Source organism: Loxodonta africana, chromosome X, assembly GCF_030014295.1.
Source record: "Loxodonta africana isolate mLoxAfr1 chromosome X, mLoxAfr1.hap2, whole genome shotgun sequence".
NCBI lineage: Eukaryota > Metazoa > Chordata > Mammalia > Proboscidea > Elephantidae > Loxodonta > Loxodonta africana.
The window spans coordinates 130930997-131219354 of record NC_087369.1 but is presented as its reverse complement, the minus strand read 5'-3'; the positions used below and the strand labels follow the sequence as shown (position 1 = coordinate 131219354).

Here is a 288358-nt window from a genome sequence, read left to right as displayed (position 1 = left end):
CCTTTGAGGTCTTCTGTTCCCTAGTACCATGCACACCTGATTTCTCATGTTAAAGTTAATCGGAAAAGTGCACCCTTGGCATTTGAATTTCTTAAATGCAACCACAGCTACTATTGTGGGCACAGCCCTGCTGGCTTCTCCATCTTTTATGCAGCAATTTGCTGGAAAATATTGTAAGCAGGAGGGTATTAATGAGAATCTAGAAACTCCTCCATGGCTTTTGTTGATTCGCAATGCAGTTAGAAACGCTGCTACAATAGGGAGGCTCCATGCTATGCGGTGAGCTGGCCCTTTTCAATGCCTCCCTCTTTTAATGGAAAGAGAGGCCAAAATAGATACAAGCTCCCCAGGAAAGGAACATTTCTGATGTTTTTACTGCCTTGCTGAAAGACTGGACATGGTCTCTGGTCAGCTTGTCAGTCCAACAGCTGCTCCGAAGGGGACATTCAGCCCTTCTTCTCTTCCTTCTCTTGGGGGCTGCTGAAGTTCCCTCAGAATAGCCCAAGATAACAGAGCCAAGCCCTGCTACCAAACCTCTTCCTCCAACATCAAGACCAATTCATTCTTAGGGTACAGAGTTTGTTTGGAGGCAAGGATGGGAATGTCTTTGATAGGAAGCTATTTGGAAAATCTGCCACAATCCATACTGAAGAAAAAAAAAAGGTATCCTTCTGCACTTTCCTAATGACTTTCTCAGCCATGATGAAGAACGGGACAAGGCAAGAATGTCTTGCCCTTGTATTTCTATGTAGTATCATGGAAGGATCATTGCCCTTAAGAAAGAAAAGGTATAAGATATTCCTTAGACCAAGGCTAGCTACCTTCAGTTTTTCTGATTGGAGAAATAAGTAGCTTCATATTTGTATTCTGCTAAGAGTACTGAGCCTGAGGAGGGTTCGAGAAGAACAGTGTTAATGTCAGTGCTGGAGAAATCAAGAAAGTAAAATCCACCTTGTGTCTGAGGAAGGCTGGATTAGTTCTCAGGCCATAGAAAGAAACTGGTCTTGGGAAGAATTTAGTTTTACCTTGACTATTGCTTGTTTGTATATCTTTGGTAACTCACGAAGTTTCTCGGCCCTTCTCCTTCTGAGAAGCTTTGAGAAAACGATGTTCGGGTCATAGATGTTAATTATCTGGAAGACTGTTTTATCAGAGCCTTGAGTGTTGGGGTTGGGGGTTGCCTTATGTTATGAATTCTGAGTATAACCAAAATAATCCAGGTTCTGGCTTGGCAGTAGCCTGAATTTTATGCCGGCCTTGTGGCATTCCAAGAGCATTAAGAAGGTTCCCTTGGCCTTCCAAATCTTTTCCTATCCACTCCCAAGGGCTTGAAAATTCTTAAGTACATAATTCCTTTGACTCAGGGCTTTGGCGTCAGTTAAAATGCCAATCTCTTGGGAGGGTCAACATATTAAGCCTCATCTGGACTTATCCCATCCTGACAGCAGATTCTGATAGCGGGGAGAACAGAAAGAAAGAACATGAGCTCATTGTAGGTGCAAAGATGAGCCTTGGAGCAGGAGTCTGGGAAGCAAGACCCAGTTCAAGGCCAAAAGTACCAAGAAACTTTGTTGGCAGAAGGTAAGTTTCCGTTCTTGCTAAAATGGACTAAGAGGCAACTTATTGAGGCCAAGATTCAGGATTTGGGGAATAAGAAAAAGACCCACTTAATGAGACTGAGGCACAGGGAGGAGGAAGAATCCCACCTACTAGAGTGGGACAAGAGATAAGAGAATTTTCTATTAAGGCTACCCTAGGGCTGAGTCACCTGAGCCAAAAATGTTAAGAGGCCTCAGTTAGGAAAAGAGGTAGACCACTGGGCCAAGGAATCAAAGAGATCTTCTACTCTGCCGCGCCTCAATCCTCACATTTCACCAGTTTAGGGAGTAGGTCAAAGAAAGGAGAATACAGAAGAACTTAAGACTTGAGACCCTCCTCCAACCCTTTCCTTCCTCTGAGGCCAGCACTGAACTCATACCCGATGAGGAGCACGATAGATACAGTGACTCACTTCGTTCACCAAGAGCTGTAAGATTTGAAGGGTGGTTGCCCATGCAGAGGCACCGGCCAAGGGTGAGGCACCCCCACGTCTCTATGTGGGCTCCTTCTTAGGGCCTAATGGGCAGGTTTTGGGAGTAAGGCCACCTGAGTTCAAATCCTGGCTCTGACACTTACTAGTTGTGTGGCTTTGGGCAAGTCATTTGATCTATATAGACATGTGTCTGAGTCTCATCTGTAAAATGGACACATGAATAGTAGGATCTATGTTGTTAAGATTAAATGAGATGATGTATGTAACAACCCGGCACAGTGCAATGACTAAGATACCCAGCTCTCTTCTGTATGCCTCATCATCTGAGAATGGGTTATAGCAGCAGATGGCCCTGCTCAGTACGGATCTAACAACCAGGGTTTGGGGACTCCCCATCTCGCTCATTAAAAGTGGCTCTCTTCACCTCCTCCTCCCAGTCTTACTAGATGAGAGTGTTCCCAAGCCTTTCTCTCACCAGTTTCGCATTGACTCCATTCCCCACACCACCCCCACCCCCAGCTAACTAAATAGATGGATTCACTGCTAAAGATTCATGAAATTCTTCGCTTGGCTTTCCCCAACCACAAAGTGAGCTTTGCTCCCCATTCCCTAGCAGTGAAATTCGATGGCAATGTTTTTTGTTTTTGTTTTTCTGGGAGGGTGGGGTTCAGAAGGGTGCAGCATCTAAAGCACAAACAAAAAGAAATTAATCCCACCTAAAACTTTGAGTCTCTGGTTCCTGGAAAGCTCCCTGCAGCTGTGGCAGCACTCTTCAGCCACAACCTCTCCCACTGTAGCTCTCTGACCCTGTGGCTGCTGGCCCACTGCTGCCTGCTGCTCTCTTCCAGCGCCCCCCTTTCACTCTCACCTTTCGGGGACTCCCTCTTCTGGGCCCCAGCATTCTGCAGCTTCCAGAGGCTTTCCCTTGCTTCCCCTACCTTCCTCCTCCCAGTCCTCTCTCAGGGATACAGAGTTCACTGTCTCTCTGGGGGTGTGGCTGCAGAAAGGTAGCTGAGCTTTCTGTGCAGGCATGCCCTCAGCACGTGCTCTCCTCATTCTAGCCCTCCCCGATTCTCTGCTGGGGGTGGAAGTGGAAGAAGCACCCCTAGGCATGTTCATGGTACCTCTAGAATCAGAAGACCTGCATGCATCCTCTCAATGACTAAATGAGAGTGGTTCTTGAACTAATTTAATCTGGGTTGGAATCACTCAGGGAGTTTGTTAAAATCCATTTTTCAGGGATGATCCCCATAGAGATAGAGAGTCTCTGGGTTTGGGGTTTAGCCCTGGAATCTGTATTCTTAAAAAGCTCTCAAGGTGACTGAAACAGAGGTCCTTGGACCACACCTTAAGAAAGAGTGCACCCCATCTTGCGGAATGAGGGCAAGGAGTAGGAAGGAAAATTTCACAGCTCTGATTCCTATAATGAGCCTCACTCTACATCCCAACTCATCAGGTGCACCTTCTAAATCCTGACCCTCTCTTGTCCAGGTAGGAGTTCCTAAACTGCTTCACAAAGACCCTAAGCAGATTTCAATATCTGGACTGCAGATCTAAATCAGGGAATCAGTGATACTACTAGTCTAAGGTGCAAAATGGACAGAGAGCATTCATCTAGAGCCATGATGATTCAACAATCATAAAGATGATGCAGGACTGGGCAACATTTCGTTCTGTTATAGGTAAGGTGGCCATGAGTCAGAGCCGATTCAACAGCAACTAACAATAACAGGATGAAGACCTTAGCAGTTACTAGCACGCTAGAGCCACACTAGGGGGCAGTGGTGGTTCAATGGTAGAATTCTCACCTTCCATCGAACCCCACCAGGGTCTGATTCCCAGCTAGTGCACCTCAAATGCAGCCACCACTGTCTGTCAGTGGAGGCTTGCATGTAGCTCTAATGCTGAACAGGTTTCAGTGAAACTTCCAGACTAAGACAGAGTAGGAACAAAGGCCTGGCCAATGAAAACCTTATGGATCACAATGGTCCACAACCACAGGACTGGCAGTGTTCAATTCCATTGTGTATGGGGTCACCATGAGTCAGGGGCCAATTAGAAGGGCCAACAAGAGCCACACTGCCTCTTACATGCTATGCGACTTTGAGCAACATACTCAATTTCTCAGTGATTTGTTTCCTCATCTGTAAAATGGGGATAGTAATAATACCTACCTCATAGTATTGTTCATGTGGAATTATGAGTTATTTTCTGTAAGGTGTTTAGATCCATCCCTGGCCCGCATTAAGCACTCAGCAAACATCATCTATTATTATTGTTACTATAAATACTATGCACAATTATGGTCTATAATATTTACAAGGAATAAATGAGTTAAGACATGTAAAGTGATCAGAACTATTACAAATGTGGTTCTAGGGATTAACAGAGAAATAGGTAGAAATCCCCAGGGTTTCAGGGGAGAACAAGGCCATCTTGGATAAATAGTTCTGGAGATGGGGTTGGTCAAGGGTTATTCAGTGACTCAGAAAGAAGACGAATAGATAAATGGTATTTTGGGGTGTCTTTATATTCTGAATGTGACTACAGCTCTCACACTTATGTTGTTGCTATAGATGTATGTGATTGTGGGATCTGGTTATGGGACCTGCTTGTTGTTTTGTGCCATCAAGGCGATTCTGACTCATAACGGCCCTATAGGACAGAGGAGAACTGCCCCTATGGTTCCTAGGCTGAAATCTTTACAGGAGCCACATCTTTCTCCCATGGAGCAGCTGGTGGGTTCGAATTGCTGATCTTTTGGGCAGCAGAAGAAAGATGCTTCCCTCCCCACCAGTGTCCCCCACTACCTGTCCGTTAAGTACTAGGGCTCGCTTGGCCCTGTCCCCAGCCGTTGCCCTGAAGGAGTATAATGGGAAAGAGAAACCCCACCCAGTTCCATGGGGACAACTAACACCACTTGGGCCCTCATGGCTTCCCAGACCCCATCTCTCATCTGGCCTCTAAGCCCAGATTTCCAGCTTCCTGCTGGACATGTCCACTTGGATGTCCCACTGGCACCCCAAACCCAACATGTCCTGGCTGAACTTGTCACCTGTCTGCACTCATTCCCCCTCCCTACTAATAGTCTTACGGCCCCCTCTCCTCAATGTCTTGGTTACCAGTATCATCACTTACCCAAGCCAAAGCCTCAGAGTCATCGTCACCTTTTCCTTCTCTTTGACCCCCCCCATGACACACAGCCCTATGGCTTCTACCTATTGACATGTACCTGGAGTCACCCCCCTCCCTGCACTTAGCACTACTTGCCTGGACACTTGAGATGGCCTTCTAACTCATCTCCCTGCTTTTAGCCTCTTTCCCCTCCAGCCCTTCCTTATCCTGGTGCTGTAGGAATTGTCTTCCTCAACCTAAACCTGGTCTGTCACTCCTCTGTTTTAATTTTAAAAACCTTGGGTGACTCCCTTTTGCTCACAGAACAAGTGTAAACTCTCAGCTTGGCCAGCAAAGCCCTGAATAAGCTGACCTGACCACCTTTTCCACTTCCCTTCTGGTGCCGCCAATCACACAGCCCACCAAAGATGCATCCTTCCCTGAAGAGCCAGCACCGTGCACTGTCACGCAATGCACTTCCGCCTGACTGGAATGCCCTACCCTGCCCCTCCTCCACTGCTCCTCCTTGCAAGCCCTGCACCCATTAGATTCAGCTCAAATATGTATGTCTTTCACCTGCAAAGCCTTCCCTACTTCCCCAGATACGTGGTCATCCAGTCCTCAGTTGCACTGGTACAGTCCTCTGTTACAGCACCCATTGGACCTGAGTATTTATGGGTGCCTTGGTCCCTCCCACTAGAAGAGGAGATCCCCAAAAGTGGCCTGGGACCATATTGGGTTCTCCTTTGTATTCTCAGTACCCTCAGGCTTAGATACAACAAGATATTGGTTTCCTCATTTATAAACTGGGGATGAAAATAATAAATGCCACCTTCTGGAGTTTTTTTTTTTTTCTGGAGTTACAAGGATTAATTGAGATAATGTATATAATATTCATGCAGATAATAATAATGATGACGATGATACGAAGAAAAAAAAGTTAACATTTATTAGATTCTAAGTGCCAGGCAGGGAATGCACGGGAGCCACAAACATTTAAGCACTTGTCTGCTAATGAAAAGTTTGGAGGTTTGAGTCCACCCGGAGGCATTTCAGAAGAAAGGCCTGGTGATCTACTTCCAAAAAACCAGCCACCAAAAATCCTATGGAGCACAGTTCTACTCTGACACACATGGGGTCATCATGATTCAGAATCGACTCAAAGGCAACTGGTTTTTGGTTTAAGTGCCAAGCACCATTCTAAGCTCTTTACATGGATGAGGTAGATGGGTTAATCCATGGAAAGTAATGAAGTACATACATACTCATAGTGACCCTATAGGACAGAGTAGAACTGCCCATAGGGTTTCCAGAGAGCGGGTGGTGGATTTGAACTGCCAGCCTTTTGGGTAGCAACTGAACACTTAACCACTGTATCACCAGGGCTCATATATATTAAAATATATATATATATAAAATATATATATGACATATACTCCACACTGTGCCTGGCATGTAGTAGGAACTCTAGTTCTTCCTTTCTTCCTTTCATCTTCCCTCTTCACTATTACTTCCCTTTACCTACCCCTGCCCACACAGGGCTGTGATAGGACAGAAATGAATGCAGAAGTGGTCTCTGAGTCATTGTCTCTGGAAGAAAGAGATGCTCTTGGAATTGCCTTTGGACTTGTTGTCTAGGGTTTGTCTTCCCACTCAAGTTATCATTTCTTTGAGGACAGGGGCTTATTCCACTCCTTTTTGTGTCCCCCATAAGCACTGGCTAAAGAAGCTCTTTTAGGCTGGGCTTGACTTCAGGGGTCCTAGTTATTAGCAGTATCAGCTTTCTCAGTGATTGCTGAGGCAAGTCTTGGAGTCAGGGCTCATAGGTATTCACAAGCACAGAGAGAGCGCTCATTGAGGCAGTGCTCTGCTAGGGACAGGGCACAACCTCAGGAGACCAAGGGCCTGCATCCTGGATGCCTGAGCAAATCTCTCTGCTTCTCTGACCCTCAGGGTCCTCACCTGTAGAATGCTGCCCCCCAGAGCTGTCTGAGGATGCCTGGCATGACATCTCTGAAAGCTCTTTGCCAAAAGTCTGTGCAGAGATATGAGGTGTTGCTAATTTCAAGGACTGGGGCTTCACTCACTAGGAAATATTCAGGAAGTGGGGGAGTGGAGGGGGGAACAGGGGCTTGGTATTCAAGGCGTATGGGGGCCGATATTTGTTGTCTTTCTGCTTAGCAGCATTAGTGATTCAAGCTGGTGCTGCTTGTGGAACACTCTGTCCTCTGGGATCCTCAGGGACAGGAGAGGTTGCACAGCAGCGAGGCATCAGCCAGCGCACAATACGGAGAAAAATAGAGTGATAGTGATGAGACGCCACGCACTCAGGTTCATATACATGCATTCACACTCCTGATGGCCCCCAACGCTGCTGGCAACAGCAGCTGAAGCTAATTACAGACAGACAGACAGCTCCTACTCCGGCTTTTCTCTCAGACCGTCAACCCCGCCCCCCTCATCACCCGCCCCTGGGGATTGCCTGAGCTCTCAGAAGGGGTGGTGCCGGCGCCACAGCTAAGTGCCTAGAAAGAACATTGGGGGGGGGGAACAGGGGAGTAGGAAGCCGCCATGTGGCTCCCTGTCTTGTGGGGGTGGGTAGAGAGGAGGGGATGAAGGGAAGGAGAGCTGGCTGGGATACAGATGCAGCTTTGTGCTAACAGATGTGTTCTCCTGGCAAGAGGGAGCCCAGGCACTCGGCCCCTCCCTTCTCCTTCATCTGGATCCACCCAGGGATCCCCTCTTAACCCTTCTCCTTCTTAAATCCTTAACTTCCTCTTCAACTCTGTATCTGGCCTAAAGCTCAATAAAGGATGAATGAATAGTTGGATGGATGAACAACGGACCCTCCACAAACCCTTACTACTCCCAAGCCCTGTTTCCACTTCTCAGACTACAATAACCCCATAAGCCCTTTCCTCTGCTTTTCTTTCTCTATACTTCCTTTAAGCAGTTTCAACTCTCCCCTATATGCTCCTGGCTCCCATGTCTCTCTTTCCACCCAGACCTCCCCAGCTGCCTAAGTGGTCCCCATGCTCCTCAAACCCAATGTGTCCCACATTAAAGTCTTCAACAATCTCTTCCCCCAGAGATTTCCTTAGAGTTAGTCCTGGTCTATGGACTCGGTGGGGAGCTCAATGAAGTAATAGCACAGTTATCAGGGCAAATTCTTGATCCAAGGGACATGCCAACATTGGTCTGAGAAATCAAACCCTTTCTTCATACCAGGATCCCAAAATCCTTCCCTTCACCCTCTTAATTAACCTCACCCCCACATATAAAGCAAGCAAATTATGAACCTTAGGGACTAACTGCCCAATCTGGGCTTCTAGGACTAGAACCAGGCAAGTTGTTTCAGCAAAGAGAAGCCCTTGAAAATGAACCAAATGAACCGGGAAGTTATTTCTTCATGGTACCCTCCCACTCCATCCCAATCCCACTCTCATTGCTTCATTATCTGGGCACCCACCCCCCACTCCTCACCCAGTACACATACACACACACATATAGACAACGGCCCTCCCCAATTCCATTCCTCCATTCCTCTTCCTTCTGGAGCCCTGCCCCCAAGCTAGTTGCTCACTGCGAACCCCCAAGTAAAGGTTGAACTTCAGGATCTAAAGGTAATTTCAGGGTATGTTTTTGGAGGTGTCTCAATGATATCCACAGATAGATAGAAACTAGGATTTCATTCCAACAGAGAGTCCACACTCAAATTCGATCCTAGTTTGGCAAGGATAAGAGCAAATGAAGTCCTCCTTTTCTCTAGGTCCTCCTAGATTTGGACATAAGGCCAAAGAATGGATTACAAACCTAGTGACCTTAGGTTCCTGACAGCCCCAGGGCCTATGAAGGCAGAATCTAACTTTCTTCTGTCCTATTCCCATACACTGGTACAAACGCAAGGTGTCATCATACCCAGACATGTTATGGCCATATCTAGGTGTCTTCAGGTTTTAAAACAAAGTGAAAAGCTTTGTCACCAATTTCAATTTGACACACAAGATGTGAAGTAACTTACTCAAAGTACTCATGTGTTTAATTTCAAAAGACTCATTTATTCACTCAGCAAATCTATATTGAGCGTTTCAAAGAGCTGTAATCTATGGTTCCTACTTTCAAACTGCTCCTATTCTATTTGGAGGAAAAAAAAACTACATACAAGGGTTAACTACCAATATAAGATCATGCCAAGTCCCTTCCCATGCCTGGTGTGGCCTGTGTGGCTCTCGCTGCCCCTTCGGTAATACTGAAATTGTCCACTCAATTGCTGCTGTCACTACTGTTGCTCTCTTCTTCAATACAGGATGGCAGTTAAATGTGGCTCCAGGTTGCCTAGGTTCATATCCAAGTTCTACCATTTATTAGCTGTGTGACCTTGGCCAAGTTACTTAGCCTGTCTGAGCCTGGTGCCACCTCTCTAAAATTGGGACAATAATGGTACCTACCTCATGAAGTATACTGAGAATTAAATGAATTAATACACACAAAGTACTTAGAATGGTACCTGGCACATAGTAAATGTTCAATAAATGTTAGTACAGTCACACAGTTATGCACTGCATAAACATCCGTGGTCCCATAAGGTTATAACAGAGTGCAGAAATCCCGATTGGAGAACAGGACATAGCAGATTTAGGCATGTCACACTCAACAATCACAACTAATCAAGACGATCCTCAAAAACAAAGAAAAAATTCTCCAAGCTGTTAAAGAATCGGCTCCACAGAGAGTTACAAGGCTAATGAAAGTGCAAGAGGGATCTGTATCAGATATGGGTAAATTTCTAATGACATGGATTGAGGACCAAACACAAAAGTGAAGCCCTCTCAGCATGTTGATGATCACTGCTAAAGCATGAAGATTGTTTGAGATGCTTAAAGAAAAAGCATGACCAGGCTATGATATAGAGTTGAGTGCTAGCTCTGGGTGGTTCAAGTGCTTCAAACAATGTTTTCTGCTGCATAATGTGGAAATGAGTGATAAGTCTGTGAGTGCTGATGTGAAGGCAGCTGAAGAATTTGTTAAAACCTTAGATAAACTAATTGTTAAAAAATTGTAGAGGGATGTTATTTGCCCCCAGTAAAATTTTAATATGGACGAAACCTTCTTATTCTGTAAGCAAATGCCCGAAAGGACCTTCATTCATAATATGGTACTAAAACAACATATCGTGGATGTTAAGCAGCATGCGACTGTAATTATTTTCCTTATTCATCTACTACCCTATGCTATCACCAGAGGTTACAATTCTTATTTGGCTTCCAAACGAAGCTGGTAGAATGCCTTATCCATTCAACCATTCAATCAGCAAATATTTGTTGCGGACCTGAAAGGGGCCAGTCCCTGAGCTAAGCGCTGGGGTCCTATAGACAAGTAAGCCATGACCCCTGCCTTTGGGGCTAAACAATTCACTCTAAGTAGTCCTTGGTTAATAGTGCCTGGAACACCTGGAAGAAGCAAACAAAAATTCTCTCTGGAGGAACACACTCTCAATCCAGTTCTCATACAATTGCCATGGATGAAGTCTGGCTGAACATGAACTCATAATCTAAAATTACAAAAATAATGAAGCCAGAAACAACAAAAAGCAGAATTAGATCCTCAAAGACTTCAGACATTACAATTATATAATATAAAATAAGTTCTACATGTATTAAAAAAATTTTTGAAAACATTAGCAAGGAACAACACACTAATAGAAAACATTATATTTTTACAGTTAAACTACGGTTCAAAGATGTAAAGCGATTCATCCAATATTACACAGCAATAATGAGTGACTTGGATCCATTTTCTCCATTCCTTCTTAAGTTCAGCCATCTCTTGCCTCTCACCTTAACACTTGTAAATGGCTTAACAGCACCAAAAAAGAAAAAAAACCCAAACCCATTACAACCATATAGGATAGAGTAGAGCTCACTAAACTCATTCACTAATGAGTTTTCAGAGATACTGGAGCTGCTGGTTCCAGGATCACAATTTGAAAGCTACTGAATCCACCAGCTGCTCTTTGGAAACCCTGTGGAACAGCTCTACTCTATCTATGGGATTTTTTTTTTTTTTTGGTGCTGTTATGCCATTTACAAGTGTTAAGGTGAGAGGCAAGAGATAGCTGAACTTAAGAAGGAATGGAAAAAATGGGTCAAATTTGAGTAATATTTAGGAAGGAGGCTTGGCAGGGCTTAGGGACTAGCGGGATGTAGAGGTGAGGTAAGGAATAGGGATGAGTGAAAGACAATCTTTGGGTTTTTACCTTGAGCCATTTGCGGGTTATTTGCTGACAGAGTGAACACAGAAGGAGGATTGGGTTTGTGGGCGAGGGATTCATTTGTATGCCGGTCTTTGGGACATCTAAGTGAAGATGTCTGGTAGCCAGATCTAGAGTTCAAGAGAGAGTTCTTGGCTAGAGATGAAGTTTTGGGGTCATCACTACATACACGGTGGCAAAAGCCTTGGGAAAACTGAGATCAACCAGGAGAGTGTGGGGAGGAAATATGACTCCCATTGGACTGGGTATGTTGGCAATACCATACACAAAAGTTAAGTGTGTTACCATGCCTGGGATGGGACATGGAGTGGGACATGGAGGGAGAGCATTTCTGTCCTCAAATCTCATAGCAATACTCCCAGGGAATTCAACAGGCATCTCTCACTCCCCACTCAACCACTACTTTCAGTACCCAGAGTCCTCACCTGGATCCTCATCAACTTGGGTTTCTCTTCAAAATACCTGGAAAGGAAAAGGAAGACTGGTGGTCACTCTGATGTGATGACCAGCCCCCTGAACCCTAATCTTGGGACCTGCTCCTCTTTTATTACCCCATGTGTTTATTTCGATCAGCCCGCATTTTAACAAATATTTATGAGGCTGCTGCCTAGAGGGTTTTTTTCCCTTTGAAATATTCACAGAGTCCACATTTCACATGCAGGTAAAAAATTCATAACCTGCTCTTATATAACCAGAAAAACAAATGCAGCTTAAAGGGCAGCCTGCGAAAGAATTCATTCGGCACAGATTTAAAATGTGTAAAAATCAGCAATTTTCCACTGCATCATCGGTCGTGACTATTGTAAGTCTCCTCTGCGGGCGAGTAGATTGCCAGCAATCAGCAGGGCCAGCACAAATGATGGATAGGATAATTGTCCATTAGAGTACAGATAACTACTGTGCCGTGGGAGGGTTAGAATACAGACATAATAGATGGAAGAAGAGTTAGCTAATGTTATAGGAGTTGCAGCCCTCTTTCTGGTAGTAACCATTTTCTGCCTGAATCAATGATTAATCAAAGACATGTTCTGTTTTGAAACTCTTTGCTCACCGGTGCACAACCCCCACTTTGAGTTAAATTTAATAGCATCATTAAGACTACTATTCAAGAAACGCAAATTACTTTTCCCCCAAAGAAATCATGCTACATTAGAGAGAATGTTTTTTTGTAAGCTTCTCAAAGACAGGGGCCATGTGGGGGGTGTGTGTGTGTGTGAGTGTGTGTGTGTTAAACACTTAAATCCTCAATGCCTAGCACAGAAGCTGACATATACAGAGCACTCAATAAATGTTTGCTGAAGTAAACTGTAATGAATTAATACATTTGTCCATTCATTCATCTGTTTATTACTCCAACAGACATTTATTAAATACAGGAATTAAGAACTCTGGCCCTGGAACCAGATGCTTCAAGCTTCAAATTCCAGCTCCAACCAGCTGTATGACCTTGAGCAAGTTACTTAGCCTCTCTGAGCCTGATGCCTCCTGTGTAAAACGGGAGAAATAATAATATGTGCCCTCAAAGGGCTGCAGGAGAATTAAATGAGTTAGTGTATGTCAAGTATTAGCCCATAGTAGGTGCTCACCAAAGATCAACTGCCATTATTATTATTATTGTTGTTGTATAGAGTAGGCTAGGCTTTCTCAAGTAATTAAGTCCATATTAGAAGGCAAAAAATTTCTTAAGAAATGACAAGGCTCTTAAGCAAAAGCTGGCTTTCATTAAGGCGGTTATTTATGGTTCCCAGCCCAGAGCCCCACTGCCTGAGCCCCTCTGTGGATCTCCGGCTGTCTCTTGGTGGGCCTTGTTCTTTAGAGCAGGCTTCGTAGCAGGAAGGTGAAGGAGGAAGGTACGGGCTGGCAGGGAACCAATTAACCTTCAACATGCAACCCCGCTGCACCCCCATCATTGTTAACTGACTTGGGTGTCTTTCCGCACTCTTGTATAGCTCCTCCTGGCAAAATTTCTACCTACTAATTACTATTTCTAATGTTTATCCTCTTGGCTCAGTTGAACAAGATTACCCTTGATTTTAATTTTAACTTTAAGGCAACATAGCAGAGAATACTGGACTTGGAGTTCAGTCAGGAGATAAGAGAGGCAATACAACTTAATGGTTATGAGAGGATTCTAGAGATAGAAACAATTGGCCGCTGATGAGCTGTGTGACCTAGAGCACTTTACCTATCCTCTCTGAGCCTGCGCTGTAGAAAAGGGAAAGCGACAAAGCGGTTGTCAGGACTGAACGGAAGCCAATTGTTTGGTGCCTAGTGCACAGTAAGTGCTCAATAAACAGTGGCTGTTACTATTCTTTTGAGGTTCCAGGTGTGGAAACAGGAGCCCAGAGAGTTTAAGGGACTTACCTATGCTTACGTAGCTATTTAACGGCAGGGCCTCTTTCTTCTTATTCTCACTACTAAAGTAGGCCTGCCTCTTTCAAGCCCTTTGTCTGTTTTCAGATTCTCTGATATACTGATTATAGGTCGTACCTAGTTTTTACATCAGGCAAATTAAAAAAAGTTTTTTTTAATTTATTCTTTCCATATCTGTCTCTTTTGAAGGTCTTATGAGCAGCTGGAAGGCAGGAGCTATAGCTTGTTCATCTAGTATATGCTCAGTAAACATTTGATGAATGTTGGTAGTTGAGCTAGCAGTCAACAATCTCCCCAAATTGTATATATCCCATGACTCCTGTGTTAACAATACAAGCGATATAGAAAAATGGCATGGGAGCACACTGGACTCATATAGGTCTTGGTTTCAGCATTATAATTAGCAGCTGAATATAAAGCACCTACCCAGTAATGGATAAATAATAATCATAACCAGGGACAGATTACCTAATAAGCAAGGTATGCACAAGCTTACTTGTGCTTACTTACTAATGCCTAGTGCACAATTTCACCTGTTTTTTCACATCATCTTTGATGTGGTGACATCCATGTAAAATTGTGCACTACAGATTAGTAAGTAAACAGAATTAAGCCCGTGCGTACTTTGCTTACTGTAAATCCAGATGTTTCTTGCTTACTGGTTAATTGGCCCCCGATCATAGCAGTAGTAGCAGTAACAATAGTAGTAGTAGTAGAGGCAGCGGTTGTTCGTACTATTAGCAAAATGTAGAGTAGGAAATTTCCCTAAGGAGAAATTTTGTTCTCAAGGCCTGTGAGGGGCCCAAAATACAGTACGTGGAGGAAGTATAATGCAGTTGCATCTAACAGCTGTTTGAATCCCAGTTCCCCACTTATTGACTGTGTGGTCTTGCGTTATAATCTCTGAGCTTCGATCTCCTCATTTGGAAAATGAAGCTAATGACAGTACCTACCTGACAGCTTGGTGGTGAAGATAAAATAAGATATGATATGTAAAGCATTAATCACAAAACGTAGCATATCATCATAATGACTCAAAGAGGCGATTTTATGAATTAGTGAATATGCATTTTCAATAAAATAGCATAAAAGAAATTCCAGACACTGTTGACCACTTGCATGAAATCTGAAAGAAGAAGAGGTAACTCCCAATAAGTACTGGTAAACACTTAACAACCTGTCTCTCACCATCTACTACTCAATGTTCAAAACACGGGAAAATTAGAGTCATCAGAACAAACCTTTCCCAGGGAATATATAGAAACCACAGTTTCACATTATAACCACACAGTTGCTGAAGGTCAAAAATCCTTCAGTATGCTTGAGTGTTGAAAAGTACAAGCACTGAGCCTGGCACATACGAAATAGTCAATCATGTTAGCTTCTTCCCTACCCTCTTCCCAAATGGGTTGAAACAAATACACCAAGAACCAAAGAATTCAAAACAGAAAAACCAAGTCAAAGCAGTTGAGAACTGATCATTATACTGGCCTCACTGGACTGCACCTTCGCTCTTGGCCTTGGTGTGGCCTGCCAAATTAGAGAACCTCTCAGCCTACGCACTTGACCCTGGCAAGGATGCTGTCACACTTTATCTCTCCTCTTTAGGAGTGTGCGTAGAATGGGACACGATGAGATGGGATGGGCTCACAGCCTGGGCTGCAAAAACCGCCTTTTCTCCTCTTTTTCTTGTCCCCCCCCCCCCCCCCGTTGTTCTTGTTTGGACATGCGATGAGAATAACATTCAGGATTCCTGCATTCTCTGTCTCTTTTTTAGTGTTTGGATTGGCTGCTAGCCAAGGCAACTGAATAGCACTTTCAAAGAGCAGGTGAGTTTGGGGAAGATCTCTTATCTTCTCCAACACTTTAACTCCCTACAAATTAAAGCATTCAGAGACCCCCTTGGAAAAAGCAGATAATTGTTCCCAGGGCTTCCAAATTAAAACCCCTTCAAGAGACCCAACAGAGTTGTCATCTCCAAAGGAAAAATATCCAGACATGGTAGCTACTTTTAAGAAATTTGAGAAGTGACCTACAAGTTACATTTCTGATGTGAAAACCATTCCATGTTCCTTGTAAGCAACTGTTTGATGTGTAGCATTGCAGTCATGGGTGTGAAACATCTGGTTTGAACCAGAAGGTGTGTGATTCGCTCACAATTGGGGAGGGCAGATAAATACGGCCTTGCCTCTTGGTCTTGTATCTGGCCCAGACATGCAAATTCCTGTCTGCAAAGTTGTTCTTCTCTGCTAGAATTCAACAGGTTAATGTTAGCAGCTGGCAGAGGTCTGCCTGTGGTTACTGTGAGTGCCACACGGTGACAGGTAAGGACAACAGAAGGCTGCCAGAAAGGGGAGCTCAGCTTGTTTGAGGGCCAAGTGACCTGGCTTCCCAGCCAGGGAAGGAACTGGCCCCAGTCCAGGGCCAATATTGGAGGTGCAGAGAACTGACCCAGAAGAAACCTGTACAGGGAAAAGAAGACAACAACTACCATTTGTGGAGCACTTACTCTGTGTCAGGCACTGTGCCGGGTCTTCTGGGTACGTTCTATTTGATTCCAGCAAAAGCCCCATTTTACAGAAAGGAAAACCACAGCCAGAAGGAAAAGACAGATCAAAACCAGGAACAGAGAGAATAAACAAATACCAAAGTTCCCCAAAAGACAAGACAGTTGGAATCAGTTGCCAAGAAAAATTTAGGAACCTAACTAACCCATTGCCATTGAGTCAATTCTGACTCATAGTGACCCTATAGGAGAGAGTAGAACTGTCCTATAAGGTTTCCAAAGAATGGCTGATAGATTTGAACTGCTGACTTTTGGTAGGCAGAAGAGCTCTTAACCACTACCAAGGCTCCGAGTTTGTTATAGCCAGGGCGATTGGGACTTGGAGGTTGGCATCTACCCCAGACCATCTCTTCAGCTGACTCCTTTATTGGGCCAACTCTCCCTGTCACACCTCAAGGTGGCTGGCAAGGGCACAGAGCTGGTTTGCCAGGGACTGGGACTAGAAAATGGATGGCCAGGTGCCTGCAATAGATTCCTTCGAAGAATAAATTAATGGTCACATGCCATAAAACTCCAGCTAACGTGCCTGCCGGTAGGAGAAGAGAAGAGTTGCAACAGAAAAATTAGCACATGACTTTGAGCTCCGTTTATATTCTATAGCCAACGCTAATCATTTCCTTGTTTGAAAATAAGCTTTTCTCCCAACATTAACACCTGTTGATAAATGCAAATATGCTTGAATTTCATTAGCAGAGACCCCTGCATAAGCACACTGACAACTGCAATCCAAGTGCAAGTCCTACTTAAACTAACACACAATAGAAGTCGCAACAGAATTCTGATTCATGAATTGTCTAAATAATCTTCCCCCACAGACAACATTAGCCCTCATTTGTTTTTGAGCCAAAACTGTCCTTGGCTCTGATTAGCACTTAGTGAACAAATGACACTGTATTGCAGCATCCTGCCACTAGGGTGTACAACTCCCACACGCATGAAAGCAAGCATCTCTCACCTTCAGACGGCTGTGCCTACAAGCAAAGTCCAAGTGCATGGAAAGAGGTAGATCCTGCTTGGTCTTTTGAAGGGGCTAAAAAACACTTTCAAAGGTTACATACATCAGAGCGATCCACTTACACTGGTTGGGCTGGGAAACGAAGTCAGAAGAGTTTGGATGAGAACCTTGAACAATGACAACACAGTTGCATTCCCAGCTGTGTTAAATGACCAGCATATCATGATTGCCTTTTCACGCAAATGTCAATGACATAATCGTAGCAGGCTTGCAGCTCTCTCGCTGGTGTAATAAAACAATGACCCAGTTTTTTTGAGGACTGAAGCAGCAGATGTGATGACTGGGTATGTTGTGCAGTGCACTGTGTGTGACGGATGGGGCACAGTAGGGCAGCAAACTGTGTGTCAAGGATTTGAAACCTGCCTCTCGAGCCAAAACTCCTGCCATTCATCTGGTCGGAAAAAAAAAAATAAAGCCATTCAGTATGAACGTTCCCACTTGTTCTCATGACAGAGGCCAGTTGGGAAGATGTAGCGCAGCGCTGATTGAGGTAAATTCTGTTTAAAAAACCAGGCGGTTTGTGGGTATTTGTTTATTTATAACTCCCTCCTCTTGCCTCTCCCCCCACAACCCGCCTCATTCTGAGAAGGATTTGAGATGGGATTTGAACATTGAAAGTTTGTTTAAGTCCTAAACAGGTCCAGCTACTTTCTAAACCGACGACAAAATGAAACCCTTTGAATCAAGCGCCTTGCTCTATAGAACATTGCTTTGGTTTTACCAGTCAGAGCTGGTCCTCTTTTTACCCCATGGTGCAAGGGATCTCTTGCACCAGCACACCCTTGTCCCCAGTGCTACACGTTAATATAAACCAGGGAAATGAACACGAGCCCATAAGCTTGAAGCCTAAAAGAAAAAAGGAACATGGATTCACTCATTCATTCATTCAGTCAACAAATATTGATCGGTCCGTACTCTGGAACAAGCTCTACTCTACGCAGGGGAAGCAAAAATGAAGATGGTCCCTACACTTTAGAGGCTCTCAGTCTAGTGGGAAGGACAGATGAGAGTAAACAAACCCCTGTACTACAATGTGATGAGTATTCTGGGCAAGGTGTGCCAGGGGCTGCAAGGAAGCATCCTGTCTGCAGAGAGGCATCCGTGATGTATTGCATGGACTAGGGACTCAGACTGCCTTGGGTTCAACTTTTGGTTCTGCCTCCCACAAGCTGGGTGATCTTGGGACCCTTGCTTCACATCTCAGAGCCTCAATTCCCTCATCTATAAAATGGAGCTAAAAATAGAATCTACATCATTGGGCCATTATGAAAATTAAATGAGATAATCAGTGTAGAACACTTAGAACAGTTCTTGGCACATAGTAAGCACTCAGTAAAAAGTTAACCTCTTAGGCGTTTTATTCTTTTTGTTTGATTTTGATACCGGGCTTTGAACCTGTTCATTTCACTTTGAACCCCTGCTGAGAATTTGCATTTCCACCCCCAGATATACTGAATCAGAATCTACATTTTAACAAGATCCTCCCAGTGATTCTTATGCATAATAAATTTTGAGAACCACTGTTCTACTAGTGGTTTTGAGAATTGGTCCCTAACCAGCAGCATTAACATTGTCTGAGAACTTTTTGGAAATCCACATCTCAGCAGGGGTTCGAATCACAACAACTGGGTTCTAAGCCCTGTTTCCTAAGAAGTTGTGTCTGGAGAGTAGACTCCAAAGGCTGGTTTCTACAACAGAACTGTTTTCAAGCAACTCCTCCCTTTTAGCCTGAATTTTTTTTTTTTTCAGTATGGAATGACACAGTTCTGCCATGATTTCTCCCTCAGCAAACAAATGTCTGGCAAAAACCTCAGGGAGGAAATACATCCCAGATGGTTTTGCTGTGTCAGCCTACTATGTGCCAAGCACCACTCCAGATGGTGCTGAGCAATACAGACAAGGTCCCTGTCCTCTTGGAGCTTATACTTCAAGAATATGTCTGTAAATATAAACAGATACAATTACCCAGGTGGTAATTGTGATGAAGGAAGCCTTTCCAATAAAAGGAGTATTAGGGAGGGGCAGGAGGGAATTAACTATAGGCGGTCAGAGAAGGCACTTCGCAGGAGGTAACGTTTAAGCTGAGACTGAAAGGGAGAGAAGAAACCTCCTCTGATGACAAAAGCAAGAACAGTCTAGGCAGAAGAACAGTATGTGCAAAGGACCCAAGGCAGGAAAAGACTTTTGGAATGTCCCAGAAATTGAAAGAATAGCATGGCAGAGACATACAGCCCTGGTAGGTGAGTAAAGCAGGCAGAATTAAGGCATGTATTTTGAAGATGAGGAAATGGAAAGTCACAGAGATTAAGAGACTTACCCAAAATGCCTTGCACATAGTAGGCGCTCCATATGTTGTAGAATGCTCAGTCAGTAGGGCGGGGCTGAGGCCCTCTGCCTTCCAAATTCGGACTGAGATTTCCCACCACAACTAGGAATCAGCTACCCAGAGAGACTGAAACATACAGTCTTTTTTGTTGGTGAGTCATAGGCAACACGCATTAGAGTGTGGGGTCGAGTGGCCCCAGCTGCCGCCTGAGCGTAAGGGGAGGGAGTGGGCTCAGGCTGTGGCTGAAGCTTTTTAGCATGTTTATGATGAGCTGAAAGCACTCACTGCTTAATTTAAAATACCGCTCACACATACACATACAATCCAGCAGCTGGGGGAGCTGCCAGGAATTGAGGCTAAGTGTAGAAAATTGGAGGATCAGAAATATCGGGTACCTTGCCTTGTTTCTCTGCTTCCACTGGCTGTCTCTGAATCTCATGCAGTCCTATCTTCCCTGACAAACCCCCAAAGGTTAAGATACGCATGGGGACAGCAGTGGTTTCAGGAGGGGCGGGCTCCTCAGAGCCCTTCGCTGCACCCACACTCGTAGCCCCAGCAGGTCTTAGGCTTGCTTGCCTCCCTTTCCATCCATACCTATTAAAATGCCCCTCAACACCCAAATCCACCCTCTTGCTGGAACCTCCCATTGCAGCCCCTCTCAACCTGCCCCCATTTTCGTGTTCCTTGAAATTTGACAATTGGAAAAATTCCTTTGGCCCTGATCACAAACTGCCCTGGCCGGCTGGTCCTTTTTCAGGTGTGTGTATATCTTGTCTCCCAAACCACATGGGGGCCCTCACTCAGCACACACTTGAGGAATGGAGTTCTTTGTTTTGTAGTCTCCGCAGCTCTCAGCACAGTATTGTGTACACAGTGAGAGCCCCGTGTACGCTTGCTGATGCCTCGCATGATAGTATCATTTGAAAAACCATTTGGGTAGAGAACTTGCTCTTAATTGAAAAACAAGAACTTTCAATTTAACAAAGAAAAAAATGTGAAAACCCTTAGAATATCCAGTTTCCTTCCCACTGCTCCCCTACCCTCAGGGTACCCTGCTGACAAGCTGAATGAACCAGCAGCCTCTCAACCAAAAAATACCCCATAATTCCTCTATTTGGGCCCTTTGCTTATAATTTCCTCTCTGACTGGGAGGTCCTCTTTCTCACTTCCACCTATCAAAACCCCAACTCACCCTTCAAAGGCCAAATCCCAATACCATCTCTGCCATGAAACTTTTCCAGGCACAATTCATTGCTCTTCTCCCTGATTCCTCATGGCACCTGTGTGTACCTTTTTAGGGTACAGGTTGGTGTGCTAGAATAACCTAGGTTCATATCCCAATCCCATCACTCCCCAAGGCAACCTCAGTTCTCTCTTCTGGAAAAGGGCATAGCAATACTTTCCCCACCGGGATGTTGGAAGTTACCCATGAAATAATGTCTGCAGCCCACTTAGCACAAAGCTTGGCGTATGGAGCTCACTGTTACTTGTCATAATCATTTTCATCAGTCATGGAAAGCAGGGTAATGTAATGGTTAAGAGTCTGGACTTTGGAGCCAGGCATATCTAGGTTCCAGGCTTGGCTTAGTCACTTCCTAACTGTGTGACCTTGGGCCAGTCACTTCCTCCCCAAGGTCCAGTTTCCACACGTGTAAAATGAAGTAATAATAGTTCCCCTGCCTCCATCACAGAACCTGCTGGAAAGGTTCAAAGAGGTAATGTATGCAAGGCAAACCACTAAGCACAAGGCTTGTTGTATAAAAATTGCTCATTCAGGTCTAAACACCCCTAATACCTATTAAACTCTTTAAAGGATACGGACAATATTTTACTTATCTTTGCATCTCTTACTGCCTAGCCTAGCCCAGAACCTCTGCAGCTGGCAGGCCCACAATAAATCATTGTTGAATTGAATTGAAAACCCAAACCAGATGTGCCTCCTCCCCTGTCAAATGAAGCTTTCAAGCTGGTGGGTTGGGCCTGCTGCTCCTTTGGCTTTCCCTCCCTCTGAGCTGAGCAGCAGCCGCCATTGTCTAGGCCTGGCTCTGGGGGTGAGGCAGGTTAGTGCAGAGAGATAGGCGGGGGCAAGGCCAGGTGTCTGCTCCTGGTGACTCCAAACAAATTGCCTTTGAAGGGGGCTATCTTGAAGTCTCCAGTGAATGAAAAGAGGTGGGCTTGATTCCTGAGGTGACACACCCAAAACCCTTCAACCATCCATTGCCTACCTACCAAGGAAACCTAAGACACCAAAAAATGAAAGTGTGAGGAGGATGCTCCCTCCTCCTTTAGGGACCATTACCCTCCCTCCCCCAAAGACCTCTGGGAGCAGAACACGGAGCTTTACTGGGAAAAATACCCCCGAAAGCACAAATCTGTTTTAAAACTACAACTAGGGGCCCATGTCGTCGGTGCTTCTGAGCCAGAGCTGTGTAGACAGGGCACAGGGACTAGTTTGCTATCCAGTACAGGGTTAAGGCTAAGAGCCAGACACCAGAACACAGCTGCCTAGCCTGCCTGATCCTGGGCAAATGACTTACACACCCTCCCTCACCCCATGCCACTGTTTCCTCATCTGTCACATGGTGTTGATAATAGTACCTCCTCACAGAATTGTTTATGCAGATTAAATGAGCTAATGTTTGTACCTGGCACATAATAAATGTTGTGAACTGCTGTCTAATCGGCCCCCGACTCGTGGCAACCCCATGCACAATGGAACAAAACACTGCCTGGTCCTGCGCCATCCCTATGATAGGTTATAGATTGGACTATTGTGATCCATCGGGTTTTCATTAGCTGGTTTTGGGAAGTAGATCGCCAGGCCTTTCTTCCTAATCTGTCTTAGTCTGGATGCTCTGCTCGACCTGTTCAGCATCAGAGCAACACACGAGCCTCCACCGACAGATGGGTGGTGGCTGCATTTGAGGTGCATTGGCTGGGATTGAACCTGGGTTTCCGGCAGGGAAGGTGAGAATTCTACCACTGAACCACAAATATTACACAAGTATTTGTTAAGTAAAATAAATACTTACCTCTGTAGCAATACTAGCCCAAAGGCAGGGTGTTGAGTATTTAGAAACTTACCTTTGGAGCCAGCTGAACTCTGTTTCAAACCCCAGTTTTATGGTTTAGGAGCTGAAGCTTGGTTCTACTATCTCTAACATGGGGATAATAACAGTCCCTACTCTAAAGGCTGTTGAGAGTTTTAAATGAGATATCTACAAAGTCCTGAACACGGTGACTGCCACAAAGTAAGTATTCAATAAAGGCATCATATTCATTCTCTGAATCTTGGAGAGTACAGCTTTCCAATTTTTGCCTCTTCTGAGTTAAGTTATATAACACAATATGTACTTTTGGAAATCCTGCCTCTGTAAAGGAACAAGTTCACCGTTTTGCCAGTGAAATTCCTAAACATTTCATTTGAGAGCCAGACAAAAAGAGAAGTTTTTTTGGTAATTTCGAAACCCACCAAGCACAGGCAATCAATTTTCCCACTCAGCAAACCTGACTCACAAAGCTGGGTCAGGTTCGAAGGACACTTTGAAGGGCAAAAATCGAAGGAGTGAGCATTTCACTGCAAACAAAAGCCATCTTTGTTTGCTGCCCAGCTTTGGGAGAAAAAATACCTCAATCCAGGAGCTTGGAAAATTCTTGAAAGTTCTCATTCTATTCCAGCAAATCCAACAGAACTGGCAAGATTCCTGGCCATGAGAACCTGAGTCAGAATAAGTCTCCTCTCCGCACCCTCTCCACAGGACCCAGAACCCAGCAGGGTACACGGGGCATCAATACATACTGGCTGTCTATTTCTCCATGGGAGCCCCAGATTCCATTTCTACAATGTGTGCTACATTCCCCAAACAATCGGAAAGCCCCATTAAAGAACATTTTGAAAACAGGGGGGTGGAGGGGGAAGCATCCATGAACTCACCACTCTAGCACAACTCTTAATTTTGTGTGGAAAGTTCTCTTCCAGTCTTTATCCACGTGCAGACATATTTTTACAGCACTGTAGTCATAGGGAAAAACTGCAGCAGCTTCATCCAAGAACCAGATACCATACAGCTCATGTCACTACACTTTCCAAGTGAGAACGTTTTCTTCCCTCATTCACTCCATTCATTCAGTCCATCAGTCAGTCGACAAACGTGGATTGAGCCAGGCCCTGGTGCTACTCCCTGGGGAGTACAGAGATGACTACAGAATAGTCTCTGCCCTCAAGCAACTCCCAGTTTAGCAGGGGACACAGATAAGTCAACAGGAAATTAGAGCACAGAGTGGAAGCACAGGAGAGAGGCATTTAGGGTGGGTGGGAAAGGAGTGCAGGGTGCCAGAGAGAGCAGTCAGCCCATAGACAAAGACCTGGAGTCAAGGAAAGCAAGGTGCCATCTGCTAGGCAAAGATCATTCAGTACCTTTGAATCTAGGCAGGTGGGAAGTGGATGTAGTTAGGAAGGCAGAAGGGGGCCGAGTGTTTAGGTTAAAGGTGTCAGTTTCATTCGGAAGACTGTGGGGTGCTTTGGAAGGGTTTTAAGCAGGGCAAAAGCACAGTCAGATCCACATTTTAGAAAGATTACCCCAGCACGAGAATGGAGGATAGGCTGGAGGGCATGAGATAGGTAACAGGGAGACTATTTAGCAGGCTGCCTGAGTAATTCATCAAGAGAAGGAAGGTACAAACTAATGAAATAGCTTCTCCACTTACAGGCTGTGTCACCCTGACCATAGACTAACTTAACCTCTCCCTTGCGGAGTTGCTGGGAGGATTACATGAGCTACTGCATGCAAAGCGCCTGGCACAGTGGCTGGTACACAGAAGGCACTCAGTACATGTTACTTCCCCTTCCCCTCATTCCCTTTTCTTCCACCTCACCCTTCCTTAAAGGCTTGCACGGTATGGAGCATGGAAGTGGCCGAGGCAGGATTCTAACCCAGACAGTCTGACTCCAGAGGGCAGTGGAGAAAGTTTGAAAGTGCTCTTGTAAGGACAGTTACTTAGAAGGTTTGTTTAGCCGAGTCAAGGGCCCAGCTGAGGTTGGAAACTATGACTTTCTAGTGGGACTAATCAACAAAGTTATGGAATTTTCTCCAGCAGTGTTCCTCCATCTGGGTGTAAGAGCAGAGGAGGAGGCTGTCAGTTAAATTTCTCCAGGCTTGGGATTTTTGCCTGGTGGATGTGGCAGAAAGATATAGGGCAAGGGAGTCGATTGAGGGTAAAGGCAAGATTCTGAAATCTACTTTTCAGGAGCTAGACAAACAGACTTGGTTTCAAATCTCTACCGTGCCCTGAACCCGCTGCGGGACTTTGGGTAAGTCACCCAACCTCTCTGAGCCTCAGTCCACTCATCTTAAAAAAAAAAAAAAGACAACAGTAACTGTCTCATAGAATTACTGTGAGGATGACATGAGATGAATGAAATGCTGTTGTAAGATCCCTAGCATGTGCCTGGCACATACATATTCATTGTTATCCTTATCATCCTCATTGTTTTCAAGGATGGAGAGGGAAGGAAGTAAGGTGGGAGGAGCTGCCAGGTGGGAGAATGGCGGGGGCGGGGGGGTAGCTCAAGAGCCTGGAGAGGAGCACTGGGATCAGCAGGAAGGATGTGGATGGTGCCGGGGTTCTGAGATGGAGCGGTTCTGAATGGTGATGAAGGCTAGGATGGGGGTGTGTCCTGCACGTGGATCATGGATGTTGAACTCACCCAGAATGATGTCAGGACTTGGGGTGGAGAAGAAGACAGTGAGCCAGATGTTCAACTCTTCGTTGAATCTGGGGGGTGACCACGAGGGGTGATTAAAAAGAAGAGTCCACGAAGATAGGAGAGAAGAGGGTGCTGTAGCCAGATGGCATGAGAAGGAGGAGTTGTTGGCTGACCGAGCTCTAACGGTCTGGAAGCAAACAGGGCACGATAGAGCACAGACCCCACCTCCAAGCCCTAGGGTGCTTGTGCTGTGGGAGGGTGAACGGTGTCCACTAGAGGGCGCTGCTGGCAAAGCCGTGAACTCATCTGTCGCGACTCGGGTTTCAGCACTCCTAAGCGTGGAGCTAGAGAACAGTGTTCTGTGAAGTTTTTTTTTTCAGTGTAGGGGGAATTTTTTACCGTGAGATGGGGTTTCTAGAGGATACTGAGAAGAGTGGGAGAGGGCAGTAATGGGGAGACGGATGAGTCAGGGGCGGTGGGGATGGAAGCACAGAACAGTATGGGGATAGTATGGGGAGAGGACAGATGACGGGGCAGGAAGGCTTAACGTGTATTTGGACTGTGGCCAAGGACTGGGGATGTGAGGCCTGGTGGGATTAACTGTCCTCAGAGTTCCAAATGAAGCTTTTTTTTTTCTTTACATCTTTTGTTTATGATAAAACTAACACATGTTTGTTTAAAACAGTTCTAATCATTACCGAAGTGAAAATCCACCTCTTCCATCCTGTTGCCCAGAGATAACCGCTGTTGACAGTCAGTCTATCCTTCCAGACTTTTCCCCTATATATAATCTATTACAGTATCATTCATAAAAAAATCACATCTTACTATATATACATTTATCACAATACTATACTGTAGCTATTGCATGTTAGTATATAAAGATCTAGCTTGCCCTTTTTTGTCACTGTCATCTTCATGGTAGTAGTAGAAATAGTAATAAAAAAATTTTTTTTTAATAGGTAGCAGTTATTGAACGCTTTGTGCCAGGTAGGTTCAATGTTCAAATATTCTAAGCATTTCATATGGATTATTTCATTTACTCTTCACAACTCTATGAAGGAGGTATTATTATTTTTTCCATTTTTCAGACCTGAAAATTGAGGCACAGAGAGGTTTAGAAACTTGATCAAGGTCACACAGTTCATAAGGCCTAGAAGAGGAAGTCAACCCTAGGAAGTCTGATCACAGAGCCCAAATTCTGCGTCATTAGCATAGTGTTGTTGTTGCTGTTAGGTGCCGTCAAGTCGGTTCCAACTCATAGCGACCCTACCACAACAGAACGATACACTGCCCAGTCCTGAGCCATCCTTACAATCGTTGTTATGCTTGAGCTCATTGTTGCAGCCACTGTGTCAATCCAACACTTTGAGGGTCTTCCTCTTTTTCGCTGACCCTGTACTTTGCCAGGCATGATGTCCTTCTCCAGTGACTGATCCCTCCTGACAACATGTCCAAAGTATGTAAGACACAGTCTCGCCGTCCTTCCTTCTAAGGAGCGTTCTCGTTGTACTTCTTCTAAGACAGATTTGTTCGTTCTTTTGGCAGTCCATGGTATATTCAATATTCTTCGCCAACACCACAATTCAAAGGCGTCAATTCTTCTTCGGTCTTCCTTATTCATTGTCCAGCTTTCACATGCATAGGATGTGACTGAAAATACCATGGCTTAGGTCAGGCGCACCTTCATCTTCAAGGTGACATCTTTGCTCTTCAACACTTTAAAGAAGTCCTTTGCAGCAGATTTACCCAATGCAATGCGTCTTTTGACTTCCTGACTGCTGCTTCCATGGCTGTTGATTGTGGATCCAAGTAAAATGAAATCCTTGACAACTTCAATCTTTTCTCCGTTTATTATGATGTTGCTCATTTTTCCAGTTGTGAGGATTTTTGTTTTCTTTATGTTGAGGTGCAATCCATACTGAAAACTGTGGTCTTTGATCTTCATTAGTAAGTGCTTCAAGTCCTCTTCACTTTCAGCAAGCAAGGTTGTGTCATCTGCATAACGCAGGTTGTTAATGAGTCTTCCTCCAGTCCTGATGCCCCGTTCTTCTTCATATAGTCCAGCTTCTCATATTATTTGCTCAGCATACAGATTGAACAGGTATGGTGAAAGAATACAACCCTGATGCACACCTTTCCTGACTTTAAACCAATCAGTATCCCCTTGTTCTGTCCAAACAACTGCCTCTTGATCTATGTAAAGGTTCCTCATGAGCACAATTAAGTGTTCTGGAATTCCCCTTCTTTGCAATGTTATCCATAATTTGTCATGATCCACACAGTTGAATGCCTTTGCGTAGTCAATAAAACACAGGTAAACATCCTTCTGGTACTCTCTGCTTTCAGCCAGGATCCATCTGACGTCAGCAATGATATCCATGGTTCCACATCCTCTTCTGAAACCGGCATGAATCTCTGGCAGTTGCCTGTAGATGTACTGCTGCAGCCGTTTTTGAATGATCTTCAGGAGAATTTTGCTTGCGTGTGATATTAATGATATTGTTCTATAATTTCCACATTCGGTTGGATCACCTTTCTTGGGAATAGGCATAAATATGGATCTCTTGGCCATATTCAGTTGGCCAGGAAGCTGTCTTCCATATTTCTTGGCATAGACGAGTGAGCACCTCCAGTGCTGCATCTGTTTGTTGAAACATCTCAATTGATATTCCATCAATTCCTGGAGCCTTGTTTTTCGCCAATGCCTTCAGAGCAGCTTGGACTTCTTCCTTCAGTACCATTGGTTCCTGATCATATGCCACCTCTTGAAATGGTTGAACATCGACTAATTCTTTTTGGTATAATGACTCTGTGTATTCCTTCCATCTTCTTTTGATGCTTCCTGCGTCATTTAATATTTTCCCCATGGACTCCTTCACTATTGCAACTCGAGGCTTAAATTTTTTCTTCAGTTCTTTCAGCTTGAGAAAGGCCGAGCGTGTTCTTCCCTTTTGGTTTTCCATCTCCAGCTCTTCGCACATGTCATTTTAACACTTTGTCCTCTTGAGCCACCCTTTGAAATCTTCTGTTCAGTTCTTTTACTTCATGAATTCTTCCTTTTGCTTTAGCTGCTTGACATTCGAGAGCAAGTTAAGAGTCTCCTCTGACATCCATCTTGGTCTTTTCTTTCTTTCCTGTCATTTCAATGACCTCTTGCTTTCCTCATGGATGATGTCCTTGATGTCATTCCACAACTCGTCTGGTCTTTGGTCACTAGTGTTCAATGCGTCAAATCTATTCTTGATATGGTCTCTAAATTCAGGTGGGATATACTCAAGGTCGTATTTTGGCTCTCGTGGACTTGCTCTGATTTTCTTCAGTTTCAGGTTGAACTTGCATATGAGCAATTGATGGTCTGTTCCACAGTCGGCCCCTGGCCTTGTTCTGACTGATGATATTGAGCTTTTCCATTGTCTCTTTCCACAGATGTAGTCAATTTGATTCCTGCGTATGCCATCCAGCAAGGCCCACATGTATAATAGTTGCTGTTTATGTTGGTGAAAGAAGGTATTTGCAATGAAGAAGTTGTTGGTCTTGCAAAATTCTATCATTCGATTTCCAGCATTGTTTTTATCACCAAGGCCATATTTTCCAACTACTGATCCTTCTTCTTTATTTCCAGCTTTTGCATTAAAGTCACCAGTAATTATCAGTGCATCTGGATTGCATGTTTGATCAATTTCAGACTGCAGGAGCTGATAAAAATCTTCTGTTTCTTCATATTTGGCCCTAGTGGTTGGTGCGTAAATTTGAATAATATTCGTATTAACTGGTCTTTCTTGTAGGTGTATGGATATTATCCTATCACTGACAGTGTTGTACTTCAGGATAGATCTTGAAACGTTCTTTTTGACGATGAATGCAACGCCATTCCTCTTCAAGTTGTCATTCCCAGCATAGTAGACTATATGATTGTCTGATTCAAAATGGCCAATACCAGTCCATTTCTTCTCACTAATGCCTAGGATATCAATCTTTATGCATTCCATTTCATTTTTGACGATTTCCAATTTTCCTAGATTCATACTTCGTACATTCCAGTTTCCGATTATTAATGGATGTTTGCAGCTCTTTCTTCTCATTTTGAGTCATGCCACATCAGCAAATGAACGTCCAGAAAGCTTGACTCTATCCACATCATTAAGGTCGACTCTACTTTGAGGAGGCAGCTCTTCCCCAGTCGTCTTTTGAGTGCCTTGCAACCTGGGGGGCTCATCTTCCAGCACTATGTCAGTCAATGTTCAGCTGCTATTCGTAAGGTTTTCGCTGGCTAATGCTTTTCAGAAGTAGACTGCCAGGTCCTTCTTCCTAGTCTGTCTTAGTCTGGAAGCTCAGCTGAAACCTGTCCTCCATGGGTGATGCTGCTGGTGTCTGAATACCAGTGGCATAGCTTCCAGCATCACAGCAACACACAAGCCCCCACACTACAAGAAACTGACAGACACATGGGCGTAGTATAGTGTAAAAAAAAAAATTTTTTTATAGTGTAGCTTCCAAAAAACAAACAAACCTAGCGCCCTTGAGTCAATTCTGACTCATAGCGACCCTATAGGACAGAGTAGAACTGTCCCATAGGGTTTCCAAGAAGCAGGCTCTGGGGCGTTTTTGCCTGGCCTTAAATTTTTAACTATAAAATGGGGATAATGATAGTACCTACATCATAAGATTGTTGTAAACATTGAATAAAATAAAATACATAAAGTGCTATATGTAAATTGCTCTAATATCTAATACATAGAGGGCGTTCAATACACAATAGCTATTATTTAGGTAAGAAAAACTCAGCTTCTTCATAAAAAAACAAACCCATTGCCGCTGGGTCGATTCCAACTCATAGCGACCCTATACGGTTTCCAAGGAGCAGCTATGCCATTATTTGAGTAATTTATTTAATCAGTCCTCCACTAAGGACATTTAGGTTATTTACAATTCTTTGCTATTTACGAATAATACTGACATGAACATCCTTATACATGTGAGGATTGCAAAAGGATGAACACTCCTAGAAGAAGAATTCCTGGGTCAAAGGATATTTCAAGTTGCCCTCCAGAAATTGTGCTGATTTAGACATGTACCAAGGATGAATGATGGTGCCTGTCTCACCTTACCCTCACAAACACTGGGATTATTTCAGCCTTTTAGATGTTTTCCAATCTGAGGTGAAAAATGGCATCTCAATCATCTCCATGCGGCTTTAATTTGCATTTCTTATAACTGAGATGCTGCATGTTTTTATGTAGCATGGACCCTTTGTGTTTCCTCTGTGAGTTACCTAGTCATTCTTCTTGGATCAGTTTTCTAATGGATTTTTTCATCCTGTTCTCACTGATCTATAGACGCTCACTCATTCATTCCTTCCGCAAGTATTTATTGAACTCCTACTGTGTGCCTGGCACTGTTCTACCACTAGGAATACGGTGGTGATTAAGCCAAAGCCTCTGCTCTCCAGGGGCTGCTGTGTAAGTAAAGGAAGCAGATAAAAAAACAAGTAAATAAACAACTAAAGACTGTGATTGCACATTATGGAAAATACAGTTGTTTTAAAGGAGCCCTTGAAATATGAATAACAAACCTTTCTCTGCCTTCTATGTTGTGACTTCTATCTTAGCTCATCCTTTGTCTTTCAACTCTGTGTGAGTTATCTTTTGCCATACCAAAGTTGGTAAATTTGTCAAACCTTCACTCTTTTTTTTTTAATAACCCCTAGGGATTTTTCCTTGTTTTGCAAAGATTCTCCTACTAAATATAAATTTCATTGTGGTAAATTATATATAACAAAAAATTTGCCATTTTCACTGAGTTTCTGTTAAGGGTGATGATCTAATTTTGAAATGGATAGTGGTGATGGTCACACAATATGATGAACGTAATTAATGTCACTGAATTCTACATGTAAAAATTGTTGAAACGGCAAATATTTTATATTTATATATATATATATTCATCATCACTCATACAGGGTCGCTATGAGTCGGAATCAACTCGACGGCACTGGGTTTGGTTTTTGTTTTATATGTATATATACTCACCACAATTTTTAAAATTTTCTGTTTTAACCACCTACCTCAATACCTTAATAATATTCTCGTATGCTCCATTCTAGTCCTTTTATGGTATCTTTTGTTTAACATTTAAATCTTCAACTTATCTGGAATATATCTTGGAATAAGGAGTGAGAGATTCAGCTTTATTTTTTTCTGATGACAAGCCAGTTGTCACAGGAAATGGCACCATATGCTAATTGGCGCATCATTTCCCCCCAGAAATGGTCAAGCTGAGGCCCAGAGAAGGGAAGCACCTTGCTCAGGGTCACGTAGCAAATTAGTGGTGGCAGAATGGGCCTAAATCCTGGGTTTCTTGACACCCATGACAGTGACACATGACTGAGTTCACTACAGTTCCATTCCCTGTTGCACTTGAACCTCCCTCTGTGACCTACACTAGGGTTGACTGTGGGCCCCAGTGGCCTGTATTTTCCCTTTCCAATAAAGTCCCTCGACCTCTCTTGCTCAGAGATAAGAATGCCATGATCCATGGCGGCCTACTAACTATAAATAGGCAGACACCTGCTGAACGCTGCTGAAATACCTCGGATTGAAGCAGCTTTGGCTGCATAGGGCCGGGGCAGAGGACAGACAGATTTGCCTTTGAGGAAACAAAATAGGAAGTGTCTATTCTAAATAAAGAAATTTGGCATTGTTTTCATTCAGTTGCTAACAGAACAGCTGCCATCCCGGAGTCTTCCAAGGGGGGCTGCCTTAAATTATGTCAAAGCAATAAGCTGACAGCTTGGAGGCTGCCAGGACTTGTCCCACGGCCCCAGCTAGTGCAGATCCAAGATCCAAAAGGTTGTCTTGAAAGGACAGGTGCTTGCACCACCTCCAATGCAGCTTGGCCTAATATTACATTTCATTTGTTGTTTCCTTGGCAGGGTTTTCCCTCTCTCTACACATCGCCTGGGGCTGTGGACATTTTCACACCCCCAGGAGACAGGCATCCAGGCGGGTGTCTCTAGGGAAAGAGAATAGTGAAGTGGGAACGGAAGTCATTCAGGCTACTTGAGACAACATTTTCTTAAGCTCATATTTTCCCTCAGTTGTGAGAGATTTTTGGTCATAGTGTTTGAACAAAGTAGGTGGATAATTGCCTCTATTATTTCACTTGGCTTTCCATGGACAGACATAGCCAAAGACATCAGCGAGTTCTTATTGTCCTACTACCTTGGTAGATACTTTGTTGCTTCTCTCCCAAAGCCTGCAGAAAATTTATTGCTCATAATAACACAAAGCCATCTTTTCACATCCTCTCTGTCCCCTATCTATAGGCAGCATGGGCAGCAGCCCCTGGGATGAAATTTAAGATCTTCTTTCCCACCCCTAATGATCTCTCCAACCAGCCACAATGATGTCAGATATTTCCACCATTGATACAGTGGGAAGAGACCTGGGTTCCAGTTCCAACTCTGCCATGACTTGTGAGCTGGGGCAAGTCACCACCCCTCTCTGGGGTCCAGCTGGCTACCAGTAAGATGAGGTGGTTGGTCTGAGTGAGGTTGTTGTTGTGTGCCGTCAAGAGGATTTTCGACTCATAGTGACCCTATGTGACAGAGTAGAACGGCTCCATATGGTTTTCTAGGTTGTAATCTTTCTGGAGGCAGATTGCCAGGTCTTTCTCCCATGGAGTTTCTCGGTGGCTTTTGGTTAGCAGCCAGGCATTTAACCATTGTGCCAACAGAGCTAGAGGGTCCTAACCAGGCTCCTCATCAAAATCAGCAATGGTGCACATTAATATCCAGATTCCAGGCCCTGATTCAGGCCTTCTGAATCAGACTCTCTGAGGGTTAGGACCTACTATATCTGTATTTCAACAAACCTCCCAGTGATTCTTTTGTGCAGCCTCCTTTGGCATCCAGTGAACCAGATGACTTTAGGATCCCTCCTGGCTCTGATACAAGGTGGTTGGATGTCTTCCCACCCTCTTCCCACCCCCTGCCAAACCCAAAATCCATTGCCATCAAGTGAATTCCCACTCATAGTGACCCCATAGGAGAGAGTAGAACTGCCCCATAGGGCTTCCAAGAAGCAGCTGGTGGAGAAGGGCAACAAATCCTTTGTGTTTATGTGTAAAATATTCAGGCAATTATACATGGGTTTTCACCTCCATGAATAGCCAGCGCGATGCTCAAAAGCCATACAAGATGCTGGACTGTTTTTCATTTTGCAAGACTGTCCTGTGTGGGCATCTCTGTTGCTGACCCACTAAATGCCCTCACAAATTTTCCAAAATCCTCTAGGGGGCAGTATCGCCTCAACTGAGGGCCACTGGTCTATCCAGTCTTTCAGATCCTGTAGGACTGGGGCGTTCCTGGTTCTCAGCAGGCTCCCACCCTCTTCACTTCTGCCCCCAAGGAATGGAGTCCCATCCTTGCTACCCGCGTGTGACTGGATTCCTAAGTCTTACTCCCTCTTGATCAGTTCAACGAGGCTGGGCAGGACCTATGCCTCCATCAAAGCCAAATGCTTGCTTAGATTGCAACCTATTATTCCCACCCTCTTTGGGTTTTTTTTTTTTTTTTGGGTGCCACATTGAACTCAGCCGTGCCCCATCCCAAGGGGCGCATCTACTTGCAGGTGCCAGCCCTTCCACTGTGCACTTCACGTCCAGGCCACTCTGGGCTGTTGATAATCCAGTAGGACAAGTCCAACTACAGCCAGATTTGAACTTGGGCCTCACCTTAGGATATTTAAACAGGAGAGAACTATCTTCTGCAAATAGGAAGACAGAGTTGGCTACTCTCAGGGCTTTCTTCTACCTGCCTTTAAACAGCGATCTTGTCAGCATCACTCCAGACAGCCTCAAACCTTTTGAGAAACTGGCCTGGCCCCCTACAGAGCATTGTAGTCAAGGGTGTGTACTCTGGAATCAGACAGACTTGGGTTCAAGTCCAAGGTCTACCTCATACTACTAGGAGACTTTAGAAGTTTCACTTAGACTCTCTGAGCTGCAGTTTCCTCATCTGGAGAATGGAGATAATAATACTACCTACCATCACAGTGCTCTTCTAAGAATGAAATGAAATGAGTGCTTAGGAAATGCTTAGCCCAGTACCTGATATATAGTTCTAAAAAAGGGCCATTGAGTTGATTCCAACTCATGGCTACCCCATGTGTGTCAGAGTAGAACTGTGCTCCACATGGTTTTCAATGGCTGATTTTTCAAAAGTACATCGCCGGGTCTTTTTCTTCTGAGGTGCCTCTGGGTGGACACAAAATGCCTATTTTTCAGTTAGCAGGCAAGCGTATTAGCCACTTACACTGCTCAGCCACTTAGCCCCCCCCCGTAAATGGTAGTTATGCTACTGTTCTGGGAATCACACGGTATGAGCTAAAACCTGGTTTTACTAACTTTACTCATTCCATCCTGCATATTTACACTTCATCTTTCTGAACAAAGCAGAGGTTTCTGTGAGGCTGACCAGGATGGGATCTGCCATGCTGGGTTCAAGTTCCATCCAAGGAGAAATATCAAGTTGGTAAAATCCTAAAGACTCTCTTCACCCAGGCATCAGGAATGTATCTTTATTTTTTTGACCCTGTCTCATTCCACAAAGGAAAGCTGATGTGTAGTTACTGAGCAGACCAGGACTGGGAAACAGAAGGAACTAAGAACTATACTTCAATAGGGCTCTCCCCCACTTTCCTAGAGAATTCAAGAGTTGTCTGAAAAGGTGGCTGGGCAAAGTTGGCTGCGTTGTTAATCATGTAACGCAGTGTCTGCACGATGCCAGTGCTTTTGGAGGAAAAGGGAAAAACACCATCAATCATCCAGGTGCCAAAGAAAGCATTCAGCTCCTGTGCAGGGACGATATTAAAAAGCCATCTTGGTACAAGCAGCCAGATTAAGGCAACGGACACCTTGAAGGGTCTAACCTGCTTGTTTAGCATTAAGAAAGCGTCTTGAACAACCCAGAAACCATTGAAAGGAATATCCGATCATTTATCAATCAGTCAATATTTATCAAGCACCTACTATGTGTCAGGAAACCCTGGTGGCATAGTGGTTAAGTGCAATGACTGCTAACCAAAAGGTCAGCAATTCAAATCCACCAGGGGCTCCTTGGAAACCCTATGGGGCAGTTCTACTCTGTCCTATAGGATCTCTATGAGTCGGAATCGACTTGACAGCAGTGGGTTTTTTTTTTTTTTTTTTTTGGTTACTATGTGTCAGATGCCATGAGGGTTTTATAAAGCAGAGGAGTATAAGACTTACTCCAGAACTTTCCTTTGAAGACCTTGCTACCAAATTGGGAGAAGGGGGTGTTAGGGGAAAGAACAAATCCCTTCACAAAGCAATAGAAGGTCCTTCAGCTAGGACTTTCAGAGTAGATTAACACTCTTTTAGTTGCTGTAATTGTGGTTTTGTAAAATCAAGCAGACGAGCTGTTCTGTTATTTGGTAAAAGAACAAAATATAGTCAGTCTCACTGAGGTGGCTGTTTGACTTTACAAGGACTTATGCAGGGAGGTTAAGAACCATGTCTTCAGTGTCAGACAGATCTGGCCTTAGGTTTCTGGTTCTGCCACTTACTAGCTGTGTGATCTTGCCTACATTGCCTAACCTCTCTGAGCCAGTTCCCCCCTGTGGAAGTTGAGGGCAATAACAGTACCTACTTTGAAGGATTGTTATGAGCAATACCTCATGTAAAGCACTTAGCATAGAGCCTACCACATAATGTTCCCTAAAAGATAGCTTACTATAATTATTAAAAGAGAGAAAATGATCCTCACTAAATCCCCCCAAAAAACTATTGGCAGAGTCAGTTCGGACTCACAGCAGCCCCACAGGACAAAGTAGAACTGCCCCATAGGGTTACCAAGTCTGTCATCTTTACAGAAACAGACTGCCAAATCTTTCTCCTGCAGAATGGCTGGTGGGTTCAATCCGCCAACCTCACTAATGTTGGCGAAACACATCTAGAAACTGTGTAAGAAAACCCCAACCTTTCTTGTTAGCGAACAAGGCAGGTTCTCCTCCCATCCTGGGAGCACTAGCATTCTTGTGTAAGAGTCCATCAGGCTTGGTAAGCTGGTGAGGGAAAGAAAGTATTCTTGTAACAGTTTCATGTCTTCCTCTCCCCAGGTTAATTTGGCTTTCATGCTGCTGCCTACTTACCCAGAAGGGGCCACATTTCAGCACTGATGCCCCTCTCTGGGAGCTCTTGGTCATGCAATTTCAATATTCCTCTCTTGACAAACTGCCTTTACAATTTGGCATCCAACATCTCCTTCCCTGAGGTACAACAACACGAGAAAGGATAGAAAAATTGTAATGTGGCCTTTTAAAAAAGAATGACCTCTATGTGAAAACCCAACAGGGCCTCTAGGAAAATACATGTATACAAAACCCCACAAAAGGTTCTGTCTCGTGGTTGGGAGAAGCCATAAGCACAACTGAATAGAGTGCTCAAATTTAACTGGCAAAAATGTATCTTTGAATCTCCATCACAGTGTGTCGAGTGTCCACCTCAAAAGGAAACACTCTGGACTATTATGAGAAATCATAATGGCAGTTCCAACAGAATGCGGATGACAGAAATTGCCTCTGAAAATGCTACCGTGTGTACTTTGTTGTTTCCTGGTTATTAATACATTTTTTACTCTGAGTCTAAAGTTTTTACTTATGCCAAGAAAAAGCGTGAGTTACAGGAAGTCTAACAGGCTTAATTAGTGAGGAGTTTAACTTAATCCAGTGGTTTTGCAACAACGCAGCCACAGTCGGTTTACTCCCTGCATGTAATGGGAAGTAAGTGGTCAGAAATGGCCTTTAGCAACCTTGTTAGAGAAAAGCCACATGATGCGCACAAACAAGGCTGGTTCTCCCGAGGCAATAACAGGCTGAGGTCACTGTAATTATCAACAGTGTTTTTTGCATGCAGGTCTCTATTACTTGCATTACCTGTTGCTTTCAACTTGCTGTAATTACAGTTTCCTCTGATCAGACAGCGCTCTTTTCCCTTCCTATTACCAACCAGCATGCTCAGGAGAAAGTCATTCATGGCCCCTCAGGTTTGCCCTGTAAGTGTCTTTTAAAAGGCAAAGCTTCTCAATCCAGCCAAATGGAACTGACTGGGAAAGTTCACCATAGAAACGAGAGACCTATTACTTGTAATAGCCGAGCTCTTTGCAGCCAGATCCTAAGCACTAGACCACAATTTCGGAAGCAAAGGACCTTTAACGGCTTTAGAAGACAGCAATGAAGGTGATTAAGGGATTGGAAAAGAGGATCTAGGGGGAAAGGTTAAAGGTATTAGGATTACAAGGACGATTTAGCCCCAGGAGGGGAAAAAAAAAAATGAAGGAGGATGACCAGCTGTTCTTCCTCACTGCTGATGGCACAGAATAAATGAATGTAAATGGCGGTATGAGACACTTTCATTGAGACGTTAGAAACAACTTCTTAACAAGTCTCCTTAAACACTAAAGGCCATTCATTCTTTATTCCTGAAACACTGGTTGAGCCTCAACCACATGTCAGGCTGCATGCTAAGCACTGGAGAAGAAGTTCACAGGCTAAGGAGGGAGATACGCCAAATAAGTCATTACAAGACAGTGGAAAGCTTTTGGAATGTTTCAGATTTTTAAAAGGCAATATGATGCATATACCAGGACACTAGCTGCCATCGAGTTAATTATGATTCATGGCGGCCCCACGTGTCATCGATTGAATTATGTCCCCCCCAAAATGTGTGTATCATTTGGGCTGGGCCATGATTCTGGGTATTGTGTGATTTTCCTATGTGTGGTAAATCCTGCCTCTGTGATGTTAATGAGGGAGGATGGGTGGCAGTTGCGTTACTGAGGCAGGACTCAACCTACAGGGTTGAATTGTGTCTTGAGGCAATCTCTTGAGATATAAAAGAGAGAAGCAAGCAGAGAGACAGGGACCTCATACCACCAAGAAAGCAGCTCCAGGAGCAGAGCGCATCCTTTGGACACAGAGTCCCTGTGCCTGAGAAGCTCCTCGACCAGGGGAAGATTGAGAACAAGAAACTTCATCCAGAGCCAACAGAGAGAGAAAGCCTTCTCCTGCAGCCGATGCCCTGAATTTGGACTTGTAACCTACTAGACTGTGAGAAAATTAATTTCTCCTTGTTAAAGCCGTCCACTTATGGTATTTCTATTACAGCAGCACTAGATGATTAACACACCATGTCTGTCAGAGTAGAACTGTGCTCCATAGAGTTTTCAGTGGCTGATTTTTTGGAGGTAGATAACCAGGTCTTTTTTCTGAGGTGCCTCTGGATAGACTCGAACCTTCAGCCTTTCGGTTAACAGCCAAGGGCGTTAACCATCTGTGTACCCAGGGACTCCCAGCACATAGTAGATGCTCAATAAATTATTGAATGGATAAATTTCAGGTGGTTCATAGACCATCAGAAGGCCACTCATGCATTTCATGTTAAGAAACCTGATTTTTAAATTCATCAGTATTGGGAGTCTACGTAAATGAAAAATAATATTTTTGCCCCTCCGCCCCTCAAGAGTGTGTTTGTGTGTGCACATGTGCACATATATGCGTGTGTGAGAGTATGTGTGTATTGGAGGGGAGTGGGTATTTACTTCAGCAACTATCTTTCAGAAGGAGTTGAGAAAACAAGACTGGTTTTCAAGACAGGTAAAAAATCAAATATCAGGAAAGTTGAGTCACTTTGAGGAAGGCCCAGAATGGACCAAGAGGAGAAAAAGACAACTGTGCAGACTGCCGTGATGGGCTGCATGTTCTCTACTTTCGGGAAGTCACCAGGGTTCCTGTGAGGAGAAGCTCCTCAACCAGGGAAAGGTTGAGGATAAGGACCTTCCTCCAGAGCCGATAGAGAGAGAAAGCCTTCCGCTGAAGCTGACGTCCTGAATTTGGACTTGTAGCCTACTAGACTGTGAGAGAATAAATCTCCCTTTGTTAAAGTCATCTACTTGTGGTATTTCTGTTATAGCAACACTACATGACTAAGACACTTTCCAATGGATGATTTTTTGGAAGTAGATTGCCAGGGCATTCTTTTGAGGCACCTCTGTGTGAACTCAAGCTGCCAACCTTTCAGTTAGCAGTCAGGCATGTTAACTGTTCGCATCACCCAGGGACTCCCATGATGCATATAATGTACAGTGTGGATCACCTCTAGAGGCATCTAAGTCAGCACCCAAAAATCAAGTACAATTATATTTCTGGAGCAAAAAATACATGCATATTCACACAGCTGTGGTAAATAAAGACTATAAATAGCTTCACATCAGTTCAAGTTTTGTTGTCAAATAAGTTTACCATAAGCTTACGAAAGGCTTTCAGTGTTTAGAGCCTTTTGCATTTCAGAACAGTAGATATGGGCCTGCGCTCCTGTGGAAGGGGAGTCTAGCCTGGCACTAGAACTTGGGAATGAGAGGGACTGGCTGCAAGCAGAGCACACTGTGCCCCAACTCCACTGTCCTGGTACCATGGGTATGTTCTGATGAGGATGGCTGTGTGAGTGTGTGTGTGTGTAACTGAAAGATTTTACATTGAGGGCTGTAATACTCCAAAATCCAGGCCTCTGCTATAGGACAGTCACTCTGATTGAGTGAAGCACTGAAGGAAGGGAATATTCTCCCTCTCACCTCTTGGGAGGAGCCCTGGTGGCACTGTGGTTAAAGTGCTTAGCTGCCAACCGAACCCACCAGTGGCTCTGCAGGAGAAAGATATGGCAGTCTGCTTCTGTAAAGATTTACGGCCTTGGAAACCCTATGGAAAAGCTCTACTCTCTCCTATAGGGTCACTGTGAGTCCGAATCCACTTGATGGCAGTGGGTTTGTTTTTTCATTTTTCTGTTTTTATGGTTTCACCTCTTGGGACCCTCGTTGTCTGAGATACACAACAGGAGTGGCTGGAGCAGTATCACCTTAGACCTATGGGGGATTGGGGCTGAGAAGGGTCTCCGTGACTATCAGCATGGAATAGTGGTGGTGCTTGAGGTAACCCAGACCAGTTGGCACTGAGAATCCAATGGAGAACTCCATAGAGTGGTTGAATTTGGCCTCAAGAGCCTTTCCTAAGTTCTCGCTCCCCAGGGAAATGGCAGGCATCAACCACAATTGATTGGTAGATACACTGGTAAGAACCCCAGGGATTCCTTTAGATATTTGGCCAGGGAAACTCTGGGAAACCTCATCTCCTCCCTAGCCAAGCAGGTGGATGCTTGGGACATGAAGATTTGGGCATTAATGTAAATGAGACCTGGGTACCCACAGTAAGTACACTGAAGCTTGGACCAGTGACATGTAAAATGGGGTTAATAATAATACCTGGAAAGATTGTTGGAGTGTGAAATGAGATGGCATACACAGGGCTACCATCACAGTGGATGACACATAGTGAGTGCTTAACAGTTTCCAAAGCTGTGTGGCCCTTTTTTGTGCCCTGCACTCACCCTAGCTGATGAAGCTTCCAGAATGTGGCTAAGGGCAATAGAAATGAGTCAAAGTTGCCTTCTGACTTGGGTTAAATGCCATGTTCATTTTATTCAAGCATTGCAGAGGCCAGTGCAATAAGAAAGTAACACAGTCCACCCTGACTATGTAGCTCTGGACCTCTGGTTCAGATAGCTGGGTTCTGTACCCTCCTTGAGCACCCTCCTATATGACCCAGTTCTTGCTTCATCCCTTCAAGCAGGAGCTGCTAGCCCAGTGCCCTTGTCTTTGTGAAATGCAAAGGGCTTCTACATCACTCACTTCAGGCTTCCCGTTCTGGGCCTGGTCTCTGCGAAGTGCAAACTTGGCTTTCCAGGATAGTGGGCCAAGCAGTATGGCAAGGACTTGAAAAACTATTACTCGGTCTCCCTAGGTCCCCATAGCACCATTAAACCCCTTCAAGCTCAATCCCTGTAGTTCAGCTCAGCTTGCTTAACCATGCTCGCTGGCAAAGGCATTCACAGAGAAGGGGAGCATTCTGTCAACGTTGTGGGTTTCCTGGACACGTCAAGAGGAATTTTCACGAAATATTTATTGAGCAGCCCCTTTGCCAGGTAGTGAGCTAGGTGCCGTTGGCAACACAAATGTTAACAAAACAGACATGGTCTGTGCCCTCATAGAGCTTGTGGTCTAGCACAAACCTGTTGCTGTCGAGTCGATTCCGATTCATAGAGCACAGCATTTCTCAAATTGCTCCCTGACCACATGTATTATAATGGACCTGGGTTGGTTAAAATACAGGTTTCCAAATCTTCTGTCAAACCTCCTGAATCAGACTCTCTGGGGTGGGGGCCTGGGAACCTCTGCTTTAACAAGCTCTCCCAGTTATTTTTATGCACACTAAAATTGGAGAAGTACTGGTGCTTCTTGGATTTCACAGTATATATAATTTTTTTTTTTTTTTTAGGGAGCACTGGTGGCGTAGTGGTTAAGTGCTACCACTGCTAACCAAGAGGTTGGCAGTTCAAATCCACCAAGCGCTCCTTGGAAAGTCTATGGGGCAATTCTACGCTGTCCTATAGGGTCGCTATGAGTCAGAATCGATTTGACGGCAGTGGGTTTGGTTTTTAGGGAGCACTAGCTTTGTGACCTTAGGCAAGTTGCTTACCCGTGTTGAGCCTCAGTTTCCATATATACACCTATAATGCTACCGTTCGTTGCATTCCTAGTCTGTATCAGGCATAGACCCAAGGCTTTTCCACCCAAAATCTCATTAAATACTCAAAACAGCCCTATGGAATAAGATACAATCATTATTCCCATTTTCCAGGCAGAGAAACTCAGGCTTACCTAACCAAGATCAAACAACTAGCAAAAGGTGGAGGTGGACTTCGAGCCCATGTAGCCTGACTCTAGCTACTATCATACACTCCACAATACCTGACTCATAATATGTGCTCAGCAAATTGTAGCTGTGTGTCTGTGTGTGTTTAAAGCAAAGGGAACTTCCTCACTGCCCCTTAGGTCAAGTTCACTTTCAAGATCTATACATAAAGTGGTCCCAGGCAACATACCTCAAAGGAATGGTTATTGTTGTTCTTGGCTGCCGTCAAGTTAGCCCCCAATTCATGGCAACCCCATGTGCAACAGAACAGAATGCTGCCCCGCCCTGTGCCAACCCCATGATCAGTTGCAGATCAGACCACTGTGACCCATAAAGTTTTCATTGGCCGATTTTCAGAAACAAATCGCGGGGCCTTGCTTCCTAGTCCGTCTTAGTCTAGAAGCTCTGCTGAAACCGGTTCAGCATCATAGCAACATTCAAGCCTCCACTGACAGATGGGTGATGGCTGTACATGAGGTACAGTGGCTGGGATTCGAACCTGGGTCTCCCACATGGAAGGCGAGTAAATGGTTTTGTTATTGTTGTAATGATCTCAAATATTTGGCCCCATAGTCCCTGTGACCTTGCCTACTGATTTTCAGAATAAGCATCCTCAGGCGGGGTTTGAAAGGTATGGTGGGATCCCTGTGGGGGTCCCATCTCTGGTCTTCCATTTTAAGCTATGTCCTGCAAAGAGCAGGGCTCAGGCTCAGAGGGGGCAGGGAGGGACTGGCCGCCTGCTTCCTCTCACACCTACTTCAGTGATGGCAGAGTTTGGCAAGTGATCAAGAAAGCTGAAAAGCCTATGGGGAGGGGCACCTGAGCTTCTAGTTATCTGAATTGGGGCACACCCAGTTACCTTTAGCAGCCAAGCAGCTTCAGTTAGGGGCTAACCTCCCTTGAGGGGGAACACCCAGTGAGCCCTGCCACACCCTCAGAAGTTGATTGCTTCCTGAAGAAAAAGGTGCAGTCCTTGAGCTCTTTTTCCTTCTGTTCCCAATCAGAAAAAGGAGGGGCCATTTTCTTTTACCACCTACCCCCAACCGTTTCCTAAACCAAAAACTCAAAGAAGCTAAGGCCATCTTTTCATCTTGACACCCCAAAAAGCATAGCCTCCTCTCTGTCCTCATTCTCCTCTCCCCTCCCCAGAAACCCAAGCTCACATCATTTCAGGATGAGCTCAGCCTACAGCCACTCCCTCTGAGGCCTGGCTTCCCAACCTTGGTGATTCCAAGCACACATCTGTTGCAACACACAGGGCCCACCCCAGACAAAATTGAGCTGGGGCCACAGACTTCAGTCCACTGATTTCCCACACCCCCCATGCCCCGCCCATGCTTACACAGCTTTCCCCTTTCCCCAAGGAGTTGTCTCCCTGTAACACGCTTCCCGCTTCCCTTGGAATTCCAGTACTGCAGTGGTTAAGCGCTCAGCTACTAACCAAAAGGTGAAAGGTCAGTGGTTCAAACCCACCAGCCACTCCGGAGGAGAAAGATGTGGCAGTCTTGGAAACGATTTACAGCCTTGGAAACCCTATGGTGCAGTTCTACCCTGTCCTACAGGGTTGCTACAGTCTGAATCCACTCCATGGCAATGGGTTTGGTTTGGGGTTTAACCCTTACTTCTCCTCTCAGTGACAGAAAAGGGTCTGATAAAGGAATTTGCATTCAGATGTAATTAATAACCCTGCCTTAACGAGGTACCCCTCCCAGCCTACCCCTGGCAATTTGACTCAAATGAATTGTGCACTGATGGTGAACATTCTGGCATCACTCAGGCAAAAAGGAGATATCTTGGGGCAGGGTGAACTTTCCCAGATTGTGATGTGGGGCCACCAAGTCAATTCTCACCTTCTTTATAGAAGTTGGACTGTGGCAACTTTCCTCAAAGGAATGGACTCTGTTTTCTGAATTCAAGTCAGGTCGTGCAGTCTGACATCAGGAGAGAATATCTGGAATTGGGATCAACCTGGAAATTCTGGGAGGCAGGGTTGCCAAAGGTTGAGTGTGCTGGAGGAAGGAGGGAGGTGGGAAAGGAAGGGGAGGCTTTGAAAAAAGACACGTGTTGGTGAGAAGAGGAAAAGAGAAGAGAGGGAAGAGAGTGGGAGGAGAGGAACTTGAATGGCAATTGGGGTGGGGGTGAGCTGAGGACTAGTAAAAATGGTTTTAAGGAAACAGCTAAAGTTTTTTATTTTTAATTGTGCTTTAAGTGAAAGTTTACAATTCAAGTTAGTTTCTCATACAAAAACTTACACACATTGTTATGTGACCCTAGTTGCTCTCCCTACAATGTGACAGCACACTTCTCCTCTCCACCCTGTATTTCCTGTGTCCATTCAACCAGCTCATGTCCACCCCTGCCTTTTCATCTTGCCTCCAGACAGGAGCTGCCCATTTAGTCTCATGTATCTACTTGACAGCTAAAGAATTCTGAGTGCTTATTTTGTGCTGGACGCCGTAGCTGTGTTGCCTCATTTCATCCTCACAACAACCCTAGGAGATGAGAACTGTCATTAAACCCATTTTACAAGACAGGAAAGTGAGGTTCACTGTTGGGTGCCATTGAGTCAATTCTGACCCATAGCAACCAGGTAGGGCAAAGTAGAACTGCCCCATAGAGTTTCCTGCGCTGTAATCTTTACAGACTAAGGTGTGCCTGACTCAAGTCATGGTATTTTCAATAGTGTCATATGGGTGCAAAAGCTGGACGATGAACAAGAAAGACTGAAGAAGAATTGATGCATTTGAATTACGTTGTTTGGTGAAGAATATTGAATATACTACGACTACCAGAAGAATGAACAGGTCTGTCTTGAAAGAAATACAGAGTGCTCCTTGGAAGAGAAAATGGAGAGACTTCGTCTCACATACCTTGGACATGTTATCAGGAGGGACCAGTCCCTGGAGAAGGACATCATGTTTAATAAAGTAGAGCGTCAGCTAAAAAGAAGAAGACCCTCAATGAGATGGACTGACACAGTGGCTGCAGCAATGGGCTCTAGTATAACGATTATGAGGATGGCACAGGACTAGGCACTGTTTTGTTCTGTTGTACATAGGGTCACTATGAATTGGAACCGACCTGAAGTCACCTAATAACAATAACAATCTTTACGGAAGGAGTCTTGGTGGTGCAGTGGTTAAGTGCTCAGCTGCTAACTGAAAGGTCGGTGGTTCAAACCTACCAGCCGCTCTCCAGGAGGAAGATGTGACAGTTGGCTTCCATAAAGATTGACATGCTAGGAAACCCTGTGAGGTAGCTCTACTCTGTCCTGTAGGGTTGTTATGAGTCAGAATTAACCAGATGGCAATGGGTATTTTTTGTTTTTGAAATCTTCATGGGAGCAGATCGCCAGGTCTTTTCTTCTGAGCACCAAGGAGCAGCTTGTGGTTTCGAACCCCCAAACATTCAGTTAGCAGCTGAGTACTTAACCACTGCACCACCAGGGCTCCTGAAGTTAAGCAATTCATCTCAAATCACACAATCAGTAAATGGTGGGGCTGGGATTCAAACACTTGTTTATCTGACTCCAGAGCCCTCAGCCATGTAAGGAAGGAGACAAGCACTCTTTGGTTGGAGGAGGAGCTTTCTTGGTGTATCTGGAGAAAGGCTCCACAGACAACCCCTTCTCCTCACCACAACACAAAAACACCCACACACCTCTTCCAGGGGCTACCTCATCCCGGATTAAAAAATTCGTTCTGGGAAAGCATCATTAAAATGTAAATATGTGTTCTGGAAAAGGTCAAGTTAAGGTGGTGTACCTTCAGAAAGCACAGCCCAGACGTAAGGGGAAAAGCTGAAACAGACCTTAGGCAGAATATTGAAAAACAAAGTTGCCCAGCAGGGTGGGCTGCCTGTAGGAGCCAAAGGAGGGGCTGCAGGAGGTGGGGGGTGGGGTTGCCAGGACACTGAGTCCCAGAGATACAGTGGGAGGCTGAAGACACCAAAGAAAAATTGACCTACTTCACCCTTTTGCCTAGAGCTGACCCTGCCTTCCACAGACAAGAAGAAGTGCCCAGTGTGTGGGGGGGTGAAGGGATGGGGGGGTACAGGCATTGGCGACAAAAAGCCTAGGTTCAAATCCTGCATCTGCAGCCTACTAGCTATGCGACTTTGGGAAGGTCGCTGCTCTGAATTTCTGCTTCCTCATCTGTAAAATATGGATAGAAATAGAAACACCTACTGAATACATGAGAGCATGCCAGGTAAGATGTTCTGCACAATGCCTGGTACTTAGTAAACAATCATTAAGTATCATGTCCATCTACCCTACCCTCAACACCTCTTGATGGAAAAGAGAGGCCAATTCCTGAAACTCTGAAAATAGCCTCTGAAGATGACTAAGGAGTAGCACATTCATTGATTTATTCAACACATAAGCCCTGAACCCCTCCTTTATGCCCTGGAGAGTCACAATAAATCAAACAGTCCCTGTTCTCAAGGAACGCACATTCTGGTGGGGCCAGATCAAACCACAACCATGCAACATACCATACCATACCATACCATGCCATGCCATGCCATGCCATACCGTATCATACTATAGCAGGGGGATTTCTAGAGAGGGTCATGGGGCACCTGAGGGCTTTGAGGAAGACTTTAAGGAGAAGTTATTTCAGATAGAACTTAAAGGACAAGTTTTTTTTTTTTTTTAACTTGTTAGGCAGACGAGAAAAGAAAGTGTATTCCAGGTAAAGGGAATAATATATGTCAAGGAACAAAAACATGACAGGTTTAGGTGGTGCTGGAAAATGTGTTCAGGATATGATGAGGATTTGTGAGAGATTACACAAGAGGAGGTATCAGAAGAGGGTAGGGTAGTCTCTAGTGGCATCTCTGAGCAGAGAGAGATGATATTTAAAATTTAAAATAACCAGTATAGTATGGGCATTGACCAATCAGAAAGGACCCAGCTGGCCAGAAACAAAAAATAAAGGCCATATTGGGGTTTCTAAGGAAGGGATTAGGTCCCTAGGAGGTACAAATGGTTTGCACTCAACTACGAACCTAAAGGATGGCAGTTCGAACCCACCCAGAAGTACCACAGAAGAAAGGCCTGGTGATCTGCTTCCATTAAGATTAAGCCAAGAAAACCCTCTGGAGCAGTTCTACTCTGTAACACATGAAGTTGCCATGAGTTGGAATCAACTCGACAGCACTGGGTTTGGTTTTTTGGTTTGGAAGCATGGAATGACATAATAATTTTGGCAATTCCAGTAAACCTAAGTAGATAATTAATGAATTTGCTATTACTGGTACTTCCATGCTGTTTGGACATTTAGCCTGACAGTAACAGTAGTATCTGACGCACAAGATACGTATACAGTGGCAGATAATACTATTTTGCAAAAGGAAATTTGGAATTTGCACACATATCTGTATATGAGAGATTCTTTACTACCCTGCCAAAACTTGGGTACTTGTCCAGTAGATTGACAGGAAGAGACAGTACCATACCTTTATAGCTCCCCTAAGCACACATAATATGTCCTTAATCAATGCACACAAAAGAGCATAATATGTCCCTAATCAATGTTGAATTGCTATAATGAACTCAGCTGAATTGAATGACTTCCCTTTGAAATTTGATCCCTGCCCATTTCTTTAAAATGTTCTCTGTAATAATTCTAATTAATTCGCCCCTTCCCCTTATTCTATTCATCGTCTTTGCTAATAACGTCAGATATTCTCAGGCTAGAGAAGGAATTTTTTTTTGAATTATCTTTGGACTCCATACAGCTCCAACTTAGTTAATTATCTTCTGATTCCCCATGACTTATCCATGGTCATCACACACTATGGTCTTATGCTAGCATGGATTTTGTTGTCTGACCTGTTGTTTTTCTAAGCCTCCCAAGTGAGAGAATCAGTAATGCAGACGGGCTGCACAATGAGGTTGTATTAATGATTTATTGTAAGTGAACCAGGTCACCTTTCACGTCAGCTCTCCTAACATGTCAATTTTTAACACATCTGACATGAAACGGCCCAAAGAAATCAGTTCCATCTAGGTAAGGGCCTGCAAGCAAATTTGTTTTAAAAAATTAGCAAGAACAAAAATGATTTTTCACCACAGTTTAGCTCTAACCAAATCCATGCGCCCAGGGTCATCTCTACCTGCTGTAGGCTAGCTATGAGGGCAAATTCAGCATTGTGTTTGTGGGAAAAGAGAGCCCAGGGTTTATTTAGTCTTTGGAACCAGACCAGCCTCAGTTTAAATTCCAGCTTTACCACCTGCACACTGTGGCCCTTAGGCAGGTTTGTTTGTTTGTTTTTTTAAACTTCATGAGCCTAGGTGGTTTCTGCATTTGTCAATTGAGAATAAAAACACCTACTGTGACTAAAAAAGAGACTTGTACACCAATGTTTATTGCAGCATTATTCACAATAGCGAAAAGATAGAAACAACCTAAATGCCCATCAACAGATGAATGGATAAACAAAATGTGGTACACACATGCAATGGAGCACTACTCAGCCAGTAGGGGAAATGAAGCCTTGATACATGCTACAGTATGGATGGAGCTGGAAGACATTATGCTGCGTGAAATAAATCAATCACAAAAGGATAAATATTATATGACTGTACTTACATAAAAAGACAAGAAAAAGCAAACGTATAGAGACCAAAGTTTATTAGTGGTTACCAGGGTAGGAGGGAGAGGGAAAACGGAGGTTAATGGTGATGGAAAAATTGTGTTGATTAAAGGGTGGAAAAAACACATTGATTAAGGGTAGAGTTGCACAGTTGATTATTGTAATTGCTGCCAATAAGTTGTACACCTGTAAAAAGTTGAATTGGCGAAAGTTGTGTGATATATTTACAACAATGACAAAAAGAGTAGCTGCTGAGGCTGCTTATGTACAACCAAACACCTCATGGGATTTGGTTCCTTGGTTTGGAGGTTTAGGGTCATGGTTTCACGGGACATCCCAGTCAATTGGCCTAATAACGTGTTTAGTGCTTCTGTTCTACTTCCTAGTTCATTGTGTAGTGCCTGGGATTTTAAAAGTTTGCAAGAGGTCATCCAAGGCACAATTGGTCTCTATTCACCTGGAGCAACAGAGGAAAAAAGAAAGTCAGGAATAGGAGGAGAATATGCAATGTGTGGCTAATTGCCTACATGAACAAGTGACCCCTTTTCCACGAGACCAGAAGAACTGGATGGTGCCTGGCTACCATTACTGAACATTTTGATCAAAGATTCCATAGAAAAATCCTGATCAAAAAAGGGAAGATGCAGAACAGAATTAGAAATTCTTATGGATTCTAGATTTTCAAGAGCCATGGAGGGTGGATTAACCCCTGAAACTATTGCCCTGAGATAATCTTTAAACCCTAAACCAAAAATAACCCCTGAAATCTTAAAACAGAACAAGAATTTAGCTTAGCTAGTAAAAAAAAAAAAGTCTGCCTTGAGCATTATGCTCTTTTAAGAACTATCTGCATGGGACCAAATTGACAACAACTCGAAGAATTAGATAGGAACCTTAGGGGACACTGAGTTTATGTTAATGGGGGGCGAACAACTCAGAAAAGGAGGGTGAGAATGGTTGCACAACTTGAAGAATGTAATCAATGTCACTGGATTGTGCATCTGGAAACTACTGAATTGATGTATGTTTTGCTGTGTATATTCTCAACAACAACAACAAAATAAATGAAATTTGAAAAAAAAAACACCTACCTTAAAGGGTTGTTGTAAGGATTAAAAGTAAGATGTAGAAAGTAGAAAGTTCTTAACACGGTGCCTGGCAGCAAGTAGGCACTCAATAAATGGTAGCTACTATTATTATTATTGCAAGTTCATTATACAGTATAAAGAACATGAGACCATGAGTGAGGTACCCCAGTTCTGTTCTTAGCTGTACCACTAATGAGGCAGAGAAATCACTTCCCCTCTCTGGACCTCAGATACCTTGTCTATAAAATGAGATTTGCTGAGGGGTGGCTAGTGTGTAACATGGGTTCTGCCACTCTCCTCTTCAACATTGATGGCAGGCATAATCATAATCAATCACAGTACTCTTTGCTGATAAGCAAAGAAATAGACCAAATATTCTCAACACTGGTTCACTGTGGCTCCAAGGTCCATCAAGTGACACAGCTCCTAGTAACCTCTAATGCTCAATTAAAGTTGGCAAATAAAATGAAGCCAATTATCCCCTGGATCGAATGGCCACAGATGTCCCTTTCAGTGCTAACATTCTATAGCTCTATGGAAGAGTGCTCTCTGATAAAGGTTGGAACTTAACTATGAGGTGAAATGAAGGGTTTCTGGTTCAGAGAGGGACTTCTCACCTAGTAAGATGGAAACAGATAATTCGGCATAGTGATATAATGCGATAAGGCCACCCTGGATCTATAGCTATTTCTTCAGCCATGTCCTAGCTCTGTAACCTTGGGCAAGTCACTTAACTTCTCTGAGCCCCAGTTTTCTCATTTGTAAAAACGGACATAAGATGGTTATGCAAGGTGGTAACATTAGGGAAACTGCGTGAAGGATATACAAGAACTCTCTGTACTATCTCTGCTTCTTTTCTGTAAATCTAAAATTATTTCAAAATAAAACAAAAATTTTTAAATGGTCATAAGGGCAACTGCCTTGAGGAGTTAAGTGAGATAAGATGTGGGAAAGCATGTAGTTTGGCTCTTTCCCTCATCTGTGTAACCAGTTCCCTACGTTGAATTCCTTCTCCCTTAAATGCTCAGTGGTTTCTGTTCTTCTGGCTGGATTCTGACTGATAAATCCTCCATTCACCAACAGCAAAGATTCCTTTTTTCCATTAGCCAGTTTTCACTTTGGAATGAAAACTGTCCTTCCCCTCCCTCCGCCCCCGCTCTACCCCCCATTCGAACATGTCAAACAGCTGAGGAATCAGTAGGTATGTTCTCTGGACTGTGATGTCAGCAGGTTCACCTGCCTGACAATGCTGCAGTTCAGAGCCTTGCTGCCAAGTTGAGGTCCTAAAGGCAAGAAGGCCGAGATTAGATAGTTCTGAGAGTCAATGAATGCATCACACGTTGCCAGAAAGCAAATTGGCCCGAGCATCACCGTTAGACTGTGCATGTGCTAAGGTGGGAGGCAGAGACAGATGAAATAGAAGACCTGGGGTAGAATCTAGATGACAACTTTCAGGTATATGCTCAAAGAGGCATGTTCATGCTCCATCCCCACCCTCATGCCTAAAAATCTTTTTTTTTTTTCTCCATCAGCTTTAGAATCATTCCTTTGGGTGAAAAAATTGTTTCCAGATACCAAAAAATTAAAAAGAAACCATTGCCATCGGGTTGATTCCAACTCATAGTGACCCTATAGGACAGGGTAGAACTGTCCCATAGGGTTTCCGAGGCTGTAATCTTCACGGAAGCAGACTGCCGCATCTTTCTCATGTTGGGCAGCTGGTGGGTTCAAACCCCAAACTTTTGGTTAGCAATCAAACACTTAACCACTGTGTCGTCAGGGCTCCTTGTTTCCAGAGCCAAACTAAGTCAATTGTCATTGAGTTGAACTGCGACTCATAGTGACACTATAGGGCAGAGGAGAACTGCCCCATAGGGTTTCCTAGGTTGTAATCTTTACGGAAGCAGACTGCCACATCTTTCTCCCTCAGAGCAGCTGGTGGGTTCCAACTGCCGATCTTTCAGTTAGCAGCCGAGGGCTTAATCACTGCACTACCAGGGCCTCTTCTTTCCAGAGAGACCCTGGTATAACCAAATAAGTTAGTTGGAGGACACAGGGAGAGGAGTATATGTTGAACCATTAGCTCTGTGCTGATCCTGGTCCTGTTTGCCCCCAAATCCACTCATTCTTTTTCCCTTCTCTGGTCTATATTGTACAGGGGGTTGACCCTTGCAGACTATGTTTTGCAGGCTCCCGTGGGCTTGGCCACTGGAAGGCACTGGCAGGACATTGAAAAGTGGGAGGAAGGGAGAAATTCAAGGTATTTCTTTCCCATCCCCTGTGCCGCTAGTGATGTCTCTAGTAGTAACTGTGTCGCTTCTATGGCTCCATCACTGCTGACCAGGTTCACCGTGGCTCCAGTTTCCATTAAGTGACTCAGTTCCTAAGTTCTAGCCCAGGAATGGTAGCAGTTCCTTGCTATGGCATCACAGCTCTTACATCATCTGTGTAACCAAGTCCCTGCATTGAATTCCTTCTTCCTTAAATACTCAGTGGTTCCTGTTTTTCTGGTTGGACTCTAACTGATAAACCCTCCATTAGCCAACATGGAAGTTCCTTCTTTCCATGAGCCAGTTTTTACTTTGCAAACTCTGAGACACTTATCTGGAAAATTTGGGTGGGAGATCAAGGGGTGGAAGAGGTCTGGGGAATTAGACATAGAGGTTAAATCTAGGACAGCCTTCACACCTAAGGAGAAGTCTTAGAAACGGAAGGGAACAAGGACAGAAAAGCAGCTGAGCTAGTTCTGCTTCTTCTTGTGTTTGCCCTGGATATGCCTGTGGGTGTGCTGGGAGTCTTCTGCTTTGACCAACAGCAAGTCCAACACTAGAAAGAGAGGAGAGATGAGGGCCCCATAGCCTGCTCCAAACCAAAACCAAACCCATTGCTGTCAAGTCGATTCCGACTCATAGAGACCCTATAGGACAGAGTAGAACTGCTCCATGCAGTCAGGATGCATTGATAATTACCGGTGATTGGAATGTGAAAGCTGGAAATAAAAAAGCAGGATCGGTAGTTGGAAAATATGGCCTCGGTGATAGAAACAATGCCGGAGATCAAATGACAGAATTTTGCAAGACCAACGACTTCTTCATTGCAAATACCTTCTTTCACCGACATAAACGGTGACTATACACATGGACCTCGCCAGACAGAGCACACAGGAATCAAATCAACTACATCTGTGGAAAGAGACAATGGAGAAGCTCAATATCATCAGTCAGGACAAGGACATCATACATGAAGAAATCAAGAGGTCATTGAAAAGACAGGAAAGAAAGAAAAGACCAAGATGGACGTTGGAGGAGACTCTGAAACTTGCCCTCAAATGTCAAACAGCTAAAGCAAAAGGAAGAAATGATGAAGTAAAAGAACTGAACAGAAGATTTCAAAGGGCAGCTCAAAAAGACAAAGGAAAGTATTATAATGACATGTGCAAAGAGCTGGAGATAGAAAACCAAAAAGGAAGAACACGCTCAGCGTTTCTCAAGCTGAAAGAACTGAAGAAAAAATTCAAGCCTCGAGTTGCATTAGTGAAGGATTTTTTAGGGAAAATATTAAATGACGCAAGAAGCATCAAAGATGGAAGGAATACACAGAGACATTATACCAAGAAAAATCAGTCAACATTCAACAATTTCAAGAGGTAGCATATGATCAGGAACCAATGTTACTGAAAGAAGAAGTCCAAGCTTCACTGAAGGCACTGGCAAAAAACAAGGCTCCAGAAATTGACAAATATCAATTGAGATGTTTCAACAAGTGGATGCAGTGCTGGAAGTGCTCACTTGTCTGTGCCAAGAAATACGGAAGACAGCTACCTGGCCAACTGACTGGAAGAGATCCATATTTACGCCTATTCCTGAGAAAGGTGATCCAACCAAATGCAGAAATTATAGAACAATATCATTAATATCACACACAAGCAAATTTTTGCTGAATATCATTCAAAAGTGGCTGCAGCAGTATATCGACAGGGAACTGCCAGAAATTCAGGCTGGATTCAGAAGAGGACATGGAAGCAAGGGATATCATTACTGATGTCAGATGGATCCTAGCAGAAAGCAGAGAATATCAGAAGGATGTTTACCTGTATTTTATTGACTATGCAAAAGCATTCGACTGTGTGGATCATAACAAATTATGGATAACATTGGGAAGAATGGCAATTCCAGAACACTTAATTGTGCTCATGAGGAGCCTGTACATAGATCAAGGGGCAGTTGTTCAGACAGAACAAGGGGCTACTGATTGGTTTAAAGTCAGGAAAGGTGTGCATCAGGGTTCTATCCTTTCACCATACCTATTCAATCTGTATGCTGAGCAAATAATCCCAGAAGCTGGACTATATGAAGAAGGTGGCATCAGGATAGGCGGAAGGCTCATTAACGACCTGCAATATGCAGATGACACAACCTTGCTTGCTGAAAGTGAAGAGGACTTGAAGCACTTACCGATGAAGATCAAAGACCACAGCCTTCAATATGGATTATACCTCAATATAAAGAAAACAAAAATACTCACAACTGGACCAATAAGCCACATCATGATAAACGGAGAAAAGATTGAAGTGGTCAAGAATTTCATTTTACTTGGATCCACAATCAACACCCACGGAAGCAGCAGTCCAGAAATCAAAAGACTCATTGCATTGGGCAAATCTGCTGCAAAGGACCTCTTTAAAGTGTTGGAAAGCAGAGATGTCACCTTGAAGACTAAGGTGTCCCTGACCCAAACCATGGTATTTTCAATCACATCATATGTATGTGAAAGCTGGACAATGAATAAGGAAGACCAAAGAATTGATGCCTTCAAATTGTGGTATTGGTGAAGAATATTGGATATACCACGGACTGCCAAAAGAATGAACAAATCTGTCTTGGAAGAAGTACAACCAGAATGCTCCTTAGAAGCAAGGATGACAAGACTGTGTCTTACATACACTTTGGACGTGTTGTCAGGAGGCATCAGTCCCTGGAGAAGGACATCATGCTTGGTAGAGGGTCAGAGAAAAAGAGGAAGACCCTCAAGGAGATGGATTGACACAGTGGCTGCAACAATGGGCTCAGACATAACAATGATTTTAATGATGGCGCAAGACTGGGCAGTGTTTTGTTCTGTGGTACATAGGGTCGCTATGAGTTGGAACCAACTCGATGGTACCTAACAACCTGGTGGATTTGAACTGCCAACCTTTTGGTTAGCAGACATAGCTCTTAACCACTATGCAACCAGGGCCTGCTCCAGGAACATGGAAAGAAAACAGCATGGGGATGTGGCTGGCCTGCCTCTAGGTGGCGACTGCAATTCAATCAGATGGAAAAGATCAAAGAAATCATCTGATCCCATCAATTAGGCTATATTAATGGGTCATTATCAGGCTGTCCCAGGGAAAGGATTTGCTCCAGACTGAGTGGCCATGACTTCAACAGCAACAGAAACCACACAGTACTGTCCCCAACACAGAAGCCCCTTCATTTAATTTTCTTTCAAACTGTGTTTGGGGCTGTATAGACACAGCCACAGTGCTTGAGTCCCATTCATCAGCCACTAATTCACTGTGTGACCTTGTGCAAGGCACTTAATAGCTCTGTGTCTCTATTCCATTTTGTAAAACAGGGAGAAGAGAGTCTGCTTACCTAAAAGAGCACATTGTGAGTACCCAAAACACATCAAACTGCAATTCCAGCTCAGTGGGGGTGCTTTCTCAGGAACTGGGAAAGAAAGTAGAATGGAGGAACAGCAGCGTAGTTTTAAATTATTGTTAGTTTGGTTAGGGGTGATAATAATATGAAAATACCCCAAAGTTTTTGAGATGCATACTGAAGTATATAGGGTAAAATGATATAATGCCTGGGATTCCCTGCAAAATATTAAGGCAAAGCATACAAGAATAAAAAGAAACAGAAATAGGTAAAGCAAACATGAAAAATCCTGATAGCCGTTCAAGCTGGGTAATGGGTACATATGGGTTCACTATACTATTCTATCTACTTTTGTGTGTGTTCAAAAATTTCGTAGTAAATGTTATTTAAGCATGGATTTTACAGTTAGACAGGCTTGGGTTTGACCCCATTCATTCCGGCAACAAATATATATGGAGTAATCTGTTAGCTAAGCACTATGTTTTGACTCAGGAGTGATGGGGGAAGGGGGCACAAAACAGACCAGGCCAGGATTCCCAAACGTAGGAAGGGGGCTTGATATTAGGTGGGTAGAAAAAAATCTCCATTTCACCTGTCTGTGCTCTTTATAAAGCATCTTTCTACTTGGAAGGCTAGAGTGCTCTCTGATGGATTCTCCCATGGGCCCTAGAGGGACACTGTCCTTAAGAGTGCAGATACTGAGGAAATTCTGTTATTGTTAGCCGCCATGGAGTCAGCCCCTGACTCATGGCAAACCCCTGTACACTGCTTGGTCCTGTGCCACCCCCATGATCGGTTACAGGCCAGACCATTGTGATCCATAAGGTTCTTACTGGCTGAATTTTGGAAGTAGATCGTTAGACCTTTCTTCTTAGTTTATCTTAGTCTGGAAGCTCTGTGGAAACCTGCTCAACATCATAGTGACATGCACGCCTCCACTGAGAGTTGGGAATCGAACCAGGATCTCTCAACGGAGGCGAGAATTCTACCACTGAACCACCACTGCCTCATGTAGAGGGACACTGGAGCTCTGTTTTTATAGCCTTTGCTACTGTAGTCAATGGCTAAGCCAGCCGGAAACCCTCCACAGGGCAGACCACTGCAATCTGCATTTTGAATGCCCTGGGCAAATTCATGCAACTCATATAGGTAAGGGCAGATTACCCAATAACAAGGTATGTACCAGCTTATTTGTATTTACTTACTAATCGGTAGTGCACAATTTCAACTGTTTTTCACCATATCAAAGATGTGGTAAAACACACGTGAAATTGTGCATTACCCGTAAAAACAAACCCGTTGCGGTTGAGTCAATTTCAATTCATAACGACCCTTACAGGACCGAGTAGAACTGCCGCATAGGGTTTCCAAGGAGCTGCTGATGGATTCAAGCTGCCGACCTTTTGGTTAGCAGCCGAGCTCTTAACCACTGCGCCACCAGGGCTCCACAGATTACTAAGTAAACACAATTTAGCCAGTGTGTACCTTGCTTACGGGTTAATCCATGCCTGCTCACCTGTGTCTGCCATTCAAACAAACACAGGATTGTGTGACTGAAATCAGGTAGGGAAAGAGGCAGACTCATAAATTAGACCTGCATTTGAATCCTGGCTCCACCACTTACTGTCAGCGTGATTCTGAGCAAGTCATCTCCATCCTCTGAGCTTCTGCTTCCTCTTCTGTAAAATAGTGACAAAATGGTATTTCCTTCACAGGAGTGTGGGAAGATTAGTGACGGAATGCATACAAAGGGCTTAGCACAGAACCAGGTACAAAGTAAGCCTTCTGAAAGGTGGAAGCTGCTATTGTTGAAGAAGAGGAGAAAGAGCAGCCCCATCCTTTGCTCTAGTGAATGGGAAAAAAAAAACCAGGAGTTGAGCTCTCTCTGAGTCACAACCTTGTGATCCTCTTTAACATGAGCCCTGAGGCAAAAGATGTTTCACCACCCTCCTAGGCTGCAATTAGCACAGAGGCCCCACATGAGGGAGAGTCCCCTCTGACCTGGAGGCACCCTAGGATTTTAGAGGAGACCCAGGAAGGAAGGCCAGTTCTGAGCTCACATCAAAAGTTTCAGGCTGATTCCAACAAAGCAGCCCTTAAAGCGACCCCTATGCCATATGGTTTGCCTAGACCCCTATGGTTATCCAGAAGTTGCCCTTGAATTGATCAGGTTCTTGGGCCATGTACTGTTCCAGATCCAGAAGCCGCAGTCACTACAGGCAGTCTGGAATAACTTAGAGTCTGGGAGTACAAGGCTGAGATAGTCCACAGCTGGCATGCACCAGCTGAATCACACACAGCCCCCAAGGGCCACACTTATGCTGACTGGGCATATAGAGGGGTGGCCTGCTCTCCATCAAGGCCAAGCAAAACGTCACAGAAGCAACCCTTGTGTTACAGTTTACAGATTCCATTTTCCAGTTGAAGAGACAGGAGCACGGAGAGGTTAAGTGGGTCATCCACCATGACCTAGTGCATGCACCAGATATGGAAAGGCACCCTCCTCCTCCAACCAGTGCTCTTGTCCTTTGCTGTTTGCTGTCCCTGAGTATAGCTTTGTACCAAGAAGTTCTCGGGCCAGGGTGGGTCAAGGGGAGGGTGAGAAGAGAAGAGGGATGACTCCTAGAAGACACATCTCCCTTTTAAAGAGCAGTGTGATTTGGCCATTGTCTCTAATGAAGCTGAGGAAACTCTAGAAGCATAAGGGGTGGAGGTGGGGCGATGAAAGTGCCAAAAGCACAAGGCTGAGGAGTAAAAGAGGGAAGGACTTGAATTCTGCATTTTGCTCTTTCCAATGTGACTTTGGGCAGGTTACTTTCTTTTTCTGAGCTTTAGCCTCCTCATCTGTAAAATGGAGATAAGAAGTAATAGTTGTTGTTGGTGTTCTCAGGTTGGTTCCGACTCTTAGCGACCCTGTGTACAACGGAAGGAAACACTGCCTGGTCCTGCCTGTTGTTATGCTTGAGCCCATTGTTGCAGCCACTGTGTCAATCCATCTCATTGAGGGTCTTCCTCTTTTTCACTGACCCTCTACTTTAGCAAGCATGATGTCCTTCTCAGGGACTGGTCCTTCCTGATAACATGTCCAACGTACACGAGAAGAAGTCTCACCATCCTAGCTTCTGAGGAGTGTTCAGGCCATACTTCCTCCAAGACCATTTTCCCCGTTCTTCTGGCAGTCCATGGCATATTCAATATTCTTCACCAACACCATAAATCAGAGGCGTCAATTTTCCCTCGGTCTTCCTTATTCATCGTCCAGCTTTCACATGCATGTGAAGTGATTGAAAATACCATGGCTTGGGTCAGGCGCACCTCAGTCTTCAAGGTGACATCTTTGCTTTACAACAGTTCGAAGAGGCCCTTTGCAGCAGATTTGCCCGATGCAATGCATCATTTGATATGACTGCTGCTTCCATGGCTGTTGATTGTTTATCCAAGTAAAATGAAATCCTTGACAACTTCAGTCTTTTCCCCGTTTATCATGATGTTGCTCATTGGTCCAGTTGTGAGAATTTTTGTTTTCTTTATGTTGAGATGTAATCCATACTGAAGGCTGTGGTCTTTGATCTTCATCAGTAAGTACTTCAAGTTCTCTTCACTTCAGCAAGCAAGGTTGTGTCATCTGTATATCGCAGGTTGTTTACGAGTCTTTCTCCAATCTTGATGTCCTGTTCTTCTTCATGTAGTCCAGCTTCTCGTATTATTTGCTCAGCACACAGACTGAATCAGTATGGTGAAATGGTGCAACCCTGACTCATACCTTTCTTGATTTTAAACCACGCAGTATCCCCTCCTTCTGTTTGAACGACTGCCCCTTGGTCTGTGTACAGGTTCCACATGAACACAATTGTTTCGGAATTTTTACTCTTTGCAGTGTTATCCATAATTTGTTATGATCCACACAGTTGAATGCCGTTGCATAGTCAATAGAACACAGGTAAACTCCTTTCTGGTATTCCCTGTTTCAGCCAAGATCCATCTTACATCAGCAATGATATCCCTCGTTCCACATCCTCTTCTGAATCCGACTTGAATTTCTGGCAGTTTCCTGTAGATGTACTGCTGCAACCAGTTTTGAATGATCTTCAGCATAATTTTACTTGCCTGTGATATTAATGACATTGTTCAATATTTTCCACATTCTGCAGGGTCACCTTCTTTGGAATAGGCACAAATATGGATCTCTTACTTTGGCATAGGCACAAATATGGATCTCTTACAGTCATTTGGCCAGGCAACTGTCCTTCAAATTTCTTGATATAGACAAATGAACACTTCTAGCACTGCACTCATTCATTGAAACATCTCAATTGATATTCCATCAATTCCTGAAGCTTTGTTTTTCACCGATGCCTTCAGTGCAGCTTGGACTTCTTCCTTTAGCACCATCGGTTCTTGATCATATGCCACCTCCTGAAATGGTTGACCATCGACCAATTCTTTTTGGTACAGTGACTCTGCGTATTCCTTCCATCTTCTTTTGATGCTTCTTGCTTCATTCAATATTTTCCCCATAGAATCCTTCAATATTGTGGCTTCAGGTTTGAATTTTTCCTTTGGTGCTTTCAGCTCGAGAAATGCTGGGTGTGTTTTCCCCTTTTGGTTTTCTAACTCCAGGTCTTTGCACATTTCATTATATACTTTGTCTTCTCCAGCCACCTTTTGAACTCTTATGTTCAGTTCTTTTATTGCATCGTTTCTTCCATTTGCTTTAGCTATTCTACATTCAAGAACAAGTTTCAGAGTCTCTTCTGACACCCATTTTTGTCTTTTCTTTCTTGTGTCTTTAATGGCCTCTTGCTTTCTTCATGTATAATGTCCTTGATATCATTCCACAACTCATCTGCTCTTCAGCCATTAGTGTTCAACGCATCAAATCTATTCCTGATTAAAAAAAAATCCTGATATGGTCCCTAAATTCAGGTGGGATACACTCAAGATCATATTTTGGCTCTTGTGGGCTTGTTCTAATTTTCTTCAGCTTCAACGTGAACTTCTGTATGGGCAATTGATGGTCTGTCTGTTCCACAGACGGCCCCTGGCCTTGTTCTGACTGATGATATTGAGCTTCTCCATCATCTCTTTCCACAGATGTAGTTGATTTGACTCCTGTGTATTCCATCTGGTGAAGTCCACGTGTATAGTTGCTGTTTATGTTGTTGAAAAAAGGGTGACCCTCCTGGTATTTGAAATACCAATGGCAAATATTCTAATATCATAGCAACACACAAGCCACCACAGTATGACAAACTGAGAGAAGGGTGGTGGAAGGAATAATAGTGTCCACCTCATATGGTGAGGATCAAGGATGAAGATAAAGCAATAAATAAGTAAATAATTGTTCAATAGCCATAATAGCCGACATTTAATGGATGCCTACTCTATGCCAGGCACTGGGAAAAGCACTTCACATTCCTCAATTTTCATTTATTCCTCATAACTACGATGGGGTAAGTACTGTTATTAGCCCCTTTATAGGTGAGAAAAATGTTTCGGGGTGGTGCAAGCAGTTTGCAATTGCTGCTAACCAAAAGGTTGGCAGTTCAAACCCACCCAACAGCTGCAAAGAAGAAAGGGCTGGCAATCTGCTTGCATAAATATTACAGCCAAGAGGACCCTATGGAGCAGTTCTATTCTGTAACATATGGGGTCACTGTGAGTCAGAACGGACTCGATAGCAACGGGTTTGGTTTGGTTATGGGTGAGGAAGGAGCCCCTATGTGGTACAAATGGTTAATGCGCTTGGCTGCTAACTGAAAGCTTGGAGGTTCAAGTCTACCCAGAGACATCTCAGAAGAAAGGCTTGGCAATCTAACTCCAAAAAATTAGCCAGTGCAAATGCTGTGGAACACAGTTCTGCTGTAACACATATGGGGTCACCATGAGTCAGAATTGACTTCATGGCAACTAGTTATAGACGAGGAAGGCAAGGGTCACAGATATTAACTAGCCCAGGATGACCCAGTTAATTAGTGATGGTAACAGCATTTGAATCCAGGCAGTTGGACTTCATAGCCAGAGCTCTTAAATTGTCCACTGCCTCCATGTTTTCGTGGACGATGTTGTCTTTGATGGAAGTCAGGCCCAGGAATAGAGGGGTGATGTGCAAATGGTGCAAATGTGGTCTTAGTCCAGGAAGCAAGGTTCATGTAAACACATGCCCCCATAAAGAAGTTTTAAAGGGGGAGGCTAAAGCCCCAGCCCTTACATCTGTTGGACATGTCTACAACCATATGCTTTCTAATCCAGTCCAATCCCCCTAACCTCAGTTCACACACTCACATACATGTATACCATCTAATCTTTTTATTTGTGCTTCCTTAGTGCTTCCTAGCCTTTTTAATGTCTTAGAACACAGAAGATTATATTTTTAAGGCCCAAGAGCCCTTGTTGCCCCAGGCCCCTCCCAGCTCTTCTGAAGGTTGAAGCGATCAACATTCTAGTATATCAGTTGAGGCACTTTGCTGTAACCCATGGGTATTTTTGATATGTTCCAGGCACAGTGATCTAACTATAAATTTCCAATCAGATTCAGACTAAAAAGGCACACTTACATAAGTCCTTATGGATGGATTAATACACTCTCTTAACATCTTAAAAATTTATGGCAGAAAGTTGAGCGCTTAAATCTTTCACTACATTTTGTCCATTGGTCCTTCCGCTTATACTTGAAACCGGTAGATGAATAATTGTGTGATATTTAATGCAATGCTGTACATTTTTAGACATGGTATTTTAAATGTCTAATCAATATGAATTCATTTGTCACTCTTTCCTACAAGCATGGATCATAATAAACTCATCCGTGATTCACGAGAATGTAAAAAATTCTCCCATGGGAATTTTATGTTAATTCAGTATTATTGGTCTTTTTCCATGAAACATTATCTTTTTTTTTCTATTCTGAACAGAGAGTTCATTGACAGTTGTTCATCAGAGAAGAAGCATAATATTTTTCATACTTTTTTCAGTCTTTGACAAAATCATGGGTAAAAAGTGTCTATGTCTGCATGATGCCAAAACATCTGGATGGATAAAAAATGGGAGAGGTGATATTGTTCAATGACTAGGCTCTTTGGACCATGTACTACTTGCCAACATTTGGATGTCTGGCATGAGAGGGTTGACGGTGTTTCCTTTCCATCTACATGTTATGGCTTCGTGTATGTAGATGGCTTCTCACTAAAGACAAACAACTTGAATGCTTCTGTTATGAGGGAATATATGTCAGTAACCAGAAATTAAAAATGGAAGAGGAAGCTATGGCAGAAGATGTCTTAAAATGGTTCTGCCCTACCATGGAGTTGTAGCCTGAGCAAAGAACCAAGGGTAGAAATCTGTAGATTTTCTACATTGAAGCAGTACTGTGAGACCGCAGTGATAATGTAGAAAACTGCGGTTACCATAAAAAACACAGAAAGGGGGGGAAATCACCACTTATCAGAAAAATAGTTCATCTAAATCAGCACTTATTAATTCATGTTCACCCCAGACTGGTGCCCCTGAGCACGATGGTTGGGAAAACAATGACTCACCCATGAATTCAGCAGGCCAGAACCCAAGTGGCCATCACATGTACTCTTTTTTTTTTTAATAACTTTTATTAAGCTTCAAGTGAACGTTTACAAATCCAATCAGTCTGTCACATATAAGTTTACATACATCTCAATCCCTACTCCCACTTGCTCTCCCCCTCTTGAGTGAGCCCTTTCAGTCTCTCCTTTCTTGACAATTTTGCCGGCTCCCCTCTCTCTATCCTCCCATCCCCCCTCCAGGCAAGAGTTGCCAACACAATCTCAAGTGTCCACCTGATATAATTAGCTCACTCTTCATCAGCGTCTCTCTCCCACCCGCTGACCAGTCCCTTTCATGTCTGATGAGTTGTCTTCGGGGATGGTTCCTGTCCTGTGCCAACAGAAGGTCTGGGGAGCATGGGCGCCGGGATTCCTCTAGTCTCAGTCAGACCATTAAGTTTGGTCTTTTTATGAGAATTTGGGGTCTGTATCCCACTGATCTCCTGCTCCCTCAGGGGTCCTCTGCTGTGCTCCCTGTCAGGGCAGTCATCGATTGTGGCCGGGCACCAACTAGTTCTTCTGGTCTCAGGATGATGTAGGTCTCTGGTTCATGTGGCCCTTTCTCTCTCTTGGGCTCTTAGTTGTCGTGTGGCCTTGGTGTTCTTCATTCTCCTTTGCTCCAGGTGGGTTGAGACCAATTGATGCATCTTAGATGGCCGCTTGTTAACATTTAAGACCCCAGAAGCCACATTTCAAAGTGGGATGCAGAATGATTTCATAATAGAATTATTTTGCCAATTGACTTAGAAGTCCCCGCAAACCATGTTCCCCAGACCCCCGCGCTTGCTCCGCTGACCTTTGAAGCATTCATTTTATCCCAGAAACTTCTTTGCTTTTGGTCCAGTCCAATTGAGCTGACCTGCCATGTATTGAGTGTTGTCTTTCCCTTCACCTAAAGCAGTTCTTATCTACTGATTAATCAATTAAAAAAACCCTCTCCCACCCTCCCTCCCCGCCTCGTAACCACAAAAGTATGTGTTCTTCTCAGGTTTACTATTTCTCAAGATCTTATAATAGTGGTCTTATACAATATTTGTCCTTTTGCCTCTGACTCATTTCGCTCAGCATAATGCCTTCCAGGTTCCTCCATGTTATGAAATGTTTCACAGATTCGTCACTGTTCTTTATCGATGTGTAGTATTCCATTGTGTGAATATACCACAATTTATTTACCCATTCATCCGTTGATGGACACCTTGGTTGCTTCCAACTTTTTGCTATTGTAAACAGAGCTGCAATAAACATGGGTGTGCATATATCTGTTTGTATGAAGGCTCTTGTATCTCTAGGGTATATTCCCAGGAGTGGGATTTCTGGGTTGTACGCTAGTTCTATTTCTAACTATTTAAGATAACGCCAGATAGATTTCCAAAGTGGTTGTACCATTTTACATTCCCACCAGCAGTGTATGAGAGTTCCAATCTCTCCGCAGCCTCTCCAACATTTACTATTTTGTGTTTTCTGGATTAATGCCAGCCTTGCTGGTGTGAGATGGAATCTCATTGTAGTTTTAATTTGCATTTCTCTAATGGCTAATGATCGAGAGCATTTTCTCATGTATCGATTGGCTGCCTGAATATCTTCTTTAATGAAATGTGTGTTCATATCCTTTGCCCACTTCTTGATTGGGTTGTTTGTCTTTTTCTGGTTGAGTTTTGACAGAATCATGTAGATTTTAGAGATCAGGCGCTGGTTGGAGATGTCATAGCTGAAAATTCTTTCCCAATCTGTAGGTGGTCTTTTTACTCTTTTGGAGAAGTCTTTAGAGGAGCATAGGTGTTTGATTTTTAGGAGCTCCCAGTTATCTGGTTTCTCTTCATCATTTTTGGTAATGTTTTGTATTCTGTTTATACCTTGTATTAGGGCTCCACATGTACTCTTAATACAGTATTCAGTTGTAGCTCTGAATTAAATTACTGTGAATGTGGGGAAAACCAAACAAGGGAATTTCGTTTCATAAAAGCAAACTTAGGAAAGCTCAATAGAAACACTGAAAGGCAGCATGGAAGAGCAGAGTTTTTAGCACACAATTTTAAACTGCAAATCAATAGAAAGCAACTGAAAATTATAGAAGGGAGGAAATAGGCAAGGAGAAAGAGCTTCAAAGTGATTCTCCCTACTCTTCACTGCAGAGTGAGCCAGGTTCCTTCTGAAGTTGAGGCTACACTGAATAGCCATGATTCAGTAGACAAAACGTGAGTATGCAGAGTGACAACCGGCTGCTGTTCACCACTGGAGCTGGTTCAAGAGGAAATCATGCTCAGTAGTCATGAGAAAGAGAGGCATACTGCAGAAGGGGTATACAAGAGAGTCTCAGGCAGGAAGATTCTTTCTTGGGCAGGGGGTGAAAACCCTTAAGGTCAAAATCTAGCTGAGAAAAACAGTTTCACCTTCTTGATGTGACTGATAAGTTTGTTTGACTGGATTAATCGGTTGCTTGGCTAGAGTGATCAGGCAATTCAATCAATGCAGCTCCAGATCTCCTGAAGCTAGACATGGTCTGAAAACCTGACAGAGTTATCTCTATTCTGCTGTATGATGGCAAGTGCAATTTCTATTGAGCCCTGTGCTTTTTGGGTCTACAGCAGTGAGGAGTCCCCGAGACCCTTTGGGCACATTCAGTTCACCAAACTTTGAGATATACACAGATCTGATTTCAAGATAAAAGATTCAAAAGCACTTCTGAGTTGCTATTTCTCAGTATGCCCAGCCATTGGCATTTTAGTTAACATTTTGCCATTCCTCTATGCAAAAAGTATGTAAACAGTTATTAGAATATATATTTTTCTATGCCATTATATATTTTCACTTTGAAATTAAAGAAAAAAGGCAGAAAGCTGGTAAAGATTTTTTTTTTTTTTTACCTGAATTAACCCTTGTGTTCAGAAGATGTTTTCACCACAGGACTTCAAGGGACTCCATGTTACATACGTTTATGTACCTTATACAAATTCAGCCAGTATTAATTGAACCTTAAATCCCATCAGTTTCTTTTCAAATGACTGTTTAATGTGGGCATGTATTTTATCTATATATCAATACAGATATTTTGTGGCATCCTGTTACGTATAACTTGCAATGTTTCTCCAAGTTTGTATTTCTTCAAGTGGAAAAAAAAAAGCAACTACTGATTAATTGGGGGACAGACGCACTTCCAATGCTCTGTGGTAAACAAACAAGTTGACTCAGTGTCCTTGGTGAAACAAAACTTTATCTGGGAGCCAGGAATCAAATAAACACAGGATGTGTCTGTGCTTCTCAGCCTGTTCATTCCAGTTGGAATCATGGTCTGCAAAGATCTGACTTTCTCTCCTTTCATCTTTCCCTCCTTTCCTTATTCCTTCCTCCCTCCCTCCCTTCTTTCCTATCAAACCATCAGCATAAAGCTTCTCACCCTTCTGGCTTTGAAGATTGAATACCCCTGAGGGTACAGTGAATTCTAGATAAAACATGTGTTTTTGGCTGAGGCTACTGGCTGCCACCATTTGCAAAGGAATGATAAATTTCAGTTACACCTATCTTCATGGGAGCAAGTCAACTTGAGACAAAATTAAGTGTCAGAAGCAGGACAAAACCCCAGGCCTTTTGACTCCCAGTTCAGTGCTATTTCTATTGTTACAAGCAGCCTCACCCACTGATAAAATATTTTGGCAGCCTGGATATAAAACAATAAATGTTGTTGAAGCCATGTTCTAAGAACTCGGCTGCTAACCAAAAGGTCAGCAGTTAGAATCCACCAGCCCCTCCTTGGAAGCCCTATGGGGCGTTCTACTCTGTCGTACAGGGTCGCTATGAGTTGGGATCGACTTGACCGCAACAGGTTTGGTTTTTTTTTGTTTTTTAAGCCAGGTTCTACAGAAAAGCAGCCAGGTGTTACTAAAAGATCCTTGGTTAATTAAGTATGAGAAATGCTGCCTGTTCTCTGCCCTTGGAAATTTGTAGTGCATATTACCATTTTAAAGGTTCTGAGAAGTCTTGCAGTAAAGAACCCTGTTCTATCTGGTTTAACTCAAAATTTTCCAACCTTATTTGACTCTAAATTCCTCTCTCCCCCATCAAATGCCTATTAACATCTTGTAGTGCTCCATGGTGCATAATTTGGGAAGGCTTTGTAAAATAAATCAGGGACATATGGGTTAAAGCGTACTTATTATGCTTTGAACGCTGCTTAAGAGGACACCTCAGGTACTGGAATCCAGCTCTTCTGGCTCCGTGGCCAGTCCCATGCTCTCCACACTGTATACATCACATGCTTTCACCCTTGGTCCCTCATTGCCTTTTTTCTTCTAGTTGCTGATTGTTGCTCAGATCTAAATACTCTCTAAAGACAATGGGTTCTAGAAGTGTGGTCCCTCGACCAGTGACATCTGCATCACCTGGGAACTTTCATAGAAATGCAGTTTTGGACCCCACTCACTTTAGACCTAATCGAATCAGAAACTCTGGGGACAGGCCCCAGCAATCCGTTTTTAACAAGCCCTGCAGGTGATACTGATGCCCTCTCAAGTTTGAGAATCTTTGGTCTTCTAAGGTAAGACTTTAAATCACTTTCCCTATACTGCTATTACTTCATCTTTCCTCTTATCACTCAGAAAACAGCCAAGATAAAGTAAGGTACATCCCAGGGACATGAGCTTGCCTAATAGTTCCCTCCCTGTCCCTTCCCAGATCATAAAATGGTTCTTCTGGCAAACAAACCACTCATTCCTTCCTTTAATATATTCAGTTAAGGATGATAAGCTTTGCATGAAATATGTAAAAATTATCCTTTAGCCAGCCTATCAACTCCAAGCAGCTTGCCCCACCAAGTCATTGCAAAGGTAAGACTTCTGAACGGTATCAGTCATATTTGTCTCTGAACAATAAGCACATTTTAATACAGTCAAGGTTTTAAGGAAGGTCACACAAGGATGTCTTCACATTTGTATTGATCAATAAGTTAACAAATACTTATTACATGCCTATTAAATGCAAAACATCCTACTCCATGTTATGGGCTTCCGTAGAAGAACATGATGTGGGCCTCCCTGCACTCTGGGACGTTAAAATGTAGTTTGAGAGATACGACCATCATGGCAAAAGCTGTCCAGTACAAAGCAATGATTGGAAACTGCCAGAAGAATACTACTAAACACTATGCACCTAGACTGCAAAGACAGAGTGTTGAAACAACGAGTTGAGGAATATAAAACATGGATTCTAGTTCTCCCTCTTCCGCTTAATAGATCTGTGACCTGGGCAGGTCACAACCTCTATGGGTTTTAGTTGATATTCTTCCCCCAAAGGCAGGGAATCGAAAGAGATGCACTCTTGAGATACCATGATCTAAGATCTATGATTCCAGGAAGTCTCAAACTGAGAAGTCTACAGGTACAAGCGAAGGTGAAAAAGGCCATCATCCTGGAGAGTACATGCTCCAACCCAGAGTTGCCAGGTCTTTTGATTTTTCTAGAAAAACTGGGAATACATATTTTATGTAAAATTTGCACGTTAAAAATTTTGGGCAACTAATTCCATTTTTTATTTTAAACGGGGCCAAACAAAGTGTTTCTGTGAGTCAGATGTGGCATGTTGTTGTTGTTTGTTGTTAAGAGCCGTCGAGTTGGTTCCGACTCATAGCGACCCTATACACAACAGAACGAAACACTGTCTGGTCCTGAGCCATCCTTACAATCGTTGTTATGCTTGAGCTCATTGTTGCAGCCACTGTGTCACTCCACCTCATCGAGGGTTACGTTAGACCTTTGGACTAGAGAGAAGCCACTTAAGTCTACATAGGAAAGATGAGAATATGGGGATTTCTGCAGAGGCTGAAATGAAATGGCGTAATCAGTTTAATCATTAAGATGCTCCACCTCAAATTGAGTCAATATTTTTTTCTCTTCAAGCCTTTCTTCAGTATTACACAGGCATTGCTGCAGTCAATTATAGACCACTTAGAAATCCCCCTTCTTAAAGCTTTCCCTGACCACCCCAGCCCCAAGTGCTCTCTCCCTCTTTTGAGTTCCCATAGCAATTATTTTCTGTGCAATTCATTTGGCAATTAATCATACAGCGCCTTGTGGCATCTTTTCTATTGTGGTGTTCAACTGCTATTTAAACATGTTATAATTATTTAAGTTTCCACATGTTTGCATCTTCCCTTACCTCTGAGTTAGTAAGCTCTTGGAGGCTAGAGGCCAGATCTTACTCCCCACAGTGCCTGGCACAGAGTAGATGCTTGAACTCTTTTGGATTTAATTTAAAAGGAGAGCTGTAGAGCAGAGTATTGTACCTAAGACTATCTCTGAGCTGATTTCTAGATCTCTGCCTCTCTAATATAGTCTGTACTCTTTACCACGTGTGAACTTATAAAGTTATATTTAATAGTAGTAGCTAGAAGCAGGTGAAAAGACAACCTACAGGATGGGAAAAAATATTTGCAAACTTATATCTGACAAGGGACTTGTATCCAGAATACATAAAGAACTATTACAACTCGATAATAAAAGACAAATAACCCAATTTAAAAATGAGCAAAGGATTTCAATTGACATTTTACCAAAGAAGATATACAAATGGCCTGTTGTTGTTGTTGTTGTTGTTGTTGTTAGGTGCCGTCGAGTCGGTTCCAACTCATAGCGACCCTATGCACAACAGAACGAAACACTGCCCAGTACTGCGCCATCCTTACAATCGTTGTTACGCTTGAGCTCATTGTTGCAGCCACTGTGTCAATCCACCTCATTGAGGGTCTCCCTCTTTTCCACTGACCCTGTACTCTGCCAAGCATGATGTCCTTCTCCAGGGACTGATGCCTCCTGACAACACGTCCAAAGTATGTAAGACGCAGTTTCGCCATCCTTGCCTCTAAGGAGCATTCTGGCCGCACTTCCTCCAAGACAGATGTGTTCGTTCTTTTGGCAGTCCATGGTATATTCAATATTCTTCACCAACACCACAATTCAAAAGTGTCAACCCTTCTTCGGTCTTCCTTATTCATTGTCCAGCTTTCACATGCATATGATGCAATTGAAAATACCATGGCTTGGGTCAGGTGCACCTTAGTCTTCAAGGTGACATCTTTGCTTTTCAACACTTTGAAGAGGTCCTTTGCAGCAGATTTGCCCAATGCAATGCATCTTTTGATTTCTTGACTGCCACTTCCATGCCTGTTGATTGTGGATGCAAGTAAAATGGAATCCTTGACAACTTCAATCTTTTCTCCATTTATCATGATGTTGCTCATTGGTCCAGTTGTGAGGATTTTTGTTTTCTTTATGTTGAGGTGCAGTCCATACGGAAGGCTGTGGTCTTTGATCTTCATTAGTAAGTGCTTCAGGTCCTCTTCACTTTCAGCAAGCAAGGTTGTGTCATCTGCATAACACAGGTTGTTAATGAGTCTTTCTCCAATCCTGATGCCCCGTTCTTCTTCATATAGTCCAGCTTCTCAGATTATTTGCTTAGCATACAGATTGAATAGGTATGGTTGAAGAATAGAACCCTGGCACACACCTTTCCTGACTTTAAACCAATCAGTATCCCCTTGTTCTGTCCAAACAACTGCCTCTTGATCTATGTAAAGGTTCCTCGTGAGCACAATTAAGCGTTCTGGAATTCCCATTCTTCGCAATGTTATCCAAAATTTGTTATGATCCACACAGTCGAATGCCTTTGCATAATCAATAAAACACAGGTAAACATCCTTCTGGTATTCTCTGCTTTCAGCCAGGATCCATCTGACGTCAGCAATGATATCCGTGGTTCCACATCCTCTTCTGAAACTGGCCTGAATTTCTGGCCAGTAAGCACGTGAAAGGATGCTCAATATCATTAGTCATCAGGGAAATGCAAATCAAAACCACAATGAGATACCACTTCTCACATTCTAGGATGGCTATAATCAAAAAGACGGACAATAACAAGTGTTAGTGAGGACATGGAGAAATTGTAACCCTCATACACTGCTGGTGAGAATGAAAAAGGGTGCAGCTGCTGTGCAAAGCAGTTTGGTGGTTCCTCAAAAAGTTAAACATAGATTTACCATGTGACCCAGGAATCCACTCCTAGACACATATCCAAGAGAATTGATAGCATATGTCCACACAAAAACTTGCACATGAATGTTTATGGCAGCATTATTCATAATAGCCAAAGGATGGAAACAACACAAATGTCTATCAGTAGATTAATGAATAAACAACAAGTGGTATATCTGTAAATGAACTATTATTCAGCCACAAAAAGGAATAAAGTTCTAATATATGTTACAACATGGATGAGCCCTGAAAACGTTATGCTAAGTAAAAAAAGCCAGTCATAAGAGACCACATGTTATATGATTCTATTTATATGAAATGTCTAGAATAGGCAAATCTAGAGACAGAAAGTGTATTAGTGGCTGCCTGGGGCTGAGGTTGGAGGTGCAGGGTTGGGGAATGGCTGGTAGTGGGTACGGGGTTCCTTTTTGGGGTGTTAAAAATATTTTAAAATTTGATTGTGGCGATGGTTGCACAACTCTGTGAAAATACTAAAAAAACTGAGCTGTGCAATTTAAATGGGTGTATTTCATGATTTTATGGTATGTAAATTACCTCAATAAATCAATAAAGATGCTAAAATAACAATAATAATAATAGCTTATACTTGTATAGCACCTACTATTGCCAGACACTCTTCGACATGTTATAGAACTATTAACACATTTAGTCTTCACAAAAACCCTAGAAGGCAGGTACTGTTGTTATCCCTATTTGACAGATAGAGAAATTGAAGGACACAAACGTTAAGCGATTTACCAAAAGTCTCGTAAGTGGTGGAGCTGGGATTCAAATCCAGGCCGTCTGGCTCTAGAGTGTTATATTCTTTAACACAGTGCTATATTGGACCTAAGTAGCCCACACTTGTCATTTCTCCATTATTCTGCTGTAGCCATGGTAGAGTCTCACACTTTGAAAGTGTCTCCTCTGTGCAGATTTGGGCTATGGTAGATGCGGAAGTAGGGAAAGTTGATTAACAAATAAAAGGGAAGAGGCTACAAAAGAAGCAAGAGCAGTGAATTCATAGACATTTTGGCTCAGTAGTAAATTTGCAGCATTTTCTTCTGCCCATGGCAGGAATAATATGCACCTTGCACCTAGTACAGTATGTGAGGGACTGTGTCCAATGAGCTACGGTAAGGAGTGGAGGTCAATTCGTACAGAAAGGATATTATAGTGACTCAGCTGGCCATGTCTGTTGCCTTCTGGAGAATGGTGCCCCAGTTCAAAGTGACCCATGAAACAGAATGGAAATGACTCACATTTTTCTCTTGATTTCTAGAAGTAAGTGGAGTTTTGATATCTGCCCAGATCCCCTTAATCCCCAAATTTGAAAGGAAGATAACTGGGTTCATTCATTCATTCATTCATTCATGTACAAGGATTTGTTAAGCTAAATGCAAGGGGATACAAAGCTGATAATAACAACAATATAGTGAGCACTTACCAGGTGCTAGGCTTTATAAGTACCAACTTGTTTAATCCTTACAACATCCCTATGAGGAAGGTACTATTACAGTAAAACCTGTGAAAACTGGAACCCGTGTATGGCAGAAACCTGTCAGAGAAGGAAAACTCAAATATATTCCACTAATAGAGAGAGAAGGAAAGGGGTAAGGCTGCACCCTGACAAAGGCAGAAAGCTTACGAGACCCAGACAAACAAGGCAGTCCCTTTGAATTCTAGCTCTCACAGGTTTCACTGTATTATCATCCCCATTTCACAGATGTGGGAACTTCAGAGAGATTAAGATCATGCAACAACCAAGAACAGAGCCAGGATTTAAACTTAAACCTCTCAGACTCCGGTGCTTATTCCATTATAATATACTGCTTCCAATAAATATTTAATGAGCCCATATCATACAAGGCATTACAGGGGGTTGGGGGTAGTACAAGTGTCCTGTCCTCAAAACACTTAAAAACTGATTTGGGGAATAAAATATAAACACAGGAAAAATTAAATAATACTACAATAACAATAATACAAGTGGAACTTAGCAATACAATAGAAGAGATGAACAAAGCTAAAGGAGCCCTGGTGGCAGAGTGGTTAAGTGCTGTGGCTGCTAACGAAAAGGTTGTCAGTTCGAATCCACCAGTCCCTCTTTGGAAACCCTATGGGACAGCTCTACCCTGTCCTATAGACTCACTATGAGTTGGAACTGACTCAATGGCACCAAAAAAATAATGACAACAATAATTATTTAACATTTACAATGGTAAATTTACAAGTATTTTCTCGTTTATTCTGTTTGACAGGTGAAGAAACTGAGGCAAAAGAGAGGTGAAATAATTGGCCCAACATCTTATAGCTTAGAAGTGGTACAGTCAGGATGCAAACCCCAGCAGTTTGCCGCCAGAGTCCATCCTTTTAGTTTTTACATTGTTTTGCCCTGATATGGATGATGCTATAATAAGGGTGTGAATAAAATGCTATGGGAACCCAAAGGAGGAGGCCGTTAATTCTATCTGGGGCAGACAGGAAAGGTTTCACAGAGGAAGCAACAGTTGTGCAGGGTCTCAAAGGAGGGTAGGAATTCACTGATGAGATAAGAGGAGCAAGGGGGAACAGTATGTACATGAACTGGTTTATCTGAGGAATGTGGAAAAGCTCAGTATGACTGAAGTCTAGGGTATGTTGGGATTGTGAAGGGTGGGGAGAAGCAGTGAGAGTGGAAGATGAGACTGCAGAAGTAAGTTGGGTAATCAGAAAGTGAAGGGCTTTCTGTCCAGTAGAAAAAGTAATAAAGATGAGCTCTCATCTAATGTCTGCTGTGAGAGTCTCCCTCCTTTTTATCTAGTGCTGATTTTTAAAAAAGGTTCTTTCCTTTCCCTAAGCTTGGGAAATGAGTTTTTCTAAGTAAGGATAGGAGTTCTTGGGGTAGGAGGGTTGAAGGATGTACTCTTTGGGAAGGAGATGGGCCCGGGTGGGAAAGGAGATGATAGTTGGGAAGCCTCCCAGGAGCAGACCCCTCATATATTCAATTGAGACAGGGACAGACAACCCTCTTCAATCTATTCTTAGGTTGGATGCAAGCATACCAGTTGCCATGGAGTGGATTCCAATTCACGGCAACCCCCTGTGTGTCAGAGTAGAACTGTGCTCCATAGGGTTTTCTGATTTTCCAGAAGTAGATCACCAGGCCTTTCTTCCACGGTGCCTCTGGGTAGACTCGAACCTCCAACCTTTTGGTTAGCTGCTGAGTGCATTAACTGTTTGCACCACTCAGGGACTCCAGATCCAAGCATAAGTTACCCAATACTCGCTCACCCCCCGTATACACACATACGCATTTGGGAACGGGGTGGTTTTGAGACTAGGAGGAAGAAGGCTTTAGCTGGCTCGTTTCAAGAGTTTCTCATTCCAGACATAGCTCCTTAATCATCTCATCATCCATGGGCCTGAGGGAATCCTTTGGTTCCTTTGCCACTGCATTATGGAAAACTAAGGGAGGTCTACTGTGCCCTATAGTCAGTGGACCACCAAAGGAGGTTTATAGGCAGGGGAGTTTTAGAACACTCGCTCTTGAGACAGCCTGCAGCCTGAACTAGAGAGAGGGAGAGACTAGCTAGAAGCAGGAAGCCTAGTCCAGGTGAGAGAGGACATGGAACTTAATTAGCATAATGGCCCAGTCAGTGGGAATGGGGAGAAGAGCCTTGATTCAGGAGACCCTTCTAAGGTAGACTCACAGGCACTTGAAGACCAATTTAATGGAAAGGAGGAAGGAGAAGAAAAGAAAACTGTAGAAGATAGCCAACTAATTTGATAAACTAAGTACAAGTAGGAGGTTTGTTTACAATGCTTATCTACTCTCAGTGTGGCCTTCTTAGGACAGCTAGCTTGCCTTTGTTGTCTGACTGGGTTGATAGACCAAAACCAGCTATGTATGGGTTTACCCTCCCTTCTTATTTTCTTTTTCCTCATTTAGTCTAGTGTTAAACAACATGGCTCTCCCTTGCCCCTTTTGTAGTTTCGTTTCTGTCCTTTTAAGAAGAGGAATCAGGTAAAGAATGTCTGCCTTGACCACTGTGCTTTTTTAAGATCTATATTGGGTCAAATTGACAACAGCAACTTGAAAGGTGAGATAGGAAACTTAGGGGGCAGCGAGTTTGTATTAACAGGGAAGGAACAACTCAGAACAGAGCAGTGAAAATGGTTGCAAAACTCAGAGAATATAATCAATGTCACAAAATTGTACACACAGAAATTGTTGACTTGATATATGTTCTGCTGTGTATATTCTCAACAACAACAAAAATAAAACAAAAAAATAACACACATAGTTCAACCATGTATATGAGACTAAATGGGCACACCAGCCCCAGGGCAAGAACAAGAAAACAGGACGAATGGAAATGGGGAACCCAAGGTTGAGAAGGGGAGAGTGTTGACACATCACGGGGTTGGCAGTCAATGTCACAAAACAATACGTGTATTGTTTAATCAGAAACTAATTTGCTCTGTTAAAAACACTTTCACCTAAAGCACAATATATAAATAAAGAAGAGGAACTAGATTTTGAAGCACTTATCTAACCAGGGTCTGAGGTGCCATTTCCATAACCCTCATTCATGTCTCTCAGATCCTGGCCGCCTGTGCTTCATGTTGATGATGGGGTTTTTGTTGCTTCTTTTTTTTTTTTTCTTTTTACAATTGGGACATTGCTTACTCATACTCTGTTCAATAAAGTTCATCATGACCCACTGTGCTCTTTTCTTCCCAGACTTGTACATAATTATCTTGTGTTCGTGTGTGGTTTGCTTCTTCTCTTCTATGCTTTTTCCACATGGCCTTCTGAATTTGCACTAAAGTTATTTAAAAACAGAGAGAGAATTCTGACCAAAGCATAGGCTTGGAGTGAATAAAGAATTCTGAGCAAAGAACTTTGTTTGAATACTATCAACAGTACAAAGGAGCCAGGGATTCAGACCTGAATCAGATTAATCTTCCTAAAACACATATCTAATTATGTCATTGTCATATTTCAAAATCTCTCATTGTTCTCTCAGGCCAATGGAAAGAAGTTTAAATTTCTAAGCCTGCTTTTCAAGGCCTTGTACGTTCTGTCCCTAACATCACTTTGCAAATGTAACTCCTACTACCCTCCTATCTGTAGCTACATTTTCTCATGTTTGTACCTTTGTTCATACTATTTATTCATTCTGGCTTTCCCACCCTGCCCCATTCCCATCTGTTGGGATGCCAACTGCTCCTTTCGGCCTGGGAGGCTTGATGGTGATAAGGAATCAGACTTTGCTTTCAAACTGAGCTTTGATGATTAGTGATCCTGTGTTCTTAGGCAAGTCATTTCACCTCGCTGAGACTCAGTTTTCTTACAAGTAAATGAGGATCATAATAATCTCAAAAGTTATGATGAGGATTAAATTTTATGACATAGACAGGCCTACCACAGTGCCTAGCACATAGTAAAAAACAGTTGCCATCAAGTCAACTCAGATTCATGGTGACCCCATGTGTGTCAGAGTAGTACTGTGCTCCATAGGGTTTTCAATGGCTGATTTTTTGGAGGTAGGTAACCAGGCCTTTTTTTCTGAGGTGCCTCTGGGTAGACTCAAACCTTCAAACTTTCAGTTAACAGCCAAGGGCGTTAACCATCTGTGTACCCAGGGACTCCCAGCACATAGTAGATGCTCAATAAATTATTGAATGGATAAATTTCAGGTGGTTCATAGACCATCAGAAGGCCACTCATGCATTTCAAGTTAAGAAACCTGATTTTTAAATTCATCAGTATTGGGAGTCTACGTAAATGAAAAATAATCTTTTTACCTCTCCACCCCTCGAGAGTATGTTTGTGTGTGCACATGTGCACATATATGTGTGTGTGAGAGAGAGTATGTGTGTATTGGAGAGGAGTGGGTATTTACTTCAGCAACTATATTTCAGAAGGAGTTGAGAAAACAAGACTAGTTTTCAAAATAGGTAAAATCAAATGTCAGGGAAGTTGAGTCACTTTGAGGAAGGCCCAGAATGGACCCAGAGGAGAAAAAGAAGACTGTGCAGATAGCCGTGATGGGCTGCATGTTTTCAAGTTTTGAAGTCACAAGACGTCACTGAGGGAAAGTGAGGAGTCTCTTGACATGAAGGCAGCAGCCTGAAAGAAGACTTCTGTGACTTACCATTTAACAAGAACAGCTGAAAGCAAGGTCCTTTTTCTGTCCCTCATGGAGAAAGAATTAAAATTAGATGAAAATCAGAATCTCATCAGACCATTTATTAAAGAAATAGGCCAAGTAAAGGCTGTCCCTAAAAGCTGTCATAGAAATGGAAAGCAATCAAGAATGGAACACTAGAGAGCACTTCAAAGCTGCAATGAAAAGGGGGGAGGTGGTATGATACAGAATATCATGAAAGAGCAAACCTCTTGTTAAGAGAAAACTGGACAGAGGCCTCAAAACTTCATCTGGGTGATGGATAAAAGGATGGGAACAGAGGGCTAGAGTGAGCAGGGAGCAACAGAGAAGCTGTACTTGTTGTCAGGAGGGGTCCCCGTTCCACCAGACTGGCAGAGCCAACCGTGGGGGCAGCAGCTATCATTTCAGTGTCTCTCAGGACCACTGAAATGTGGCTTCCCAGAGAACAATTCACAGAAGGGAATTAGGTAGCTTCCAGGGCATGCCCAATTGACAGGTGATGGGCAGTTGTGGACATAATCTTACCCACCACGAGGTCGTCATAAGTAGTTATTATTGATGGAAATGAAATGCCCTGAGGGAACTATAATTGCTCTAATCAGTAAAGCAAAAAAAAAAAAAAAAAACTAAAAACAAAACCATTGCCATCGAGTCAATTCCAACTCATAGTGACCTTATAGGACAGAGTAGAACTGCCCCATACGGCTCTAAGGAGGGCTGATGGATTCAAAATGCCGACTTTTTGGTTAGCAGCCAAGTTCCTAACCACTGCACCACTAGGGCTTCCTCTAATCAGTACTACAATTCGATGAATTCAACATAATTTTAAGACACCTCCTGTGTACCCTGTACTGTGCTAGCCCACACAGGAGAAGTCATTCATGCATTCATTTATTTACTGAATAAGTAATAAGCACTGTTGTGGGCTCTGGGATATAGCAGCAAACAAAAAGGACAAAACTCCCTGCCCTCATGGAGCTTGCATACCATGAGGTCAAAGAAGAATAAAACAAACTAACTGCTACTACGTATCTCTTATCTATCAGGTGCTTTATGTACATTATCACATTTAATTCTCACAACAGTCTTTGAAAAAGGTTATTATTACCATTTTACAAAAGAGAAAACTAAGGCTCAAACAGATTAATAACCAGATCAAGGTTACACAGCTAGAAGTAGCAGAACTGATATTTGATCCCATCCATGTCTGTTTGATTCTGAAGTCCATGGATTTCTCCTCCTTAACTCTCTGACCTTCTCAGGAACTTTAAGGCCAATTTCATTTCCCTAGGGATTTAACTTTTAGAGCCTGTCTGCCTAACGCCAAGATTACTTAAAGTTCAATGTGTTCTGAGACAGACCCCAGGGATATAGACATGTCAAGACATAGGCCTTGCTCTTAACTCCTTCATTGAGTAGGTGGAGAGACAGTCTAGCCTAGTGTTTAAGAACCCAGATGCTGGGGAAGTATTAAACCAAAAAAAAAAAAAAGACCAAACCCAGTGCCATCGAGTTGATTCCAACTCATAGCGATCCTATAGAACAGAGTAGAACTGCCGCATAGAGTTTCTAAGGAGCACCTGGCGGATTTGAACTGCTGACACTTTGGTTAGCAGCTGTAGCACTTAACCACTACACCACCAGGGTTTCCAAGGAAGTATTAAGTGACTTCTATTCCTGGTTCTGCCTCTGCCTGTTACTAACTTGCGTGACCATGGCCAAATTAACTTCTCTGTGCCTTAATTTGCCCATCTGTAAAGTGGGGATAATAATAGCACCTACTTCATGGTGGGAGGAGTGTTGTGAGGATTGAGGAATATAATAATAGCAAACCCTTATATAGTGCTTACTATGTGTCAGGCACTGTTCTAAGCATGTTATATATGTTAGCTCTTTAATGTAGGTCAGCAGTTCTTGACGTATGGTTCAGGGACCCCTGGGAGATCTATGAGGTCAAAACTATTCTCATAAAAATACTAAGACTGGTTTTGCTTTTTTCATTCTCATCCTCTCATAAGTGTACAGTATTTTCCAGAGGCCCCATGACGTGTGATATTGCAACAGACTGAATGAAAAAGTAATATGAGAATCCAGCTATCTTCTATTAACCCAGATATTAAAAATAGATTTGTGTCATGTTATCTATATTTTCACAACAATAAAAAAAGATTTGTAAAATTGGAAAGAAGTGCTACTCTTCTCACTAATTTTTTTTGTTTTGGAAACTATAGGATTTTTCATTAAAAAAAATACCATTAACCTATGTAATGGCTTTAATATAATTATTTTAATGAAATAATAAATAAATATTTTAAAATTTCTGTTTTAATTTCTAATATGGTAAATACTGGTAAATATAACCCATAAAAAAAGCTCTTTGGAGTCTTCAGTAATTTTTTTAAGTGTTTTACACTGAAGACAATGAATAAGGTAGAACAAAGAATAAATGATGCCTTTGAATTATGGTGTTGGTGAAGAATATCGAATATACCATGGACTGTCAGAAGACGAACAAGCCTGTCTTGGAAGAAGTACAGCAAGAATGCTCTTTAGAAACAAGGATGGCGAGACTACGTCTCACATACTTTGGACATGTTATAAGGAGGGACCATTCCCTGGAGAAGGACATCAGGCTTGGTAAAGTAGAGCATCAGCAAAAAAGAAGACCCTCAACGAGATGGATTGACACAGTGGTTGCAATGATGGGCTCAAGCATAACAACGATTGTGAAGGTGGTGCAGGACCAGGCAGTGTTTCATTCTATTGCATATGGGGTCACTATGAGTCAGAATCGACTAGACAACGCCTAACAACAAAGGTTTTGGGAGCCAAAGATTTGAGAACCTGTGACATACATAATACCTAAAAAGCAGTTAGCAGGGCGTCTAAGACACAGTAAATAGTAAAAAAAAAAAAAAAAAAGTAAGCTATTATTTATTACACATATAAACACAATAAGCACCATATGATGAGTGCCATAAAAGAAATGCTAAGTGCCGTGAAAGTTCAGAGAAAAGAAAGATCACATCCAGCTGAAGGATTTTGGAAAGGTCTTTGTGAAGTTGATGGCATTTGACATGGGCTTTAAATAATGAGTAGGATGGTGAACAGAGCTCTATGAAGAGGAGTTGATTCCAGGTGGAAGAAAAACTCAAGCAGCAAAATATAGGGTGTGTTCAGTCAAGTATGGCTGAAGCCAAAGTTACATGCAGATGACTAACATGAGAGAAGACTGGAAAGAAAGGTAGATGAGAGCAAAATTATGGAGAGACTTGAATGCCGTGATGGGAAGTTTGTATCTTACTCATTAGGCAAGGCAGAAGCACTAAGGATCTTTAACCAAGAGCTGTAGTTTAGAGGGATGAGTGGTAGCTATGTTTAAGATAGTTTGGAAAGGAAGAGATTGGATATGGTGCAGCTGGTTAGGAAGCTATTGCTGAAAGGCCAGGAGAGAGCAGACAAAGAGTTGAACTAGGGTAGAGGCCTCGGGGATGGAAGGAAGGGAAGAGCTGTGAAAGAAAATGAACATCTATTAAAATGAGTAATTATTCAATGAACTTCCACGACCTACTCTGTTTCTCCCTCTGACATTAAGGACCTCCTCACCCTTGCCCCCTAAAATAGGTCAGGATGGAAATATTTCATATTTATGGCCCTAAAGCTGTGTCTCGTAACCAAAGAAATTGGGCAGAATAAGTACACAAGATTTCAAAATGAATGTCCACGAGGAAATTAGGGTCCAAAGTGGAGCTATATTGGGGTAGAAGCAGATATTAAAAATCCAGACTCCCCGTAAAAATCAAAAATGTGTGCATATGTATGGCTCACGCAATCTAGTGGAAAGGAAAATTACAAGATGAGCCCAAGCCCCCCCCCTCCCCCAAACAAAAGCAAAAGAAATGTTTCACCCATCCTGGGCAGCACATGGACATGGCTGGGAATTAGTACATAACAGTTCCAGCCTTTTGCCCAGTTAATTGATGGTTTGGTTTGGGTGTTGCTTTTTATTTAAAAAAAAAAAAAAAGAAGAAGAAGAAGAAAGAAAGCCAAGCCATTCAGTGATTTACTGCAATGTTCCCTTAGTTCTCATACCATTCTTTCTGTACTGTGTAAAGGACAATGAAGTTCCTGGAAAACCGTGGGCATCTGAGCTTGGCTATGCAGGCCATTTCACAGAATTTTGAAGAGGTGGGACAGGAGTCTTTCAAATAGACAGGTGTTAAGTTCTTGCTATTTCACAAGTAGCTAATGCATGTATCTTTGCTGGTGGGTCAGAAGTGAATTTTATTCTTAGTTCTGATCCTGTGAAAAGTCAGACTAGGTAAAACACTCCCCTGGAAGGGTTCCAAGATTGGATTTAAACAGTCCTCTTCTGTGAGGGAGTGTCTGGAAGACTGGGGTAAACCTTGTGAGTCCTATACTCTTTGAAGGTTTATTATTATTTCTGTCTACTAGTGGCCCTGCCCACCTTCACCCACAGCCCACCACCACCACTCCACTGCGGTTAGGGGGACTAGAATGAGAAGGGGTTTCTGTGTCCCTAGGTGGATCTGGCAGACTTGTCTACTGGAACTTTCAGTGCTCAAGGGGTGGCCGATGACCAAATGTCATATTGCTCCCATAAAATTAAAAAAAAAAAAAGCTAAGATTTACTGAAGGCTTGTCAATACTAGAGCCACTTAACTTGCATCATCTCATCTGAAACCTCACCACGACCCTGCAAGATAGGTACTATTATTATTTTTCAGATTAGAGAACAATCTCAGAGAGGTTTAAAGGGCTTATTCAAAGGCACACACCTGGTTAGTAAGTGGTATGGTCAGGATTTTGAACCCATATCTGACCCCAAAGCCCTGGTTCTTTCCATTGTGCCTCACCACCACGAAAACAGTTTAATTTTTTGTTTTCTCCTGAGTGCTTGTGCTGCCTCACAGGGCACAGCATGTGTTTAGTGCCCCCAGATGATCATAGGACCATGGATCTCACTGAGTTATCTTACAGAATTCTCCCTCATCTGAAGGCCTCTTAACTGTCATGTCAGCCATCTTGGAAAGCTGCCCTAACCAGGGCTTCGAACCAGCTTCATTCTGGGAACCAGGTTCATTCTGGTTTGAATCCCTGCTGAGAATTTGCATTTCTAACAAGTTCCCTGCTGAGAATTTAAATTTCCACCCCAGATATACTGAATCAGAATCTACATTTTAACAAGATCCCCAGCTATGTATAACTTCCTGAAAACTTCTTAGAAATGCAAATTCTCAACAGGGGTTCAAACCAGAATGAACCGGTTCAAAGTCCTGGCACTAACCCTTTTGGGTTAATAGAGCACAAACTCAGATTAAGGTCATCTGGTCTGGTGCCTCAGCTAACACTGATTCCTAGCTCTATCATCCTTGCCTAGAGGCTGGCTAACTTCTGCTTGAAAGCTTCCAGTCAGGGCCAGCTTAATGGGAGTGCAAACACTTCATTTTGCACTGTGCCCTGCCAATTATGTAGTGTTCCCTCCGCCAGTGATGAGCATCTCATTAGCTCTGGAGGCAGCCCATTCCATGTTTGGACTGCTCTGTCTCTTAGCAAGGTCATCCTTATGCTGTAAAGAAATCTGTTTATCTGTGGTTTCCTCCCACTGGCTTTAGAGTGCAAGATAATTAAGATAAAATTTCCAGTTCTATAACTTCCTCACCATGATTTTAAAGCAAATCATCTAACCTTTCTGAACCTCAGTTTCCTCGTTTGTAAAATGGAAATGTTATTACTGTCTTCACAGGGTATCTAAGGAGAGGGATAGGACAAAGTACATTGTATGTAATCAATGAATGATAACTATAATTAACATCATTATTATCTCTACCATGAACACATTGAATGCAAGCAACAGAACAATATACAGAACACATGATATATTTCTTAAAGTGGGTAAGTCATTTGAAGTGCCTTGTCACTATTTTTCTTACTTTCCATGCTAAGAAAACCTGAAATTTTTAGCCCACTTACCGTTTCACCCTTAAAGTACTGCAACCAGTCCTCATAGCTGTAGTATTTTACCACAGAATTGCTTAGTGTTTTAACTGCTAACCAAAAGGTCAGCAGTTCAAATCCACCAGCACTTTCTTGGAAACCCTATGAGGGCAGTTCTACTCTGTCTGTAGGGTTGCTATGAGTTGGAATCAACTCGATGGCAGTGGGTTTGGTTTGGTTTGTTTTTTTTTAAACAATTTTTATTGTGCTTTAAGTGAAAGTTTACAAATCAAGTCAGTCTGTCACATATAAGCTTATATACACCTTTACTCCATACTCCCACTTACTCTCCCCCTAATGAGTCAGCCCTTCCAGTCTCTCCTTTCGTGACAGTTTTGCCAGTTTCTAACCCTCTCTACCCTCCTATCTCCCCTCCAGACAGGAGATGCCAACACAGTCTCAAGCGTCCATCTGATACAAGTAGCTCACTCTTCATCAGCATCTCTCTCCACCCCATTGTCCAGTCCCTTCCATGTCTGATGAGTTGTCTTCGGGAATGGTTCCTGTCCTGGGCCAACAGAAGGTTTGGGGACCATGACCACCGGGATTCCTCTAGTCTCAGTCAGACGATTAAGTCTGGTCTTTTTATGAGAATTTGGGGTCTGCATCCCTATGATCTCCTGCTCCCCCAGGGGTTCTCTGTTGTGCTCCCTGTCAGGGCAGTCATGGGTTGTAGGCGGGCACCATCTAGTTCTTCTGGTCTCAGGATGATGTAAGTCTCTGGTTCACGTGGCCCTTTCTTGGTTTGTTTTTTGATCTCATCTGAATCTCACAATAACTCTATGAGATAGGCAGGACAGGTGTTAGTACCTTCAGTCATTGGTTTATCTACTTAGCCAATATTTACTGGGCCCCTACTATGTGCCAAACCCTGTGCTAAGGGCTAGGGATACAGAGGTAAACAAAGTAGATCTGGTTACTACCCTTGTAGAGTTTATATTCTAGTAGGTTTGTAGATGAGGAAACTGAGCCTCGTTGTCTATGTCATCTGCACAAGGTCGCATGGTTAGTGGGAGGTGGAGCTGGGACTAGAATTAAGGCTTTCTGGTGCCTATTCCAGTGTGTTTTCTATTCTCCCATTCTGTCTCTTTTTTCCCTGCACCCAGTGTCATACTTTCCTATAATTTCCACTGAGCTGCAAAGAGTCTTGAATTTGCTATTACACTGTTCTTCCTAACCACCGTTCTTAGTCTTGCCACAGCAGTTTTATTACACATAGCTTCCACTAGCCGGATGGTTCAACATCATGTCACCCTAGTGTTCCTGAGCTGTGTGCGGAGCTTGACAGCTTGTTGGGATAATTTGCTCAGTAACTCAGAAACAGAAGAACTAGGGGCATGTATTAATTTAGCCAGTCTCCCTGTTACTTCCTGGGTTAGTTAACATTCCTTTGGTTGGTCAGATAACACATAACTTCTTTCTTAAAAGGATGAAATGGCTCCCAATTGCCCATGTATGGTATCATATCCAAACACTTCTGCCTGGCTTTCTAGGGCCTCCATAGTCTGGTATCTTCCTGCCTGGCTATTGAAATTGATCTCTTTATTCTCCCACCCTCCACAGTCCACCCCAAACTCACTTCCTATCTTATGACCTGTTCATGCACCTCATCACTCTTTTTACCTCCATCCCACAAACCTAGAAGCCCTCCTCTGTCTCCTCCACCTAACGTAAATGCTAATCAGCCTCAGTCCTACTTACTTTATGAAACCTTCTTTAATGGCTCCAGCTCTGAATGATCTGTCTAATATCTGAATAGTCTTGCATCGGAGTTTTAAAAATTAATTGCCCAAGAACACGCTAGAGAGGACCTCATTTGACAGCCCTTCATTTGCGAAAGTTCTGGGGATTTTAATTGGCCTCAAGCTCAATATGAATCAATAGTAGTGATGCAGTTGCAAATATATAAATAAATAGCTAGATGCGGAGTGGAATCTGAGGCTGTACTAAAAGAAATAGCAAGTCCAGACTGAGAGAAATAATGGCTCTACTGGATCATTAATTCACTCACTCATTCATTTAAAATACATTCATTTTTTTTAATGTGTATATCCCTTGATTCAGAAATTCCACTTTTAAGAATCTATCCTACAGAAATACTTTGTAACATTATTTGTCTCTAGTAGGTTTTAAGGTTTTCCCTTTATCTTTGACATCTGCATTTTTATCATAATGTTTCTTGTTGTTTTGGGCCGTCAAGTCAATTCCGACTCATAGCAACCCTATAGGACAGAGTAGAACTGCCCCATATGGTTTTCTAAGCTAAAATCTTTACAGGGCCAGATCACCAGGTCTTTTTCTCCCACAGAGCCACTAGGTGGGTTGAACCAGGGACCTTTCAGTTAGCAGCTGAATGCTTAACCATTGTACCACCAGAGCTCCATGATGCACACACACACACACACACACACACCAAAAGCCCATTGCCTTCAAGTCAGTTCCGACTCATACAGTAGAACTGCCCCATAGGATTTCCAAGGCTGTATATCTTTATGCAAGCGGACTGCTGCGTCTTTCTCCCACCGAGCAGCTGATGGGTTCAAACTGCAGACCTTTCAGTTAGCAGCCAAGCTCCTTATGATGCGTCTAGCGGATGTCGATTTGTCTTTATTTATTCAGCTTAGTACTAGGTCCATGATTTCAACATGAGGACTCACATCTTATTCAGTTATGGAAAAATTCTCAGCCATTTATCTTTCTATTTTTTCCTTCTGGAAATTCTATTAGATATAAGTGGAGCTTCTTATTCTGCCATCTGTGTCTCCTAATTTTTCTTTCATATTTAGCATTTTTATATTGCTGTCCTATATTCTCGGTTCTATTTGTTATTTCACTAATCCTGTCTTCACTTAAGTCTCATTTTTACTTTAACCTCTCAATTGACTTTTGAACATTACAGCAGAACTAGAACTAATATCTTCCAATGCTCATCCCAATGCTTTTTCCATCTTTTCTATAGTCTTCATTCTAGAACTTCTCTTTGATATATACACATTCTTGCTTTATGTATTCTGTTCTTTTTTATCCATTTGAACATTTTAATCATATACTATTTTAAAGTCTCTTTCAGAAATCGGTATTACCTGTAGTACCTTGGCACTGAATTCTCTCATTTCTTTACCTACTTACTCAGACATAGCAATGATTGTGAGACTGACACAGGAGCAGGCAGTGTTTCATTCTGTTGTGCATAATAGGGTCACTATGAGTTGGAACCAGCTCGATGGCACCTGACAGCAACCGTAACAAAAATGACTCTTATTGCAATGGGTTTCCTCTTTTGCTTTATATTTTTTGCATGTGCATTTATCTTCTGCAGGAGTTGTCTTCTGTGAGAACTGTTCTGTGAGAATTTGATTCTGAGTTGCAGAGGTGGCTGTATGCGCAATTTTTTATTTGCCTCTGACAGAGTCCTATATTATTTCTAGTTCTATATGTTAGGTATTTACCTTAGGGTTTTTGCAGTATGTTGATAGTATGAATCTGGGTCTCCTACTAGTGTACAGCTCAGGTTTAGAGTTCTAAACTTTCTATGGATGAGCTTATTTCCATTCCATCCTAGGGCAGATAGCCTAAATCTTGTTTGTGGAGAAGCAGTATGGTATAGTAGTAGTTAAGAGCATGGATCCTGGAATCAGGCTACCTGAGTCTGAATCCTAGATTTGCCAGCCTCTACCTGTTTGACCTTAAGCAAGTTACTTAAGCTTTCTATTTACCATTTCTAAAATGGGGATTACAATAGTACCTACCTCATGAAGTTTTTGAATAATTAAATAAGTAAAAAAAAAATTAAATAAGTACATAATGTAAAACATGTAGATTAGTGACACATAGTAAGTACTAAATAAGATGTGTTATTATTATGCTTCTGACTATTTGGTAAATCTGGTCACTATTCATTCATGGGGCAGCTCTCTTCTGCTCCTTGTTTTGTGTAGGAAGCACAGTTCTAACTCAATTCCAAGTACTAGAAAGGACTTAAAACCTCAGCCTCTAAGGTGTATACCTGGATCCATTATCCCTGTGAGTTATGAAACTTCAATTCACGCTCATTGCTGTGATTTTGAGTTCACTTTTTGTTTCTGGAAACTGGGAGTTTTCCTTTCTTACTTTTCAGGTCCACTGCATATTTTTGTGGTTGTATCCTATTCAGCATGTCTCTGTGTTTTGAGTTGCACTGCATGAAAAATATTAGATATACATCCAGTGGAACCCTGGTGGTGCGGTGGTTCAGACCTATAGCTGCTAACCAAAATGTCGGCAGTTCGAATCCACCAGCTGCTCCTTGGAAACCCTATAGGGCAATTCTACTCTGTCCTATAGGGTCACTATGAGTCAGAATTGACTTGACAGCAATGGTTTTTTTTTTTGGCAAATGTCCAATAATAGGGGATTTGTTAAATAAATTATGGTACATTCCTGCAATGGAATACAGTGTAGCCATAAAAAAATGAAGTGTGTCTGTATGCCTATATGGGCTGACGTAGAAAGATAGTTGTGATATATTGTTAAGTGAAAAAAGCAAGGGGCAGAGAAATATGTGTGTCTATGTTGTGTTTATATAAATGGATGCCTTTAAGTGCACAGGGAAAGTACTGGAAAGGTGCACACCCCAAACTATTAGCATGGTTATCCCTAGCGTGGATATGAGGGATAGACTTTCATTTTTACTTTGCTCTTTTTCTCTTAGTTTTTTTTTTTTTTACAAAGTGCAGGCATTTCTTTTCAAAATCAAATGATTTCAAATAAATATAAGAACAAATACCTTCCCTTTACTTCACCACCACTCCCCAGCAAAAAAAAAAAAAAAGATAACAAACATGTAATGATCATCTATTTGTCCAGAAACTGAGACAATAATGATGAATAAGCCTCATTCCTTGCCTTAGGAAACTCAAGATCTCATGGGAGAAACATATATAAATAAACACAGAATACTGCAAGAAATGTTCTTAAGGAGGTAGAGGAATAGCTAACTTTTGCAGTGAGAACGGCACTTGAAAAAGCTTCACAAAGGAGCTTGGGTCTGAACAAGATGGAATTCACCCAATAGACAAGGGAAGGAAGGCCTCTGTAGCCATCGGGGATCCAGTAGGGGCCAGATGGCACACTCAAACAGGGTAAGTAAGTGCTCGGAGTTTATTGAGGGACTGTTTATAACAGGGTGAGCAGCGTTAAGGAAAACCAACAAGGATGGACCCCCAGGGAGTCTTTACCGTCCTTAGAACTGAAGGGCCAAGGGGAGGAAGTAGTTACTAGAACCCAGACAGAGTAGGTGTAGCTATAGAAGATGGCCACCCAAAAGGGTCTGTGGCTTGCAATACATCCTTCTAGAAGGACTCAACCAACCTGCAGAAACCCCACAGAAAGGGAGCCGAGAGAATAAATACCCAGACTTCAGTCTGCTTCTGATCTTCAATTTCCTGGTAGTGCCTTCCATTGGCCATATCCAAAAAGAAGCCAGAGGGCAAGGGAGCCAGATAATAGAGCTCGTAAAAGTCAGCCTCTGAGGGTACAGAACAGATGGCAAAGGGTGAAAAGTGAATCTGAAGGGGCACATAGAGAACACTCAGCATAAGCATTTTATGCAGAGAGCTATATTGGCAAAGGAATATGTGCAAGAAATAAGAATCAGAAGTTTGGTCTGACTAAATTGTAGGGTGCATGAGAAAGATAAGGATGGAGTGATGGAGTGCAGAAGATGTGAAAGGGGTATTGACAAACAATTCCAAATTATTAGATTTGCAGATTGGCAGCCCATGAGCCCAAATTGGCATACAAAATTCATTTATCATACATACATAGTGATAGAGATATTAGTTGAATGTGATCATCTTTAGACACCCACATGGACTCCTCACAGGTCTCACCATTAGCTATTGTCTCACACCTGGTCTACCTCACCTACTATATTGGAGCCCTGGGGCCCTGGTGGCGGAGTGGTTAAGAGTTCAGCTGCTAACCAAAAGGTCGGCAATTCAAATCAATCAGCTGCTCCTTGGAAATCCTATGGGGCGCTATACTCTGTCCTATAGGGTCACTGTGAGTCAGAATCAGCTGGACAGCAACAGGCTTTGCTTCTGAATACATGTCCAATAGAAGGCAAAGCATATGGGTTTGGAGAAGTAAGTCACTAAACCTTGGAAAAGTGAAGACTTAGAAGGATATGATGGCTTTTTTTCAAGCCAATCAAAGGCCAACACAGAGATGGAGTAGATTTATTTTGTGTTGTCCGTTCATTTATTTGCAAATATGTACTGAGTAAATCCTCTAGGTGCCAGGCTCTGATAGAACTGTTCCAAATGTCAGAATTAGGACAAAGGGGTAAAAATTTCAGGGAGGTAGGCTTAGACTCAGTATAGTGGCTCTTGGGAGCCCTGGTAGCACAGTAGTTAAAGCGCTCTACTGCTAAGCAAAATGTCGGCAGTTAGAACCCACCAGCCTCTCTTTGGGAGAAAGCTGTGGCAGCCTTCTTCCATAAAGATTTATAGCCTTCAAAACTCTATGGGGCAGTTCTACTCTGTCCTATAGGGTTGCTATGAGTTGGAATCAACTTGACAGCAGTTTTTTTTTTTTTTTAGTAGTGGTTCTTAACCACATTTGGGTCTCAGACCCCTTTAAATCTGATAAAAGGTACGGACCCTCTCCCCAGAAAGATGTGCCTATGCCCATGCATACAAATATCCACATGCAATTTCAGGAGGCTCACAGACCCAGTGAAGTCCGTACATGGACTCCAGTCTAGGAATCCTTAGAGAATACAACAGCCATACAATGGATAACTATGCAGCCATTAAAAAGAACGAGGTAGATATAGAGTTATAAGAAAGGAAGGTATAAAATAATGTGTTTAATTTAAAAAAGGGATTATGAGGTAGACATTGAGTGATAAGAAGGGAAGGTTCAAAATAATGTTTATTGTTTAAAAAGAATTATACACACAGAGCCACAAATATATATGCATAATATTGAAGCTATCTCTAGAAAAATACACAAGAAACTGCCAAAAGAGGTTGCCTCCAGGAAAGGAGCTTAGTGGCCAGGCAACAGAGATGAGACTTTGGCTTTTACTTTGAATGAGATGAGATACCTCTGGCAGGTTTTAGCAGAGAAGTGACATGACCTGACCTATGTTTCTAAAGGATTTGCACAATCATCCTAGAAAAATAAGGGTGGCTTAGAACAGGGTGGTAGCAGTGGAGGTGGGGAAATATACTTTTTACTCCTTCTCCTTTGAGCATTTGTCATGTTGTATCAAGTACATCTAATACCTATTAAAAATATTACATATCAAAACAGACCCTTGGCAAACATATTTCTAGGAATTAAATACCTCCCATTATGGAACATTTTGTTTTATAATGTACGGAGCTCCCTGAAAGTCCTCATTCAAAGACGAAATGGCCACCTGCCAGGAATGTGGTGCCGAGGATTCTTGCACTGGGAGGAGATTTGCTTTACATGATAAGTGAGATCCCTTCCCACTTTAAGATGCCAGGAGCCTAATAACTCCTGCTGCACTTATCATTACTTCCTTAACTTGGCAGGTATTTATTGAGCGCCTGTTATGTGCCAGGCGCTGTGTTTGGTACTGCGGATGTAATGGTAAACAAAATACAATTCCTATCTTCCTGAGGCTTATGCATTCTAGTGGGTGGAGAGAGATAATAAGCAGACAAGTACATATTAATAAGTCAGATAATGATATGCGCTTTGGAGAAAAATCAAGCAGGGTAAAGTTGATAAGAAAGCATGCAGAAGGCGGCAATTTTTAAATAGGGTGACCAAGAAAATGTCACTGATAAGGTGTCATCTGCTCAGAGACCTGAGAGAAGTGAGTGAGAAAGCCTGTGGCTCTACGGGGAAAGAACATTCCATTTAGAGGGAACAGCAATGGCCCTCTGGCAGTTTGCTTGGTGTGTCTGAGAAACAGCAAGAGGCCATGTGGCTGGAGCTGAGTCATCAAGGGGGAAAATGTAGGAGATGAGATCAGAGAAGTAATTGAGAGGGGGAAGATCATGCAGACTCCTGTAGGTCATTCTAAGGACTTTGGATTTTACTGTGAAAAAAAGCCATGGGAGGGTTTTGAGCAGATCATGACATGATCTGATTTACATGATAATGGATTTTACAATGATCCAAGTAAGAAATGACACTGGCTTGGACTAAGGGAATAGCAGTGGAGATGGTGAAAAGTAGTCAGATTTTAAATGTATTTTTAAAGATTCAGGTGACAGTATTACTGATGGATTGGATGCAGGGTATGAGAGAAAAAGGGGACTCAAAGAAGACCCCAAGGCTTTGGAGTGAGCAATCAGAAGAATAGATGAAGAAGACTATGGGTGAAGCAGCATCAAGGAAAACAGTCATTTTGGTTTTGGAGAATTTTGAGTCGAGATGACATTTAGATAGCCTGGCTGTCAGGGAGATGAGGAAAAAAAAAAACTGTCAGGGAGATGAGGAGGACCCTGGAAAGAATACCAAGAAAGAGTAGCCATTGAAGTAGGAGGACAACCATGAAAGTGTACATCCTAGAAGCCATGTGAAAAAAAGTGTTTCAAGGCGAGAGTGATCAACAGTGTCAAATGCCGCAGCTGTTGGGTGAAATAAAATAAGAACAGAACAATAACCACGGGATTTAACTCTAAGGAGACATTGTTGACCTTGATATGAATCATTTTTGTAGAGTGGTTGGGGCAAAAGCCTGATTGGGGAGGGTTCATGAGAGAATGGGAAGAGAGAAATTGGAGCTAATGAGTATAGACAACTATTTTGAGAATTCTTGCTATGAAGAGAAGGAGGGAAATCAGACTGAAGCTGGAGTGAAGAGAATTTTTTTTTAAAACATTAAAATTAAAACCAAACCCATTGACATCAAGTTGGTTCTGGCTCATAGCAACCCTATAGGACAGAGTAGAGCTGCCCCATAGGGTTCCCAAGGAGTAGCTGGAGGAGTCAAACTGCCAACCTTTTGGTTAGCTCTTAACCACTGTTCCACTAGGGCTCCTTTTTTTTTTTTTAATTGTGCTTTAGGTGAAAGTCTACAGCTCAAGTTAATTTCTCATACAAAAATTTACACACGTATTGTGTTCAACATTATTTGCAATTCCCACAATGTGACAGCACACTCCCCCTTTCCCCTGTGTCCACTAGACCAGTTCCTGTCCCTTTCTGCCTTCTCATTCTGCCTCCAGGCAGAAGCCAACCAAGGCTCCTTTTAGAGATGTTCATTTGTTGATAGAAAAATTGCTGATGTCGAACAAGGAGGGGAAAAAGGCTTGATAGATGACCTTGCGTAGGTAAGAATGGACAGGATCTAGTTCACGGGTAGAGGGCTTGGCATTGGATCAATGCACTGACCAGTTCATTCATAGAGACAAGAGGGAAGGTGGACACATATGCCAAATAGGTTGGAAGATATGATGGTGGGAGTCTGTAGACATTCTCTTCTGACTGCTTCTCTTTTGTCAATGAAATAGGAAGCAAGGTCAGCAGCTGAGAGGAACGATGGGGGAAGAGGTATTGGAAGCTTGGGAAGAGGGAGGGTGTAAGACAATCACCCAGGAGAGCATGAGAATGAATGGATGAAGGAAATGTAGTGAAACTGCAAGGTGGCACTAGCAGCCCACTTGAGTTTAGTGGTCATGAATCTAAAGGGAGACTAGTCGGCATGGTTATAAGTTTTTATCCAGTCTTGTTCAGCTACTGAGGCAGGATTGGAATAAACAGGGTTGGATTTAACCAGGGTTGGGTGTCATTCAAGAACGATGAAGCCAGAGAGAGGCAAGTGAGGCTAGGGTGTACGCAAAAGGGTGACTGTAATAATGGATATGGAATCTAAGCTGGGCAAGGAAGAAAATGAGGACATGAGAGAACTGAAACGGTACTCCACAGTTTAGCACATAATTGTTCTCTTGTTACTTTTGTCATGTAAGGGATAAAGGATGTTCATTCAATTCAGAAAGCAATCTTCTCATAATTGTGTTCCTCAGAGCCACTAGCCCCTCACCACCATCGTTCTGAATAAACCAGTTGCCACTAAGGCAGTTCTGACTTATGGTGACCGTATGTGTGTCAGAGTAGAACTGTGCTCCATAGGCTTTTCAATGGCTGATTTTTCAGAAGTAGATCACCAGGCCTTTCTTCCAAGGTGCTTCTGGGTGGACTCAAACCTCCAACCTTTTGGTTAGCAGCCCAGCACATTAACAGTTGGCACTGCCCAAGGACTCCTCCTTATGAGAAAGATTACATAAGTCTAGAAAACCCTGTGTACACTAGCCCTCTCTTGGAGATTCACGTTTGCCTGTTAGCATATTAAGGACTGAATATTCCTGCAGTTGGGAAACCTTGTTCACTTTGATTAATCCAGTGGTTCAGAACTTTGCTTGTTCATGGAGCTCTTTTTTTGTATAATACCTATCAACACCCTTCCTCAAGGATTAGTACTCCATGGAACATACTTGGAGAAGTACTAGCTTAATAAGCATGTTGAGAAGTAGAAGCTGAGTTTTAAGCCGAATCTCTACTAGGTCAGAGTCACTGCAGCCTTTCTCCAAGGCAATGTGAGTGGCAGGAACTCACCCCCTTCCCAGGATAATCTCAGTATGCTGCAGCTGAGCCAACCCTCAGAGATTTTGGTTGTATCCATTTCCCCTAAAGCCAAATAAACCCAATATTGCCAATAGAGCTGATTCCCTAATTTTCATTCAGCTCTCTGATGTTATATTTTCAATAATTCGAGGGAGATTATTGTGACAATGTACTGGAAGATAAACATCATGAACATTTATTAACAATTTTCTGTACATCCTGCACTATGCTTAGCACTTTGCATATATTATCCTACTCTTCACAACACTACTGTGAGAAGGTACACGTTGTTAGAAAACATCAAGGAAGATCACCAGCAACTAGTGTTCTCCTGAAACTCTTTGCCTGGAAGAAAGGAAATAGGTTTAGTCTTTAACAAGCAGTGTGTTTCTTAAAAAACAGATTTGAAGCCCTAGGAACATTCATAGAGTCAGAATGTTGCAGTGAAAGGGACCTTAGAGATCAATTTAAGATATTAGGAAGAGGTTATTGCAGTCTCCTCAAAAGTTATTACATAAATTGTCTCAGGAGACAGGGATTAAGAAATTTTCTTGCCATAACTGCCTTTGCTTTGATTTAAATCAAGCCATATAAAATGATATTGTCACATGAACTAAAGCCTGCAGATCGTGCTACCAGAATGCAATACCGTAATTGGTTATTGGCTGAAATTGCAAATGAACATTTGGAGTTTAATCTGTATCTCAATATTGTGGAAGCCTAATTTCATCAGAATGCAAGCTCTCAAACTTGAATGTATATTATAACCACTCCAGGTACTTGTTTTAAAAAATGCGGGTTTCTGGACCCCAGCTTGAAAGATTCTAGTTCAGTAGGGCCTTGCATAAGGACAAGGAAATGGACATTTTTAACAAGCTCCTTGGGTGGCACTCAGTCATCCACCACTATGGGCAGTCCATAGGCTGACCACAATCTGAGAAACCCATCCCTGGGGATATTCTCTTCATAATCAAAGTGTGAGCAGGCCAGTGTGAACTGGTCAGCTGGAGCAGTTGCCCAGCAAAGAGACTGATTTAGAGGCACAGGAAGTCCCTACTGTTTCTAGACTTCCATTTTCTTCAAAATCCTCATGCTAATGTGATAATGAACTCTTAGAGACCTCTCATTCCCTGTGACTTGATGGTGGGGAATGAGGCTCAGATGCAAACATAATAGATGTTATGAGGAATCTTTCTGGGACATAACATCAAGGTGGACACAAAATCCCTCAGGTTGGGTAAGCTCTCAAGTGATTAGAATTTCTTCTGTACACTCAGCAGTTTGCGGTATGCCATTATATTAGGGACACTTATAAAGTAAAGAAGCAAGTAGGGCTGGTAGGCTGTGGGATGGCTATACCCTAAAGGGACCTTGGTCCTTATCCAGGATCCAATCCTCAGCTTTGCAGGTTCCAAAACTCAATTTTGTCAGTTTTAACCACAGACTGATTAGGCTCTGGGGGATAAATTCCACACAATCTAAACTCTTACGGCAATGTTTTAGAAACCAGGATGTCAATTTATTAATTCATTCTGATAATTAGCTACAAAGTAAACCATGTTAATCAGTACACCCTCTTCTCAGTGGGAAATCAAATAAAGACAAAATGTTGTTTGGTAGAGGCAGCATTATTAAACAGAAAGAGCCAGAGTTTTGGAATCAGGTAGATCTAGGTTTGTCTTAGTGCTGCTATAACAGAAATACCACAAGTGGATGGCTTTGACAAAGAGAAGTTTATTCTCTCACAGCCTAGGAGGCTAGAAGTCCGAATTCAGGGGAAGGCTTTCTCTCTCTGTTGTCTCTGGGGGAAGGTCCTTGTCATCAACCTTTCCATGGTCTAGAACTTTTCAGTGCAGGGATCCCGTGTCCAAAGGATGCACTATTCTCCTGGCTCTTGTTTCCTGGTGGTGTGAGGTCCCCCTGTCTCTCTGCTTACTTCTCTCTTTTATACCTCAAAAGAGATTGGTTTAAGACACAATCTAATCTCTTAGATTGAGTCCTGCCTCACTAAGATAACTGCCACTAATCTCATCTCATTAACCTCATAGAGACAGGATTTACAACACATAGGAAAATCACATCAGATGACAAAATGGTAGACAATCACACAATACTGGGAATCATGGCCTAGCCAAGTTGACTCATATAATTTTGGGGGGACAATTCAATCCATAACACCTAGGCCACTTATAGTGGGTTAAATGGTGTCCTCCCAAAAGATATGTCCACCTGAAAGCTCAAAATATGACCTTATTTGGAATAAGGGTCTTTGCAGATGTAATTAAGGTAAGGATCTTGAGATCATCCTGGATTAGCGTGGCCCCTAAATTCAGTGACAAGTATCCTTATAAGGGACAGAAAAGACACATACACACAAGAAAAGAGCCATGTGCAGAGAAGGCAGAGACTGGAGTTATGCTGCCACAAGCCAAGCAATGTTTGGAGCTACAGGAAGCTGGAGGAGACAAGGAAACATTCTCCCCTAGAGCCTTCAGAGAGTGTGGCCTTACCAACACCTTGATTTCAGACTTCTGGCCTCCAGAACTGTGAGAGAATAAATTTCTGTTGTTTTAAGCCACCAAACTTGTAGTTATTTATTATGGCAGCCTTAGAAACTGAATACAACACCCATTTAGTTTTTTAGGCTTCAGTAAGTCACATAGCCTCACTGAGCCTCAGTTCCCTCATCTGAAGATGGGGCTAATAGTAGAACCTATCTCATAGCATTGTTGTGAGATGTAAATGAGATAATTTATGCAAAGTACTTGGCATTATATGGTGGCCGTTGTTACTGGTGAATGAAGAGGTAGTACAAGGTATGTGATGATCTGAAGAGATGAAGTCATGTAATTTATAGAGCCCGATGCAACCACCCATCCTCTGACAAAAAGACGATGAAGCAGGGCAGGACACAGAGCGAGAGAAACCAATTTTCTTTCTAATTAATTTTATTTTTGTTTCTCTTAATGGTCAAATAACTTTGCACATATCACAATATCATGAACTCCTCCTTAATTTCAATGGACTTTCCCAACCATAGAATTTTCAAGTCTATAGTATTGTTTTCTACTGGTTACACTTCAGAGCATTGTTCCTTGATGACATGTAGGGAGGTCCCTTAATCTTGTAAGTAAGCAATTTTGTGTGGACAGTCAATCTCATTTCTGTTGTTGTTGTTGTTAGGCACTATTGAGTTGGTTCCGATTCATAGTGACCTTATGTACAACAGAACAAAACACTGCCCGGTCCTGTGCCATCCTTACAATCCTTGCTATGTTTAAGCCCATTGTTGCAGCCACAGTGTCAACCCATCCCATTGAGGGTCTTTCTCCTTTTTGCTGACCCTCTACTTTAGCAAGCATGATGTCCTTCTCCAGGGACTGGTCCCTCCTGATAATATGTCTAAAGTATGAGAGAAGTCTCGCCATTCTCATTTCTAAGGAGCATTCTGGCTGTACTTCTTCCAAGACAGACTTGTCCGTTCTTCTGGCAGTCCATGGTATATTCATTCTTTGCCAACACCATAATTCAAATACCTCAATTCTTCTTCAGTCTTCTTTGTTAGTTGTCCAGCTTTTGCGTGCATATGAGGTGATTGAAAATACCATGGTTTGGGTCAGGCACACCTTAGTCCTCAAATTGACATCTTTGCTTTTGAACACTTTAAACAGGTCTTTTGCAGCAGATTTGTCCAATGTAATATGCTGTTTGATCTCATTTCTACAGTGGGTAATTTTCTTGTCAGTTTAAGTTCCTGAGAGTGGGATTTTTCCAGCCTATTGGTTCTCCTTGTCTCTAAAGTTGGAGGCCCTATTTATTCCCTTTCAGTCTATGGCCTTTGGTCCCTATTTTTCAGAACTCTGTGAATTCACAGTGTTATATGCACTTAATCGTCAACCTGTCCTTAAACAAAGAATTCCTTGGTTTCTACATCTGACAGACTCCACTCCACCCACACAGCCCCAATCAGTGTCACCTCTGGGAGGTCAGGAAGATAGCACCTTATTCAATTTTTCAGGTAGTGCCTGGCACACTGCATAGAATATGGTAAATATTTGTTGAAGTGGTAGAAAGCAGTGAATAAATCTTGACTCTGGAGTCAGGCAGACCTAGACTCAAACCCTAGCTCCCCTTTCTGCTAGCTGTGGGGCCTTGAGCAAATTATGTCAGCTTTCTGTACCTTAGTTCCCTCATCTGTAAAATGATGGTAATAATAGTGCCTATGTCCCAGGTGTTTTATAAGAATTAAATGAGTTAATATATTTAAAGTTTCCTAGCACAGTACCACATACATAGTGAATGCTCAGCGAACGTTACGAATTATTTGAAGAATCACATGAAATAATAAATTCATGTGCATTTTCAATAGAAAGGTATATAACTCCAGGGAACTTTTAATGACCATAAAAGATCCAGGGGAGGATGAGAGAACAGTCCCTAAGTACTGATGAATACTGCATTTACTATATCTCTTACCATGTGATTCCTGCTGTTGGGAGTACTCGAAAGCTGAAGTTTATCAGAACAAGCCATTCGCAGCAAATGCATGGAAGAAAAATAATGTTCCATATCATAAGAGTAACAGTTGCTCAACTTCAGAGAGTGCTTCAAAACATGATGAAGTGTTGAGAAGTGGAGAGCTGTCCATCGAAGCTATTGCTAACAGTTGTTTTAAATTAATTAAAAATTCAGATTTTGGCGTTCTGGTTTTAGTGCAGAGTATTGAGTTATTATTGTTATTAGAGAGTCTGAGTCAGGAGGATTGAATAGACAAATGTCTGAACGTTAAAGGAAGTCTGATGAAATTTCACACATCAGGAGAGCTGCACAGACAATGAAAGCAATTTTACTTCATAAGACACGCTTAAGCGACAGTGTAGGGATGAGGGGGAGGGGAGGAAGGAGAATTGATACGCTGCAAACCTAGCCAAAATCAGCTCTTGCTCAAGATTCTGCTCTCTCAATGGTTTTACTATAATTCTCCTTATTCCCCAGTCCTCCACTGGTTCATTCATTCGACAAAAATGCACTGTCTACTATGTGCCAGGCACTGTTCTACGTGTTGGGAGATATAGTAGTAAATAAAAATCCTCGCCCTCCTGAAACTTACAGTTTAGTAGGATTCAGCAAACTCTGGCCCACGGGCCAAATCTGGCCTGCTATCTGTTGTGGCAAATACAGTTTTATTGGAACAGAGCCATGTTCATTCATTTATGTATCATTTATGGCCGCTTTTGTGTAACAACAACAGAGTTGAATAGTTGCAATAGAAACCATCTGGCTTGCAAAGCCTAAAATATTTACTCTCGGGCACTTTACAGAAAAAATTTGTTGACCCCTGTTCTAAACATGTTGCCATCGAGTCGATTCTGACTCATAGCAGCCCTATAGGACAGAGTAAAACTGTCCCATAGAGTTTCCAAGGAGTGCCTTTTGGTTAGCAGCCATGGCACTTAACCACTATGGCACCAAGGTTTCCGACCCCTGTTCTAGGAGGAGACAAACAATAAACAAATAAATAGATAAGTATATCATGTCAAGTGGTGTTAAAACGCATCAATTAAAATAAAACAAAGATGGCAGATAGGGAATGGGAGGGGGGTTCCTTTTTCAAACTTGGCAGTCAGGGAAGATCTCAATGAGTAGGGGACATTTGGTCCAATACCTAAAGGAGGTGAGGGAGTAAGTTATGTGAATATCTGGGTTGTATACAGCATTTGCGGGCCGTTGTAAGAATTTTTCTTTTTACTATGTGTAAGATAGTAAGCCATTGAAGGGGTTTTGAGCAGAAGAGTGACATGATCTGATTTTTGTATTAGTAAGATTAGTCTGGCCTTCAACCAGTAGACGATAGTCTGGGGTGTTGGAGAAAGGAAGAAGCAAGTAGAACACTTGGTAGGCTAGTACTATAATTCAGGAGATAGATTGTTATGACTTGAACAAGGGTACTAGCAGTGGAGGTGAGGAAAATTGGTCAGATTCTAGATATATTTTAATGGTAGAACCAGCAAGATTTGCCGATAGGATGTGAGAGAAAAAGGATCAAAGATGATTCCAAGGTCTGCCTAAGTAACTGAAAGAATAACATTACTATTTAGTGAGATGAGGAATACTGCAAGGAGCAGGTTTGGCAAGTGGAGCTGGCTTGGGTGGGGGTCTGGGGTGGGGAAATCAAGAGTTCAGTTTTGGACATGCTAAATTTGAGATGCTTATTAGGCATCCAAGTTAATATGTTAAGTAGGCAGTTGGATATAAAAGTATGTAAAGGTCCAGGCTGGAGATACAACTTTGGAGTCATTGCACATAGATAGTACTTTAAGCCATGACAGTGGAAGAATCACCAAGGAAATAGATAGCAGAAGAGATCTAAGGCTTGAAGCCTTCTTCTACCTTTCAACCCTGGATTTAGTCCATAACCATTGTTGTTAGGTGCCATCGAGAAGGTTCTGACTCATAGCGACCATATGTACAACAGAACAAAACACTGCCTGGTCCTGTGCCATGCCCACAATCGTTGTTATGCTTGAGCCCATTGTTGCAGCCACTCTGTCATTCTTTCTTGTTGAGGGCCTTCCTCTTTTTTGTTGACCCTGTACTTTACCAAGCATGATGTCCTTCTCCAGCGATTGGTCCCTCCTGATAACATGTCCAAAGTATGTAAGACGCAGCCTCGCCATCCTTGCTTCTAAGGAGCATTCCGGTTGTACTTCTTCCAAGACTGATTTGTTCATTCTTTTGGCAGTCCATGGTATATTCAATACTCTTTGCCAACACCGCAATTCAAAGGCGTAATTTCTTCTGTCTTCTTTATTTATTGCCTAGCTTTCTCATACATAGGATGCAACTGAAAATACCTAGTCCATAACTAAAAAAAAAAAACAAAAACAAAAACTAAATCCTGTCAAGTCTTCCTGTATAATGCCTCCCAGTCCAATATTTTCTATTCATTCCCACTGCGCATCCTGTCTCACCTGGCCTTCTTAACTGCTTCCCTTGACTCTCAATGAGTCAATTCAAAATTCGTCATCTTATATGTCCCTCTTCTCTCCAAAAAACGTGCTCCTTCCCATGGGTTTTTCATCTTAGAGAATGGCATCACTATTCACACCCATGTGCTCAAGTTTGAAACCTGGAAATCATCTTTATCTCCTCAATTTTTTCCTCCTACTTTCCGTATGCAATCCGTTACCAAACCCTGTCAATTTTACGTCCAAAATACAACTCGATTCTGCCCGTTTTTCTCTGTCTTCATTGCCATCACTCAAAAATGTAATAGCCTCCTGACTACTTTCCTTCCCTCCAGTCTACCCTCTTTACTGATGTCAGTGGTATCTTTCTAAAACAAAGCTATGTGCACTTCAACTACCTGTTTTGTAAGTCTACAGAATAAAATTCAAAGACTCTTCATTATTTGGCCATAACTTTTCTCTCCAATGGTATCTGCCATGGCTCTTCCAAAAATTCCCTCCATTTCATGCACTGCAGTTTTGTCAATGGTCTTAAAGCCCACCATGACTGCAGTGTGCACCGATACCTTAGTACAGACCTTCCTAAGTGGTTACAAATATACGAGGCTATGAGCTTACCAGTCAGCTGAGCCCAGGGACAGTGGAACTTATAGGTTGCTTGCCTCTGGGCTGCCATCTGCTTCCTCCATCCAGTGTGCTTTACAAATACTATGCTTTTTTTCTGTGTACCATGACATGATAAAGGTTGGGAAGCAGTGCCTTGGTGCACACCATTCCTCCGGCCTGGGATGTGCTGCTCTATCCTAGTCTCTAAGCTCTAAGTGTCCTTGTATGCCAAACTCAAGACCTACCTTCTTGATAAAGCTGTCTTTGACCCTGCATATCCAGCCTCTAAATTCCTGTATGACCTGACTAGACCCCTCAAGTGATAGTTAGTATATGTGACTCTGTGTTGTTATTCAACTTTTGTGGTGAGATCCTATCTCAGTAATGCTGTCAGCTCCTTAAGGGCAAGGATTTTTATACCTGCCTTCCTTCTCACCCAGTGCTTTAGCATACGTGTACAATATAAAACATTGTTATGATATGAATGAATGAACGAACGAATAGATGAATGGATTTGTAAATTCCATCAGATGGTACAATGGAAAAGAACATTGGATTAAGAGTCAGAGAATGTGGTTTCTAGTCCAATTTGCCACAGATGGTTGTGTGAGACATTAGGCAAATTGCTTGTCTTTGTTTCCTCATTGGTAAGAGAGGAACAATACTTTCCACCCTCACTTCCCAAGTTGAGATGAGACAATTTATAGAAAAGCTATTTGGCACGTGAAGAGCATGTTGTTCAAGAGTAACGCCAATCTAAGCAGTGTGGAGGATGAAGAAGGAGCACAAGGACTCTGAGGAAAACTCTGGTAAGTCACTGGTGGAGAAAAAAACAATGAGGTAGAGGAAATTTGCTGCCAAAGGAGACTTGCCCAGGAATGGTTGAAAAAAGGATGGCAACCACAAGAGAAAGAAAAATCATTCTTTCTGTTGAGAGGCAGCTTAACATGGACACTAGAGCCAGACTGCCTGGGTTCAAAGCCTGGTTCTGGCATTTCCCATCTGTGCAACCTTGGACAATTAACATCTCTGAGCTTCAGTGTATTGACATGTAACATGGGGATAATAAGAGTACCCTTTTTCAGAGAGTTGTTGTAAAGTACTTAGATAAGTACAGTTCAGTGCCTGGCATGTAGAGCATTAAAGAAGGGCTTGTTAAATAAGACAACGGCTTTACTGCTCCTGTCAAGTGGTTCTTCAACTACAATGGCTGGAACGTCCTCCCTGTGCCCAAAGCAGTGCCTACACAAGCTCTGAGTTGCATCCCAGTGGACATGTCTCCTTCCCAGGTTCCAAACCCCAGTCCTCTGAGCCTGGCCTATCTCACTGCTCATAGGACACTTGCCAGTGTTACTAGGTTTCCAGCCTAAAAAGTTTCTTCCTGACCCTTCAGCCTTTTTCAAAGCCCACTAGATTTTATCGTGAGGACAGCAAAGGGTGGATTCCCTGAGCTCCACAAAGCAAATAGAGGCACATAGCAGACTTTGCAATCAGGCAAAAGTGAGTTGGGCTCTGCAAATGTCTAACTGGGTGAAATCAACCTTTCTGAGCCTCAGTTTGCTTGTCTGTAAAATGAAGACTCAAAAGTGGTTGTCAGGATCAAATGAGAAAATAGACATGAAGCATTTAACACAGGACCTGGCATGTAGTGAGCACTCAAAATGTATTAGCCCTTACCTGTTAATAATCTCTAGAACTATGGGTCTCAATTTTCCCAACTCTAGAATGTAATGTAATAGCGCTATAGCTCCCATCCACTGTTGCTGTCATCTCAACTTGTCCCTTCCAACTTAAAAAGGTAAAATTAAAATATATACACATATTTTATATATATATATTTTTTTCTTGGAGCCAATAAACTGAGAATGCTCTCTCCATGTTTTATCCTCCATTTGAGGTTTATTCCCAGTTCAAAAGAATTACAAAAAAAGAACTGGCAGCTCTAAGAAAGACACAGGCTTCAATACACCTGCAAATGCCTCAAAGGCAGTGAAGTGCCGTCAGCCTAGAGTGGGCATTAGAATCACCTTTTTTTTTTTTTTACTGTCATTAAATATATTCTTGCTGTAAAATGATAAAGAAATTTTTTTCCCAAATGTTCATACTTGCATTTACCCTAGAAACAATTCTCCTATTGAAACAAATCTCCCATCGGGAGAGAGAGAGCCAGACAAGTAAGACTTGCAAAAGTTCTCTGAGTTAGTCTGATGAGAACCCCTGCTCTCAGAAAGGGACTGCGAAGTTAGTTTGGAGAAGAGGTCAAGGCTGTCTCTTGAGAATAAATCCAAGAAGGGCAAGTGTAATCTCTCTGCCTCCCACACAGAGTGAGTGTGGACAAACAGGCTCTGCACTCACTGGGGGAGAGCTTAGTGTTCTCTCCTCCTTGCATCAGTCACAGAGAACTTCCCTTCTACAGTTATACAGGCATCATTCTTAACACGCCAGTTGGAGAATCATACCCAGTGAAAATACAAGATTTAGGTCATGCTTTGAAAACCAAACAATATTTGATGATAAGCCCTGGTGGCACAACGATTAAGCCTTCAGCTGTTAACTGAAAGGTTGGAGGTTCAAGCCCCACCCCCCAGTGTCTCCAGGAGAAAAGACCTGGCGATCTGCCTCCACAAAGAATACAGCCTAGAAAACCCTATGGGGCAGTTCTGTTCTGTTACACTGAGTCACTATGAGTCAGAATCGACTCCAAAGCCCCAACAACAACAGAGATCAAATACTATTTAATGTCTAAAGCAAGGAAGAATGATTGGCAAATGAATTATTTTGGTTTACACTTCTGTTCCCAAAGCTAATTGCTTGCTGGCAAAAACTTTTTGGCCTTGATTATGATCATTAATGAGTGTGCTTGCATTTCACATCAGGAATCAGTTTCTCAAATGACTCTAATCAGCTAAATAAAAATTTAAATAATTGCAGAAATAGAAGTGTAAATAATACCACATTTTATGAAGTTGTTACTATCTCTTCCTTGCTGGATGTATTAGCCAATAGTTGCTCTAAAATATATTGGATGCAACTACATTACTTTGAAGGTTGATCAAAAACTTCGATTTTTTTCCCATGTAATATCTCAAACATTTTAAATAAATGTTCATTTATATCTTTCAAAAAAAATAAAATGCCAAATTTCATATATGCATATGATCTATACGTTCTAAATACTCAGTTCTCATCCTTCTAGTAGCATAATTCTTACAAATGTATTATAGTCAAATAAATGAAGACTTTTGAAAATCAATACTTAAAAAAGAAATGTTAAAATAATTGAGTTTTTATTTCAATATTTCAATGCAAGGATGCAAAATTTATAGTTTAGTAGTTAGGCATACTGACTCAAAAATCAAGTAGAACTGATTCAGATTTCTTCCCCACCTCTTGACCTTGGGCAAATTATTTCTCTGAGCTTTAGTTTTCTTCTGCAAAACAAGGATAATAAGACTACCTACAAGCAGTCCATGGGTGGCACAAATGGTTAAGTGCTCGACTACTAACCAAAAGGTTGGCGGTTCAAACTCACCCAGAGGCACCTCAGAAGACAGGCCTGGCCATCTGCTTCCAGAAGGTCACAGCCTTGATAACTCTACCAAGTACAGTTCTACTCTGCACACATAGGATCGCGATGAGTCAGAATTAACTCAACTGTAACTAGCAACGACAATACTGTGTCATAGGGTGGTTGTGAAGACTGAATGAGAAAATATTCACATGTATTTACACACACACAAACACACACAATTTTTTTATGTGTCTGGCACACAGTAAAAAAAAAAACCCACTGCCATCAAGTCGATTCCGACTCACAGCGACCCTATAGGACAGAGTAGAACTGCCCCATAGAGTTTCCAAGGAGCGCCTGGCGGACTTGAACTGCCAACCTTTTGGTTAGCAGCCATAGCACTTAACCACTACGCCACCAGGGTAACATGGTAAGTGTTCCATGAATGTTACAAGCTTTTGTTATTATTTCTACTAGAGTATAAGCTTCGTGGTGGCAGGGTTTTTTTTTGTTTTTTCCATCTTGTTCTCTGTTAGATTTCCAGTGCTTAACATAATGAGAAAGAGCCCTGGTGGTGCAGTGGTTTAGCACTCAGTTGCTAACCGAAAGGTCTGCGTTTCCAACCCACCAGCCACTCTTCAGGAGAAAAATGTGGCAGTCTGCTCCTGTAAAGATTACAACATTGGAAACCCCGTGAGCAGTTCTACCCTGTCCCGTAGGGTCGCTATGAGTCGAAATCGACTCTATGGCAATGGATTAACATAATGAGTGCTCTATAAATACTTGTTCAGTGAATTAATTTATGTGACAGCTATCTGAAGTTGAAGGTAGCTGCTTACTATTGCGCCACTGGTTCTAGTCACACTTGTCAGCTGCACAAGTTACTCAAGGTAAAATTTTTTTATAACAGCTTATAATTCACCTATTAAAGTGTATAATTAAATGGTGTTTGGTGTATTCACAAGAATTATGCAACCATACCACAATTTTAGAATATTTTCATTATTCCCAAGAGAAAACCCATACCCTTTAGCCATCACCCCCAATTCCTCCTTTCCCCTCTCCCTATCCCTAAGCAGCCACTAATCTACTTTCTGTCTCTACGGATTTGCTTTTCCTGGATGTTTCATATGCTGTATTTTTATGCAAATAACGCACACCTTATGCTTTTTTTTGTGAACTGCACAACCACTCATTTTCATAAGTGCACCATGCCATCCGTTTTATGTGCAGGGTCATTATTTATGTAGGCACATTATTTGTGAAGAAATACGATAAAAGGGATCATACAATATGTGATATTTTGTGTCTGGTTTCTTTCACTTCACGTAATGTTTTTGAGCTTTGTTCATGTTGCATCATGTATCAGTACTTCATTCTTTTTTGACTGAATAGTGTTCCATTGTATGGATATATCACGTTTTATTTATCCATTCATCAGTTGGTGCAAATCTGGGTTGTTTCCACTGTTTAGCTATTCTGAATATTGCTGCTATGAACATCTGTGTAGAAGTTTTTTAAATGGATATGTGCTTTCATTGATGTGGGGTATATACCAAACCAAACTAAATCCGTTGCCATCGAGTCAATTCCAACTCAGAGCAACTGTATAGTATAGAGCAGAACTGCCCCATAGGGTTTCCAAAAAGCAGCTGGTGGATTCCAACTGGCGACCTTTTGGTTAGCAGCCGAAAGCTTAACTACAGTGCCACCAGGGCTCTGGGGTATATACAAAGGGGTGGAATTGCTGCATGATATGGTAATTCTAAGTTAACCTTTTGAGGAGCTGCCAGACTGCTTTCAAAAGTCGTTGAATCGTTTTACATTTCCCCCATATCATCTCCAACACTTGTTATTTTCCATTATTTTTTTCTAACCATCCTAGTGGGTGTGAAGTGCTACCTCATGATGTTTTTGATTCACAGTTCCACCATGGCTAATGATGTAGAGCACTTTTTCATGTGCTTGTTGGTCATTTGTATATCTCCTTTGGAAAGATGTCTATCCAGATCCCTTACCCACTTTTCAGTTGGATTATTTGTCTTTTAATTATTTAGTTACAGGAGTTTTTTTTAAGATATATTCTAGATACAAATTCCTGATCAGACATATGATTTGCAAATAGTATCTTTCATTCAATAGGTTTTCTTTTCACTCTCTTGATAATGTCCTTTGATACCTCAAAATTTTTTAGTTTTGACGAACTCCAATTTATTTATTAATTTATTTTGGTTGTTAAATGTTTTTGGTATCATATTTAAGAAACCATTGCCTAATCCAAGGTCAGGAAGATTTGTGCCTGTTTTCTTACAAGAGTGTCATACTTTTAGAGCTTACATTTAGGTCTTCAAATCATTTTTAGTTAATTTTGGTATATAGTGTGAGGTAAGGATCCAACTTCTTTCTTTTGTGTGTGGATATCCAGTTGTTCCAGCATCGGTTGTTGGAGAGACTATTCTTTCTTCATTGAATAGTCTTGGCATCTTGTCAAAAATCAATAGACATAAATGTTATGATTTATTTCTGGACTCTCAATTCCATTCCATTGATCTATATGTCTGTGGTTATCCTGTCTTAATTATTGTCACTTTGTAGTAAGACTTGAAATTGAGGAGAGTGAGTCCTCCAAATTTGTTCTTCTTTTTTTCAAGATTGTTTTGGCTATTCATGGTCCCTTTCAATTCCAGAAATTTTAGGATGAGATCATTGAAATTTTGATAGAGATTGCATTGAATCTGTAAATTGCCTTGTGGAGTAATGCTATCTTAATGCTAGTAAATCTTCTGATTCATGAATATAAGGTATCTTTCCATTTATTTAGCTCTTTAATTTCTTTCATCAATGTTTTTTAGTTTTAAGTGTACAAGTCTTGTATCTCCTTGGCTAAATTTGTTCCCAACTATTTTATTCTTTTTGATACTATGGTAAATGGAATTGGTTTCTTAATTTTATTTTTGGTTTGCTCGTTGCTACTATATAGAAATACAATTGATTTTCATATAGTAATGTTTATCCTGAAAGCTTCCTGAACTTATTTATTACTTCTAATAGTTTTTTTTAGTGGATTCCTTAAGATTTTCTATGTATAAGATCATATCATCTGTAAACAGAGATAGTTTTACTTCTTCCTTTCTAATTTGGATGTCTTTTCTTTTTCTTGCCTGATTGCTCTGGCTAGGGCTTCCAGTACAATGCTGAATAGCAGTGGTGAAAGTGGACATCTTTGTCTTGACCCTGATCTTAAAGGGGAAGTTTTCAATCTTTACCCTTATGATGCCAGCTGTAGTTTTTTTGTAGATGCCCTTTGTCAAGTTGAGTAACAAGGTGAAATTTTTTGAAACTGGAAGGTCTTCAACAGTAATGGAAACCTCTGGCCCATTTGTATTTCCCTGTTTTGGTATAGTACAATTCTTCTACTTCATATTCTCAAAACAGGATGGGAATGACTAAGGGACAGTTGTATACGTTATTTTGGTGTTCAAACCGGGGATATTTCATTTCAGAGGAAAGTTTTTGAATTACAGCTTACTGAGAATTATACAGATGCTTAAGAATTAGCCTGTAAAACATAAGATAATAGGCTTCCTTTGAGCCATAACTTTATTTAGTCTGAATGAGTCTGGATTCTGCTAGTAACAACTCCTCTTTTCTCTAATCTCCCTGTTTTGAGAATGAGAATGAAGGGAGTAGAGGGCTCTTTTATACACATGTCTAGAGAAGCAGAAGAAGTGGCATGGAGATTAAGACTGTCTGGATTCAAATACTTGCTCTGGCACTTACACATCATGACCTTTGTCAAGTTATATAATCTGTATGTGTCTCAGTTTCCTCATCTGCAGAATGGGGATGAAGAAAATAATAACAATGATGACGATACCTAATAGGTTGTGTGGAATAAATGAGTTATTACATATAAGAGTACCTAGAACAGTTCCTGACACCATAGTTGTTCTTGTGCACCATCGAGTCGATTCCATCTCATAACAACCCTATATGACAGAGTAGAAGTGCCCTGTAGGGTTTCCAAGGCTGTAATCCTTACAGGAGCAGATCACCAGATCTTTCCTCCCACGGAGCCACTGAGTAGGTTCAAACTGTCAATCTTTCAGTTAGCAACCAAGTGCTTAACCACTGCACCAGCAGGGCTCCTTGGCACCATGGATCTATATACGTACTTGCAATTAGGCTGTGGTGTCCAGTAGCAAAGATGTGGGTCTAAAAACTAGGAAAACCCAGGTTAACATCTTTGTTCAACTGCTTTTACCAGCTACGTGGTCTCCAACAAGTTATTTAATCTTTCTGATCCTTAGTTTTCTCATTCCAAATAGGAAACAGGACCTACCTTACAGGCTTATTGGGCGGAATAAATTAGGTAATTCCTATGAAATACCTAGCACAAAATAATTATCGAACAAATGGCAACAACAACTATTGTTGCTTTACTTATATTTTCTTATTTTGAGGCCAGTGAAGCCCTATCGGAGTCCCTGGGTGGTGCAAATAGTTAATGTGCTAGGCTGTTAACTAAAAGGTTGGCAGTTCGAGTCTACTCAGAGGCACCTTGGAAGAAAGGCTTAGAGAACTATTTCTGAGAAATCAGCCACTGAAAACCCTATGGAGCACGGCTCTACTCTGACCCACATGGGTCCAAGTCAATTCCACAGCAACTGGTTTTGTTTTTTTGGTTTGAGGTCCTGTCACTGAACTTCTGCTCATTAAACAGTTCAGGCCTGAGGATGGTAAGAGCAACTTTCATAGGGGCCTTTAGTTGTTTTGTTTTGTTTTTTCCCCCTAAAATTATGAAAGTAATATACACTTGTAAAAAATCCAAACTTTACAAAGGTACTTGGTAAAAAGTAAAAACCTGTCTCCCACTCCCCCACCCATTTCACTTCCCTCCTTAGGGATAATAATAACAATAACAGAAACAACCGTTTGTTGTATACCCACCCAGATCTTTTTCTAAATGTTTATATTCATATGAATACATACATAAGAACATACACACACACACATTATATGTAACTTGACTAATTCTACTCACAGTATGTCTTTGACATCTTTCCATTTGAGTGCATAAAGATCTGCCTTATTCTTCTTAATGGTTGCTTAGTAATCCATAGCATGGACACATCAGCGATTTATTTTAAAATATCTTAGATCATGGCTCTCAGGATAGTATCGTAAGTCTGCAATGACAGTGTGCCTCTGTCTCATGAGTGTTTTGTTAAATTCTAGGTGACAAGGACAGAACAAAGGTGCCCTGGTAGCACAGTGGTTAAGTGCTTGGCTGTTAACCAAAAGGTTGGTGTTTTAAACCCACCAGTGCTCTGAGGAAGAAAGATGTGGCAGTCTGCTTCTGTAAAGATTACAGCCTTGGAAACCCTATGCGGCAGTTCTGCTCTGTCCTATAGGGTCACTATGAGCTGGAATTGACTCAACAGCAATGGTTTTTTTAGGGACAGAACGAAAACCTAAGTACTCAGGCAGAAAGGGACTTCTTTAAATGGGTCAGGAGGAAAAACGTCACCCAAATTATTACCAACTATTGAAATTTTTTTTCCCCAATAGGTTTTAGTATTAACCATATTGATGCAAGAAAATGAAGGGTCAGGAGCAATTGTGAATGAAAGTGTGGTCCTTCCTTCAGTCAAGGTTATAGTTTATCTGCACACTCTTACCTCTTGGCTAGGAGCAACACCTGTGAACCTAAAACCTACCACACTCTGTTTAAAACATGCCAATAACACCAGCTACTGTTTATTAAGCACCTATTGCATGTAGGTATTTATTACATATGTTATCTCTAATCCTCATAATAATATTCTGAGGTAGATACATGAGAGAAACAGATTTAAATTCCATTTTACCAGGCCCAAAGACTTTCTACCAGCTGCCATCAAGTCAGTTCTAACTCACAGTGACCTCATGAGTGTCAGAGCAGAACTATGCTTCATATAATTTTCACTGGGTGATTATTTATTTATTTATTTTTAGATTGCCAGGCCTTTCTTCAAAGGCACCTTTGGGTAGACATAAACTGGCACCTTTTGGTTAGCAGCCAAGCGCTTTAATGGTTTACACCACCGAGGGAGTCCTCCAAAGCCTTTCTTACTGCCTCTTAAAGTCATTATCCTAGAATCAGAGCTCAACTGTATCTAGTGCCATTCCAGCTCACTCTCTGACCTCCTGAAAAAAAAAATTCAAAATTGTTTCATGTCTCTTAATATTGCCTTTCAACTAGTCTGTATTAAAACTTCTTTGGTATCTCCCAAAATGTTTATCATGCTGTTGAGCACTGTAAATCCCATGAGGACAAGGGCATGCATGGTCTAAATTGTCAATGCATTCCCGATATCTAGAATGCCACCTGGCACATAGTAGGCACTCAAAGTTTGTTGAATGAATGGTCAGTGTGCCATAGACATTAAGAGCATGGTTTTTGGAATCACATCAATCTGGATTTAAATTCTGGCTCTGGAACCATGTAGTTATTTAACCTATGTTTCCTTATCTGTAAACTGGGGATATCATGCTCAGCTTCTAGGGTCATTCAGATGGTTTAATAGATGGGAAATTCCAGGTGTGGTGCCTGGCACTCAGTCGGCAGCAAACAATAGCTATGATTTTTCTTGTAAAGGCTTAATTAACTTTAATTAGTCGATTGAATAGGGGATTTCTTCTAGCAACAATCAGAAAAATGGGCGTAAAAACAGTGCCATACCTTAGTAGTAAACAAATGAGGTGAAATGAGAGTCCAAATGAAAAGAAGACAGAAGTGGAAAATCAATAAGTTCAACAAATACCCTGAAAAACTTACTAAATACAAGAGTAACTTGATCTGGTGGATAAAACACTGATGTTACCGTAATAATCCAACTATCGTACTGAGAAGTTACTGTGATAATTACTCTTTTGGGTGAGAGACTGGCCCATATAATTAAGAAATGCCCAAAAATGATAACTACATATTCAAAATGGTTACATTTACATGAATAAAACCATGAAGGAGAAATTAAATTTAATGCTTCCAGAATAAGCAAAATACTTTGTGTCAGTTTCCAACAGCCCCACCCCGTCTATGTGCTACTGATGGAGGTGTCAGAATTCCGGGCAAGTATTTGCAAAGTTCAAAAGTGTCATAACACTAAAGAGATGTGGTTATAAGAGAAGAAAAGGTGTATAGATGGAATCATGAAAATGTCAGTCACTGTAATATCTGAGCAGAAGGTTGCAATCAAAACAGTTAGCGATGAGAAAGTGCAGGGCCCTGACTCCCACGGAATTTTTGGTACTAGGACTCTGACAGCACACAGAACTGTTTTAAGATACTTAGTAAGAAAGCTTTGCCAATGGTAATACCTGCTTTAATTTTAATTTGCCAATGGTAATACCTGCTTTAATGACATGTGGAAACAGCTGTTTTTCACTGAAAGACAGCAATACTTCTAAGCCTGACAAATAAAGACAATAAAGGTGCTTACCTATCATTAACAAAATTATGCTTTCCTTATTGACAGGAAAGATCTGCTCTTATTGTGAGAGGAATACTCATTACAGAACTAGTGAAAAGCTATTGAAAAATATCATATATATGGCTGCAAAGCAGTGACTCCGAGCCCTAAACATGCCACCCTCTAGGGTCACTATGAGTCAGAATTGCCAGCAACCAGTTTTAGGGTGCTTACAATTATCCTGAGAATTATCATGAGCTTCTTGAAAACTCCTCAAAACAAAATTAAATATGAGGCACTTTAATTTAAAAAGAAGTATATGCCATACGGTATTTTGAGGAAAAGGGGGGGGGTGCGGTGTATAAAATTGAACTAACAATGGCTGGGTGTTATCAACTCCCACAAGGTTGGGAGCCAATGATGGTAAGATTGGTCCATTATACAGATTCCGGGGTAGTTATTCTGAATTCAGAGCACTGTGCCAAGGTTTGTCATCAAAACAATTATAATCAAGTGCAGGAGTTTTCTATGTGTTTCAAAAGTGGGCACTCACAATTTACAATGCATGAATTTTGTCTCCAAGTTTTTATAATTTTTGTAGTTAAATTAACAGTTTCCTGAATATTTGAAAATGTATTCCTATTCTAGCAACAAAGTATTTCATTCATTGAAGACATATTTACTGAGGGCATACTATATACCTGGTATTGATACATACATTGCATGCAAGAAAGCTTGTATTAGTTTACACTGAGGCCAACAAGGAATACCTGTTTTCCCCCAAGCTCTTCTAATAGCACATTAAAAAAATATCTTTAGCAATATTACGTTAGTGAAAATAGCATCTTATTGTGGTTTGACATTTCTTTGACTATTAGCAAGATTGGATACTTTTTTCATATATTGATCATGTGTAGTTCTTTTTTGAATAATCTGTTCATATCATTTTTACAATTTTCTATGGATCTTTTTATTATGTATTTGTAAAGGCTCTTTACATATTACTATGCCATCTAGCTGACATTGTTATTGAGTAGATATTCTAGAGAGAACCAAATTTGCTCTGTAACTATCAGAGTTGAAGTCTGTTAATGTTGTCATGTACTTTTTATAAGATCTATGAATGTTCTGGAATCATTTTGATGCTGTTCACTTCTGTTTCTGCCTTAAATCTAATTTCATGTGCACTAAAACCAGGTTATGTTCTAAAGCCAAACAGATTTCAGGAATGACCAACAAGCAAAATTTTTCAGTAGTCAATAGACGAAAACTAGGCCACAACCTTGCCAGTGATTTCAAACAAAACAAATCGTAACAACAACAACAAAAAACCTGAAAGATGTTACTATAGCTGCCACCATCAACTTCATCATGCCTTTTGAATTTAGTATTAATTGTAACATGTTTGGAATATTTCAGCACTTTTTTTGGTGCTACATATATTTAGAAAGGTCTGTGCTAGCATCAGGAGCCCCCGTGGTACAGTGGTTAAAGCACTTGGCTGCTAACCAAAAGATCACTATTTCAAACCCACCAGCCGCTCCGTGGAAGAAAGACATGGTAGTCTGCTTCTGTAAAGATTTATGGTCTTGGAAATTCTATGGGGCAGTTCTACTCTGTACTATAGGGTCGCTATGAGTTGGAGTCGACTCAACAGCAGTGGGTTTGGTGCTGGCATCTAAGCTACCCTGCTTAAAAATTCTTAACAGGCATACACAATTAGGTCCTGGAGCTTTGTAGATTTGACAGCAATGTTGACCTTTTCACAAAAAAAACGGCAGAAGCTAATTTGAGGCAATACCAGTGCTGCTCAGCTTCTTGAATCATTGTGCTCGCTGATAGATAAATATTAAAATCTCCATAGGATTCTTTTCTTCCTGTGATTCAGAATCAGGAAACATTTGCTGGGTGCCTAATATGTGCCAAGTGCTTTTCCATACAATCTTTCTTCCAGTCCTCATCACTGCTCTATGGCATAGGTATCACCTTTTTCATATTAGCAAATTGTAACTCAGACAGGTTATGTGACTTGTTCATAGTCACACTCATAGCTAGTGAGTGTCAGAGTTGGGACTTAAACCCAAATTTTCCAAATTCAAATCTAGTGTTCTTTTGTGTCTATGTGTGTGTGTGTGTGTGATTTAGGTGAAAGCTTACAGAGCAAATTAATTTCTCATTCAAAAATTTATATGCAAATTGTTTTATGGTATTGATTGCAATCCCACATTGTGTCAGCACTCTCCCCTTTTCCCTTTCCACCCTGGGCTCTCCGGCTCCATTCTTTCAGTTTTCCTGTCCCTTCCCACCTTCTTCTCTTTGTTTTTGGGTAGGTGTTGCCCATCTGATCTCATATACTTGATTGATCTAAGGAGCATGTTCCTCATGTATGTTATTGTTTGCTTTATAGACCTGCATAATCTTTGGTTAAAAGGTGAACTTTGGGAGAACCTTCAATTCTGAGTTAGAAGGATGTCCGGGGGCCATATTCTCAGGGATTCCTCCAGTCTCTGTCAGACCAGTAAGTCTAGCCTTTGTGTGTGTGTGTGTGTGTGTGTGTGTGTGTGTGTGTGAGAGAGAGAGAGAGAGAGAATTTGATCACGTATTCTACATTTTTCTCCCTCTGTTTCCAGGACCCTCCGTTGTAATCCTGGTCAGTAGTGGTAGCCAGGCACCATCTAGTTCTTCTGGTCTCTGGGTCCTGTAGGCTGTGGTTCATATGGTCCATTAGTCCTTTGGACTAGTTGTTCCCTTGAGTCTTTAGGTTTTTCCCTTTCCTTTGATCCAGACTAGAAGAGACCAATAATTGTAGCTTTTAAGACCCCAGACACTACTCACCAAGGTAGGATGTAGAACATTGTCTTTGAGAACTATGTTGTGTCATTTGACGTGGTCTATGGTCCTTTGCCTTTGAGGCTGGGAACTTCATCCCGTGAGGTGTTTGGTTATGTGTAAGAGGTTTCCCTGACTGTGCCCCTTGTGTGCTCTATCGTGTGTGTTAATATATGAGGAGCGCCTACAGTCATGTTCTAGTTTTCTTTTGATCGTGTCACAACTGCCCTCCTCAGCCAGACTGGACAAAACATATGGGTGCCCAGACAGGCTTACGTTTTTATGCCTCTTCAATTAAATATTTTTAAACTATTTGCTCAACGTTAATTTAATGAGAATAGAAAGAAAACTGAGTTTCCATTAATAAAAGCATACACTTCTTTCCTTACAGTCAAAGTAGAACACCCACCACATACACTTACTCAGCTAACAGCTATCATTTATTGAGTGTTTACCAAGTGTCAAGTCCCTGGGTGGCACAAACGGTTAAGTGATCAGCTGCTAACCGAAAGGTTGGCAGTCCAAGTCCACAAAGAAGCACCTCAGAAGAAAGGCCTGGTGATCTATGTCCAAAAAATCATCCACTGAAAACCCTATGGAGTACAGTTGTACCTGACACACATGTGGTGTCCGTGAGCCGAAATCTACTTCACAGCAACTGGTTTGGTTTTTTTTTACTTTTACCACGTGTCAAGCGCTGTGCTAAACACTTTACAAGCATCATCTCCTGTAATCCTAAAGTGTTATTATTATTGTTTAATATGCGAGGCCCAAAGAGGTTAAGTGACTTAGTCAAGATCACATAGTTAAGGGCTGAAGCCAGAATTTAAGCTCAGGCAGGCTGACACCTGAGCCGATGAGCTAATCATTATGTTTTATTGCCTTCAACTTTAGCAAAACTCCTAAGATGACATATAACCTATGGAGCTTTTGACTTTCATTTTTATTTGTTTTGTTTTGCTACTCAAAACTGAGTACTATAGAGGTAAATTACATGCATATCGTTTTAATGCCACATTTAAAAATATTTTAGTTTTTTTTTCTTTTGGCTTTCTTGACAGCAAATCATTTCTTATTTTTCTGTAGTTCTTGTTTTGTCTTTAGTTTCCTTTTGCAATTTTCCAGACCCGGCAACTTTTGACAGGTGTATTAGGGGATTTAAAATATAGATAAGAAGATAAATCCCTCATTCCTAATCAACAGCACTGTGCCATGCATTAGTTTGTTTTAAAATCTTAGCTGATTGTAGAGAGTTGCCCACCTAAAGCAACTCCTAGCTTGCTAAGCTCACAGCTGGTGGCACACCCTATAACTTGCATGTGCTTTTCACAAAAACGGTGTGCTTGGCACCAGTGAGGAGTCCTGGGTGTGCAGTGGTTAAAGCAGAACCAGAAGGTTGGCGCTTCAAACCCACCAGCCGCTTTGTGGAAGAAAGATGTGGCAGTCTGCTTCCGTAAAGATTTACAGCCTTGGAAATCCTATGAGGCAGCTCTACTCTGCCCGGTAGGGTCACTATGAGTCGGAATCAACTTGACAGCAATGGATTTAGTATTTGGTTTTGGCACCAGTGAAGCTTGGCTTGGTTTTGCTTTTGATCTTTTACTCAAGGGTCCCAGCCTCCTTAGAGACAGAGGTGGCCGATTTCCATCTATCGATTACTTTGGGAGGCACTGGCAGAAACCCAAGGTAGTCAGCACCATATATATTATTTATCCCATGGAATTTTTTTTTAATTTTTATTGTGCTTTAAGTGAAAAATTTACAAACCAAGTCAGTCTCTCATACAAAAACTTAAATAAAAAACCTTGCTATGTACTCCTAGCTGCTCTCCCTCCCTCCACTCTCTATTTTCGTGTCCATTCGGCCAGTTTCTGCCCCCCTCTGCCCTCTCATCTATTCTCCAGCCAGGAGCTGCCCACATAGTCTCATGTGTCTACTTGATTCAAGGAGCTCAGTCTTCACTGGTATCATTTTCTATCCCATAGTCCAGTCAATTCCTCTCTGAAGAGTTGGCTTTGGGAATGGTTCCTGTCTTGGGCTAACAGAAGGTCTGGGGACCATGACCTCCAAGGTCCTTCTAGTCTCAGTCGGACCATTAAGTCTGGTCTTTTTACAAGGATTTGGAGTCTGTATCCCACTGCTCTCCTGCTCCCTCAGGGGTTCTCCGTTGTGTTCCCTGTCAGGGCAGTCATCGGTTGTAGCCGGGCACCATCTAGTTCTTCTGGTTTCAGGCTGATGTAGTCTCTGGTTTATGTGGCCCTTTCTGTCTCTTGGGCTCATAATTACCTTGTGTCCTTGGTATTCTTCATTCTCCTTTGATCCAGGTGGGTTGAGACCAATTGATGCATCTTAGATGGCTGCTTGCTTATCCCAGAGAATTTTTAATGCTCCTTTTAAATTGGCACCTCAGGCAGTTGCCTGGCTGGCCCACTGCTCTGTGCTCTCTCAGGAAGGTTGTGGAAGCATTGATGGATCTATTTTGGTTTTCACAATGGTGTACAGAATTTAATAGCTGAGGAAGGAGGGTATGGTTTGGATACATGCATATTGGCTCAAATACCAAACTACAATTTTCTATGAGTTTTGGCTAACCCTAGTGAGCTTATAGATTCCAGAGCAAAACCCATTGTGTGGGTTTCTTCACACTGCCATTTGTAAACAGGTGAGACCTGATTATCATGAATGTCAGAGGGCAGCTGTGTAGCCTGCAGGTTGAATACTGATGTTGACAGCTGTGTAATGACAATGCAGCTTATAATATGGCATTTCATATATATAATTATGATGAAGTTCAGATAATTTCAAAAAAGACTGGTCATGAGCAATGTCAGGCCATCTACAATATGAACTTCAACTTTGTGTTAATTCAAAAAAAAACCTTCACACGAAACTAAAAATTAAGGGTCACACTCGGTGAAAGGATTCCCCCACCCTGGCATCTACGTTGTCTACTTTGGCTTCTCATTGTGTGTACATCTCTAGAAAACTAAAAACTTTACTGCCTGAGTACCTCTGGGTTCAAGATCATGCCCCATCCTCAACTCTTCATGAGTTCAAGGCTGCAGAGGAGTTTGGTTGGGTATTAATTAGATGTCACTGACTAGGACTGATGGTTTCAAATGCAGTATAGGGAGTGGAGACAATTTTATGTCTTGATGCCTGAGAAAACAAAGCCTCCTTCAAATGTTGAAGAGAAGTGCACAGTGATCACTTTTGGAATTTCAAATGGGAACACATAGCCTGAAAATGGAACAGGATATCTGAAATCAGGACTGCCCTAGATAACTTGAATAATTATGCCTACTATATTTTTAGAGCACCTACTATGTGACACTGGAAAAAGTACTAAACATGTATATTATTTAATTTTTACAACAATCCTAAGAGGTAGGCCCTAGGATCCCCATTTCTACAAGTGAGGACACTAAGCCATAGAAAGGTTTAGACTACTTGCCGATGGTCATGTAATAACTGAATGGCAGAGCTGGGATTCAAATTCAGGTCTGCCTAACTCTGAAGGTCTTTCTCTTAACCATCGAAGGGTCCCGTCATTCTCTTAGATGTTTATGCTCTACATTATTTCTTTGCAAAAGGAATTCAAAGGTAGGCGCTAAATCAGTATTTCCATCTATATATGACCTGCACGATTTTTGCCATAGCCAAAAACAACATAAACTACAGACAGAGTGTTTAGGCATGCTCTGTCTCATTTACTGGGGTTGGGGGCGGCAGCCTCCTACACTTCAAGCTCATCTCCAGGTCAAGGATCTGCCCAGCATCTGTTCTCAGCCAGCCAAGTTGGTCCCTGGAAAGTAAACTGCCGTGACTCGACCTACTTTAACCTCATCTTAAGCAATAATAATCATGAAATCATGGGTTGGATATTAAATGAATTTTTAATGCACATTAAAATAAATACTTAACTATTAAAATAAAAAATGGTCATCCGTGATGACCTAAAATCATCTCATGCACAACCTGGGGTATGTACATATACTGCATATGGAAAAGCACTGATCTGGATGATCTCTAAGTGATCTTCCAAACTTGACTTCAATGGAGCACTTAACCTCTAAGGTGAAAAACAGGGAAACTAGATTAATACAGACAGAAAAATCAGAACAGAAATGAGAATGTTCACGCATTGTGAAGACTGTAACCAATGTCACTGAACAACTTGTATAGAAATTGTTGAATGGGAACCTAAACTGTGTAAACCCTCAGAAAACACAATGAAATGTTATTTTAAAAAATAGTTGAAAAATGGTTCGGGCAGGAAGACAATGTGCCAATTCCTGCGCATTTCCCCTCCTGCAGTCTCCAGGCTTTGCTTAACCATACTCCATTTTCTGAGAGATTTTCACAGCTTTTTTAAAGAAACTGGGCACTTAAAAAAGAGCAAGGTGCTTCTATTTGCACAAGTACTGATCTTCAACCTCCACTTCTGGTGGTATATCCTTTGAAAAGCTTTCCCTGACCACCCAATCTAAAGTAGCTCCCCAAAATGTTTCCCTGTCTTATTTTTCTCATTGTAGTCATCACCATTTGAATTCATCTGGTCTGTTCATCGATATGCATACTGCAAGTCTCCCACACTAAATGATAACCTCCAGGAAGTCCTTGGCATCTATCGTTGTTCTTGTTAGGTACCATCGAGCAGGTTGTGACTCACAACGACCGTAAGTACAACAGAATGAAACAGTGCCCAGTCCTGCACAATCCTCACAATCCTTGCTATGTGTGAGCCCATTGTTGCAGCCACTGTATCAATCCATCTCATCGAAGGTCTTCCTCTTTATTGCTGACCCTCAGCTTTACCTCACATGATTTTCCCTCATGTACAAAGTACGTGAGACGAAGTCTCACCATCCTTGCTTCTAAGCAGCATTCTGGCTATACGTCTTCCAAGACAGATTTGTTTGTTCTTCTGGCAATCTATGGTATCTTAAACATTCTTTGCCAACACCACAATTCAAAGGCATCAATTCTTCTTCGGTCTTCCTTATTCATTGTCCAGCTTTCACATGCATATGATGTGATGGAAAATACCGTGGCTTTTTTGGGGGGTCAGGCGCACCTTAGTCTTCAGGGTGACATCTTTGCTCTTCAACACTTTGAAGAGGTCCTTTGCAGCAGATTTGCCCAGTGCAATGCGTCTTTTGATTTCTTGACTGCTGCTTCCATGGCTGTTGATTGTGGATCCAAGTAAAATGAAATCTTTGACAACTTCAATCTTTTATCTTTTTATCATGATGTTGCTCACTGGTCCGGTTGTGAGGATTTATTTTTCTTTATGTTGAGGTGTAATCCATCCTGAAGGCTGTAGTCTTTGATCTTCATCAGTAAGTGCTTCAAGTCCTCTTCACTTTCAGCAAGTAAGGCTGTGTCATCTGCATATCATGTGTTGTTAACTAGTCTTCCTCCGACCCTGATACCACATTCTTCTTCATATAGTCCAGTTTCTGGAATTATTTTGCTCACATACAGATTGAATAAGTATGGTGAAAGGATACAACCCTGACACACACGTTTCCTAATTTTGAACCATGCAGTATTCCCTTGTTCTGTTTGAATGATTGCCTCTTGGTCTATGTACAGGTTCCACATGAGCACAACTGAGTGTTCTTGAATTCCCGTTCTTTGCAATGTTACTCATAAATTTGTTATGATCTACACAGTTGAATGCCTTTGCATAGTCAACAACACATAGGTAAACACCTTTCTGGTCATCTCTGCTTTCAGCCAAGATCCATCAGACCTCAGCAATGATATCCCTCATTCCAGGTCTTCTTCTGAGTCTGGTTTGAATTTCTGGCAGTTCCATGTCGATGTACTACTGCAACCATTTTTGAATTATCTCAGCAAAATTTTACTTGCAAGTGATATTAATGATATTGTTTGATAATTTCAACATTCTTTTGGATCACCCTTCTCTGGAATGGACACAAATATGGATCTCTTCCAGTCGATTGGCCAGGTAGCTGCCTTCTGAATTTCTCAGCATAGACGAGTTAATGCTTCCAGTGCTGCATCTGTTTGCTGAAACATCTCAGTTGGTATTTGGTCAATTCCTGAAGCCTTGTTTTTCTCCAATGCCTTCAGTGCAGCTTGGGCTTTTTCTTTCAATACCACCAGTTCTTGATCATATGCTACCTCCTGAAATGATTGAATGTCAACCAATTCTCTTTGATACAGTGACTTTGTATATTCCTTCCATTTTCTTTTGGTGCTTCCTGCATCATTCAATATTTTGCCCGTAGAATCTTTCAATATTGCAACTTGAGGCTTGAATGTTTTCTTCAGTTCTTTCAGCTTGAGAAATGTCATGTGCGTTCTTTCCTTTTTGTTTTCTAACTCCAGGTCTTTGTACACTTCACTGTAATACTTTGTCTTCTGGGGCTGCCCTTTGAAATTTTCTGTTCAGCCCTTTTACTTCATCATTTCTTCCACTTGCTTTAGCTGCTCTAGGCTCAAAAGCAAGTTTCAGAGTCTCTTCTGACATTCATTTTGGCCTTTTCTTTCTTTCCTGTCTTTTAATGATCTTTTGTTTTCTGCATATATGATGTCTTTAATGTCATTCCATTACTTGCCTGGTCTTCGGTCATGAATGTTCAGTGTGTCAAATAAACTCTTGAAAAAAAAAACTCTTGAAATGGTCTCTAAATTCAGGTGGGATATATTCAAGGTCATATTTTGACTCTTGTGGACTTGCTTTAATTTTCTTCAGCTTCAACTTGAATTTGCATATGAGCAGTTGATGGTCTATTCCACAGTCAGACCCTGGCCTTCTTTTTTTTTTCCTTCATTGTACTTTAGATGAAGGTTTACAGAGCAAACTAATTTCTCATTAAACAGTTAGTACACGTATTGTTTTATGACATTGTTTAACAATGCCACGACATGTCAACACTCTCCCTTCTCGACCTTGGGTTCCCTATTACCAGCTTTCCTGTCCCCTCCTGCCTTCTTGTCCTTGCCCCTGGGCTATTGTGCCCCCTTAGTCTTGTTTTGTTTTATGGGCCTGTCTAATCTTTGGCTGAAGGGTGAACCTCAGGAGTGACTTCATTACTGAGCTGAAAGGGTATCCAAGGGCCAAACTCTCAGGGTTTCTCCAGCCTCTGTCAGGCCAGTAAGTCTGGTCTTTTTTGTGAGTTAGAATTTTGTTCTACATTTTTCTCCAGCTCTGTCCGGGACCCTCTATTGTGATCCCTGTCAGAGCAGTTGGTGGTGGTAGATGGGCACCCTCTAGTTGTACTAGACTCAATCTGGTGGAGGCCGTGGTAGAGGTGGTCCATAGTGCTTTGGACTAATCTTTCCCTTGTATCTTTAGTTTTCTTCATTCTCCCTTACCTGGCCTTGTTCTAACTGATGATATTGAGCTTCTCTATCGTCTCTTTCCACACATGTAGTCAATTTGATCCCTGTGTATTCCATCTGGTGAAGATCTCATGTATGGTCACTGTATATGTTCTAGGTTTAGATATAGCAGTAAGCAGGACAAAGTTCCTGCCCTTTAAAAACCCAAAAACCAAACCCGTTGCTGTCGAGTGGATTCCAATTCGTAGCGATCCTATAGTGACCTACGGGTCAGAATAGAACTGCCCATAGGGTTTCCAAGGTTGTAATCTTTACAGAAGCAGACTGCCAAATCTTTCTCCCACAAAGCAGCTGGTGGATTCAAATCACTGACATTTCAGTTAGTAGCTGAACACTTAACCACTGCACCTCCAGGGCTCCTTTCTTGCCCTCCAAACCCACTGCCATGAAGTTGATTCCGACTCATAATGACCCCATAGGACAGAGTAGAACTGCCCCATAGGATTTCTAAGGAGGAGCTGGTGGATTCAAACTGCTGACATTTTGGTTACCAGCTGAGCTCTTAACCACTGTGCCACCAGCGCTCCTCCTGCCCTCTAAAAAAAAAAAACTAGTGAGGTTCAAGTCAAGATCAGGAAAAACCTGATCTTTACTCTCAAGATGGTCCTCGAAGCATGCCCGTGACCCCCTTATATTAATAAAAGCTGCCATTTATTGTGTATGCATTATGTGACAAGTACTGTGCTGAGGGCTTTACATCCATTATCTGATTGAATCTTCTTAATATGAAGAAGGTGCTATTATTACCCCATTCTACAGAGGAGGAAACTGAGGCTTACTGACATTAAATGACTTGCCCAATGTAGTTCCTGATTTACGACGTATCTGAGTTATGACGAACCGTATTTACGATCCTGTTTTCTTTTTTGTACGTTTGTTTGTTTTTGCAAATCGTATCATTAGTACATCTTCCTGGGAGGAAGTTACAGAAAAATGCATGCAGGGGATTTGGAAAAAATTGTTGAGTTGTGTGAACATGCAAGAAACATTTGTTCAGCTTAATGTGATGGAAAATATCGGTGGAAAAATTGTCCATATGGCAAGAACGCTGAATTTAGAATTTGATATCACCGATGTGGAACAGCTCATAGATCACAAAGAAGGGGAATTGACAGATCAGAACTTAATGGGTTTTGAAGAGGAAAGAATGCCGAAGAAGAAGGATAGATTGAGAAAGAGGAAGGAGAGAAGTTATTAAAATTTTTTTCAGTGAAAGGATTAGCTAGAGTTTTTTCTAAACTAAATCTGGGTCTTCAGTTGCTTGAAAACATGGACCCAAAAGCTGATCAGGTTGCTAAAGTTGATAGGCAGATTCGGGAAGCAGTGAGATGTTACAACAAAATATGCAAAGAAAAAAAGAAAAGGACCATACAGATAGTTCTCACTAATTTTCTAACTAGAAATGCCATCCCCTTTCCCAGGGATAATCCAGATGATCCAGAACCTTCCACAAGTGGAGTTATTACCACAACTGACAAAATATCAACATCATCCAACTCTTCTTTATTGTTAGAGTAAATTTTTATGATTTGTGTATTTTTTTTATATATGCATGTATGTATGTATTAAAATGTACCTGTAAGTTTGTATGTAATGTTTCCAACCCCCAAAGACAAATAAAGGTCAGATTTATAAAGATACTGGTAGTAACCAAAACCAAACCAAACCCAGTCCGGTCGAGTCGATTCTGACTCATAGCAACCCTATAGGACAGAGTAGAACTGCTCCATAGAGTTTCCAAGGAGTGCCTGGTGGATTGGAACTGCCGACCTTTTGGTTAGCAGCTGTAGCTCTTAACTGCTACTTCACTAGGGTTTCTAGTGGTACTAAAAGGCAGTAATAATAATAATAATAAAATGAGGTATTCGATTTGAGTCAGAACCGACTTACAACATAGTAGTCGGAAGGGAAACTTGTCATAAGTCAGGAACTACCTGTAGTTGTCAACTGGTAGAATGGATTTAAGGTTAGGCAGTGTGCGCCCTGGAGATGTGCAATGCGATGACCCTTCAGAGTCAGCATTCTTAAATATGTGTATGTGGTAGTACATTTTATATTACTTATGCCCTCCCTTAACTTAGGGAATCTAACGCCTCAGACTCTGGTAAGCCAGATGCTCTCAGGTTGTAGGGTTTCCCTGAGCTGCTGACATTGTGGTAGGGAAAAATGCTCCACAATCTGACTTTGCGTGGTCCAGAACATTAGGCAGCAGCGTCTATATGTTATGGAGCAGTTGCTACAGTTCATGATACCCTAGAAATAACACTGACTCTCAGTAAAGGTCAAATTATTGTAGATTTATAGTTCAAGAGGAAAACAGTATATGTCTTGACTTCTTTCATTTGAAAATGATTTAACACAAAACAATCACAAAAAAGCTTAGGAAAATGGTATATATCTGGACTTCTTTCATTTGAAAATGATTAACACGGAATGATTATAGAAAAGGTGATGCAAACAGCCAGTCCATTTCTAGAGAAGATATTAAAAATATATCTCAAAACAGGCAACCAGATTAAAATAATAAATATATTTGTGCTAACAGTTTTATCATAATGTACCCTTTAGGTTCAATATAGAACTAGAAACTATAAAATATGTTTGTTTTTACACTGATTTTGCATCTCATGGAAACATATTCATTAGTTTAATGCCTTTCGAAGCACTGTTACTTACCTTACTTCATTTTGGCCTCATAATAACCTTGGAAGGTAGAGAAGTGAAGGTATTATCTTCATTTTACAAAAGTATAAATTTAAGGTATAGAGTGGACAAGAAAACCAAATTAGTTAATTATAACGATGAATTTTGGTCCCTACCACCAGGGTGCAAAATCTCACATATCTTTATATCCCTACAGCAAATTCAATCTGCTCTCAGCCTCCCACCTTCCTAACTGACTAAATATTTCTCTCCTTCATGGATTTTAGAGGCCTTTCCCCTGCCAAGGTTGTGTGAGGCTTTAACAAATCATACACAGACTGTAGCTTTTAGGGCGGGCCCTCTGCCCTTGCATACATACACATCATTGGTGATATGCTTGCCGTGCAAATCCACCAGGAACCCTCACAGGTAGATGGGTCAGCTGCTTCTGTGCCACCCTTAGGGCTAGGGGAAGTATCTTTCTTGAGGTTGGCAGCCACAGGGCCTAATGTCCAGACTCTCTTAACTGTAGAATGTCATCATTATCCTTTGAGATGTTGCCACTTTTTTGAGGCACTAAAAGGGATCCTGATGTAGTCCTTGATGTTTCAAGGTAATTTGCTATTACTCCTGTCTCCTCTGTAGTCTTGAAGAAGCTCAACTTCTAGGTCAGACCACTTCTGCTACCTCTACTCAAAAGTGTCCACCTCTTAACCTTCTGGGCCAAGCCAACATAATTCCTCTTAATTAGCCTCGGTTTTTGAAACCAAAAGCTCTGGATTCAGGTGATTTTCTAGGTGCCTGGCAATGTCTGCTTTTGACCTTGAAAAACAAACAACCCCAAGGCAAGGTAACAGAAGGGCCTGGCTATGTTTTGATTTGGGAGAGGAAATAATATCTGTAACAGGAAGAACCAAATATAAATAAAATTAATGTCTCAAGCTTTGTTACGATTCTTACTGGCAGCTTGTTATCTTAGGCATGTTACTCTTATGTCAGCAATAACCATGGATCTAGATTGTTGTAGGTGATTTCAATTCATCAAGTATTTTTTGAACACACACAAAGGTCCTACTACTGTACTATGTATTTTATGGCATATGTAAGAAGAAAAAGATATGCTCTTTGTCTTTGAAATGTAAAGAAATGAACCCATGATATGCTTTTTGACAGTCTGTTGCTGGTACCTTTCAAAGCCCACTACCCAAGGGACTAGGATTAAAGATTATGCCATTTATGGAGAGTATCTCCTTTTCTTTTTTTCTCCTTCTCGCATTCATTCAAGAAATATATGCTAGACATTGGGTCAGGGATATAAAGATGGATAACACTGTCCTTACCTTCAAGAACTGGAAACTAGATGGAGGAAAATAATAGATCTACAATATCAGAGTGGCCTGATAGTGGACGCAAAATTTAGTTTAGGACCTAAAGGATGAATAGGAGTTTACTAGAAAAGAAGTGGGGAGGAATGTTCCAGAAAGAGTATGGGCAAAGAAGAAATAGAGAAGTAAAAGCACATAACGTGGTCAAGGAACTGTCATTAACCTAGCTGGAGGACAAAGCCTGTGGGGGATAATGGTGAAAAACGAGGCTAATGAGTTAGTCTGAAATGTGATTGAAAATGCTCCTATATGCAATATTGAGGTGTTTGGGATTCTTATAGGCAATGAGAAACCATGCAAGGATTTTAAACAGGGAAGTGACACTATCAGAACACAGTGCTTTTTGAATGCTCCTGGTGGTACAGTGGTTAATAGCTCAGCTGCTAACCAAAAGGTTGGCAGTTCAAATCCACCAGTTCCTTCTTGGAAATCCTATGGGGCAGTTCTACTCTCTGTCCTATAGGGTCAATATGAGTTGGAATCGACTCGATGGCAATGAGTTTTCTGCCAGAGGTGTCAAGGACCGGAGAAGGGTGAGACTGGACACAGAGAAAGCAGTCAGGTGGCTCTTAGTGAGAGTTGAGGAAGGCCTGAAATAAGGGAATAGAAATGGAAATAGATTTGAGAAAATATCAATAGACTGGGTATAAGATGTGAGGGATTGGTGAGAATTATAGATGACTCCCAGGCCTGGGTAATTGGGTAGATGGAGGTGACATTAACCAACATAGGAAATACACAAGAGGGTAAGGCTAGTGCATAATGAGTTCTGTTTTAGACATGTTGAATTTCAGGTGTCTTTTTTTTAGGGTATCCAGGTGAAACTAGCTAATAAGTCAATTAAAAAATTAGCCTGCAGCTTGGTTAGGAAAGTCAGAGTTGGAGTTAGGGACTTGGGAGTCATCAGCATACAGGTGTTGGGTAAACCTATGGCAATAAATGTAGAAAAGAAAAAAAAAAGGCTGAGGATAGAGTCCTGAGGGACAGTAAGCTAGAGTAAGGGAAGACCCTAAAAGAGATCGAAAGAAGAAGTAAACAGAGGAGGTCTGGAAAAGAAAGGTATCATGAAAGCCACAAGAGAAGAGGGGTCCTGGAAGAAAGGGGTAATCATAAGTATCAATTGTAGAGTAGAGGTCAGATAGGATGAGGGCTGAAAGGGTTACTATGAATTGGGCAGTGTGAACATCATTGTGGCTTTTGTTAGAGCAGTAGTGGGACCATAAGCTGTGATTCAAGGGCTAAATAAGAGGTAAGGAAGGGGAAACAGTATATAAAGATTATTCTTTCAACAAGACTGGCAGCCAAGGGAAAGTGAGAAATAAGTGGCAGCACAGTAAGTGAAGTTAAAGCCAGTATTGGTTAATGTGGAAGAATGCCTATGGAGAGTGTGAGTGGAGTACGAGAGGCTCGGACAAGTCAGGGGAGGATGGGTTCCAGTCCAGCACCTCTCACACTATCTGTGGTGAGGATTAGTTCTTTAAAATTTCCAATCTGCTGCAGACTGATAGTTTTGTAAAATGCAGTAACAATGAATTGCTAGAAAAACGAAGTGAAAGACAAAATACAAACCCCAACTTTTATTATAGATTCAGTGGGCATCAAATTACTTTATCAAATTTCTACGTTGTTGGTGGTGATTGGGGTCAAGTCAATTCCAACTCATGGCACCACCATGTGTGAGGTTAGAGCTACTCCACAGAGTTTTCAAGGTTGTGACCTTTCAGAAGCAGATGACCAGGACTTTCTTCTAAGGTACCTCTGAGTGGGTTCAAATTGCCAACCTTTTGGCTAGTAGTCAAGTGCTTAACCGTTTGCACCACCCAGGGATTTCTTCAAATTGCTATAAAAGTTTCTAAATGTTTACTCTCCTCTCCATTTTAGTGCTTATATCGTTGTGGGCCAGTATCAAACTGTTGGAGGATTGGAAAGAGTCTGTGCCCATACTTTGAGTAGCACTATCCTGGACCATAGGTAGAGGTGCCTGAAAAGGAGGAAAGAAAGAACACCCCTTCTTCCAAGAGAGAGGAGGAAAGCTGGAAAGAATGGGAGAATAGATAGAGAAATTTGGAGTGGAATGAAGAAAATTTAAGGAATTCCCGCCTGAAAGTCATATTTTTGTATTGAAGTAGAAAGCTTGATTTTCTGAAATAAGTGAAGGATGAAGAGGATTGGATAGGAGGATTAGAGCACTGCAATAATGGATTGAAACGCTGCTATGGGAAATGAAAAATGGAGCTGAATAAAGATGAATAAAAGAGCCATCCAACAGTAGAGAAGATCGGCTGAGGCTGGAAATCATAAATTCGTTATGGAGTCAATCAGTTTAATTTTGTGATTTTCTCTAGCAGAGTTTTACAGCTGCAGAGCAGAAGTGGAGAAAACATATGGTGAGGTTCTGGTAATATGATGGGCTAGGTGTGCAAACTGAGTCTCCCAAGGAAAATAACTAAAAATGCTGGATAAAATGCAACAAACATCTTCCTAAAGGTATCAAAGAGCTGGCAAGGTAATAAGGAATTATAAAACCAAATCTAAGGGAAGACAGGGAGGTGAAGCTACTTCTTCTCTGAGAACATTCACTGAACCTAATTTAAACTTTGGGGAATGGGCCATAAATTGTGAAAAAACAAAGCCAAGGACCTACCCGAGATGTGGAGTCTGATAAAGTTCCTCCACAAACAAAACTGGAATAACAAGGACCTAAACCATCAGCATCCAGGAGAACCAGAAATACCCCTTTACATGCACACATCCTCCACACACACACACGCACACACACACAAGGAAAGTTCAAGGAAAACTGTCTTGGTACTGAGTGGAGATGAGAGGGCATCTGTCCTGAGAGGTTGTAAACACAATCTGGTCTAATAAGGATTTGCAGGCTAAATTCACATTCTCCAGGTGCTCCAAAATACCTCTGGCTCTGAATTTATTTTCAAATAGACCTAGACTGGCAGTGCCACCAGACACTTGGCAGAATGCAAATCTTCTCTGCAAGATCCCAGCATCATTCTAGACCTCAAAGTATTCCCACAAATAATTTTCCAAGGAAATGCAGAGATTTTAATTAAAGCCCACAAAGCATACAATCAAACAAGGCACCATAAGTAAGATACATAGAAAATTCCAAATGAGATGGTAGATTTAAGAACAAATATATCAGTAATTATATTTAAATAAAAATGGACTCAAATGCCTGTATTAAAAGATAATCTGACTAAATTTTTAAAAATCTAGCTATATGCCATTTACAATAATTATATTCAAAACATAAAGATACAGAGAGATTGACAGGGAAAGAGTGGAAAAAGACATCACACAAATTCTAACCAAAAGATAGCTAGTAGTGTTACATTAATATCAGATAAAATAGATTTTGAGGCAAAAAAAAAACTACTAAAAATAAATATGGTCATTTCTTTTTTATAAAAATTTAGTCCACCAGGAAGATATAAAATGTTAAATTTGCATGAACCTCATAATAGCCTCAAAATAAATAAAGCAAAAAATCAACAGAACTTTAAGGAGAAATTGACAAGTCCATAATCATAATGAGAGATTTTAACACACCTCTCTCTGTAATTGATAGAACAAGTAGACCAAAAAAATCAATAAGTGTATAGAAGATTTGAATATCAAAATCAACAAAATTGATTTAAGTGTATAGAACACTGAACCCAGCAATTGCAGAATATATATTATTTTCAAGCACACATAAAAGAGTCATCAAAAATGACCATATATTGGGTCACAAAGCAAAGGATTAAACTAATAAAAATGACGATCTATCACCACAATATAATTAAGCCAGAAATCGACAATGAAATGATAACTAGAAAAACTACATATATTTGAAAAATTAAGAACCACCACCAGTTACCATCAAGTCAATTCCAACTCATGGTGACCCCATGTGTGTCAGAGTAGAACTGTGCTCCATAGCACATAGGGTTTTCAGTGGCTGACATAAGTCTAAATAAACCACGGGCCAAAGAAGAAATCATATTGGAAACTGGAAAATATTTTGAACTGAACTTAAATGAAAATACTATATATCAAAACCTTCAGGATGTAGCTAGAGCAGTACTTAGAGGGAAAGCTCCAAAGCAGTTTGCAATACTTATATTTTTTTTAAAAAAAAGAAAGGCTAAAAATGAAAGAGCTAGGTATCCATCTTAAAGACCTATAAAAACGACAACAAAATAAACACAAAGAAAATAGAAGGAAAGAAAACATGATGAAATTGATCCTTGATTGAGGGCTGGCAGCAGGGCCGATGTGATGGAAGAAAATGAGTTAGAGGGAATGGAGAAACCTAGTGTAAGTATGGTTAAAATGATTGGTGATGGGGATCAAGCCGAGCAAGGGAGTGAAGTGGGGCTGGGACAAGGAGAGGGATGTTAGGAAGATTTGAGGATAGGCATGGGTCTAGAGACTGGGTCACAAAGCAATTTAATGGTACTGAGTGAATAGACCACAGGAGTTTTATGCCTTAAATTTTTTATTGTGGCAAATATATATATATATGTAACAAAGCATTTGCCATTTTAACATTCTTCACCTGTAAAATTCTGTAGCATGTTTATCATGTTATTCAACTATCACCACTGTTGTTGTTGTTGTTAGGTGCCATCAAGTCGGTTCCAACTAATGGCAACCCTATGTACAAGAGAAGAAAGCACTGCCCAGTTCTGTGCCATCCTCACAATCATTATGCTTGAGCCCATTTTTATAGCCACTGTGTCAATTCATCTCCTTGACAGTCTTCCTCTTTTTTGCTGACCTTCTACTTTAACAAGCATGAAGTCCTTCTCCAGGGACTGGTCACTCCTGATAACATGTCCAAAGTACATGAGACGAAGCCTCACCATCCTTGCTTCTAAGGAGCATTCTGGCTGTACTTCTTCCAAGACAGATTTGTTCCTTCTTCTGGCAGTCCATGATGTATTCAATATTCCACACCAACACCATGATTCAAAGGCATCAAATTCTTCTTCGTTCTTCCTCATTCATTGTCCAGCTTTGGCATGCATATGAGGCGATTAAAAATACCATGGCCTGGGTCAGGCACATCTTAATCCTCAAAGTGATATCTTTGCTTTCTAACGCTTAAAAGAGGACTTTTGCAGTAGATTTGCCCAATGCAATATGTCTTTTGATTTCTTGACTGCTGCTTCTATGGGTGTTCCTTGTGGATCCAAGTAAGATGAAACCCTTGACAACTTCAATATTTTCTCCATTTACCATGATGTTGCTTATTTGTCCACTTGTGAGGATTTTTGTTTTCTTTATGTTGAGGTATAATCCATACTGAAGGCTGTAGTCTTTGATCTTCATCAGTAAGTGCCTCAAGTCCCCTTCCCTTTCATCAAGCAAGGTTGTGTCATCTGCATATCGCAGGTTGTTAATGAGTCTTCCTCCAATCCTAACACCACGTTCTTCATATAGTTCAGCTTCTGGGATTATGTGCTCAGCATACAGATTGAATAAATAAGGTGAAAGGATACAACCGTAATGCACACCTTTCCTGATCTTAAACCACACAGTATTTCCTTGTTCTCTTTGAACAACTGCCTCTTGGTCTATGCACAGCTTCCACATGAGCACAATAAAGTGTTCTGGAAGTCTCCACTCATCAAAATGTTACCCATAATTTGCTATGATCCACACAGTCAAATGCCTTTGCATAGTCAGTAAAACATAGTTAAACATCTTTCTGGTATTCTCTGCTTTCAGCCAAGATCCATCTGACATCAGCAATGATATCCCTCATTCCATGTCCTCTTCTGAATCTGGCTTGAATTTCTGGCAGTTTCCTGTTGGTGTACTGCTGCGACCATTTTTTGAATTATCTTCAGCAAAATTTTATTTGGGTGTGATATTAATGATATTGTTCGACAATTTCTGCATTCTGTTGGATCACTTCTCTTTGGAATGGGCACATATATGAATGTCTTCCAGTTGGTTGGGCAGGTAGCTGCCTTCTGAATTTCTCAGCATAGATGAGTTAATGCTTCCAGTGCTGCATCTGTTTGTTGAAACATCTCGATTGATATTCCATCAATTCCTGGAGTCTTGTTTTTCGCCAATGCCTTCAGTGCAGCTTGGACTTCTTCCTTCAATACCATTGGTTCCTGATTATATGCTACATCTGAAATGGCTGAATATTGACCAGTTCTTTTTGGTACAGTGACTCTGTATTCCTTCCATCTTCTTTTGATGCCTCCTGTATGGTTCAATGTTTTACCCATAGAATCCTTCAAAATTGCAACTCAAGGCTTAATTTTTTTCTTCAGTTCTTTGAGTTTGCAAAATGCTTAGTGTGTTTTCCCTTTTGGTTTTCTAACTCTAGGTCTTTGCACATTTTATTATAATACTTTATTTTGTCTTCTCTAACTGCCCTTTGAAATCTTCTGTTCAGCTCTTTTACTTCATCTTTTCCAAAATTTTCCATCACCCTTAACAGAAGCTCAGTGTCCTCTATGAAGTGAGTCCCTCCTTCCTCCCCTCTCCTGCCTGCCTAGATAACAGTTTTGGGTCATAATGGAATTTTAAAGTTAAAAATTTTATATGTGACTAGTTCTAAATGAAGAAAATATTTGGGGTGTGGCCATGTGAATAAGTTGATTAAGTGAGGGTGGAGTCCTCTTAATTATTTGTTTAGAGGTCTTTATCTTACTCTATACTGATTTGTGAGACTTGACAGGGTAGGGACAACTCCTGGCAAATCTCAGCATCACCAGAGCCTACAATGTGGTTTGGCACACTGTGGATGTTAAACAAGTGCTTGTTGAGTGTCATGAGCTAAAGATAGTAGAGTAGGTCAGGGAATTCTGAAGTCAGGATGTAGAAGAGTCATCCACATAGATGTTCATGTTTCTAAAGTTTGTAAGAGGAGCAAAAGGTGGTAACCTGGGTGCAAGAATCACAGTGAATGGGGAAGAGTGACCAAGAAGTCAGTAGATGACAGTAGAGAGGAATTGGAAAAGGGTGGCATAACTCCATGGTGTGCCCTTTAAAGCAGGGAAGTCAACCAAAAGGAAGCTATGAGACAGATTCAGGAATGACAGGAGACTATAGCCCCTACCTGCAACAATGGGCTCAAACATAGCAACAATTGTGAGAATGGTGCAAGACCGGGCAGTGTTTCATTCTGTTGTACATAGGTTCACTATGATTTGGAACTGACTCAACAGCACCCAACAACAACAACCTTCTCACACTAAGCTAAAGAGATAATGGGGTTATAAGCAGCCTCCACTTAGGAGGTTATGAGAGAAGCAGGCTTGTCAAAGGAGAGATAGTTTCCATCAAGACAGTATAGTATGGTAGTTAGGTATAGTCTTTGGCAGAACTGGCCTTGTCTTGACTCTGCCATTTACTAGCTGTATGACCTTGGGCAAGCAAAGTTACTAAACCCAACTAAGCCTTGGTTTTCTAATCTATAATAGGAAATGATAATAATAATTCCAGCCTCAGAAACCTATTGTGAGGATGAAATGATATAATTACACAAAAAGTCCTTAGCACAGTGCTTGGTAAGAACTCAATAAACGTTAGCTTTGCTTTTAAAAAGCCACCTAGGAAAGCTTTGAAATCAGACTCCATTTCTTGGGGGAATTTGTCTAAACCAAAAGTTCCAATAATAATAATAGTTAACATTTATTGAACGCCTACTTTGTCTCAGACACAGTCTTAGTCATCTAGTGCTGCTGTAACAGAAAAACCACAGTGGATGGCTTCAACAAACAAGTTTATTTGCTCATAGTCTAGTAGTCTAGAAGTCCAAATTCAGGGCGTCAGCTCCAGAGGAAGACTTTCTCTGTTGGCTCTGGAGGAAGGTCCTTGTCATAAATCTTCCCCCGGACTAGGAGCTTCTCAGTGCAGGGACCTCAGGTCCAAAGGACACGCTCTGCTCCTGGCACTACTTTCTTGGTGGTATGAGGTTCCTTGTCTCTCTGCTGGCTTCTTTCTTTTATATCTCAAAAGAGATTGATTTAAGGCACGACTTAATCTTGTAGACTGAGTCCTGCCTCATTAACAGAACTGCCTCTAATCCTGCCTCATTCACATCATAGAGATAGGATTTACAACACATAGGAAAATCACAAAATGGTGGACAATCACACGATACTAGGAATCATGGCCTAGCCAACTTGACACACATTTTGGGGGGACACAATTCAATCCACGACAGACACTACCATAAGGATGCTACACATACCACCTTATTTAGTCCTTACAATAGCCCCATAAGGAAAATAATACTACTTCTATTTAAGACATAAGGAAGCTGCTAGGTGTCTCCCTGCCCCCATTTCTGTTCTCTCTCTCTTTTTTTTTTTTGCCTAGAAAACAAAACAAAACTAGATTACATTTTCTAGCCTCCCTTGCAGTTAGTTATAGCCATTGGACTAAGTTTTAGACAATGGAAGTGAACTGAAATGATGTGTACCTCTTCAGCTAGGGCTTTTAAGAGAGCAAGTATGCCTTCACAAGCATGCTTCGCCAGCTGGATGCAGATGGCAACAAGACTCATGGAGTGACAAAGCCACGAAATGGAATTAGCCTGAGTCTTTAAGTGACCTCACTGAGAAGCCACCCCATTGAGAGCAACACCCACTTAGAACTATTAGGTGAGCAAGGAATAGTCTTGTATTTAATTGAGCCATTATATGTCTGGGTCTACTTAATAGAACATTTAGCCTACCCTAACTAATGTAGGCACTATGCTAAGCACTTTACACACATTCTTTTATTTAATCCTGAAAACAATTTTATGAAGTATGTAATGATATGCAATTTGAGAGATAAGGAAAGTGGGGTTAATTAACTTGTACTAAAGGCCGGGGAGGAAAGTGGGGTTAATTAACTTGTACTAAAGGCCTGAGAGTGGATGTTTGCTACCACCCCGGCAGAGCTATGCACAAAGCAATTACTAGGCCCTGTTGTGATCCTGGAAAGGAAAAGTTTGTTGAAACAGTAAAAACACCACGGCATCACATTTTTCTCTGGAACCCTAAGGCTGATTTATAAGATTCACACTCTTCCTCTTTACCTCTCAGCTCTCTACTTCTCTCACCCCAACACTCTACAAATACCACCAAAGGCCAGGCAGACCCTTCTTATTGCCTATCTTCTGCATGTGCTCATCATTTCTATCCAGCTGAGTCCTCCCTCTTGCTTGGCTGGTCCTACATTACTGATCTCCCTATTTATGAGACTAGAAAAGAATAATAATTGATTCTTTAAGATCTTAGTATTTGTATTCTTCAGGATAGAAGTGTTTCTAGGTTAAATCATCTGTCCAAGAGTTGTTTGTAGGTATTCTTCACTGAAGATTTTGTAATGATGACCATCAAATAAATCATGTTAATAATGATAATAATAACAACTACTTTTTAAAACCTCTAGAAACTATCAGCAGAGTCCTCCTTTAACCCAACATTCCTCTGCAGCTACCACCTCATTTCTCTGTTACTCTTCAGAGCCAAATGTTTCAACAGAGTTGTCTGTACCATCTACAGTTTCTCACCTCCCCATTCACTTTTCAAACTACTCCAGCCTGGCTTCTGGCCCCACCACTCCACTGAAACTACTCATGTTATTGCAACAAGCAGCTCCATATTGCCAACCCGAATAGACACTTTTCTGTCCTCGTCTTACTTGAATTCCCTGCAGCATTTAACATAGTTAACCATTCCCTTTGTCTTAAAATATTTTCTTCTTTGACTGTTGTGACACAGCACTCTGCTGTTTTTTTTTTTTTTCCCTCCATCAGTGTTGCTCTTGTTAAGTTTCCTTTGCAGACTTCTCCAAATATTGTAGTACCTCAATACTCAATTCCGGGTCCTCTTTTTGTTCTTTATATTCCTTTTCCATGTCATCTCATCCAAACCATGGCTTCTAATACCATCTATATGCTGATGACTCCTAAACTACTTCTCTGGTCAAGACCTCTAACCTGAGTTCCTGACATGCATATCTGACCACCTACTTGACATTTCCATTTGGATGTCTAACAGACACCTTAAACTTACGATGTCAAGAACTCTTGATATCCCCCCAACCTGCTACTGTGTCTATCTTCCCCATCTCGATATATGTCACTATTGCTTATTCAGTTACTTGAACCAGAAATCTAGGTATCATCCTTAATTTTTTCCATTTTTCTAACCTCAACAACATATCCACGAGTTAGTCTTATTGCCTCTATTTCCAAAATGTATGTAGAATGTCTCCCCTTCTTCATCTTAACTGCTACCGCCTAGGTCTAGGCCTATCCTGGGTTTCAGAATTTTCTTGTCTAGTCTCTTTGTTTCCTATCTGCTCCCCTATAATCCATTCTCCACATAGCATCAAAACTGATATTATTGAACCCTTCAATGGATTCCCATTGCTCTTTGACTACAAGTCAAACTCTTTGTTATGGCTATGCATGATCCACTCTTGCCCCTCGATAAGGAAATAGAAGACTTGAACGGGACTATAAACCAACCTAGCCCTAGCAGACATCTATAGAACACCCCCACTCAATAAAAACAGAATACACATTCTTCTCAAGTGCATATGGAACATTTTCCAAGATAGACCAAATGTTAGGCCATAAAACAAGTCTCAAAACATTAAAACAAAAATTGTAATCGCACGAAGTGTGTTCTTCAACCACGATGCAATGAAATTAGGAATAAGTAATAATGAAATTCGGGAAATTCATGAATATATGGAAATCAAACAACACACTCCTAAATAATCAATGGGGCAAAGAAAAAAATCACAAGGGAATTTGAGGTGAATGAAAACAAAACCACAACATACAAAAGCTTATGAGATGCATCTAAGAAAATACTTAGAGAGAAATTTATAAGTGTAAACACCTATATTACAAAAAAAGAAAGACCCTAAACCATAACCTAACCTTCCACCTTAAGACAGTGGAAAAAGAAGAGCTAACTAATGCCAAATCAAACAGAAGGAAAGAAATAATAAAGGTTAGAGTGAAAACAAATGAAATAAAGAAAAAACAACAGAGAAAATTAAGAAAACCAGAAGTTGGTTCTTTGAAAAGATCAACAGAATTGACAAACCTTTAGTGAGACTGACTGAGAAAAAAACAGAAGACACTATTTACTAAAATAAAAAAAAAATGAAAGAGAGAGAACAGTGGGATGCAGACCTCAAATTCTCGTAAAAAGACCAGACTTAATGGTCTGACTGAGACTAGAAGGAACCCAGAGGTCATGGTCCCTAGACCTTCTGTTAGCCCAAGACAGAAGCCATTCCCAAAGCCAACTCTTCAGACAGGGATTGGACGGGATTATAGGATAGACAATGATACTGGTGAGGAGTGAGCTTCTTGGATCAAGGAGACACATGAGACTATGTGGGTAGCTCTTGTGTGGAGCGGAGATGAGAAGGCAGAGGGGGTCAGAAGCTGGCCGAATAGACACAAAAATAGAGAGTGGAAAGAGAGAGTGTGCTGTCTCATTAGGGGAAGAGCAACCAAGGACTGCCCTGACAGAGAACACAACAGAGAATCCCTGATGGAGCAGCAGAACAGTGGGATACAGACCTCAAATTCTCGTAAAAAGACCAGACTTAGTGGTCTGACTGAGGCTAGAGGGACCTCGGAGGTCATGGTCTAGGGACCCTTTGTTGGTCCAAGGCTGGAACCATTCCCGAAGCCATCTCTTCCAACAGGGATTGGACTGGCCTATAAGACAGAAAATGATACTGGTGAGGAGTGAGCTTCTTGGCTCAAGCAGCTAGGAGTACATAGCAAGGTGTATATAAGTTTTTATACGAGAGACTGACTTGATTTGTAAACTTTCACTTAAAGCATAATAAATAAATAAATAAGAAAGAGAAAATGTTTCTACAGACTTTACAGAAATAAAAAAGATTATAGGAGAATACAATGAACAATTTGTATGGAACAAATTAAGTAACCTAGATGAAATGGACAAATTCCCGGAAAGAAATACCAAAATTGACTCAAGAAGAAACAGAAAATTTGAACAGATCCATTACAAGAGATTGAATCAGTAACAAACAAGCAAAACAAAACACTCCCAACAAAGAAAAGTCCAGGACAGATGACTTCTCTAATAAATTCTACTACACATTTAAAGAATTAACACTAATCCCTCTCAAACACTTCCAAAAAACAGAAGAGAAAAACTTTCAAACTCATTCTATAAATCGAGTATTACCCTGTGTTATGGATTGAATTGTGTCCCCCAAAAAGATATATTGGAAGTCCTAACCACTGTACCTGGAAAGCCTGGTGGCATCGTGCTTAAGAGTTATGGCTGCTGACCAAAAAAAGGTTGGCAGTTCGAATCCGCCAGGTTCTTTTTGGAAAACCTATGGGACAGTTCTACTCTGTCCTATAGGGTTGAGATGAGTCAAAATTGACTCGACTGCAGTGGGTTTTTGGAGCCTATGTACCTATGAATGTGATCCCGTTTGAAAGTAGGGCCTTGAAAGATACTATCAGTTAAGTTAGCATGAGTTCATATTGGAGTAGGGTAGGTCCTAATTCTATGTGACTGGCGTCCTTATAAAATAGGACACAGAGAGGGAGACCGAGGAAGGATGTCATGTGTTACTGCAGCTGCAAGCTAAGGAATGCCTTGAGCTACCAGAAGCTAGGAGAGAGGCGTGGAACAGTTTCTCTCTCAGGGTTTTCGGAAAGAATCAACATGGCCAATACCCTAATTTGGACTTCTAGCTTCCAGAACTGTGAGACAATAAATTTTTATTCGTATAAGTCACCCAATTAGTGGCATTTTATTACAGCAGCCCTGATAGCAAAAGCAAACAAAGAAATCACAAAAAAAGACACATACTTCATAAGAAAACCCAAACTAATATCTCTCATGAATACAGGACAAAAATCTCAACAAGGTACTAGCAAATCTAATCCAGCAACATGTAAAAGAAGGACTTACACCATGAACAAATGGGATTTATCCCAGGATTAGAAGGTTCGTTTAACATCGAAAATTCAATTGATGTAATACACTCAATTAATGTAATACAGCGTAAAGAACAAAACCCACATGATCCTCTCAATAGACAGAGAAAAACATTTGACAAATCTAACACCCTTTCGTGATAAAAGCACCTAACCGACTAGAAATAGGAGAGAACTTCCTCAATCTGAAAAAGGTCATCTAGGAAAAACCCACAGCTAACATCATATTTAATGGTGAAAGACCGCTTTCTCTTAAGATCAGAAAGAAGTGTGTGTGCTCTTGCCACTTCTATTCAACATTGTACTAGAGATTTTGGGCAGGAAATTAAGCAAGAAAAAGAAATAAAAGGCATCCAAGTTGGAAAGGAAGAAGTAAAACTATATTGCAGATGACATGATCTTGTATATAGAAAATCCTAAGGAATCCACTAAAAAACTACTAGAAACTAATAAATGAGTACATCTGGGTTGCAGGATACACGATCAATATACAAAAATCAATTGAAAAATCTCAAAATGAAGTCAAGAAAACAATTCCACCTATGATATCATCAAAAAGAATAAAATACTTAGGAATAAAAAAAGAAGCTCAAAATTTATACACTGACAACTACAAAACATTGTTAAAAGAAATTAAAGATCTTAATACGGGCAGTTCCTGGGTTACAAACGAGATCCGTTCCTGTGTCTTTGAGTTGAATTTGTAGGTAAGTTGGAGCAGGTGCATATGGTTCTTATTTAGTCTTTAGTGCAAGAAGGGAACCCCAGTGGTGCACTGGTTAAAAACTCAGCAGCTAATCAAAAGGTCGGCACTTTGAATCCACCAGCTGCTCTTTGGAAACTCTATGTGGCAGTCGTACCCTTCACCACTGTCCTTCAGGGAGGTCTCAGAAAGGGGTTCGACTGCTGCCACTGTGTACTTTTGAGTGGAGCCTGCATATCTTGCAGAACCACCTGTAAACCAGGCACAAGTTTTCTCTTCTTCAGTCAACTGATCATAAGGAACTCCCCATGAGGCCATAGGTGCAGACTGGGAGATGGAAGGTAATGTGACAGGGTGGAGACCATGGGCATTTGGGCCACTTCCTCATGCAACTTACTTGTGCCTTCAGATCCTGCTCAGGCCTAATCTCGTATATACCACTCCCATTTAATGATGGAGTGCTGCTATGCAGGTCCAACTTTATGACTCTGTGGACAACTCAGGCCGCATGGTGACTTGGTGTCCCATGGTTAAGCACTCAGTCTCTACCAAGGCCCAGTAACAAGCCAAAGGCTGCTTCTCAAAAGGAGAGTAGTCATCTGCAGAGGATGGCAAGGCTTTGCTCCAAAATCCTACGGGTCTGCTTACCAATAGGGGCCTGCCAAAGACCCCAAACAGCATCTCTATCTGCCACTGACACTTCAAGCACCATTGGATCAGCTGGATCATATGGCCCAAGTGGCAGAGTAGCTTGCACTGCAGGCTGAACCTGTCGCAAAACTTTCTCTTGTTCTGGGTCCCACTCAAAACTTATCAGCTTTTCAAGTCACTTGATAAACAGGCCAGAGTAACATACCCAAATGAGCAGTATGTTGCCTCCAAAATCCAAAGAGGCCCAAAAGGTGTTGTGCCTCCTTTTTAGTTGTGGGAGAAGCCAGATGCAATAACTTATTCTTCACTTTAGAAGGAATATCTCGACATGCCCCACACAGCTGGACCCCTAGAAATTTCACTGAGGTGAAAGGTGCCTGAATTTTTGTGGGATTAATTTCTCACCCTCTAGCATGCAAATGCTTTACCAATAAGTCCAGAGTCATTGACCTTTCTTCCTTACTAGGTCCAATCAGCATAATGTCATCAATGTAATGGACCAGTGTGATGTCCTTTGGAAGGCAAAGGTGATCAAGGCCCCTGCAGACTACATTATGACATAGGGCTGGAGAGCTGTTATAGCTCTGAGGTAGGCAACTGAAGGTGTATTTCTGGTCTTGCCAGCTGAAGGCAAACTGCTTCTGATGGTCCTTCAAAACAGGTTTGGAGAAAAAGGCACTAGCCGGATCAATAGCTGCATACCAGGTACCAGGAGGTGTATTCATTTGCTCAAGCAATGAAACTACATCTGGAAGAGCAGCTGCAATTGGAGTCACCACCTGGTTAAGTTTTCGATAATCTACTGTCATTCTCCAAGGTCCATCTGTTTTTTTGCACAGGACAAATAGGTGAGTTGAATGGGGATGTGGTGGGAATCAACACCCCTGCATCCTTCAAGTCTTTGATGGTGGCAGTAATCTCTGCAATTCCTCCAAGAATGTGGTATTGCTTTTGGTTTACTATTTTCCTAGGTAGGGGTAGTTTTAATGGCTTCTGCTTGGCTTTTCCTACCATGATAGCCCTTACTCCACTTGTCAGGGATCCAATGTGGGGGTTCTGCCAGTTGCTGAGTATATCTATTCTGTAGCTGGGAAAATCACTACAGGATGGGTTTGGAGACCCACTGGACCTACTGTGAGACAGACTCTATTAACAACCTGACATCCATATGCCCCTACTCTGACTGGTGGGCCAAAGTGCCATTTTGGGTCTCCTGGAATTAGTGTCAGTTGAGAGCCAGTATCCAATAATCCCAAAAAATTCTGATTATTTTCTTTTCCCCAATGAACAGTCACTATTGTAAAAGGCTGTAGATCCCTTTGGGGAAGGCTGGGATAGAGATTAAAGGTATAAATTTTTGGCAGTGTATTGAGTCCTTCCTCAAGGGGACCTGGCCTCACCTTCATTTATGGGGTTGTGGGTCTTTAAACTCACTCAATTCTTTAGTGCAAGAAGAGGAACCCTGGTGGCACAGTGGTTAAGCACTCAGCTGTTAACTGAAAGGTCCGAGGTATGAACCCATGATCTCACTCTGTGGGAAAAAGATGTGGCAGTCTGCTTCCACAAAGATTTACATCCTTGGAAACTCTACGGGAGCAGTTATACTCTGTCCTATAGGATCGCTATGAGTTGAAATTGACTCAGTGGCAGTGGGTTTGGTTTTTGGTTTAGCGCAAGAAAAGGCTTGAAGACTTTTCAATGATTTAAAAGCTGCATATGCAGCAAGTGAAGGTGATTGTGATGAAGAATTGGTTGCAATTAGGAGTTGGTTCAATCCTTTCAAAGTGTGGGCAAATTTACATAACAGGAAAGGGCAAGTACCAGCTGTCTGTAAGTCAAACATTCTTAACCTAGGGGCTACCTGTAAATGGAAAGACATCCCATGTTCTTGGGTTAGAAGACTTAAAATTGTTAATATGTCAATCCTCTCCAAATTGGTATACAGATTCAGTGCAACTCCTATCAAAATTCCAGCTGGCTTCTTTGCAGAAATTGACAAGATAATCCTAAAATTTTTATGGAAATGTGAGTGTCCCAGAACAGCCAAAGCACTCTTGAAAAAGAAGAACAAATTCTCAGTTTCAAAACCTATTGCAAAGCTACAGTAATCAAGAGTTAATGGTGCTGGTATAAGCGCAGACATATGTTGTTGTTTGTTGCTGTCGAGTACAGACATATAGATCAATGGAATAAAATTGAGAGTTCAGAAATAAACCCTTACATTTATGTTTGATTGATATTTGACAGGATGCCGTGACATTTCAATGGGGGAAGATAGAGTCTTTTCAACAAATGGTGCTGGGACAACTGGATATCCACATGCAAAGAATGAATTTGGACCCTACCTCGCACTATGTGGAAAAATTAATTCAAAATGAATCAAAGACCTAAATGTAAAAGTTAAAACCCTTAAAAGGAAACATTGGTGTAAATCTTCATGACTTTGTATTAGGTACTGGTTTCATAAATATGACTCCAAAAGCACAAGCAACAAAAGAACACAATTAATTCACTAGACATTAGGCTGTAGATCCCTTTGGGGAAGGCTGGGAGAGAGATTAACTGTATACATTTTGGGCAGTATATTGGAGTCCTTCCTCAAGGGGACCTGGCCTCACCTTCATTTATGGGGTTGTGGGTCTTTAAACTCGCTCAAGTCTTTAGTGCAAGAAGAGGAACCCTGGTGGCACAGTGGTTAAGCACTCAGTCGCTAACTGAAAGGTCAGTTAGCTAATTAAAAACTTTTGTGCATCAAAGGGCATCATCAAGGAAGTAAAAAGACAATCCACAGAATGGGAGGAAATATTTGCAAATCATATGTCTGATAAGGGTCTTATATATATAATATATAAAGAATTCTTAACAACTCAATAATAAGACAAATATCTGAAGTTAAAAATGGACAAAGAATTTGAACAGACATTTCTTCAAAGAAGATAAATGGCAATAAGCACACAAAATTATGGGCAATATCGTTAGTTATCAGGGGCCGATATATGGAAAATGGCACCTATGGCAATTAATTTTAAATTGCTGAGTGATCTCTCACAGCTGGCAAAGGAAACTGTGATGGCCAATAGAAACTGTTCATTAGCACCCCTCCTCAAGCCTCACCAGGGCACGTGCTCTACCTGCCAGACCTTAGTTAAGCCTCTGAATGCAAGTAAAAGCCACAATGAGATACCACTTCACACCCACTAGGATGGTTATGTTGGTGTTGTTGTTGTTAGAAGCCATCGAGTCAGTTCCAACTTGTAGTGACCCTATGCACAACAGAACAAAACACTGCCCGGTCCTGAGCCATCCTCACAATGTTGTTACACTTGAGCCCATTGTTGCAGCCGCTGTGTCAATCCATCCCACTGTGTCTTCCTCTATCTTGCTGACCCTCTATTTTACCAAGCATGATGTCCTTCTCCAGGGATGGCTCCCACCTGATAACATGTCCAAAGTATGTGAGACATAGTCTCGACATCCTTGCTTCTAAGGAACATTCTGATTTTAGTAATAAAAAATTAATAAAAACAAGTGTTACCAAGGATGTGGGGAAATTGGAGTCATCATACACTGCTGGTGGGATTCTAAGATTGTGCAGCCACTTTGGCAGTCTGGCAGTTTATCACAAGGTTAAATATGGAGTTACCAGATACCCAGCAATTCCACTCCTAGGTATACAGCCAAGAGAAGTGAAAATGCACGTCTACACAAAAACTTGTATATGAATGTTCACAGGAGCATTAGTCATCATAGCCCGAAAGTGGAAACAACCCAAATGTCCATCAACAGATGAATGGATAAAAAAATGTGATATATTCATACAATGGAATATTATTTAACCAGGAAAGGGAATTAAGTACTGATGCATGCTGCAACACGAATCTTGAAATGATTATGCTAAGTGAATTAACTCAGGCCCCCAAAACTACATATTGTATTATTTCGTTTATATGAAATTTCCAGGACTGGCAAATCTATCAAGGCAGAAAATAGTTATTGCCAGCGGATGGGGGGAATTGGGATGAAGGATAGAGAGTGACTACTAATGGGTACTGGGTTTCTTTTTGGGGTGATGAAAGTGTTCTAAAATTGATTGTGCTGATGGTTGTACCACTCTGTGAATATACTAAAAACCATTGAGTTGTAAAATTTAAATGGATGAATTATATGCTTTGTGAATTATATCTCAGAAAAGAGTAAAGAACCAGAGAGGTTTGGAGGAACGACAGAACAGGGTGTAGCATGGGAACTATCATAGAAGACCATATGCCACTATGAAGCGGCTACAGTAGAAATGGCAGTATTAGGGTTTTAGGAAGAGAGAAGCCTGTCAACTGGTATGAAAGAAATCTAGTATTCCTCCATGGGATTTTGTGGAGGATGCAGAAGGTGGCCAAGGATTAAGAGGTAGTGTACCTGCCAGGGGGTTGCTGTGGCATGGGGTAAACAGCCCCCCGCAAAAGAGGCTGTGGGGTAGATTGCTAAAGTTAGGGGCTGGATAGAACATATTACTGAAGTTCAGAGAATTAGTAGTGGGACTAGGAGCTGATGTAGGAACCTGGTCAGTAAGGGGAGATGGTCAAACTTCCCCTGGCATAATCATTGTGCATTGCCCACGCTGAAAGAATATGCCGTAAATTGTGAACATTTAAGCAATGCATAGGATGAAGCAAAATGAGCTATATTTCAAGTGGGAGCCAGCAGAGGTTATAGGTCTCAGGCTTCTTCTCCTCCCTATCATGAGTGAACTTGAACTTTAAGTTGAATATTTGCACAAAGGAGAATTTTAATTCAAAACAGACTATTATATTTTAAGTGACATTAATCCTCACCCTGCCCCACCTGTAATTCCAATCAGCTGTTTGGTGTTCCAGAACACAGCAAGATTAGTTATTGAAAGTAACTATATTTTTATAATTAAGTTGGGGGACAAAGTTGGGTTGTAGGATCTACATTTTATTTTGTACCCCATTACATGCATAAAGGATAATAGATGAATTCTTTAAGGAAGATGGTAGAGAGAAAAACAGCTACATAAAGATTTGCCAAACTAGAGTAGACACCTTCATGTTATGGTAGTTCACAAGTCCTCTAACGGCCCAAAATAATACTCTTTTTTGATCATCTCCTCCCTAAAAAACTTTACTTTCCAATCAACTATCAAGATTTGTTAATTCTTCCACATTCAGTATATTAAAAAAAAAAAAAACCCGTTGCTGTCGAGTTGATTCCAACTCATAGTGACCCTATTGGAGAGAGTAGCCCAAGGAGCACCTGGTAGATTTGAAATGCCAAGCTTTGGTTAGCAGCCATAGCTCTTAACCACTGTACCACCAAGGTTTCTGCATTCACTGTAGATATCTGTATATCTAAATCTCATTAAAGATTTAATGTAACTTTGTCTCAAGAAAATAGGTGGCAAAACCATATTCAATTAGTTTGCACTCCAATTGAGTAGAAGATACAAATGAAACAACTGGAAAACTCCAAGGCAGATCATGGTACTTTGCCTCAAAAACATGTTTATTAGACAAAGAAAGGATTTAGGAGGGAAGAGCCTGTTTTGTCATCAGAGAAATAAAAACTAATTTATCAATTTGAATTGAAAAGTAGGTAAGTAATTTCAGTATTTATTCACATACTCATTCAAATATAAAAGTAAACTGACTACCACCTCCATGACCAGAACCATGTGTTATATGTGTACAAGGTTAGATCAAAGTGGTAGCTAATAATATTGCATTCTGCAGTTGTTCAAGGATGGCAGTTGAGAAAGTTTAATGGCAGAGGATAAAAATAACATTTGTTTGGGCATAAATGGTAGGTTTTTTCACTGAACTATATGAACCTACGTTTCGCATCTCACATACACCCCTAGAAACCAAAGAAATAATTTTTTGCAACATGACAAGTGTTTTCCATTTCATCAAATTAAAATTATTCTTCTGTTATCTGGAATAAAAAAAGCAACTTTGTTGTAAACATGAGAATAAATTGACGTAATGATAAATAATCAGCAACTATTGGGTTTAATTCAATTTCCAGTTTTACTTCATAGTAAATAATGAGAATAACCTTTAAATAGTTTTTCACAGTTATTGTATAACGAAGCATTTGATGTGGGTTTGTTAATTGCAATTTAGAGGCAAATGCAGAAGCAGAAACGGTTACAATTTGAGTGTGTTTTGTTGACAGACTATGGCTTGTTTTCTTTTTTCATTTAAAAGAAGTGGAATCTTTAGCTCCCAGCTTGACAGTCAGTTACAAAGAGCAGAAGGCACCTTAATGTTTCCTCTGGAGGGTTTTATCACTGCGCTACAGTATCAGCAGTGGACAGAAACATATGTGCTCTATCATACTTTGACCTTTACACTTCAGGTCAAGAGCCTCCTGAGCAAGGTCAGTTTTCCCATCCATTGTGCACTTTCTATAAATGCAAAACAATCTATTTTCACAGAATTTTTTTTTCTGTAAAATTGGGTTTATTGTGAGGTCTATGTGTGAGGCAACGTAGAAGACAGTAGCATAGTGTTCGGCACATATTAAATTCTATTTAAATGCTAGCCACTTATATTGTCATTAATACATTAATCATTACATTCTGTACTCAGATTTCCTATTCACTCCTCTCCTGCATAGGCAAAGATTCCTCTACATTGAACTTATATAATCCGAAGTCATCAATGGACATTGAGATGCTTATCTCATATCCAAGATGTAAGAGGAAAACACAAACATCTATTTCAAGGCAGTGCACAGATAGGTTATTCTTGAGAAGTGTGAGTGGGCTAATGTTATCAAATAAATCAAATCAAATTTAGAAAGAGTTGAGTCAGACAAACATTGTTTGGGGCATTTGTACAAAGATACAGGAAAAATGATAAGAAGGTTGGAAACATTTAGGAGTTATTGAGTAGGAAATTCCTATGGATTGATTATTCCAGCAATTAGTTTAGATATAATGTAGTAGGATTGGATGATATTTTCACAGAATTTGATCTGTGGATATTATTTATGTTTGAATGAAATATGTTGGCTTCTATGCCGGAGATTTTGCAAGAAAACAAGGCTAAAACAAGAAAACAAAGGCTAAAAGGAGGCATTACTACAGCCACCACCTGCCAGGGGATTTACAAAGCATCTTAGGGCTCAAGGTTAGTATGGGAGTAGTGTGGATTGAATCGTGTCCCTCAAAAATATGTGTTGTAAATTCTAGCCTGTGTGCCTAAGGTTATAATCCCATTTGGGAATGGGCTGTCTTTGTTATGTTACTGAGACAGGATTAGTGTAGGGTGTATTTTGAGTCAATCTCTTTTGAGATATAAAAGAGATTAAACAAGCAAACAAGAGAAGCAGAGAAGGGGGAAGAGACATGGGGTAAGGTAGATACCAAGATACATGGAGATCTCCAAGGAGCCAGGAAAGAGAAGCTGAAGAGAAAAGATATTCTTCCAGAGCCAATAGAGAGAGAAAGCCTTCCTCTAGAGCCGGCTCTCTGAATTTGGACTTCTAGTCTTCTAAACTGTGAGAAAATAAATTTCTGTTTGTGAAGGCTATCCACTTGTGATATTTCTGTTATAGTAGCACTAGATAACTAAGACAGGGAGATAAGCAAAACGCAGAGAAAAAGGTTACAGTGATTTTTTCCTCCTTTTAGCTACTGCAACAAAGCATAGTAATCGCTAGTGGTCAAGTAATGATGTATTTTTTGTAAGGATCGTATTTGAGTTTCTTTCCTTTATGCTAGTGAGGTTTGGAATTGGAATTAAAAATCTTTGGGGGAAAAAGTTATTTTTGTAATTCAGCTGGGGTGCCCTTGTCTTTGGGTTTCCCAGTGCATTGATCCCTTAGTCTGGTACAACAGCCATGATAGTGCTTTGTATTTACAATGAAATGTAGAACTTAGGACATAACTACTGGTGCTTATTAAAGACTCCTTGCTATTTTCACAAGAGTAGGGGCGTTAGACTCTTGTCTACTGGCCAAATTCTAAATCAGGAGATTACATTCTGCTTTCCTAAATTCCCCTAGTAGAAGCAGCAATCCATGGTATCCTACTTTGCTTCCTGTGCTAAACTGCTGTGTGATGTCATTAAATGGCTCTGGTCTTCTACTCTAGAAGTGATCGCTTTTTAGTGTGGGGAGTGAATCAGTACCTATTGTTTGACATTATGTTTGATCCAGTTTCAAGCAAATTAAATGGTAGGCTCTGATGCTTAAAAATAAAATATAAAACAAAACACCCTAATAGCCTACCAGTTTTTTTTTGTTTGTTTTTTTAAATAGACACAGAAAAAGCACAAAGAGAAAGTCTGCTTTCTCCTCTGCAACACAGACAAAATATTAATGCATTTTTTCTACTCTACTAGTAGTTGACAACGGTTATTTGCCTGAAACATGAGGTTAGTTCTAACAGTGATGATGAGCTTTGTGTGGATGAGATCACATATCACAAACTGGTTAACCCATTTCTTTTGTCTTGAGGTTGCGTCTAACCATCCCAGACTGATGATCTATTTCTTAAAATCTCTTTGGAAGGAGATTCTTCATCTTTCCTTGATAACCTATTTCTGTGTCTCTCAATCTTTCTACAAAAACCAAGTTCTTATTTTTGTTTGACCTCCGTTCCATATACTGTAGTTTAATGTCACTATCTTACGTCCATTACTAACCTTCCTATCATATACTGCTATTGAGACTCAGTATAGCATAATGACATGGTTTTTGTAACCAGACATGTTTGCACTCAAACCCTGGCTCTGTCACTTTCTAGGTATCTGATGTTGGGCAAGTTACTTTTGAGGTTCCATTTCCTCATCTGTAAATGAGCAACCTCAGAGGGTTGCTGTGAAAATCAAATGTGACAAAATATTCTTTTGAAGGATTATGGGGTGAGACAAAGCATGCTACTGGGCACCAAAAGAATGTTCAATTAAAAAAAAAGAAACCCATTTAGGCCGAGTCAATTCTGACTCACAGTGACCCTATAGGATAGGGTAGAACTGCCCCCATAGGGTTTCCAAGTCTGTAATCTTTATGGGAGCAAACTGCTACATCTTTCTCCCTTCGAGTGGCTGATGGGTTCGAACTGCTGACCTTTTGGTATGAAGCTGAATGATTAACCACTGCACCAGCAGGGCTCCGCTCAATAAATAGTAACTATTTGATTATACAGGCAGATCTGACTTGATGCATAAACTCTTTGAGAATGGGAAGCGTATTTCCTCTGTAGCCATGGATTTCAACGCAAGTACAGTGTTGTGAACATAGTATGAAGCAGAGGCTCAATATTTATCGAACGAATAAACTTCTTATTTTTTTCCCTGAGCAAAATGAACAGTACCTAGCTATTTGCAGGATCCCACACATTTAGATCAAAGGTGACAAAAATCAACCTGTCTTCTGATGTTTCCAAATATGCAGATACCTAACTTTATCTAGATGCTCTGGCATGGTGTAGACACAATGCAAACAACTTATACTTTCTATTCTATCTGGTTCATTTCTATGAATTTTAACATTTTATTAGTGATATTATTTATTTAGCTACACCTTTGATGCCTAGGATGGGGTTGACTCAATCGTAGGTCTCTTCATCCATCCAAGCATTTTTTAATTGAGAAATTAAAACATACTCTAGGAACTATCTAATTATATACCTGAATAAAAACTTTCAACCTGCGATTAAGTACACTTTCTGCCCTACTTAACCCGTAAGATCTTTGCTGACTACAGGTATATTTCTAATTGCTTTGTTCCCAAGCCAAAAAACACAAACCAAAACCCCAAAACCCACTGCCCCCAAGCCCCAAAGCACAATTAACATATTTGACCCAGTGAGGTGTTGGTTAGGACTTTATTTTTCGCTTTTCGACGTTTTCACGGGGCTAGGAGGGAAAATCGGGGACCGAGTACAGGATGTATAGATTCAATCGGGCTTGAATAGTTGTCGATAAGGGAAAGAAAGAGTATTGTTACCATAATCTCAGAAAACTACTGGTGTGTGCTTAGATTGGTATTAAAGACACCGCAGTGTGGCTCTTTCTCCGACTGCTTTCTCCACACTTGACAGGGGCGGTGTCACGTGTGGAGCTCCTAGCACCTGCTTGCTCACACTCTAACAGTTCAGAAGCTAGCGTATTTGAGGCCGGGTGGCTCAGGTTCCACGTAACTCGGCTCGAGTGTCACTAACACCCTGTCCAGCGCCGGTCGGTCATCGAGCTGTGCTTTGGGACTTGGGCGCTGACTTCGGACTTTCTTCATTCACCCCCGTCAGTTTTTCTTTCCCTCCTTCCTCCCCAGGCGTGCCCACCCTCCTCTCTTCGCTCCCACTCTCCACTTTCTCCTTTCCTCCTCCGTTCTTTTCCACTCAGCTTCCCGTCTTCCATCCTCTGCTGGTCTCAGAACTTCGGGCTGCGGCTCGGAGGTGTCCAGAGCCCGGCGGACAGGCGCGAGGCGCCCAGGAGCTGGCGAGCCGGGCGCGAGCCAAGGCAGGGCCGCGCGCGGGGAAGCCGCGTAGGAGCCGCGTAGCCGGGCCACGGGGCCCGGGAGCGGCGCACGTGCACGCGCGCGCGCGGCCCGCCAGTCCTCGGCGCGCTCCTGGCGGCCGGGCCGTAGCGTGCTCGCCCCCGCCGCCAGCTCGCCTCACTTATGGGTCGGAAGCGCTGCGTGGGGGAGACTGTTCCAAGATGGCGGCGGGTTGCTGCGGGGTGAAGAAGCAGAAACTGTCCAGTTCGCCCCCCTCCGGCTCGGGTGGCGGTGGTGGCGCCTCCTCCTCCTCCCACTGCAGCGGAGAGAGCCAGTGCCGAGCAGGGGAGCTGGGACTAGGAGGCGCCGGTCCGCGGCTCAACGGGCTGGGAGGGCTGACTGGAGGAGGTAGCGGCAACGGCTGTACCCTCTCTCCCCCTCAGGGCTGCGGCGGCGGCGGCGGGGGGATTTCCCTGTCGCCACCTCCGAGCTGCGGAGTGGGGACCCTACTTTCTACCCCGGCCGCCGCCACCTCTTCCTCACCCTCCTGTTCGTCCGCCGCCTCGTCCTCATCGCCCGGTTCCCGGAAGATGGTGGTGTCAGCGGAGATGTGCTGCTTTTGCTTCGATGTGCTCTACTGTCACCTGTACGGATACCAGCAGCCCCGGACCCCCCGGTTCACCAACGAGCCCTAGTGAGTACCGTGCCCTCCGCCGCCCTCTCCCTTGCGCTCGGGATGGGGCTGAGAGTTGAGGCAAAGTGCGAGTCTCCTCCCCGCCCGCGGCTGCCCCTGCCGCTGCCCGGTCCCCGGAGCCACTCGCCCGAAGGGCACCCCGCGCTTTCTGCCCTGGGAGGGAAACACTCTGCACTTGGAGCGGGGTACTGCTGCCAGGGATGGCCCCTTGGCTGCCAGAGGGGTTTGCTTTCTCTGTGCCAGAACTTCGAGGAGTTTTTGACCCTTTTCTTCTCTCCTTCGCCACCCCACCCCGCTCTAGTCTTGGCGATCTGGATGACTCAAGGTGTTGACCTCCCCTCACGTTGGTTTCCATGACCCCCTGTGAAAGCCCCGCTAGGCTTCCCGCCCCGCGCACGTTGCGCGTGGAGAGCTACTATCCCATTGCAGGGTGTAAAATAGCAACTATTCAACTTCTGTTGTGCTAGTGATGGAACTTAGCTCCGGAGCTTGCAAGAAGGCTGCCCATCTCTGCCAATGGAGAGGGGAGATTTTTTTAAAACACACTTTCCCTTACTACCTATTTTTATCTGAGCCTACCCATTAAAATGTGTTTCTAGTGAAGCGCACCGCCGGCTCTCTCACGTTTGAAGAGTGCGACTTTTTTTTTTTTTTTAAGTTCCACCTTCTGGGTAATAGCTCATTCAAAGTGAGAGCTGTCCCCATAGAGTCACTGTCAGTTTGTACAGAAAGCGTGCATTCGCTTTTGTGTCGACTTGTTATGCTCGACTATTTGAGAACTATTTTGACATTCCCAATAGTGAATGTGTAGGAATTTTTATGGTTTCCTTTGGCTTTATACTTTTTAATTATTTTACCCTTCATGTATGTGGTTGAAATTGTTTAAAATAGCACGGTTACAGCTAAAAGCCGGGTTAATTCTAATCCCTGTCCATTTGGATGTGTAGGAGGTGGGGCATATGGTTTTTTTTTTTTACTGTGTAAACTGAGTGTAAACTGACTTTTCAGTTAAATGCTAGACAGAATGTAAAGAGCAAGTAAGGGCAGGGTGAGAAAGAGGGCGATTGTTTTTATTATGAGGACTTAGCATCCACAAGAAAAATAATAGCGAAAAACTGCAGGGAACCTTGTACTGAAAAGCATCAACCGTTTTTCTAGCTAAACAAGTGTCCCTTGTCCCCCATACCATAAATACCTGAATTGATGTTCTTTTTAAACTGCTTTCATTTTGTAAGATGAGGGGATTGGACTACTCCTGCATAGGTGTAAACACTTCTGTCTAGTCTAAAAATATTACATTAATATGTAAAGTGGAAATTACAATAAAGTGTCCTGGAAATTGTAAATTTGTATTGTTTGTTTTCTTTGGCTTTGATAATTTAAAACGTATTTGATTTTGTATGACTCCACTGTGGTCTGTGCATTTTCTTTCAACTTGGTTTACCTTTGGGCATTGGTTCATGATACATATGAAAGGGCATACGGGTTTTTTCAAATATCTGTATAAATTTCATAGTGCTCACTCTAGGAGCTTAGATATTAAGTCCACACCTTTACTTAGCCAATTTATTTTGTTGTTCTCCAGAAGTAAAATTCATTTTGAAAAGACTGCCATGTAAAAATCTATGAAATATTTATTAGCTCGAGTCACTTATTTGTGACTTTTCTGCATTTAAGCCTATGATGCACTAAAACCAGTTCTGGGATGATACTTAGGTTGGCTCTGCAAAGTCATGGGACTGCAAAAATTCACTCCCATTTAGTTCTTGAGCTGTTACATGAGTTTGGCAAAGGCTGTTTTAGTATTCACGCTCCATTGCTCCAAAGCATATGAGAACACACTTTCAGGAGGTGCTATTTTCACACATTTTAAAGTGAGTTTGGGTTAACTGAATGAGTATAACAAGAATTTTAAAAGGAAAAACGAGCTTGACCAGTTCAAACAGAAAATGCTTTCGAAAATGTCATTTAACATTGGCCACGGATTTAGGTATTGTTTCTTTTCTAATACCCCATCCACTGGATTTCTTTTTCACATATTTAACTGGAATTAAACAGATAAATAAGACACACTTTTGACCACTGTAGATATGTTGAAATGGTGGTATAAGAATAATAATTGTTATCATTGAGCAGGCCTTGAATGTGTCATGTATTCTGTAAAACAGCTAATTTAGAGTAGACACTGAACATGACCAAGGGAGAGGATGAAAGTTCACTTCAGTGGAAAGAGAACTGCAGTAGAAAGAAGTTTTATTTTCATTTATCTTAAAGTCATTTCTGAGGTGTGCTGTGGAAATTTCAGGGAGAATCCTTAGAAGCAATGTTTGATTATGGGAGTGAAACAACAAATCATTTGACAGTGTCTTAGTAGCCCACCACATATTATTCCTTCTATTTTAAATATTTAATAGTACTGTGTACTTATTAGTACAATTTATACTTTTTAATTATTTTACCCTTCATGTATGTGGTTGATTATTTTACCCTTCATGTATGCAGTGTGCCACAAGACATAGACATATTGTATCATGGAATGAGCAACAGTGTTTCAAGTCCTGTCTCTCCAGAGATGTGCTTTCCACAATTCTCATGGGTAAAAGCACATCATTTTCATCCCTTTCTAAGACCTTTCTGTCAGAATGTCTGCAACTGGTGAAATGTGCCGTTCTGAGGTTTAGAATTTCTAGATTCACTAAGTTACCCTTCCACTCTGAAAGGTTATTAGCAATATCAGTAGATCTATTTATTTCAGGTTTTGGGAGGGAGGTCAATATATGACCAGGCTGTATGGGTAAAAATTCTTCGCTGTTGCTGCTGTCTTTTGGAGTACTTACCCTACTTTAGAGAGGTAGCAATAGCTAGAGCTATGGAGGAAGGTGGAAACTTGTCCAGTGGAAGACAGTTAACCTTTGTGTGGAAAGTTAGGAATGCATTGCTAAGGCCTTGGTCCTGGTAGTAGAAGCTCTTTTGCCCACAGATACAAGGGTCAGGACATGCTAAAAATATAACTTTAGGTGCATTTTAATAATCACAGCCAGAGCTCTTGCATTTATATTTCGGGGAACCAAGATAGCCATTTTATAGGAAACTGTTTGCTACTTTATGGGAACATCTATGCCAGGTGTTGAGCCAATTAGACTCTAGAGCAGTGGTTCTCAGCTTTGACTACACATTGGAATCCCTGGAGAGTTATTAAAAATACTCAAGCCTGAGTCCTATCACCAGAGATTCTGATTAAATTGGGCCTGGGCATCAGAATTGTTAAAAGTCCCCCAGTGATTTTAATGTGCAGCTGAGGTTAAGAACCACAGCTTATATTCTACTAGGCCTTTCTCCTGAGATTCCGATGAATTTGGTGTGTGGTGGGACTTTGGAATCCGTGTTTTGTGAGCACCCTAGGTAATTCTGGTAAACAACCAGTTTGGGAGACGCTTGCAGTGTGGTCTGCAGAAAACTTCACCTGAGAAGTTTTGTTAGAAATGTAGGCTTTCAGAGGCCCCACCTCAGCTGCTGAATTAGAACTGCATTTTAACAAGCTGCCCCCAGGTAATTCTTAGGCACATTAAAGTTTGAGAAGCACTAATTCTCAAACTTTACCCATTGCCCTCCAGTCAATTCTGACTCATAGTGACCCCATAGGACAGAGTAGAACTGCCCCGTCGGGTTTCCAAGGAGCGCCTGGTGGATTCAAACTGCAGACCTTTTGGTTAGCAGTCATAGCACTCAGCCACTACACCACCAGGGTTTCCTCTCAAACCTTAGGATAGTGCTTGTTAAAGCACAAATTGCTGGGCCCCGTTCCCGGAGTTTCTGATTCTGTCGGGCTCAGGTGGGGCTGTGAATTTACATTTCTAACAAGTTCCCTGGTGATGCTGATGCTACAGTCCCTAGGACCACGCATTCGGAAGCACTGGGCTAGAGAGTATTGAAGACTTGATTAGTACTTGAGCCACTGTAAGGAAATGGCAGTTTTCACTGTCAGCTTCCAGTATAAAACTTGGTGCTTCTATGGCACTATCCTTTATCATGTTTTCTCTTACTTAGCACCAGGGAGATTGAGTGCTGCCAAGAGCATAAAAGTCTGAGGTTCTTGGGATGGTTTCAGTCCAAGTACAGGGACGGGAGTGACTTTTGGCAACCTTGCTATATGATTTTAGGTCCTTTTTCAGAAGTTGCTAAGTGTGAGGGACAGATTTTAGGTGTTAAAAACACAACAAAGATGACATATTAAAGTGATTTGTATTGATTTTAATAAGTAACCCCCCCTCGTGTTACCTTAAAAAAATGCTTTTATGATTAGTTCACTAAATAACATGTTGAGATAAAATTTTAAAAGCTTTTACTTAGATTTATGCTTGCTGGATTGCTTTTTAAGAAATTTCCCTCATTAACAAATACATATAAAAGAATCCTGCTAACACACTGGGATTGTTCAGTGTCATATCTTCAACACTGTGTCGGGTGCCACATCCTATGAACTTTTGGTTTTAATCACCTTACCACCTTTGAAGTTAATGTAATACTACATTTTGTACTGAGCGTAGCACATAGAAGATACTTAAACATGAATAAGTGTGCTTTTTCCATTGAGATGAATAAAAAGTATTTTTAAAAATCCACTCCCGGACTTGTAGATTTTGAGAGACTCAGATCAGGTGTGTGAACAGTGAAAGAGTTTAACTCTTTCTTGTCTTGCTGCAGTAGTCAAATTACTATTTTTCAGTGCACTTAGGGGGACTTGGATTGTACTAGGTTCGCGAGATGGGCACCTTGTTTCACTGGAACAGTAACAGTCCTATTGCATGTTAGTAAAAAAGATGATTTGATAATGCAGCTCAGGTCAGAGTGATATGAAATCAGCATTTGAAACACAAGCTATTATATTTCTACTGTGTCTGTTTTGATGAAGACTGATTAGAATAGCTGGAAGGTGTATCCGTCTATTGCAGATGGTGCTACTAGGTCATTACAGATTTCCTTATTCACCCTAATGTAAAGGTATGGATTTCCATTTTCTGGCCATAATGTATAGTTTTACCTATAGCCAAATAGTCAATTCTGACTCCTAGCGACCCTACAGGACAGAGTAGAACTGCCCCGTAGGGTTTCTAAGGCTGTAAATCTTTATGGGTATAGACTGCCACATCTATCTCCTGAGGAGCAGCTGGTGGGTTGGAACCACGGACGTTTTGGTTAGCAGCCGAGCGCTTTAACCACTGTGCTACCAGGGCTCCAGTGTATAGTTTTACTTGAAAAAAAACTGAAAAAAATGTTGAGCTCTTTTAAAGGTATTCTATATGGGTCATTTTTCAACAATGTTGATTTCTATTGGGAGGCAATCTAGTGTCCTGTGTTAGTGATGGAAAAGAAGGCAGGCACATCCTCAGTTGTCATTTATGTTGTAAAAACTGTCAGTGACTGAAATGGAAAGGTATAGAAATATAAATCACAAAATTATTTTTATATCCATGCATAAAGGTGTATGTAGGGCAAGGTATATTTAGTTAAAAAGAGAAAATCAGTGCTTATTTTCCCTTCTCTTCCATATGCCTAAAGGAAGTGGTAATTTAGCCCATACTTTTTTTCTTGCCTATGAATTGTGTTTGTGTTGCATTCAGGTCCCACAGTGGGTGCCAGCCAAGAAGGAATCTCTGCTGGGATCTCTCAGTCCAATGCGAAGAAAGACCACTAGTGAAAATGTGAAAAAACGCTCCGTTAACCCATGCATGAGTTGGTTTTCTGTTTCTCAGAAACATGCCAACATTCACATGGTTGTCTTTTAAAAACTACAATTTTTGAAACTGTATTTGTGTTATAGACACTATAACCTTTTACTGCAATGCATTATATTTTTTTGAAGTCAGTTGCAATTCCCATTTGTAGATTATTTTACTTTTTGAGAATGTGTATGTGTGAAACACTAAAACTTGTACTATGAGATTAGACAAAGTTCCTGAGTTATCCAGATTTCAATAGGCGTTATTCTGTTCTCTTATGTCACACATGCTTGCCTGTTTTAAAGCAGCACAATGACCAGGGCTTTTACATTTAAATTTTCTTAAATAGTCTCTTTTTTTGAAACTTGTGTAATAATGTCTCTTTTTGATACTGTTCTGAATCAATTAAGCTAAGTAAGTGGGGACCAGCAGTAAAAGCAAGGGGCTGCCAAGAATGGACATTCAATGTGTAAGCTGTCTTTCCACATTCAGTAATTGGGCAGTTGCTCACAGGACACTGGAGACAGTGTGGGAAGGCAGTGGTTGTGTAGGTGGGAAGAGTAGATTCCCAACAGTAAACTTATTTAGAGTTGAGCTGCTGTGTTACTAAGAGCAAAAATGAGCCACAAGCTTATGTAGTATAAAGAAAAGAGCCCAACGAAAGAAGTATGGTGTAATAGTACAGTTGGTTGGGTGGAGCACATTTTATGTTTGGTCCGACTATAAGTGGCATCTTTTGTGTCAAGTGTGGGTGTATTTTCTACAGCTCTTAATGTATCATACTTTCAGACTTGCTCAACCTTAAAAATGTTAGTGTTGAACAGCTGAGTGGAAATTATATGCCACTGGGGGGGAGGGAGGGAAGCTACTGTTAATTTTTAGTATATACTCTGTGCTGAGCTCCATGGTTGGAAACCAGAGAAATAAAAGAAATAGTCTCATCCTCACAGAATTTACAATCTTGTTCAAGATATGACACAAATATAAACGTGGCTTAAAATACTTACCAAGCAATATATACTTCTTTGTAGATTAGTTAGATCCAGGTAAAATACTGAAGTATGAAAATCACATGGACTGTCAGGAAGAAGTCTTTTGGGTGGGGATAACTTTTGAGCCAAGCTTCTAATGGAAAAGGTTCAGAGATTATTGGTGAAGAGTCTGTATGACCAGTAGATCTTGAAATCTTACTTGGTTGTTCTCAAACTGGTTGCTGTCACCACCACACCCCTTGCCACAGAACTTGGGGATTCCCAGCAGCTGTCTTCAGTCAGCAACTTGCACTCTCAGCATTCCTCACACCACTCCCCTTACTTTGGTCTCTAAGATCATAAAATGTCAAGGAAATTAAAAGTAACCTTTTGCATTGGGAACCCTCTGGGAATGCTGGATAAGAAATGTTGGATCTGATTATAGTTTCTTGTATTAACAAGAGAACAGTATTTGTAGGAGAGTACTCTAGAGTGTAAAATGAACCAGAAGGAGTCTCAAGGTAGGAAAGACCAGCTAGGCTTAAGGTTATGAGGGAAGTAGGAAAACTTGCATTGGAAAAGTGGGGAAGCCACTCCAGGGGCAAAGTTTATGAATATAGGAACGTTGCAAAATCAAGAGTTGGAAGACGTTATCAGCATATGCAGGGACTTGCACTCCAGGGCCAGGTTTTGTGTAGGAGTGGAAAGTTTGCAGCTCACCTGTTTTTTGGCTTCCATCATTGCCTCTTCTTTTCTTGGCTCTGTGCCTAGCTATTCTTGTGCTCAGGAAAAGTTTGTTAAACAACTCTCTGTTGGAATGGCTATGAAATTTGATCACAAGCAGGAGAACCCTCCCCTCCCCCTTTTCACCTAGTCCCAACTGTATCTAATTTGGGAGAAAGGAGGAGAAGACATACTGGTTTATAGAATTTGGATCAAGTATAAAGATAGCTGGGATAGCTTTTGGATGAGAACCTGAAATTAGGTGTTTGCATGTGAGTAAAGAGACATTGCAGAAAAAGAGAACCTACTAAATGTCTGTTGTCTGGAGGAAGTGAAAGGGAGAGAGGCTTTGAACATGATTCAGAATTTGTAAGCTTGGGGAACCAGGAGGATAGTAGTGTCATTAAAAAACAGAGGGGGGAAATGGGAAGAAACAAGTAGTTCGACAGGTGAAATGATTTCTTAATACGTATAGTTTCAAGTGTTGGCAGTTATCAAATGTCTTTTCTTTTTGAATTGGTAGAACCACAGACAGATATAGTGACAGAGCTACTGTGACATTTTTTTGGTTGGTCTCTTGGGATCACTCTAGCCTCCCTCTCAACCCCAGTTATGGCTTTGAACTGCTCAGATGAGTGGAGATCAGTGATAGTTTTTAGCTTTGTATTGCTAGTAAAAATATCTGGCGGAATGTTGGGTTTCCCTAGTGTAGGTCTGTACATTTTTGTAGTCTTCAGGCTTATTAATTTGTAAGGCAGTCAGTGATTCCTATATTTCCTTATGTGTGTATCATAGCACAGCCTTCAGCAAAATAGAGCCTTGTGGAGGCCCATTTCAGGAACTTGTAGTGTCTGAACTTGAATTAAAGGACTAGAAATGCTGTCTGGTGTTAGGTTCTAGGTTCTGTGTCCTCAAACTTAGAAAGTAAAATAGATTGATCAAACTGGATCTATTTTGCAGCTTTGCTGGACAGTCAAGGATAGATGTTACCAATCGAGAGGATCACCATGTTGCCTTATGATCTTTGCAGCCTTCAGTGGATGGGCAAATGTGAATAATTCTACTCAAGTCCAGGCCTGCTAATATTAGTGCTTTCAATAAGGTCTGTGATGGTCTTTATGATTGTTGCCTTTCCCCTATCTGTTTCATTTTACAGATAATCCTCACTGTGACCCAAAGCCACATGCAGTGCTGGGAGAGCACAGTTGACTGTGTTATGCAATATCCTGCCAGAAGATGCTGACCAGCAATCTAGTAATGGAAAGTAGTGAGACTGACTTAACAGCCTGTATAGCTCGCCTTGCCATTCGATATACTTCCAATGTCACCTGTAAGCATTTCACACACAATTCTAGTAACATAGCTTCTGTTGGGATCTTGGATTGCTGCAAGGTGGTAACACCAGATTCTCTGCCTTGCTTCAGGTGTTAGTGGATCTTTGAGTCATTCTCATAAAATGGAATCTGTGAGAATTGATTTTGGTGGTATCAGCTTAGGGGTCTGACAGGTAGCCAACCCCTAAAGAAATGCTTATGTCCTAGTCACATTAGAGTATTTCTTCTTCTGTGACATCATTATTTCTTGAAGTAGTCTACCAACCACAGGGTTAGGTATAGGTGGTTTTGGGCACAGATAAATAACTATAAAGTATGCTTCTCAGTACTTAACTCATTGCAGTAAGGCAAATGCCCTTTGTATTTCAAATAGGGGTGACGTAAATGATTGGAAGGTGGGTGCTTTTTTACATACTTAAAATTATATATGGTAAGTGGAAGATGATACTGGTGATTTATTCACTAAAGAATCTCACGAAGTCTTCTGACCTTTTCCCATGTTATAGTACTGCTCTCAACACATTTCATGAAGTCCCCATGATAAAAATCAAACAAAAAAAATTTTTTTAAACTTGCCAAGGCTTCTTTTGCATTAAAACAAAAACAAGCAAACACAAAACTTGCCACTAGTTAGGCCAGATGCTTGATTAGGTGAAATAGCTCTTTGATGTTAGGTGTAGGTGTAGAGGAAACCCTGGTGGTGTAGTGGTTAAGTGCTGCGGCTGCTAACCAAGGGGTTGGCAGCTCAAATCCGCCAGGCGCTCCTTGGAAACTCTACAGGGCAGTTCTAGTCTGTCCTGTAGGGTCGCTGTGAGTCGGAATCGACTCGACGGCACTGGGTTTGGTTTGGTTCGATTCGGTTTTGGTAGGTGTAGAGCAAACCCAGACCAAACCCGTTGCTGTTGAGTTGATTGCTACTCATAGTGACCCTATTGGACAAAGTAGGATTTCCAAGGAGTGGCTGGTGGATTCAAACTGCCAACATTTTGGTTAGCAGCTGAATGCTTACCCACTGCGGCACCAGGGCTCCAGATACGGGGCAGCCAGTGGTTAAAATTTTGTGTTCAGTTCACAGATCCACCTACCCCACACTCTTCTACTTGTCAGTTCAAAAAATCCTCACCAGAACAAATGGGAATAATACTGCTTCTGTTTCTCTGGCACTAATGAGGTGATATGTGGTTTGGGATGTGTTTTACTCTACAAACTCCTCTAAATATTGCCCTGCCTGGCAAGTCATTTTACAGAAATCTCCTCTTCCACACTGCCACACTGAAAGCATTGGCTATGTGGAGAAAGAGTCATTCAGGACTAGAGGCAGGAATAGAGGGCACATGGGAATTGGGGAGGGAGAAAAATGAGATTATAGTCAAGTGAGGTGAAGCCTGGATTCAGGGCAGAAAAGGGAGACTTGAGTGCATGCTCTGGAGTAGAACTGCTCCAAGAGGCAAGTTTTACGTCATATAAACCTAGGTGTTCCTCCTTTAGAACCAGTGGCCATGGAGCTCATGCTAAAAATAGTTACTTATATCAGAAACAAATACATGGCATGAAGGTTAATTATATAAAAAGACCTACATGTGGGCCCTCTGAATACTTCTAAAAGCCCACATTGAAAACCATTCATATAGTTTGGATGCTGTGGGACAAGTGACTTTAGGATCCCCCGAATAGCATAAACGTAGTCACTCTGTGGTCATTATCCTTTTTTGTTCTTCTTGGCTTGTCTATGAACATAGTTATGAATCTTCAGGTGTTCAGATATATCTTATTTTTAGGTCTGTGCATTTAGGTATTGGAGTCCCTGGGTGGTGCAGATGGTTAACACGCTCAGCGGCTAACTGAAAGGCTGGAGGATCAAGTCCACCCAGAGGTGCTTCAGATTTACTTCTGAAAAAATCAGCCATTGAAAACCCTGTGGAACACAGTTCTACTTGGACATACATGGGGCCGCCATGAGTCAGAATCAACTCCATGAGAACTGGTTTATTTAGGTATTAATAGCCTTTATTTTGATGTATGAACTTTTTTCTATATAGCTTGCTCATGGTTAGTCTCTACAACAAAGATTATGGAACAGATACCACTAAAGGATAGACTGTGCTACAGTTTGATTGGCTGCAGAATGCAGTCATGGGAAGGCTTTCTATTGAGCATACTTTTTTCTTCTGTACCATGTCTTCACCTTCTCTTAACAGGACCTTCTATGGCCAACCTAATTTACAAATTATTTTCTCACAGATAACTGGAGTATCAACCATTTTTGGTTTATTAGTTCATCTTTAATCATATACATACATGCTGATGTTAGCATAGCCTTTAAAGGTATATATAATAGAGGTACTACATAAAGTAATCAATTTTTCATAAGAATTTGGGGGATCCTTTAAAAATTAATCTTACAAGCATATATAAGAAATGCACAAAGCCTGTAGGAGAGTCTAATTTAGGCTTTGAAGTATTTATTTTTCCAGACTTACTGACAATTATGAATAAACTAGCATTAGAGTCAGAAATAACTGTTCTTAATGTATTTTAAACTAGTAGCAGTTCAGTTAGTATTTGACCTGGCATTTATCATTTTCTTTATTAGTATACTTAATGCCAATGACCTGAATTTGACAAGAAATTTGATTTTATAGCTTTCCTTTTAGGTTATTCTTCTCATCCCCTATTCTTTAGAGCTTTCTGATGCATTTGCTAACAATAACGTAAGGAAATGTCTTTGACAGGTAGGAGCTTTGCCCTTCTTCACCAGCTTTTAAAGGTGGAAGGATCAAGGCATTAATGGAGACCATTAGGTTTCACCCAATAATTTCTGAGGAAATGTGTTTTCTAGAGAGATGGAAAATTGGAAGACACCTTGGATAATGAGATATTATAAGTAAAGCCTTTAAGTCCATACGTGTATATATAAACCACTTTAGTTAAGTACTTCCTGAAATTGCTTTTTATCGTGTACACATTTGTTTCTAATGAAAAGCTCATCTAAATGTGGTAGTAGCATCTGTGAAATAGCAGATTTGGTCAAGTCATGGGTCTTGAAAGTTGTTTATTCATCCTGTTGTCTACACAACCAGTATGGGATTCTTTATCATTAGCAAGGGTGCAGACATTTTTTAATATCACCACTGAATTGTAATGGATCAATTTGGATTTTGGAGCAGTTTCTAACTTTGCCAGGTCTAAAGAAGAAAGTAGAATTTCTATCACGATTATCCCTTTGTTTATAGACATTTCAAAATGAAGAGTTGATCAATCCTCAAGATTTATTTGCCATTATTATCTTATGACAGTGTGTTTTACAACAATACCTATCCCTTATTCTAAGCTAGTACTGCTTTTCATATTATGGTTAATTTTAGTATTTCAGTTCAACAGTAATAGAGCTGTTGTGGGTGGAGCACTGTGTTAGGCCCCTTTTTGGTTGTGGGTGGAAGGTCTATAAAGTAGGCATAAGCCGTGCTTCTTGCCCTTAAAAAGCTTGCAGCCATATTGAAGAGAATATTCATGAAACAGATGATGAAGTCACATATGATTTAATGAACAAATGAGTGAATGTAGACAATGAGGTCTATAGGAGTTTGGACAAAGACTAATGTGGGTAAGGGTTGTACAAGAGGACTTCACGGACAAAGTGGGATTTGAGCTCGGTAGAAATTTTATAGATGGAAAAAGTGTTCTAGACAGGGAACCAACTTAAAGGCATAGAGGTAAGAATGAGCATTATGCAGTGGGCAATGGGTCACAATCAAAGGTAGATTGAAGTGGTGAGAAGCTAGCAAGCAAGGGGACCATCAGGAGACTGTTGCTGTAATTCAAGCGTTGGGGAATGAAGGTCTGCCAGTTGATGATTTTCAACTATTAATGGCCTGTGAATTGCTTCTTTCTTGGTAAAGTTTCCCTTTTGTCCAGTTAATTATGACTCAGCAGCTCCTTTAATGTCATGAAGCCTGGACAAGAGACTGAGAAATAACACAAGCAGGAGTCTGCTGTGTAGACAAAGTGCCCTCATTCATCAGTAGACGTTCAGCATAAGTCAGTTAGATTAACGTTGGTTACATCACCCTTTGCCCAAGTGCCTTCTATGTTCGGTGTTCTTTTTTCTTCTAAACTTCAGTGTCTCAAACATGAAGTTGGGAAAATTGATTAGTTACAAAGATCGTGTAATTGAAAAAATAAACTGCTCTTATTATTATAGAATTAAATGGCTTTAAACTACTTTTTTCTCCCCAAGTTAATGAAGAAATTTTATTTGAGTATTGCGTATTTACCCCGCATAAGGTATATATTGGAGAATTATAATAATTATAGGAGGATTGTGTAGTAATTATTGGGATATCGTTCATTAAATTAGCTTAAACATAGGTTAGTCTAATGGGTGTGTTCCTTATGGTTGTTAACATGCCCTATTCAAGAATGATACAACTCAAAGACATACAGACTACATAAGCAATCTTTTTAAAGGTTTGTACTACTATTTAGAAAAAAAATTCTTAAATAGTTTTCTACATTACAATAAAATGGCATGTTTTTCTATATATTGAACAGCAATTACTCTTTTTAAAAAAAGCAAAATTCTTGGGCATGAGTATCACAATACTTATTTAGTTGATGATTTGTCTTTAATTATATTAAGGCGTACATTTAGAACCCAAAACTTCTTTTTCAGTGATCAGTTTAAATTTCTATTTTAGTAACTCCTTTTATTCTCCAGAATGTTTCTGAATATAAAGAAGTTATTACCCAAATTTATGGATGGGACCAATCTCTGTCAGGTTCTAACCACATAAGCATGAACTTTGTGTCAGCATACTCAGGAAACAACAAACAACACGAGAACAATGCTCATTACCAGTGTTCTATATCCAGTTTATGTTTGTAAGTAAATCAGCTGTCCTTCATGTCATAGCCTTGAACTATGAATAATTGGCTATTCGAATTAGGTATTACTACAGTGAGGTAATGAAATACCAGATTTTAGAAGAAAATAGTGGTAGCGAAACATTTTTTAATCAGAGTTGATGAGGAAGAAATGAATGTTGACCCATGTAGTTGATCATAGGCTCCTTCCTGCCACGTAATAGGGTAGGAGGCCAAGTGTATTTGACAGACCACACAAAGGTCCTTGATCACTTTCAATAAGCTTAAAATCTTTTTTGACAAAAATGGATGCCCTCATTGGGGGTTGTTGTTGTTAAGTGCCATTGAGTTGGTTCCAACTCATATCAACGCTGTGTACAACAGAATGAAAAACTGCCGGGTCCTGTGCCATCCTCACAGTCATTTTTATGCTTGAGCCCATTGTTGCAGCCACTGTGTCAGTCCTTCTTGTTAAGGGTCTTCCTCTTTTTAGCTGACCCTCTCTCTATTTTACCAAGCATGATGTTCTTCTCCAGGGACTGGTCCTTCCTGATACCATGTCCAAAGTAACATGTCACTAGGAGTAGGAGAGGTAATTTTGCTTATACAGGCAAGAACTATTTAGATGCCAACTTCATAGGCTCCAAAGAACAAGCATCTTAAATAGGCAATGGCCTCCACAGTGTAGAGCACAATCAGGGAAAAAAAGTCAGTGGTTTTCCGTTTGGGCTGTGGACAAGAGAACAAACAAATCCCATTTTAAAGTGAAAAAAAATGGGTGTGGGTTCAAAGGGTGCTGGTTCCTGTCTCCATTAGGCTACTCATACAACCTACGCTTGTGTTTATTTCAGTTCAGTCTAGAGAAATCCAGGTCAGTTCTTACAGAAGAGGAACATTTTAGTCTTGAAGCTTTCTTTCACTTTCATGAAAAGTTATAATTATTCACCGTTCCATAATAAGTCTTCATTAACATTTTATTAACTTACAGAATTTGCACCAGTCCAGCATGGACTTTGCTGCTTTTATGTTCTCAGAACTGTCATTATGTTTATCTGAATACTTTTCACTCCCATTCTCTCCCACCTCAAATTTGAAATATAAATCTAGGAAGATCCTTGTCTTCCCCCGTCTTCAACGTAATTTCTCTCTGCTTTGTCATTTTTGAGAGCAGCAGTCTTGAATATCTGAAGGCTTGATAGAAAAAGCATGATACAGTTTTTACCACTTAAATCCTAGGAATGTTTACCGTTTTTACATTATCTGGAAAGTTATTTACTAGTACTGCTAGTTTTCTTTTTTGGGGTGGTAGTAGAGTGATGAAGGGGCAAGGTGAGATTGTAAATTTATGAGTTCCGAGTTTTTTCAGGCAATGGGTTTGAATATTTAAAGGCGTGTATAAGTACTGTTTAACTGGGTTGATTTTGAATTCAGGGAAGTGCTAGATCTGAACGATTTTTAGAAGCTTTTCTAGAGATATTTTAAAGCAGAGAATAAGGGAGATGTTCCATCATGCTTCTTCCTGTGCCTTACCTGGAAATGGTATCTTTTTCTCTTTGTGTGTAACTGAAACCATAAGATCTTTGTGGATTTATTTAATATTGTTTATTATTTGGGGACAGACCTGGCTATATGTAGCTGTATACGTGGAGGTAAAAATACGTGTTTCTATTTATCAATGAGGTATGACATAGGCTTTAATTGTCTGCTTATCTTTTATTCTATAATTCTATTCCTATGGAAGATTTGAATGACTGGAACATTATTTTTTACTATTTATTTCTTCTTTTTCTGCTGATTTGTTATAAATGCATCTTTCTTTCCTAATAAGTGTACAGTGAGGGGCTCTAAATCTAGTGCTCAAAAATGGATTTTAGGGCATCTGCAAACTTTTTTTTTAATAGAAATTCCATGTCTTTCATTAGAATTTCACAGAAACTTTTGAGAGTGCTGGCTTCTTAAGGATGTTCAAGGATTATCAACTAATATCGGCTGGGAATGTCTAAGCCTGCTACTCAAACTGGGGTACCACTGTAGACCTCTTAAAATCTGTCTTTGGGCACTAGATTAAGAACCTAACTGTAGATGTATTGGGAAAGAAAGAAGCATTTATCTAAACATATTGGAACCTGTAGCTATGTGGTGGTGTGCCACAGGGTAACATAGTGTTTCTTCTTCGAGTATCAATTTCCCAGACTTAAAACTTAAAATGCAAATTTGATATAGAAACAAATGCAAGTATGTCAAAATATAACATTCACATGAATTTTAAAAAGAAAGCACGGGACTGCAAAGAAACTTGCCATTTGTGATGGGACACTTATGGAAACTCTCCTCAAATCCTACCCATTCATACTTTTACTTTTCTTTAGATACAGGGTACTTTGGTTGAGAAGCTTGAAAAGTCTACTGATCTATTGGCTCAGTGATTGTGGACCACTGAGAATCCTACATTAGAAAATGAGCGTGTCACGGATAAAAGATATCTGTAATAAAACTAGTTTCCACAGCACACTCACTAACCCACCATTATGTTATTGTCACGCTTGGAATAGCCTACATTTGGCAAACAAAAGGAATGACTTTGTTTTTATGGAAGTATTTGATGTGTCTGTTCTCCCATTAATATAATTTAGATGAAGGAAAACAGACTTACAGAAGCCTGACCCAAGGGATTATAAGTTACCCTTGAAATCACAAGTAATATTTTAGCATGTAATTCCTCTGATAAAATGTTTTATAGTGGACTTGTTTATATCATAGATCTGAGTCAAAGATGAATTTGACATGTTAGTCTTTAACTTATGCAAAATTAGTATATATTGGCTAGGAACCAACACTGTTTGGAGACTTTTAAACAATTTCTTTGTTAATCACCAGTAATAGAAGTTTGCTTTATTTGGGGGGCCATTTTTTCAAAGACAAAATTTTTCTTATTTCCTGAGTTACTGCATAGCTTACAATGCAAAGGAAACATCCGAACCTAGTCAAGTGATAGCATAGACTTATTCAGTAACTTAGCAACTCATTCATACACATTAGCCTTAAAGTACAGAAGATTCAAATTCTTCAAATTAATGTCTCAGCAAAAATGAAAGATATTTAATCAGAGACCTTAATGATTGCTCATAAATTCTTGAAATTGCAGATTTTACGTCCATGAATTCTGAAGATCTACAAAACGAAAACTTATCATGTGTATACCTTTATTATATGTTCATTTTTAAAAGTAGTATGGAAGAAATAGAATAATGAAATACGAAACTCTGAATGAACGATAGCATCATAAATATTACTGAGGCTACTATTTTTGTTGCTGTAATTTCCTCTATATTAAGGATCTATTGTATATAAATTGGCTCTCACAGGAAAGATCTTGATTATTTTGTAATCATTCTTATAGTGTATTAAACATTAAGTAAGTGATTCTCAATGTTTTTCTTCCTGCAACATTACTTTCTGCCTTGTGGCATGACTCCCCTAAACTCAGAGTCTCACGTACAATTGTAGCTGCTATTTTAAGAGGGGCAGGGTAGTTATATGAAAATCATTGTGTTCCCCTCCTACACTCACACACACACACACACACACACACACACACACACACACACACACACACAGGGACAAGCAGGTTGTTTTCATATCATACTTGGAACTAACTTGTTCAGTACTCCAGAACTCTCCAGATGGAGAACTACTTGTAATATGTTTGATGTCTCCCAATCTAGTAATTAGGATAATGCTACCCTGGTTGTCAGACTTTCTGTAACTTGGACTTTGGTTTGGCAACATTATATTGAAAAATCAATTGTATGTGATAAAATAGTAAATGTTCTGTTAAGATGAGTTTTCAGAATGTTTGTGATTCCTTATAAAAATCAAGACTTAGAGATTGTAATCACTATCTTCCCCCATTTCATCAAAGAAACACATTAAGACCTTTTCTTAATAACTTTTCTTCTGTTATTTAGTTATGATTCTAGGCATTGGACTAGATGCTGTGCCTTCAGTCCCACGGTGACTAGGATCAGCCATAGTCTCTCAGGTTCTCTTATTTTTAAAATTAAAATATGTTAATTTTTATTAAGAAGCAATATTTTAAAAATACTTGAAATATAACCAAATGTTGATAACAATAAGCACTTTTTTAATTGCATCTATTATATTTAAAAAAACCGCATTTATTTCCTTATATTCACCAAAGGTAAAATGGAATGTAATCTAGGCTAATCATATTTTCTCTCTTCCAATTTTGTAGATGTTCATGAATATTTTAACCTAGCAGTTTATGTGTGGATTTCACCAGGGTTCTCACATATTTTGCTGGGCAATTTAAAGGGCTGAAGGTTATACAGTAAAACCTGCAAAAGCTGGAACCTGTGTAATGTGGAAACCAGTCAGAGAAGGAAAACACAAATATTTTCCACTAAAACAAGTGATAGAAAAATGGTGAGACTGCACCCTGTCAAAGGCAGGAAAACCTGTGAGACCTGGAAAACAAGGCAGTCCCATCAAGTTCTGGCTCTCACAGTTTTCACTGTAGGTTTTTTTTTTTTAACTATCAGTTGCCATTGAATCAGTTCTGACTCATGGTGACTTCATGGGTATCAGAGTAGAACTGTGCTCCATAGGGTTTTCAATGGCTGATTTTTTTCAGAAGTAGATCGCCAGGCTTTTCCTCTGAGATACTTCTGGATAGACTCAAACCTCCAACTTTTTGGTTAGCAGCCAAGCATGTAAACCATTTGTACCACCCAGGGACTCCATAGGTTTTGTCTTTGTTTTTTAAGAATTTCAGAAAATCAATTCCAGAATGGTTTTCAAACTAGAATGAAGGGGAGACTTCTGGAATGGTGGAGTAAGGATCTCCAAAAATTTACTCCATAAAAAGCAATGAGAAGACTTGTAAAAATGGTCTAAAACAGCTTTTTCAGAACTCTAAAAATTAACCAAAGGCTTCAAACCGTCCGAGGAGCATCTATTTAATAAAAACAGCTGAATTTCTATAAGAACAGTGAGGTTTTTTTTTTTTTTTTGCATTTTAACTTGCCCTAATCACAAAAAAAAAAAAAATTTTTTTTTTAATCACAGTAACTGTGGAAACCAGCATCTACTGGAGGAAGCAAGCTCCCCACATATCCCTATATTCAGAGAATTGTCACCATTTGACCTGTCTGGAAGCTCCCTGGAAAAGTCCCGTTCACAAAGCTTGTCTTTGACCTGATGCATAACTTGCTCAGTGGAAAAGCTTTATCCCCATGGCATTTGTTGAAAACAACAGCAGCGGTTGTTTAACATCACAGCTGCCTGAGGTGGTGATACCAGTTGGGGCAGAGAGGTTAGCCAAAAAACTTAAAAGGAAGATCTGGGGAATGTGATGTCTGTAGGGGGCTTTGAAAAGTTGTGACATATTATTGGGGATCTAGAAGGCTACACACATATCCAGGGATGTGTACATGCCCAGGAAAGACTCAAGAAGCCCTAATGTCTCACCTCTGATTGGTCTTGAGACCTTGCAGAAGCAGGAAGTAAAGGCTAAGGCAGAGTTCTAAACTGCTAGATCATTGTGTGTATGTGTGCCTTAACACACACACTCATATACACACACACACATGGCCCCTTGGCAAGGTGTGAAAGACTTATTGGTTCAAGACATTTGAAGAAATCTCTGTTGAATCATTAACTGACCGTTAGGCAGAGTGAGCAAGACATTAGTGGCCACACATGACAGGGAATACAGATGTTACAGAATTAGTTCAGTTATGTCACTAGACAAACAAGGAATCAACAATAACAAACCTTCTGCAGGAGGGATCTGATTTTCAAATTTGCTACATTATATTATGGAAAATGTCCAGTTTTTAACAAAAAAATTACAAAGAAACAGTATGGCCCATATACAGGGAATAAAAAAAAAACAGTCAATAGAACCTTCCCTTGAGGAAGTCCAGGTCATGGACTTACTAGAAAAATACTTTATATCAGGTATTATAAATATATTTAAAGAACTAAAAGAAACCATGTCTAAAGAATTAAAGGAAAGTATGCAAATAATGTCTTACCAAATAGAGAATATCAACAAATAAATAGAAATTATTTTTTAAAAGAACCAAATAGAAAAATTGGAGTTGAAAATTGCAATAACCAAAATGAAAAATCTACTAGAGGGGTTCACCAGAGGGGTTCAATGGTAGATTTGAGCTGGAGAAGACTCAGCAAACCTGAAGATGGATTAATTGAAATTATCCCATCCAAGGATGAAGAAAAATTAGGGAGAACCTCAGAGACCTGTGGAACACCATCAAGCATAGCAACGTATGTATAATCACAGTCTCAGAAGTTAAGAGGGGAGGCAGAAAGAATAATTGAAGGAATAATACTCAGAAACTTTCCAAATTTGCTGAAAACATTACACATCCAAGAAACTCAATGAACACAAAATAGGATAAATTCAAAGAGATCCACACATAGACATATTGTGGAAAGACAACAGAGAGAATCTTGAAAGCAGCAAGAGAGAAGTGATGTCTATATGGGGAAAGTCAGCACATGACAAAGGCAAAGGAAGACACTGAAAGGAACACAAGAAAAAAAGGCAACTATGGCAATTACTATAAAATAGGCAATCCTGCATCAACGGTATTAAACAATAATTTACGAAGGGATACATAGGTAGATAGGTATGCTGAAGAGACCTGGAAGGGTGTAAGGGAGCATGCCTACCTGCAGATATAGGTTAGTTTGTGGATATCTCTACATACATACTTGTAGATGTTACATGTATACCAATATAGACAATAGAACATACCAGGGGCACAGTCATGGAAACTTGTTATATACAACCAAACACCTCCCAGAATGAAGATACTAGGCTTGAAGGCTAAAGACCTTAGACTCGGGGGACATCTACATCAATTGGTGTAACATAGTGCATAAAAACAATGTTCTACATCCTACTTTGGTGAGTAGTGAGTGTCTGGGGTCTTAAAAGCTTGTGAGTGGCCGTCTAAGATATAACTAATGCTCTCTTCCCATTCAGAGTAAAGAAAACCAAAGATCCAAGGGAGCAATTAGTCCAAAGGACTAATGGACCATATGCACCATTGCCTACACATCCCTGAGACCAAAAGAACTAGACAGTGCCCAGCTACCACTACTGACTGCTCTGACCAGGATCATAGTAGAGGGTCCTAGACAGAGCAGGAGAAAAATAATAGAAAATCAAATTCATTAAAAAAAAAAAAGACCATACTTACTGGCCTGATAGAGACTAGAGAAAACCCAAGACTATGGCCCAAAGACACCCTTTTGACTTGGAACTACAGCTATTCCTGGAATCCCCCTTCCAGCCGAGCAATAGACAGGCTTATAAAATAATAACACCTGAAAAGAACATGCTCCACAGAACAAACAGTTATACCGACCAAAAGGACAACGTTTACCCAAAACTAAAGATAAGAAGGCAGGAAAGGGTAGGAAAACCCGGTGAAAGGAAACTGGTAACCCAGGGTGGAAATGGGGAGAGAGTAGACACAGTGTGGGGATTGCAACCAATGCCATGGAACACTTTATGTAGAATTTGTTGAAGGGGAAACGAATTTGCTCTGTAAGCTTTCACCTAAAACAATAAAATATTAAAACAAACAAAAAAAACCAAACACATACCCAATACATATAATAGCAAAAGTTAAGTTTGTCAAAACTTCTAAAACCTAAAAAAAAAAGCAGATCACAAGAATCAAGATTGACGCCAGACCTCTCAACAAGACTAGATACAAGAAGATAATTAAGTAATATCTTCACAGTGTTGAGTAAAGGAACCTCGTAGGAAATGAAAGATAAATGTCTTTTAAAGATGTGAAAAGATGTTCAAGCTCATTCTCAGTGACAGAGATAAAACTACATTGAAATACTGTTTTTAATGTACTATATTGGCAAAGGCAATGTGAAAATCCAAAAGCAATAGCACTTTCAAGAACCCTGAGGTAAAGTGTATAGATTTCAAAGAATTGAAATTGAAAGGAGGCCATTATGACTGGAATGAGAATTGGCAGATAAGAGATGTGGCTAGAGAAATTTAGGCTATATCGAGAAACTTGAATTTTATTCAGCATGCAATGATGAGCTAATCGAGGGCTTGAAAACAGTAGGAAAATGAAGAAAGTCAAGCATGCCAGTACCAATGTCATTGAGTCAAATCCAACTCGTGGCAACCCCATGTATGTCATAGTAGACTACTCCATAGGGTTCTCAATGGCCAATTTGCAGAAGTAGATTGCCAAGCCTTTCTTTCGAGGTGCCTGTAGATAGACTCAAACTTCTATCCTTTTGGTTAGCAGCTAAGTGCGTTAACTATTTGTACCACACAGAGACTCCAAGTCAACCATACCAGCATTTAATTTTGTGACTATGTACTCAGGACGGGCAAGACGCTGCTACCTCCAAATCCCAATAGCTTAAACGCAGTAAACATATTTCTCCCTCACTTCATATATTCTATCAAGTCAACAACAGGACTTTGACCATGATGGTTACCCATGAACCAGAGTGAAGCACTGAAGTACATGTCCATTTCCACATGTGTTGCCATGATCACCATAGCAGAGGGACAGTAGAGTGCAAATGGCTTACTGTTTCCACAAGCTTCCACCCAGAAGTGACATATCACTTCTACTCACATTTGCCAAAATGTGTCATAAATCCACACTTAACTTCAAAGAGACAGGAACCTACAATCTTACCCTATGCCCAGAAGGAGAAAGAAATTTGTGAATGTCCCTCATGACTATGAAAGTGAATGGTAACAGACTGTCTCTACAGGGAATAAAAGGATCTGTGAATTTATTCATTAAGTAGTCACATTCAATCATGCTGATTTATCAAATTAATAATGTGTGCTGGGCCTGTTTGTGGGAATAGCACTGTATAATCCTAAATAAAAAATAAATATGTGCATTAAAAAATACATACCAATGGGGAGAAAAGTGATGCACACAAGGAATCCTCAGTAAGATTAAGAGCTAACTTTGCATCAGAAACCATGGGGGCCAAGAGGGCAGTGGGATGAAAGAAATGGACGGTCAACCAAGATTTCTATATCTAGCAAAACTGTCCTTCAAAAATGAAGGAGGAATTAGAACATTCCCAGATAAACAAAAACTGAGAGAACTCATCACTAGCAGACATGCCCTAAAAGAAATACTAAAGGTTGAAATGAAAGGACACTGGATAGCAACTTGAATGTGTACAAAGAAATAAAGAACACCAATAAAGGTAACTACCTAAAAGACAGTATAAAGTTATTTTTGTTTGTAACTCTTTTCTTCTTTTATTTGGTTTAAAAAATGACTGCATAAAGCAATAATTATAAAACTGTTGATGGGCTTATAATGTATAAACATGTAATTTGAATGGCAATACAAAAGACAGGGCAGAGAACAGAGCTATAGTGGACCAAAGTTTTTATATACTGTTGAAATTAAGTTGACATTAATCTGAACTAGATTGTTTTAAGTTAAAAGGTTAGTTGTAATTCCCAGGCCAGCCATTGAGAAAATAACTCAAACCAGAATAATGAATTGGTAGTTAGCTTTAGGAATCTCAGTACTTTGATACACAGTTTAGATTCTGAAAGTAAACTTATAGATTGATTTTTTTCCAAAGTTAAGCTTTATTTGACATTTTCTTTCATTTGTTATAAACAGGTACAAGTATATTGCCTAAGTAGAATATTTTGGGCTCTTTCTATATAAAGCTTAATAAAATATTTAAAAAATAATTTCACAATCATCAATTCTCAGCACATCCTCATGAATTAAGAGTTCTTATTCTAATCCCGAGAATGGGATTATTCCAATATTTTAAGATGCCAAAACCATACCAAAGTGAATTAAGGCTTTCCTGTCTTCTTCCCTCTCCCCCTGGGGATCTTAGTCTCCTTTTTTAGCATTTGTTTACCAAGTTTAAAGAGAGTAGCTTAGCAATTTTGTAGTAATGTTTCACCTCCATGAAGTCAGAGTAACATCTTCAAAGGATAAGGCTTATTAGTTATGATAGCACAATTTCATTTGATAATTGTGAAAGTTTTTGCCCTCACAACAAACCTACTATACTATTTTGAGTTATAAATTAAATATTTTTAAAATGTTATTTAATTTTTACATTAAACATTATGAAATATTAATTAAATGAGCTGTCTTCAAAATGATTGACCTATATATTCGTTGCTGTGGGAATAATGAGGTAGATAAGGTTTCCCTGCCCTTAAGTTTATACTGTAGTAAGACAGCTAAGTTTTGCTCTCAGATAATTGTGATTCAGATAAATAAGTGCCTTGTAGAGGCACAAACAAAGCCATAGAAGTTAGGGGATGATAATTTTCGATGGGAGATTTTAGCTAAGATGACTGATGAGTCATCTGGTTCGCAGACATACAAATTGCTACACCCACATCAGATGTGTAATCTAGACACGTTTATTATAACTTGCACATTATGCTGAAGACCACCGTTAGTACCTTTTGATATTAAAATTTAAAAAAATGTATAAACCATCCATATTTCCACACAAAAGCTTGCCTGCACTAGAATAAGCCTGCCTCTTTTTCAGCACAGGTGTCTAGGGATAGACAGTTGTTGACCTGGGAATGTCATGCTAGTGAGAGCTCAATTAAACATCATTCTAGGGGCAGAGTCAATGGTGAAGAATCCTGGGACTGGAGTTATAAAAACCCGTTGCCATTGAGTTGATTCTGATTCATCGCGACCCTATAAGGACAGAGTAGAACTGCCCCATAGAGTTTCTAAGGAGTGGCTGATGGATTTAAACTGTCGACCTTTTGGTTAGCAGCCAACTTTTTAACCACTGCACCACCAGGACTCCGGAGTTGTAAGAGTAGGTCAAAAGAAAGGGCCAAGAACAGGTCAAATTAATTCAAGAGAACCTATGTCCCTAAATGTGCCAGATGCTGTGCCAGGTGCAGCAAATACTGTGGTCCTTGGTCCTTGAGTAGCTCACAGTCTAGCAGGGGAAATCAGGATGCTGGACCAATGGACAAAGCTATTGCTAAATCCCAACCCATAATTCCTGGACCTTCTGAGCTGGGTAGAGGGAAATATGTCAGATATGCCAGAAAACTATGCCCCTTAAATTCACTTTTTTTTTTTTTGAAGAGGCAGTAGATGCACATGGTATGAAATTCAAACAACACAAAAAGACAGTGAGATGTAGATCTCCCTCCCACCCATGTCTCCCAGCTGCCCAATTTCCGTCCCCAGAGGCAAGCACTGCTACTGTCAGTTTCTTGTGGATCCTTATAGAGATAGTCTGTGCATATACTAGCATCGATATACATAGCCTTTTTGTTTTACACAAAGTGTAGCATATTACACATTTTTTCTGCATCTTCTTTGTTCACTTAACAATAAATCTTGGGGATAATTCCATATCAGCATATCTGGAAATGCCTGTTTTTTTTTTTTTACTTAAACATTTTATTTTGAAATAATTATAGACTCACAAGAAGTTGCAAAAACCTGTCTACCTATCACCCAGCTTCCTCCAGTGGTGGTATCTTACATAACTATAGTACATTATCAATATCCAGAAATTGATTGGTACAATATAATTAAGTACACTGCAGTGCCTGTTTTTTTTCAGTTTTGTTTTTGCTTTTTTTAATGGCCGCAAGGTATTCCACTATCTGGGTGTACCATAGTTTATTTAATGAATCTTTTATTGATGGACATTTAGATTGTAGCATTGGTGGTACAGGGAAAGACAGGAGACAATAAATATCTGTGTATTCATGGCCACTGCTGGCATACATACTGCCTTTGTAATTAGAAAAAAATTGCCCTTTCTGGGTGGATGCAGCCCCATAAACACATGGCTTGGAAAGCAGAGTGCAACCTGAATAACTGTATTTTGTACCTCTACTTGTTGATCCCTTCGGACCTGAGTGGGAATGCATAGGTAGGATAATGGAGTGTAATTTAAATTCTGCAGCATGACATTAGTGTTCCAATCTGAAACTTTGAAGCTGGTTTCTTTCAAACTTGGCATGTTCTACCACCAGTAACTCCCATTACCCCTTCCTAATACCTCAGTTATTGAATATTTTCTCTTATTTGTGTACATATCTATCTCTCACATTGGATTGTAAGCTCCTTTAATAGCAGAGATCTCATGTCTTGATCTTTGTATCTTCCTTCTCTTCCCTTCGCCACTCTATTATCTATCTAGATGGAATATTGTCTTGTATTAAGGTACTTAGTAAATGTTTATTAAAAAAAATTAAGGCAAGGAAATGAAGAGCAGTGGATTTTTAATCTGCCTCTCATTACTTAAAAGAGGTCATGAATTTTTAAACCAAAACTATTTTGAATTAAAATAACCCACACATACCACACTTGTAGGAGGGGAAAAGGGTGTGTTATAAAGTCAACCAACTAATGATGGAGTCCTGAAATTTCAAAAACGTTAAGTATTATAGTATTGAAAGGAAGAAAAAGAGTTGCCTGAGAAATTGTAAGCAGGTTATTGAGTTTTGGTACTGCTGAATATTAAAAAAAATAGGAATAAGAATAATCCTTTATAAGGATGTTTTAAGGATTCATAATGTGTGCAAAAGAAATATATACTGTTACAGAAAACAAAGCATTTTTAAGCTCTATTCAGAAAGAACTTCAAGTATTTTATATGTATTACATGTGTATGTTCAGTAAGTACAATTCTGAGAAGTTGCATAAATCTGTGCCCTAAAAATACATAATTTCATCAGATCTTCTCTATACCATTCATTTAGGAACAAAATTGTCCATTTTTAACACTGGCTTTTTCATTACTGTTAAGTGCTAGAAATGTTTTATGAAATTTTAATTACATTAAATATTTCATTAAAATTTACATCATTGGAACCATATGTGGTACATTTCAGGACTGCTGTAAGCACACAAAAAGAGTGGAAAGTTACTGTTTTTTAATGCATCTTCTGTTGTGTAGACTTTGTATTAACAATTTAACTAAATAAAACTAAAAGACTAACTGTACAACCTAATTAGCATAAATCTTATACAAGTGAGAAGTTAATATAGATAACTGTAGTTGAAAAATAGCTTAATTTTGAAGACTAGCCCCATGGCATAGACAGTGAATTGACTTGACATCCATATCGGATACTTAGTTTGCTTCCATAAAGTATTTAAGGAGGTAAGGGTTGGGGAAGTTGTGCTGAATAAAATCGTGGGAGAAATGCTCTTCAGTTTTAACATTCACAGTGAATTATCAAGTGAGAGTTGCTTTGCCAGCAGCACATAAATATTTTTTCATTGTAAGGAATGACTTACTGGAAGACGATTGGAGAAAACATTTGTTATCCTTGATTATTTGCCGTAAATAATTTTTTTCAGAACCAAATCAACAAAGTACTGTGAGTTTGCTATGAGATTGAGCATAACAGAAGCTCTATTATCCTGATGTTAACTCTAATGGATTTTTACCTGTATTCCAGGAAATAAAGCAAGTTGGATTGATTCCAGTAGGTTTTATTTTTCAGCTTTAGTGCTAAAACCAGATTGTGTGCAACTCTGAATCATGATTCTATAAATTCTTGGCTATACTAAGTAAATTACAGTATATCTTTCCAGTACAATTATAAGAATGCTATAATGTGCAGGATGCTTTTCTTGAGAGTTTTTATGATACAAAGATTAATCTCCTCCAAAACATGACTGGATAGTAATAAAGACCATCGTCAACCACCATTAGGGTACTGTTTCTGTATTTGTCAGTTTGCTGGCAACTAATAGGAGTTTAAATAATAGTACCTTTTTGGCTTGGCAAGCTTTCCTTATAAGTGTGTGTGTTCACGTACACACAGATTTTATATTACTGTGTAAGCTTCCGGTTTACATGGAATAATTTACCAACTTGCTCTTCTTCTGGGACGTACGTAAGTAAACCATCTTTTCTATTTAACTAAGAAGGTGGCTATTTTTATAACTACAAGGTATGTTTTGATTTTTAATATAAATTAATGTTTACATAAATATGTAAATTTTGACTATATTATTTATAACCACCATATATATATGTGTGTATGTATATATATATATATATAGAGAGAGAGAGAGAGAGAGACCTTCCTGCTTCTGTAAGGAACCCTAATGCAAATAGTGCAAAAAATAATAATTTCTCATGCCTCCTTTTCTTGACTCTTCTGATCGTTTCTTGAGCTGTCTCTGTGTGCCTTTCCTACCTTTCTCCAGTACCTTTACTGGAGTGGCTGTACCATAAGTGGGTAATTAAAAGAGTTTTCGGGTGGATTGGGAAAAGCTCTCGGTCATGCTGTAAGTCCACATGTGGATAATGGGGAGTTGGATATTCATGACTGTACGTGGCAGTGGGGGAGGCATATTAGTCATGTTTAAGTTAATGGGCCTGTTCTTATTTGTTGGGGAAGGATCATGGAAGGTTTTGAATTATGTTTCAAACCTTAAGAATTTAGACATTTATTTTGAGGAAGAGTACTAGACATTCTAATCAGCAAGGATCATAAAGAGGGCTGGGTGAATAGTTTTGTTCAGGACACTATCAGGAAATGAAGATAATCGGGAATTCTTGGACCAGGTGAGTGAGAGTGGAGTGGCTTAAATTAAAGCATCCGTTCATTCCTTCTGAGTCAATTTTCTGGTCTATTGGGAAACAGTGTAGAGTGATGTGGGTGAAGCAGAGTGAGAGATTGGTGACATTTAAAACAGATTCATTGTTGGAGGGAACACTGAAATAGTTTAACCCAAAGAGCACACTAGCCTGCATAAAGATTAGCTATGATGTTAGATTTGAGAGGAAAGAATAGGTACAAGTAATAGTACAGGAAAGAAATGGTATAGTTTAGCATTTAACTAAATAATGTGGGCGGTGATCTAGTGGTTCGTGTTAGGCTAATACTGTTCATCCAAAGAGCAGGCCTGTGCCATTGCCAAGGGGATTTTGGAGAGCTTTGTTACCTGTACACTGATGAAGCTCTGCAGAGTAAGGTCTGTACTTTTGCCTCCAAGCATACTTTAGAGATCTCCAGTTTTCACTCAACTCCTGAAAGTGCACAGTCTGATTTATGAAATTCTGGTACAGTTTTTGAGGTGAAACAGGAGAAATATCACTTACTGAGAACCCACTGTGTGGTGTGCACCCAGGTAGATGTTTTATATACCTACCTTTCTTCCCTCTTTCTCTACCAGATCAAGCTCTACTCTTCTGTAAGAGTATGTGAGGGAGGGTTGTGTAGGCACTAAAAGACAGCTCTCCACCCTGTCAAAACCTCTGTCATTTTAAAAAGCCCAGAAAACATTGTGTTCCTTCAGCTCTTTGACTAGGAGCTTTCTATCCTTTCCCCTTCTTTTTACTCTTATCTTCAATTTATACTATCTATTGGCTCCAAGACACAAGTCTTGAGCTAAAGTTAGTTTCTATAGTCATAGTCCTCTGTTTTCTTGCTTCCCTGAATCCCTAGGTTAGGATAAGTGCCTCTCCTATGTGCCCACTCTTCTTTCATACCTATTTTCTTATCATTTACTGCTTTATATGAAATTCTGTTCAAGTGTTTATCTCCTTCACGTAGACTATAAGCTCCTGAAGAGTAGGGGTCTTCCTTTTTATTTCCGATCCCCAGTGCATAGCACATAGTAGATAAGGTGCTCAATACTAGTCTGCTGAACTAAATTGACCCCATCAATTGGAGTTTGGCTTCTCATCTGTGAGATGGCTCTGTATACTTTATAACCCATTCTCTTTAGTGAGAGAGAATGGAGCAAGGAAAGCCTGTTAGCTTCCTTTGTAGTCTCTCTTAATCTTGGCAACTGTATACCCTGAATACCTAATTCAGACTCCCCCCACATAACAGACTAAGTCCTCCAATGGCATAATATTCACAGCTCTAGCCTGTACTGGACAGTGCCATATAGACCAGTAACTTGGAAGATTGAGGTGTGAGAAATGCTAAGGTCAGGAATTCTAAGCAGCAGTAAACCAAACCAAAACTAAACTGTTCCTCTAGAGTCGATTCTGACTCAAAGCAGTTGTATATACATAAATCTTCCCCCAAAATGATGACACTCAGGAAACCAGGGAGCGGCTGGTCACCTAAAGAGGTGTGAACTGCTCCAGATTAGAAATGGAACAAGTCATGCTAATTGCTATCACTCTGAGTGAGGCCCTATAATAAGATGTGCTCTCCACAACTACAAGATGGCCTCTCTCTTCCAGGATTGAAGAGAAAACCGGAACAATTTGAAAGTTCCTACTCAGCTAGGTCTGAAGGTGTAGCTATTTCCCTGAAGTGGATAGAAGACCCTGTGATTTAACCACTCCTCTTCAGTCTCAGTCACATCAGATGACTACACCAGTTAGTGTGTCTCTACATCTTGATTCTGTTTGGGAGAAGTGTCGCTAGAAGAAGAATTGACACAATAGGAAAAAAGTAGTTGATCCTTTATCCATCTCTTTTGACACTATTCTGTTGAATTCTTAGTACCAAACCAAAAACCAAAGCCAGTGCCGTCGAGTCAATTCTGACTCATAGCGACCCTATAGGACAGAGTAGAACTACCCCACAGAGTTTCCAAGGAGCGCCTGGCAGATTCGAACTGCGACCCTTTGGTTAGCAGCCGTAGCACTTCACCACTACGTCACCAGGGTTTCCGAATTCTTAGTAGATGGACTTATTTTATCTTGCTTAAACCTGCTACCTTCTCAAGAAGGTAAATTGTCTGATCAAACTCACCTACCTCTGACTGACTTAATGGCAACAGGTTTCATAATTGTCAGAATCACTGGCAGTGAGGCCATTAACTCTCCTAACCAGCCCCATATTCATAACCAATGATTGGAAATTCCACTAAGCTTTCTATTGGATCTGAAGAAACTATTAGCTTATGAACATTACTTAGTATTGAAGGGCCTTATATCCCCCCTTGTCAAAAAGGGCAGTAGAACAATCCAAAAGAATCCATGAACTGGCATTAAAATGCAGTAGCAGTTAATCTAAGATATCAGGGATAAACCTGAGATATATATATTATATATATTTTCTTACTAAGGTCTCTAGATTATGGCCAACGAATTTATGAAACCAGATGGATCTGGTGGGATGGGAAGAAAGAAATGACTGTAAGTAACTTCTCATCCACACTGTAATTTTTTAGGGGTCATGTGTCCGTACAGCCGTCATCACTCAGGGTTAGTCATAACCAGAGACTGAGGGTATTGTGAAACTCTGTGTAGTTCTTTAGCCATGCTGGTGTTGGGTTCTTTTAAAAATAGATCAGTTCCAGACAGTAACCATACATCCTGTATATCCCAGGACAGCCCTGATTTCAAATATTTTGTTCCATTGTGTCCGTAAGTATACTCAAATTCCTCAGACTTTATGCCAATTTTTGGTTTGGAAAATAGGGAAACCAGACACATAAAGACTTCCTCCTTGCCAACTGATAACAGTTCATCACAGCTTAGCCTTGCTCTTTCAATCCTGCCTTTCTTACTACCAGCAATTCTCACCCCACTGCCAGCATTCTTCAATTCGGCTCCCATCTTGTATCCTCCCCTTATTTTGGACCCTTAGTGAGTTATCTCTTTTGTTTTGCATCTCTTTGACTCTGGAGTTCAGCAAATGGTGTATCTTTACACTATCACAAAGCTACTTGCATCCTATTATTTTGGCAATAGGAGGTATCTTTTTGAAAAATAACACACCACACTTCCTTTCTTCTCAGGGCCCTTTTGGAAGTTGAAGTCTGTTCCAGTGTCATATTCATCTTCACATGCCTCCAAAATGGGTTCAATAAGTAGAAGCACCACCACTATCGTTTACTGAGTGTTTGCTATGTGCCAGATATTGGGTAAATATTTTTTTGAAAAACCTCGTTTAATCCTTATATCCTGTGAAGTTGGTGTTATTCCCTTCTCACAGGTAAGAAAACACTCTTAGGTTAAGTTGTTCAAGATCGCTACTTAGCATCCTACACTTGGAAAACCTTATTTGGTACATTCTAGATAAAATAAGTCGTACACGTACAAGTCTCAGAATCATGGATCACTGGATCAAGTATTCCAACCCCATGACAAACTAAAACCTCTAACTTTATACTTCCCACCGCCAGGAAATGTCTATTTTTACTCTTGATAGGTGAATTTTTGTACATCCTTGTTACTCTCAAATAGTGGTTCTCAAGCTTCAGTGCGCAGGAGCACCACCTGATGGGCTTATTAAAACGCAGATTGCTGGGCCCCACTTCCATGGTTTCCAATTCAGTAAGTCGGGTGGGACCTGAGGATGTTAACTTCTAACAAGTTCCCAGGTTCAGCCAATGCTGCTTGTCCAGGAACCACGCTGAGAATCATTGTTATATAATAATCATTTTTCCTTCCACAAATTATTCAGCACTTACTGTGTCCTAGGCACTGTGCTGAGCACTAGGGATATATGGTAAAACCTGCGAAAGCCGGAACCTGTATAAGACAGAAACCTGCCAGAAAAGATAAACTCAAATATTTTCCACTAAGAGATACAGAAATGGTAAGACTGCACCGTGTCAAGGGCGGAAAACCTGTAAGACCCAGAAAAACAAGGCAGTCCTGTCGAGTTCCGGCTCTCACAGGTTTCTCTGTAATAGTGAAAAAGGTAGACATGGTCTTTGTTCTTATACAGCTTATAGTCCAGCGGTGGAGACAGTTGAACTAATTGTATTTGGGATAAGTAAATGGGATTGGCATAGAGAATAACAGAGCTGTCATCCTCTTCTGTAGATAGGCTGAGAACAAGTCTCTTTGAGAAGGTGGTACTCAGTCTAAGACCTAAAGGATGTGAAGAGTTCATTAAAGCTTTTATCCTTGGCTTTTCTTGGCTCCAACTTCTGTTGCCATCACTGGTGATGACTTGGGAGAACTTCATGGATTCAGACTGGCCTCTGAGCAGTTCATTCCTTAATAATTTCTGTGGCCCTGGCCAAGCTTGATTGCATACTTCTATGACTATTTCCTACCTCTCCCCACCCAACCTCCCCGTGCCTCATGTAGATACAGGAGTCAGAAGAATTCAAAGGCTGATTTTGTCTTCAGGCAGTTTTACTCTGCTGTAGGGTTGCTGGAAACCCTGGTGGCCTAGAGTTTAAGTGCTACAGCTGCTAACCAAAGGGTTGGCAGTTCAAATCCGCCAGGCACTCCTAGGAAACTATGGGGCAGTTCTACTCAGTCCTGCCTGTCAGGTCACTATGGGTCAGAATCGACTCGACGGCACGGGGTTTGGTTTTTGGTTTTGGTTATAGGGTCGCTGTGAATCAGAATCGACTTGACGGCAACGGGTTTGGGTTTTTTTGGTTTGTATAGGATCACTATGAGTTAGAATCGACTCAACAGCAATGGGGTTTTTTTGGCTCCACCTAGGTCATATTCTTTGGTGTCTTATGGCTTGGAAATAATATATACCAAGTATTGGGCCTGTGAACTAGCCATTCGTGGCCACTGTCCTCACCTCATAAATATTAATGATACCTTAAGATTATGTCTTATTTGCCAGTTGGCAAATTTGCCAGGAGAGGGGTTGCAGTGTGGGAATCCATGCAATTCCTAGCTACCCTGATGTGGGGTTTCTATACAGAAGATTCTCAGATTCTTGCAGCCCAAGTAGAAGCTTTTTGGTTTCCGAAATGCTATCAAGCAATATAAAACCAAACCTTGCTTCTAGCTGTGCTGACCAAACCTGCAAAAATTCTAGGCATTTGAAGTTGTCTTTGCTCCCAGTGTCCTTATCTCTTGCACTCAGAGTTTTAGCTCTGAAGTTTGATGACTTACTTGATTTTTTTTTTTTTTTTTGCTCTGGCTCTGTCCTGCCATGATTTAACTAGCTTTGCTTGGAACCCTCTTGCCTCTGGAACAATAATGATAGCTTTTCCTTGCTGTCCAGTTTTACTCTGTTTTGATTGAACATTTCCTCTGGTATTCTGTTCCTGTAAAGGTAACAGTGCTGACTCACGCCCTCCCGCATGTTGTTCACTATCATTCCTGTGGGAAAGGGACTCTTACCAGGTATTCTCTGGGTATTTTCAGGAAGAATTTTACATTTAGCCTTGGTATACATTTTTTCAAATAATAGACTTCCTTAGTCACCTATCTATAAATCCCTGAACCAGAGGATGTTTATTAGATGGAGAATACTAGAAACTGACTTTTCTGTTGCCAAGGATATCCTGAGTTTACTTGAGAAATCTTCTAATCAGCCATTCAATGCGTGCTTAATGAGCTATGACGTCTCTTCTACCCACCTGCACCTAGGGGCCAGCTTTAACTATTTTACCCAAACTGAAAATTCCCCTTTCTCTGTGGCCTCAGAATTTTCTCTCTGCTAACCTGGTTCCTGATGGTACAGAGTGGACCCACAATTTTTTTTAACCCATATGCCAACCACAAGAGTGACTGAAATAACAAAGGAAAATGGTGTGCAAGCTCACTTTTATCTGGAGATGATAAATCATTTCTGTGGCTCTGGAGTCAGACAGCCCTTGGTTGGTAGTGTCTGGTCTGCCCCATACTAGCAGTGTCTTGGGCCAGTAAGCCAGCTTCTCAGCCTCAGTTTTCTCATCTGTAATAGGGATAATAAATACCTTTTTACAGAGTCGCTGTGAGGATTCAAATCCATGTAAAAGCACCAAATTATATTTGACTCATAGTATGTACTCGTTGAATGTTAACTCTTTCCATCCTCAATGTTTTAAAAGCCCTGAACACTTGAGGCACAGTCTATCATGGTGCAGCCTGTGGAACACCAGCATCTTTCCCCAGAGATGGATACTTCAGAGTACCACCTTCTAAATGATAAAACTTATGAGGAGGCTACTCACAGTATCTCTACTTCTCCCACGTATCAAAAAAAGGAAATGAACATTTATTGGAGGGTTACCAATAGACATCTAGTTGACCAGAAATGATGATACCAAAACCAAACCCATTGCTGTTGAGTTGATTCCTACTCATAGTGACCCTATAGGACAGAGTAGGACTGCCTCATAGGGTTTCCAAGGAGTGGCTGGTGGAGTAGAACTGCTGAACTTTTGGTTAGCTGCTAAGCTCTTAACCACTGCACCACCAGGGCTTCAAAATGATAATAGCATTAATAATTATATGTTTATTGATACGGCATTATAATACTTCTCATTTTCCAGGACTTTTCTAATGTAACACGTCCTTGGATTCCTGAAGAAGTCCATCAAGCAGGCAGAGTACTTGTCCCCATCTTGCATACCCATGATTGAGGATGAAGGGTTTTCTGACTGACTAGGAGTGCCTGGGTGGTACAAATGGTTAATGCACTCAGCTGCTAACCGAAAGGCTGGAGGTTCGAGTTTACCCAGAGGCACCTTGGAAGAAAGGCTTGATAATCTACTTCCAAAAAATCAGCCACTGAAAACCGTACGGAGTACAGTTCTACTCTGACACACATGGAGTTGCCATGAGTGGGAATCAACTCCATGGCAACTGGTTACTGGTTAGGGGCCCAAGAAAACTGTTTAGGCCTTTGATATGAATTCTGCGTGCCACAGTTAGACTTCCACTACACATTCAAAATTAGTATTTCTTGGGCCTAGACTCTTTTTTAGTGTGACCAATTCCCATTAGGTCTTTTAGGTTATATTGTTTTATTCAACAAACGTATATTTAGCCCTTATTATGTGTAAGAGGCTAGGAATGCAGCCATGAAACAAACTCTCTGCCTCCTGGAGCTTACAGTCTAGTAGGCTGACAATAAACAAATAGTGATATGTGCTATGAAAGAAAATAAAGTACTTTTTTGTTATTTGCTCAAGCTCTGAGATTCCTCAATTGCAGGAACTACCAGTAACACCTGGTACCCGCTGCCATTGAGTTAATTCCAACACATAGAGACCCTATAGGACAGAGTAGAACTGCCCCATAGGGTTTGTAAGGCTGTAAAACTGTACAGAAGCAAACTGCCACATCTTACTCCTGTGGAGTACCTGGTGGGTTCGAACCACTGACCTTCTGGTTAACAGCCAAGCACATTAACCACTATGCAACCAGGGCTCCTGCGACACCTGGTAGACTCTCTTTAAAAAGTGAGCTATTAGAAAGATAGGCTCAGCAAAGGAACGCTGTCTCTGACACCCCTTAGCAGTTCCTACCTTCCTTTCTAATACTGAGATTTTGACTAAGATCTTGTTTCCTTGTGTGGTTCTTGCACGGTTGTGAGCAACCCCGATGGAGTTGGAATATAAGGGCATGGCCAAGCAATTATACATAGACCGTAGAGGAAAGCTGTTAGGGAATAAAACACCTTTGGAGAAACAGTCTCACAACAAGTACTTTTAGAGTTGTGTTTATTTTTTTTCCTTAAACATAACATCGTGCTTTATAGTGTTACATCAAGAATATTGATAAAAGATAAATTAAAAAATCTCTCTCCAAATATGCTATGTTTAATGAAACAGTACAAAAAAGCAGCTTTGTTAGATGTTCTTTTTGACATTAGTCTTTTAAAAGTTTTGAAGAACAGGGAGTCTGCAAATTGGAGAGAAGCCATTCTTAACCATGAGGCAAATATACTTGAGTTTAATTTTTGAACTATAACTGCTATTTGACCTTGAATTAAGACAATCTGTTTCCATTATGGTGTTTTACTGGTTTAACAATGAGAACATTTAAAGCAGCTGCCACCCATTAAAATGATTCATAAATGCTGATTGTAAATAAATATTCTTGAAGTTTTAATTCAGTGAAGCCAATTTTTTTTTTTTGGTGGCACTGTCTTTTCGGATAAACTTTAATGCATAGTCGTGTTTCCTGTAGTTTAACAAGAAAGAAATTATGGCATACTTACATGATGAACTATCATGGAGCCATTAAAATATTTTTGAAGAGTTTTAACCATGTAGGAAAACGTTTATGCAATTCAGTTGAAAAGAAAAACTAGCATATAAAACCATGGAGTGTGATCTTAATTCTGTGAAATGATTTCCATAGAAAAAGACTATGAAACTTTGTAAATTTTTATTATATTTGGTTATAAGATTGTGTGATTTTTATTTTATTTTTTCTATATTTTCCAAAACGTTTTTCTTTTTTCTACAGTGGACATATATCACATTTGAAATGGTTGTAAATGTTATATATGTGTTTTGATCCTTTCTTTTAATAGAATGCTTTTTTTAATTAATATCCAGTCAATCTGTATTATTGTGCCATTTTTTCCAGATTTATATCTTTAGAGCATTTCTTCTTTGTAGTGAATTTTTATATTTTTATTCTTATGTTTATTTTAATTTTATGATATACATAGTCGATGTCAGCAGTTTTATTTATCCTGGCTCTAATTTCTAGGTTGTTCCACTTTAAATCCAATAATTCAGTTCCACGGTGAAATACTGTTTTTCAGGTGGTTTATATCAAGCAACACACGTACACATTCATAGTATGTAGTATAAAGTATTCATAGTGTCTTTGATTCATAGTATCTGTCACATTGTTGTACTGTGGTGCCTTGAGTATTGGTGTGATTCTGGAAGCTATGCCACTAGTATTTCAAATACCAGCAGAGTTACTCATGGTAGACAGGCTTCAGCGGAGCTTCCAGACTAAGACAGACTGGGAAGAAGGACTGGCAAGCTACTTCTGAAAAAAAATTGGCCATTGAATACCTTATGGATAGCGGGAAATATTGTCTGATACAGTGCCAGAAAAGGAGCCCTCAGAGTGAAGGGCACTCAACATATGACTAGGGAAGAGCTGCCTCCTCAAAGTAGAATCAACCTTAATGATGTAGATGGAGTCAAGCTTTCAGGATCTTCATTTGCTGATATGGCAGGACTCAAAATGAGAAGAAACAGCTGCAAACATCCATCAATAATCAGAACGTGGAATGTACAAAGTATGAATCTAGAAAAGAAGCATGAAGTGGTCAAAAATGAAATGGAATGCATAAAGATCGATATCCTAGGCATTAAAAAACAAAACAAAACAAAACCCTTTGCCATGGAGTCAATTCCGACTCATAGCCACCCTATAGGACAGAGTAGAACTGCCCCACAGGGTTTCCAAGGAGCAGCTGGTGGATTGAACTGCTAGCCTTTTGGTTAGCTGCCAAGTTCTTAACTGCCGTGCTACCAGGGCTCCATTCTAGGCATTAGTGAGCTGAAATAGACTGGTATTGGCCATTTTGAATTAGACAATGATACGGTCTACTATGATAGGAATGACAAATTGAAGAGGAATGGCATTGCATTCATCATCAAAAAGAACATTTCAAGATCTATCCTGAAGTACAAAGCTGTCATTGATAGGATAATATTCATACCTATAAGGAAGTAAGGAAGACCAGTTAATACGACCATTATTCAAATTTACGCACCAACCACTAATGCCACAGATGAAGAAATTGAAGATTTTCATCAATTTCTGCAGTGTGAAATTGATCAAACATGCAATCAAGATGCATTACTGATGGTTGGAATGTGAAAGTTGGAAACAGAGAAGAAGGATTGGTAGTTGGGAAATATGGCCTTGGTGATAGAAACAAGGCAGGAGATCACACGATAGAGTTTTGCAAGACCAACGACTTATGGCAAATAACTTTGTTTTAACATTAATGGTGACTATACACTTGGACCTCACCAGAAGGAATGCACAGGAATCAAATCGACTACATCTTTGGAAAGAAATGATAAAGAAACTCAATATCATCAGTCATAACTAGACCAGGGACTGACTGCAGAGCAGCCCATCAATTGCTTATATGCAAGTTCAAGTTTAAGCTGAAGAAAATTAAAACAAGTCTGTAAGAGCCAAAGTACAACCTTGAATATATCCCACCTGAAATTTAGAGACCATCTCAAGAATAGATTTTATTCATTGAACACTAGTAACTGAAGACCAGACAAGATGTGGAATGACAACAAGGACATCGTACATGAAGAAAGCAAGAAGTCATTGAAAGGAAAGAAAGAAAAGACCAAAATGAGTGTCACAAGAGACTCTGAAACTTGCTCTTGAACGTCGAGTAGCTAAAGTGAAAGGAAGAAATATGAAGTAAAAGAGCTAAACAGAAGATTTCAAAGGGCAGCTCAAGAAGACAAAGTATTATAATGATGTGCAAAAACCTGGAGTTAGAAAACCAAAAGGGAAGAACACACTCGGCATTTCTCAAGCTGAAAGAACTGAAGGAAAAATTCAGGCCTCAAGTTGCAATATTGAAGGATTCTACAGGGAAAATATTAAATGACACAGGGAACGTCAAAAAAAGATGGAAGGAATAAACAGAACCACTGTACCAAAAGAATTTACCAACATTCAACCATCTCAGGAGGAAGCATATGATCAAGAACTGATGGTACTGAAGGCATTGGTGAAAAACAAGGCTCCAGGAATTGATGGAATACCAATTGAGATGTTTCAGCAAACGGAAGCAATGCTCGAAGGCCTAACTGATCTATGCCAAGAAATTTGGAACACTGCTACCTGGCTAACCAAATGGAAGAGATCCATATTTGTATCCATTCCGAAAAAAATGTAATCCAACAGAATGCAGAAATTATTGAACAATATCATTAATATCACATGCAAGGAAAATTATGCTGAAGATAATTTAAAAATGGCAGTCCATCGATAGGGAACTGCCAGAAATTCAAGCCGAATTTAGAAGAGGAGGTATGGAATGAAGGATATCTTTGCTGATGTCAGATGGATCTTGGCTGAAAGCAGAGAATACCAGAAAGATGTTTACCTGTATTTTATTGACTGTGTAAAGGCATTCGACTGTGTGGGTCATAACAAATTATGAATAACATTGCCAAGAATGGGAATTCCAGAACACTTAATTGTGTTCATGTGGAACCTGTACGTAGACCAAGAGGCAGTTGTTCAAACACAACAAGGGGATACTGCATGGTTTAAAATCAGGGAAGGTGTGGTTAGGGTTGTATCCTTTCACCATACTTATTCAATCTGTATGCTGAGCACATAATCCCAGAAGCTAGACTACATGAAGAAGAATGGGACATCAGGATTAGAGGAAGACTCATTAACAACCTGCATTATGAAGATGATACAACCTTGTTGAAAGTGAAGAGGACTTGAAGCACTCACTGATGAAGATAAAAGACTACAGCCTTCAGTATGGATTATAGCTCAACATAAAGAAAACAAAAATCCTCACAACTGGACCAATAGGCAACATCATGATAAATGGAGAAAATATTGGAGTTATCAAAGATTTCGTTTTACATGGATCCACAATCAACACCCATGGAAGCAGCAGTCAAGAAATCAAAGGACGTATTGCATTGGGCAAATCTGCTGCAAAAGACCCCTTTAAAGTGTTAAAAAGCAAAGATGTCACCTTGAAGACTAAGGTGTGCCTGAGCCAAGCCATGGGGTTTTCATTCTCCTCATATGCATGCGAAAGCTGGACAATGAATAAAGACCAAAGAAGAATCGACGCCTTTGAATTGTGGTGTTGGCAAAGAATATTGAATATACCATGGACTGCCAGAAGAAGAAACACATCTGTCTTGGAAGAAGTACAACGAGAATGCTCCTTAGAAGCAAGGATGGCGAGACTACATCTCACATGCTTTGGACATGTTATTAGGAGGGACCAGTCCCTGGTGAAGGACATCACACTTGGTAAAGTAGAGGGTCAGCAAAAAAGAGGAGGACCCTCAAGGAGATGGATTGACACAGTCCCTGCAACAATGGGATCAAACATAGCATCGATTGTGAAAATGGTACAGGACTGGGCAGTGTTTCATTCCCTTGTATTGTACATACACCATGAGTCCAAACTGACTGGATGGCACCTAACAACAGCAACAAAGAGTTGGCTCTGGAGCCAGAATATTTGGGTCCAAATTCACATATGACCATTCGGACGTTAATTACACTCTCTCTTCTTCATTTTCCCCATCTGTGAATTGGGGAATTATTATAGTTTCTACTTCATAGGGTTGTTGTGAGGATTTAAATGAGTTATTACATGTAAATATTTGGAAACGGCCTGACACATAGTAAAAACCAAAAGACCAAACCTGTTGCCATCAAGTTGATTCCGACTTATAGTGACCCTATTGGGACAGAGTAGAACTGTTTACAAGGAGCGGCTGGTGGATTTGAATTGCTGACCTTTTGGTTAGCAGCTGTAGCTCTTAACCACTGTGCTACCAGTGCTCAGTAAAAGTTAGCTTAGTAGTGTGTGTGGGCATGTGTGTACACACACACACAGATACATATTGTCACTATCATTTGAAAAATGTTCCATTTTATCTCTTTTGTCCTCTTATACAATTATAATTTTAAAATGAAATTTTTTGTCTTATTCTCAGGTAGAGTTTTCTTTTTATGCTTTGAGATTTTTTTTTAATTTCCCTATTTTTAATTACTTGTAATTTTACTGATTTGTTTCCCAATTGCATTTTCCTTTTCCATATTTGAAATCTATGATCATTTATGTGGGCTGGATAGAATGAAGTTTGTCCTTGTTCTAGCTGTGAAAGAAGTTTCCCTTTACATAAGATAATTGATATATTCATTACTATTTAGTTTTGTCTATTAAATTATTTACCTTATTTATTAAAGTACCACTTTAGTAGAGAAGGAGGGAGATGGGCAGCTGAATGTGAGTGTACCCAAATATAATAAAACTGCATATTTTTTAAAGCATTCTTTAATCCAGACCTCTCTAATTCAAACTGATCTTCTTTCTCAATAGGTTTAAGGTGAAAAGAGAGCTATCTTTTATTGAATCATGCATTGGACTAGACACTTATATGTGTTATCTAATTTTGTAGTCCGTATGAGAATGCTTTTATTATAAGTAAAAGAATCATTTGACAAATTTTTGTCTTATAAAATTAGAATGTGTTCCTATATTAAATAATTTTTATTCAATTTGGTTCTTTATATCTAATTATAATAATTTTACCATTGCTGAGTTTCATTTATTTGGAGAAGAGGTGATTTTGTGATATGTTTTCATTGGTAGAATGAGCAAATATGCTGGGCAAGTCTGGAAGCATGAAGCTGCTCGCTGAAAGACTTTTCAATAATAAGATTTGTCATCAATCTAGCAGTATTCAACTGAGACATGGATAGTTCAGAGACCTGCTCCTTTACTGGAAATCTCGTTAGTGTTTTATGTTGAGAAGGGGTGGGAGAGGTAGGCACTACGGGAAACTGCATTTCCCTCTGGTCTGTGATTCTACAGCTGTGTAGAAACTCTAGATTGAGTATGAGGTTCCATATGTGCATTTCTGGTCTGGAAGTAAAAAGACAGCACAGCTCTAGTTTAAAATAAAATATTTTTTTATCTCAAAATTTACCAAAAAATCAGAGGGCTGGGGTCTTGCTTTTACTGGTTTTAAAGAAGAGGACTAGGTGGAACTCAAGGGAAAACACTGGCTTCCCGGGATGAGCATGTGAAGTAGTTCAGGTGACTCTTGGTATTGATATGAGGAAGCTGAGTAGGTCACTGTCATTTCCAAAGCCTATATGTCATCTTGGCTACTTTGTGTTCTGCCATGTACCTAGCAGTTCAGCTGGAGGCTTTTTAAACCAAAGTTTTTAAATATACATAGGAGGTTGTTATACTGGTGCTTGTTGGTGGGGCTCCTGTGTTCTTTCTTATCTTTCCATGGAGGTTGGTCTCTTTGCTTAGCTTCTGTTTCATTTGTTTACAAAGTTCTAGGCCTTGGGTTTTTTTAGGCCTTGAAGTAGGCAGTTACATAAAACCAAACCATACTCATTTCCGTCAAGTCATTTCCGACTCAGCAGCCTCGTAGGACAGAGTAGAACTGCCCCATAGGGTTTCTAAGGCTGTAATCTTTATGGAAGCAGACTGCCACATCTTTCTCCTGTGGAGCAGTTGGTAGGTTTGAACTGCTGACCTTCGGTTAGCAGCTGAATGCTTAACCACTGTGCCACCAGGGCTTCTAGGCAGTTATATTGGACTACCTAAAGCAAAGGGTAAATTGAGCAGCCTGCTTTTTAGGTAAGCAATTACCCTTCTCATTTCACTACCTTATTACCTCAGTTTCTCAGCCAGTGCCTTTCATGGATATTGCTTTTCTCTCACCAGCTCTGCACTGGCTTGCTTATTACCACCTTAATTTTCAGTGGAACCTGACTTTGTTCTATGCCTCCCAGATTAGAAGCCAGCTCAGTCTACCGTTTTGAATATTGAACTATCATGGTGATACCTGATGTGTTAGTGGGGAATTAAAAAAAAAAGACAATTTAATGATATATCACATTATTTTTTTCACCATAAAATAACTTTGCATATCTGGTTTCCTTAATGTGGGGTTCCTATCCTTAAGTGACTGCCCTTTTATAGATACACCATTGCTATTGCAAGATTTGTACTATTAAGACTATGATAAAGTTAATGTTATCTGCAACAGCCGGGAGGCAAATAGCTGTGCCATAAAATTGTTTAAATTGTCATACCTGAAAAAATAGCCCCTTTAAAAATAGCAGTAAGAAAACACACATATGTCAGTATATCAGACATCATTCATTATTATTAATAACTTCCTCAAGATTTTTTAGGTGTTGTAAATAAGGTTGTTCAGTTTGCATTTACTTTTTTTTTTTTTAACTCACATGGAGGGAGATAAGAAGACTGAGCTATTTTTGGCATGGGCTTAAAGAAGGAAATAGCAGTGTGACTGGTAACTGATACTTTTGTCAAGTTTAGTTTCTACCTGACTGCTTTTTTTTATTATTATTATTACCTTAGAATTGAAAGTTTTTTTTTTTTAAATGACATCTCAATCAGTTTCAGAGGTAACACATTGCTCATAACCCTTGTGTTACGAGCAATGTGTTACCTCTGAAACTGATTGAGTCACTTCATATCTCTGTTTCTATTGCTTTCTGCCTCCTGGACTTTTTCCAGTTTGCTGTAGTCTTCTACTATTTGTGGTAGGCCTTTTCCACGTTTAATTGTGAAACCTACCACTGAGTTTAAACCTTCTACCAGTTCAGTGTTAAAAGGTTTTGGGCCTTCCACTTCTGCCCATGAAGGAGTAATTGGTACAGGACTTGCTCCCTTCCATCCTGTATCCCCCGTAAACAACTAGAAACTAGACAAAATTTATGAAACAACTGTTTTCAGATATTGGACTTTGATCCCTGAGAGGAAGGAAAGAAACAAAGTGAGCCCTACAATCGCTCTGCCTTTTTGCCTGGAGGTAATTTCTGGGCTGCAGCATTGTGAAGGGGAACCCAAGCAGAGCCTGCAGCCTTGCTGAGTTGATGAGACAGAGGTAGGAACTCTGGGAGGTCGAGGCAGCAGGAGTTTATGGGGCAGAGTACTGGTAAGGAGGGAGCTACTCAGAGAAATAGCTCCAGAAATCTGCATAGGTATCTCCTTGATCTTTGGCTAAATATTAATCTAAGTATGTGTTGACAGAAACTCCATGAGGCTGGGAAAAAATAACATCTGCTCAGGAGATATAAGCTGAATGATTACCAGAGCTCATGAAGAGTTAAGAGAGACATTTGGGTTCCAGCAGCAAAAGTTGAGTGAGCTTGTTGAACACTTAGGGCAGTGACCCTGGAAGGGTAATACCTTAGTAGTAGGGCTAAACTAGATCAAAGGGTTTGCTAAACCTGAACTAGCAAAACTCAAAAACAAGCCCTGAAAAATAATTACCCACAAGTATTTAACTGCATCACAAAACAAACTTCAACATTCTTTAAAGACAGATAGCAAAATCCAAATATTCAACAATATAATGATTATAATATCTGGCATTCAAAAAATTTACTGGAAATGGCAAAGAGCACTTAAATGCAACCCACAGTCAGAGGAAAAACAATCAATATAAAAGAACCAGAAATGATGGTTATAGAATTAGCAGACAAGAGCCTTAAAACAACTATGAAAATATGTTGACAGTTTGTAAGAAAAACATGAATATTCTTGGGAAAGAAATGAAAGGCATATACAAGAACCAAATGGAACTTCTAAAGCTGAAAAATGCAATATATGATCTGAAAAATTCACTGGATGGTATTAATAGCAGATTAGACACTGTCAGAGAAAAGAACAATGAAACTATCCAGTTTAAAACAGAGAATGGAAAAAAAGGAAGAAAAAGCAAGCACCTCAGTGAACTGTGGTACAGTGTCAAGCAGACTAACACACATATAATCAGAGTCCCAGAAGGAAATGAGAGACAGAAATGGGCAGAAAAAAATAGTGAAAGAAATAATGGCTAGAAATTTTCCAAATATGATGAATAGTGTAAAACCATAGACCTAGACCCAAGAATCTCAATGAAGCCCGAGCGGTATAAACACAAAGAAATCCGCACTGAGGCCATCATCATCAAATTGCTGAAAACCACTTGTAAAGAGAACATTTTAAAAGCAGGGTCGATATGAGTCGGAATCGACTCAACAGCACTGGGTTTTTAGATGAAAAGACACATTATACAGAGGAGCAAAGATATGAATACTGTGTACTTCTCATCAGAAACAATGCAAACCAGAAGAGCATCTTTGAAGTGCTGAAAGAAAAATACTGCCAACCTCTAATTCTATTTCCAATGAAAGTATCTTAAAAAAATGAAGGTGAAATCTATTTTTTAGACAAAGAATTTGTCACCAGCAGTCCTAAACTATAAGAAATATTAAAGGAATTTTTCAGGCTGAAGGAAAATGGTACCAGATGGAAACTTCGATCTCTGCAAAGTAATGGAGAGTGCTACTAGATAAATGTAAGTGTGGGGTAAATTTGAAAGCCTTTTTCTCTCATTTTTAAATATCTTCAGAAGTTAATTAACTGTTTCAAGCAAAATTAATAATTTACCAAGGGGTTTATAAGGTATGTAGAAATAAAAGGTATGGCAATAGCCCCCAGGGATGGAAAGAGTAAAATGAAACTATACTGTTAAAGTCCTTACATTATATCTGTAGTGATATAATATTATTTGAAGGTAGACTGCAGTAAGCTAAAGGTGCATATTATACAACCTAGAACAACTACTAAAAAAAAGGCATAACTAATAAGCCAGTGGTGATCTATTTCCAAGACATCAGCCATTCAAAACCCTATGGAGCATGGTCCTAACACACATAGGGTTGCTATGAGTTTGAATTGACTCAATGGCAACTGGTTAGTAAGCCAGTAGTGATGATAAAAATTAAATACTAAAATATATTCATTTAATCCAAAATAAGACAGGAAAAGAAGATCAAAGAACAGATGAGAAATATAGAAAACAAATATCAAATATAAAGATGGTGGACTTAAATCCAACCACATCCAGTTATATTAAATAGAAGTAGCCTAAATACTCCAGTTAAAAGGCTGCATAAAAATGCAAGCTCCAACTATATGCTGTTTACAGAAAAACATTTTAAGGTTAAAGAAACAGGTTAAAAGTAAATAGATGGAAAAGATACGGAAAAACTAATCATAAGGTGAAGTGACTATGTTAATATGAGACAAATTAGACTGCAGGACAAGCAGTATTACCAGGGATATGGAGGGACATTTCATAAGGATAAAAATTGGTCAATTTGTCAATAAGACATAACAATTCTGAAAGTATATATATCTGTCAGAGCTTCAAAATACATTAAGAAAAAAATTTGATAACATTGAAAGTATAAATAGACAAAACCACAGTTAGAGTTGGATATTTTAACACTGTTATCTCAGCAATTGATAGAACTAGTAGACCAAAAAAAAAAAAATCAGTGAGAAACCTGAACAACAGTAACAATACGCTTGGCCTAATTGACATTTATAAAACAATGGACCTAATAATACCAGAGCACATTTTTTTTTTCAAATTCACGTGGTACATTCACAAAGATAGATCATATTCTGGGCCATAAAACAAGTCTCACAATATTTACAGGGATTGATATTGTACAAAGTATGTTCTCTGACCAAAATGGAGTTAAATTAGGAATCAATATCCAAAAGGTTTCTGGAAAATTCCCAAGTATTAGGAAATTATGTAGAATATTTCTAAATAAATCATGGAGTAAATAAGATCATAACAGAAGTTAGAAAATATTTTTTAACTAAATGATAATGACAATACAACATATTAAAATTTGTGCTATGCAACTAATAACAGTCTTTTGAGGGACATGTATGGCTTTAGAATGTTTATATTAGAAAAGAATGAAGATCTAAAATAAACTAAGCTTCCACCTTAATAAGCTAGAACAACGAGTGCAAATTAAACCTCAAATAAGTAAAAAGAATATAATAGAAGACTAGAAAGCAATAAAATAGAAAACGGACAAATCATAGAGAAAAATGCGATGAAATCAAAAGCTGGCTCTTTTAAAAGATCAATAAAATTGATGAATTGATTGATTAAACAAGAGAAAAAAACACAAGTTAACACAAATTACTAATATTAGGAATGAAAGAGTGGGTATCACTACAGATCATACAGACATCAAAAGGATGATTCTGAATAACTTTATGCCAATAATTTTTGCAATTTAGATGAAATGAAAAAATTCCTTTAAAGACACAAATACCAAACTAAAAAAAGAACTAGAAAATCTGAATAACCTTATATCTAGTAAATAAATATGTAGTTAAAAACCATCCCACAATTAAAACTCTAGGTTCTGATGACTTCACTGGTGAATTCTATCAAATATTTAAGAAAAAATAAACCAAGCTCCTAGAAAACTGAGGAGGATGGGATTCTTTTCAACTCATCCTATGAGGCTAGCATTACCCTGATGCCAAAATCTAAACAGACTTTATAAGAAAAGAAAACCACGGGCTGGTATGCCTTATGTACATACACACAAATGTCCATCACCAAATATTAACAAATCAAAAAATGAACCTTGACCCTTAGCTCACAGTATATAAAAAAATTTATATACAATGGATTATAAACCTATATGTAAAAACTGAAGTTATAAAACTTGTGGAACAGAACTGGAGAAAATCTTTATGACATTTGGGTAGGCAAATATTTCTTCAATTGACACCAAAACATGAACCAGAAGAAGAAAAATCAAGAAATTGAACTTCATAAAAATTGAAAACTTCCCTTCCAAAGATATCATTAGGGAAATGAAATGGCAAACCACAAAGTATAATAATGTATTTATAGTTTTTTTTTTTAGTATATATATGTAATAAAGAATTGACATCCAAAATATACATATAAAAATACATCTCAATAAAAAGAAGACAGGCAATCCAATTAAAAATGAGTAAAAGAGGAACAACTGGAACAGAAATAATGAGAATGTTGATACAATATGAAGAATGTAACTAAAATCACTGAACATTGTATGTAGAAATTACTGAATGGGAACCTGTTTTGCTGTGTATACTTTCACCAATAATGCAATAAAATATTTTTTTAAATGAGTTAAAGAGTTGAGCAGGCGCTTTCCAAAAGAAGATATATGAATGACCGCTAAGCACATGAAAAGTTACTCAACATTATTAGTTATTAGAGAAATATAAATTAAAACCACAGTGAGATATCTCTACACATTCACTAAAATGTAGAAGATGGACAATAACAAGTGTTGGTGAGAATGGAGCAACTGGCACTCCTAGATGTTGCTGGGGGAATGTATAAAAATGGTACAGCAACTTTGGAAAATAGGTTGGCAATTTCTTATAAAGTTAAGCATACACCTACCCTGTGACTCTGCAATTCCATTCATAGGTATTTTACCCAAAAGAAATTAAAACCAATGTCTACACAGAGACTTGAACATAAATATTATCATAGTGGCTTTATTTATAATAGCCCCAAACTAGTTGTTGTTAGTGGCCATCGAGTCGGTTCCGATTCATAGTGACCCTATGTACAACAGAATGAAACACTGCCTGGTCCTACACCATTCCTCACAATCATCATGCTTGAGCCCATTGTTGCAGCCACTGTTATCACTCCATCTCATTGAGGGTCTTCCTCTTTTTTGCTGACCCTCTACTTTACCAAGTATGATGTCCTTCTCCAGGAATTGATCCCTCCTGATAACATGTCCAAAGTATGTGAGACACAGCCTCACCGTCTTTGCTTCTAAAGAACATTCTGGCAGTACTTCTTCCCAAGACAGATTTGTTCATTCTCTGGCAGTCCATGATATATATTCAACATTCTTTGCCAACACTGCAATTGAAAGGCGTCAATTCTTCTTCGGTCTTCCTTATTCATCATCCAGCTTTTGCACGTATATGAGGCGATTGAAAACACCAGGGCTTCGGTCAGGCACATCTTAGTCTTCAAGGTGATATCTTTGCTTTTCAATACTTTAAAGAGATCTTTTGCAATGTGTCCTTTGATTTCTTGACTGCTGCTTTCATGGCTGTTGATTGTGGAACCAAGTAAAATTAAATCCTTGACAACCTCAATATTTACTCCATTTATTATGATGTTGCTTATCGGTCCAGTTGTAAGGATTTTTGTTTTCTTTATGTTGAGGCATAATCCATACTGAAGGCTGTGGTCTTTGATCTTCATCAGTAAATGCTTCAAGTCCTCTTCACTTTCAGCAAGCACGGTTGTTAATCACACAGGTTGTTAATGAGTCTTCCTCCAATCCTTCCTTCAAAGCTAGTAGCAACCCAAATATCCATCAGCTAGTAAACAAATTGTGGTATATCTGTTCAGTGGACTACTACTCAGCAATAAAAAGATCAAACAACATGAATGGATTTCAAAAGTATTACGCGAAGTGAAAGAAGCCAGATACAAAAGACAGCATATTGTATTATTCCATTCATATGCAGTTCTAGAAAGGGCAAAACTAATGTGACAGAAAGCACATTAGCATTTGCCCAGGTCAGGAGTGAATTGACTGCAAAGGGGCACAAAGGAACTCTTTGGGATGATGGTCGTGTTTTATATCATGATTATGGTTTAGGTTACATATATATATATACATTCATCAAAATTTATTGAATCTTACATGTAAAATGGGTACTTTTATTGCATATAAATCATACTGTAATAAAGTTTATTTTTTAAAAAAGAATCGTACTTTGGAGGTGAAGATGTCAATTCCATCTAAAATCCTGTATTGGATATTTCATAGTAGAGGTTCTTGAGGGGTTGAACTATTTCCTGAAAGGTAGAAGAGGAGAAAACAAACAAAGCAAAGCCAGCATAAGTAGCCCTAATACAAAATATGGTCTCAGTTGAGTACTTTGTCCCGCATCCTGCCTTTCTTCTTCCCCCTAAATGAGAAGGGAGTGCTGAATTCCTGCTACAAAGCTAAGTCTTTCCAGGCTGTTTCTCCCACGGGAGTGAGTAGTCAAACACAAGGACTTCAAAATTAAAACAGTTACCTTTCTAAACCCAGAAAACAAGTAAAAAACAAATACATCAATTTTATTGCAAGTCTTATTTAGTTGGCACATTACATCAGATTTCCTTAGAATGGGAGACAAGGTAAAAATCTGATCAGAGTTAGAATAAAAGAAGCTGGATAATTTTCCAGTTCTTTTTACATCAGTTCTTAAATCAATCAGCATATTTATTTCCCATCTTCTCTTTCTGCTAATCGAGTGGGCTCTGTGGGAAGACAATATAGTAGAAGACAGGTCCTTAGCTGGAGAAGCTGATACTAAAAAAAACCAAAGTAGTTGCCAGCGAGTCAGTTTGGACTCATGGCGACCCCATGTGTGTCAGAGTAGAACTGTGCTCCATAGGGTTTTCAGTGGCTGATTTTTTCAGAAGTAGATTGCCATGCCTTTCTTTCGAGGCACTCCTGGGTGGACTTGAACTTCCAACCATTTCATTAGCAGCCTAGCACTTAACTGTTTGTGCCACCCAGGGACCCCAGAGAGGTAGATACAGGTAACAAACACAACATAAAAACAAAACAAAAAAAATCTTCACTGTTTTCATTGTTTTGTTTAATGTGTTATGAATTCCATGAATGTAGTCAAATGGAGGTACCGGAACACAGTTCCATAAAAGGTTTTAATGACATAAAAAAATAGTTGACTGTATCAATCAATATTCATCTTAAAACCCCTGGACCTAGTTCTCCTCTTTTTCTTACTTTTACTTACTTTGAGTTTAGGAATCATAAGACTTAAATAGAAATGCATCTTTTTTGCCTGGTCTGTTTTATGTTAAAATAATTAATTCTTTTCATAGTAAAGGCCTACTCTCAAACCTAAAAGCTTTTTGAATAAATGGTTTTTAGAGCTTATTTCATTTTGGAAATGTGTAGCAAACTGTCATTTAAAATTTATTAATAAATTAAGATTTTAGGTAATTAAAATATGTGATCTGTTCTTGTTACCAGAACAAAACACCAGATATTTCATCTTTAAAATGTTACCAAATGGTAAATTTAATACCCTTTGCAATGTAAATTGTCTAAGAGAAGAAAATATGTGTAAATACAGTATTCTTTTTTTCCAGTCCACTTAGTCTTTCTCATCTAATTTAGGGCTCTGGGGGAAAAAAGTAATAAGTCAGTCTCTCTCAACATATAAACTCTTGAGACAGAATTTTTTTAAAAAGTTTGCTGAGAATTGTTGACTTGGTCTTACTAAGGTTCTTTCAGTTCAAAAATCGGTAGAATCAAGCAAATCCCCTAAAGTATGCTTGTGACTTGGCTGGTTGTATGTCGGTGGGATTACACTTGATTTACAAAAAACCACCTCGTCAACCTTCTCAATCATCTGCAAGATTTTAGACTGCCTCCCTCCCTTTGACATTTGCCAGTTAAATTAACATTGTAAAAATTGAAAAAAGAATATAATGCTGCTATGATAGAATTTCTTGGAACATCAGGCAAAGAAAAGTACTGAACGACTGGCAATTCCTGATTCCCACTTTCAAATATTTGTGGTCTCCTATTTTTTTTTTTATATAGTAATCCCCAGGAAACCCTGGTGGCGTAGTGGTTAAGAGCTACGGCTGCTAACCAAAAGTCAGCAGTTTGAATCCACCAGGCGCTCCTTGGAAACTCTGTGGGGCACTTCTGCTCTGTCCTATAGGGTCGCAATGAGTCAGAATTGACTCGACAGCAGTGAGTTTTTGGTTATAGTAATTCCCTGGTGGTGCAATACCTAAGAGCTCAGCTGCTAACCAGAAAGTTGGCAGTTTGAATCCACCAGGCACTCCTTGGAAACCCTATGGGGCAGTTCTACCCTGTCCTGTAGAGTCGCTATGAGTCAGAATCGACTCAATGGCAATGGGTTTGGTTTTGGTTTTTATACAAATCCATGCTGTCTATCTTTGTACTGAGCCTCATGGGATACAGTCTCTTTACAAAGGTTGAAGGGAGGAGTATGGTATAAGGCTACAATGACAATTTAATGTGTTCTTTATTTGCAGTAAAGGATTGATGTGGATGAGAAAATGTAAAATGTGTCTCAAGATTACCTTCTCCATCCTACCCCTCCACTCCCAGCTTAGCCCTCTTCTATTCTTCCCCTTTCACAGTGTATCTATTTGAATTTTAAATTATTCCTCGAAGAGTTAAGCCTCATTCATTCCGTATTATGAATTACTTGATCAAATGATTGATCAGTTCCCTGCTGAGTAGCTGTTAACCACTGGGAAATGGAAGTTTTGATTGGGAGGAGATTTGTGAATATTAAATAAATAGTAGACCTGGGTTTGACGAAGATTGGCTGGGAAACAGGAAAAAAAATGCAAAGAAGGCTGAGAGGGGGTCAGAAAGGGTGACAGGAAGGCATTAAAGATAAACCGGTATCCTGCTGTGTATATCCTCAACAAGAACAAAAAATAAATTATATATAATTTGATGAACTGGTAGATTTTGCTGGGGGCTTCTAATTCATGTCTGATTAAAGTTACGGAGAATAGTGTAGAAGCTTGTGAATTACATCTAGTCTTTCTAGGCTGGCCCAGCATTTCTAGTTCATCCCGGTACCTTCTCATCTAATCTCTCTCCCCTCCCGGGAAAAGTCAGAGGAGATCCGTGTTTATGCTCACCTGGTGTTACTACTGTGTAGTATTCATGGGATTTTCCTATTTTTTGGCTTTTAGAAGAGATGTTTACCTGTGTGTTATTGACTATGCAAAGGCATTCGACTGTGCGGATCATAATAAACTATGGACAACACTGCGAAGAATGGGAATTCCAGAACACTTAATTGTGCTCATGAGGAACCTTTACATAGATCAAGAGGTAGTTGTTCAGACAGAACAAGGGGATACTGAGTGGTTTAAAGTCAGGAAAGGTGTGCGTCAGCGTTGTATTCTTTCACCATACCTATTTAATCTGTGTGCTGAACAAATCTGAGAAGCTGGACAATATGAAGAAGAACGGGGCATCAGGATTGGAGAAAGGCTCATTAACAACCTGCGTTATGCAGATGACACAACCTTGCCTTGCTTGCTGAAAGTGAGGAGGACTCGAAGCACTTAACGGTGAAGATCTAAGACCACAGCCTTCAGTATGGATTGCACCTCAACATAAAGAAAACAAAAAGCCTCACAACTGGACCAATGAGCAAAATCATGATAAACGGAGAAAAGATTGACGTTGTCAAGGATTTCATTTTACTTACATCCACAATCAACAGCCATGGAAGCAGCAGTCAAGAAATCAAAAGACGCATTGCATTGGGCAAATCTGCTGCAAAGGACCTCTTCAAAGTGTTGAAGAGCAAAGATGTCACCCTGAAGACTAAGGTGGGCCTGACCCAAGCCATGGTATTTTCAATCACATCATATGCATATGAAAGCTGGACAATGAATAAGGAAGACCGAAGAAGAGTTGACACCTTTGAATTATGGTATTGGCGAAGAATATAGAATATACCATGGACTGCCAAAAGAACGAACAAATCTGTCTTGGAAGAAGTGCGGCCAGAATGCTCCTTAGAGGCAAGGATGGTGAGACTGCGTCTTACATACTTTGGACGTGTTGTCAGGAGGGATCAGTCCCTTGTGAAAGACATCATGCTTGGCAGAGTACAGGGTCAGCGGAAAAGAGGAAGACCCTCAACAAGGTGGATTGACACAGTGGCTGCAACAATGAGGTCGAGCATAACAACGATTGTAAGGATGGCTCAGGACCAGGCAGTGTTTCGTTCTGTTGTGCATAGGGTCGCTATGAGCCGGAACCATCTCAGCGGCACCTAACAACAACATAAACAACAAAGAAGAGATCTAGGTTTGCTACTAACAATCTTTTTCCTATAGAGGGAAAAAAAATCCAATAAATTGGTATTAAGAAAGTTTGGAGACTTAGCCAGGTAATCTCTTAAACATTCTTCCAGTTTAATGACGTGTAAGATCCATTATTATATAAATTTTGAACTATGTACAAAAGTTTTTGTTAGGGATTTAAGTATGTTGAGTATGTTTTTACAAATTGAACGTGAGTTTATAGGGTTTGGAAATTAAATATATAGTTTCTTTGTGTTGAAATGGGAAGTGAAAGATTCTAACCCAGTGGTAGAAAGAAGACACCACCATTCCTATCTTTCTCAAACTTCTAAATCCTGGGAAATTATAGTATTGAGTTTAGTTGGGTGCTATGAGTAATACAGTTGGATTTTTTAGCTAAATTGCTGAGGCACCTGAGTATAGTTTTAGGGGCAATTGTTATTTGATGCCAGAAGAAAACTACCTACAATATAAATAACTTTGTTGATTACCATTAGATTACATTATTATACATTATTATTATATTGGTAGGGATATTGTTAATGTTATCACCTACAAATTTCATTTTTAGAAGAGCAGATGGGGGGACAAATGTGGCACAGTGGTTAAAGTACTCAGATACTATCCGAAAGGTCGGTGATTTGAACCCACCAGCCCTCTGTTGGAGAAAGATGTGACAATCTGCTTCCTTAAAGATTTACAGCTTTGGAAACTGTGAGGCAGTTCTACCCTGTCCTATAGGGTTGCTATGAGTCGGAATTGATTCAAAGGCAAAGGGTGTGTGTGTGTGTATATATATATATACATATATATATATATATATAACCTCTGTTCTTGCCTTGGTGTGTGTGTGTGCATATATATATATATATATATATATAACCTCTGTTCTTGCCTTGGTATGGCAGGATAGGATTTATGGTAAAATATTATTAATACACCTTTTTCATTGTCTTCTCTAATTGTACCTTTCTCCCACAAATAACATTTCAGATCTATTCTGGCCTAAATCATCAATAGAACAGTCTCAATAGTGGGGCTAAGGGAATGGCAAGCAACTCAGACTGGGGAATATCCTGTTCACAATTTACGTTGCAATTTACAATGCAGTTCACATTGCATTTCTTTACTTTTGCTGATTCCGTGGAACTACATTTCCCTGAGAGCCACTATTGACTTGACAGTGCTGGTTGCCAGTTGGCAGGGAAGATTCACCTAGATTAGGTGGTTACTTCCTGTTCCTGTCTACAGACTTGGAAAAATGGAGAGAATTTACTTTCCTCCAAAGATTTCTCAGAACACAGTGGTACAAAATGTTCAGAAGTAGGAAAATTCCTTTAAAAGCTATGTCTGGTTACCCTCAGATAAACATTTCCATTAATATTTCATCTCATTTTGTGCGCCTTTCCAGTTTGTAGTATTTTTGCAACGTATGTAGGTGGCCTCAAACCATATGGTAAAAGTATTTTCCAAAAACATTCAATCTTTTTCTTACTATGAACTGTTTTCCTTATTTCCTTGTCATTGAGCAGCAGCTACTTTAAACTGGCTCAAAAGCCTTTTTTCTACTTTTTAATCTGTCTCTGATTATGCCGATGTCTTACGTCCTTTTGGGAGCTCATACATGTTTTAATAACACATTTAAAAATGAAATTGACTGTTTTCACTCAGCGTGTTGCTATTTTTAGATGATCTGCATTGAATGTTCCCGTAGTCATTGCCCTGTACAAAGCGGTTATCACACACAAGATGCAATCTCTTGCTCTCAGTGATATTTATTCTGTCTCAGTCTACTTTAAAATGCTTAACTTCTGAGGCTCTTTTCCCCATTAAACACTGCTTTTAAGTGTTTTAGTTTTTGGATTTGCAGTTGTAAATGGAAAAACAGACTCCCAGATTTTTAAGAAATAGTTTTATTCTGTCTACTAAAAGTCTGATTTTTTTTTCCATCTCTAGTCACCTGTCCGAAACACAGTGGGGTTGCCAAGTAGCATGCCCTCCCATCTTTGACACAGATAGTTCCCCACAATGCCAGCGCCCCCGCCACAAGTGAATGTTGCCTAGGGTGGGTAAGGAACAGGGAGAGTGCAGATGATTCTACATCTGCTCTACCTTTTTTGAGGGTTCTTGAAAACACATATTCAGCAGTACTTAAAATTCATAGAATGTTAAATCTGGAAGAGACTGTCAGACTACTCACTGTTCCTGAATGTACCGTACACTTTTACACCTCCTTGCCCTTGTTCATTATGGAGTGCCTTTTCTCCCCAATCTGCCTAGCAAAATGCAGCTTACCCTCTAGTGCCCCACCCCTGGAATTCATATCATTTCCCCACCGCTTAAGAGCTTGGCTGTTAATCAAAAGGTTGGCAGTTCGAATTCATGAGCTGCTCCCTGGAAACCTTACGGGGCAGTTCCGTTTTAGCCTGTAGGGTCACTATAAGTCAAAATCAACTCAAAAGCAATGGGCTTGGTTTGTTTTTTGGATGTATCTGAATGCCCTGCAACATATTTTATAATATAGTGTTTTAGTTTATGTTCCCTTTCTATTTACCCTTTAAAATTGGAATGATTGCTCAAGCAGATAAGGTTATATTAAGAATGATTATCTTAGTTATCCATTTTAGTGGGATAAGTAAGATAATTGAAGATAATATACTTTTTTTTCTTCACTGTACTTTTTTTTGTTTTGCTTTAAGGGAAAGTTTACAAATCAAGTCAGTCTCTCATATAAAAGTTTATATACACCTTGCTATATATTCCTAATTGTTCTCCCCCTAATGAGTCAGTACACTGCTTCCCTCCGCTCTCTATTTTCATGTCCATTCGTCCAGCTTCTGACCCCCACTGCTCTCACATCTCCCCTCCAGACAGGTGATGCCAACAAAGTCTCATGTGTCTACTTGATCCAAGAAGCTCATTATCCCCAGTATCATTTTCTATCTCATAGTCGAGTCCAATCCCTGTCTGAAGAGTTAGCTTTGGTAATGGCTCCTGTCTTGGGCTAACAGAAGGTCTGGGGACCATGACCTCTGGAGTCCTTCTAGTCTCAGTCAGACCGTTAAGTCTGGTCTCTTTAGGAGAATTTCGGGTCTGCATCCCACCGCTCTCCTGCTTTCTCAGGGGCTCTCCGTTACGCTCCCTGTCAGGGCAGTCAGTGGTTATAGCTGGGCACCATCTAGCTCTTCTGGTCTCAGGCCAGTGCAATCTCTGGTTTATGTGGTCCTTTCTGTCTCTTGGGCTCTTAATTACCTTGTGTCTTTGGTGTTCTTCATTCTCCTTTGCTCCAGGTGGGTTGAGACCAATTGATGCATCTTAGAAGGCTGCTTGCTAACAACTAAGACCCCAGAAGCCACTCTCCAAAGTGGGATGCAGAATGTTTTCTTAATAGATTTTATTATGCCAATTGACTTCGATATCCCCTGAAACCGTGGACCCCAAACCCCTGCCCCTGCTATGCTGCCCTTCAAAGCATTCAGTTTGTTCAAGAAGCTTCTTTGCTTTTAGTTTAGTTCAGTTGTGCTGACCTCGCCTGTATTGTGTGTCTTTCCCTTCACCTAAAATAATTCTTACGTACTATTTTTTTATCTAATTAGTGAAAACCCCTCTCCCTGCCCCTCTCGTAACCATCAAAGAATATTTTCTTCTCTGCTTGAACTATTTCTCCAGTTATCATAATAGCGGTCTTATATAATATTTGTCCTTTTGCAACTGACTAATTTCACTCAGCATAATGCCTTCGAGATTCCTCCATGTTATGAAATGTTTCACGGATTCACCATTGTTCTTTATCTATGTGTAGTATTCCATTGTGTGAATATACCATAATTTGTTTATCCATTCATCTGTTGATGGGCACCTTGGTTGCTTCCATCTTTTTGCTATTGTAAACAGTGCTGCAGTGAACATGGGTGTGCATATATCTGTTCGTGTAAAGGCTCTTAATTCTCTAGGATATATTCAAGGAGTGGGGTTGCTGGATCGTATGGTAATTCTATTTTTAGTTTTTTAAGGAAGTGCCAAATCGATTTCCAAAGTGGTTGTACCATCTTACATTCCCACCAGCGGTGTATAAGTGTTCCAGTCTCTCCACAACCTCTCCTACATTTATTATTTGGTGTTTTTATACCAGCCTTGTTGGAGTGAGATGGAATCTCATTGTAGTTTTTTTTTTAATATTTTTTATTGTGCTTTAAGTGAAAGTTTACAAATCAAGTCAGTCTTTCACATATAAACTTATATACACTTTACTCCATACTCCCACTTACTCTCCCCCAATGAGTCAGCCCGCTCCCTCCTTCCAGTCTCTCCTTTCGTGACCATTTTGCCAGTTTCTAACCCCCTCTACCGTCCCATCTCCCCCACAGACAGGAGATGCCAACATAGTCTCAAGTGTCTATCTGATGCAAGTAGCTCACTCCTCATCAGCATCTCTCTCCAACCCATTGTCCAGTCCAATCCATGTCTGATGAGTTGGCTTCCGGAATGGTTCCTGTCCTGGGCCAACAGAAGGTTTGGGGACCATGACCGCCAGGATTCTTCTAGTCTCAGTCAGACCATTAACTCTGGTATTTTTATGAGAATTTGGGGTCTGCATCCCACTGTTCTCCTGCTCCCTCAGGGGTTTTCTGTTGTGCTCCCTGTCAGGGCAGTCATTGGTTGTGGCCAGGCACCATCTAGTTCTTCTGGTCTCAGGATGATGTAGTCTCTAGTTCATGTAGCCCTTTCTGTCTCTTGGGCTCATAATTACCTTGTAACCTTGGTGTTCTTCATTCTCCTTTGATCCGGGTGGGTCGAGACTCACTGATGCATCTTAGATGGCCACTTGTTAGTGTTTAAGACCCCAGATGCCACACTTCAAAGTGGGATGCAGAATGTTTTCTTAATAGAATTTATTTTGCCAATTGACTTAGATATCCCCTGAAGCCATAGTCCCCAAATCCCCGACCTTGCTCCGCTGACCTTTGAAGCATTCGGTTTATTCAGGAAACTTCTTTGCTTTTGGTCAAGTCCAGTTGTGCTGACCTCCCCTGTATTGAGTGTTGTCCTTCCCTTCACCTAAAATAGTTCTTACCTACTATCTAGTCAGTAAAGAACCCTCTCCCACCCTCCCTCACTCCCCCCTCTTGTAACCACAAAAGAATGTGTTCTTCTCAGTTTAAACTATTTCTAAAGATCTTATAATAGTGGTCTTATACAATATTTGTCCTTTCGCATCTGACTAATTTCACTCAGCATAATGCCTTCCAGGTTCCTCCATGTTATGAAATGTTTCACAGATTCATCACTGTTCTTTATCGATGTGTAGTATTCCATTGTGTGAATATACCATAATTTATCCATTCTAGGTTTTTTTATTGTGCTTTAAGTGAAAGTTTACAAACCCAGTCTCTCATATAAAAATTTATGTACACCTTGTTATATACTTCTAATTGCTCTCCCCCAATGAGACATTTTTTTTTTTAATGAGACAGCATGCTCCTTCCCTCCACTATCTCTTTTCGAGTCCATTCAGCCAGCTTCTGGCCCCTTCTGCCTTCTCATCTCCCCTCCAGACAGGAGATGCCAACATAGTCTCATGTGTCTACTTGATCCAAGAAGCTCACTCTTCACCAGTATCCTTTTCTGTCGCATTGTCCAGTCTAATCCCTGTCCGAAGAGTTGGCTTTGGGAATGGTTCCTGTCTTGGGCTAACAGAAGGTCTGGGGACCATGACCACTGGGGTCCTTCTAGTCTCTGTCAGACCATTAAGTCTGGTCTTTTTACAAGAATTTAGGGTCTGCATCTCACTGCTGTCCTGCTCCCTCAGGGGTTCTCTGTTATGTTCCCTGTCAGGGCAGTCATTGGTTGTAGCTGGGCACCATCTGGTTCTTCTGGTCTCAGGCTGATATAGTCTCTGGTTTATGTGGTCTTATGTGGCCCTTTCTGTCTCTTGGACTCATAATTACCTTGTGTCTTTGATGTTCTTCATTCTGCCTTGCTCTGGGTGGGTTGAGACCAACTGATGCATCTTAGATGGCCACTTGCTAGCGTTTAAGAACCCAGAAGCCACTCTCCAAAGTGGGATGCAGAATGTTTTCTTAATAGATTTTATTATGCCAATTGACTTATGTGTCCCCCGAAACCATGGTCCCCTAACCCATGCCCCTGCTATGCTGGCCTTTCATTTTAGTTTTGATTTGCATTTCTCTAATATCTTTTTTTTTTTTTAATGGCTAATGATCATGAGCATTTCCTCATGTATGTGTTAGGTACCTGAATGTCTTCCTTAGTGAAGTGCCTGTTCATATCTTTTGCCCATTTTTAAATTGGGTTATTTGTCTTTTTGTAGTTGGGTTTTTGCAGTATCATGTAGATTTTAGAGATCAGACCCTGATCTTAAATGTTATCACTAAAAACTTTTTCTCAGTCTGTAGGTAATATTTTTACTCTTTTGGTGAAGTCTTTGGATGAGCATAGGTATTTGATTTTTAGGAGCTCCCAGTTATCTAGTTTCTCTTCTGCATTGTTAGTAATGTTTTGTCTACTGATTATGCCATGTGTTAGGGCTCTGAGTGTTGTCCCTATTTTTTCTTCCATAATCTTTATCGTTTTAGATTTTATAATTAGGTCTTTGATCCATTTTGAGTTCGTTTTTGTGCATGGTGTGAAGTATGGGTCTTGTTTCATTTTTTTTGCAGATGGATATCCAGTTATGCCAGCACCATTTGTTAAAGAGACTGTCTTTTCCCCATCTGATGGACTTTGGGCCTTTGTCAAATATCAACTGCTTGTATATCGATAGATGGATGTCTGGATTCCCAATTCTGTTCCATTGGTCTATATATCTGTTGTTGTACCAGTAGCAGGCTGTTTTGACTACTGTGGTGGTATAAGAGGTTCTAAAATCAGGTAGAGTGAGGCCTCCCGCTTTGTTCTCCTTTTCAGTAATGCTTTACTTATCCGGGGCCTCTTTCCCTTCCATATGAAGTTGGTGATTTGTTTCTCCATCTCATTAAAAAATGCCATTGGAATTTGTGTCGGGATTGCATTATATCTATAGATCACTTTTGGTAGAATAGACATTTTTACAATGTTTGAGTCTCCCCTTCCCTGAGCAAGGTATGTTTTTCCACTTATGTAGGTCTCTTTTGGTTTCTTGCAGTAGTATCTTGTAATTTTCTTTGTATAGGTCTTTTACATCTCTGGTAAGATTTATTCCTAAGTATTTTATCTTCTTGGGGGCTACTGTAAATGGCATTGATTTGGTGATTTCCTCCTCTGTGTTCTTTTTGTTGGTGTAGATGAATCCAACTGATTTTTGTATGTTTATCTTGTATCCTGATGCTCTGCTGAACTCTTCTATTAGTTTCAGTAGTTTTCTTGAGGATTCTTTAGGGTTTTCTGTGTATAAGATCATGTCATCTGCAAATGGAGATACTTTTAGTTCTTCCTTACCAATCTGGATGCCCTTTATTTCTTTATCTAGCCTAATTGCTCTAGCTAGGACCTCCAGCACAGTGCTCAATAAGAGTGGTGGTAAAGGGCATCCTTGTCTGGTTCCAGATCGCAAGGGAAATGCTTTCAGGCTCTCTCCATTTAGGATGATGTTGGCTGTTGGCTTTGTATAAATGCCCCTTATTATCTTGAGGAATTTTCCTTCTGTTCCTATTTTGCTGAGTGTTTTTATCATGAATGGGTGTCGAACTTTGTCAAATGCCTTTTCTGTATCAATTGATAAAATCATGTGGTTCTTGTCTTTTGTTTTATTTATATGATGAAAAAAATAGATTACATTAATTATTTTTCTAATGTTGAACCATTCCTGAATACCTTGTATGAACCCACTTGGTCCTAGTGAATTATTTTTTTTGATATATTGTTGAATTCTATTGGCTAGAATTTTGTTGAGGATTTTTGCCCCCAAGTTCATGAGGGATGTAGGTCTGTAATTTTCTTTTTTTGTGGTGTCTTTACCTGGTTTTGGTATCAGGCATATGTTGGCTTCACAGAATGAGTTTGGGAGTATTCCGTCCTTTTCTATGCTCTGAAATACCTTTAGTAGTAGTGGTGTTAACTCTTCTCTGCAAGTTTGGTAGAACTCTGGAGTGAAGCCGTCTGTGCCAGGGCTTTTTTTTGTGGGGAGTTTTTTTTTTTTTTTATTACCTTTTCAGCCTCTTCTTTTGTTATGGGTCTATTTAGTTGTTCTGCCTCTGTTTGTGTTAGTTTAGGTAGGTAGTGTGGTTCTAGGAATTCATCCATTTCTTCTAGGTTTTCAAATTCGTTAGAGTACAATTTTTCGTAGTAATCTGATATGATTCTTTCATTTTGAGTTGGGACTATGGTAATATCGCCCATCTCATTTCTTATTTGGGTTATTTGCTTCCTCTCCTGTTTTTCTTTTGTCAGTTTCGCCAGTGGTTTATGAATATTGTTAATTTTTTCAAAGAACCAGCTTTTGGTCTTGTTAACTCTTTCAACTGTATTTCTGTTTCATTTAATTCTGCTCTAATTTTTATTATTTGCTTTCTTCTGGTGCCTAAGGGTTTCTTTTGTTGCTCTCATTCTATTTGTTCAAGTTGTAGGGATAATTCTTTGATTTGGGCCCTTTCTTCTTTTTGTATGTGTGCATTTATTGATATAAATTGACCTCTGAGCACTGCTTTCACTATGTCCCGAAGGTTCAGATAGGATGTGTTTTCATTCTCATTGGATTCTATTAATTTATTTCATCTTTAATGTCTTCTATAACCCAGTCATTTTGAGCAGGGTATTGTTCAGTTTCCAGGTATTTGATTTCTTTTCCCTTCTTTTTCTATTATTGATTTCTACTTTCATTGCCTTATGGTCAGAGAACATGCTTTGTAATATTTCAACATTTTGGATATTGCTAAGGCTTGCTTTATGACCTAATATGTGGTTTATTCTAGAGAATGTTCCATGTGCACTGGAATGGAAAGTATACTTGGCTGCTGTTGTGTGGAGTGTTCTGTATATGTCTATTAGGTCAAGTTGGTTGATTGTGGCATTTAGATCTTCTGTGTCTTTATTGAGCTTCTTTCTGTGTGTCCTTTCCTTCACCAAAAGTGGTATATTGAAGTCTCCTAGTATAATTGTGGAGCTGTCTCACTTTTCAAAGCTGTTAGAGTTTATTTTATGTACCTTGCAGGTCTGTCATTGGGTGCATAAATATTTAATATGGTTATATCCTCCCGGTATATTGTCCCTTTAATCATTATCTAGTGCCCTTCCTTGCCCTTTGTGGTGAATTTAACTTTAAGTCTATTTTGTCAGAAATTAATACTGCCACTCCTACTCTTTTTTGATTGTTGTCTGCTTGATGTATTTTTTTCCATCCTTTGAGTTTTAGTCTGTTTGTGTCTCTAAGTCTAAGGTGTGTCTCTTGTAGGCAGCATTATAGATGGATTTTTTTTTATCCATTCTGCAACTCTCTGCCTCTTTATTGTGTTTTTAGTCCATTTACATTCAGCATAGTTATGGATAGTTATGAATATAGTGCTGTCATTTTGATGTCTTTTTTTGTGTGTTGTTGACAGTTTCTTTTTCCCACTTAATTTTATGTGCTGAGTAGTTTATCTTTATATATTGTCTTTTCTTCTTATTCGTTGTTGTGGATTGTGTTTCTGCTGAGTCTCTACTTTTTTTCTTGTGTTTTATTTTGATAAGTAGGATAGTTAGGCTCCTTTGTTGTTACTTAATATTTACCCCTATTTTTCTAAGATTAAACCTAACTTTTCTTTCTTTGTATCACCTTGTCTTCCTCTCCATATGAAAGATCTATGACTACATTTCTTAAAAAAAAAAAATCTTAGCCCCTCTTTATTGTTTTAATGTTGTCTTCTTTTACATAATATCTTCACTGTTCCCCAGTTTTTAGCATTTTTTTATCTTGGTTTATTTTTGTGATTTCCCTGTCTGGGTTGATTTCTGATTGTTCTGCCCAGTGTTCTAGTCTTGGGTTGATACCTGATATTACTGATCTTTTAACCGAAGAAGTTCTTTTAGTATTTCTCGTAGTTTTGGTTTGGTTTTTATGAAATCGCTGAACTTCTGTTTACCTAGAAATGTCCTAATTTCACCTTCATATTTGAGAGACAGTTTTGCCGGATACATGACTCTGGGCTGGCAATTTTTTTCCTTCAGTGCTTTATATAAGTCATCTCGTTGCCTTCTTGCCTGCATGGTTTCTGCTGAGTACTCAGAACTTATTGACTCTCCTTTGTAGGTGACTTTTTGCTTATCCCTAGCTGCTCTTAAAATTCTTTGTTTATCTTTTGGCAGTTTTGATTATAATATATCTTGGTGACTTTCTTTTAAAATTTACCTTATGTGAAGTTTGACGAACATGTTGGGTAGATAACTTCTCATCTATCACGATATCAGGGAAGTTTTTTGCCAACAAATCTTCAACAATTCTGTCTGTATTTTCTGTTGTCCCTCCATGTTCTGGTACTCCAGTCACTCGTAGGTTATTTCTCTTGATAGAGACCCACATGATTCTTAAGATTTCTTCATTTAAAAAAAATTTTTTTCTGGTTTTTCTTCAAATATATTGATGCCAAGTGCTTTATCTTCAATCTCACCAATTCTGCTTTCTACTTGCTCAATTCTGCTCCTCTGACTTTCTATTGAATTGTCTAATTCTGTAATTTTATTGTTAATCTTCTGAATTTCTGATTGCTGGCTCTCTAGGGATTCTTGCAGCTTATTAAATTTTTCATTATGTTCTTGAATAACCTTTTTAATTTCTTCAACTACTTTATCGGTGTGTTCCTTTGCTTGTTCTGCATATTTCCTGATCTCCGTCCTAATCTCGTTCTTGATATCTTGAAGAGTTTTGTATATTAATATTTTGAATTCTGCATCTAGTAATTCCAGGAAGGCACCTTCATGCAGAAGATCTGTTGATCTTTGTTTTGAGAGCTTGTTGAGGAAATCATGGTCTGTTTCTTTATGTGACTTCACATTGACTGTTGTCTCTGAGCCATCTATAAGTTATTTTATTAGTTTATTTTATGTTTGCTTACTGTATCCTGGCTTCTTGCTTTGTTTTGTCTTGATATGCCAAAATTGGTTGCTTGAGTGAGCTAGCCTGATTATTTTCGCCTTTGAAGCTCTGATGTCCTGTCCCCAGATGGCTAGAGCTGTTATCAGGTATATCAGTCTAAGAGTCCATTCATTTTTCTTGTATGAATTCAGCTGAGGTGTCCAGGTAGCTGATCATGAACTGTTTGTTACGGGCTCTGTCCTACAGTCTTAGAGGGGCAGAGGTGATTGGAGTAGGTACTGGTATCTGGTTGCAGCAGGGGGTCACACTCTGAATGAGGCAGGGGGGTGAGAGCCGTGCCCTGAGTGTCTGTGAGGAAAGTGTGTCCCTTTTCCCTAGAGTGTACAGGTGGGTGGGTTCTGCATACGGACCTTGGGCACCCAATGCTTTTGGTTGTAAGGACTGGGAGGTACTAGTTATCCTTGGGCCCCCGTTGCGGGTGGCCGCATGACCTGAGTGTAGCCAGCAGTCCTTATGCCCCTGATGTGGGTAGTTGAGGATCCTGTTTAATAGGCAAAGTAGTGTCAAATATCAAACACCCACCACTTCACCACAAAGCTGAAGTTGCAGTCTACCAACAGAGGCCTATTCTCCTGAAATAGGCCCATACAGGACCATGCAGGGGGGAAGGGTATTCGAAGCCCATGGACTGTTTATGCCTGGACAGGAGCCGCTTCTCTCCTGAGCTTCCCTGGTTAGTGGAGCTGCCAAATTATCTTTTCCCCCAATTGTGAGTTTATTCCTACTCCAAGGCCAGGAGGATGGCTCAGGGTGCTTAATAGGGCCTATCTGAAGCCCAGGGAAATCAACAGCCATTGAAGCTGGCTTGGGGGTTGGAGGCGTGTTAAAATATACGCAGGTACTTAGCTTTTGGTAAGAGTGCCGTTCTTCTCTGGTTCCGGAGGTGTGAGTAGGCTGTGCGGCTGGCTGCTTCTCCCTGAGGAAACCGGGGCCGAACGCTAGGACTAGCCTACCACCACCACTCTTGGGAATGGTGCCTGAGGTATCCTGGCGATTCAGGTCCTGCAACTCCTCTCTGCTTCTAAATCGTCTCTTCCTCCTCCTGCCACTCAGTCCTTTTTGTAACTTTGCCTTTGATGTTCAGGGCTCCTAGCTTGCCGTAAATATAATCGTTTCACTTGGTTTTTTCGGGTCTTTGTTGTAAGAGAGATCGCATGAAGTATCTGGCTATTCCGCCATCTTGGCCCCGCCGAGAATATCATGTACTTTTCAATTACTTTCATCTCTAGTGTTTTTGATAGGAAATGAATTGACTCACACTTTTAGGTTTCTCACTGAAGTCACTGAGGAAGAAAATATATGACTTAGTTTTGTTGAGCAGTCATCATGGTATTTAAAGACATGTTATTATGTATGTTACAATGTGATTCACTTTCTTTTGAAGCTGCCAAAGGACCTGCCTTACGTAGAGATACTTTCTATAGACATTCTTATGGGAGAGGGTTGATATCTTCCTGTCCATAAAAACTGTTGCTGACATTCACTCAAATTAGAGAGTGAAAAATGAAGAGGTGAAATTTAACTTTAAAGATAATGTGTGAATTTTAGGGCACTATTTTTTTTTTTTTTAGTGTAAAGCATGGTGGTGCAGTGGTTAAGAGCTATGGGTGCTAACCAAAAGGTCAGGAGTTCACATCACCAAGCACTCTTTGGAAACTCTATGGGGCAGTTCTACTCTGACCTATAAGGTCGCTATGAGGTGGAATTAACTCGACGGCAACAGATTTTTTTTTTGTAAAAGTAATGGAAAAAAAATGGTGAGAAAGTAATCCCATCTAATTCTTGTCTTCCTAATCAACTATTAGTGGTGAGCAATTACAGAAAATTTTCCAAGTGGAGCATTAGAATCTTGTCTCAAGTTATATGCTATAAAACAAACAAAAAAATGCTATGGAAAGCAGAAAACATTGCCTTCACTATTTGCTTTTTATTTTAATACCTTTGCCATAGGTCATCTAGTACTTGAATACTGACATTGACAATTAACTTGGCCTTGTACTTAAGTATCTCTTTCAATGCCACTGGGTATTTGGCTCTTGGAAGATGGTAACTGCTAGTATTGCTCCCTGGTTTGTATTCATTATTTATTTGGGAACTTATCTGCCATTGTGGCAATCTGTCAGAACTCAGCATACTTCAGATGTTTGAGGTGGGTGATTAACTCACTTGAACAGGATATCTTTTCACCCAACTGCTGATGACTGACTAGAGGATATTTTAAAAGAAAGACTGTGGTTTCCAACTCACCACTGTATTATAAAAAATATATAAGGTATAGTATGTCCCACTAAAATTTAAATTTTTAGAGAATGAAAATGTATTATATTATCCTAGTAATCCTGTGAATACTTATATTAACATACACCACCCCCAACTCTAGGGTATTTATTTATTTACAAAATGTCCTAAAATGTTTACATTATTTCATTTCATAAAAATTGATATAGACTTAACGATTTATTGATGATGTCATCGGTTTGCTGCAGAATCCAAACTTCTGCTGTATAAAACTTCATTTAAAACTACATTACCTTCTTGATAACCATTTTAATTCCAGAACACTAAATTGTGCTCATGAGGAACCTGTACATAGATCAAGAGGCAGTTGCTTGAAGGGATACTGTGTGGTTTAAAGTCAGGAAAGGTATGCGTCGGGGTTGTATCCTTTTGCTGTACCTATTCATTCTGTATGCTGAGCAAATAATCCGAGAAGATGGACTATATGAAGAAGAACGGGGCATCAGGATTGGAGGAAGACTCATTAACAACCTGCATTATGCAGATGACACAACCTTACTTGCTGAAAGTGAAGAGGACTTGAAGCACTTACTGATGAGGATCAAAGACCACAACCTTCAGTATGGATTACACCTCAACATAAAGAAAACCAAAATCCTCACAACTGGACCAATAAGCAACATCATGATAAGCGGAGAAAAGATTGAAGTTGTTAAGGGTTTCGTTTTACATGTGTCCACAATCAACACCTATGGAAGCAGCAGTCAAGAAATGAAAGAACGCATTGCATTGGGCAAGTCTGCTGCAAAAGGCCTCTTTAAAGTGTTGAAAAGCAAAAATGTCACCTTGAAGACTAAGGTGCGTCTAACCCAAGCCATGGTGTTTTCAGTTGCCTCATATGCATGCGAAAGCTGAACAATGAATGAGGAAGACCGAAGAAGAATCGACGCCTTTGAATTGTGGTGTTGGCGAAGAATATTGAATATACCATGGACTACCAAAAGTATGAACAAATCTGTCTTGGGAAGAAGTACAACCAGAATGCTCCTTAGAAACAAAAATGATGAGACTATGTCTCACATACTTTGGACATATTATCTGGAGGGATTGGTCCCTGAAGAAGGACATCATGCTTGGTAAAGTACAGGGTCAGTGGAAAAGAGGAAGACCCTCAGTGAGATGGATTGACACAGTGGCTGCAACAATGGGCTCAAGCATAACAACAATTGTGGGGATGGCACAGGACTGGGCAGTGTTTCATTCTGTTGCACATAGGGCAGTTGCGAGTTGGAACTGACTCGACGGCACCTAACAACAACAACATACTTTTATCTTTGATGTTTGACAGGCTGTATTACTATGCAATGATTTTATCTAAAAATTAAAATAAATTTTCTGGTTTCAGAGTGTTACTTTTTTAATGTTGCTATTTGAGCCCCAGTGGTGCAGTGGTTAAAATATTTGGCTGCTAACTGAAAGGTTCGAACCCACTATCCACTCGAAGGGAGAAAGATGTGGTAGTCTGCTTCTATAAAGATTTACAACCTTAGAAACCCTATGGAGGCAGTTCTGTTTTTTCCTCTAAGGTCACTGTGAGTTGGAATCAACTTGACAGCAAGAGGTTTTGATGTTGCTACTGTGCTTCTGCTCTCCAAACCCTACTCATTTTTCTAGGCCAAGCTGAAGATTATCAAACTCCATGAAGTTTTCTTCTATACCAGTAGCTTAATTTATGGAGTTTTAGGTATGCTTTATAGTACCTATTTCTTTTTGCCTTGTATTATAGTTAGCTGTGAACATGCCTGCCTCCTATGCTAGCTCTTAGAGAGCAATGACTGCGTTTTAGGCATCTTTGTATTTCCCATAGTACATTTCCGTGTTTTGCCCCTATGTATTCAGTAAGTATTTGTTGAAATTGTTGATTTTTATTCCAATTTTCTAACTTACATTTCTGAAACAATCCATAATTTGAGGTTTAAATGAAGAATCATGCAGTAGACCATGATCGTTAAGACACTAGTCAAGACTGCCCAGGTTTGAATGTCTACTTCATTATATATTAACTCTGTGACTACTTCATCTATAAAATAGGGAAAATAGTATCAGCCTCCTAGGGTTGTTGATGAGCAGTAAAATAAATAATTTGCTTAAGACATTTATCATGGTACCTAACATAGGATACACTCAATAAAATATAGCTATCATTGTTGCTAAGTGTGGTCCTATTGGAGTAGACTCTGAGACCACCGAGGAGGGTCTGTTTTTTGTCTTTATATCTCAGACATCTCACCTTCCATATAGTAAGTACTCAATAAATACTTGTTTGAATTGATTTAACCATATTTTTTATCTTCCATTACAGCCCACTGTTTGTAACATGGAAGATTGGTCGAGACAAAAGATTGCGTGGATGCATAGGTACTTTTTCTGCCATGAATTTGCATTCAGGACTCAGGGAGTACACACTTACCAGGTGAAGACCAATTTTTGTTACCTCTGCTTCTACACTTACAAAAGTTTATGAAATTTGAACCCGATACTTGAACTTCTTTACCAAATTGTTAACGTTCTTGACTCCTTTAATATCAGATTTTTTTCCTTTTTGACCATTTACCTTACCTCCAGTACATTGTTATTGATATATATTATCATAAAATACTGTGAGTACGTGTATTCTGCCATAGATGTTTTGAAGTATTTTTTTTTAATCCTTCCAGTGGCCAGCTTGCTTTGTATAACTTAAAAATCTATGACCAAATATCCATGGGTTACCAAAATTTATTACTTTCTATAACAGTCATTGTCTTCCCTATTAGGCTTTTTAAAATAGTTGATGTCTATTTCATCTTAAACATTTTGTTGTACTTTTTTATGTACTTCTGAAATTGAAGGGAGAATCTCAGAAGAAATTAATGCCACAGCCTGGCAGCACAGTCATTCACATTCAAACTTCACCCAGATTCATTGGGGCTTTACTTATTTTGCTTCATCAAACACAATGACAAAATAATGAATACATCATTATAGTTGTTAAGACTTAGTTCCTAATATCTGAACTAACAAAAATCTTTCTAGCATGCTATCAGATTTGTTTTTATTCAAGTTTAGATTTCTAGCAAATTGTATTCCAAAATTATTTCAAAAGAAGAAAATTCCTCAAATAATAAGCTATTGGTAAAGGAATTTCCTGTTTTTGTTCATATTTTAGGGTGATTATCTGATATAGTTTCTATAGTTGCTATATGCAATGTCTGTCCAACAAGAAATTGGTCCCTGATGACTATTGGTACTTGGGGGCAAGTTGCTTAACCTCCATAGGTGAAGTAGTAATTACAGTATTTTGTTCTATATACTTAATAGGGATGTTAGGGGAATGAAGTAATAACATTGGAGTCAATGTTGTGAAATGTCCATTATTTTACTGTAGAATTGCATAGGTGTAGGCTCATAGCACCAGTTAATAAAATGCTGGTAAGTGAGTTTAGTAGTCTTCTATTTGAAAGTGTGTAGTAAAAAAAAGTAGTGTACAGCTACAGGGTTATCTTAGATTATAGTAAAGTCCAACAGGAAAAATAGTGGCTTAGAGGGTCACATTCATTCTTAGCTTTTCACAAGTATTAGAAACTGGGAGTTTGGACTTTATCAAATAACATACAGGCAGTAAGAGGTCAAAACACATATTCTAGAAATACTACAGCTTGTTAAAAATACTATGCATGCTAGTCTAGGCATGTTAGATTTTTTTTTTCTGACGTGAAATACAATAAGCTTGTTTTGGGATGTTAGCAAATTCTGCCAGTGAATATCTTTTTTTGGGACAGGTGCATATGAAAGTACCCTTTTAATAGCTAAACAAAAGCAATTGATTGAGCATTTTTCAAAATAAGCAGTCTTGAGGAACACTGGTTCCTTGGCATTATATGGAAAAAGAATTCTGTGGCCCAATAAATTTGGGAAACCTTGGTTAAACTAATTTAAACAGCTCTCCTTACTGCAGGACTTCTAAGGACCTTTTATATTAATTGGGTTATGAATCTCTGAAAGAAAGATACACAGAATACAGCATTTCTCAGATTTCAACTCGCTGCAGAACGCTTTTATCTTCCCACCCCAGTGTCTTGTGAGATTACTGCTCCAAGGAACACATTTTTAGAAACACAAGTCTCTTATAAAATTTCAATTTTATTTTGTATTTGAGGAGTCAGAGTTGATAGTATAGGAATCCTTTGCACTTTCACTTGAAATTGTGGCAGAAATCACATGATCAAATATTATATACTTTAGAAATTTTTAGAATAGTAGTAACTGTAGTAGCAAATTGGTTTTTTTTTTTAAAGAAAATGTGAAATTCTTTGCCTACATTGATAAGAAGGGATGAGACTATCTAACTTTTCCAGACTTATGGATCTACCTCCTAGGGTAATTACCAAAAACATTACAGTATATTTTTCTGATGATAGCGTGACTCTGAGTGAATTGTTCGGATAGTTGAACTTGGAAATTTGCCTGCGTATGTATACCTTGTTAGCCTCATTATAGTGTATAGCTCTTCCTGTTTACTTTTCAACTTTTTCCTGATGGTTCTATACAACTTCCTCAAATTGTATAATGCATATTAGAGGGGTATGTGTGTGTATGTGTGTGTGTTTGCATACACACATAGATATATCTGGTTTTACTTCTTATTTTTGTTTGACTTCATTTCTTTTGCTTAATATGAAAATAAGAATCAAGTGTTTGGAAGAGATGAACAAAAGAAAACATCTTAAAATATACAAATACTCTTTTCTGGACTCATTTTAGAGTCAAAAACCTGGAGGATGTCACTTTAAAAAGTTATAATATATAATGTTTTTCTGTCCAGTAGTTTCCTTATGATTTCTACATGTCGTTGTTATTATGATTATTATTAACAGCTACCATTTATTGAGACCTTACATGTCAGGCACTGTGCTGAGGAGTTTTGTGTGCATAGTTCTCACAATAACTCTTAGGTATTAATATTCCGATTTTAAAAATGAGGAAACTGAGGTGTAGAGATTTTAAATAATTCGGCCATTGACACATCTAGTAAGTAGTAGAGCCAGAATTCAAACTCAGACCATCTGACTGCAAAGTCCATGATTTTGACTGGCACATTCCAGATAAAACACAAATTTTTCTGATGGGCATAAGCTTAGCAGTTGACAGTTTGGAAACATATCTAGTCTTTATGTCATAACACTTGAAGGAATTTTTTTAACTTCACTGGTACATAAAAATTGAAGTTAAACATATGATTTGAATTATCACTGTGTGTTATGTATACAACTACTTAAATTACGGAGAATTTATGTTTTGCTGCTTCATCATGAAAACAATGAACTCAAAAGCAGGTTACTATAATATTTTGTAAATCATAGTTAATATTTCTTCAAAAATTCTAGTTAAGAGTTAAGACTGAAATTTTGGAATGTTATTTGAAACTCTAGAAAATCTGTAGATGAGATTATACAAAGTATATGCTCAGGGCTGTATAAACTATTTAGAAAAAATGGACTTGGATTAATATTATGTAAAGATAATACCTATTACACAAGTATATTACTGTGTGATACAAAGTTGTATCCTTTGGCTGCGTGTAGACAGTAGCCTAGGCTTGAAGAATAATGTAATATTTCAGAACATAACAATTGGTGAATCTTGGATTCTGGTCTTTTCATTCTTAAAGACCCATAAATCACAAAATGTACAAATGGGATCAAATGAATTTAGAGAGTTGGGGGTAAAAGGAAAGGAGAAAATGAAACAAACAGTGAAATTAAAGACTTTCCAGGTATAGGCGTATTTAACAAAATTAGAATATCTGGTTATTCACTGTCTTCACCTGTGATCAATCAGAAGGCTGCTCAACTATATCCTTTCTTCTTTTAGAAAGCTGATCACTTTATAGGAGACATTTATCTAGCTTGCTTGTGGCCCTTAATCTCTAAAACCCAAGTTAAAAAATTAGCAACAACTTTTTAAATGAAAAGCCTATCCTGGATTAACAACCACCACAACAAAAACCCATTGCCATGGAGTCGATTCCAACTCATAGCGACCCCATAGGACATAGTAGAAAAAACTGCCTGATAGGGTTTCCAAGGAGCAGTTGGTGGATTCAAACTGCTGACTTTTGGTTAGCAGCTGAGCTCTTAAGTATTTGTAAACACACTGTCTTAAAATTAAAATACTTGTCATCAAGTTGTATGCTGTCCTAATTTTTTATTTATTTTAGATTGAAAAAAAAAAACCTTACAGACTGAGAATTCCCTTGCAATTATAAAAAGTCATAGCTTCTATGTAGATAGCATGAAAACTTTGTGAGAATTTTAATGTGCTGCTATTAAACAGATTGTTCTTTTCCTATACTTGGAAACTCTGTGTCAAAGCAGGAAAGATTATAGCAAATAAGAAGCAGGACTGGAGAGCTCAGAATTACTGGTAGAAGTCTATCCATAGAAACGGGTGACAAACTAAAGTCCACAAATCACTGTATTTATCATTGGCTAAGACTTCAGAGAAGGAGCCCTTGGTGGCGCAATGGTTAAACGCCCAGCTGCTAACCGAAAGGTTGACGGTTCAAACCCACCCAGCAGCTTCACAGGAGAAAAGACCTAGCGATCTGCTTCTGTAAAGATTACAGCCTAGGAAGCCCTGTGGGGCAGTTCTACTCCATCACATTGGATCAGTATGAGTCAGAATCAACTCAAGGGTACCGAACAACAAGACTTCAGACTAGAGGTATTCTTTGTCCCAGTTAAGAAGAATAATTTCTTACGTGCATTTATGGGTTTTGCGTGTTAGAAAGCAGACACTGATTTGTTTTCTCTGTTTTAGTACTTAGATAACATACTTTTATGGAGAAGAGAATTAAGACTAATATTGATGAACAGAAGCATCTTAGTCGAAGAATATTGCTTAAAATTTTGGTTAATTGTCTCGCAAAGCGCAGATCTATTTCTTTATGGAAATTCAAGTTGGTAGTAATTTTTCTAGAGTATGTAAGTGATTGATGTGTTCTTGTTTAGTAAAACTGGAATGTGGTCTATCACCACATTTAAAAGACGATCTTCTAGCTTTTTGTGTTGTACTTAGACCTCTTGGCAGTGAAATAACTATGCAGGTAGGGGAGCTTGATTCTGAACTATGTGGCTTTTATTGCGGTGCTTAATTCTGAGAAATTAGCAATAGAGGTTTATTCTTTTCTAAGGAACAGGGTGACCACATAAAAGGTAATGTGTTTTGTTTTAGTGTTGTTTTATTGTGAGTGAGTGAGTGAGTGAAAGATTGTTAGTAGGTTAGAAATGTTTATTTTCTAATAGGCTTTTTGAGATATCGAAAATAGTTAAACCCACGTTATTACTTTTATATTTTGGTGTTATAATCTGGTGGTGTTTTTCTAAAGCAGTATGACTTTAAAATCTTATAAGCAGTATAATTATATTTCCCCCATCCGAGTGGACAACTTTGTAATAATTCTTATTCTTGATTATTTCAGGTAACTATACTTGGCTCATTGTGAGTAGTTTAAACAAGTTCTCTGTCTCTTTCTTTGTGCCTCTCTTGTTTAATAATTAGTCTTCATGGTAGCATTACCCAGATTGATCTTTCTTATGAAAAGAAAAGCTGTACATGAGTCACTTCTGACTGTACACTATTGTCATGGAAGCTCATCCTGGAGACGCTAAGGCCAGACTATATTTGGCAAGTGTCTGTGGCAAGACTCCTGGCTAAAGAATGCTTTTTGGAGAAATAAATTAGATGTATCAAAAACATTATATAAAAATTAATTAGCTTAATTTACAACCTACATTTTGTTGCCTTTTTACAAAAGGGTAGGGTGGCCTGACTCCCAAAATTTATACCTAATTTGATAGTTTCAGTGTATAAAATACCAAATGAGAAATTAAATATCAGATTTTATGAGCATTTAATTTAAGGTCTAGTTTGGAACCTAGGTTATTAGTACATGTTCTTTACTCAAAATTATCCATAGAATTAAACCAAACCCAATCACTGCCGTCGAGTTGATTCTGACTCATAGCAACCCTATAGGACAGAGTAGAACTGCTCCATAGGATTTTCAAGGAGCAGCTGGTGGATTCAAACTGCTGACCTTTTGCTTAGCAGCCATAGTGTACCGTAGCTCTTAACCACTTGCCACCAGGGCTCCATCCATAGAATAGCATAGCTAAATATAATCTACGGAAATCTGGAATCCTCAGTTTAACCACTAGTTTAATGTACTCCTTTATTAGCCCATGGTTGTCCTAATGCGCAGAGATGAGGCCAAACGATGGCCAGCAGAATGCAGAACGAGAGCAAGAACCATTCTTAGTATGGGTAAAAAAAAAAAAAAAAAAACCCTTGCCGTCGAGTTGATTATAGGACAGAGTAGAACAGAGTAGAACTGTTCCATCGGGTTTCTAAGAAGCTCCTGGGGGATTTGAACTGCCCACCTTTTGGTTAGCATACCGGCTCTTCTTAACTACTGTACTACCAGGGCTCCTGGTATGGGTAATGGATCTTAAATTATAAAGAATTGTCTGAATTCATAGAGCACCCACTGTCACAGAAATTAAGTGTAGTGAATATATCAGATTCTAATTCCTTATCACATTTTTCTTCAGAGTCTCCAGTTGGAATCCCCTGGTGCTTTGAATTAAGAGCCATAGACACAATGCCTTTAGACAGAAAAGGCTATCTGTAAAAAGGAGAAGGTGTGAGAGAAGCTGAAAATGGGCTTTTGCAGTGTCAAGGCTCTTGGTTGTTGAGTTTGATCGTCACAGAGTAAACTACAAGAAACTGACTCTACTCTTATATCTGTCCATAAACTTAATCTTACGACTTTGCTCCTAAAAAAACCCATTGCCATCGAGTCGGTTCCGACTCATGGCAGCTCTATAGGACAGAACAGAACTGCCCCATAGAGTTTCCAAGGAGCGCCTGGTGAATTCAAACTGCTGACCTTCTCGTTAGCAGCCATAGCACTTAACCACTGCAACACCTAAGATTTCCAACTTTGCTCCTAGGAGGCTGCTGTTTCCCCCTTCTAATCATCTTTAACCAGTTCATCCTGCAAATCTGGTCTAAATTTTGACTTAAGGAGTTTATAATATTGTAGACGAGATAAACCCCCCCCCAAAATAAGAGGTTATATAAATAATTAAAGCCCCAGTAAAATTGATTTTTGCCTAAGAGGCAGAGGGAGTAATACTGGATAAAGAGTTACTATATGGCTATAACAAAAGCAGAAATATATTTAAAGCCATTTATGGAATTATTTCATTTGGCCCATCCCTAGTTCACTTTGAGCAAAGCACAACATTTTATACCACTTTTTTGTTTGTTTTTTTATTTGACATAGGCAAAAAAAAGTCAAACTTTCTGGGATGTGTATAAATCATTATTATCAAAGTTGTACAACCCAAAACCAAACCCACTGCTGTCGAGTCGAAGTTGTACAAGGCGTTGGCTATTTTGAAAGGTTAGTAACATATTTTCAAGAGGAAAATGAACTTAAAATAGAAAAAAAATTAAACTTAAGAAATAGAATATACTTACAGACGGGTATGCGCACTCATGCGCACACGTGCACGCACACACAGGGCCACACACACACACACACACACACACACACACCCACACCCCTACAAGGACACACACACATTACCAAACAATAGCTAGAATCAAGATGGAGTATAGGAGGGCTTGGCACTGGTTCAAACCGGCTCAGTCATGTCTGATAGAGCAAAACTGGATTAGCCCTGAATTTTTAAAATTTGGGTGATCCTGAACCATAACTGGAATGTGAAAAGTTATGGATTGAAGCCCTGGAATGGGAGACATGGAAGAGGCCTAGCGAGGAGCCCTTTCAGGAGCCTGATGTGTGGAGACTGGATTATTGTCAGGACTGAGGAGAGTGACACACATTCAAAGCGCCATGGTCGGCCGCCATCTTTGAGTGGGGCACCACTATTTCCGACTCTGGGCAAAATGCGACAGGCAAAAGATTTGTTTTTCTAAGAGGTAGATTAAGTTTCTTACATGGCTTCGACCTGTAATTTTTCCAGTTCCAGTTATGGTTCTGGTTCACCCAAATTTTAAAAATTTGCATCTGTTCTGGTGTAGCTTCATTGGTCATGGCTGAACCAGGTAAAACCAGTTCAAAGACCTGGAGTATAGCCCTGATGCCTGATAGATGAAGAAAAATAAAATGTAAAGTAAAAAAAAATTTTTACTTTTTTTTAATAGTTGAGATTCTCTTTTCCTTCTGTCCTATTGAAATGAATTCATATTTTCAGTATAGTAAACAGATACCTTCCTGAGAATCATTGCCTGAAATATTCTTCGTTTTTTTTCAGATGACAGACTGAAATGGAAAAGATAAATTAAGCACAAATATTGTATTATTATGTTTGGGGTGGTATAAAATTATATCGTAGGCATATAAAACTACATTCCTTTTGGTCTGAACATTTATAAAGTAAATATTGCGTCTACTTATAAGTTTCTAAAGCATTTGAGTCATTAGGACCTAAATGAAGAAGAGAACAGATTTATGTCTTGGTGCTCCAGAAGGATGAGAAGGTTACAGCATTGTATTGATATGCTCAAGGTGGCTATTCTGTCTACAATATCATACGTATAATATGTTTTTGCCACTTCCAAGGAGCCCTGATGGCACAGTGGTTAAGTGCTCTGCTGCTAACCAAAAGTTCTGCTATTTGAAACCACCGGCAGCTCTACGGGAGAAAAGACCTGGTGATCTCCTCCCATAAAGGCTTACAGCTTAGAAAATCCAATGGGGCAGTTTTGCTGTGTTCTCTAGGGTCAGTATGAGCTGGAATCGACTGGACAGCAACGGGTTTACCACTTATAGGGGACAATGTTACTAGTAATTTAGTACTTAAAAAAAATTGAATGTTGATGTTTTTGTGCCGCAATTTTATATTAAATTTTTAGACATGGTATGAGCATGAGAAAATACTTTTCAAAGGATTTCCTTAGAAGGCTAAAGAAACAAAGCTCTGTTCTGTGATCTTTGCCCTTTCCTCAAATTTTAAACTGCGTCAAATTTGAGTACCCAAAAGTAGCAGCCCTTGGGAAAATTCTCCTTATATTATTGATAACAATTTGGTGTTCTTTAAAGATTAACGCCTTTTATCCTCCATCATATTTTCTGTAGAAACAATTTCCAGATTTTTTTAATAATCTCTCTCAATTTTTAAGTATATTCAATATAAAAATCTTGTCCTGGAGCTATATTATCTGAGCTGCTTTTTGTTAACAAAAGAAAAACAGTACTATATAAAAAATAGAATAAACATAGACGAAAGGTAACTTTTTAAAAAATCCTATTAGAATAAGAATTTTATAGGTATTAGAAATTTTTAAAGATGGGAAACAGTATTTAATACATTCCATTGGGAATGAAGCTCTAATTGTTAATATAGAATATGCAGTATGCTTTTCAGTATATTTAAAATTTTTAAGTGAATAAGCTAATACATTTAGATTAATAAAGTACAGATTTATAATTGGGCTCATATTCAGGAAACATATTCTTATTAATTTTAAAGTTTTATCTCAACTCACAGAATTAATTATCCTGTAAGTATACATATTGAAACTATAGGCTTCATCGTTCACATTAGGTTAGTATGTGATTGTCCCCACTTTTAACCCTCATTTCTTTTTTTCTATACTGAAAAGCCAACTGTTGTGTCCTTTCTAGCAGTGAAAGAGAACATTAGAAAAGGCCACAAAAAAAAGTTGTTCAGAAACTTTGATTAAAAGGATTGCCCAGAACTCAACTTCCTGTTGCTGGACCCAACTGTTGTTGTTAGGTGCCATAGAGTTGGTTCTGACTCACAGCGACCCTATGCACAATAGAATGAACACTGCCTGGTTCCGCACCATCCTCACAATTGTTGCTATGTTTAAGCCCATTGTTGCAGCCGCTGTGTCAGTCCATCTCCTTAAGGATCATCTTTTTCACCAACCCTGTACCTTACCGGACATGATGTTCTTTTCCAGGGACTGCTCCCTCCTGATAACGTGTCCAAAGTCCAAAGTACAAAGTCTTGTCATCTTTGCTTCTAAGGAGCATTCTGGCTGTACTTCTTCCAAGACAGGTTTGTTAATTCTTTTAGAAGTCCATGGTATAGTCAGTATTCTTCACTGACACCATAATTCAAAGACATCAATTCTTCTTTGGTTTTTCTTATTCATTGTCCAGCTTTCTCATGCATATGAGGTGACTGAAAAGATCCTGGCTTGGGTCAGACACACCTTAGTCCTCAAAAGTGACATCTTTGCTTTTCAACATTTTAAAGAGGTCTTTTGCAGCAGATTTGCCCAGTGCAATGCATCATTTGATTTCTCGACCGCTGCTTCCGTGGGCGTTGATTGTGGATCCAAGTAAAATGAAATCCTTGACAATTTCAGGCTTTTCTCCATTTGTCATGATGTTGCTTAATGGTCCAGTTCGGAGGATTTTTGTTTTCTTTATGTTTAGGTATAATCCATGCTGAAGGCTTGTCTTTGGTCTTCATCAGTAAGTGCTTCAAGTCCTCTTCACTTTCAGCAGACGAGGTTGTGTCATCTGCATATTGCAGGTTGTTAATGAGTCTTCCACCAATCCTGATGCCACATTCTTATTCATGTAGTCCAGCTTCTTGGATTATTTGCTCAGCACACAGATTGAATAAGTATGGTGAGAGGATATAACCCTGACGCACACCTTTCCTGATTTTAAAACATGCTGTATCCCCTTGTTCTGTTCACACGATTGCCTCTTAATCTATATAAAGGTTCCTCATGAGCAAAATTAAGTGTTCTGGAATTCCCATTCTTTGTAATGTTATCCATAATTTGTTATGATCCACACAGTCGAATGCCTTTGCATAGTCAATAAAACACAGGTAAACATCTTTCTGGTATTCTCTGTTTTCAACCAAGATCCATCTGACATCAGCAGTGATATTCCTTGTTTCACGTCCTCTTCTGAATCTGGCTTGAATTTCTGGCAATTCCTTGTCAATGTACTGAGGCAACCATTTTTGAATTAGCTTCAGCAAAATTTTACTTGCTTGTGATATTAATGATATTGTTTGATAATTTCTGCATTCGGTTGATCACCTTTCTTTTGAATGGGCACAAATATGGATCTCTTCCATTTGGTTGGCCAAGTAGCTGTCTTCCAAATTTCTTGGCCTAGTGACCATGTCCAGCGCTGCATCTGTTGAAACATCTCAATTGGTATTCCGTCAATTCCTGGAACCTTGTTTTTCGCCAATGTCTTTAGTGCAGCTTATACTTCTTCCGTCAATATTGTCAGTTATCATATTGCTACTTCCTGAAATGGTTGAACCATGACCAATTCTTTTTGTTACAGTGGCTCTGTGTATTCCTTCCGTCTTCTTTTGATGCTTCCTGCATTGTTCAATATTTTGCCCATAGAATCCTTCAGTATTGCAACTTTAGGCCTGAATTTTTTTCTCTAGTTCTTTAAGCTTAAGGAATGCTGAGCATGTTCTTCCCTTTTGGTTTTCTAACTCCAGGTCTTTGCACATTTCAATATAATACTTTACTTTGTCTTCTCAAGCTGCCCATTGAAATCTTCTGTTCAGCTCTTTTACTTCATTATTTCTTCCCTTCACTTAAGCTACTCTGTGTTCAAGAGTAAGTTTCAGAGTCTCTTCTGACATCCATTTTGGTCTTTTCTTTCTTTCCTGTCTTTTTAATGACCTTTTGCTTTCTTCATGTATGATGTCTGTGATGTCCTTCCACAACTCGTCTGGTCTTCGGTCACTAGTGTTCAATGCGTCAAATCTATTCTTGAGATGGTCTCTAAATTCAGGTGGGATATACTCAAGGTCATATTTTGGCTCTTGTGGACTTGCTCTGATTTTCTTCAGTTTCATCTTGAACTTGAATATGAGCAATTGATGGTCTGTTCTGCAGTCAGCCTCTAGCCATGTTCTGCTTGATTATATTGAACTTTTCCATTGTCTCTTTCCACATATGTAGTTGATTTGATTCCTGTGTTTTCCATCAGGTAAGATCCATGTGTATAGTCACCATTTATGTTGTTGAAAAAGGTATTTGCAATGAATAAGTTATTGGTCTTGCAAAATTCTGTCTTGTGATCTCCAGCGTCATTTCTACTACCAAGGCCATATTTTTCACTTTTTTTTCAAACTTTAGCATCCCAGTCACCAGTAATTATCAAAGCATCTTGATTGCATGTTTGATCAATTTCAGACTGAAGCAGTTGTTAAAAATCTTCAATTTCCTCATCTTTGGCATTAGCGGCTGCTGTGTAAATTTGAATAATAGTAATATTAATTGGTTCCCCTTGTCGGCGTATGGATATTATCTTATCTTTTTGACAGTGAATACAATGCCATTCCTCTTCAATTTGTCATTCCCAGCATAGTAGACCATTTGATTGTCTGATACAAAATGGGCAATACCAGTTCATTTCAGCTCACTAGTGCCTAGAAAATCAATCTCTATGTATTCCATGTCATTTTTACAATTTCCAATTTCCCTAGTTTCATATTTCGTACATTCTACTTTCTGATTATTAGTGGGTGTTTGCAGCTGTTTGTTCTCATTTTGAGTCCTGCCACATCAGCAAATGAACCTCCCAAAAGCTTGGTTCTGTCTATATCGTGGAAGTCGACTCTACTTTGTAGAGGCAGCTCTTCCGCAGTTGTATTTTGAGTGCTTTCCAACCTGAGGGGCTCATCTTCCAGCACTGTATCAGACAGTGTTCCACTACTGTTCATAAGGTTTTCATTGGTCTTTTTTTTTTTCAGAAGTAGACTGGAAGGTCCTTCTTCCTAATCTGTCTTAGTCTGGAAGCTGTACTGAAACCTGTCCACCATGACTGACTCCACTTCTATTTGAAATACTGGTGGCTTAGCTTCCAGCATCACAGCAATATGCAAGCCACCACAGTACACCAAACTGACAGATGCGTTCTGGATTCCCAGCTGCTTTCTGCTTTATATGTTTCACAAAGCTGATTTAAGAGGTTCTAACTGTTGCCCCTTCACTGAGGATGGGGGAGTGGGGAGAGAATCTCTTTTAAATTCTTCAGCTACTTTTGACCTAAGCCATTCTTCTAAGATGATCTTTTGTTCCTCTTTAGCTAAGGGTGATTTATTTGCTTACTTATTTCTGGAGATGTATTCTAAGCCTTTGAAAGGAGTGGAGCTCTGTTGCATATGAAGAGCAGTAAATAACTGTATACTGCTGGTTAGACTTACACTGCTAATGAGGTAATAGGTTCAAATCCCTCTTTGGATCAGTTAGCTTTGCTTTGCTGCATCTTACAGATTGCACCCTAGACCCTAAGGTAATTGATTACAATGGGGCATTAGACAAGAGCATGTGGGCAATTCAGTACCAAATACTCATCACCTCAGCATGCCCAACATGGTACACTTTGAGTACTCAAACCTTAGCTATGTGAAACCATCCCTGAAACCCACTTTTCAAACAAAGATTAGACAGGTCTATAAAGCAAAAGTAACGCATGTAAGGAACATGCTTCTTAGTTCAATCAATATGCGAGACCAAATGGGCAGCTCCTGTCCAAAAGCAGGATGAGAAGGCAGGAAGGGACAGGAACTGGACAAATGGACACAGGGAACCCGGGGTGGAAAGAGGAAGCATGCTGTCACATTGTCGAGATTGCAACCAATGTCACAAAACAATATGTGTATAAAGTTTTGAATGAGAAATTAACGAGCTGTAAACTTTCACCTAAAGCACAAAAAAAACTCAGCTATATCATCAACAGTTGATAATACTGCTATAATGATTACTTTGACTCTAAAAGAAGAAATGGGAATATTAAAAAATGTCAGTCTTTTCAAAAGCCCTCTGAAGATATCCAATGTGACATTTGAAAAAAAAGCTCTCTGGAGTGGAGGTGGGACTGAGAACACAGGTTGGGTTTCAATGGGCCTGACAATGCTGTGGACAAAGGGGGAGATTTCCGGTTGGAAGCCTGGCTTCAATACAACTTGGAGAAATTATTAATTCCTGTTTCCTGAGTTTCCACTTCTAATAAAGCAGTGGTTAGGAATAGGAGCCATCTCAGGTAATACTGAATTTCCACTGAAGCACTCGTTAAGTACTTAGTGCTAGAATAATGACTGTGTTAAATTCACAGGTTTGTAAATATATGTTATAAAATTTAATTGCTCTTTTTAAAAGTACATTTTTAAAGGCATCATTTTGAAGTTGTCATCTATTGTGTACTGAGGTGCCCCTGTGCCTCATCTATCAGCTCACTAGAGTTTGTGTCTATTGTCTGAAAATATGTGCCCTCCCCTGCTGTTGCATCTTCCTCTTCATAGATTTTATTACTGCTGAGAGCAGCATACTTAACCTACTATTCAAAATGGGTACACACACCCCCATTGGCATGACTAATGACTAAACTTTTCTTAGCCACTGTTAATCCTTATATCTGAGACAAGAAGCTCTCTTATGTCTACCCATTTCACCTAGAGTAAAAACCAGTCATTATTCAGAGTAAAAGTTAACATCTTACAAAGCTGTCGTGTTCTGCCTGCCTGCCCCTGCGTCTCCTCTCATCTCCTACAACCCAACACCACCTTTGCTTACTTGGCCTTAGCCACGCTGGCCTCCTTATTTTTTGAACACACCAAGCATGGTTCCTCCTCAGGGTCTTTGCACTTGCCATTCTTTCTGCCTGGAACAGTCTTCTCCCAGATATCCACGTAGCTTACTACCTCACTTCCTTTAGGTTTCTACTCAAATGATATGTTATTAGTGTCACCCTATATAAAATAGCAAGGCCCACATCTGAACACTGGTTTTGTCCATAGCACTTATCACCACCTGGCATACTATAGATTTACTTATATACCTGTCAGTATCCCATAACTAAAATGTAAGTTGCATGAAGCCAGAGACTGCTATAATATTCCCCAGCTCCTAAAACGGTACCTGGTACATAGTAGGCACTCAGGAAGTATTAGTTGAATAAATAAACATCTTATTTTAAATCAATATTTAGAAAAATTGAATTATAAAGTATGAACCTTTGTCTTACTCTTTTACCCAGATTTGAAATTATCTGGTGTTTTTGTGGATGATTTCTATGATCGTTTTCATTGAGAGCATATGGAATGCATTTTTTTGTTTGTTTGTTTGACATTAAAGGACATCGCATTTCTTTTTAAAAATCATTTTTGTCAGGGACATTTTCAAATATTCACGAAAGTAGCTAGAATATTACAATGATGAAGTCATTTTTATATTAGTGATATTTGCTCTTTTAATTTTATTAAAAATTTTTTTGATATTTGCTTTTTAAGTACAGAGGTAGTGTGAGTTAAAAGACCATGGGCTTTAGAGTCAGCCATACTGGGATTCCAGTCCTAGATATGACAATTCTTAGTTTTGTGACTTTAAGCAAGTTACTTAACTTCTCTGGATCTTGTTTTCCTCATCTGTAAAATGGGTATAATGCCAACCTGTTAGATTTGTTGTGAGGATTAAGAGATGTATGTGTGTAAAGTATCTGGCTCATACTAGGCACTTAGTAAATGTTTATATTTCTACTGCAGAAAGAAATTAAGTAGTGAGAATAGCTGAGATAAATGAAATTTAAAAATATTTTTGTAGCAATTTCAATTGTTCTTTTTCTTTTAGACACATGTGGGTTAGCAGGTATTTCATAATATGAAAGTAAACAAGCACCATGCAAAAATATTCAGCAACCCTGTGGTCAGTCATCATCTCATTTCTATATGTGTAATCCTTAAAAAAAAATACATAAAACTGACCATTGAACATAATACTATTGTATTAGTCGACATTTCCTGTTGGTTCTGTCTCCCAGATGTCTCTTAAATCCATTCTCTCCTCTCTAGCCACACTGCCACTGCCTTAGTCTAGGTTCTCATTCTGGCTCACTGGTTTCCCTGCTTCCCCTCGAAATCATTCTACACCAGTCACCAGAGTTATCTTCATGACACAAATCTATGTCACTCTCCCGCTTAAGAGAGCTCTGGTTACTTCCCATTGCCCCAGAGGAAAATCAGTACTTCTTAGGAAGCATGACATACAAGGCCCTTTACAGTGTGGCCGTAACATCATACTCTAGCCATGCACGATTATCCACCGCTTCTCAAATATATTCTTTAATGTCTCTCTGGCTTTGAACGTGTTCTCTCTGCCGACCATGCCTCTCCCCATCTCCACCCAGTCAACTCCTACTCATCCTTCAAGACTCAGCTTGCTGGCTACTTCCTCTGTGAGCATTCCTTGACACTCCCCAGCAAGATGGGTCAGACTTTGTGTTCCCACAGCACTGTGTTCAGACCTCTATTATAACACTTAACACACTGTTTTGTAATTATTAACCTTACATGTTTGTGTCTTCCTTTTGAAATTGCACCCAGCAGTAGCTTACCAAGCCACACCAAAGCAAATAAACAAAACCAGCATCATTACTTTGTAGCAACTTTACTTGATCCTGATAACCATTTTTACTCTCCTCCCTTTCTGTCTGCTTCTAGGAGCTTACTTTTGTCACCTTTCTTGCTGCCAGGGTACTTAGTAGGAGTTGCTGATGCTGATTAGTAGTGATATGGGTGGTTTAAGGCCAAGTGGAGTTACACTGAACCAAGGAAGAGGGATCCTTATACAGAACACTTTAGAAAGCAGATTAGCATAAGGTTGGATTCTTGTTTTAAGTGCTATAAGTGATTGAAGAGGCACAATAATGTGAATTGATGCTTTCCATGGAACCACAGAGTTGGGAGGGATTCTTAGAAGTCCTCTAGTCTAACCCCTATCAGATACTTTAATCTCTTTTACAGTCTCCCAAGAAGCGGACGTCTAGTGTCTATCAGAATATTTTCATTGACTTGGAACTCACTACCAGTTCAGCAACCCATTTCATTTTCAGATGTCTCTAAACCCGTTGCCACAACTACAGTGACCACATAGCTTTAGTTGAAGTGCCAGAAGTCAAAGATTGCCTGTATTTAGCACTTGATTCTTTAGGGAAAGCCACATTAACCAGCTGTGGTTAAACTTTCCCTCTGAGTAATATCTGAGTCTTCAGAAGTTTAAGAGTGGTAAGACAGATACACAGTTCTCCAACTGACTCCCTTCCACCCACTCATAACAATTTTAACTGACCCCTTACTACTGAAACCTTTGAAGCTGCTGCCATCACAACTTCTTTCACTGCCTACATTAAACTTCTAGAATTGGCAGAGTCAGAAAGCCCAGAGATTCCAAGATAGAACTGGTTCTAGATTTTTTAGAATGCTGCCCCATCCACCCCCAAACAATTTATCAAAGTTGGAACTAGAGTTAGAACACAGGTCTCCTGGCATTTCTTAGGACTTGCGGTACAATTTCCACAATAGAAAAATAAAGTACATAAATTTATGGTTTGGTTTTCTGTTAAGCATACGTCTTCAAGGAACTCTTATCATTTTGTAACGAGACTTACTCCCAAGTTACTTGCCTTGTTTCAAGTTTTTGGCATATTCCTGTGAAACGAAGAATAGTTTTAGAACAATTTATTTGCTTTTTTCTTCAACCAGAATTACAGGAGTAAAAGAATATCAGTGTTAGAGAAACCCAAAACAAAGTCTTAAGTTCATTCTGTTACTATCTTAGATTTCCCTTTTCTTCAAACATGCCTCCAACATAGTACTGGTTATTGTTCTTAATTATAGTAATAACTGCTGTTTTGTTTTTGTGTTGGCCCTATCCTAAGTATTTTGTATAAGTTACCTCATTTAATCTTTTCACCAACCACATCAAGGTGAAGGTATTGCACTCACAGTACAGTTGGAGAAAAACAGGGCATAGCAAGGTTAAGTAACTTGCTAAATGGCAGCTAAAATGTGACAGTACCTGAATTTGAACCCTAATCTGCCTGACTCCAAAGCCTGTGTTCCCAACCAGTAACACCATTCATTCCCCCTTCTCCTGTGAAATTTCTTATAGCCATTTTCTTTACTAACTTAACTGGTATCCCCTGGTCACAGCTCTCAGAAAACTGTCATTGAATAACCTTTCTCTGCATTTGGGGACTCGGTTTCTTAACTCTATTTCCCAAAATCTCTCTTATAACTCCAGTCTGTTAATTCCAGTCTTGCTCAACTTGTCCTGGGTTCTCTTCCCTTTTAGAATCTTGTGGAACTCTCCCCTTCAGTGTGTCTTTTTTTTCTTCACCGTTATCCCCCCAGTCCAGTTTAGTGTTTCTGAATTCCCATACTCCCATCAGAATTTATCATCTTCTCAGGGATACACATTGCCCAAGCTTTGATTTCTTTCTGCACAACATCAGCATTTAACATCAGCAAGTTTGCATGGAATACTAGTTCAGCCTTCAGGTTTCTAGCCAGGTATTACCCTCAGAAATCTATTACGACTTTTGAGGGGCTTAGGGAAGGATTCATCATAAAGGGACTATAAATAAAAGCCCTGGCTTTCCTCTTCTCTACAACTGATCAAAAGGGAGACACCATTTTGCGAATATGAAGTTAGTTGGTTCCTTAGAAATTATAGTTAAGGAAACAAATTCCAGATTTCTAGGCAAATTTAGACCCAATTTATTACCTTACCTTCATGTTTACAATTTGAAGTTTCTTGGTGCAACTTACTATAAAACAAGAGATAACTATATAAATGGAGGACAAATATATTCACAACTAAGATTTTTCTCATAGAAATGAAAAGGGAATTCCAGACCAAAAAAAATAAAAAAGGAATCCTGGAAAGGAATTGTATGTATTTGGCCATAGACAGTATCCATTTTACTATACTTAGATTTATTATAATTATAGGGTTTTCAAAAAGTAATAAAATTACCCAGATTATGCCTCTGTTTTTACTGAAGCTGGATTTTGGAATATTGGAGTATTCGAAAGGCAAGGAAGATTTTTTTTTAATTGTATACAAGTCTTTTCATGTATTCATTATGTTTTTGAATTTTGAGGCAAATAGCAGTGAAAACTTTAGAACCATAGGTGTTGCTGAATATCTCCTGTTATTGTCCCTAAATCCATTTAAAAACTGTTTTTTATTTGTCTGAAACAAATAATAATACATCATTGGAAACCAGTTGCTGTGATAGGTATTTTTAAATCTTACAGTGAAAATACCTTTCAGATTTCTTATTCATATAAACCAAAAACCAAACCCATTGCTGTTGAGTCGATTCTGAATCATAGCAACCCTATAGGTCGGAGTAGAACAGCCCCATAGTGTTTTCAAGGAGCAGCTGGTTAATTTGAACTGCCAACCATTTAGTTAGGAGCTGAGCTCTTAACTAGTGCACCACCAGGGCTCCTGTTATTCATATACCCAGTGTCGTGGAGTCGATTCCGACTCATTGCGACCCCATAGGGTTTCCAAGGCTGTAAATCTCTACAGGAGCATACTGCCACATCTTCCTCCCGCAGAGTGGCTGGTGGTTTTGAACTGCTGACCTTTCAGGTAGCAGTTGAGTACCCTAACCACTGCATCACCAGAGCTCCTTTCTGATTCATATAAACCAACCAAAACTAAACCCAGGGCCGTCGAGTCGATTCTGACTCAAAGCGACCTTATAGGACAGAGTAGAACTGCCCCATAGAGTTTCCAAGGAGCGCCTGGTGGATTTGAACTGCGACCCTTTGGTTAGCAGCCATAGCCCTTAACCACTACGGCACCAGCGTTTCCTCTTATTCATATAAAAAAATTCATATACTGCCTATTAATTATAATAAAATTAATAGCAGTGTTGGTACATTGTCTGTGTCACATGTTTCTTAATAGGATTTCAAAGAATCTTGCCAGCCTAAGACATTGTCATTTTACATATTCAAAACCCACATACCAAAAACTCATCCTGGCAACATGGCAAATTAATGATACAGTGAAAGAAAACCAAGCAAATTACTGGAGATGCTAGTAGCCCAGAAATTAGTGGCATTTTTAGTCTCTGGGATGTTAGTGAGGCCAAACAATACACTTAAATGTCATTTGTCATTTGTAGCAGTAAGTCACAGGCTGAAGAGGGAGGAGGAAAAGGTGAACGGGGTATGGTAGAACAGGAATTCTGCCAAATAGTTGAATGTCAGAGTCGATTGCTGCTGTTGGATCTCTTGTCTAGGGTGGATCTCATTTTGAGTTCAAGACTCAGAGAACCTTCTAGGAAGAAAAAGAAAAAATTTCAAAGCAGATATATTAGTAAATGCTTATGGCTCTACAGTTTCACATTGCAGATTGTTCTGTTTCCTAAAGGATTTACCCAGGGATTACCCCAAACCTCTAGAGTTAAGGCTTTTTCTTTCGTATGCTCATAACACACTGCTGGTGCCTCTGTTTCAGCACTTTATCTTGCCTTGCAGAGTAGTTACAGTTTCTTACATGGTTGTCGTCCCTATTTTGACTAGGACCTGAGCTAAATTCTTCACATCTTTGTATCCCCTAAGTAGCTATGAGGGATTAGGCATAGATCAAAATAAATGCCTGAATAAGAGAGTTAGCTCCCTTAGTATACTGAAGTATTTGTTTACTAGATGTGGGAAGATGGGTAAAGGTGATCAGAAATTAAAGAAAGTGTTAGAAGCCACAGCCTATGCAAGGGGAGCAAGAAATGAAGCTTAAAGCATCTCTGAAAATGTCAGTCATAGAAAATAAAATTCATTTACAAAAATGATTTCATTTGGGGGGGCCTAAATATAACCTAGGAGCCCTGGTGATGCAGTGGTTAAAGTGCTCAGCTGCTAACCAAAAGGTTGGCGGTTCAAGCCTACCAACCGCTCCACTGGAAAAGGATGTGGCAGTCTGCCTCTGTAAAGATTTACAGCCTTGGAAACCCTATAGGGCAGTTCTACTCTGTTCTAAAGTGTTGCTATGAGTCAGAATCAACTCGACGGCAGTGGTCTGGGGTTAGATGTAACCTAAGGTGAGACATACCTGTATTCTGTTTTCTCTTTCTAATTTTAAATTGGGAGAATTTTTACTTATTATTTGCTTCATAACTGCATCAGGTGTCATTTAATAAAGAACATGAAGACTTAATTCTCGTGGGAAACTTTAGGTAGACAAAATATTGGGATAGTCTAATTGCACCTGTTAAGTTTTACTATCATGGAAATGAAACAACTGAAATAAAAGTTTAAAATGTGCTCCCATAGAAAAGCCTATACAGGTAGTCCCTGACTTATGACATATTCCAGTTAGGACAAACCACACTTGCAACTGTCCTTTTTTTTTTTTTCATAATCTAATCCTTAGTGATATGTACTACATACAATGTTGCAGCATGTAGCTTTCTGATGTCATCATATCTGTAAGTTTAAATGTAATGTTTCCAACAACCAAAGACAAATAAAGATCTGATTTATAAAGATACTGATAATAAAAGGCGATAATAATGAAAACTGTTAAAAAAAGGTATTAACTCGTGTCAGAACCAACTTATAATGGAGTCATCAGAACTGAACCCTATTGTAAATCAGGGACTACCTGTATATGCTAGTTCTACAAATGAGATGAATGAGAAACAGAAATAGCCTGAAGAAAAGAAATGAGGATGTTATTTAATGCCTGTTACCTACAGTGCACAATTGCAGTTTACGAGCATATTTAAGAGATGGTGCCATGAAGCTGCTTATTGGAATTGTTTCATAAAGGACCTCTATATTCATAGTGATACTATTACTCATATAAGTTTTTTAGTTCCCATAAGAGAGAGATGGTTATTTCTGTAAAATTTTGTTTGTAGTTCCTAGTCCTAAAAAGCTTGGGTGAGTGGGTGATGGCTTTTCAGAAAAGATCTTTTCTGTTATGATTGAAAACTTTGGAAAGACCAGAGTTTCAGGTGAGTGGCTCAGGGCATGGCTTCATACTGCGCCATTTACTAACATCTAGCTAATTATGCTTGAGGCCCTGGGTGGTACAAACAGTTAACATGAATGGCTGCTAAACAGAAGGTTGACCATTTGAGTCCACCTAGAGGTACCTATGAAGAAAGGCCTGGTGATCTACTTTCAAAAAACCAGCCATTGAAAACCTTATGGGGCACAGTTCTACTCTGACATGCATAGGTTGCCATGAGTCCGAATCGACTCCACAGCAGCTGGTGGTGGTGATGCTTTTTTCTGCTGAAGGATGAAACTACCTAGAAAGGCTGTGTTGGTATAGAAATAAAACTTAAATTCATCAAATAAAATAGTACCTCATCCCATTTCCCCACAGAAGATTTGAGTTAAGGATTGAGGAATTGGCAACATTTTGATCATTATGTTCAGCCTGCTCAAAGCAGTTCTTATTAGTGCGCGTTTGATGGGAATGTGTTAATTTCAGCACAACATCTGGTACAAAAAAGTTGTGAATGTAGAACATTTAAGGGAATTACAGAATGGGAAGGGATTTACTGCGCTTAACAATTGCCAGTACTCAGACCATTTCCAAGTTCTGATTTTGTCAGACTTGGAAGCTAAATGGCATCAAATCTACTCAGCCCTTCAATGGGAGAAGATCCAGATCCAGCTGCAGCAAGGAGTAGTGATTGATTCAGAACTAATGCTCTACCCAGTGGCTCCTAGCTAAAAAAAAAAATTAAAAAATGCTAGTTTTCATTAATATGCTTAATAAAAAACCAAATCCGTTGCCATCTAGTCGATTCTGACTCATAGTGACCCTAAAGGACAGAGTAGAACTGCCCCATAGAGTTTCCAAGGAGCGCTTGGTGGATTTGAACTGCTGACCTATTGGTTAGCAGCTGTAGCTTTTAGCCACTATGCCACCAGAGTTTCCTAGTATCGCCCTCTTTATATTCTTTCTTGTTTGTTGTTGGGTTTATATTCTGGTTTAAAACAAAAAAAAGAGTGCCTTTGTGGTTTGTTGTTTGAACTTGTACAACAGTAGTAAAGACATTACATTAGTACTGATTTCAGTGTTCATGCCGTTCTACATATTTTCCTAATAAGGTAATTCAAACTTAGAATAGTTACTATAGTGTCAAAGCTTGATTGAAAGATGCATTCAGTATTTTCTCTAAATATGCAGCAATTATGTACTTAAACATAGAATTTATTATCAATCCTGACAGTCTTTGCTTCTCAATTACGCCAGGCTGAAACAAGGTATATTCAGTTCAATCCCACACTTATTGAACACTTATCTAAGAGCAAGGTACTATATTAGGTATTGTCGGGCTACAAAAATGAGCAATATGTGATATCTACCCTCAAGGAACTTGTAGTCTTGTAAAGGAGATTAACATGTAAGTAATCCTGTTTGGCTTGAGCTCTAGACAGGACAGTGGGGAAAAAAATGGTAGGCTAGAACTAGATTTTTTTCTAAAGGCATGAGTTGCTGTTGAAAGATTTTCAGCAGAGGAATAGGGTGATCAGGGATAACTCTGGTTGCTGTATATAAGATGGAATGGAAAGGATAAGATTAGAGAAAGACCAGTTAGGAGGTTAATTTTAAATACTCCAAATGAGAGATGCATGGGGCTGAATTACGTTAGTAGCAGGAGAGATGAAAAAGGACATGTAACAGATACATGGTAGTAATAGAACAAGACAAGACTATACATGGGGAGTAAGGTAAAAGAAAGAGTTGAAGATGACTCCAAAGGTTCTTTCTTACATAATGGGAGGAAGATGATACCACTAGAAGTGATAGGCAACACAGCTTGTAAAAGAGGCATTTTTATGTCAAAATTACTTTGGCTTATCTTTTTCTGAATTTGAACATTGAAGATTTTTTAAATTAAGAATTTATTTAAAATTGTTTTATGGTAGTGGACTATGTTATTTAATATATTACTATCTATTATGATTTATTATATTTTTACACAAATAACACACACCTTCTGCGCTTGTTTGTTGGCCATGTCCTCCCCAAGTGGGATACCCTCACAAGTGCCACCATGCCAATCCTCTTCCACCTGTTGCTGTAAAAAAATTAGCGTAGCACACTTAGGAAAATACCTTGCAGGGGTGGGGGAGGCATGGCTGGCAAACAAATGCAGAAGGCATGTGTCACTTGCATAAAATATGGTAATAAATAAGTGTAATATAGAAAGCAGAGGAAAAAGACCTTTGATATTATTTTCTCTTTGTCCGTGCTACAAAGCAAAGCCTAGAAAATAAACAGTAATTTTTATAGGCTACCCCTTGCTTGAAGAAACATTGATGGTAAACATTTCTTAAAAGTATGCTGAACCCTCAAAATTCTTCTTTCTAACCAAATATACATTTTGTGAATGAGAAATCTATAAAGAAAATAAATATTTGTAAACAGTGGGCAGTTGTCATGGAATTTAACTACCTGTACTTATAACCTAAGAACTTCTAGGTTTCAAGGCTGAATTAAAATAGATTCCAGGCTTCCTTAAAGGTAAACAGTACATCTGTTGATTTGTCTAGTACAATGGAAACTGACTGGATTTTGTATTATGATAAAAGTCAGCATTTTTTCTTCCATCTATTTAGCAATACTTCTTGGTAATCATTTCTCCTTTGGGGAACTTTCCAGATGTATTATGAATGTGATTCCAATTTACAAGAGTTGTTTTTATATTGTAGATGAGTGATCTCCTAACTATGAAACTCTTATACTGGTATACTTCTTTCCAAGAGATCATCCGAACTGTGTGTAGGAGTGCCCTGTGACACCTTAGCTCCCTTGACTTGCCTAGACTTTCAAAGCTGCCTGTGGGGGCAGTTTCCTGGAGTCAAACGGTACAACTCGCATTGCAGTGATTTCCATTAACAAAGAAAATAACATTTCCAGGTATCAGCTGGAGTCACTAAGTTTTGAGCAATGTTCATATAATGCAGTGAAAATGAACAGACAATAACGCAAAATTATTTAGAAGCCTCCTCAGGTACACAAAGGAGCCCTGGTTGCACATTGGCTGCTAACCAAAAGGCCAGTGGTTCAAACCCACCAGCCACTCTTCAGCAGAAAAATGTAAGCAGTCTGCTTCCATAAAGATTACAGTCTTGGAAACCCTGTGGGGCAGTTCTACTCTGTCCTATAGGGCCACTATTAGTTGAAATCAGCTTGACTGCAACAGGTTTTCAGGTATAGCTGTTGACTTGTATTTTCTGAAGGGAAAGGGAGCCTTGAAATTTAGTGAGAATGACAGGATGGTTGCTGTCGGATACATTGTCAAAAAGAACCATTTTCAAATTAAAGAGCAAGTATTTATTTTAATGTTAATATATTGTAATCATCTAGCATTAAGCAGAGAAACGACTTTAGACAAGTGTCCAATTTGTATCATGACCACATTTGTTTCTTAATTTAAAAAAGAAATAGCCAATGCTTGCTTTTATCCAGGTATGGATTATGCCTTTTTCATTTTACATAGAAAAACTCTCCTGAACTAGACCAACTATGGGCTCCCTCACTCTGCCCAGCAGTTGGTCTATGCCCTGTGTTTGCCGACTACCTTAAATATTTGCCTAAGCCAAACATAACTTAAAAGTAAAATCTCCTTAATAAGAGTCGCAAACTTATGGTGACCAATTGTAAATGACTTTTGGGCTTGTGAGCACTATTGTTCCTCTCGATTAAAAATGATCATACAGAGGTGACACAGATGATTAACTCAGTAGGTAAGAGAATGACATTTTAAAGGAGGGGATAGACTTTTTTTGTGACTTTCTCCCCGCCAAACGTTTTGAAGAATTTTTCCCCTTACGAAATTTACTGGCTAGCCTTTCACTTTTGTTGGAATATTGACCTATGATTATTTTACTCAGTAGTCTTTTATAGGCCTTTCAATTGAGAATACCTATCCATTTCAGTATCTTAAATTTTCTTAAGCAAACACATTTGGTGGTTCTGGTGTTTTCAAAGGTTTCTATAGAAACTAGAAATCTGAGAGCCATTTTTTTTGTTTATCTTATTGCTCTGATTTACAGTTCTGTATATAAAAAGAAGTCTTATCACCTCGAACCAAGAGAAATTAGCAGGGCACCCATGATGTGGTGAGTTCTGTGTGTCTTGTAATTAAGGGAAACCTGTACAATATCCAGGAGCTTATAATATAATTGGAATGGTCAGACCTATCTTTGTGACAAGGTAACTAAGACTCTAAGGCAGTGAGCCACGCTTGCAGATGGAGTGGTTGCTGGGCGCTGGAAGACTGCCCTGTGCTAGTGAAGTGAGAGCCAGTGTGGATGTGTGAGGAGTAACAGCCTCCAGGAATGCTTCCTTTGAACAGTGATGCTACTTTGTTGAGCTTTCATCTGTTATTTCTTTCATAATGACTGGGTGTTTAGTAATTAATTTGTAGATTTCCAAAACACCTTTTTTTGTTGCTTTGGCTTTTTATGTTGTTTTTTTTTAGTGTGTAGGTCTATAACCTCAGGCGTATAAGCCTTTTTTTTCCTCCCCCTGTTTTACAGCTAGATGTACCCCCAAGGTACTAAAATTTTGTACCTTTTTAAATTCAGACAGTAAGCAAGTGATTAAACTCAGTCAAGAGGCTTGAGCTGTGTCTCTGATTCAGCTGTTAGTGATCAACTGTCAGACTTGTCCTTAGAGGTTTTTGAGTGTGGCAAAGACTGTAGGTGAGTGGCTAGCAACACAAAAGTGGAAACAAAAGCTCCCAGGTTCAAAATAATTGAAGGAAGTCGAGTTTAATCAATAAAGAATGAATGAAATACTTATTTTAAAAATAGTTTTGCTTGTTTTAGTGATGCAGATAACTCAAAATGGGCTAACAAAGTGTTATCAAGTAGAAGTCCTCCAGAGACCTGCTTTTTCATAGACAACAAAAGATTTGTACTTATGATGTTATGCAGCATGTAGATGGTTGGTTCTAAAATCCTGAAAATAGCTTGTTCTCTTTAAGCCAGTCCTGTACTTCCCTTTCAACCTTAATTACATAGTTGATTTGCTTAGCAGACCATTCTTTTACAGACTTGCTAAGGGAAACCTTTAGCTTAGGTCTGTTTGAATTAGCACAACTTTTGAATTAGTGGAGCTCAAATTAATGAGGTTTTATTCTGTTACTAAGAGTTTGTTTTCCATCATTGGTAATTATTTCCAGGAAAGTTAAGTCCACAGAAAATATTCTCTCAGTTTCCTTAATGTTGTTTACCAGAGCCTAAGAAGTAGCGTTTAGTTCCATGGGGGAGGATGTGGCAGTGGCAAAGGAAAGTGAGGTGCTATAATCTGGTCTCTCAGATTTGTGGAGCAGTCTCTGAGTAGCATTCTAAACCAATATTATTTCTTGTGAAAGGTAAACCAGACCTTAGAATTTTAAAGCCTAATGTGATTGAGAGAATGTGTGCTGGTGCATGCTAATACTTTAACCCCCATCAAACTGGTAAGTTGTAAGAACCTATTAGTTGACATTCTGCCAACACCCCCAAAGGTGCACCCATTCTCACTCATCTTCACCAGAGTTAGCCCGTCTCCCACCAGATCATTACCCTTGCTTCAGGGGGTTCATTTTCAACAAGCACCTTTCCTCCTTTGGACACTTACTAATCTGAAATCCCACAGAGAACAGGAATAGCACACAGAGGCTTTAAAAAAAAAGGATTTTTAAATTTGTGAACTGATGTCTGATTTCCTTTTGGCCCATGTTCATTTACAGAGACCGTTATCCTGCTCTTCTTTTCTATGTCCACCTCGGCCATCTTGTGATTCATCCAGTCTATAAGATGTTTCTTTATAAGAAGGTACAAAAGGCGTAAACATAAACTAGTAATATGGGTCGCTGTATGTTTCAAACTACACCGAGAGAGTAGAATAATCACCCCATAAACGTAAGAAGCTGTTGGGCTTCTTCAGGATGCACAGCATCTGTGTTTTCCTCGGGGAAAATGCCTGTGAGATAAAGCAACTCTGTAACTCTATCACTGAAGTAGATTATGATCTATTTATAGCAGTCTATGAGTTTTAGATAGAAAAATGTTGCCAAACTGTGCTGTGCTGTGAATGCACAGCAATCTAACTATAGACTAAAAAGATCAGTTACCATCTTCTAAGTGAGCAGCATTTAATAGATACTGAACAGGGGAAACCATACTTTAATGGGCAGTTTTTCAACTGATGAATAAAAAGATATTTAAAGTATAGGGAAAAGTTGAATGTTAATAAAGTATAACCAATAAGGCCATTTAATGCTCATTTTATTTCCAATAAATGTTTATTAAATATGAGACTACCTTCCTATTTTCTTTCTTTCATTCATTCATTATTTATTGACCAGCTACTGTATGCTAGGCACTGGCTATATAAACCCGTTGCCGTTGAGTCAATTCCGACTCACAGTGACCCTATAGGACAGAATAGAATTGCCCCATAGGGTTTCTAAGGCTGTAATCTTTACGGGAGCAGACTGCCACATCTTTCTCTTGCAGAGCAGCTGGTGGATTCAAACTGCCAACCTTTCAGTTAGCAGCTGAGTGCTTAACTACTGTGCCACCAGGGCTCCTTACTGGGTATATAGTAGTGAGCAAAAAAACACAGTCACCACACTCAGGAAGCCTAGGCTATACTAATGTTATACGTATAATATAAATGTGGGTATAAAGGGTCAAAACCTTAGTTTTCAGTTTGGATTTCTGTAGGTTTTTTCTTAGCCTGGTAGATTTTCTGTTGGTTAGTATCCATGGCTAGTATCCATAAAAGTTAAGAAGAAGTAAGGCCTTCTGAGTTTCAGTGCCTCCCTGTTGTTTGCTTTTATATCTCTGAACTGTGACTTGGTTTATGAGATTTGTGCTTATCAAGAGGTGCTTTGAGTAGTTCATGTAAATGCTGGTCATGTTATGGCCAAAACCAAAAAACCCATTGCCATCGAGTCGATTCCGACTCATAGCAACCCTATAGGACAGAGTAGAACTGCCCCATAGGGTTTCCAAGGAGCGCCTGGTGGATTCGAATTGCCCGACCTTGAGGTTAGGAGCCGAGCTCTTGACTACTGCGCCACCAGGGCTCCCATGTTATGGTAGTGTTGTAAAACTTGCATGAAGCAGGGTATTTTCACAGGATTGCAATTGAACATAATATGCCCCTGGATGTGTACTTGTGCTTGACACATAGCAGGCACTCGGTAAATATTTGTTGAATGAATTAATTCATGTTCATGAATATTTCCTTCCATCGGTAATCATTAGGACTGCCACTTATTCATGGCAAGTTTCACTGCTGTGGGGGACAGAGCTATTGTCACATGACTGTAATTTAAATTCATGGCTTTTATCACTGTATTTTTTTCCATCCCCAGACAATACTGTTTCCTTTCAGTATCTATTGTGGCTTTCCTAATACACACCATGTACAGCAATTGTCATTATTTTAGCAGCTTATTGCAAAGCTTTTCCAACACATTTTATTACCCCATGTGCTTGTCTCATGGAAACAAAATCAAAGTAGGACGTTTTTCAATGGAAGAATTAAGTAATTTTTAATGGTAATAGAATGGAAAACCCTTTATAGAAATTAAAAAAAAAAAAACTTGCCTTTGAAAATTAGATTTATCAAGACCTACGTAACTAAAAAAAGAGGCAAAGAGTTAAATGCCCTTTTCTGTTTCAGCAGGCTCACTTTGAACATATTTGTTGAAAGGAGTAAAGTAAAGCCTGTTCCAAGTTGAGATTGGAAAGTAAGTTGGATTAAAGTCCAAGAGGTTTAGCAGTATACATCGAGAACCACATGTTTCTCTCATGCTGAATCAATGCATGGTTGTGTTGTTTACTTGCAAATGGGTGTTGAGATTATCTTGTTCTGACCTGCTTATAGTTTGACATATTTATACACACACAACCAAAGCATACAGTGGCTTTTACAGCAGGGTTAGATTCTCTGGTTGTCAGAGTTTAATAATAGGAAATTAAATACCTTATTTAAAAATGTAAAACTTTTCTGTTGGATGATCCTTCTCTGTCACTCAGCAACTGGAGAAAAGATGGGACAGAATGGATGGACTGCAAGGTAAGAAGAGCAAGGGAAAAGCAAAATGAGGAGAGAGAGACGCCTATTGGGAGTGGGTAAGAATAAAGTAAGATGAGGAAGGAGTAAATAGGAAATGCAGAGAAGGGCAGTAGTTAAAACTACATTTGTCACACCCACAGCGTTGGTGCTCAGCCACTTCCCCACCCTGATCTGCTCAGTTTCTGGGTTCTGCTTAGCTTCAGCATGCTGACGAGCGCCAGGTGCCTGACAGTGTTGAGTTATGCTAGACAGCTCATTGCTTTATTGTTCTAGCTATTCCCTGGTGCCTTAGGCATCGTTTTTCTCTTTGCTCCTTGAACATCTGTTCTGGAGTGTTATAGGATTAGGACAGAGTTGGTCAACAAGTATGTGAAAGAATAGTGGAAATATCAGTGGATTGGTGGGAGGGGATGGGAAGTCAGGACATGCAGTATATTGTCCCCACTCTGCTACTAAGTAGCTGTGTGACTTTGGGCACATAACTTTCTTCTCTGGCCTTTAGTTCCCTCAGATGTAAAATGAAGGGTGTGGTCTCTAAGAACTTCCAGCTCTGACATTTGATGACCCTATGTATGATTCTAGGGGGCTTTGTTCTTAGAGGACACCTATTATAGTTCTAATATAATGTAACATTAAAAAATATTAGGTTTGTCTATTTCATGGGGATGTTTTGAGGGTTAACTAGGATAAAAGATGTGAAGACATTTTGGGGTAACATGATGAAGAATTATATGAAACTAAAATTATACGAGTGGTTTAAAGGAAAGTTTCCCCAAAGATATCAGTACCTCATCTTTAAGACTGACCTAATTGTTTTCCTTGGATATCTTTAGTCCTCAGTTCCCTTTAAATAAATGTAAGTAAAATTACAGAGGCCTTAAAAACACATGTAGATGTACTTTGGAAAACCCTGGTGGCGTAGTAGTTAAGCACTACAGCTACTAACCAAAGGGTCGGCAGTTCGAATCCGCCAGGTGCTCCTTGGAAACTGTATGGGGCAGTCCTACTCTGTCCTGTAGGGTTGCTATGAGTCGGAATCGACTAAATGGCACTGCGTTTGGTTTGGTTTTTTGGTTAGATATACTTCATTGTAAAGAAATATGCCATTTAGAAGTACACAGATCCAGAAACTGATTCAATAAATACTGCCTGGTGTTCACTGGTTAAGCAGCTAGGCTGCAGGGATGAGCCTCTCTACTCTCCTTCCCAAGCCCCCTTCTGCTTTTCAAAGTTACCTCAAAAACTCTTGGAAGGAACAGGCAGTGGATCATTTACCTTTCTCTGTCACCACCAGCCATCTACTGCCTGAAAGCTGGAACAAAACATTAAAACCAGTACAGAAGGGAATGGGTCATCTTGACCTAGGGCGGAGCATGAGGATGTAGATTGCCTTCTACACTGGCTTGTTAGACTTGTCCTCACATGGCACTAGTGTTGGTGGAGGTGGCAACTGTCTACTTTTGTTTTAGTGTTCCCTCTTGTATGCCCCCACTACCAGTATTTTCTTTCATGTCCTTCTTGAGACATTTTTACTATTCTTTTCTTTGTTCCTTACCTTGATTTAGTAGAAAGAGGAAAGAAAAGGGTGAAACATCCAAAAGGTGGAGGAGAGGAAGAAGAGGAAGGAAAATAGAAATGAAAAAGTTTCACAACTCTCTTCCTCATTATGACACGGTTGATGAGTTTACTCTTGTACCTCATTTTTAAGATTGGTCTAACTTGTTACCTTTAGTCCTCACTTAGCGACATCTTAGAAAATTATGTACAAGCCACATAATAAGAACCAGCATGCTACCTCTGGTAGACCCTTACCATCTAGGTTTGGTAATAGTTTTGAAAAGAGTAGTAAACCAGTGAGTGAGAGTGAACCACTGTAACATGGCATATAAGTTAGAGTGACAACATATGCTTTGCAGTTTACAGAGTTCAATTTATAGATTTGATTACCATGGAAAAAGGAAAGGAAAAAAAATCATGACTCTTGTGCTGAGAATGAGAGAGCTTATTCATTCAGATTGGAAAAGCAAAGTTAAAAATCAGAAACAGGCCCGCCTGCCTAGATATGTCCAAAACTAGTACTTTGGTAACGCTATTATGACTTCCAGCAGATTAAATTTCAAATTGTGGAAAGGCATCAGAATAAGGGAAGGCTTAGTATCCCACTAATAGGGCTTATTAAATTTAGATAAAACAGATGTTTTTCAATGGCAACAGCTCTGAATCACTAAGATCAAAATGGGGAAAGAAGAGAACAAAAACAAGCTAATACTTCCACTAAAAAAGTAGTGTCTATTATAGACAGTTTCAAACCTACTCACACTTACACCTAAAGCTTCCACTTAAACCTCTGAAAAGAAGCATTGATTGGGGAAAAATGCCTTAAAACTGGTTGAATATGTATACATTTATTCTAATTTGCTGTAAGAGATTCTGATTCTGCAAGTGATGTGGTATTGCGAAAAGAGAATAGGCTTTAGAGGTGGGTGGCCCTGAGTTCAAATCTCAGGTCTCTTACCTGTTTTTATGGTTTTTGGCAAGTCACTGAATATCACTCATCACTGAAGCTCAGTTTCCTCATCTATAAAATGGGGTTGTTTTGAGGACTAAACAAGGTAATACATGTGTAGTACCTAGAACATAGTAGGTGCTCAACAGTCATTGGCTCTTTTTGTATTTAAAGCTGCTTTTGCTCATACTGTTATTTCTAAGTACAGTGAAACCTGTGAGGGATGGAACTCAACGGGACTGCCTTGTTTTTCCAGGTCTCGCATGTTTTCCGCCTTTGACAGAGTACAGTCTTACCACTTTTCTATTGCTGTCTATTAGTGGAAAATGTTTGAGTTTTCCATCTCTGACAGGTTTCCACCTTACCCAGGTTCCAGCTTTTGTGGCTTTTACTATATATTAGGTAATTCTTGGGACCAGTCTGCTAGAGCTTTAGATTAGCAGTCTCCAAAGAGGGATGCACCCAGATGACAGTTATCTGGGAAGAAAATATTAGAAGTTCTATATATGATTATTTTATCTAAAATATAAGAAAATATTTGAACACTAATATTTAATATAAGGAGCCCCGGTGGCACAGTGGTTAAGTGCTTGGCTGCTAACTGGAAGAAAGGTTGGTGGTTCAAACCCACCAGTGGTTCCATGGGAGAAAAGACCTGGCAATCTGCTCTTGTAAAAATTTCAGCCTAGGAAACCCTGTGGGGCAGTTCTACTCTGTCATATATGGTCACTATGAGTCAAAATCAACTTGTTGTTGCACAAAAACAACATTTACTATATGGAGTCCCTGGGTGGTGCAAATAGTTAAGTGCTCATCTACTAGCAGGAAGGTTTGTGGTTCAAACATACCTAGAGGCACCTTGGAAGACAGGCCTGGCAGTCTGCTTCTGAAAGGTCACCTCCTTGAAAATCCCATGGAGCAGTTCTATGCTGCACACAGGGGACTGCTATGAGTCAGAATCTATTAGACAGCAACTAACAATATTTCATATATGGATTGACCCTGATGCTCTCATTTGGTCCATGTTAGGGGGTTGCTGTCACATACTCCAAGTGAGGCATCCTGAGGAAAGTGTGAGACCCATAATTTGTTGGAGTTGATAGTGGCATACTCATTCTTTCATTCACTCTTAGCGTACTGCAACACACTGGTTTTTACATGTACCTGCTTAAGTAGATTTACATACAGTTCTTACTGTCATCTTCAACCTGTGGTTTCTTTGCAGAAATCTTAAGCCACTTGACCATTCTGTGTTGGTTAGTGCTAAAAGCTAATGTACATGTGGCTGAAGAAGATTTCTGGAAAAACAGTAGGTTGATGACAATAGTAATAATACAAGCACAAGGTAGCGATAAGAAAATGGCAGAACTGACACTTTTCCTCCAAGTCACTTTGTAACTTGGTTGACCCAGTTATAAGGTAAAAACAAAGATAATCTAAGTGGGACTGACAAGATGTCAGCTGAAAAATAAGAAAGACATCACGAACAATATTCGATTTACAGTGTTTTTACGCAAATAGTGTGTGCCTTCTACGTGTGTTTGCCAGCCATGCCCTTCCCACAAGGTATTTTCATAAGCACCACTATCCCAATTTTTTTTTTACATTACTGTAAAAAAATTAGCATAGTGCACTTATGAAAATACTTCACGAAGGGAGGGCAAAGTTGGCAAAAAAAATGTAGAAAGTGTGCATTATTTGTGTAAAAATGCAGTATGTATTTATACCTGCTGTCATTAATGACAAAGCTTACTCTAAGTATATATTGTGCTTTGATATATTAGCTAGTGATAGTAATACATGTATATAGTTTATAAACATATATATATTGGGGGTGGGTGCTCAGATTTTTTTGAACTGATAAGAACGCTCAATCTAAACAGTTTGTAGAGCGCTGGTTTAGATAAGGAAAGTAGTTGCTGCCTATGAAACCTCTTATCTCTTCTGTCAGAGTTTTTTTTTTTTTAACTAATGATTTTGCTGTGGTATAACTAGTAGGATAGAAAAAATACATCTAAATCCATTGAACATAATTTGAGCACAATTCAGAGACCTACATTTCTTCATAAACATTTCTTGTATAGAAGTAAAAGACCTGCACCAGGGAATTTAAAAATCTAGTTGGGGAAAACTAAGAAAAAGTTACAAAGCAGCATACGAATGCATATCTGCAGGATGCTGGAATCTCTTGATTGAAATGCACCTTACATGATGTAGTCCCTGAGTGGTACAAATGGTTAACATGCTCAGCTGCTAACCAGCAGGTTGCAAGTTCAAGTCCACCCAGAAGTGTCTCGGAAGAAAGCCCTAGTGATCTCCTTCCGAAAAGTCGGCTGTTGAAAACCCTGTGGAGCACAGTTCTGCTCTGACATACATGGGGTCACCATAAGTTGGAGGTGACGCAACAGCAACCAGTTTTGATGTGGTTAATTTGTTTATGGGGAAAAAATTTTGTATATATTTCGTTTCTGTGAATTTACCTGCAATTCTAGGTCAGTTGGTAGCCAGTATTTTTATTTTTAAACTAGTACTAGAGAATGAAAACCAGATTCTTCCAAAACCAAAGCTAACCTCGTCTGATCATTCCTCTCAGCATTCCTATATCATTTTAACCAGTGTTTGACTGTGTTCGGCTGCTAACGGAAAGTTCTACTCTGTCCTATAAGATCACTATAAGTCAAATTATCTCCATGGCTATGGATTTGGTTTGGTTTTGGTATTTATTATTTACTAATCTACTACTCTCATGTCCTCCATGGCTCTTCACATAATAGGCACATTAAAAAACCCGTTGCCATTGAGTTCTACTCATTGTGACCGCATGTGTGTCAGAGTAGAACTGTGCTCCATAGGGTTTGAGATGGCTGATTTTTTAGAAATAGATTGCCAGGCATGTCTTCTGAGGCACCTCTGGGTGAACACAAACCTCTAAGTTTTTAATTAGCACTACCCAGAAACTCCAAAAGGCATATGGCAGGCATTTAATAAATATTTACAAAATAAAAAACCCAGCAAAGGCTTCTCAAAGACACCAGAACAGGTAAAGGTAGCCATTGTCCCCTGCGATGACCACATTTAATTCCTAGAAAAGATAATAACTTTTTTAGATATTCCCATATAATCTGAAGGGTCAATCTTAGCCCTTTGACTTTCTTCCTTTTATCAAAGCCATGATATGGGGGCAACCCTGGGTATATACTTACAAAATATTCTAATGATCAATCAAAACTCTTCGACAGCCACTGGTGAGCACTTAGTGTATGCAAGACACTTATCCAGTTATTATTTTTAATTCTCACAGTAGTTTTATGAGGTACAACATTATATAAAGAAATGGAGGCTGGTGCAGGTTAAGAGACTTGCCTAGATGTCACACAGCTAGTATGCAATGGAGCCAGAATTCAAATGCAGGTATGTCTGACTCTAGAACCCAAGCTCTTGATCATTCTACGGTGCTATCTTCTATAGAACTGTGAAACAGTGTTACTTCAATTTTGCATTTTCAGGAGCTATGTTCATTGACAGTAAGCCATAGGAAAACTGTAGTTATACTTGAACATACTTCTGATGGCCCTGGGGAAATAATGCTTCTTCTGGGTGGTAGAGGTTTCTAAATTTTAAGAGAAAGACAATAAAACTTAGATTTAATACAATTTAGTAAGTAGTTCAGTTTATAATATCCTAATTCATTGACTACAAAGTCGAGATCCCTGGAAACTTTCAAAGTCCATGTCAGGTTATTGTTCTGTTACATTCTCTTAAAGGTAGAGATGACATCATGTTTTCAAATTTTCCAAGATGGTAATTGTTGGTCATAACGATAATCTGTTTTCTCAACCTACGTATTTTTCTTTTTAAGGTCATTGAGCACACTGTTCTAGTGTTGTATAGTAATGAGTGATCCATTGAGTTTTGACAATGAATCTGAATCATAAAGAGAAAATTAAATTATGTTCATTGTACTCTGGTGGAGTATATTAAGATTTTTATCAGAAAAATAATTAAAACAAAACAAGCCACTTCTATTAGTTCATTTCAAAAAAATAGAGTAAATCCAGAAACTCTATAGAGAAAGCACTATGTAGAAATGATATGGAGGGAAATGAGGAATAACTGCCATATACACTAAACATTTAGCCATCTGTTTTTTTACAAATCTTGTATTATCCAATTTTAGTTACACTCCACTGAATCAAATTCACAACCTATTCTCCTAATTTAAAGGTGAGGAACTTGTAGCCTAGGAGGCAGATTCTGATGATATTGCTCTGGCCATCACAGCTTGCAGTCCAGAGAGTAATTTTCCCTCGTGGAGGGCAGCTGTGGCTATATTGTAGAGAGTAGAGAGGCTTTTAAGACTTGAGGATTAGAGCAATTCAAGAACTTTAAGTTAATCAGAGGGCAGTAGGCGATGACACTCTGAAGCCTAATTGAATCCCATAGGATAGGGGTAAAATATATCAAATTCTACTGAACCTATCACTCTCTATCTCCCTCTAGCTCTTATCTTTCCACGCTCCTTTCTTTGCTTTCTCTCTTTGTCCCTTTGTGTATGTCTCAGTTTGTACCCTTTTTAGGTATTTCCCTTTTTTGTACTTTCTTTGCCTCCCACTTCGTTTTTTTGCGTCTTGCTTTTCTCTTCCTCTCCATCTTTATTTTATTTCTTAAAAATATGTTATATAGCACAACATTTACCAGTTCACCATTTTTTACGTGTACAATTTAGTGATATCAGTTGTCCATCTTTCCTAATATACATTTTTTATTCTTTTTCTTTTCCTCCTTTCTACCTTCTCTTCTTTTTGGTCTATCGCTTAGTTCTTACCTCTGTTCCCCACTCATCATATCACATTAAAATATATATAGTTTAGAATTGTTGTTTTTAGGTGCCATTGAGTCGGTTCCAACTGATAGCTACCCTATATACAACAGAACGAAACACGGCCCGGTCCTGTGCCATCCTTACAATCATTGTTTTGCTTGAGCCCATCTTTGCAGTCATTGTATCAATCCATCTTGTTGAGGCCAATACCCTCAGTGAAATGTAGGTGTATGGATGTTACTAAATTGAGTGAAAACGCTTCGTTTTGAGGGTGGCTCAGGACCGGACGGTGTTTCATTCTGTTGTACATAGGGTCACTATGAGTCAGAACGAACTCGATGGCACCTAACAATAGACTCAACAAAAAATTGCTACTTAATTTGAAAGAGAGGTTAGGGATAATTTTTTTCAATTTGGGTTTAGAATTCTAGTGTTTCTCAGTTTGGGGGCTTCAGACATGCACATGTGCATTCTGTTCCAGAGCGCTGATGAAGAAAGGCAGAGATGGAATTTCTAGATACTTTAAACTCCTCATGAAGAAACTGTTTTTTTATTTTAGAATAATGTATGCTTGATTTGCTTTTCTTCACCGTATCCAAAGAATGATTTTAATTCCTTTTTTTTCCTGAAAAATGATTGCCTGTAATATGAGGCCTTTCTCAGCTTATTAACTTTCTGCTGGTTAACTGATTAAGATTATCAGTGTTTCCAGAAAACAAATGACTGGAATGAACAAACAAGTAAGAGAGTCATTGAAATCATTTCTGTTGTATGCTATAGCATTTATGATGAGCCTAGGTTTTGCTTCTTTTCAGCTTTTTTTTTTAACGTAGCCATTGTCACAAACCCTTTGATTCCTTGATTGCTAAATTCTTAATTATTTTTCTTAAAATGCTCATTGTCTATTGGAGAGGTTGTGGAGACACTGGAACACTTATACCCTGCTGGTGGGAATGCAAAATGGTACAACCACTTTGGAAAGCGATTTGGCACTTCCTTAAAAAGCTAGAAATAGAACTACTGTACGATCCAGCAGTCCCACTCCTTGGAATATATCCTAGAGAAATAAGAGCCTTTACACAAACAGATACATGCACACCCATGTTCATTGCAGCACCGTTTACAATTGCAAAAAGACGGAAGCAACCAAGGTGCCCATCGAGGGATGAATGGATAAATAAACTATGGTATATTGACACAATGGAATACTACGCATGGATAAAGAACAGTGAGGAATCTGTGAAACATTTCATAACATGGAGGAACCTGGAAGGCATTATGCTGAGTGAAATTAGTCAGTTGCAATAGGATAAATATTGCATGAGACCATTATTACAACAACTGGAAAAACAGTTTAAACAGAGAAGAAAATATTCTTTGATGGTTACGAGGGGAGGGAGGGAGGGAGAGGGAGGGGTATTCACTAATTAGATAGTAAATAAGAACTACTTTAGGTGAAGGGAAAAACAACACACAATACAGGAGAGGTCAGCACAACTGGACTGAGCCAAAAGCAAAGAAGTTTCCTGATTAAACTGAATGCTTCAAAAGCCAGCGTAGCAGGGGCGGGGGTTTGGGGTCCGTAGTTTCAGGGGACATCTAAGTCAATTGGCATAATAAAATCAATTAACAAAACATTCTGCATCCCACTTTGGAGAGTGGCATCTGGGGTCTTAAACACTAGCAAGCGGCCATCTAAGATGCATCAATTGGTGTCAACCCAGCTGGATCAAAGGAGAATGAAGAACACCAAGGACACAAGGTAATTATGAGCCCAAGAGACAGAAAGGGCCACATAAACCAGAGACTACATCAGCCTGAGACCAGAAGAACTAGATGGTGCCCAGCTACAACCAATGACTGCCCTGACAGGGAACACAACAGAGAACCCCTGAGGGAGCAGGACAGCAGTGGGATGCAGACCCCAAATTCTTGTAAAAAGACCAGACTTAATGGTCTGACTGGGACTAGAAGGACCCTGGTGGTCATGGCCCCCAGACCTTCTGTAAGCCCAAGGCAGGAACCATTCCCAAAGCCAACTCTTCAGACATGGATTGGACTGGACAATGGGATAGAAAAAGATGCTGGTGAAGAATGAGCTTCTTGGATCAAGGAGACACTTGAGACTATGCTGGCCTCTCCTATCTGGAGGGGAGATGAGAGGGCAGAAGGGATCAGAAGTTGGCGGAATGGACACAAAAAGAGAGAGTGGAGGGAAGGAGCGGGCTGTCTCACTAGGGGGAGAGCAATTAGGAATATATAGCAAGGTGTATATAAATTTTTGTATGAGAGACTGGATTTGTAAATTTCTCTTAAAGCGCAATAAAAATTTTTTAAAAAAAAGAGGATTAGGGTGGGATTGTTACACCCTTACTAAGGTCACATCCCTGATTCAATGTAAAGAGAATTTCCCTGGAGTTTGGCCTGCACCAGCTTTTATCTTACAAGAGATAAAAGGAAAGGGTAGCAAACAGAGAGTGGGGACCTCATACTACCGAGAAAGAAGCACCGGGAGCAAAGCTTCTCTTTGGACCTGGGGTTCCTGCGAGGAGAAGCTCCTAGTTCAGGGGAAGACTGATGAGAAGGACCTTCCTCCAGAGCCAACAGAGAAAGAAAGCCTTCCTCTGGAGCTGACACCCTGAATTTGGACTTCTAGCCTTCTGGAGTGTGAGAAAATATATTTCTCTTTATTAAAGCCCAAAAAAAAAAATGTTCATTTTCATTAAAGTTCTATTTAACATTAGATACTAACTTTGATGGCTGTTAATGCTGCTTCTCAATTAGGTGAAATATATTCTTGGGAAGGTACCAATTTGAATGGAATATATTTGAACTTGGTATATGAATTAAAATGTTGTGTCAGCTTTACCCATCTATCATATGGGTGATGGAGCAGCCAGCTGGTTTGGTACAGAAGTGTTTTTTGTTGTTTGTTTGTTTTCCTAGCAGTATTTAAACTAGAAAATGGCTTCCTATTATAGAAAAGAGGAATTCATGCAGATTTATTACAAGATCCTCTTGTTTGTCAGTTCCTCAGGCTGCCTAGAATTTAAATTGGCAGACACTACTTTGGCATAAAATGCTTTTCATGGACAAGATTAATATTTGAAAATACTTTTTATTCCTACAGATTTCTAGTAGACAGGAAATCTAACTCTGTTTACCCTTTGGCTACTAATGAATGCTATTGCATTATTATTTATCTTCTTTAGGCAGAAGCACTTCAGGTATGAGATCAGAATTATCAAGTAATACAGTCATTTAATTTTTAAATAAAAAAATCCATTCAAAGATGGCAACGAAAGTGTGGATACTAGAAAAAATTTTGGACTAGAGTTAGAAAATCTAGGGTGTATCCCCACCTCCATGAGATGGATTGACACAATAGCTGTAGCAATGGGCTCAAACTGAACAACCGTCACGAAGATGGCACAGGACCAGGCCGTGTTTTGTTCTGTTATACGACGTAAGGTTGCCATGAGTAGGCGCCGATTTGATAGCAACTAAAAAACCCAGTGCCGTCGAGTCGATTCCAACTAGTAACAACAAAAACTTCCCTACCTCTGTCGCTAATTAGCTGGCCCACCTTGAGCAAATTACTGCCCAACTCTGGACTGCAGTATACTCTCTGAAGTCTCAGCTTAACGTTGTACATTTTCTATCCTCAAGAGAGCCTGGTTGGGGAAAGCTGAATCTTCTTGTTCATCAGCTATCCATACCAGCCTGGCAGCTCTGAGGTCAGTCTCCAGCTGCATTTTTCATCTTTTTATAATCCCTTAAATCCTTGCTAGGCTTTCAATGCTAGTTCTTTCCCCTAGGAATTTGCTTTTAGAGACATTGAGAAATTCCTACCTTTTGGAATTTTTCTATGTTTGTGAATTTAATGAAAAGTTACTTAAGTTTGGATAAGAAAATGAAAAAAAAAATTAAAGGTTTGGGGAAAAAAAGTCTTGTGTGAGTGTTTCTGTAAAATCAGGCTATTTCCATTTTGACTCCTGTACCTTCACTATTTCACAACATCTTTGGAGTTAATAGGTTGGGTCTTGATATGGCGAGGCATCACTGTCACTTTCTCTCATTCACTGTGCTTGCATTCTCCCACTTCCTGCTTGCTCTAACAGTCTTTTCTTTTAAAGCCTAGAATGATTGAGTAAGAAGGCTCCATATAACGAAAAAAGTTTGCCAGCCCGATTCTTAGTTGCATCTTCGGTACTTGAAACTTTCACTTATTTGAAATAGTTTGGCTTGCATTGAGCTACATTTACCTTTCATTAGTTTGCTAGGACATACTGTAAAGAAAATGATAAGTTACCTCAAAGTGTTGGGAAATAAACTGTGGGACCTCAGCATGTGCATTGTTTTAATGTAAAAGCTAGAGCCGCATACAAACAGCTCTTCATTAAAGGAGGCCTAGCATTATAATGGAAACCCTGGTGGCGTAGTGCTACGGCTGCTAGCCAGGCACTCCTTGGAAACTCTATCGGGCAGTTCTACTCCGTCCTATAGGGTCGCTATGAGTCAGAATTGACTCGACGGCAGTGGGTTTCGTTTTTGGTTTAGCATTATAATAAAAAAGACAGACAATAACAAGAGTTCGTGATGATGTGGATAAATCGTAACCCATAACCATTGGTAGTAGGGATGTAAAATGGTGCAGCCACTTTGAAAAATAGTTTGGCAGTTCCTCAAAAAGTTAGAGTTACCATAAAAAAATCCACAGCTGTCAAGTCAGTTCTGACTCATAGCGACCCTATAGGACAGAGTAGAACTGCCCCATAGGGTTTCTGAAGAGCGCCTGGTGGATTCGAACTGCCGACCTTTTGGTTAGCAGTTAGCTCTGGCTTTAGCTCTCAATCACTATGCCACCAGTGTTTCCAGAGTTACCAGATGACCCAGCAATTCTACTCCTAGGTATATACAAGGGAATTGAAAACATACGTCCGCACAAAAACTTGTACATGAATGTTCGTGGTAGCATTATGTATAATAGCCCCAAAATGGAAACAACCCAAACGTTTCTCAACTGTTGAATGGATAAACAACGTGTAGTATATCTGTGTAATGGAATATTATTAGTCACTAAAAGGGATGAAGTAGATACTTGCAACAACATGGATAAATCTGAAAAGCATTATGCTAAATGAAAGAAGCCAGAAACAAAAGGCCACACATTTATGATTACATTTACATGAAACGTCCAGAATAGGCAAATCTATAGAGACAGAAAGTAGATTAGTGGTTGCCAGGGGCTGGAGGGAAGAGGGAATGGGGAGTGAGTGGTAATGAGTATGGTGTTTCTTTTTGAGGATGATGAAAATGCTTTGAGATTAGATTGTGGTGATGGTTGCACAACCCTGTAAATATACTAGAAACCACTGAATCGTATACTTTAAAAGCGTGAATTTTATGGTAGGTGAATTATATTTCAATAAAGCTGTTATATATAAAAATGGTAGTATAACTACTAGAAATTGTAAAAGTGTATTTAAATTTCATTTTATATGATCCTAATCTATAAGACTTCTCTCTCTTTTCCTTCTTTTTAACAGGAAAAATGAAAATGGGATTGGCCTTTTCTTCTGGTCTGGGTTTTATGACTTCTCTAATATGTGTGTGCCTGTGTGTATGTGGAGGGGGTATACAGAAACATATATGTCTTTATTTTGCCTTTGAATGAGTACTTGAAAATATTTTCTAAAAAATTTATCTGCCAGTATGAAAATGAAAGAACTAAACCATAGGAAATTTGTTGTTAAATTATAAAATAGTGAAATGCTTCTCAGAGGCTGAGTTATCACAGATTTCTGGATTTTCTTAGTTAATGTTGGCTCCTTGAAAGGGAAAAATGCTTATTCTTTATAAATATAAGGCATCAGTATATCTTCATATAAGCATTTCCTTTGTCTATCAGAATAGAATGAGCACCAAAATGCATTGGAAGTACTGGCAAACATAGTAATGTATTCGTATAATAGAGTGAGCAAGTTTCAGAATGAAAAGGAAGGGATGGAAAAAAGAAAATTCAGCAATGAGGAATTCACCAAAGAAGGAAACAAATTATTTCCAAAGGCCTCAGAACTTTATTATGAACCAAGCAGTTTGTAGGCTTCTCCTCTAGGGATTAATCTGTGAAAACATTTTCTAAGCCTGTCTGCTATATAGAACATTTGAAGATGGATGGCTTGAATGCCAGTAGTGCCATTAATATGTGTGCAATCAGAAGGGTATTTGTTTTTCTTGACCAGGAAGTGGTTTCTTTTAAGAATACAAGGAACATAGAGTGCTTGTGTGTGTGTGTGTGTGTGTGTGTGTGTGTGTGTGTGTGTTCCTGCCTATTCTACTATTGCAGGAAGAATTACGATCTTCCAACATTTTTGTCCCTTACAGAGGGTTTCTCTAGAGTTTGGCGCTGTGTTTTACTAGCCGTGGTTACGGGATCCAGTCAGAGTTGATGTACTTAGAAGTACATTGATGTGATTAATGGTCTCCTAATCATATTTTTTTTTCCTAGAGTAGCCCTATTTCCTGTCATTTCACAATTTGTGAGTCAGATCTTGAATTATCCTTTATAAAGGGTCTGAAATCCTTGTGAATATTTTTAGTTTATAATTTGCATGATTACGTTCATTTTCTTTTATTTCTTTTGCTTGAAGAAAATGAAATTTTGATCTCTTTGAGTGCTATTCTATGGTAACTGGCCAACCCAGTATGAACTTTTGTTTTACAGCTTGATTTTATATATATATATATATGTATATATATATGTATGTATATATATAGACAGATAGATATAGATGTATATGGATATGAATATAGATATATACATCTATATCTATCTGTCTATATATATATATATACCGTATTGCCCTGGGAAAATGTGCTGCAAAAGACCCCTTTAAAGTGTTAAAAAGCAAAGATGTCACTTTGAGGACTAAGGTGCACCTGACCCCAGCCATAATATTTTCAGTAGCCTCATATAAATGCGAAAGCTGAACAATGAATAAGGAAGACCGAAGAAGAATTGATGCCTTTGAATTATGGTGTTGGCGAAGAATACTGAATATACCATGGACTGCCAGAAGAACGAATAAACCTGTCTTGGAAGAAGTACAGCCAGAATACTCCTTAGAAGCAAGAATGGTAAGACTTTGTCTCACATACTTTGGACGTGTTATCAGGCGGGACCGGTCCCTGAAGAAGGACAGCATACTTGGTAAAGTACAGGGTCAGCAAAAAAGAGGAAGACCCTGAATGAGATGAACTGACACAGTGGCTGCAACAGTGGGCTCAAACATAACAACGATTGTGAGGATGGCACAGGACCGGGCAGTGTTTTCTTCTGTTGAACAGGGGGTCACTATGAGTTGGAAGTGACTCCAGGACACCTAACAGCAACCACATACATGGGTGCGCGTGCACGCGTGCGCGCACACCCACACACCCACACACACACCCACACCCACCCACACACACCCCCACACACACTCCCCCACACACACGCCCACACACACCCCCACCCCCACCCCCACCCCCACACACACACACCATTTTTTTCCCCACCAGCACTAGGTACTGAAGTCTTCTTATAAGTTTCCTCGAGTCTGGTTTTTATTTCCCTCAAAAATAAAACAAAACATTCTCACATTCTACAAGTAACAGGGAAATGCAGTAGGAAATGACTGTACAGGAAACGTAATTGATCATTCACTCTTTACAGTAGGAGTAGTCACAGCAGGCACAATCTATATCAATAATGGTTTCTAAAATCTTTGGGGCCTTTCAATACACTTGAAAATGTACCTTTGGCATGTAATTTTTTTTTTTATCTCTTTGTCAAATGATTGTCTGCATTTGAAATTAGGAAATGTCATATCCAGTGATTGCTTTAATATTTGTGTTTTTTTTTTCAACAGTGCCCTTAAAGATAGCCGTTTTCCCCCAATGACAAGGGATGAGCTCCCACGGCTTTTCTGCTCAGTATCTCTGCTCACTAACTTTGAAGATGTCTGTGATTATTTGGACTGGGAGGTAAGATTGTTGGAAATTTCTAAAGTATAATGAAGGTAATTCCTGAGTAGATGTTAAAAATTAGGCCCAGAAAATAACTCTTTCAGCCCATTCTTTATTACGATGGAGGTTGAGAGGAACATGGATAAATAAAACTCACAGTTGATCAATGAGATATATATGAAGGAGGTTTTTAGAATGGTATAATCCCCCTACTGAATTTAGTCTTCGTTTTTATCCTACTATTTCACCAGAAAAAAAAAAAAAGAGCACCTCATAAAAGCTGTTAATAAGTGGTAAGGATTGATTGGAATTTATTTCTCCTCGTATTTCCATACCTGTGCACTTTAGTAGAGCTGCCACCACGTGATTAGTCAGAGGCTATGTCTCAGAAACAAGGACCAAGAGTTAGGATAATACACCAGTTGGGGAAATCAGCTCATGGATAATAATAGAGTGTTGATTAACTAGAGTTAAATAATGCTAATTCATTCTTCACTATCTTAATTTATGTACTTAATCACAATTAACAAATAATGTGAAGCTTATATCTAGGGTGATCTCTGTGTATTTCCATTATTGGAGTAGACTATATTGATTATATTTTTATTATTTTTTAGTATATGAGGTTGGCTTATTAATGACGTTCAAAGGTCCTCACCATGATTTACTTTGGTGGTTGGGAGGTGATAATTGAGTGTATGTCTATGAAATCTTATACACAAACACCCCCCATACAGAATTCAAGGCACTGTACTACATGTACAAAAGCAGTAAGATTTGGCCTCTGCTATAAAACATCTTACAGTCTAGTAGCAGACAGAAGTAATAAGTATAAAGAAATAAATACTATAAGAATGAAACAATGGGAATTCAGTAATATGCGTAGCATTCTTTCTCATATGCACACTCATAAATGACCTTACAATATCATTATGATATACAATGTCCTGTTTCATTAGAAGGAGCATCTCCCATAGTAACAGATATTTTGCCTTGTGGACAGATCACTGTCTTGACAGTTAATTGGACTTGAATTTTATTTTTGGCTTTACCCTGATTCCTAGTGAGACTTTGGACAATTCACTATACTGCAATTCAGTTTTTCCACATTCAGAACAAGACATTTATAAAGTTCTTAATCTTCATTTGAAAGATCTCTATGCTATAAATATTGTTATGCCAGAGCTATTTAGAAACTTTTCTACAGAGAGTAGGATGAAAGAGTTCCTTCTGGGTTTTGTGGTAAGATTTTTTTTGGAGCATTATCAGAACATGAAAGCATCTTAAGATCTTTCATAAAGAAAAAAAATAATGCTGATTCTAGCAAAGTAGGAATGTATAAAACTTTCTGTAGAATGAACATTTTCTAAGTTATACTTTTATGTAAGTTTATTGTTCCTATGTGAATTTTTCTTAATGAGAAGTCTAGCAATATTATGGAAATATTCCCCAGCACTGTATTTTTAAATGGTCTCAAATCATATCCTTTACTTATTAATAAATATAACAGTTTAGGATGATTCTTTTACTGTTATAAGGCTGCTACTACTGCTTCTTCTCTAGCCAGAGTTATATTTCTGTTTTCTGGATTGCAGTGTAATTGTGTGTGTGTGTGTGTGTGAGAGAGAGAGAGAGAGAGAGAGAGGCACACATGAATAATACACATGGGTGCATATATGTTTTGGGGAAAAGAAAAATAGGGGATCCAATAGCGGAGGGCGAGTCTAGAGTATACCCTCATCCTCTTCAGCCAACTTCAAGCACTCTCTACAGATAAAATTAACTTTAATATTATTGTGCTTTTATGTTCATGAGATGTGTCAGTTTTCTGTTAGGAGGGTGGGAGATAAAACACTAATGAATTGGTACTGTGTACTCTTTCAGGGTGTATTTATCCCCTCTGGTCATCATCTGTGAGCATGAATTTCTAGAAGATTCTATACTGCTATTTGGTATTTAGTACATTCCTTGGGGCTTAAATATTAGTGTCTATTAAGTTATGCTTTTCTGTCAAAGCAAAATAAAAGTGCATATACCTATATTTGTATACTTTTAATCTATAAGCATTTAAAAGTGAATCAAGTACTCCTAGAATGGCTGTGGTAAGAGGAAAAGACTGTCCTTTTCAGTTCATCATAGTGAAAAGTATTTGGCATAAGGGAAATTTCTTTCCCAAGAGTAAGGGTGAAAATTACATTTTTTAAGTGCGAGAATGTGGTTTGGGCTTAAAAAACATGCACCATAGTCAGTGACTGAAAGTGAAATGGTATTATTGTAGGAATGATATTCTAAGTATTAGCCTTTATAACTCTGAAAAAGCATTACTATTTTAAACACAAAGTGCCAGAGTAGAGTTAAAGACATTTAAAAAATTATATATTGATACAATTCCACTCATAGGTATTTGCTCAAACGGGTTCAAACAAAAACTTGTACATGAATGTTCATAGCAGCACTATTAACAATAGCCAAAAGGTGGAAATAACCCTAATGTCCATCAATTGATGAATGGATAAACAAAATATGGTATATCCATACTAAAAACAAAAACCCAAACCTGTTACTGTCGAGTTGATTCCATCGTGACCCCATGTGTTGCAGAGTAGAACTGCACTCCATAGGATTTTCAAGGCTGTGGCCATTTGGAAGCAGATCGCCAGGCCTTTCTTCCAAGGAGCTGAGGTGGGTTCAAGCCGCCAACCTTTTGGTTAATAGTCAAGTGCTTAACTGTTTGCACCAACCACCCAGGAACTCCATACATCCATACAATGGAGTATTATTCAGCCCTAAAAAAGAATAAAGTACTGATACATGCTACAACTTGAATGAACCTTGACAACATTATGCTAAGTGAAAGAAACCAGACACAAAGGGTCATATATGTACGATTCCATCTACTGTATTTTTATGCAAATATTGTACACCTTCTACGTTTGTTTGCCGACTGTGCCGTCCGCCTGCAAGGTATTTTCATTAAGCATGCTATGCTAATTTTTTTACAGCAATATGTAAAAAAAATTGGTATAACAGCACTTATGAAAACACCTCTTGGGAGGGAGGGCACAGTTGGCAAACAAACATAGAAGGCACACATTATTTCTGTAAAAATATGGTATAAGAAATATCCAGAATAGGCACATCCTTAGACAGAAAGCAGATTAGTGGTTTCCAGGGGCTGGGTGGGAGGAGGGAATAGGAAGTGACTGCTTAATCGGTACAGGGTTTCCATTTGGGGTGATAAAAAAGTTCTGGAACTAGATAGTGGTGATGGTTGCACAGCATTGTGAATATATTTAATGCCACTGAATTCTAGACTTTGAAATGGTTAAAATGGTAAATTTTATGTTATATGTATTTTACCACAATAAAAATGCAAAAAAATTCTATGTAGATAAACCTACTCTCCATGATAATAATTCTAATTTATTGAAGAAGAAAACTTTAAAAATTAAAAAAATATAAACAATAGACACAAAATATTCATAATTCTACCATTCTGAGGTAGGCACTGTTAACATTTTGGTATATTTCTTTCCATTCTTTCTCTGTGTCTTTGTATCAGTATATTTGCATATTTTTTCTGTAATTGGTATCATATTGAATATAAATGAATTGAATATAAATATATCATAATGAATATAATAGAAATCATTAGAAGAAGATTATGGGAAGGTCTTCATTTATAGTTTATCTTTGTATATAAATTTATATTGGGAATTTCCTTTATGAGAAGTCAGTCTGTACTATGAAAATATACTCTTTACTATGAGAAGTTTCACACTGTCCAATAGGTACAGCTTTTCTTCCATGAATGAAATATCCTATTCACATAAATATCTAATTTTAAACTGAAGCACAAAGTATTTGTGTCAGAGGGAAAGCAAAGATATTATTACAGAATGTTACAGAATAGAGAATTTTAAAGTCGAAAATAGGTAATGAGTACGTTTTATATAAGCAGAAGCCTCTAATAAAGGGTTTTTCTGGTCAAAGTACAGTTTGAGAGTTGACCCCCACTGGTGAAGTGTGTTACTGCAGTCGAATTCTCAATTAAAGGGATGAAATGCCCAGATCAAAGCAGGAGTAGGGCAAAGTCTAGCAATCTCAAAATGTAGACTTAAGTAATTTCAGTAACAAGAGAGACACCTCTGTGGTCATGAAGATGAGGAACGTGACTAGTGGAACAGCCACCTAATTTTCAAAACAATCAGGGAACAAGTAAACTTCAGCAGGGCTACCTACCGTCTTACTGTCCTGTTCATTGAAGGTTTTTAACTTAAATCTATTTGAAAAATTTTTGGGTAACATGTCTCTAATTTTATAATGGAAGTTAGTAGGGAAGTAGGCTTTACTTCAAACTTTGCTCTAGAGGCTAGAATGCTTCTCTTTGTAATGCAAGGAATGCTTGAGAAATGGCTTCACAGGTGGCTGGAGTTCATTTCAAGTCGGTGTTAAATTGACAGCATGATCAGTAATGCTTCCATATGTTTTATTTCCTCAAAACAGCAATTACAACATTTCAGATTAGTGTCTATAGGTAGCTGCTCAATAAATCTGAAAAAAATAAATCTGGGTAGTCATTAAAGACACCACCAGCCCCCACAATGGCTGTAAAGACAAATAGGAACAGTGGCCCCAGCTTTCCAAGGGTCACTGATCATTGCCCGCATCAAGATCTACTTATTGCCCCAGTAGGTATGAGAAGGATGATGAGCGAGTAATTTAGGGGAAAGAATTCATGATCTGATAAATTGGAATATCTACCTGCAAGGCTAGAATGGTTGTTAAATGAGGAAAATTGCTCCTCTAGGGAGAAATCCAACATGATTCTGCCTTGTGTTTGAACACAAGAACTTATCATCATTGTTCTGTGTTTTTCAGTTGACAGCATTGTCTTAATTCTGAATGACAGGATGATTGACAGACATGGTACTTTGGAAAGAAAGAAAAGCTCATGCAGCACGTTGGAGCCCTCTAAAACAATATATAGCCTAGAACTGGTACAATTCAAGTGTCTGGGAGCTATGTTTCCTTTTAAAGATCTGAACGGATATAAAATCAATGTCGTTGTAATAGCTGGAGCTTGACTTGAGGGGTAATTCTAGGACTGTCATCTCCTAGCTACTTGTTTTCAGGATGATATAAATGAATAAGCTTTTTGTTCGTAGAAGAACTCGTATAGCAAGTATGCTACCAGTGATCCTGTGGGAGCTAATGTAGCAATCTGCCGACAGAAGTCAAAATATTTTCTGAATTATAGTCAGGCATCTTTTATTGCTGTTCTTTAGAGACAAGATCATTTGAAGGCATGAGGAAGAAATATTTTCTTCATTTGTATGTAGGCCCTTAGGCCATATTTCAATAGATTAATGGAATTTTCACAAACCAGAAGACAGTTTTTGCCATATCCAGCTGCCTCGATCACTGATATCTCATCTGTCCATACAGTTGTCACTTGAGCAATACCTTGTGGTCTTAGGACAGACTGTTCCTTCTTAGCACATATCATTTATAGGTAATCAACTCATGCTGGGTGGGACTGGCCAGCTTGATTGTGGTGTCATGCCAAAAATCTGTCCTTGGACAGAGCTAGACCCCAAGCCCCTAGTCTGGCTCTGTTCCTGAAGTACTAAAGCATCTGTCATTGTATGTAAGTCTTGTTGGACTCTTGGTACTCAGAGAGCGGCACTTCACTTTAAAAGCAACCTCTAAAGTATACCTCTTGAGCGATCACAGCTCCATTTCTGATGTGTTCGCCTACAGTTAATAATAGAGCTCTTTTGTAACAACCTTCATGAGAATAAACGGAAGAGATGAATAAATTGGTTACCGTCATTATCTCCCATAGATTTCAAAGAAGTTAATGTTCTCCTTTTCACCCTTTCTCCCCGCTTGAAGGTTTACATTTTTCTAGCTCCTCTTAATGTCCCACTGAAAAGTTCCCATTCATCCACAGATGGTGCGTGACTCGCAGTCACCAAGTGAAATAAATGGCTCCTAGTTGTATGTGTTGTCTCCCCTCGGTTATTTTTTTTCCAACTATGATGTAAAGCATGTTTTGTCTCTCTTTTCACTTAAGATTGCCCTCTTTTAATAAAAATAGGGGCTTAATATATTTAGCAAAATGCTTCTCACAGTATTTTTCCAAGGACTTTGAGATTTTTATATAAGATGTCACTATCATTATGATAATTTAGTCTTTGTCCTGATTCTCTACTTCAAATGTTTTTCATGTGCTATGGAGCATTGGGAAAGAAATGTTTCATGCCTCTTGGCCATCTAGAAAGAATTCGCTGTGAATCAACAAGTCAATGTGTAAGAAGCTAGTGGGGAAGCAAGCCATAGAAAGTAAAGTAACTTATTAGAACGTCATTTAATGCATAAAAATATCTATTCGTTGCTGGTACCCTTAGTGAAATGGGCTCTTTGGTCCATTCTTGGACCTCCTCGAGTTATTTCCTACTTTCTTCTCATCCTGTTGTTTGGTGGGGGATGTTCTCCTGCTTCTTCCTGCATAATCCCCAAGCCCTTTCCGCCCTCTTCTCCAGGAATTCCATTATAGTCTATTTTCTCATGTACAGTTGGCATGGGTGTGTGTATCCCCAGCATTTAATCAAAGGAGTGCTGAATTTTGAGAATGAAGAGACTCAGGCTCTGTTCCTGACTGCCACTAGCCAGATCTGTGACCTTTCTGAAACCTCAGTTCTTCACCAGGAAGCTGAAAAGGTTGGACCAGATAACATCTAAGGTCTCTTCTGACTGTGACACTGTGTGATTTTGTGACCCCTTTTTAAAAATTGCTTTTCTTTCATTTTGCTTCTAGAAAATGAATCATCACTAGCCATGCAGAAGTCATAAGAAGAGTTCTCTAACTTTTAGAATGGCCATTGCCAACTTAAACATAGGCACCAAAAGTGAAAAATAGTCCAATTTTAAAAATGGTGCATTCTCGATTTCTTTTTCACAAAAGAACTCTCTTTAGGAAGAAAAATATTCTGGAACCATAAATGCCTCTATTTTATCATGGCATCCCCATCTTTAAGTGAACGTTATATATGTAAATCCAAATTAAGCAGATGGATTAGGGGATAATTTTTCACTGTACAAATAGATATTTTGCTTTACAGAAAGAATTCACTATAGGCTTTCTTTATTGTCTTCCTCTTGACTTTAAGATTAATTCATTTACATAAATTCAGCCCACATGTAACTTTTCAGGAACAAATCTCTTTTGTAGACTGAGAAAAACTGTATTGAGTCAAATACTCAATGTACCGTTCTAACGTGAATGGAATTTTTCTTAGTTTCTTATCAGGCAAACAACATTATTTCATACTGAGTATGTTTTCCAAGAGGTGATTTCCCCCACCTTGAAAAGTAAACTAATTCACATCTCTAGATTTTAAGAAATTATATACCTTTAGTTTCTGTGTCTGTAAATTCACTCCCATCCTCATTCCCTTTTTTAAAAATGGTAGGAGCGTGTTTTACTAACTTTTGATGAAAAGTAGGCTCTTTATTTAAAGGTCACCTGTGTTGCCTGAACTTTCCTTGGAAAGCTTCAGGATGTTCATTTTTTATAGAATGCTCTTTGTAATTAATCATCATAGGGAATTGTTTTTTTTTTCCTTAATTGCACTCTGAGCTGTCTATCACTTGTTCTCTGTAAAACCTTAGAGTAAGGACAGTTTCTTTCATTGCAAATGATATATAAACATGCTTGGCTTCATGGCTTTTCAAAGCAACTCTTCATTAGCCATGATTTATTTAAAATCTCACTCATTCTCTAAAATTTCATGGGGATGATTATTAGATAGTTCAGGTATTTTAGAGTTGCATGTCAGCTATTAGTTAAAGTAAATGTTATCAAATTGTTGTTCAGTGGCCTTTGTGAAATAAATTGGCAGGCTTGTGTTCCTGATAGACAAGATGTCTAAGTTCCTACATGAATCAAAATTGGCACTAATTGGTCCTGTGGTAAGCTCTGCAAAAGCCAAGAATTGGTCAATGGAGACTGAACTAATTTCTAAGCTAAAGGTGACTAATTTGCAGGGATTTTAGAGGACAGCAACACATATATATTTTGGTCAAGGGGACCTTTGCAGTTGTTTTCACACACAAAAAAAAATAACCTCAACTGAGCTAGATGATGAAGCAGGATTTTTATAGTAGAATATGTTAAAAGGTTACTTGTGTCCAAGCAATGGTTTTGCAATCAATTATCCTTTTTGATTTATGTTTCCAGTATTTCTTCTGCTTCTAAAAGCCTCTTACTTAAGGGCTATATGAAAGCAAGGATAGCAACAGGAACTAGATAATGGATAAAAACAGCCTAAAATATAGTCGTTGGTGGCATTTCAGCCCAGGAGAAAATTATTTTTAAGTCACTAAGGCAAGAGTTATCTCTAGGTGGTACTAGATTACTGGTCATCTTTATTTTCTTCTTTATACTTTTCTAAAAGAATGCCTTTTTTGGTAATACATATGTACTATTTTTGTAAACCAAAAATCGGCCAGGTTTATAATTTTTAATGTTTACAGAGGTAAAAATTACTGAGTTAAGAGAAAAATTGCAGCAACATTATTTTTAAAATCTATTGGCCAGATTCTGAAGGAATCATGTTAATCAGATGGGCACCTTTAAAACTTCAGACTTGCTTCTCAAATTGGTGGGTGAATTGAAGTGACGCAAAGTCACAACTTTGAGGATTTGATGGGCAGATCTGGATAATATTTAATGTTAAAATTTTTTTGGTAATATAAGGATTGGGGGAAGTGGTTCATTAGGATCTGTACAAATTGTTATCAGTCTTTATGACAGAAACCTTAATTTTTCTTGCCCAAAGAATAATTATTCAAGAGGTTGAATTTGGAGTAGATCCAAGTTTGAAGTATGTTGAATTTGCTTTCATTGGGAAAAGGAAGAGTTGCTGTTTTCAGAAGGCTGAACTGGGGGGTGGGGGGACTGTGAGTGAAAAAGTGGAATGTGCTGCATTGTGGTTTTTGTGCTTTTAGGAAAAACACCACATATGGCTTTTTCCTCCTAAGAATATAAGGAATGCCTTTTGACTCTAGGTTAGACCAGCGGGCTGTCTAATGCGGTGTTTGCTTCTGTCCGTGGTACCAGGCGCTGTTTTGTGAGAGAGCACGCGTGTCTTCTATGATGCTAGCTTCTAAAGGTTAGGGGGGTGTGCCAAGCACCCTGAGCTCCTCTCATTAGGAACAGAGTCCTTTCATTCAGTTCAGTGAACTGGCATATTGAGTCTGGCAGGGCAGGCTTATGCGAATGGCCAGTAACTGGCTGCTTTGTTAATCGCAAAGAATATTTTGCTAAATGATTTCATCTAAAAAGACATGCCCGACAACTTTTTGATTGTTGTGACCTCTTGATATGTTTTATTTTATTCAAGGTGAAAATAGGTGATGTGAGCTATGGCCATATTATTCCAGGGAAACCAAGCATTTGGTTCTGAAAATGGGGAAGAGTGGGACTAAATGTCACCTGAGGAAGTAGCTTGGTTCCATTGGTCAGGACATGATCAGGGCCAGATTGGCTCTGAGAGTCAGGACCTGTGGAGGTAATTGTAGATCCAAATGGTCAAAGGCTTGCATGGAACCTACTCAACTTAGCCAGATACTCTTTTTCATATTTCAGCACATTCAGATTGTTAGCTTGCTGCTTAGGTCGACAAATAAAAGCAAGAGCCTTTTGTGTGCGGCTAGTAGGGTACATGACTAACACTTACCTTATAGACAAACTAGGGTATATTAAGCTTTGCCTGTGTAATTGTGTGAAGCATAATGTGGGCCATGTATTTGAACAGGGTGGGAGAGGGCAGTGTGGTTTTTTTTTTTTTTAACACTCCTCTGTTGAGGTTCACTGCATTAGAGGATAATAGTTTTAAATGAAGCCACATTTCTAACAAGGGACCGGTTAACAAGGATAAATGAAATCTGTAGACAGTCTAGAAGCTTCATTTTAGCCATTATTTATAATCTTTTCTCCTACCAAACCTTTTACTATGTAGCAAAATTGATTAATTTCTGTGTAGCCCCTCTGTCTGTACCCACATGCTCTCTGATAGAGAAGTGAACGAATAGAGAAATGAGCAAGAGAAGAAAGAGGATGAGGCTAATGCCAGGTGGAGTTGGGGATGCAAAAATAATCCCCAAACTGGATAATCAACCCCAGAATAATCAAGATATATATTTAGGGTCTTAACATTAATCTTGATATTTAATCGTTCTGAGCAATGTTAAAAACAAACAATTGTATAATAGCATTAATAAAAATCACTTGCTATGGAATGGGTCAGAATAAATATGGCTTTCTTTTTAGCATGAAATAGGAATCTGTTGAACGGGTCACAGTGTTCTCTCAGCACACACAGATACAGCTCTGTTTAATTCCATATCCTCTTATCTATAAGTCCTACATTTAATTTACTACCATTCAAGTTGATTTATAGCTTTGCTTAGCAAAAGTACAGTCTTGATTAAAAGGATATTATCATAGCTGATGGACCCTAAAAGCATTTTTTTTCAGACCGTCTAATACTTTTGAAAATGACCTGCAGATTCCCATAAGGCTAGATTTGCAAGTTTCCAATTTTTCCTCACCTGCCTGTATTTTGGGCAGTGGTAGGATTAGTTACTATTTGGTAACTAATTAGTTTGCCCATATCCTATCTCCTTATCCATCCTTAGAATAGAAAATTACTGAGATAGAGTTTTAAAGTAAGCTTGCTTCAGGGAATCCCAGTTCTCTGGTTAGCTGGTCCCTTATCTAGCTGATAATAAGAAGGCTATAACCTTCACCCTTTGGGATGCTTCTAGGCCAAAGGATTTTCCAGGCTGTGTAAGGGGAGTCTCAGTTTTGATATATGAGGGTTACATTTTGGAGTTGCAGCTATGACAGGTGCCTCCCTGAAACAGTATGAAGTTAGTCTGGGTGCTTATTTCAGCTGTGATGACTGAATTTGCAAAGCCAGTAATATAACAAAGGTGGGCCAGAATTGGTCATTCTCAACATCGGGCCATTTTCCACTTTCCTGTTTTGATTGTGCAGCATGACTATGCGACGGCGTTTGTGGCCCTGGGGGTAAGGAAAATACTGTTGCTCAACAGGCGACAAAAAGCTATTATGCTCTGAATCTATTAAGAACATTATTATCATTCTCCTGATTCTACCAGTTAAAAAATGAGTCACTCTGGTTTTGGCTTTGTGAAGTATATCTTTGACCTATCAAAGAAATTATTTCTGACAAAGGATTCACTTTAAAAATCACCACGCATGCAGTTCAATCTATAAAAATCTATAGGGTCTTTCAATTGTTCAACATCATAGGAAGCCAAAAAACAAAGCTGGAAATGCGGCAGTAGCTCAAAAGGAGAGAATTTTAATGATATTTTTTTCCACATCAAATTTGACGGTGGGGCCTTCTTAAAATACAAAGGTGAATAAAGCAATATTATTGGTGAATAATTTTTATTTTGATCAACATGTCCTTCATTTTTGGTCTTAATCTTTTTTTTTTAATAATAGCTTCATTGAGATATCATTCATATACTGTACAATTAGTCTTAATGGTTTTTTTAATTGTTAAATTACTAGGCTTTAAAACCTCTGAAATTTTTGTTGAAGCACACATCATGTACTCTTTAAAAGGCGTTATGTATTTAAATCACCTCCTCCCATTTACCTAAATCATTTTTTTCAATACATAGTCACAGTTTGTCCGAGTTAGCCTGGCTGTTAGAGATTATCTAATTCATGTAGAATAAAAATCACCTAGGGAGTTGTTCTTTTTCCAAACTATACTTGCTTAATTAAGCATTTAAACCTCTGAAAATTCTGATAAACATTGTGGCCCCTCTGCACTCCATCCCAATTGGACACTGTGGATGGGGAGAGATTCTTCTTCTCCGAATTTTTATTTAGACACTTTAATAATCATCAATTATTCTTTTCAATTTTAACATGACAGATTTTTGATGACTAGAGTTGAAGATTAAAAATTAACTTCAGTGAATGATGGGAGCATAAACTATGCTGTGTATTTTTAAAAACAAATTATAAAGAATCTGCTATTGTTCAAGGAAAAAAAAAGTCAGAGTCACTGATCAGAAACTCAGTATACACAAACAGTTGCAAATTTGTCATTGTCTCAGTACTAAGTCAGGCACCAGGGAGATTAGTAGATGTCCTTTATCTTGGAAATACCTGATAACTAAGCACTCAGATTGCTTCTCAGTGGTCCACAGTCTTTCCCCACAGGGAATGGGAGGCCTTACTATGTTAGTTTTTAAACAATTGCCCCAGTTGCATTTTCAGCAGGAGATTCATAAGTGTACTGATATTAAATAGATAGAAGAAACAGCAACAGAGATATGCTTTAATAAAAAAAAAAAAAACTGCCCAGAAGATCTGACAGGCTCTAATGGATGGATGTATGAAGGCCTGGGAGAAAGAACAAAATGGATTTCCAGAGAATTTTTTTCCTTAAGAAACTGGAAAATTTCAGGGTAAGAGAAGAAACAAAAGAGGTTTTCATCGAGCTCCTCTTCCCCTCTTCTAGACCTTTCTATCCATACTGATGGGAAGAATGCACCTCTATGACTCCACTCACCTGCTTTGCAAAGAAGGCCCATTCCTGGGGAACAATGTTTACATGGTCTTATAGCTTCCCTCCAGTACTTTGGAAGACCTTGTACTCCACTTGGGAACCATTGATTGAGAGCAAGCCTAGTTTTGGGAGAATGGAATGGGGTTGTTTATGCTTTTGAAATTTTAGTTTTAATATCAGTGTTTACAAAGAAGAACTTTTTTATCATCTTGAGGTCTATAAACTATTCTATGTGAAACATGAGAGGAAAAGACAAATTGCTTTAGATTTTGTGTTAATCAAAGAAAAAGTATACTACTTAAAAAAAATTACTAAGAAATTACCCACATTTAACTTAGAAAACTAACTTTTAGAGCATCACTACAGGTTTGTTTGCCATAAAAAAAAAAAGTTATAGTGTCTCTGGGCTAGTATCTAGAGGGACTGCAAAAATGTCGTGCCCCCAAAGGGATTTGAAATCTTTATTGCTCTTAAATTTAGTAGTGCTGTGTGGGGACAGTGATATAGATGGACAGTGAGGGGTTGTCAGTGGCCCACTTTAAGCCATATGCATTTTTTAGAAATACTATCTGTAATGGATGATGCTGTAGGATCTACTTGTTGTTATTAATATTTTTTCAGTCTTATCTGACCATGTTTGCTTAATTACATATAATTCACGGTTTTAAAGGGGCTAGACAGTTTGGAAGGAGCCCTGGTGGTGCAGTGGTTAGGCTCTTGGCTCTAACCAAAAGGTCAGTGGTTTGAGCCCACCAGCCACTCCATGGGAGGAAGATGTGGCAGTCTGCTTCCTGAAAGATTTATAGCCTTGAAAACCCTGTGGGGCAGTTCTCCTCTGTCCTAGAGGGTTGCTATGAGTCAAAATAAACTTGATGGCAACAAGATTTCTAGACCCAAACCGTTTGGGTCTAAAAAACCCATTGGGGTCAGCCCAGAGATTTTGGAACTTAATCTGAAGGGCTGATTATACCTGAAAAATAGGACGGTTTTTTGCTATCTCTTTGAAGTTAGCTCCTTTTGTCTAGTTCCAGATTATCATGGGCCACAGTTTGGGAGTTGGGGCAGGATTCTTGCCATCAACCGTCTTATTCCACATACAGCCCTGGACAGGCTGTCCCAGGTCTAAACAGAGTTGCATGGCCCAGTACATGTTGGGCACTGCAAATACACATTTGCGGTCTCCATGGCCGTCATAACGGCCTTCAGAAGCCAAAGTCAAACCTTTGGAAAGAGAAAACTGATATGCGCTTCCGAATGCAAGGGGAAAGGAAGAACTGCATTCTCTGAAAAGCTAAATTATAACCTTTCTTTTTGTTTCTGTGAAGAAGACTGTACTAATAAAACTGCCAATTTCTTTCAGGTGGGTGTACATGGCATTAGAATAGAATTCATCAATGAAAAAGGATCAAAACGCACCGCCACCTACCTACCGGAGGTTGCAAAGGAGCAAGGTCATTGTTGTACTTTATTTCATATGATCTGGTGAAGAATTTAAACAAATATACAAATTAAAATGCGGTATCTGACCTTGCAGCTATGTCTGATAATTGATCAATGTCAAATTATAAGGAACAACTCTTCCATCACTGCCACTGCAATGTCTCTATCAAATCGGTGACTTACACTGAAGTTGAATCTCTGCACTACAGTTTGATAGTATAAACACACAAAAATTACATGAAAAAAGTAAGGACTGGTAAAAGTTGGGTTTTATCTTAGGCAGAATTTGCTACTAATTTGAGGTGCTGTTTCCCCATATTACACTGTGCACTAGCCTTGGGACATAAACAAGCCACTTTTTTTTTTTTTTTGATAGTCAGCTAAATAGTTCATTGTCATTGTCAGTATCAAAATGTTTCATTCTTAGGTGGCTGCCATTACTCATTCTACTAATATTAAGATTGTACGCTTCCCATTAAGATTAAGGCCATTGAGAATACACGAAGTTCTAGTGTTTTATATGCTTGGTCTACAGTTTCTAATTGACAAAAGTTTTCCTGTTTCATAGAGGTATCACAAGCATATATGAACCAACACTGTACTACAAAACAACTTTTTACTCTGTAGTATTTTGTCCTTCCTAGCAATTTCTAAATTCTAGTTTCATATTAGTTGAAATTAATATGTCATTTTCATCTTATAGAGCTTTCCTTCTTATCAGAAAGTATTTGCAATTTTGTTTTCCCATGTTTGTTTCATATCAACGTCAGCTACATAACAACAACATTTAACCTTTATTAAACTCCAAAACAAGAGAGTTAGCCTTTAAGGCAGCTCTCTGAAGATTTATTTGGGTTGCTGTAAAAAACGTCTCAATTCTGTAATATCATTGACTTCATAAAGTGTACATAAGAGATGGAGCACGTCAGATATTAGTATACCATCACAGGTTAGAACACAAAATGCACTTGTTGACTACAGAAGATATCATTAGGAACAGCAATTACCATGAGTTAGTGTGGGAGTCCTAAATACTACCGAGTTGGCACAATGACATTTAGACTCTTTCCTCCTTTTAGAGAGTAGTGTCTGGTTCGTTACAGAAACATGACTGAGCAGTTCCTGCCAGTCTCTTAGACTCCTTGCCATCAAATGTGGTTGAGATAATGAAGCCAATGTTGTCAGACATCTTAGATAGCTAGAATTTAAGGTGTGTGTGGGGGGAACTTGCTTCTGTACAGGATAAAATGGTAGCTCTTCTGTGTGATTGTTTTTAGGACCAAAGGAGTTGGTGGCATTTGGTGACAGTGATAGCTGACCTCTACAAAGTCACTTTGTATCTAACCAAAGGTGCTTGTTCCATGTGCTTGACTGATATTTTATCTGGTCGACTCTCCACAGGATGGGACCATATTCAGACCATAGACTCCTTACTGAGGAAAGGAGGATACAAAGCTCCGATTACTAATGAATTCAGGAAAACCATAAAACTGACCAGGTACAGAGGGCATTTTCTAGTGCAAGGCTCACCAAGATATATATGTCTATAACGCTTTGATTTTCCATTTTCTCTCTATACTTGCTTCTCTTTTCTGAAACAGAGTGGAAATGAATGGCAGGGCCATACTGAGGGTGGATACAATGGAACTCTGCTTGGCAGTAAAGCCTGTATGATGTATGAGCCTATCCTTCCTATCTTTAGCTCTGTGTGATTACTCTGGCTTTGTAAAAGCAAGCCCTCTAAGACTTTAGTTGGCATTATTGGAGAAAGTACCTGAATTATCTATTTGCTAGCTTTTGACATTGCTCAGCAGAACCCCAGGATTCTGATAAGCAGTCCTCAAGTTTGAATTTAACCTTCAAATTTTGGCAGTGGTGGAAGTCTACCATAACAGCTTGCTGAAAAACACAATTCAGCTAGACCCACAAATGTGAAATAAATTTCAGCATGGAATAATAGGGATACTTATTTAAAATGGAAGTATCAAACATTTTAAGAAAATGGGTTGCTGTTTCCATTTTTTTCAATTCCATGAAACCACATTGAATACTTATGGTAAAAAAAATGGACTATTCTAAGCTCTGAGGGGCTACAAATTTGAAAATGCCTCCATTTCTGCTCTCCCTGAGCTCACAGTCTAGGGGACTAGAAGAGCATGTACAAAAATAATTATTAATACCAGATAGAATGTGTTGGGTGAGGTGAGATTATAAAGTAGGGAAAGAGAAATTCCAGGAGGGAATGGAAGATAACAGAAGGTATCAAAGAGGAGGTAGATTATGGTCTGGGCTTAAAGAATGGGTAGAATATTTGACAGGTTGGAGAGCGGAGGAAGAAAGGGATTCCCTTGAAGAGGACCTTGTGAGCCAAGACAAAGTATAGAGCAAGTTCTGAGGAATGTTAGTCTAGTTTGTCTGGCCTCTCGGTGTACTTACATGGAAGGCTAACAGTAAAGGAGAATGTAGCCCAGAAGGTTGGTTGGAGGGTCTGGAGTTCCAGAACTAAGAATTTTGGAACTGATGCTAAAGGACGAATATTGTATCAGACCACTATTATAAGAACTCGAGAAATAGTTTAAACAGAGGAGAAAATATTCTTTGATGGTTACGAGGCGGGGAGGGAGGGAAGGACGTAGAGGGGTTTTCACTCATTAGATAGTAGATAAGAACTATTTCAGGTGAAGGGAAAGACAACACACAATACAGGAGAGGTCAGCACAACTGGACTAAACCAAAAGCGAAGAAGTTTCCTGAATAAACTGAATGTTTCGAAGGCCAGCGTAGCAGGGGCAGGGGTCTGGGGACCATGGTTTCAGGGGACATCTAAGTCAATTGGCATAATAAAATCTGTTAAGAAAACATTCTGCATCCCACTTTGGAGAGTGGCGTCTGGGGTCTTAAACGCTAGCAAGTGGCCATCTAAGATGCATCAGTTGGTCTCAACCCACCTGGACCAAAGGAGAATGAAGAACACCAAGGACACAAGGCGATTACGAGCCCAAGAGACAGAAAGGGCCACGTGAACCAGTGACTACATCAGCCTGAGACCAGAAGAGCTAGATGGTGCCTGGCTACAACCGGTGACTGCCCTGACAGGGAACACAACAGAGAACCCCTGAGGGAGCAGGAGAGCAGTGGGATGCAGACCCCAAATTCTCATAAAAAGACCAGACTTAATGGTCTGACTGAGACTAGAAGGACCCCGGTGGTCATGGCCCCCAGACCTTCTGTTGGCCCAGGAAAAGCCAACTCTTCAGACATGGATTGGACTGGACAATGGGCTGGAGAGGGATGCTGGTGAGGAGTGAGCTTCTTGGATCAGGTGGACACTTGAGACTAAGTTGGCATCTCCTACCTGGAGGGTAGATGAGAGGGTAGAGGGGGTCAGAAGCTGGCCGAATGGACACGAAAAGAGAGAGTGGAGGGAAGGAGTGTGCTGTCTCATTAGGGGGAGAGCAATCAGGATTATATAGCAAGGTGTATATAAATTTTTGTATGAGAGACTGACTGGATTTGTAAACTTTCACTTAAAGCACAGTGAAAATTTTAAAAAAAGTATTTTGGAACTGATACAGTAGACAGTTAATAGCCATTGAAGGGTTTTAAACAGGGGAGTCAGGATGGATTTCAGAGGTGTAGGACTGGAATTGGAAATGGGAAAATTAGTTAGGAGACATTGCTATTGTCTTAGAATCTGTGGCAGCAGTTCAAAGGACATGAATGGGAGCTGTGGCAGCAGGATGGGAAGGAAGGAAAGGACTGTTATAAAGGAAAGACTTAGTCATCATTTAGAAGCAGGGAAGAGGAACAAGTCAAAGATAGATGATTTTGAGGCTATAATCTAGATAAAAGGGACCATGGTGATGCCATTAACTACGGTAGGGTTCACAGGAGGAGAGTCATGTTTGTGCATTCATTCTAGTTTTGAAGTATTTCCTGGGGTATCTACATCGAAATGTCTAGTAGGTCACTGAAAATGTACATGTGTAGAGCTCATGGCTAGAGATGGCGAGTTGGGAGCCATCTGTAAAGAGGTCACAACGGAAGCTATGAAGGAAGGTTTCCTGTGGGGGAAAGAGTATAGATTCAAAAGAGCTGACAATAAAAAGGTAGGAAGATCCTACAGTGCAGGGATAGGATGAGCAGGTAGTTAAAGAGCAGTCTGAGAAGTAAGGGGGGAACCAGAGGGGCGTGGTGTTGTAGAACCTAAGGGACAAGAGAACATCAAAAATGGAGGGGTGAGCAGGATCGTAATGGAGAGGTCAAGCAGAATCGGGGGTGGCCTGCTGCAAAAGCAGTTTCTGTGGAAGAGTAGCAGCAGAAGCCAAGTAGCACTGGGCTGATGGGTAGTGTGAGATGACGGCTTGAAGGTAGATAATACATACTCTTTTGAGAAATGTGGCAGTGTAAAGACTAGAGATGGGAAAAGGTTCAAGGGTACAAGGATTAAGAAAAGTTTTTTTTTTTAACTCAATGGGGAGACTTAAGTAGATGTGTGCACAGAGGAAAAAGAACTGTTGGAGAGAGAGATGGAAGATCCCTGAAGAAAAAGTACTCAAGTGAATGATGATGAGTACATAATGGTAATAGGTTGGCTTTCCCCTGTTCCTTCCTGTCAGAAAACTGGGAGCAAGGGGGCAATAAAACTTCTAGACAAAAAAAAAAAAAAATCTGGAATTTCTAGAAGAACAAATTATACAAAGAGTTGTAGCGTGGAAGGAGCACTCGACTGAGAGTTTGGATTCCTGGGCACTGAACCTAGCTTTGCCACTTATTAGCTGTGTGACATTGGGCAAGTCACTGCTTCTCTCTGAGCTTCTGTTTCCCCTTCTATAAAATGATCTCTAAGGTCCTTCCTAACTCTGATGTTGGCATGTTAACTATTTCCTGATGTTAACTTTGTCTTTTCCATGACTTTCTTTCAGGTACCGTAGTGAAAAGATGACCCTGAGCTATGCTGAATACCTTGCTCATCGCCAGCATCACCATTTCCAAAATGGCATTGGGCATCCCCTTCCACCATACAACCATTATTCCTGACACTGAGCCGCACAACCAGTCACTGGGCCTCTCTGCAGACCTCTTCCCAGGAGACCCTACCCCTTCTTGGTCTAGCTATCTCTTTTACTGTACCATTTTATGATGATAGTTTCCGTTGCCATGATGAAGCTTTGACATGTCAAGATCATCATGGTAACGGGTAGGAAAATGGCAATTTGTTAAGAAGATCCAGTTTTATTATTTTGATCATGGATTTTTTTTTTTTTTTTTTGCAGCATAGCATATATAACTTTTGGGGTTTTATTTCCTTACAATATTATGTAGATTTTGGCTTTCCTATCTAAATCAGGTTTCCGTCTTTCTGTCCTTCTTGTCTTCTTTCTGTCTGTCCTTCTCATCTTCCGTCTTTCCTGTCTTCTTCCTTTCTTCTTTCCTTCCTTCCTTTGACTGTGGATGGAAGAAAGCGTGCAGTTTTTAAGGATTTTATTTAGGTTTCTCTTCAGTTTTTCCCAGTAAGTGGATATTTTTGATAGTTGAGTTTGGGAGTAATTCATATCAAATATCAGGTATTTGTATATTACTCTTAGATTTGCCTAAAAATCACTTTGTTATGAGAACTTAATATGTAGATCTTCACTCCTTAAGTATATGTTTTCCCATGGCTAAAATACATGATTTTAATTCTAGTATCTCACATCTGGAGGTCCATGAGAGGGCTTGACACAGAGAGTGAGAAATCATATATGCCTACTGTGCTGGTTATCATGAGAGAGACTGCCTCATCACTTTGTAGACTGAATTTACAGACTAAAACACTGTTTTAAGAAAGTACAAACTACCTTTCAAATATGCTACAGAAATCACTTTGAAAAGCGGTGAATATTAGGAAGAGAGCATATATAGAATTTAGTGCCTTCAAGAAGAATATAATTAAGTGGAATTAACTGGGGGGTGGGGATAGAAAAAAGGCAATTTAGAGAAATATTCTTGTAATGTTTTGTTGTTTCTATATGTGAAGCAACAGATTAGACAAATTCCTTACTCTTAAGTATTTTTTTAAACTGAAAAAAACTATTTTGAGCAAAAAACCAAAAAGAGACTTTTGTCTATTATATATTAATTTAAATTTGTTAGCTTTTAGGTTTCAATAAATCATGATTGGCCAGAGACAATTTTAGCTACCATTTAAAGAAATGGTAAAGATAATCTAGTGAAACAGATTTCAGCTATGTTTGTCATGGGGGCAATACTGGAATTTTAGAATTATGAAATAGCTTGAATCACTTTCTGCACTACATACTTGTGATAGAAACACATTTACTATGTTGTTAAGATGTTACCATTACACCTATAAAAATGGAGTAATGGTGTTGGCACTTAGATATGATATTGTTAGAGCCCTGCTCATTTGCAGGGCTAGTCTTCTCACCATACATACAAAGAGAACTCCCTGATGTCAGTAGGAGGACCGTATGTCCCCAGAAAAATGACAGATTCTGGAGAAAGATTACCTTCATCTTATGTTAGTAAGTATATATGTATATATATACGCACGCACGCAGACACACATATATGTATGTGTGTATATATATATATTTTTTTTTTTTCAAACAGGAAACCAATATATCAAGTGATGACTATACATATGGTGCAGAATATATTCTAAAACTATAAGAAATGCCACTGAATATTGAAATGGTTATCATTTATACATGTAGTCACTGGGACAAGTGACAGACTGCTAGTTGAGAATTCAAGAATCCTTTTCTAGTCTGTGACATAATTGGCTGAATTTCTCTGCTTGTCAGTGTGGCAAAGTGAACAGCTTTAGTTTTGGATGAGAGTTCTTAGTAGGTTGTTGGTATTCCTTCATCCACAGCATCCATTGTTGAACTAATCATTTTCAGGTGTGATGCCTTAACTACGATGCCAATTGTTAGCCTGAAATGCAATCTTGGTAGCCAGTTCCATTGAACCTAGAGATTATTCAGAAAGAGTTAGCTGTTGGTCTTTAGAAAGGGATTTTTAGTCCTTTCATTTCTACTTGGGAACATTTTGGAGCAGATTAGTGTTTCAGTATGAAAACAAGTGGCTACCTGATGGAAATGTTTTTCTTGCCCTTATAGGGAAACTGAGCACAAGTTGAATGATATTGTCTGCTGCAAAAAAAAAAAAAAGTAAAAAAAAAAAAAAGCAAACTGAAGAGAGATAAAATAGACCAATATTGTTGTGAAATTCATCGTATCCATCATCTCATCAGTTCAACAGGCTCCTGTCCTGGGTGAGCTTATGGTTGAAGTTTTTTGTTTTTTTTTTTTTAAAGAGAAGATCTATTTCGTACATGTATGTGTGTATGTGTGTGTGTATACTTACACATACATACATACATGCATGTGTGTGTTTATGTATTTAAAGGTGCTAATCAATCTTGAGCAGGTCATGTGACTGGTCATGCGGACTCTAAAATCATATCAGATTTTTTAAAATCCTTGATATATGCAGATGTTATACAGATTTTCTTACCAGTGTAATAATGTTATACTGAAGAAATAACCATCCTGCAGGCTTCAAAGGACGAGGTCAGCAATATTTTCCACCATGGCTTGGGGGAAAAGGATAGTTTTGTCTCCTTTTCTATTCAACTTAATGCACAGTGCATTTTTGTCTCT

At 39.9% G+C, this 288358-nt stretch overlaps 1 protein-coding gene and 1 long non-coding RNA gene across 3 annotated transcripts; one reads left to right on the top strand and one right to left on the bottom strand.

The window, feature by feature from the left end:
* The first annotated feature begins 151667 nt into the window (after nt 1-151667).
* Nucleotides 151668-287887, top strand: AMMECR1 (AMMECR nuclear protein 1). 2 transcript variants are annotated; one of them, XM_064278673.1, is made up of 7 exons: nt 151668-152185; nt 221640-221750; nt 266526-266640; nt 269224-269304; nt 280609-280699; nt 282090-282186; nt 285614-287887. In XM_064278673.1, the coding sequence occupies exons 1-7, from the start codon at nt 151713-151715 to the stop codon at nt 285726-285728; spliced, it is 1083 nt and encodes a 360-aa protein (XP_064134743.1). In that variant the 5' UTR covers nt 151668-151712; the 3' UTR covers nt 285729-287887. The 2 variants fall into 2 exon arrangements, with proteins under 2 accessions (XP_064134743.1, XP_010592987.2); XM_010594685.3 differs by lacking the exon at nt 269224-269304 and having other exon boundaries at nt 151670-152185.
* LOC135228978 (uncharacterized) lies at nt 186303-205411 on the bottom strand. Its single transcript, XR_010319837.1, has 3 exons — nt 201851-205411; nt 189611-189736; nt 186303-186428 (listed from the first exon to the last, which is right to left on the bottom strand). It is a non-coding gene; the product is annotated as an uncharacterized LOC135228978 (long non-coding RNA).
* Nucleotides 287888-288358: the final 471 nt, after the last annotated feature.

What these genes read in the sequence shown, in the direction of transcription:
- AMMECR1 (XM_064278673.1), top strand. Translation starts at nt 151,713, where the DNA reads ATGGCGGCGGGTTGCTGCGGGGTGAAGAAGCAGAAACTGTCCAGTTCG. An exon ending in CTTTCTTCCAAGGAGCTGAG is followed by an intron (nt 269,305 to 280,608) that starts GTGGGTTCAAGC and finishes AATTTCTTTCAG; the next exon opens with GTGGGTGTACATGGCATTAG. An exon ending in GGAGGTTGCAAAGGAGCAAG is followed by an intron (nt 280,700 to 282,089) that starts GTCATTGTTGTA and finishes GACTCTCCACAG; the next exon opens with GATGGGACCATATTCAGACC.